Below are 288,358 nucleotides of genomic sequence, written 5' to 3'. Positions count from 1 at the left end.
AGTGAGGAAGTGTTCACAAGTTCAATGCCTATTTAGGAATCGGATGGCAGAGGGGAAGAAGCTGTTCCTGAATGGCTGAGTGTGTGCCTTCAGGCTTCTGTACCTCCTACCTGATGGTAACAGTGAGAAAAGGGCATGCCCAGGGTGCTGGAGGTCCTTAATAATGGATGCTGCCTTTCTGAGACACTGCTCCTTGAAGATGTCCTGGGTACCTTGTAGGCTAGTACCCAAGATGGAGCTGACTAAATTTATGACCCTCTGCAGTTTCTGTGCAGTAGAACCCGCAACCCACCCCCCTCCACCATACTAGACAGCAGTGATCAGTGATGCAGCCTGTCAGAATGCTCTCCATGGTACAACTATAGAAGTTTTTGAGTGTTTTTGTTGACATACCAAATCTCTTCAAACACCTAATGAAGTACAGTCACTGTCTTTCCTTTTTTATAGCTGCATCAATATGTTGGGACCAGGTTAGGTCTTGACATGCAGGAACTTGAAACTGCTCACTCTGTCCTCTTCTGATCCCTCTATGAGGATTGGTATGTGTTTTTTCGTCTCACCCCTCCCGAAGTCCACAATCAGCTCTTTCATCTTACTGATGTTGAGTGCAAGGTTGTTGCTGCTACACCACTCCACTAGTTGGTATATTGTGCTCCTGTACATCCTCTCATCTCCATCTGAGACTCTACCAGCAATGGTTGTATCATCAGCAAATTTATACATGGTATTAGAGCTATACCTAGCCACACAGTCATGGGCGAAGAGAGAATAGAAAACACCCCTGAGATGCACCAGTGTTGCTCGTCAGCGAGGAGGAGATATTATCACTAATCCGCACAGATTGTGGTCTTCCGGTTAGGAAGTCGAAGATTGAATTGCAGAGGGAGGTACAGAGGCCCAGGTTCTGTAACTTATCAATCAGGACCGTGGGAATGATGATGTTAAATGCAGAGCTATAGTCGATGAGCAGCATCCTGAAATCGGTGTTTGATTGTCCAGGTAAAGGAAAATACATGGGTTTTTAACCAAAAACACTAGGAGTATTTAATACTTGATGAGAACTTGGTGTAGACCAGAAGGATCTCCTTCTCTTTTGTGGAGACAAAGAGCTGGAGCTGGACTTTACCTGGATGTCCACAGTGTCATGGTAGTTCAGTACTGTGCAAAAGTCTAGGGCACATATATACAGCTGGGGTGTCTAAGACTTTTGCACAGTCCTATAGTAATTCTATGTATTGCACTGTAGTGCTGCTGCAAAACAAAACAAATTTCATGACACATGTGGGTGATGATGAACCTGATTCTGATATGGGTCTCGTTGTGGACTGAGAGTTCGGGGAGGGGGGGGAGGTCGGGGAGAGGGGAATCATGGTTCGCAACAGAGGAAGGGAATGGGGAGGGAGTCGGAAATACCAAAGTGATCAATAAACTAAATGTTTGGAATCAAATGACATTGCCTGGTGTGTCAGGGCTGGGTGTGTCTGCGCCATCCCCTGCCCCCGGGACTCCTTCTCTGCCGACCCATGCCCCCACCCCCCCCCCAGCTGCACTCTTGCCATTCCCTCCATCCTTTGTTCCCACCATGTTTACAAACTGGCTCTCCGCTTCACGCTGGCAAATATATATATACCTAAGATATTTGCGCAGTACTGTATCTGAAAATTAGTGAAGCCTCCAGCTCAAAGTGTATACTGGTCAGATCAAAATTAGTTCTGTTGTTGCTTTATCTGCTGAAATTTATTAAGTCTTTTTGTTTTGTTTCAGATTGCCATCTTCTACAACATAACTTTCCAATCTTTTTTATGCCATGGACCCCTATAACTGAGGGGTCCATCAAACTAGGTTGGGAATCCCTGCTCTTCAGTATTTTATTCCACTGTGATCGAAAATTGTTTGTGATAGGGCAATTTGTACCATAATTATTAATTGGGCTTATTTTCTAGCACACCAATAAGTGTGAGCTCACAGAGAAAGCAAGAGGGCACACTTGACCTCACTTGACCACAGGGCTAAGTGTTGAGAACAATAAAGCTGAGCAAGAAACTGCAAATGTCAAAATGGAAACCTAAAGAAAGCTCTGAGAGGAAATATAAAAGGACAAAAAGGTCAAGGGTGAAGTCAGAAATTAAATATTTCTGTGGAGACACAAGAAATAGCAGGTGCTGGAATGTGGAGTAAAACAATACAAACTGTTGTAGAAACTCAGGATCAAGCAACATCACACACTTTACAGAAACCACTAGACTTATTGACTTCCTCCAGAATTAAACATTATAAGATAGTTAATAAGGATACTAATAGATTAAAGAATTAAGCCATCGAAGAAATGTAGACTTTTCTGTAAAGAAATACCTTAATAAAAACTGTACAAATCTTATAAATTGACACAAGATATTCTGCAGATGCTGGGATACCGAGAGCAATTCTGGGCACCAAACCTTAGAAGAAATTTATTGGTCCTTGGGAAGTGTAGATCTTCCAAGGTGGAACTTGATTTTTCAGGACTGCTCCATCCACTCCCAGATTAAAATCTAAGTTGTAATGTTCATTTTCAACTGATATTCAATGTAGACAGTGATGACTTTTTTGTTAATCAAAGGTATTGATTAACATAGGACAATGCTGGGTTAAGTCAAACATTATGCATGGTCTCAATAAATAATTCATTTGTTCATTATGTGCCGTGTATTATGACATGGGTGATCATTGTCCTTCCATGACCACAATTGTTCTTGTCAAATTTTTGATACAGAAGTGGTTTGCCATTGCCTTCTTGTGGGCAGTGTCTTTACAAGATTATTGTGCAAGATTATCCCAGCCATTATCAATACTCTTTGACGATTGTCTGCCTGGCATCAGTGGTCGCATGACCAGGCCTTGTGATATGCAGCAGCTGCTCATATGCCCATCCACCACCTGCACCCATGGCCTCATGTGACCCTTATCGGTGGGCAAGGTGGTGCTAAGCAGATGCCACTCCTTGCCTAAGGGTGGCCTGTGGCCTGCAGGCTAGCGAAGAGAAGGAGCACCTTACACCTCCTTTAGAGAGACATTTCTTCACCATTATATAATAGCGCAGGCTGAATAACCTATTCATTTTGTTATATACCTTATAGTTAACTGGCAACAATCCCCCAGTAATGTGAATCTACATTTTCAAGTGTTTCTTGTATGGGATTGCAATGACATACTGTAGCATTCATCGTTAGAATTATATTCACCCTGTTAAGTGTCCACTCTAACTTTCAATATTGAGTTTAGTTGGTAATTAATGCACGCACTTAGCTACCAAGAGAAACTCATTGATACTTGAGGATGAGTTGTTATTGTTGTGACGCTGACAGAGTGGTGCAAATTATCCAAACCTTGCAATTTTGTTGAAGGATCTGTGCCTTGATGTACATACACTCAGTGACCACTTTATTAGGTACACTTGTACACCTGCTCGTTAATGCAGATATCTAATCAGTCAATCATGTGACAGCAGCCTAATGCATAAAAGCATGCAGACATGGTCAAGAGGTTCAGTTGTTCAGACCAAACATCTGAATGGGGAAGAAATGTGATCTAGGTGACTTTGACTGTGGAATGACTGTTGGTCCCAGACAGGGAGGTTTGAGTCAGAAACTGCTGATCTCCAGGGATTTTCACACACAGTAGTCTCTAGAGTTTACAGAGATTGGTGTGAAAAACAAACCAAAAAAAAAACATCCAGTGAATGGCAGTTCTGTGGACAAAAATGCCTTGTTAATAAGAGAAGAGAATGGCCAGACTGCTTCAAACTGGCATGAAGGCAACAGTAACTCAAGTAATGGCTTGTTACATCAGTGGTGTCCCAAAGAGCATCTCTGAACGCACAACACATCGATCCTTGTAGTGGATGGGCTACAACAACAGAAGACCACGAACAGGAGCCGGCAGGTGATGGTTGAATCCATGTGAATGGGGGAAGCAGGGGGATGGTGAGGGGAAGAGAAAGGGAATAATTTGAGAGGCTGGCATCTGATAGGTGTGGAAGGCAAAGGACTGAAAAAGAAGAGATCTGATTGGAAACTGGTAGGTGGGAACCAGAGGGAAGAAGGTGAAGGTGATGGCCATGTAGTGTGGGTAGGGGAGGGGTAACGGGGGCACAGAAATAAAGGAAAGCAGGCGTTGTGGTGCAGGAAACAGGGGAGGAGTTATTGGAAGTTAGAGAAACTTATGTTGATGCTCTCAGTTCAGAGACAAGGTGGAGTACAAGGATTTGCTCCTCTAGTCTTTGTCTGGCTTCAACAGCAATGGAAGAGGGACAGACATATCAGTGAGGGAATAGGAAGTGGAATTAAAATAGTTGGCCACTAGGGCATTCTGCCTTTTGCGGCAGACGGAGCAAAGGTGCTTGATGATATGATCTCCCCATTTGCTTCAGATGTACTGTAGGGGACGCCACACCAGGTAGAATAAGTAACAACAATGAATTTGTATAAATTGCTGCCTCACCTGGAAGAAGGGCTGTTTAGGGCCCTGGATAACGGTGAGGGAGGAGATGTAGGGGCAGGTGTAACACTGAGCTCAGTTGCAGTTATGTGCCTGGAGGGTGATTTGTCGAGGGGGGGGGGTGGTTGTGTCAAGCAGATGAGGGAATTGTGGAGAGAGTGATCACTGCAGGAATCAGAGAGGGGAGGGGAAGCTATGACTGGTAGTGGGACCTTGTTGGAGATGATGGAAGTTGTGGGGAATGATGCGCTGGATATGGAGAGCAGTGGGATGTAGGTGAGGATAAGGGAAATGCTATCCCTTTTAATGTTAAGGAGGGGGAGGACAGGTGAGGGCAGATGTGTGAGAAATGGAGGAAATATGGTTGAGAGCTGTATTGTAACAGTGGAGGGGGAACACTGAAAAGTTTTCATTGAAGAGAGGGCATCTCGGATGTCCTGGAATGGAAAGCCTCATCAAGAGAACAGATAATGCGGAGACAGAGAAACAGAGAGAAGGGAATGGCATCCTTGCAAGTGGCAGGGTGGGAAGAGGTGTCGTCAAGGTAACTGTGGGAATCAATGGGTTTGTAAAAGATGTTGGCAGATAATCTGTCTTTGGAAATGAAGACGTAGAGATCAATAAAATAGAGAGAGATGTCGGAGATGGACCAAGTGAACTTGAGGACATGGTGGAAGATGGAGGTGAAAGTGATGAAATTGATGATCCCGGCAGAGGTACAGGAAGCAGCACAAATAGAGTTGTCAATGCAGAGTGGAAAGAGTTGGAGACCATTTCAAGCGTAGGCCTGGAACATGGGCTGCTTCAGACTAAGGAGCTGGTGGTAGACCTGAGGAGAGCTAAGGCACCGGTGACCCCTGTTTCCATCCAGGGGGTCAGTGTGGACATGGTGGAGGATTACAAATACCTTGGGATACGAATTGACAATAAACTGGACTGGTCAAAGAACACTGAGGCTGTCAACAAGAAGGGTCAGAGCCGTCTCTATTTCTTGAGGAGACTGAGGTCCTTTAACATCTGTCAGACCATGCTGAGGATGTTCTACGAGTCTGTGGTGGCCAGTGCTATCAAGTTTGCTGTTGTGTGCTGGGGCAGCAGGCTGAGGGTAGCAGACACCAACAGAATCAACAAGCTCATTCGTAAGGCCAGTGATGTTGTGGGGATGGAACTGGACTCTCTGACAGTGGTGTCTGAAAAGAGGATGCTGTCCAAGTTGCATGCCATCTTGGACAATGTCTCCCATCTACTACATAATGTACTGGGTGGGCACAGGAGCTCATTCAGCCAGAGACTCATTCCACTGAGATGCAGCACAGAGCGTCATAGGAGGTCGTTCCTGCCTGTGGCCAATAAACTTTACAACTCCTCCCTTGGAGGGTCAGACACTCTGAGCCAATAGGCTGGTCCTGGACTTATTTCCATTTGGCATAATTTACATATTATTATTTAATTATTTATGGTTTTATATTGCTATATTTATACTCTATTCTTGGTTGGTGCAACTGTAACGAAACCCAATTTCCCTCGGGATCATTAAAGTATGTCTGTCTATCTATCTGTCTGTCTATCTATCTATCTATCTATCTATCTTCATGTTGCCAGTGAAAAGGCTGGTATAGCTGGGGCCCATGGCTATGCCTAAGGTCAGGAGAAATTGGGAGGACCTCAAAGAGAAGGGTAGGTACCGGCTTCACCAGAGGGAGGGTGGTGGTGGTGAAGGGGAACTGGCTGGGTCTGTAAAGAAAGAATTGGAGGGCCTTGAGGCTTTCCTGTTGGAGAATGGAAGTGGAGAGGACTTGACGTCTATGGTGAAATGAGACAGTCCTAGCTGGGGAACTGAAAACGTATGAAACTGAAGTCTAGTCCACCACATATTTAAATCTAGTCTGAAAATAAGTTTGTGAATTATGTCAGAAATAAATGAATAAGTTATATAAAGAAAGAAATATCTTCGGAAGGTGGGGTCAACCACTTCAATGATCCTAAAGGATATTAAAGTGCATGCAACCTATTTGATCCCAATAACAACCAACAACAGCTTCCTAGTCCAGCTAAGTGATACATAACATTTATTTATGGATAGATTTTATGCTGATTAGAGTTAAGATTTATTTAACAATATTGTAATCCGACCCTTGTGTGTCAAGAATCAATCAGTTAATTTACATACATTGTACATTCATGTGGGAACACTTGTAAATTAGTTGTCAGCCACATAATTTGATTGGTTATAATTATAGTTTTAGATTCTGATGGGAAAATTCACCAGATTGTCAGTAAAACCATTCATATTCTAAGCAACAAAGCTATGTATCATTTATACGCGTCTGACTTTCCATCTCTGACTTTCAGTTGCAATTTTCAGATAAAAATTACTTAATAAGATGCAAATTAAACTTTGAGCTAAAACTGAGCCCTTGAGATAAAATTCCAAAATTATCTCATTTGTATTGAGAGGTAGGATGATCTGTATTAGATTGAGACAGCACTCCTGGCTAAGTTTACAGTATATTATTTTCAGCAAGGAGGAAAGTATAAATGATACAATATTTGCCAGAATTAGGTTAGATTTCAGTCACCTGCACAGTGAGGGAGAAATGATAATATTCTGTGGGTGAAGGAGCTCTATTAACCCTCAAGTGCTGGGTCAAAGAGAATAAAGATGACCTCCCATATATAATGTTATAAATTCTTAAGGCATTCCTCATCAGTACTAAGCATGGGCTTATGATAGTGAAATACTCTAACTTGGCTACTGCTTGAAATATGTACAGATTGTGTCCATTCCCATGGCAACTCCCCGCTTCATAACTGTAACGAAGAGGATATTCCTCTCAAATGTTTTCATCAGGATAAGGCATTTGTAATTCTGGTCACTCGGTTGTAACATTACTTTTAACATGTCTGTACAGCAATTTCTAGAGAATAAAATATTCTTGGAGGAGCACATGGAAAATTTTGACTGTTGTAGAAAATGGTGGAACTTCTGAGGGGACATGTCTACAGATTAACAACAGATCTCATTGACGACTTCTCCTTCTCACGTTAATAGATGAGTTCTAGGTTGTCATCCCTGAATGCAAGGAATGATTGAGATAAAGTGTGGTTCATTTTTCTCCATTGAAGCATACCAGAACCAATGTACTGTCCTGGATCTGCCCCAGGTCAGCAGTAGTGCCAGAATTGCCCAGATTTCACCGTGGAAGGCTTCATTTCCTGCACTCTTGTGTGCCTGAGCTGGTGAGAACATCTTCAGTGAAAAGGTAGAAAGCTTGTTCAGTTTTTCAGCACCAGGGCAAAAGTGGAGCAGGTACAACAGTAGATTGGAGCCATTGGTTGCCAAGGGAGATGGAAGAAAGCAATGTTGCAATGTTTTTAATTCCATGTGTGTTTTAAAGAATTTGATGTTAAAAATATCTAAGGTTTTGAATTTTTAGAACTATTTTAATCTTTAGCAGGTTCGAAGATTTTGTGCCTATCAAAGACATCTGTAAACATTCATGGACTTCTGTAAAGCTGCCAGAAGGTGTCACTGGCCGTGGAAGCCTCTCTGTGAGAGCCGTGACTCCCTGCATCCAGTCACGATTCAAACTGAAATGCTGAGACTGGGAAGAAATGAGAGCAGGAAGCTATGCCAGTAGGCACACTGGACCAAGTCGTGGTTGAGGGGCAGGCGGCTGACAGTATTGGTGCCTCAGACAATTTCACCATCATTATTTAAGTGGATATTCTGTTCTCTGAGAATTTTAAACAACCAGTCTCAGCAGAGTATGATATCAAGTAAAGCAAGTAAACGGCCTATTGTTGACATCATAATGAGAGACAAAACAATTTAATCTTCCTTCTCTTCACACAATGTCTTGGAATCAATTGCAAGAAAAAGAAGAAAACAAAAACCCTCAGGGTAGAGGAGCAACAGCTTATATTCCATCTGGGTAGCTTCCAACCAATGGCATGAATATCAATTTCGACCTCTCTTTCCAGTAAAAAAAATTCTCTCCCACTCCCCTCTCCTTCTATTCCCCACTCTGGCCTCTTACTTCTTCTCACCTGCCTATCTCCTCCCCCTGTTGGCCCTCCTCATGGTCCACTCTCCTCTCCTATTAGATTCCTTCCTCTCCAGCCCTTCATCTTTCCTACCTACCTGGCTTCACCTATCACCTTCCATCCATTCTCCTTCTCCTCCCCCCACCTTTTAATTCTGGCGTCTTCCCCTTTCCTTTCCAGTCCCAATGAAGGGTCTCGGCCCGAACTATTGACTGTTTATTTATTTCCACAGATGCTGCTTGACCTGCTGGGTTCCTCCAGCATTTTGTGTGTGTCGCTCTGGATTTCCAGTATCTGCAGAATTTCTCATGTTTACATGATGAGCTTCTTGACCTCTTGTCGCATTTAGGTTCTTATTGCAGCCAGAGAAGTAGTTAAGTACCATCACGATTATACAGTTGGAATATAACTAATGCACAGAGAAGCCTCAGATATAGCAAGCTCATAATGACTATAATCTGTTTATGGTGTTTTCTGGGGTGCTTGGGAATACTTACCTGTCCTTTTTTGAATAATCTCTAGTTTGTTTTATATTTATGCAGAATAATAGTCATTGCTTTATTTTACTGCCTCATCAGAAAAACAACAAATTCAACAACAGGCCATTACTTCGGTTCTGGGTTGGGATATCAGCTTTAAATTCTTGAATTGGGACTGGAGCTCTCAACCGTTCAACTGCCAGGAGGGAGTTCAGCACTCCGACATGCCTCTGTCATATTCAGTGATTTCACTTTGACTGATTACCCCCAGTGAAGTATCAAGTAGCTCAGTAAACACTCTAAAAGTGAATAGATACTGGAAAATGATCCAATATTAGATTATGAAGACACGTAGTCCTCTTTTATTGTCATTTAGTAATGCATGCATTAAGAAATGATACAATATTTCCTCCGGTGTGATATCACAAAACGCAGGACAGACCAAGACTAAACAAACTAACAAAACCACATAATTTTAACATATAGTTACAACAGTGCACAATACCATAACTTGATGAAGAAGTCCATGAGCACAGTAAAGTACAAAGTTTTTCAAATGTCCTACATTTCACGCAGATGGGAGAAGGAAGAAAAACTCTCCCTGCCATGCCCGACCACAATCCGACTCTGAGTCATCCGAAAACTTCGAGCTCTGATCAGCTCTCTGACAGCGAGTACTGAGCGCCATCTCTGTCTGAACAATTCGACCTCCTTCTTGGTCGCCAAAAGCAGGCAAGGCTGGGGATTTTGAGGCCTACCCTCCAAAAGATTCCCGACCACACAGTAACGACAGCAGCGAACGGACGTTTCAGAAATTCCTCCAGATGTTCCTCTGTGCTTTCATGTCCATTCTCCATCAAATCAGAATTGTCCACGGCCCCTATTTAACAGATACACGGGAGGGCTGCGCACACGCAGGCGCACTGCCATCTTCTCCTCCTGCCCGTTTATTATTGCGATAATGGCCCAAAAAATGGAGCATTCGTACAGCTCTGTGTTCCAAGTGCAGTGAAGAGGAGATGTGCTATTGTACTTTTGCTATCTTGTAGTTTGCTTGTTTGCTGTGAATTTCCCTGAAATTAACAGCTTTCGTTAAATTACCTTTACCAGAAATAATAATTAGCTCTCAATCTAGCAAAAAGTTGCTAGGATGAGCTTGGATAGATCTTTTTTTTTGTGCTTGTCTCCATGTAGTTGTTTATATGCACGTGCAGTAGATATTGTACTTATGCTGAGAATATCATGTCGCGGCTCACATTGGTGGAAGTATTCAGATGTCAAATCGTCTTTCTACAACATGAGGAATACTGGAAAAGGCCAGCTCTATTATCCAGGTGGTCTGTACTTTGTGTGGTTCCTCAAGGTTGTTATAGTTGGAGGAGTTAGTGGGGATAAACTCCCACTATCTATTAAATGCTCCCAATGATGTGCATTTCAAATACCTTTGACAACCAAGTCCAATTCTTGGCCTTTATGTGTGGCTTAGCTACTAAGCCTACGGAACCATTTCTACTGACAGGAGAAGGACCAAAGGTGGGTTACTGGCACCTTAAAACCAGTCACTTCGGGCAGATGGGGCTTGTCAGCCGTAACTGGCAGCTCATCTAGGAGAAGGAAAACTCTGATCTCAAATCTCTGCCGCCTTGAGGTTATACCCACTCACAGGGAAGGCTTTGGGAGTCAACCCTGAGGGAAAAATCTGGAGCTGGAGCCCCTAAAGTAGTCCTATGTTAAAAAAGGAGGGAGAGAGAAACCGGGGAATTATAGACCGGTTAGCCTAACGACGGTGGTGGGGAAACTGCTGGAGTCAGTTATCAAAGATGTGATAACAGCACATTTGGAAAGTGGTGAAATCATCGGACAAAGTCAACATGGATTTGTGAAAGGAAAATCATGTCTGACGAATCTCATTGAATTTTTTGAGGATGTAACTGGTAGATTGGATAGGGGAGAACCAGTGGATGTGGTATATTTGGATTTTCAAAAGGCTTTTGACAAGGTCCCACACAGGAGATTAGTGTGCAAACTTAAAGCACGCGGTATTGGGGGTAAGGTATTGATGTGGATAGAGAATTGGTTAGCAGACAGGAAGCAAAGAGTGGGAATAAATGGGACCTTTTCAGAATGGCAGGCAGTGACTAGTGGGGTACCGCAAGGCTCAGTGCTGGGACCCCAGTTGTTTACAATATATATTAATGACTTGGATGAGGGAATTAAATGCAGCATCTCCAAGTTTGCGAATGACACGAAGCTGGGCGGCAGTGTTAGCTGTGAGGAGGATGCTAAGAGGATGCAGGGTGACTTGGATAGGTTGGGTGAGTGGGCAAACTCATGGCAGATGCAATTTAATGTGGATAAATGTGAAGTTATCCACTTTGGTGGCAAAAATAGGAAAACAGATTATTATCCGAATGGTGGCCGATTGGGAAAAGGGGAGGTGCAACGAGACCTGGGTGTCATTATACACCAGTCATTGAAAGTGGGCATGCAGGTACAGCAGGTGGTGAAAAAGGCGAATGGTATGCTGGCATTTATAGCGAGAGGATTTGAGTACAGGAGTAGGGAGGTACTACTGCAGTTGTACAAGGCCTTGGTGAGACCACACCTGGAGTATTGTGTGCAGTTTTGGTCCCCTAATCTGAGGAAAGACATCCTTGCAATAGAGGGAGTACAAAGAAGGTTCACCAGATTGATTCCTGGGATGGCAGGACTTTCATATGAAGAAAGACTGGATGAACTAGGCTTGTACTCGTTGGAATTTAGAAGATTGAGGGGGGATCTGATTGAAACGTATAAAATCCTAAAGGGATTGGACAGGCTAGGTGCAGGAAGATTGTTCCCGATGTTGGGGAAGTCCAGAACGAGGGGTCACAGTTTGAGGATAAAGGGGAAGCCTTTTAGGACTGAGATTAGGAAAAACTTCTTCACACAGAGAGTGGTGAATCTGTGGAATTCTCTGCCACAGGAAACAGTTGAGGCCAGTTCATTGGCTATATTTAAGAGGGAGTTAGATATGGCCCTTGTGGCTACGGGGATCAGGGGGTATGGAGGGAAGGCTGGTGCAGGGTTCTGAGCTGGATGATCAGCCATGATCATAATAAATGGCGGTGCAGGCTCGAAGGGCTGAATGGCCTACTCCTGCACCTATTTTCTATGTTTCTATGTTTCAACAATGACTGGCAACTCCTTTGAGGCCACTGGAGCCTAACTGTATCGGTCTCTGCCGTTCCCTTGGAGTCATCAGCTATGTGGAGAGGGGGATCCTGGGTGACAGCTCGCTCTCCATATCATACTGTCCTGGCTTGCATATTATATAGACAGCTGATGTGCAGAATCCGTGGTGAAGCCCGCCCATTGGAGGGCCTCTGTACTCTCTGTGGCATTATCAAATTTAAACCTTCTCGAAAGTACTTTATTGACTATTTAGATTTGCTTCAAGACGATGCATAAATCTAAGCCTTTCATTAACAATTTCTAGTTTTGACAAAGGTAGTAATTTTCTGAAGTTACTTTTATATGCAAGGTTACATTTAAGCTTCATTTTCGTGACTTAGCTGTGAATAAATCATGGAGAAGTATTACTTAATAGATGTTCTCCAACTGAAGTAAAGCAATAAATTGTGTTTTAATCTTTCCAAAAGTTCTCATTTTAAAGCCTTTCTCCAGACCCTTGTTCACTTTCTTTCATTTCTTTATCCATTGGCCCAATTACCAGTTTATGTAAATGTAAATTTATGCTCCATGTGAGAGACCTTATTAGTGTTTAAAAGTATATTTATTTTAATTTACTTTTATTTAGAATGGATTGGAAAGTATGCGCCACTGTATAGGAGCTATAGTAACATCCTCTGCTCATAATCCTGTCAAAACAGTTGTACCAGAATGAATAGACTTTCATCTATGCTGAAAACATGTTGGATACATTGATTATGATCTGTATACACTTTTGAGATGGGAATCATTTTACATCTATAGTGTGCTGTAACAATTTCAACCCGCGAGAGACAAAAACATATCCACATTAGCAAGGCTGTAAAAAAAAAGGGAAATTGAGTTATTGTATTGAGACATCACTTGACCCTGCTTTTTGAGTACTCTTATAGGTGTCATCAACCTCACTTCTCACACTGTCTCTTGAAATAAGAAGACATTCAGCCCATTAAGTCCATATCAACTTTCAGAGAATTCCCACTGACCTCATTCCCTTACTTATTTCTCTACAACCCATTCACTCTCACTTGCTGGTTTCCCTAACAGTTGTCTATATTAAGTAAAAGTTACAGTAACCACTGAACTTATCAACCAGCACAACTTTGGGATGAGGGAGGAAACCAGAACATCCCCCCAGGAGAAATCCTCCACGTGGACAACACCAGGAATCAGGATTGGACCCGAGTGGCTCGAGCTGGGGGCAACAGCACTACCGATTGTGCCACTGAACAACTAGATACAGAAGTACTTGAGAAAGTGCAGAGAAGATTTAGAAAAATAATACCAGAAATGTGAAGATATAAATATTAGGAGAGATATCAGGGGATGGGGAGTTATTAGGATAGGATGGAACTGGGGTGACAACGGGGATAACCTAACGTTATCTGCTCAGTGAGTGAATGAGAACAGTTAGAGAGTGAGGACATAGACAAAAGTTCTGAAGTTCAGAGCAGGAAGACAGGATTGTCAGGTCAGGGCTGAGCATGTCATCTATTCCAAGGGGGGAAAAAAAGAATGGAAAAGGGGAAAAGGAGATAAAGAGCAGGCAACTGATAGAGCCAGAAATCAAGTTAGTTGGAGTTGTAAAATTCATTATTGAATCCAAAGCTGTAATATGCCTAGGCAGATGATAAAGTGGAGTCCTTCAAGCTTGCTTTTACCTAAGGAGTCCTTACCATATGTTTTGGTTGCACTTGCCAAGATGGAGAGAGTTGAAACTGCTGGGAATTTTTCTGCATAATTGGCATTGAGTCCAGGTTGCCCCCACAAATTGTGGAGTCATTCATACATTTGGTGGCTGCTATTACTTGGATTTATTGAGGCATTTTTCCTTCGACCTCTTGTGGTGTTTAATGGCAGAGGACAAACTTTCTGTGATTCTCCTGTCTGTGCACTGGAGAATTAACTTGTTGATCTTTAATCTGGTACAAAAGCAGCAAGTCGCATTCCATTCATTTAAATGGACAGGGAAAGGAAAAAAGCAAATATGAGCTGATTTTCTTTTTCTGTATGAATTAAGTGTTTAAAGGTTTTTAAAATAATATTCTGTTTGCAGTTTGTGTGTGTTTCTAAATAGGTTTGCTGGTTTTAATAGTCTTTGACTCTGAATATACGTATTTGGAAACATTGAAGTATTTGATAAGTTTGGAAATTGGCTAAACTTGAGGGCTTGACTTAATTTCTTTAGCTGTGTTTGTAGCTGGGGATGTAACTAATATTCTGTTTACCTAAATAGCTTTCGATGCACAAGGTACCACCTTAATGAATGGGATGATTTGTACAGCATCTGGAAACAACTTAATACCTGCAATGAGTTCAGACCAGTGACCTTCAATTATAATAGTTCTCTTGACATTGATTTGACTGTTTTTCTCCCATGGATGTCAAAGGAATTCTTCTTTTATGCAGTGAATGTGAAATGACGTGAATTGTAAGCCTCTGTAAAGACTGATGCACAATAACTCCTTTTGCATCAGAGTCACAGACATACACAGTGAAAACAGGCCTTTTGCCCACATTGGTGATCAACACCTGCGCTAATCTCATTTTGTATTTCCTGCATTTTCTTCACAACACTCCCTCTATAGATTCTACAACTCATTCACCCCAGAGGGGAATTTGCAGTGAGCTGGGCCGAGCATACGCGGTTTGCTTGGAGCATAGCATTCACCCTTCTCCAAGGATCATCAGCTGATTGTGGTGGAGCGGCTTGTGAGTTCCTGATCTCAACCAAGACCTCAACGGTGGAACTGGCGGAAGGTGATGACACAGTGAAGGTGGAGGGAGGCTGCAGCCGTGAAACATCCCCAGTGCCCATGCCACTGGACCCTGACCCCAATCTGCCAAGGAATGTGTGGTGGCTGCCAAGTATCAGCCTTCCCATGTTAAACAAATTCATGCACAGGCGTTCTCTATTAAGACAGTAGTTCTCAATGGGAGCCATGTCGGATTTCATAGGGGCCACAAGTAAAAATCAAAAAACTAGGGGCCACAGGAGTTTCTGAATAGGCCTTGATAAGTTTACTGTTATAATGAAATATTTCTAAAATATATAAATAAAAAAGAAATGAATATATGTTTTTTAATAGGAGCCCTGAAATGAAATGAGTTGGAAAGTATGCTAGATGATGCAAATAAGGCAGTAAAATGGCTTAACCTGTGCGTGGATGGGGGCGGATTGGGGGGGGGGTAGTATTGCTGCACATCAGCCATTATCTCTGCTGCTGCTTGGCCACGCTCAAACCACCATTCACGTCCTGCAGCACGGCCTGCTGAGTCCGGCTCCACATCCACCCTCAAATAACAAACTGCAGATTGGGCGGGGCTGTCTGTAGCAAGGCCAGTCAGTGAGTATGGTTCTGTTTGCCTTCCACTGGCCCATGCATCTTATCAAATGTGACTCGAAGGCTGACACCTGCTAAACTGCAGAGAGTCAAGAATCCATGAAGCCTACCACTGCATCACTATCTACCACTACACCTTCTATTAAATCCCTGATACTTACCATATTTTGAAAGGAAGTTCAATTTGTTTTTCTTGGTAAGTACACTAGCTATATTGCCACATCGAATTTGCATATATAATAGCATTTTTAAAAATTGTCTAAGCAAAATTATTTTTAAAAATACTGCATAAAAGTTAGCTTTATATTTACACGTTTATTCAATACTGATCCTTTTCAGGTGAGATAATATTATAATTCTTCAATGTTTATTAAATTTCTATAGAGCCTACTCATAGAAATGTATTGTTGTTACTGCTTTTATATATAAAGGCAACCGTTAGTCTTGCGAGACCATGGATCTGCACCTGGAAAGTCTTCACTCTCCAGGGCGCAGACCTGGGCAAGGTTGTATGGAAGACCGGCAGTTGCCCATGCTGCAAGTCTCCCCTCTCCACGACACCAATGTTGTCCAAGGGAAGGGCATTAGGACCCATACAGCTTGGCACCAGTGTCGTCGCAGAGCACTGTAAGGTCTGATATTATCAAAAGTTAATTGTCTTTGTCGCTTTGTTACACTTTGAGATAGTTCTTTCAGCATTTCTAAGTGAAATGCAGTTTGGAGAACAAATTGTCTCTGCTAAATCTGACACATTTTACCTGTCAGATATATTTGAAAAACAGAATTTATTAAACAAACAGTTCAAGAAAAAAGATACTTCAATCTCATATCATGCAAAAAGGCTATTACCACTTTCCTTGGAAAATGCAAACTTTTCAGCAGCGATATTGGACGTCACAAATTTATGCAATTTCCTTCACTGGCTACTCTTACAATAGAATTGCAAGATGATAAATCTGATTGTACTGTATATCTTGATCATTTGAAATAACTGCACACTGATATGGAATTTTGGTTCAGAGACCTGCTGCAGATGCATATTCCGGACTGGGTGGTGGATCCATTTGAGGTGAGCGTGAATGATATTGACACCACTTTGCAAGAGTGTCTTATAGAGCTGTAGAGTGATATAACAACTCAAGCAAAATTCAAATACAGCAAGCAAAATTTTTAGAAAGCTAGTGACATTCAAAATAAATTTCCACAGCTCTGGGTGAAAGCAAAGTTATTTTTAATTGGATTTCCCACTATTTCATCTAATTGAATGTGGTTTAAGTCAAGCTCTTTACCTGTTATCAAAAGCTTGTAACCATCTTGATGCTGTGATAAGTGGTAATCTTCGATTTTCAAAAAAATGTATTAATTTACAGGACGCGGACATTGCCAGCTAACCCAGCATTTATTGCCCATCCCTAGTTGTCCTTGAAAGGGTGGTGATGAGCTGCCTTCTTGAACCACTGCAGTCCCTGAGGTGTTGGTACACCCACAGTGCTGTTAGGGAGAGAATTCCATGATTTTGACCCAACGACAATGAAGGAATGGCGATATGTTTCCAAGTCAGGATGGTGAGTGACTTGGAGGGGGATTTCCAAATGGTGGTGTTCCCAGGTATCTGCTGTTCTCGTCCTAGATGGTAGTGGTTGTGGGTCTGGAAAGTGCTGCCTTAGGAACTTTGGTGTGTTGTTACAGTGCATCTTGTAGATAGTACACACTGCTGCAACTGTTTGTCGATGGTGGAGGGATTGGATGCTTGTGGAAGGGGTACCAATCAAGTGGGCTGCCTTGTACTGGATAGTGTCCAGCTTCTTAAGTGTTGATGGAGCTGCACTCATCCAGGCGAGTGGCGAGTACTTCTGACCTGAGACTTGTAGGTGGTGGACAGACTTTGGGGAGTCAGGAGGTGATGTACATGCCTCAGGATTCCTAGCCTTTGACCTTCTCTGGTAGCGATTGTGTTTATATGCATAGACTAGTTCAGTTTCCTGTCAAAGGTGACCCCCAAGATGTTGATAGTAGGGGATTCAGTGATGGTGATGCCACTGAATGTCAAGAGACGATGGTCAGAGCCTCGAATGCTACTTGCCACTTGTCAGCCCAAGCCTGGATATTGTCCAGGTCCTGCTGCATTTGGATATGAACTGCTTCACTATCTGAGGGCTCACTAATGGTGCAGAACATCCCCACTTCTGACCTTATGACAGAAGGAAGATCATTGATGAAGCAGCTGAAGATGGTTGGTCCTAGGACACTTCCCTGAGGAACTCCTGCAGTGATGCCCTGAGAGTGAAATGATTGATCTCCAACCACCACAACCATCTTCCTTTATGTAGAACATAGAATAGTACAGCACAGTACAGGCCCTTCGGCCCATAATGTTGTGCCGACCCTCAAACCCTGCCTCCCATAAAAGCCCCCACCTTAAATTCCTCCATATACTGTACCTGTCTAGTAGTCCCTTAAACTTCACTAGTGTATCTGCCTCCACCACTGACTCAGGCAGTGCATTCCATGCACCAACCACTCTCTGAGTAAAAAACCTTCCTCTAATATCCCCCTTAAACTTCCCACCCCTTACCTTAAAGCCATGTCCTCTTGTATTGAGCAGTGGTGCCCTGGGGAAGAGGCACTGGCTATCCACTCTATCTATTCCTCTTATTACCTTGTACACCTCTATCATGTCTCCTTTCATCCTCCTTCTCTCCAAAGAGTAAAGCCCTGGCTCCCTTAATCTCTGATCATAATGCATACACTCTAAACCAGGCAGCATCCTGGTAAATCTCCTCTGTACCCTTTTCAATGCCTCCACATCCGTCCTATAGTGAGGCGACCAGAACTGGACACAGTACTCCAAGTGTGGCCTAACCAGAGTTTTATAGAGCTACATCATTACATCGCAACTCTTAAACTCTATCCCTTGACTTATGGAAGCTAACACCCCACAAGCTTTCTTAACTACCCTATCTACCTGTGAGGCAACTTTCAGGGATCTGTGGACATGTACCCCCAGATCCCTCTGCTCCTCCATACTACCAAGTATCCTGCCATTTACTTTGTACTCTGCCTTGGAGTTTGTCCTTCCAAAGTGTACCATCTCACACTTCTCCGGGTTGAACTCCATCTGCCACTTCTCAGCCCACTTCTGCATTCTATCAATGTCTCTCTGCAATCTTCGACAATCCTCTACACTATCTACAACACCACCAACCTTTGTGTCATCTGCAAACTTGCCAACCCACCCTTCTATCCCCGCATCCAGGTCGTTAATAAAAATCACAAAAAGTAGAGGTCCCAGAACAGATCATTGTGGGACACCACTAGTCACAATCCTCCAACCTGAATGTACTCCCTCCACCACCACCCTCTGCCTTCTGCAGGCAAGCCAATTCTGAATCCACCTGGCCAAACTTCCCTGGATCCCATGCCTTCTGACTTTCTGAATAAGCCTACCATGTGGAACCTTGTCAAATGCCTTACTAAAATCCATATCAATCACATCCACTGCACTACCCTCATCTATATACCTGGTCACCTCCTCAAAGAACTCTATCAGGCTTGTTAGACACCATCTGCCCTTCACAAAGCCATGCTGACTGTACCAGATCAGACCATGATTCTCTAAATGCCCAGAGATCCTATCTCTAAGAATCTTTTCCAACAGCTTTCCCACCACAGACGTAAGGCTCACTGGTCTATAATTACCCGGACTATCCCTGCTACCTTTTTTGAACAAGGGGACAACATTTGCTTCCCTCCAACCCTCCGGTACCATTCCCGTGGACAACGAGGTCATAAAGATCCTAGTCAGAGGCTCAGCAATCTCTTCTCTCGCCTCGTGAAGCAGCCTGGGGAATATTCCGTCAGGCCCCGGGGACTTATCAGTCCTAATGTATTTTAACAACTCCAATTCACCTCCTCTCCCTTAATATCAGCATGCTCCAGAACATCAACCTCACTCATATTGTCCTCACCATCATCAAGTTCCCTCTCATTGGTGAATACCGAAGAGAAGTATTCATTGAGGACTCACTCACTTCCACAGCCTCCAGACACATCTTCCCACCTTTATCTCTAATCGGTTCTTCCTTCACTCCTGTCATCCTTTTTTCCTTCACATAATTGAAGAATGCCTTGGGGTTTTCCTTTACCTACTCGCCAAGGCCTTCTCGTGCCCCCTTCTTGCTCTTCTCAGCCCCTTCTTAAGCTCCTTTCTCGCTTCCCTATATTCCTCAATAGACACATCTGATCCCTGCTTCCTAAACCTCATGTATGCTGCCTTCTTCCACCTGACTAGATTTTCCACCTCACCTGTCACCCATTGTTCCTTCACCCTACCATTATTTATCTTCCTCACCGGGACAAATTTATCCCTAACATCCCGCAAGAGATCTCTAAACATCGACCACATGTCCATAGTACATTTCCCTACAAAAACATCATCCCAATTCACACCCGCAAGTTCTAGCCTTATAGCCTCATAATTTGCCCTTCCCCAATTAAAAATGTTCCTGTCCTCTCTGATTCTATCCTTCTCCATGATAATGCTAAAGGCCAGGGAGCGGTGGTCACTGTCCCCCAGATGCTCACCCACTGAGAGATCTGTGACCTGACCCGGTTCATTATCTAGTGCTAGATCCAGTATGGCATTCCCCCCTAGTCGGCCTGTCCACATACTGTGACAGGAATCCGTCCTGGACACACTTAACAAGCTGTGCCCCATCTAAACCCTTGGAACTAATCAGGTGCCAATCAATATTAGGGAAGTTAAAGTCGCCCATGATAACAACCCTGTAATATTTGCTCCTTTCCAAAATCTGCCTCCCAATCTGCTCCTCTGTATCTCTGCTGCTACCAGGGGGCCTATAGAATACCCCCAATTGTGTCAATTGTGTCAGGTATGATTCCAACCAGCGGAGGGTTTCCCCCCAATTCCCAATGACTCCATTTTAGCTCGGGAACCTTGATGCCATACTTGGTCAAATGCTGCCTTGATGTCGAGGGCTATCACTCTCACCTCATCTCTGGTGTTTAGCTCTTTGGTCCGTGTTTGGACCAAGGAGGTGATGAGGTCAGCAGCTGAGTGGCCTTGACAGAGCCCAAAGTGGGCATCCGTAAGCAGGTTATTGCTGAGTAGGTGCTGCATGATAGCACTGTGATGACCCCTTCCATTATCTTGCTGATGATTGAGAGTAGGCTGATAGGGAAGTAATTGGCTGGGTTGGACTTGTCCTGTTTCCTGTGTACAGGACATACCTGGGCAATTTTCCACATTGCCGAGTAGATGCCGATGTTGTAATTGTACTGGAATAGCTTAGCTATTGGCACAGCAAGTTCTGGAACACAAGTCTTCAGGGCTATTGCTGGGATTTTGTCTGGGCCCATAGCCTTTGCAGTATCCAGAGCTTTCAGCCGCTTCTTTAGACCATGCGGAGTGAATCGGATTGGCTGCGTTGACATCTGGGATGCTGGGGACTTCTGCAGGAGGCTGAGCTGGATCATCTACTCGGCACCTCTGACTGAAGATTGTTGCAAATGCCTCAGCGTTATCTTTTTCACAGGTGCGCTGGGCTCCTCTATCGTTAAGGATGTGGATATTTGTGGAGCCTCCTCTTCCGGTGAGTAGTTTGATTGACCACCACCATTCACAGCTGGATGTGGCAGGACCACAGAGCTTAGATCTGATCTACTGGTTATGGGACCCCTTAGCTCTGTCTATTGCTTGCTGCTTATGTTCTTTGGCATGCAAGCAGTCCTGTATTGTGGCTTCACAGGGTGACGCCTCATATTGAGGTATGCCTGGTGTTGTTCTCGGCATGACTTCCTGTACTCTTCATTGAACCAGGGTTGATCTCCTGGCCTGGTGGTAATGATAGATTGGGAGATATGCCAGGCCATGAGGTTACAGATTGTAGTTGACTACAATTCTGCTGCTGCTGATGGCTCACAGTACCTCATAGATGCCCAGTCTTGGGCTGCTAGATCTGTTCGATATCTATCCCATTTAGTACGGTGGTAGTGCCACACAACGCAGTGGAGGGCTTCTTCAATGTGGAGACGAGATTTAGTCTCCACAAATACTGTGTGGTGGTCACTTCTACCAATGCTGTCATGGACAGTTGCTTCCGCAGCAGGCAGATTGGTGAGAATGAGGTCAAGTGTGTTTAACTACAACCAAGTTGCAACCAGATATTCAAAATCTCGCCAGTTTGCATTAGTTGCAGAAATCTCACTAAGTATCCAAAGAAACAATATTAAGCACTTTTTTTGTAGCGGGTTATGTATATTATAATATAATATTATATCATGTATACAGTATTATAAATAAAATATCCCATGAAGAGCTTTGAAATTGTTTTATTTTTCATATACATCTGTAACATTATATTTAGCATGTAATATCTATAACTCAGGGTTTCTCAACTAGGGTTCCATGGAACCCTAGTGTTCTGCGAGAGATCATGGTTAAAAATAAACATTGTTTTTTGAACTTTGCGCAAGGTGTGATGCTAGTGCTTGCAGTGGTAGGCAATGACCGAGCAGCCCCATTAGCAATCTCGTTCGTGGTCTCTCAGCCCAGTATGGCGATGTGCAGTAGGACCATCTTTATTTGGTTGAGTCCACTCCCAGTTTCTGATGCGAGATCAGTGAGGCTGTTAATAATTGATGAGTGCTGTATTGTACGGAGGGGAGAATGGTACATAGGCCGATAATTGGTGAGCGCTGTATTTCACGGAAGGGAGGACGGTAGGCTGATAATTGATGAGTGCTGTATTGCATGGAGGAGAGGATGGTAGGCTGATAATTGGTGAGCGCTGTATTTCACAGAGGGGAGGATGGTATTTTGATAATTGGTGAGCGCTGTATTTCACGGAGGGGAGGATGGTATTTTGATAATTGGTGAGCGCTGTATTGCACGGAGGGGAGGATGGTATTTTGATAATTGGTGAGCGCTGTATTGCACGGAGGGGAGGATGGTATTTTGATAATTGGTGAGCGCTGTATTGCACGGAGGGGAGGATGGTAGGCTGATAATTGGTGAGCGCTGTATTTCACGGAGGGGAGGATGGTATTGTGATAATTGGTGAGCGCTGTATTTCACGGAGGGGAGGATGGTATTGTGATAATTGGTGAGCGCTGTATTTCACGGAGGGGAGGATGGTATTGTGATAATTGGTGAGCGCTGTATTTCACGGAGGGGAGGATGGTATTTTGATAATTGGTGAGCGCTGTATTTCACGGAGGGGTGGATGGTATTTTGATAATTGGTGAGCGCTGTATTTCACGGAGGGGAGGATGGTATTTTGATAATTGGTGAGCGCTGTATTTCACGGAGGGGAGGATGGTATTTTGATAATTGGTGAGCGCTGTATTTCACGGAGGGGAGGATGGTATTTTGATAATTGGTGAGCGCTGTATTTCACGGAGGGGAGGATGGTATTTTGATAATTGGTGAGCGCTGTATTTCACGGAGGGGAGGATGGTATTTTGATAATTGGTGAGCGCTGTATTGCACGGAGGGGAGGATGGTATTTTGATAATTGGTGAGCGCTGTATTTCACGGAGGGGAGGATGGTATTTTGATAATTGGTGAGCGCTGTATTGCACGGAGGGGAGGATGGTATTTTGATAATTGGTGAGCGCTGTATTTCACAGAGGGGAGGATGGTATTTTGATAATTGGTGAGCGCTGTATTGCACGGAGGGGAGGATGGTATTTTGATAATTGGTGAGCGCTGTATTTCACGGAGGGGAGGATGGTATTTTGATAATTGGTGAGCGCTGTATTGCACAGAGGGGAGGATGGTATTTTGATAATTGGTGAGCGCTGTATTTCACAGAGGGGAGGATGGTATTTTGATAATTGGTGAGCGCTGTATTTCACAGAGGGGAGGATGGTAAGCTGTTGAGCGTGAAGTGCATTTTCTGAGCATTGAAATGGATTTGCCCAACTGGGCTGTGACGTCAGCTTCTCCCTCCCGAATTATCTCCCCCAACTTCCCCTTATTAGCCATCGACTGACTTGTGGCAGCAAACAAACTCTACTGGTGGAGTAGAAAACTGGAGGGAAATTTTCATTCTAAAGACAGTCCAGTGTGACAATTTTTGAAGAGGAGGTGTGAGATGGCAGAGGAGGATTCTAGGCCGAGGCCTACAGACAATTCTGATAAGATTAATGATGAAGAATTACAATTTTCTGAGTTATTTCACTGCACTAGTGCAACAACGGACACAAAAGTCCACTTTTTGTTTTACAAAACGACAAAATAGTCATAGTCATAGTCATACTTTATTGATCCCGGGGGAAATTAGTTTTTGTTACAGTTGCACCATAATTAATAAATAGTAATAGAACCATAAATAGTTAAATAGTAATATGTAAATTATGCCAGTAAATTATGAAATAAGTCCAGGACCAGCCTATTGGCTCAGGGTGTCTGACCCTCCAAGGGAGGAGTTGTAAAGTTTGATGGCCACAGGCAGGAATGACTTCCTATGACGCTCTGTGCTGCATCTCGGAGGAATGAGTCTCTGGCTGAATGTACTCCTGTGCCCAACCAGTACATTATGTAGTGGATGGGAGACATTGTCCAAGATAGCATGTAACTTAGACAGCATCCTCTTTTCAGACACCACCGTCAGAGAGTCCAGTTCCATCCCTACAACATCACTGGCCTTACGAATGAGTTTGTTGATTCTGTTGGTGTCTGCTACCCTCAGCCTGCTGCCCCAGCACACAACAGCAAACATGATTGCACTGGCCACCACAGACACGTAGAACATCCTCAGCATCGTCCGGCAGACGTTAAAGGACCTCAGTCTCCTCAGGAAATAGAGACGGCTCTGACCCTTCTTGTAGACAGCATCAGTGTTCTTTGACCAGTCCAGTTTATTGTCAATTCGTATCCCCAGGTATTTGTAATCCTCCACCATGATGTCCACACTGACCCCCTGGATAGAAACAGGGGTCACCAGTACCTTAGCTCTCCTCAGGTCTACCACCAGCTCCTTAGTCTTTTTCACATTAAGCTGCAGATAATTCTGCTCACACCATGTGACAAAGTTTTCTACCATAGCCTTGTACTCAACCTCATCTCCCTTGCTGATGCATCCAACTATGGTAGAGTCATCCAAAAACTTCTGAAGATGACAAGACTCTGTGCAGTAGTTGAAGTCCGAGGTGTAAATGGTGAAGAGAAAGGGAGACAAGACAGTCCCCTGTGGAGCCCCAGTGCTGCTGATCACTCTGTCTGACACACAGTGTTGCAAGCACATGTACTGTGGTCTGCCAGTCAGGTAATCAAGAATCCATGATACCAGGGAAGCATCTACCTGCATCGCTGTCAGCTTCTCCCCCAGCAGAGCAGGGCGGATGATGTTGAACGCACTGGAGAAGTCAAAAAACATGACCCTCACAGTGCTCGCTGGCTTGTCCAGGTGGACGTAGACACGGTTCAGCAGTTAGATGATGGCATCCTCAACTCCTAGTCGCGGCTGGTAGGCGAACTGGAGGGGATCTAAGTGTGGCCTGACCATAGGCCGGAGCATCTCCAGAACAAGTCTCTCCAGGGTCTTCATGATGTGGGAGGTCAACGCCACCGGTCTGTAGTCATTGAGGCCACTGGGGCACGGCATCTTCGGCATAGGGATGAGGCAGGACATCTTCCACAGTACAGGAACCCTCCGGAGCCTCAGGCTCAGGTTGAATACATGGCGAAGTACTCTACATAGCTGAGGGGCACAGGCTTTGAGCACCCTGGTACTGATACCATCTGGTCCTGCAGCCTTGCTTGGGTTGAGACGTTTCAGCTGTCTTCTCACCTGTTCAGCCGTGAAGCCCACCGTGGTGGTTTCGTGTGGGGGAGGGGTATAGTCATGAGAGCAGGGTGGGGGACTGTAAGGAGGGGTAGGAGGGGAGAGTCGAATATATGTTGGTTGGGGGCCGACAACGGATGGCTCATGTGGGGGATAGGCAGGGGTCACAATGTCAAATCTGTTGAAGAACAGGTTAAGTTCGTTGGCCCTGTCCACACTGCCCTCAGCTCCTCTGTTGCTAGTTTGCCGGAACCCAGTGATGGTCCTCATCCCCCTCCAGACCTCTGTCATGTTGTTCTGATGGAGTTTCCACTCAAGCTTCCTCCTGTACCTGTCTTTAGCCTCCCTGATCCTGGCTTATTCACACAACAAATACACAAAGTACAAACATTAAATATTTATAAGACAGTGAAAAATTTCAAATTAAGATATGATTATTACTGTCTATAAAACAATTAATTCCCTGGGGGGCCCACCGCTCCCGGAAATCCCCCACTGTACCCATCCTGAGTGCATGCTCCCTCTCCAAGGACAGCTGGGTATGAACGTATCCTTGAAAGAGTGGCAGACAGAGCCCTTGATTTTCTGCCATTTAGACACGTGAATGGCCATCTTGGCCAGGCCCAGGAGTAAGCTCACCTGGAGATTCTCCTCTTGACCCACCTCCTTCCGTACTGGGTGCCTGTATATAAAGAGCGCGGGGTTGAAGTGCAACCAATGCTCCATTTGTAAGCTGAAAAATAGAGAGCTATTAGAGTAGGTTACACGGTCAGCACAACATTGTGGGCTGAAGGGCCTGTAATGTGTTGTTGATCTTCTATGTTTCTAAGATTCTTGGTATTTAAAAGGACTCTGAACCTTTGGAAAAATCAAGTTGCAAAAGGAAATCTTGAAATGTTTCCACTGCTGCTTGGGCTTGAGAGTGAGGAAAATATCAGAAAGTTTTGAGTCTTATTGAAAACCACCTGGAAGAATTGCAGAACAAAATTGAACAGTATTTTTCCTTCCTTTCAACAAAAGTGTATGTCTGGGTGAGGGACTCTTTCTCTGAATCTTCTGCTCAGCCTGATAACTTGACTTTGAGAGGAGAGGAAGAACTTTGTGAGCTGCACTCTGATCATGGACTCAAGATGAGATTTACTGACTTGCCCCTGGACAAGTTCTGGATTTCTGTGAAAGAAGAGTATCCTGTTATTCATAGGAAAGCAATGAACATTTTGCTGAAGTTATCAACTTCTTACATGTGTGAGCAAGCTTTTTTCTTGTTTAACAAGCATCAAGAGCAAGGATAGAAATCAACTTATTTCAGTTGAAGGTCAAATCCATGTGTGCTTGTCTGAATTTTGACCTATAATTGAGAAATGAATTATGTTTGCCTATTGAGTATTTAAAAATTTATGAAAGGGAAAGAAAGAAAGAAAGGTTGGCTAAAAATTCATTTTCTACTCAAAAGAGCATTGATAATTATTTTTGGATTATTATATCTACAATTTACTGATCACACTAACGTACTGTGAGCTGCAGATGTACTAATTTTTATGCTGAGACCTGAAAATAATTTCAAGGGTTCCTCCAGGGCAAAAAATATTGAGAAAGGCTGCTATAACCTGTTAGAACATAAATATTGACTATTATATTAAATAGTTAGTGCACTTGACCAAAAAAAACTTTAGCAACTAACGGAGACTATGGAGGGTGGATCCGCAGAGGTAAATGTAAGTCACAAGTGGGTCCCAAGCAGAAAAATGTTGAGAACCACTGTATTAAGGGAATCCACCCCAACACCACAGAAAAAATCCCATGGCAATCTGCAAGTGGTGAAGGGGGCAGGATTGTGAGGTCTGGAAGCCTCCAGACCCACACTGCACCAGAATATGTGGATCCCAGATTGGCTTCTATAACTACTTGAGGACCAACAATAGACAACCCCTTAGAACAGAGGTTCCCAACTTGGGGTCCACTGAGCCCTTGGTTAATGGTAGGCCTTTATGACATTAAAATGATTGGGAACCCCTGCCTTTGAAGAACATCATACTCAGCTTCAGTGATTGCACTACTAGTATTTGACACTTTGAACAAGACATTACCTCTCAGTGTGTCTTTGCAGTCCTGTAAGCTCTTGCCATCTGTTTCTATGATTACCATGGAACTGATATAGGCTGCATCAATACATAAAAGAAAACTTTTAAACAATTTATAAGAGTCAGATTCTAATTAAATCTAGATCAATGGAAGCCAGATGCTTTTGCCCAGTAACATAATATTGACATGAAGTTTTGAATGATTACATTGCAGTGTAAAGTTCTGTATCACTTTATTAAGTAATTAGGTTTCATCCTGATTCATGGAATAAATTCAAAATGAAAACTGGCAAAGCTTTGGGTAGATTTTGCTGGATTAATTGCACTGCCTACATTTTGTGTAACACTAATTAAATGTTGTTCAAAGAACACTGCATATTTCCCCATTTTTTGGCCTCTTTGACTGCCAGATTGATTTTTTTGTTCCCTATGGTAACTCTGCCACTGCAGTCCTGATCAGGATTTCACTTCTAGAGCATGGATGACTTCCTTTTGGCAGCAGGAATCTTACTGGAACCTTTCTGAACATGATGCAAGTTCGGTTTGGATATAATTGGTTTGTAGACCTGTATGTCCAATAGGATGCCCATCTCTCTTATGCCTTCTACTTACACTAATGGACACATTGTTCCTGACAGAGGCAAACCAATGCACAGATTAGTGAGACAATGGAGTCCTGATGAAAGCTTTTGGCCTGAAACATTGACTGTTTGTTCTTCTCCATAGATGCTGCCTGACCTTCTGAGTTCCTCCGGCATTATGTGTGTGTTACTCTGGATTTCCAGCACCTGCAGAATAGCTTGTGTTCAAGGCAATGGAGACAAAAGGATGAAGTGACCCTCGAGTTTAAGTGCTTTCAGACTTATTGCGAAAAGTTGAGGCAGTTCTATGTATAAATGAATGATTAAATGAATAAATGAATGACTTATTCCTCTTTCACTAATTCTGCTCTCCAATTAGATGCGGATGCATCTGTGTCCCAACTCCACAAATCTGTCTTTTCCCCATAACTCCTAATACCTTTGAAATGCTTCCTTTGAGCAGGATAGAGGATTGGAAGAGCAAGACTTTTAATCGATAGCACCAACCACAGTGCCATATTTTGTAGCTTTGAACAGAGGTTCATTTCAAAGCCCTACAGTTTCAAAAATTATTCTTTTTTTTACTTTTCAAGGAAGTGAGACAACCATTGATCATTACCAAGCATTCTTCCTCATGGGACCAGGAGGACAAACCAATATGGAGTGCTGGTATCTCCTTCAGCCCTGCTGTGTGGTGATCTGTGATCCCACAGGAGGACTGGGCTTGTGAAGCTGAATGCTGATCAGGTTCTCCTCTCCCTTTGAGAGAAAACTTCACTGATGTCATTCAGAACTGAGAACCTTGCCTTCAGCAGTGGTTGATAGTCAAAAAGAGAACTCTGAAATTTGAAATCATAGCTTGTCACCTACCAGTGAGCTCTGTGGCGGACAATGTTACGGACGACAATGGACTTTATTCATGAGAGTTGTAAAGGTCAAGTGTTAGTAATTTGTCTTAGGCTATCGTAAAGAAATAGCACAGAAATTGTGATGCAGATATAGTTTGTCCAAATCAGAGTTGATATTATTCTAATGTTCCTAATTGTCCTAATATCATGTGACTATTCCAATCCCACAGCTTTTGATCAGCCACTCATCTGACCAAGCTAACCCCTGTGGAATGTTTCCCACCTTCCCATCCTCTGTGTGAAGGTACCATTATCCTTGTGTCAGTATCTGCAGAGCATCCTTGTCTGAAGTAATATGAATGGCGATACTAAACTAAATGACCACTCATTATGAGTTTCAATTTAGGAGCTAAGCTAGGGTCAGCAGATTGCTTATGTTGATCAGAATGATTTGAAGTTGCGATTACCATAACCAATTTAAATTTTATTGATTTAACCTTCTGAGTGTTGTAATTGAACACAGATGTTGGGTAGTGCCTCCCAAAGCTAAATTGTAGTTTGAGGTACACGCCAGTATTTTGCAACAATCAATAAGCAGTCGGTCACATTAACAATTAAACTGTTCCATTAACATACTGTGATGTTTGTTGGACTTTATTTTTATTTATTGTTCTGTCAATGGATCACAGTTGTTAAATGATGCTGTGCAAAAGTTAATTAGGCCACAAAAATTTAATACCATGTTTTTTGCATCAGCCTGTCCATATGATTCATCATTTCTAGATAGATCTGTTAAATACTTTATGCAGTGAAAACAGCCAACAAACCTCTTTAGTTACTTGGTGAATGTCACCCAAGCTGCAGCATTACATTATGAAATAAACAGCTGTTCTCGCCACTTAGGCTGGCTCTCATTATGACCCAGAGCTAAGCATGTAGTCTTTGGACTTGTTCAAACACGGGCACTCAGGGTGCAGTGGCGCTGATGCGAAGCGGTTTTGCCTTGTGCTAAAGCTGCAATCAGCGGTCTTTTCAGTCAGAATCCAGATGAACAAAGCAATGTCTGAACAGAGAGAGAAAAAAAAATCCATTCTGATTCACCTGGACTCAACGTAGACCTTCAAAGACAATGTAAGTAGGTTTAGCATCAGAAATTCACCTCAAAGCTTGCTCTGAAATTACTTGAGAAACTCACGCAACTTTTATCCCCCATGGAAAAAAGAACAGCTGTGCCCTAGAGGGATGCACGTACGAGTTCTCAAACTTCTCAGGGGCTTTGAGATGATTGGTATACCAATATCCTCTGCAGAAGCCTCTACACCAGCAGTAAGTTGGTGGATATGCATTTGGCTGCTTCCATTGTTATCTTTGAAGCAGAATCAGGCACATGCCATAGAATTTGTTGTTATCCGGCAATGGTACATTGCAATAAATAGTAACTTAAACTGTGAATTACAGTAGTTACAGCCGGAAATGGTAGGACTCCTGGCTGTGTGGAGGAACAGAGCGATCTTGGGGTCCATGTCCGTAGATCGCTCAAAGTTACCGTGCAAGTTGGTATGTTTGTTAGGGAGGCTTATGTGTGTTGGTCATTATTAGCGGGGGATTGATATCAAGAGCCGTAAAGTAATGTTGCAGCTCCATAAAACCCTAGTTAGACCACACTTGGAATATTGTGTTCATTCCTGGAATGATATAGAAGCTTTAAAGTGGGTGCAAAGCGGACCGGATTGCTGCCTAGACTAAAGAGCATGTCTTATGAAGACAGGTTGAATGAGCGAGGGATTTTCTCTTTGGAGTTAAGGGGAATGAGAGGTGACGTGACAGAGATGTAAAAGATGATTGGAGGCACAGATTGAATGGATACCCAGACACATTTTCCTAGGACAGAAATGATGAGGAGGTATAATTTTTGGAGGAAAGCATGGGAGGGGATGTCAAAGGTAAGCTTTTTATACAGAGAGGGGTGCGTGCGTGAAATGCCCCAGCAGAGGCAGACATAACAGGGGCATTTAAGAAACTGGGACCTCTGGCACACAGCTAGCGTCTTCCATAGTGAAGACTGATGCAAAGTACCCATTAAGTTCATCTGCCATTTCTTTGTCCCCCATTACTACCTCACACTTCTTCTTCTGTTGGACATATCTATCCTGCACCTTGTGAACTATTCCCAAAAAATTCAGCCATCTCTGATCTGCTCTGCCATCATTGCCACCAGTATGTGTTCTCCCAACTTCCCCTTTCTGAAGCCCACAGTGAGTGTAAGACTGTTGTTGTGATACATTCAACCAGCTGATCTGTGTTGCTCCTGTACTCAGTCTTTGCCATCTGAGATTCTGCCAGCAACCGTGGTGCCATTTGGTGAATTTATAGACAGTGTATGAGCTGTGGCTAGCCACACAGTCAGGAATGGGAAGAGAGTAGAGCAGTGAGCTATGCACGCATTCAGGTGCAGAGAGAGTTAATTCTGAGTCCTAGAGTACTGAGCAGAGTGGTTAACCACTGATGTGACCTTCTCCCTAAGGCAACTGTGGCAGAAATGCAGAGGACCGGGGGAAGTTGCTGCTCCTTGTTTTGATATTAATGGAGGGTTTCTGTTATTATCTTGTCCCATTGACCTTGTGTGAAGAGACAAATTGTTCAGATTGCTTAATATCTGCTGTCCTCCAAGACTCAGGTCCTTCTCTGTAAATGTTCAATGCAGAGGCTCAACCTTGGAGCATCTCAGTGCAGGGAACAGGCCGTAGCAGGGATGTAAACTCACTCCAAAGCTATTTTGCCTCCTGCTTATAAAAGCCTTTGAGTCAGTTAGAGAAGCAATGCATCTCCCCACACAAGGCCTGAGGAAAGACTTGGTGAAAAAAAATCTGTGTGTAGTCCTCATCAGAAAATTTGTTTTTTTGCTGAGTGGCAATAATGACACGCTTGGAGGAACACGTAAGGTAACTCATATTAAAACATAGCCTGGGAGATTAGTGGAAGCAGAGTCATTGGTGGCATTTAATAAGTGAAGGGTTCCCAACCTTCTTCATGGCAAGGACCATGGCAAGGAACCCCTGGTCTAGAAAGATCCTTGAATTGCCCGGGCTGAGGGCCAAAAGCTGGAAGGTGGGGTTAATATTGAAGGATGCCCACTGGTGGTAATTGGTAGGGTCAAGTGGCCTATTTCTATACTATGTCACTCTGTATGCCTGGACTTTGAAATCACCATGAGGCTGAAAAAGATCAGCATATTTAGTTAGGATTTTCCAGGCTCTCTCCATTAATATAGACGCTTAAATTTTAGGAATTGCCATCGAGCTGTACGTAATTATCATCTACCATTGTTTTGTCAGCACTCTACCATTCTGCCAAGAGAGCTGCACTCTGCTCCAGTCAAGAGGCAAAATGGATTCCAAATGAACTGTCTGTCCCATACCTTAAAAATACTCATTCTTATTTTAAATTCATCCATTGCCCATTTCTTCCTGCTCTCTGTATCCCTCCTCAGCCCTACTATCACATCCAATACCTGTGCCTCTGAAGTTCTGACCTCCAATTTAGTTGTTCCACCACTGGTGACCTCATTTTTAGCTGCTAAGGCCCGAGCTGTGGATATCCTTGCATCTCTTGCCTCGACCAGTGAGATGCTCCTGAAGTTTTACATTTTTGACTGAACTTTTGTTCATTTCTGATCATCTCTCTTTGAGATCTGGCGTCAAAATTAATTGAAGATATGCTAGTGAAGTGTCTTGTATCATCCTACAAGGGAATGGTACCTACAAATGAATATTCTAAAGTTAACCTCTGAATTTGGTAATTCATAAATCCACTGGAATAATTGTAAGATACTGTACAAGTAAATTTGCTGGTATACAGAAATTGAATCGGTGTCAAAATGCATTTATTGTGGCAGTGTAGTGGGTAGTGCTCATCACTCTCACTTTCAGCTTCCACTGCTGGCTAGCAGTCTTGCGAAAAGGAGAGCTGAGTGTGTAAATCTCTCCCTGCCTGTACATAGCCTTTCCAACAGCAAACCTCATGTAGTGACTCCTCAATGGTGACATACACAAACTGGACTCCTTTCGGACTCAGGCTGAACTACAGAGAACAGGGAGGAGGTCTGGCCCCTGCACGCGTAGCACGCAGGCCCAAAGTGGCTAGACGTCATTGAACATCCTTCTGGCAGCTCCTGCAGCCAAGCTGGTGCCAAACGTATTGCTTCATAAGCTTTCCTTTGGACTACACTGGTGAGGCCAAGAGGGGGATCTTGATGACTGGATCTCGATCAAGATCTCCATACCTTCCACCCATTGATCATCATCACCCATTGTCCTCCGAGACAGATGGGGATGCCGACAACAGAAATTAAATTAATGCTATATAAAAGAAAAGTGCTTCATAGAAATATCAAAACATTGAAGCCCTTTAGTTTAATTGTCGCTGATCCATTGACCCATCTTTGATCTTTGACTTAATATTGATCTACTGATCACAGTTCTGAAAAATTCAATTAACCCACTGTTTTTTGAGGGAGTGAATTGAAGATTTCTGCTCCCTTTTGTCTGATACAGTGAATTTTTATTTCTGGTTCAGATTCATAGTAGCACCTAAATGGGACAGTAGGGAAGCAAGAGTAGCCCAGGGTATTTCCAGGTTATGAACATTTGACTTATGGACAAACTTACACATGAGCAAACATCACTAATTTCAAAAATATGATGTAGGTGCCTTTGAATGCCAGAAGCAGTTTCTCCACCCTGGCTTTTAGCCATTATTCTTTCTTATTAGTGTTTTTTATGTCATTTGTTGACATCCTATGAGTTACGTTTGCCATATTGAGTGATTTTTGTGTGTTTCTAACTTACAGACAAAATTGTCTTAAGTACATCTACAAAGTGGACCCCATTTGTTACCTGGAAATGGCCTGTCAGTTGACAGTCAGAGAACTTGGAATAGACTTTTCAGAATTTGCACCTGCGTTGGCTTTCTAGAATTCTGACAGCAGAGTATCTTTTAGGAGCTGCTGAAGAGGGCATCAATAGGACATGGAAGCAGAGAAGAAGATGCCACATTTTCTCAGCAAACCCAGCTGAGTGAAGTCTACTTTGGGAAAGTTTACCAGACTAAGAGAGGCATAGACAGAGTAGAGAAATGGTATCATTTTTCCATGTTGAAATAACTAAAACTAGAGGACAGTAATTAAAGTGAGAGGGATTAAGCTCAAAGGAGATGTACAGGGTAAGTTCTTAGTGTGTGTATGTGGGGGGGGTGTTGCCGGCAATGTGCTGCCAGTGGAGACAAATATGATAGAGGTGTTTAAGAGGCTCTTAGATAGACACAAAAATATGCAGAATTGGGGGGATATGGACACTGTTCAGGCAGAAGGGATGAATTTAGTTAGGTGTTTAGTTACTAATTTATTAGTTCCTGTGGCCTCTTCCTGTGCTGTAATGTTCTACGGGATGTTTCATGTTCTAAGGTGGACTATTAGGCCATATTAAAGAAAGGTAACACTGGCACTGAGTACTGTCTATCACACCCCGATACCCCAGACCATCATCATCATCATCATCAGGTCCCATGCCCACTTTGAGCTTTGACTGCCATGGCCCACACACTCCTGTTTTGGGTCAAGTGGATCAATTCATTGGTATCCATTTCCAGTTCTCTGGCTGCTGTCTCCATCATCATTTGTCTTTGCCTTCCTCTTGCTTTCTTCCCTTCAATCTTTCCCATAATTACCATGCATTCTAACTCCTCTTTCCTAATCACATGTCCAATGAAGTTACGTTGCCTTTTCATGATCTCATACATTATTTCTCTTTTTGTGTTTGCTGTGTTCATGACATCCTTGTCAGATATTTGTTTCATCCATGATATTCTTTGCATCCTCCTCAAAAACCACATCTCTGCTGCTACAAAACGTTTCCTCATGTTACTAGATATTGTCCAACATTCTGATCCATATAACATAACTGGATAAACGTAACATTTCAGTGCTCTAAGGCGGGTTGTCATGCCTAGTTTAGTGTTGGTCAGTATACTCTTTATTCTCGTTAATGTGTTTTTTGCCATCCCTATTCTTCTTTTGATGTCCATGTTGCACCTGCCATCTGATGTCACCCAGCTTCCTAAGTAGCAAAATTTCTGTACTTCTTTTATGTCTTCCCCGTTTATTCTCAGCCTGCAGAAAGGATTCTCCTTCTTTTTGGATAGCACCATACACTCAGTCTTTTTTGCAATTGATAGATAGACCCATTTTTGCACTTTCTTCAACAACTATATCAATTAAGTTTTGTAGATCTTTCTCCGTACTTGCAAGTAACACTGTCATCCGCATATCTAAAATTATTGATGTTTTCACCGCCAACTTTGATACCCAAGCTGTCTCTTATTTTTTGTAATATTGTTTCACTGAACACATTAAACAAATCAGGGGAGAAAACACATCCTTGTCTAACGCCTCTCTTGATTTTTGTAAACTGACTCACTTCTCCATCTATTCTTACAGCGGCAGTTTGTTTCCAGACCATATGCCAGGAAAAAAAATTGAATGATTGGTAACAAATAAGGCAACACACAAATGCATCTGCCTTTTCAACCTGCAATATTCTGCCACCTAGTTTTTCATTTTCTTCTTGACTTAATAGTGCCACAGCTGACCTTTCACAATGTGACCTGGTTAAGGGACCATTAACTTGGATGCTACAGTATGATAACACATCTTCACACCATTCCATAGCACCTGGACCCTGTTGTTTATCTGAGTAGGATTGCATTTACCTGCTTCTCTTCTTAACTACAGTTGTATACAGCATGTCATCTACAATGGGCTCTGGTCTGTTACAATTGGCTTCCCCCAAGGATAAATCTATGGCTGCAATTTCATCTGAAAACATGGCAACAGTTTCCATATCTTCGTTGATGATATCACACATTGCTCTCTCTGACCAGCATCTTTCCTGCTTGCTCCAATATGTCAGAGTCCTTGCCCGACGTTCAGTCCAGCATGAGTAGATACTTCTTCGGCTATGTATTGGGAAGACATAGTGTGTTGTCTTTGGTTCCTGTTCAAAATCTCTGTTTCTTATGTACTGACTCTAGTCTTTCCTTTGCATCTGCCTGGAAATGAAATGGATCTTTCCAAGCCTTTGTAAACTTGCCCCTGAGAGAAGTTCCAGACCAAATATCTGTCCAAAATTAAGACAATCAATTCCATATGCAAATCCTCAGTCAATGAAGCAATTCATGCCTGCATGTAGCAAGACTTAGACAACACTGGACCATGGTCTGATCAGTTTCAAGTTACATTTATATCACAAAAGTGCCAGACAATGACCATCTCCAAGAAGAGAGAGTGCTATGTTTTGTAATCCCTAAACATAAACACTAATCGAAAGGAAAATGGGGGAGCTGGGAGATAAGTTGTGTACTTCATATTTTACTTTATGCGCATATTTTACAGGCATGTGTCACCTGTGGCGTTATAACGTATGCCATTTAGGTACTTTTATAGATAACCAGCAATGCATTATGTGAACAGCAAAGAATAATTAATCAAACAATAATATTTACAATATTACTCAAATATTAAGTACACAACAGACAGTCTACTTACCTCCCCTTGAAATTGAATGTGATCACCAGCCACTTGAATCCTATGGATACTATAGCATGCCAGAGTCTGGGTATCTTACAACATGAGACTCACTTCTTGACACCCAAAGGCACAATTCAGGAGAGTGATTGGACAACGTTGACTTCCCTGGATGAGTGCAGCGTCAAGAAGTCTCAAGAAGCTCAACACTATCCAGGACTAAGCAATCAGCTTGATTTGCATCCCATTAATTACCCTAAGTATTCATTTGCAATACTACAGGTGCACAGGTGGTTGCTGCATGTACCATTTCCAAAACGCAATGTGATTCATGGCTTAGGCTACTCCAGCAGCTCTTCCTTGCAGACTTGCCTGTCCCCACACCTTCCTGACTGAGTCTCTCTTGGTCTGTATTCAGTTAATAAGCTCATCCAAAATTCTTGTGCCAATTCCTTTTACTCATTACAGTATGTGTGGAGTCACTGAAATGATTTTCCTGGGGAATCAGCAGACAAATTGTGAGAAGAAGTTAGTTAACTCTCCATTCTTTTGCCATCAGCTGAAATTCTCTGTACTGATTGTATGCTACTGTATGTGGAAATTCTATGTACTTATTGGATTGCCAGGGATGGAGCGGGACATGTGATGGGTGGAATTCCGAATGAAACATTGGGATTGCATCCCAAGAACATTTAGAACAGAGCTGGATAATTGGATAATTAAACATGACTAGTCCTTTGTGAAAAAGCTGCTTTCTGACAGGCTGTCGCTCATCTTCTCATCTATGGGTAATCAGAGGGAGTTGGAGAGGGAGAAAGATATAGAGATGCATATTATAGTCACTGGACTCCAAGCAGGAAGAAGACGCCTGTTTGATGTTATTTCTTTCTTACTAAGCTCGGGGTGTGAAGCCACTAGACTATTGTATACCACCATACCAGCTCTGCCTCAATAGGGTATTAACTTTAGATTTCATTGCCCCAAAGCCTGACTCGGTATAAACTTCTAGGAGAGTGCATTCACCCACATTAACCTCAAATATTTCAGCAGTATCTTATTGGAGTCATACATATTGCCCAAATCCTTAAGTCTAAAGACCAAAAGTAGGATGAAAAAATAAAATTAAGCTTTCAGGTCTGGATCAATTTATTTCTATGAAATATGCAGTTTGAACACTATTGCTTCAAAAAATAAATGAGTAAGTCCTTGGAAAAACCAGGTATCGATCAAAAGATATAGATGGCAAACTGAATGAAGATATTACGTGACTGAGAATATGGAATAATATTAAGCTTAAGTGACCTTTCTCTCCCAAATCTTTATCATGATAATTCCTTTTACAGGCCCCAAATAAAATGCAGACGTCAGTTTAAAAAATTGTTGAATGATGATAAAATTTGGATCCATTTTTCTTAAAAGATGAAAAGAAATTGTCTTGATTATGCAACCTTTTGGCACATTCATGATGAGGATTGATGAGATGTTCTTTTATTCTCTGACAAAGGCCAATCAAAAGATTTTTCTTCCATGGTCAAGCATGATTCTCTTACTGAGAAGCCACACAGATGAAGTACTTGACTTGGCCAATATTGACTCAGCCTTGATATTTTCGCTCCCCCCCTCCTTTCTTTCTTTCTTGTGCTGGCAGTGCTGCGTGTATCTTCCTGTTCTGCATTTCACAGCTCTCATATTCTTTTATTTATGAAACAAGAGATTCTGTAGATGCTGGAAATCTTGAGCAACACACACCAAATGTTGGAGGAACTCAGCAAATTAGGCAGTGTCTATGGAAGAGAATAAACAGGTGATGTTTTGGGCCATGACCCTTCATCAGGACTTTTGTTAATGTTCTCACTCAAAAATTGCTCCTTTTCACTTGTTAACTGGAAAAAATTATTTAAAGTTTATTCCCAAGGTTAGAGATATCCTCCCTCCCCCAACCCTTCCTGCAGTTTAATAAGCTTTTGTCTCCTTCTTGCCTCTAGCAAGTTGTTAGAGTCCATTATTAAGGATGAACTTTTGGGGTACTTGGAGATAGAATAAAACAACCCAAAGTCAACATGGTTTCCTTAAGAGGAAATCTTGCCTGACAAATCTGTTCTTTGAGGAAATAACAGGCCGGATAGACAAAGGGGATTCATTGATGATGCTTACTTAGATTTTCAGAAGGTCTTTGACAAGGTGCTGCACACAAGACTGCTAAACAAGAGCCCATGATATTACAGGAAAGATAGAAGATTAGCTGACTGGCAGGAGTCAGAAAATGGGAATACTGTAAAAGAGGCTATTTCTAGTTGCTGGTGACTAGTGGTGTTCCACAGGGGTCGATGTTGGGGCTGCTGCTTTTCATGTTATACCTATGTTAATGATTTGGATGATGGAATTGATGCTTTTATAGCTAAGTTTGCAGAGGATACAAAGGTAAGTGGAAGGGCAGGTAATGCTGAGGAAGCAAGAGAGTCTGCAGAAGAACATGGACAGATTAGAAGAAGTGGCAGATGGAATATAGTGTAGAGAAGTGAATGGTCACGTAGCTTTGGTAGAAGGAATAAAAGCATTTTCTAATTGGGGAGAAGAGTAAAAAAGAAGAGGTGCAATGTAACCTGAGGGTCCTTGTGGAGGATTCCCTAAAGGTTATCTTCCAGGTTGAGTCGGTGGTGTAGAAGCAAATCATTCATTTCAAGATGACTAGAATGCAAAAGCTAGGATGTAATGCTCCAGGAACGAATGAGTTAATGTATGAGGAGCATTTGATGACTCTGGGTCTGTTCTTGCTCAACTTTAGAAGAATTGTGGGTGGGGGGAAATCATTGAAACCTATTGAAAATTAAAAGGCAGAGATAAAGCGGAGAAGATGGGGAGGTCTAGGACCAGAAGATGTATCTTTAGAACAGGGATGAGGAGGAATTTCTTTATCAAGAGATTGGTGAATCTGTGGAATTCGCTGTCTGTGAAGGCCAAGTCATCGGATATATTTAAAGCAGAGGTTCTTGGATTAGCCAGGGTGACAAAGGTTATGGGGAGCAAGGAGGAGAGGGAGGATAAATCAGCAATGTTGGAATGTCAGAGCAGATACAATGGGCCAAGTGGTCTAATTCTCCTTCTATGTCTTATGGTTGGTATGTCCTTAAAGCTCTTCAGCCCAGACCATGAACCCTGTTTCTCTTTCTACAGATGTGGCATGATGACCTGCCAAGTATATTCATCATTTTATGTTTCTATTTTATTTTAGATTTCCAGCATCTGCACAAATCCTTTTTGCTTGATTTTACAAGCACTAGATTGGTAACAGCAAATGGAAACTTGATTATAGTGCACCTGGTAATTTTAAGCACTGATGCCAAAGCACCTAGTAATTTGAAACATGGTGTACTTTTTTCTGCTCAGTCTGGTATACGTTGGAGAGTAGAGGTAGAACAATTTGAAGAGAATGTCAAGATGTTATGATTCAGCTTGAATACCGCCTTTTGTGCCCTCCCAGCTGAACTTCAAAAAAACCTTTAAGTGTGAGGCCTAAACCTACAACTCATGGAGTAGATGTTACCCGTGGAAACCATGCAGACATTATCCTTCCTCCTCGATCTCCAACCATTCCCTGCAGTACGTCATTCTTCATAGCAAGATACATCCATCACCTCACTGAGGACAAGAATCACCAAAACTAAAATTAATTAACTAGGCTAGTATTGTTTCTCTGAGGGCTAAAACTAAATTTGTTTTTTTTTATATATGATTCAGCAGATATTTTTGAGAAATAATAGAGTCATGGAGGCATAAGCTACATTTCAAAAGTTGTGTCTTGTTTAAAATAATAATGGCAATCTGTGTAAACAGCACAAATGTAACATTATTTTCTGATGCATGCCCAAAATATATTTTGTAATTAGGTAGGAGGCATAGACTTCTTAGAGAAATATTGTCAGAAGACGATGTTGATATTGCATCCATAATGAACATAATTTGCCAGTTGTGCAGAAAATTTGAAAGTGTATCAATTAAACAAAATGGCAGGCAGGTGTGATATATTATTGTTACTGCAACTATTGTGTTCTGTGCAAAAATGCTTCAAGTATTTGCAATTCTAATCTAAAATTTAGCAATTAGTTTAAATGCCACTATAGAAACTTGTGCTGTATGATCCATATGCTATATGTTCAAATGTGAAGGAATAGAAATCTTTCAGCTTCTGGTCCAAAGCAAGAACTATCTAATTTGCTGTGATAGCTGCCATTCATTTGCTGTCATATTTGCTATAAAGTCATAAACCATGGAAAAGGGCCCTTCACTGCCCCTAGTCCACATTGGCTTTCGGGTAAACAATTTACACAAACCTAACTTTTTCCTTTCCCCATGTTCTCATCAGCTCCTCCCAGACTTTATCGATCATTTAACCTGTTGAAGGAATTTACTGTGGCCAATTAACCTGCCAGCTTGCATACCTTTGGGATGTGGGAGGTAAATGGAGACTCAGTGGAAAAGCCACAGGGAGAATTCACAGACTCCAAACACACACAAAGCAGGGGGTTCAGGAGCTGTGGGCCCCTGGGTCACTCGAGCTGAGAGGAGGGAGCACAACTGGCTGCAGCACTGTGCTGGTTTTGAATGTTGAGTACAGCCATTGTATACTGCAAAAGACAAATTGCTGGAGGAATGGTCAAATAGTAGTGGAGGAGGAGAAGATGGCGGTGTGACGTAGCTTGCGCGGCCACTCCGGTGAATGATATCTGTTATCTGCCATGCACAATCCTGATTTGATGGAGACAGACGTGAGAGAACGGAGGAACATCTGGAGAAACTTCTGAAATGCCTTTTTCGCTGTCGCTGTTACTGTGTGATCCAGAATCTCTGGAGGGGAAGGCCCTATGTCCTCGGCTTTGCTTGTTGCTCGGCGGCTGGGACGGAGTCGAAGTGCTCAGCAGAGATGGTGCTCGGTGCTCGATGTCGAAGGGCTGGTCAGAGGCTTGAAGTTTTCGGACGGAATCAGTGTCGGCTGTGGTCGGGTGCTTCCAATGCATCGACAGTTGTCGGTGCCTGGAGGTTTATGGCAAAGAGAGTTTCTCCCTTCTGCTGCCTGCTATTGGGGACTATCGGGAGTCGATCGGAACTTTGAGACTTTTTTTTACCGTTCCCATGGTCTGCTCTTTATCAAATTATGGTATTGTTTTGCACTGCTGTAACTATATGCTATAATTATGTGGTCTTGTCAGTGTTAGTCTTTGGTTTTTCCTGTTTTTTTTGTGATATTACTCCGGAGGAACGTTGTATCATTTCTTAATGCATGCATACATTTCTTACTGACAATAAACGAGGACTGAGTGTCCTCATAATCTAAATAACCCACCACTCTTTGCGAGAAAACTTACCTTGCACATCTCCTGTAAACTTTCCCTCTCCTACCATATGTCCTCGCCTCCCCCTTTTCCTTTGGCTTTGTAAATTGTCCTAATAAGTTGCCTCACAATAGGGACAGTATAAAAACCAAGTTATGGTCTTCAGTGGCTTTGCAGTCACTGACTGCAAGTGTTAGGAAGGAACCACTGCTGGGCCACAGTAAGAGAGGGTTGACAGACATGACAAGTGATCATGCATGGGAGGTCACCAGTCCTGGTGAATTTAAAGTCACTCTACATGTCCACGCAAAGTAGATTGGGTGACAGACTGTTGGAGGTAACTTTGGAAAAGCCAGTACAGATGCAAAACAGCAGTTACTTCTGCTTGGTGGGTCAAAAAAAAAACAAAACTTGGTCCCACAACTTGAGGCTGACCATTTTATTCCGAGATGAGAAGAAATTTCTTTACCTGGATAGCTGTGAACCTTTTCTGAAAGGCCTGATTCTGTTCTGAAAATTGGATGTACTGTAATTCCATGTAATTTTGTCTATTATGTTTTTCCATTTTTGCTATCCATTTGCAATTTTGTCTCCCACAAATGTCACCATGTCTTTTGTGAGCAGATTGAACCCACTGAGCACTTAAAGCATTTTTTTATTTCTGATTTCCCATATTTATAGATTTTATTTCTATTTCCACCATTTCTTTGGACAGCAAGTCAGCAGCTCAGAAACAAAGATTTCCTGATCTGGGTGAGAATACAAAGGCAGCTGCTACCCTCATGAATTTTGTTTGTTATTGCGTAAGCAAAGTGTTTTGAAAGAAATAAATTGAGAGGGGCAAAGTTGGTGAGGGAATGAATTCCACAGCCTCAGACCATGATGGCTTGGTCTGAGACCAAGGTCACTCAGGGATGCTCAGTGATCAAGAGGTGGAGGAGATTTTGGAGATAGGAGTGCAACTATGGAGGGGATTAAAAGCAAATATGTGAAGTTTCAAGTTGTTGAGTTGGTTGATTGGGAGTTGATGTTGTCTGTAGGCGTGGGGTTAGGGAGAATATGGGACTTGGTGTCAGCTGGTTCAGAGCAACAGATAACAAATTTACAAAGAATGAGACATGGAAGGCTGAGCAATAGTTGCACTTGGGAGTGCCAGTTGCATCTGGATTAAGCATCAAATGGGCTGAGGCAATGTTATAGAGGTGAGACAAGAGGTCTTGGTCATGGGGACACAGGAGTGTGCAAAGGTTTGAATCTGGATCCACAGGCAATCTGCTGGCTGAACTCATTGAGTCGAACAGCATCCAGGAGAGGAGAGGAATTGTCGACGTTCAGGTTTTGGGTTGAAAGCCTGCTTCTGTTGCAGGCAAGATGAGTTCATAGAACAAATGAAAGGAAATAAGGGAGAAACCAGAGGAAAATGTCAGTGTGGGATTCGAATCCGGGGACAAGGGGAGCGGTTGGACCTGCCAGTTGTGGAAAGGAAAGAAAATGTCAAAAGCATCAAAAAAAAATTCATTTAGAGTAACAATTAAGTTTTATGCTTCTTGTTGGAGGGAAAGTGGAGGACTTGGTGGAGCAAAGAGTTTATGGATAAGGTTTATAGTAGAATAAAGAAATTGTATTTGCAAGAAGATTGTGTTTGCATGAATGATTTCGGAAAAGTGAGCTGCATGGCAGGGATTTTCCTCTTGCCTGAGATTCCTGTTGCTGGTGGTCCAGGACACAGATGCATATGGGATCGCAAGTACTCTACTCCATGGGATCTGTGCCAGGTCTATGGTCCTGATCTATAAACACACTTTTCTTCAATCAACCGAAGGTTGTGCTGGGACATTGAAGTTTCGCCGTTGTTTGCCTTTACTGAAAGGTAGCTGTGGGTGGCGGCCCATGTTTTACAGATCTCATCATGAGCCTTGGTTGTCTAAGATCAATGTTGTGCAGCAGGGATGGGTTGGCTGAGGTCTTTTGGCTTGAAGGCCCGTCTTCTCATATACTTCATTGAGAATATAACCCAATCTCCGAGATTGTGCAAAAATGAGCGTTGTGTACAACTTGCGGTTCATTTACTGAGGACTGAGTAAATCTAGTGTTGTCTGGTAGTTGCTGTAGGTTGAACTGTTTCCCATCAAGGTGCAACGTTGGGAGAAGAAAGATTAAGAAATAAAATGGGGAATGATGCAGGCATTTTAACCATGTTTTTCATTGGGATTGGCTGTGTTAAGATCTGTTAATTAGCAAATTTAAGCTGGAATCCGTTTTCTGGAGGGAGATGAATTTGAGGAGAATGTTCCACAGTTGCTTTCAACTGCTGCAGTCATGAGAAAGACTTGTGATGCTCCCTGTATTTTTCTTGGAGTTGAAGTGTGATGAAGATCATGTCCACTGAGCCTCTAGATGGGTGGAATCCACATTGCATGTTGCAGACCAGCTGTCTGGCTATTGACTGGAGGTGGTCCAGATTGATCCTGGTAATCACCTTCCTTGTAGCAGAGAACAGAGAGGGACTACTAATGTACTTCTCTCTCTTCTTGACAACGGTCATGGTTACGACATCTCAAAGTGCTCCTGGTTTATCATCTCTACTCTGATGCGGATATGAGATTGTGGAGTTATGGTGAAAGCTCATCAACAATTTAGGATTTCATGGGTACATTGCCTGTTTCCATGGCCTTTTCCATTTAGTTGGGGATTGCTTATCTCGACTTCTTGTTACCAAGGATTGTTGGCAAGTAGTAGAGAGAAGGGTTACTAGACTAACAGCAGGAATGGACAGGTCTGCTGAGGAAGCATCGGACAGGGTAGGCTTGGAGGTCCAGTGTTTGGAATAACGAGAGGGGCTATCAGTGAATAGTATAAGATCCTGAAGGGTCTTGATGGAGTAGATGTGAGGATGATATTTTCTTTTAAGGTGGAATTTAGAACCCGAGCTCACTGAGAGACACCCATTTAAGAAAGATGAAATGTAGTTGAGTACTTAAAACACTGGTGGTTCACTTCCAAAAACCATCTCTAAGATATATGTAGAGCAGGTAGGAGTGAATGTACTGCATGTACAGGGAGTGACATTGTACAATGTGCAACATATTCTTTGAAATTGCTTTATGCAGAGTTCCTGTACAGGAGCATACTTACTTGTTGCAGTGTTAGGAGGTATTAATTGAAGGTTCCCCCTTTGGTTGCTTTCATTGTCTTTGCTCCATTCACACTGGGGGGGGGGAGTGGGAGTAGCTTCCACCAAAAACCCAACAGCAAACCCAGTGGACTTTAGCAAGAGAGAATCTGCAGATGCTGATAATCCAAGCAACGCGCACAAAATGCTGGAGGAACTCAGCAGGCCAGGCAGCAGCTACAGAAAACATTCCCCGTTCCCAATTCCCTCTCTCACATTATCTCCTATACCGCCCACCACCTCTCTCTGGTGCTCCTCACCCTTTTCTTTCTTCCATGGCCTTCTGTCCTCTCCTATCAGATTCCCCCTTCTCCTGCCCTGTATCTCTTTCACCAATCAACTTCCCAGCTCTTCACTTCACCCCTCCTCCCCCCCATCCCGGTTTCACCTCACACTTTATGTTTCTTCCTTTCCCCTCACCCCGCACCCTCTAACTCTGACTCCTCATCTTTTTTTCCCAGTCCTGATGGAGGGTCTCGGCCCAAAATGCCAGCTATACTCTTTTCCATAGATGTTGCCTGGCCTACAGAGTTTCTCCAGCGTTTTGCCTGGCTTTACCTCATACCCTGGTCTCATCCTCATTCTCCTTTCCACAACTTGGGCTCATGAGCCTGAGAAACAATGACAGGAGGTAGTGGAAAAAGTTGATCAAGTGTGTGTGGCTTCTTCTGCTGTACGCATCCCCTCAGGTTTATACACAATACAGTCTGCTTGCCTGCGGTGGGCACTTGTCTCAGCTCCGCTTAAATCTATATTTTCAGAGGGTGTTCAATTTCTGGCCCAGCAGTTCTAACATTTCCGTTGGGCTCCACCGCAACAACACCCAAGTTCCATATGCATTTGCTTGTGAGGCAGGGACTGAACTGACGTTTTTACAGACCCCTGCAAAATACAGGTTCAATCCTCACATCTCTGTCATCCACAATGTGCCAGAATTATCGACCACAAGCATTATTTCCAACTCATAAAAACAAACTTGTGGCAGTCAGTGAAAGTATTTATAACTGTAAATGAGAATATTACTGGTACAGATATCTAAGTTTGATGTTTAACTTTGAAAAGTGTGAATGTTGCCTTGGACTTTAAACAGTGTTTCTTAATGTACGCCAGCCTTTTTATGATTGCATTATTAAATAATGTGAAGTTTCTCATTTGGCCTTAATTTTGTTTGTTTTTATGTGCATGGATGTTCCTTCTCCCCCCCCCTCCACCTTCCATTTTATTTCATAATTTATCACAAGTAAATCTGGTGCTGGTATCCCTCGGTTTGAAATAAATAGAACCTCAGAAAGCTCCTGCACAGAAGGTAGTGTGTCTACCTGCTGGAAAAACCCAACAGTGAATATTGTTAAAACTGCCTCCAAAACCAGCACTGTTTTTCTTATTGTAAATATTTTTAAGAGCTGCCTTTTGCCTTGGGCTGATAACTATCTTCAGTGAAGGAAAACTTAAAAAAAATTAATTGAACAAAGCAAATGATGCAGCTTCTTCTGCAGGGCCACTATCAAGAGATAGCAATGAACAGATATATCCTGGAGGTTTACTGAAATAAAATCAACATCACTATCTTTGATGTACTCTTTCTGTTTGCTGTGCTTGACTTTTGAAAAATACATGATCTTCCAATTATTTTTTTTTAAAAAACAAAAAAAAAATCAATCCAAATAAAATTTTGAAATCCAACATGAAAAAAAATGTCATGCTGGAATGTCTCACAGGAGAGTTTCCCCAAGGTCTAGCCTGAAGGTTTGCAGTAACATGCAGGTTTGCACTGTCTTCACACTACATCAGACACGGGAGTTGCATGTAAGGTGTGCAACCTTTTAATGGTGCTGTTGATATTGTTTCAGTGAACCTTTTAATGATGTGCAGTTTTTCCAGTTACTCCTGTCATCTGGTTTTCAAGTCAGTTTTGGGGTTTTACGGCTCCTGAATTGTACTTTCAGTCATGAATTGAACAGATTGTGTGGAGCACCAACACCAGCAATAACCAAATGAGGCAAAAGATCCATTTTAGTGCTGTGAATTCCAACATGATTTTTCTGTATGAATATGAAGCATTATGCAATGCTTGGGTAATATTTATGCATTGTCCTCGTTCGAATCTTTTAAGGGTTTGGAATAAATCTTTATTTTCTTCATTTAAATGCTAATCCAATAGAGTGGATTGTCCGGCTGATTTTCATTCCATTAAATTCTATAATGAGCATGCAATCTGCCATGCCAGTCTGCTTATTGAAGACGAATGCTTTTTCCCCCTTTCAACTTGCAGCTGTATCTACTCAACTCTGCTATGTTATTTATTGTCATTATATTACATCCAAACTCACTACCTAAAGTATCAAATACCCATTTAATACATATATTGGATATAATGCTCAAACTACACACTGTTTAGCAGAATTATGATTTGATAATACTCATAATTCTCTTGTACCCCTCATTCTATTTTAATTGATCCCACCTTTGGCATTTGGAGATGATATGGTATAGAAATTAAGTGATTTCTTTAAATGAACTCATACTTATTAATAAGACGTAATTAAACTAATGAAATCATGAAATGTTTTTGCTTAATCACTCAACCAACTAGTGATTTAGAGCACCTTGGTCTGTCAGCGTAGAAATTATCCAAAGATAATTTCATTGTTATCACTTAGGTTAAAAATATGCAACAATTAGCAGAGAGGAACAAAACATGTAACTGGTTTAGCTACTGTATGTTAGTAGTATGGTTAGTCAGTGGCTCTATAGTGAAACTGTCTCTTTAACATGTTTCTTGTTAACTGATTTGGCATGACAAAATTCCATTTGTTATGAGTCAGCATTTCAAAATAAGGTGCATCTTGTGAGGATGGTGGATTTGTGCAATATTGCTCATTAGGAACAGCGAAGCACCACGGTTATTTTGAGGAGGGTGAGTTGATCCACGGGAGATGTTCTTGTGAGCTTGTTATTGGAGCACTTTTCTCCTGAGTATTATAAACAGCTTTCCACATATCACATTTAGTTTTATTTTATGTCACCCATTTATCAGTTCAAAACTGCCACAGTAATTTGAAATATAATGCCTGTCTTTTGTTTCAAGACTTATTTACAGCTTTAAGGGCTCTGTAACAATTTTTATTAGACCACTTAAGTTATTTCTTTCAGAAATAAATTAGCACCACCTTGTTTGTGCGGCAGAAACTTGGGAGAAAGTTAAAGAAATTGCATGATTCAGTCTTAAAGATGAGCATGATTTTAATTCCAATGCACAACATAACAAAAACTACCGAGTAACAAAGCTGTAGGAAGCTTATATAAGCAGTTCAAACTTATGGCACTGAGTTATGGGTCATGCACCAGCTGATCTGCAGAGGATTGAACAATATTTTGTGATTCATGCAATTTACACAGGGTCCGTGATGCAACTCATTAACTTACAGACACTCAGTTTGAAGTTTTGTGCATCTGCAAATCATAGCCAGTCAGCTGGTGACCAGATAAGGCTGCATTATTCATCAATTTTTGTGTTCCAATATGGTCTTCGCTTGCGCAAAAATTGATTCTGCTTTCACTGAAAGAGGACTTTCATCTTAATAGTCAAGTATGAGTTCAAAGCCTCAAGGAGAGAAAATTGGCACCAGCAGTTTCATTTATAGGGGGTCGGTAACTCCATAGTCATTGTGCCTGGAGTTGGGGTGTATACAATTTGTGGGAGTACAAATTTGCGTGAGAAAGAATGTAAGCAAAGACAAGAAAATCTGCAGATGAGAGAAATCCAAAGCAACACACACAAAACGCTGGAAGAACTCAGCAGGTCAGGCAGCATCAATGGAAAAGGTTAAATAGTCGATGTTTCGGGCCAAGACCTTGCTTCAGGATTGAGAAGAAAATGTTGACTGTCTACTCTTTTCCACAGATATTACCTGACCTGCTGAGTTCTGTTGCTAAGGATATGAGCAATTAATAAGTGATAAAGTAAGAAGTCGGTGTATTGGAGGGGAGAAAATCTTACAGACTATGAAATGCTTAAGGCAACTCACCCAATTAGTGCTGTTTGCCTGAGTTCAGAGGAAATCCCATAAGAAGTAATCGGCATGCATGGGTATGAAAGAATATTAATATGCAAGGTAGGTCTCTGCAAAGGACTGAACTATTCATTGCTCTGAACTGGAGATTATATTGCATGAGATGGAAGGAAGATAACAATTCACCCAGTACATCTAGAGCATGCCTGGATTAATGGTGACCAGCTGTGCTAATCCAATTTATTTTGAAAAAGACTAGAAAATTAGGTCCAACCTACTGTTGCTGGTGAACATGAAATATTTCACAGTATAGTTCAAAGAGGAGTGGGTCAGTTCTCCAAGAGTCCAAACCAAGATTTGACTGGTAACCGACAACACTTTGACACATTGTCTGATCATCTATATTATCATGGGACGCTGCTGTGGACAAACTGGTGCCCTGTTTTGCAACATCAAATGATGAATGTCCTTCCAACGAAACTTAATTGGCAATAAAGCATCTTTGGGATATCCCGAGATTATGATAACTGTCTGAGTAAACTCAGGGTGTATTCTTGTGTTTCATGAAGATTCTTAGCTGGAGAAAGGCTCATTTTAATGAGCTGAAAAGAAAACTGTCCAGGTAAAATTGCAAAGGGAGGCTTTCACAGGGATGGGGAAGTGGGTAAAGGGATCAATGGTTTGATTTGGCTATCAGAGAATGGGAACTGAGGGCGAAATAGACAGTCACTGGAAGTCATTGGGGGTCAGTGGCTGGTGAGTGGGATGAAGTTTGTTATTCTCCGTTGTGGTATTCAGTAGAACCTGGTGATTGAGGAAATGGGAGAGTTGGGGTCAGCAGCATTAGTGGGGTAAAGGCCAGGAGATGTCAATGTCGAAGTGGAACTTACTTTCATATATATGCACGGGTGCGATGAAAAACATACATACTTGTGGCAGCATCCCAGGCACATGGCATGTAAGTAGCATTCACGAGAGAACTAATAATTAAACAGGTTTTACAGGAAAGAACACAATTAGGAAAAAAACAACAAATTTTATTTTAGTGAAAAATAATCAAAGTAAGCATAGTGTTGCTAAACTGTAGTGATTAAGGTTGTGCTAATTGGCTCAAAATTCAAATGGCAGAAGGGAAGTAACTGTTTTGAGCTTGTTGATGTAGGACTTCAGGATTCTATCTCACTTGTGCCACCTTTTGAAATTGTCCTAGTGTAACCCACGGCCATCTTATTAACCGAGAGGCTTTTTTATAATGTTGTTTCCAAGTCAACAATAACCATATAACAATTACAGCATGAAAACAGGCCATCTTGGCCCTTCTAGTCCATGCCGAACTCTTACACTCACCTCGTCCCACCGACCTGCACTCAGCCCATAACCCTCCATTCCTTTCCTGTCCATATAGCTATCCAATTTAACTTTAAACAACATCGAACTTGCCTCAACCACTTCTGCTGGAAGCTCGTTCCACACAACTACCACTCTCTGAGTAAAGAAGTTCCCCCTCATGTTACCCCTAAACTTTTGCCCTTTAACTCTCAACTCATGTCCTCTTGTTTGAATCTCCCCCACTCTCAATGGAAAAAGCCTATCCACGTCAACTCCATCTATCCCCCTCATAATTTTAAATACCTCTACCAAGTCCCCCCTCAACTTTCTATGCTCCAAAGAATAAAGACACAACTTGTTCAACCTTTCTCTGTAACTTAGGACATGGCACCCAGGCAACATTCTAGCAAGTCTCCTCTGTACTCTCTCAATTTTAATGACATTTTTCCTGTAATTCGGTGACCAGATCTGTACACAATACTCCAAATTCGGCCTTACCAATACCTTGTACAATTTTAACATTACATCCCAACTCCTATACTCAATGCTCTGATTTATAAAGGCCAGCATACCGAAAGCATACCACCCTATCCACATGAGATTCCACCTTCAGGGAACTATGCACCATTATTCTTAGATCCCTCTGTTCTACTACATTCTTCAATGCATAAGGCAATTTACCAACAACTGTTTAAATGATTGATAATGAGGTATTGCCCAGACTGCCGGATGGATGCAACACATACACAAAATGCTGGAGGAACCCCCTCCAGCATGTTGGAAGCCACCACTGTAGCATAGGGTTGGCGTCTCGCTATTACAGCTCAAGGCTTCAGAGTTCAGAGTTCAATCCCAGCATCCCCTGTCAGGCGTTTCCTCATCCTCCCCGTTAAATGTGACAGTTTTCTCCTGGTGCTCCAATTTTCTCCCACAGTCCAAAGCCGATTCATTGCAAATAGTCCTGTGGTTAGGCGCGGGTTAAATCGGGGTTGCTGGGTGGCAGGGCTCAAATCCCCACTAATCTTCCTCCTGGCACTTACCCTTGCAAGCAGAAGAAGTGCTTTACCTGCCCATTCACCTCCTCCCTCAGCTCCATTCAGGACTCTAAACATGCCTTCTGGGTGAGGCAATACTTCATCTGTGAATTTGTTGGGATCATCTACTGTATCTGGTGCTCCCATTGTGGCCTCCTTTAAATGGTGAGACCCAACGTAGACTGTGGGAGCGCTTTGTCGATCACCTTTGCTCCATCTGCAAAAAACAGGGTTTCCTGGTGGCTAACCATTTTAATTCTAATTCCATTCCCATTCCGCCATGTTGGTCCATGGCCACCTCTACTGCCAAGATGAGGCTACTCTCATCAGGTTTGAGGAGCAACACCTCATATTGCACCTAGGTGGCCTCAACCTGATGGCATGAACACCTATTTCTCCAACTTCCAGTAAGTTTTCTCCTTCCCATTTCTCTTCTTCAATTCCCCACTCTCACCTCCCTCTTACCTCTTCTCAACAGTCTATCACATCCCCCTAGTGCCCCTCCTCCTCTCCTTTCTCCCATGGTCCACTCTCCTTTCTGATCAGATTCCTTCTTCTCCAGCCCTTTATCTTGTTCAGTTATTACCTTCCAGTTTCTTACTTCATCGCCTACTCCCACCCACCTAGCTTCGCCTATCACCTTCTTGCTTGTATTCCTTCCTCTATCCTCACCTCCTTTTTCTGGCTTCTTCCCCCTTCCTTTCCAGTCCTTATGAAGGGCCTTGGCCCAAAAACACTGACTGTTTATTCTTTCCATAGATGTTGCCTGACCTACTGCATTCTTTCAGCATCTTGTGTCTGTTGTTCTGCATTTCTATCTCGTGTGTTTATGGATTTCTTCTTATGTGCTGTTTTTAATCGTGAATGTTAACTCTCACATCACTCAAAGAGGCAAACACTTCCTGCAGGAGATCTGCAATAGTGCAACATTCCTACAATAGTGCACCTCATTATCAGCCCACCGTACTTTGTGGAGCTTTAAATTAAACCTGTAGACTTAAAGTCAACACTGCCAAATGAACCAAGCCAACACAACATTTAAAATTTCCCTCTAGTCTTCCCTTTTTCAAATCCATTTCCCATTTGATTCTCCTGGAAATTGTTTTCCTGAGATTTGTCATTTAAATGTTTGTGCATTTGGACTATTTTTGGGTTTAATCATTATTTCATTATCAAATCTGACTGTGCTATGATGACATTTCAAAACTAATAATCATTTCTGGCATATTAAATCTAACATCTAACATCTGGTTCTACTATCTGCTTCATGTATTGTACTTCACAATACAACCCTATTATCTCTTTAAAATTGCTTATGGATTCACCCCTCCCATTTGGTTTTCCCTGATCTGTCACAGTTTGTCTCCAGGGAATTGAAATCCATGCTTATCATATTACAATCCCTTTATCATCTTTTACTTGTCTAAACAATTCACTATCTTTCATTTCACCTTGAACTTGTGCTATGATAACAGTTACTAATGACTTCTTTGTCGCCTTTATCATCACTAATTTCGACCCAAGTTGCTTCCATCTTCCTTTCTGAGACAGGCCCTTTTTTGCCAGTTGTTTTACTCTTCGTTCCCAATAAATCCTTTTATTAGTTTAAGAGGTCAGTCTTTGTAACAACTTCTGCATTGTGTTTGTGTTCTGATACCGATCTCCAACTAATACCATGTTTGTTTGATGCCTGTATTAACAACCTTTGCTGCTGTCTGATTACACGCCTCATATTCCAATTGTTAATTCCCAGTGCTCTTTGAATTAGCACAAAGGCAGTCACTTCAATCTTCAAAAAATTCTGAACTATTTTAAATCCTTTTTGGAATATCATGGCTGCCTCATTATAAGAAGGATGTAGAAGCTTTAGAGAGATGGTGGTGGTGGTTGTCCATCATGTCCAACGATGACAGGAAACCTGTGCGGGAGAGTTTTTAAAGTGGAAAGCCGATGAATAGGGGCAGCTCCACTCTCTTGACCTCAGAAGTCCAAGTCCAGTGATACGAACAAGTGTCACAAACTGGTCTTCCTTGATGCAGTGGATGATCATAACGTCTTTTGTGCCTTGTCAAGCTGTTCGCTCTCCCTGGAGTGTTGCAGTACAGTACCGCCTTCCTGGCCATTGGATCTCACTCCAAATATCATCTGCCCAGCCCGCTGGCGCTGACTTCACATGCTGGGACAGGCATGTTCCTAATTCACCGGAATATGAGACCACCAGCTCCCCTCACCAGGTTTATCCTGTCGAAGTGGTGTTCCGGGGGGTGTGGCTGCTGTCGCTTGCACCCCCGGTGAGAGCCGAGTGTCTGGCGGGGACCAAAGCTGAGTGAGCTGCCCCAGAATGGACACGACAAGTCCCTTCACCAGAGATTTTGCCCCTCCCTGGACATCCATACCCTCCTGTAGAAAGGGTGCCGAGGAGATTTACCAGGATACTGCCTGGACTAGAGGGCATGCCTTATGAAGAAAGACTGAATAAACTTGGGTTCTCCTCTTTTGGGGTGAAGGAAGATGAGAAATGTACAAGACTATAAAAAGCGCAGAATGAGTGAATAGCCAGAGATTTGTTTCCCAGTGGTGAATATGGCTAATCCAATAGGGCATAATTTGGGCCACATGCCTAATGTATGTACATTAGGGACACTTAAGAAACTCATAGATAGGCACACAGATGATAAAAAGATGGAGTGCTATGTACCGTAAGTGGAGAATGGTTAGATTAATCTTAGAGTAGGTTAAAAGGTCGGCTTAACATTGTGGGCCGAAGGGCCTGTACTGTGCTGTAGTGTTCAATGTTCTATTAAACATGTGAAATACTCCATCATTTTCTGCATTGTACAGATATTGCCATATTAACTCATTTGTATCATATTTTAGTTCTCCCATGTAATTAGATTCATTGGAGGGTAAAGGTGCTGAAGATGGAAAACAGTTATACTCAGGCGGAACTTGCAGTCAGTCATTGGCCTCACTGTATCAAACTGCTTCCTCCCAGTATAGACTGGTATGAAGCCAGGCTGTGTCACTGCACCACTGCAGGGCTGCATCTCACATCAATCTTGCCTCTCCTTGTAACTTAGGGCATAGAACATTACAGCACAGTATAGGCCCTTTGGCCCATGATGTTGTGTCGACCTTTTAACATACTCCAAGATCAGTCTAACACTTTTCTCCCACATAGGCCTCCATTTTTTCTCTCATCCATGTACCTATATAAGAGTCTCTTAAATGTACCTAATAATTCGGGCCGAAAATCCTGAAGACAGGTGGCAGATCAACTGATGATCCCACTAGTGATAGCACAGGACAGTTAACGTCTTAGTTCACGTGTATTTTTTAACTGCCCCCACCACCTCTCCTGGCAGTGTGTTCCACACACTCACCACTCTGTGTAAAACGCCAACCTCCGGCCTTTCCTCCAATCACCTTAAAATTATGCTCTCTTGTGTTCGCCATATCCGCCTTGGGAAAAGGTTGCTGCTGTTGCCGTCTTATACACCTCTATCAAGACCTTCTCACGCTCTCTAAAGCTTCCATATCCTTCCTATAATGAGGCAACCAGAACTGGACATAATATTCCCAACTGATGGCATGAACATTGGTCTCTCTAACTTGCAGTAATTTTTTTCATTCCCCATCATCTTCCATTCTCCACTCTGGCACCCCTCTTATCTCTTCTCACCTTCTCCTGATTCCCATCATCCTTTCCTTTTTCCCATGGTTCATTCTCTTCTCCCATCATATTCCTTCTTCATCCCTTTACCTTTTCCACCTATCACCTTCCAATTTCTCACTTCATCCTCCCTCCCTTACCCACTACCTTCCCCCTCACCTGGCTTCACCTATCACCGTCTAGTATGTAGTCCTTCTCCCCACACCCCGCCCACCCACCGTCTTATTCTGACTTCTTCCTCTCTCCTTTCCAGCTGCAATGACGGGTCTTTGCCCAAAACATCGATTGTTTATTCATTTCTATTGAGCTGCTGGACCTGATGAGCTCCTGCAGCATTTTGTGTTTGTGGCAATACTCCAAGGGTGGTCTGACCAAAGTTATATAGAGCTGCAACATTACCTCCCAGCTCTTGAACTCAATCCTCTGACTTATGAAGACTAACACACCATATGCCTTCTTAACAACTCTGTCAACTTGCACAGTAACTTTGTGGGCTTTATGGACATGGACCCCAAGATCCTTCTGTTCATCCACACAGCTACAAATCCTGTGCTCTGCCTTCAAGTTCAACCTTCCGAAGTGTATCTCTTCAAACTTTTCCGGATTGAACTCCATCAGCCCAGCTCTGCATCCTATCAATGTCCTTTTGTAACCTATGACAGCTTTTTACACTATCCACAACATCACCAACCATCATGTCATCTGCAAACTTACCAACACACCCTTCCCTTTCCTCATGCGAGTCATTTATAAAAATCACAAAGAGCACAGTGGAGTTAGTCTGCAGGGCAAAGGACAAACTGTTCGATTTACTCCTGAACCTGGTGTCAAAAACCCCAGTGATTAAGCCTGTGTATGTATATGTTTGGAGGTAATATTCCAAGTCATCATTGACACTGCCACTACAGCAAAGGAGAGAAGGAGTTGTAGACTTACACGCTAAAGGTCCTCTAACTACACTCAGTGGCCATTTTATTCAGTACCTCCTATATTTAATAAATGATCACTGAGTGTATGTTTATCATCTTCTGCTGCTGTAGCATCCACTTCAAGGTTTGATATGTTGTGCATTCAAAGATGCTCGTCTGCACCCCACTGTTGTATCACACGGTTATTTGAGTGTTGCCTTCCTGTCAGCTTAAACCAGTCTATCTATTTTCACTCACAACAAATTCCCTCCTTCTCCAGCCCTGTGGGTCTTTCATTAATCAACTTCCCAGATCTTTACTTCATCACTCCCCTCCCTTCCTGGTTTCCCCTATCACCTTGTGTTTCTTCCTCCCCTCTCCCACCTTCTAACGCTAACTCCTCATCTTTTTTTCTCCAGTCCCGATGAAGGGTTTTGACCCGAAATATCGACTATACTCTTTTTCACAGATGCTGCCCGGCCCGCTGAGTTCCTCCAGCATTTCATGTGTGTTGCTTGGATTTCCAGCGTCTGCAGATTTTCGCTTGTTTGTGACCATTTTTCTCTCATCTCTCATTTTGCCCACAGTTCTGCCACCCACTGGATTGTTTTTGTCTCTCTTACCGTTCTCTACAGACTGTTGTGAGTGAAAATCCCAGGAGGTCAGCAGTTTCTGAGATACTCAAACCACCCCATCTGGCACCATCAATCATTCCACGTCTTCATGCTTTTATGCACTGAGTTGCTTCATGATTGGCTGATCAGAAATATGCATTAATGAGCAGGAGTAGAGGTGTACCTAATAAAGTAGCCAATGAGTATATTTACCCCCACCTGTATAACTTTGCCCCTCAGCAATAAAGGTCCGTAAGGAAACTTCACTTCCTGTATGTCACCTTCCACTTCTCAATGAAATTGGTGATGAATATCAGCAACACTTTTAGTGTGGTCGTACAACCTTTGTCCACCTGGGGAAAGTGTGTTTGAAGTTTAAGACACCAATTCCAGCATAAATCTTGTGGTTTACTGGGCAGCAGTGATCCACAGCTTTTCTATAAATTTCTGAGATGTGGATTTATCAAAGCAGACTCCACAATACCCTGGAGGTGTACCAGCAACATTAAATACAAAATATTCAGATTCGGATTTGAATTCATTTATTTATCACATGTACATCGAAATGTACAGTGAAATGTGTCAGTTGTGTCAACAACCAGCACAACCTAAGGGTGTACTGGGGGCAGCCCGCAAGTATTGCCACATATTCCGGCACCCCACATAACACGCTCACAATGCTCACACAGCAACACAGAACACAATGAGCAACAAAACTACAACAACAAATCAAACCCCTTTTCTGGCGCCCACCTATCCACCCACACCAACGGCAGTTCTTCATCTCTAGGATAGGCCTCCAGTCTCCAGGCCTCAGGCTTTGATTTCCAGACTTCCAATCAACCTTTGGACTTTAATCTTTGGTAGCGAGTCCTAGATTAGCTGATGACAGGACCCCGAACTCCAGACTCTTGTACCCTCTGCGTGCATGGACATTCGAATTCCAGACCACCGACATAGAATTGTCACAATCATGGACTCTGTTGCGGGGTTCGGCCATAATGTTTGTGAGCATGCATGTTCTAGCCAATTAGTGTTTCATTGTGGTGGTATTTAACATCTTTGCTCTTGACTTGACTAAAAGCAGAGCAACATCCTGTTTATTGTTGTCCTGGCTCTGGGAAAGAAGATTACTGTTCAGACTGATGCTGTTATTTATTTAGTATTAAGTGTTGGGCACATGACCAAGTGGTTAAGGCTGTCATAAGGTGGGGCGCTAGGAGGTGGACCCAAATGCAAGACACAGACATTGAAGAACTAGGAACTGGACATGGCTAGAGACTAGAGTTAGGGACGTGACTGGATGCAAACTAGGAGCTGGGAAAAGAACACAGCCTTGGGCTAGGACTTGACTAGGAAAGCGGGACCTGGATGAGGAACTAGGAACTAGGAGCCTGGACAAGGACTCCGAGCCAGAGACTGGACATGGACCTGAAACCTGGGTCTGACTCAGGCTTGGACCCTGGATCTAGGTGACGACATGACGTGGCTTGGTTTCTTCGAGGCTAGGGTACTTCAAGGCTTGGGTATGGACTCCGAGCCAGAGACCGGGCAAAGACCCAGAACCTGGGACTTGACTCTGGCTCGGACACTAGAACTAGGCGAGGACAAGACGTGGCTACAGGACGAGGAGTGGCAACAGGACTGGACGTGAGACTCCTGGACAGGACAAGGGAACTCCAGCGCCGGCCTGGGCAAGACACATGGACAAGATGAGAACACAAAGCCTTGTCTTGGTCGAGGGAGACAGGAACGCAGAACACAGAGCCTTGGTCTTGGGAGAGACAGGAATATGGAACACAGAGCCGGGACCCCTCCTTGGGTACAGGACATAGGGCCGGGACTCATTACACAGAATGCAGAATATGATGAGACATTTCCAAACACAAGGCAGCGGCAGACGGCCGGACCTACCTAGCAAAGGCGTGGACACAGAGACAGTTCAAAACAATGATAGACAGCTCCTTATCTTGCTCCGGCAGTTGAACTTGACAGTGGTGCAGGTGAGGGTTACAGGTGAGGCAAGGCTTCAGACGAGACAAGGCGAGGCAAGGCTTCAGACGAGGCAAGGTGAGGCAAGGGTTTAGATGAGGCAAGGCAAAGCAAGGCAAGGCGAGGCAAGGCTTCAGAAGAGGCAAGGTGAGGCAGGGCAACAGAAGGAAGGGGAAAGGAAGGGATTCAGATAGGAGGTATGGACAGGAACTATCCAGCAACCAAAGACTTAACCCTGAAGGTATTTATGAAGCCAGTACAAACGAGAATCAGCTGCCTCAACAGAAACTGGGAAAAACCGGAAAACTTGGAATAAGGAACATGGACTGGACCGTGAACCGGAATGCAGATTTCACAGACCAGACCATGACAAAGGCATTTGTCTAGTGATTTGAAGGTCACTAGTTTGAGCCTCAGCTGCGGCAGCGTGTTTGTGTCCTTGAGCAAGGCACTTAACCACACATTGCTCTAGTGTCTGTGTGAGGAGTGGCGCCCCACACAGACTTCCAACCTGCACCTTGTAAGGCATGAAAATGCCCAACGCAGGCCCCTCATGGTCTGAGTCGACGTTCCCTCCCTCCCCCCCCCCCCACTGCTGAGTCACAGTATTAAAAGCTATACACATCAAAGTTGCTGGTAAACGCAACAGGCCAGGCAGCATCTCTAGGAAGAGGTACAGTCGACGTTTCAGGCCGAGACTCTTCGTCAGGACTAACTGAAGAAAGAGCTAGTAAGAGATTTAAAAGTGGGAGGGGGAGGGGGAGATCCAAAATGATAGGAGAAGACAGTAGGGGGAGGGATGGATCCAAGAGCTGGACAGGTGATTGGCAAAAGGGATGTGAGAGGACCATGGGACAGGAGGCCCAGGGAGAAGGAAAAGTGGGGGGGGGACCCAGAGGATGGGCAAGGGGTATAGTCAGAGGGACAGAAGGAGAAAAAGGAGAGTGAGAGAAAGAATGTGTGTATAAAAATAAATAACGGATGGGGTACGACGGGGAGGTGGGGCATTAGCGGAAGTTATAGAAGTCAATGTTCATGCCATCAGGTTGGAGGCTACCCTGACTTCTCTAACTTCCGCTAATGCCCCACCTCCCCCTCGTACCCCATCCATTATTTATTTATATACACACATTCTTTCTCTCACTCTCCTTTTTCTCCCTCTGTCCCTCTCACCATACCCCTTGCCCATCCTCTGGGTTTCCCCCCCTCCCCCTTTTCCTTCTCCCTGGGCCTCCTGTCCCATGATCCTCTCATACCCCTTTTGCCAATCACCTGTCCAGCTTTTGGCTCCATCTCTCCCCCTCCTGTTTTCTCCTATCAATTTGGATCTCCTCCTCCCCCTCCCACTTTCAAATCTCTTACTAGCTCTTTCTTCAGTTAGTCCTGATGAAGGGTTTCGGCCTGAAACGTCGACTGTACCTCTTCCTACAGATGCTGCCTGGCCTGTTGCGTTCACCAGCAACTTTGATGTGTGTTGCTTGAATTTCCAGCATCTGCAGAATTCCTCGTGTTTGCAGTATTAAAAGCTATTAGTTTAAAAGTTCTAGTTAAAGGCCCTAGCATTTATTTTTTTCCCTTTATTTCTGCACAGTTCTTAGTAAAGATCAGTGAACTATTGATCAACTTCAGTGTCTCCCTCTCTCTCGGCTCGTGGGCCATAACCACACATTCTTGTCAGCAATTCTCAACCAAAGAAAAGGGATCCAGCATAGAGAGAACAGCTGATTTTTGCCCTGACCTCCATTAGCCTAACAGGAGAGAAGTTACAGTCAGTTGAAGCAGCAATGGGAAAGGTGACTGTGGCAGTGCGATACATACTCTCTGAATGACAAGCCCAGTCCAGACCGAAGTTCGTGGAGGAGAAACTAAAACCAGTAGAAGCCAGATTGGCCAATGTTTCTCATGCAGTGTGACAGGTACTTTCAGAGTGCTGAGCCCAGTTCCAGCTGATAAAACAGGAATCAGCCCTTGCAGCGGTGTTACGGCAACTCACTGCAGACAGCTGGAATCAGGTGGCAGCAGTTTCTGCTCTCCTGTTTGTGGTTTAGCAGCTTTCTACTGACAGCCAGAATCAGATGAGAGCCACTGCTGTTCTTGTTGTTGCAATTCAGCAACCTTTAGCCATGTCAGGCCCTCTCCCAGCATCTCCCAGATCCTCCTGTTCAACAGCCTCATCAACATCGGCTACTAATGCCCCATCTCCTGTAACCATGTCCCGACCGGAATCCCTCCACCAGACAGATACTCCAGTGACTCTGACAGTTGCCGAAACGTTATTACCCAGTTGAGCTGACTTTCTAAGCCCAACCTGATTGGTTTGGAGATGATGGCGTAAACTGGCGTGCACGGTGACCCCCACACACCCTGTTCAGTGCTCTGCAGGAACAAGGCCCCTCTGCAGCCCGGTCATTTCGGTAATTTGTTGTCAAGTTCAGGTGAGCTTTGAATCTTCCAGTACAAGGTCAGACGGCTTCCCACTGACTCCTGGACCTGCGCCTGCGCCAAGGCAGGACAGCGAGGGACTATGCAGTAAAGTCCTGCACGCTTGTGGTGGGTACGGGGTGGAACGAGATATCCCTCATCACTGGATTCCAGCGGGGACTGTGCGCACTGCACATGATTGTAGTGCATGAAGAGCAGGGCAGCCTGGATGACCCGATCCATTTGAATTGACAACCGGGCAACTGAGCGGTGTAGAGAAAGAATGCCCCAAGCTACCTACTCCTTACGTCACCGTCCATGATCATCCCTCTCCTGCATTACCCAGTACATAGTTCTTGGTGGAGCCTGTACAGGTGGGTACATGCCCCTATCTCAGGAAGAATGAGATCTGTGCAGGAGAACTGGTTCCTGGCTCTACCTTGGTGATCCAGGACACTTTTGGGCTTCATGTCCTAAGCACCCAGTAAACGAGGATACCTGTCAGCAGGAAGGAGAGTTCTGATTTGTCAGTTCTTCCTGCAAGCATTTCCCCTAATTATGTATTGCTCCCAGCTTCCTTGTTGTGTGTATGGGGTGGAGGAGGGGTGGGGTTCTCAGGCTCATGAGCTTCAGGCATTTATTGACTCCAGGGCAGCCTCTGGGCACCTTTAAGATACACCTTTCTACAGGACCCATCTGACGTGCCAGGTGGCAACATAGGAAACAGTTCTTCTATCTGGTTGCTTTGCCTGAACTGCTGCTGGTGTTTGGCCTTTCCTGGTTACCTCAACACAACCCATCGATTGATTGGTCCTGTTAGGTGTTCCAAGAGTGGGGGCCAGCATGCTCGTCTCCTGTTTGGGTCCAGCTCATGCCCCTGTCTGCGAATCCCCTCCTGTGTCAACTGCAAGTGTAGACCTGTCTGGCATACCAGCGGACTATGCTGACCTTTTTGAGGTCTTCAGTGAAAAAAGGCCACCTCCCTGTCTGAAACCCAGCCATTGACCTCTTACCCAGTACTAGCCCTCCCTGGGGCTGGCACTTTCCCTCTGCCATCCTGAAATGGCGGCCATGGAAGAGTACAACAAGGAGGGATTGGCCTTTGAGCTTATCTATCCATCAGCCTTCACTAGAAGGGACAGGCTTCTTTTTTTGAGCAAGAAGGATGGCAAGCTCCATTCCCGCATTGACTATTGGCTTCTCAACATCCGTTAGTCTTGCGAGACCATGGATCTGCACCTGGAAAGTCTTCACTCTCCAGGGCGCAGGCCTGGGCAAGATTGTATGGAAGACCGGCAGTTGCCCATGCTGCAAGTCTCCCCTCTCCACGACACCAATGCTGTCCAAGGGAAGGGCATTAGGGCCCATACAGCTTGGCACCAGTGTCGTCGCAGAGCAATGTGTGATTAAGTGCCTTGCTCAAGGACACAACACGTTGTCTCTTCAGGTCGCTAGTCCAATACCTTAACCACTTGGCCACGTGCCCACACAACGTCACAGTGAAAAACCAATACCCTCTTCCCATGCTTGCCTCTGTTTGAACATCTCCAGGGAGCAATCATATTTACCAAGGTACTGTGCCCAGGACAAGGCGTTATGCTAGCTAGTGGCTGTGGGTCTGCTACGTCCACTGCCTGTGGGTCACCAGCCCTGGTCCCACCTCTTGGTGGATTTCATCACTGGCCTGCCTCCATCAAATGGAAACACTGCCATTATGTCGGTTGAGGACTGAATCTCCAAGGCTACCCACTTTATTGCCCCCCCTAGGTTCCTGTTGGCTCGTGAGGCTGTCACTCTCATGGTTCAACATGTGTTCGGGCTTCATGGCTTCCCTCAAGACATGGTGTCTGAATGAGGACCTGAGTTTACTTCCTGCTTTTGGAAGGTTTTCTGCTCTCTTGAAGCCTTTCACCTGGTTCCATCCCCATTCTCATGGCCTAATTGAAAGAGTGAATCAGGAGTTGGAGACTGCCCTGCACTGCCTTGTTTCTTCCAACCCCACATCCTGGAGTTCCCAGCTGGTTTGGACAGAGATTGCCCACAATAACCTCCAGTCATCCTCCACTAGTATGTCCCCCCTTTGAGTACCAGAAGAGATTAAAGTCACCGCTCTTCCCTGACCACATACTACAAGCTACGTGGAGGTGGACCGAGGCTTCTCTGTTGAGCACTCAGAAACAACATGCCCAGCAGGCTGACTGCTTCCCCTAACAGGGGAGAAAGCCTGGATGGCCTCTAAGGATCTTCCGCTGAAAGTTGAGAGCCTCAAGTTGTGGAGAAGACTATCAACAAGGTCTCTTATAGATTATGTCTACTGTCATAAAATGAGATTCACCATGTGGTCTGTGTTTCCCAGCTGAAATGGTGACAACCTCCCTCCTTGCTCCCTTTACCATGCCCCCGCCCCCCAGATCGGTGGATGGGACTTTGGTCTATCTGGTGTGGCACCTCAAGGCATCTCGCCAGGTGCCAGGCGAGGTCCTAATCTTGTAGATTGGGAGGGATTATGGCCATGGAGAATATTCATGGGTTTCACACCCTTGTCAGGGATGGCCTGGCGTTTTTAGATGTCTTTCATCACATGCTAAGTCGCTGGTTTTCAAGCAAGGAATGGAGAGCTGGAATCTAGATGTCCTTTGTCACCCATCTGTATCGCTGGCTTTCAAATGTGGAGTGCAAAGCGAGGCCCTAGACTCCAGCACAACCTCTAACACAACCCCTAATCTGACCTCTAACTCCCCCACATGGTTGTCCCTAAATCTCTGAATCTATTAGTAGGATTAATAATCCAACATCAGCGAGCTCTCCCAAGCCCCAAGCCCCTAATTTCACTCAGCCAGCCCTTGCATGCCTGATGTTGTGGAACCAATACCCTATGCCAATCTCCTTCAAGGTAAGATCTTAACAGAAAATGATTCAGACATTTTCTCAAAGCTTCATTGAAGAAGCATGGCATTACCCAATGACATCTGGGAATCCTTTGCCAAAAACTGCTCAGAACAGAGTAGCAAGGTGGCACTGAGAACCTTCCTCCCTTTGTTGAGGGCCCAGTATAAATAGCACCACCTCATCCATTCTCCACCGGCTCCCCACCCCTGACAGGCCCCTCCTGCCCTGACTATGGCCGAATCCATATAGGTGACCTCAATCACCTGAGGACCCCATGGACTGAAATGGAAGCAACTCCTTCTCCACTCCGACAGGCTGCAGAAGGAAGAAGCACATCCATTTTCTGAATTGCATTGTTACTGCAATCCTAGTTTACCTCGCTTATATTAACATTGTGCAGGAAACAACATTGTGCAGGAAACTCATAATTATCTGGTATTCATATATTCAGAATTCTCAGGCAACTGGCAATAACTTGTTTTTATGAAAATAAACTCAGTGAATTTTATGTAAAGGAGTTTGGAAGAGACATTTTTAGTTTATTTACATTTACACACAAGGGCAGTGCGGCTGTATGCTGATTAGCAGCAGCATCCTCTTTGAAGATTTGGCACTTTGTGTGATGGTGAGTAGTTATTCCTTTGATTTATTTTTGTTGCATTTCACATCAGTTCTCTTTGGCTTAGAATATGGAATTACAGTGTAAAACATTGTTATTTGAAAGGGGAAGATGATGACATAGTTCAGCAAATTATTTGAAGGTCTTTACATAGAGTGCTCGAGTGCGAGGTACAGATTTTGCCTTCAACAATTCACATGTACCAGGCACATCAATGCAACCACCCTTCTTCCGCCACTCCCTCTGGAGACCAGAGAGCTGAAAGTATACTGCATATATTTAAAGTTAGTGTGAAGTTAGAAGATAAAGGTGCTGCAGGCTGGAGGAATGGGGCTTGTTTTGCCATTGTTACTTTGTACGTTCTGTTTCGTTGCATTCTGAGTTTTGCCGAACATTATGGGCCCACTGTGTTGATGCCGGAATGTGTGGTGACATTTGAGGTCTGGCCGCCCCCCCCCCCCCCAGCACATCCTTGGTTTATGTTGGCTGTTAAGGCAAACATTGCATTTTGCCTTATGTTTCATGTGATTAATTAATCTGCATTTGAATCTGAAATTGGAAAACAGTTAAACTCAGAAGGAACCTGTATTATGCAGTTGCCTATAGTGAATCTACCTAATTCCATTGAATTAACAGCAAATAACCCGAATTAGGATTCTCCAAGTACAGGATTACATTCATTATATTCTACATATATTATATAGCACTGATGATGTTTAGGCAACAACAGCTAGAGTGCTTTACAAAGTATTTAATGAAGCAAGTATAAACTCGAGAAATTCTGCAAATTCTGGAAATCCAGAGCAACATATACACACCACACACACACACACACATACACACACACACACACACACACACACACACAAAATGCTGGAGGAACTCAACAAACCAAGCAGCATCTGTGGGTTGATGTTTCAGGACTGAAGAATGTATGAAGCAAGTATTGTACAGAAATGCAGTCATCCACAACTTGAGTTGATGTCAGATAAGTTGATATTAAGTCAAATGATCAAAAACATGGTCAATGAGTATCCTATGGGAAAAAGAAGCCAAAGAAGTTGGGGAAGAAATTGTAAAGTATATGACTTGTCTAATGACATAGATTTGGATGTAATCAAGAGCCAAGAACTGGAGAAGTGTGGATAACAGAGAGTTATAAGGCTGGGGGATTTTACAGACTTGGGGAAGAGCAGACCATAGAAGGTTTGGAAACAAAGTTAAGGAATTAATTATGATCTATTTCTCATATATCTGCTCTCATCTCTCATCTCCTGGACTGATAAAAATGGATTTCCTCTAGTCCTTATCTTCCATATTCCCCTTACTGAAGCTGCATGGCCTGGTGAGCTACTCCAGCATTTTAGAAACATAGAAACATAGAAAATAGGTGCAGGAGTAGGCCATTCGGCCCTTCGAGTCTGCACCGCCATTTATTATGATCATGGCTGATCATCCAACTCAGAACCCAGCCTTCCCTCCATACCCCCTGACCCCTGTAGCCACAAGGGCCATATCTAACTTCCTTTTAAACATAGCTAATGAACTGGCCTCAACAGTTTGCTGTGGCAGAGAATTCCACAGATTCACCACTCTCTGTGTGAAGAAGTTTTTCCTAACCTCGGTCCTAAAAGGCTTCCCCTCTATCCTCAAACTGTGACCCCTCGTTCTAGACCTCCCCAACATCGGGAACAATCTTCCCGCATCTAGCCTGTCCAATCCTTTTAGGATCTTATACGTTTCAATCAGATCCCCCCTCAATCTTCTAAATTCCAACGAGTACAAGCCCAGTTCATCCAGTCTTTCTTCATATGAAAGACCTGCCATCCCAGGAATCAATCTGTGTGTGTTACAATGGCTCATCTATTGCAATTTATACAGCTCTATCTAGAATCCACCATCTGACACATATACCCATTCCATTTATGCGTTTCAAAGGGATTGTACCCTTCATGAGGAATATTCAAGAATTTTTCCTTCTATCCCAACCACCAATTCCGTACACCCTATCCACCCATTTTATGGCGCTTTCTCACACAATCACAGGACATACAGCACTTGTCAATGGATAACCTCTTGAGGGACACCAATAGTAATGAACTGGTAGAACAGTTAACTCATATTTCCTTGTGATCTAGGTGGCCCTTTGAGCTTATGCCAGTTCACATATCAACCCAATTCCCCAAATATATTTCCTGTAACCTATTCTCCCTTCATTTCCATCAGCTCCAATGTGATTCTATCATTCAGCACATGCTGGGGGAAAATTGCTGTGGCCAATTAAACTGCCAGATAGCAATTGACCATCTGCTTCAGGATGGTGTTTTTAAGGCTGTCCAATAAATGGGCAGCTACACTGAACAGTAGTAGCCATTGATTTTTAAATTTAATTCTAAATTTTGTAAATATTATGCATTCCTCTAAATGTCACAGTTCTTCCTCTAGTACTTGGCTCATTATAGTATTGTTATGAATAGTGGTCTATAATTAAAATATATTGTTGAACATATGCTTCCTATCTATGAACTTAATTTCTTGTTGCCATGGTTATTGGTCATACTTTGCTGTCAGTGTTTTCCACTGTAGTTTGCCATGTTATGATATCCCATCCAATTTCCCTGTTACCTGTGATAGTGGAGCTGCTGTTTCTGGGCACAAAAAGTCTCAGTGGGATATGCCTTTGCTGTTCTTCTCTCCCAGCTGTTGCCATTTTGTATATATAAAAACAAATCTTGTACTCATCAATTCATTGTGAATAACATCACAAGCAATCTATTAGCATTTTAAAAGTCTAGGCCACAAAATTCTGTCATTTTTTGATGTGCCTTTACTGTGAAATTTGGAGTAGCAGCTGTTTACAACAGCTTTCCAGCCCAAAATCGAGCACTGATTTTCAAAATGAATGTTCTTTGTGCCATCTGCCTGTACCCACTAATTTAAATTTATGTAAATCAATGGCAGTAGTGCGGCAGCTCTTTATTCTACTTTTACCGTACTTGTATTTAAATGAATCGTGACAAGAATCATACTTTAGCTTGTGGACTATCTGTAGTTTAAGTTCCTTGTTCGAATGACATTCAGCACTCTCCTTATATAAATAACTCATTGTGATAATCCTGAATTAACATCCACCCCACCTGAAATTTAAAGTGCAAAAGTTGAAAGTTAAAAGTAAATTTATTATCGAAGTATGTATATGTCACCATGTACAACTCTGAGATTCATTTTGTTGTAGAACAAAGAACTGTAATAGAATCAATGAAAAACTACACACAAAGACTGATAAGTAACCAATGTGCAAAGGAAGACAACCTGGACAAACTGTGCAAATGCAAAATCTAATAAATGAGTAGATAAACCATACTGAGAACAGTCCTAGAGTCTTTCAAAGTGAGTCCGTAGATTATGGAATCATTCAGTGTTGAGATAAGTGAAGGTCTTCACTTGTTATCCACGCTGGTACAGGAGCTTGATGGCTGAAGTGTAGTAACTGTTCCTGAATCTGGCGGTGTGGGAACTAAGGTCCCTGTACCTCCTAAATATAACAGGTTTTGCAGTCACTGGAAATCCACAGAAAATGCAGCATCTATGGAAAGGAATAACGAGTCGACGTTTCAGGCCGGGACCCTTCATTGGGAATGGAAAGGAAGGGGAAGGAAGCCGGAATATGAAGGTGGGTGGGGGGGGGGTGTGTGGGGGGTGAGGGAGAAGGGAGAGGAAGGTGCACAAGCTTCAGGGTGCCAGGTGAAGCTGGGTGAGGAGGAAGGTAGGTGGCAACATCTATGGAAAGGAATAAAGAGCTGATTTCTTGTATGTGTTGTCCTGTACTTCCTTCCTGATGACAGCAGCGAGAAGAGAGCATGGCCTGTATGGTGAATTTATGAATTTATGTATTTCCTTATAGATTAGAAAAAGGCCATTTCAGTACATTGAAACTATCCTTATTATTCAGTACAGAACAAAACTATATGTCACTCATTTTCATTGTAACCCATTTTCCCCTTATTCTTATTAATCTCCCCCCTCCAGATTCAACCATCAACCTACCCCAGGGGAAACTGAGAGTGGGCAATTAGCCTAATTAACCTCCCAAACCACATGTCCTTGTGATGTGGCAGAAAAACAGAGCAGATGGAGGAAATCCCACAAAGTCGTAGTGGAAACAAATTCCACACAGACAACACCTGAGATCAGAATTGAACCTAGATCACTGGCACTGTGAGGGATCAGCTCTAGTTTCTGCCCCACTGTGCTTCCACTGCATCATTCTACACTTCTATTATGTGAATGCTTTCATGAGTATGGCATTGGGAAATTAGTCTGGTCTGGTGACCGATCCTTCAGTTAGAGAACTTTCAGGAAACTCCATAAATTTTAAGATAACTATGAATATGCATTAGTACAGACCTTATGCGAGAGAACTAAATAGGGGCAGGGCAAGTTAGACAGGAACTAGGGAGAGTTAACTAGGCATAGCCAATTTTTGGGCAAGTTTAAATCTGACACGTGGGCATGGTTAAAGATCAACTGCACAGAGCAAGGAGGAAGGATAAGAATGGCAAGATAAGGAAACCTTGGCATATGAAAGAGGTGGTGAATTTTGTCAAGAAGAAAGAGGAAGCATGTAAAAGGTTTAAGAGGCTAAAATCAAACAGAGTAAATATTCTAGAAAAGAACTCAGGAAGAAGGAGCCAAGAAGTCTTCTGCAAGTAGGGTTATAGAGAATCTTAAGGCATTCTATAAATGCAATAAGAGCAAGAGGATAATTAAGCAGAGGGTTGGACTACTCAAGGAAACATGTGCTTAGGGGCTGGGAATGTTGGTGAGCTCCTAAATGAGTACCTCAGTCAATACGTACTAAGGAGAATGACCTGTCGTGTGGAGTTGCTAATACACTAGGGCTATGGTATTATTCTGAGATTAAGGAAGATGTAATGTCGCAAATGTCTACAGATAAATGGTAGAGAGCATTCTGACTGGTTGCATCACAGCCTAGTGCAGAACCTCCAATGCGCAGGATTGCAAGAGGCTGCAGAGAGTTGTAGATTCAACCAGTTCCATTAAGGGCACACCTCTCCCCACCATCGAAGATATCTTCAAAAGATGGCGCCTCGTGAAAGCAGCATCCATCATTAAAGACCCCCACCATCCAGGATGTGCCCCCTTCACGTTACTGCCACTGGAGAGGTGATACAGGAGTCTGAAGACCCAGACTCAGTGACTTAGGAACCACTTTTTCCCTCCCCCATCAGATTTCTGAAGAGTCCATGAATCTGTGAACACCGCCTCATTATTCATCTTTTGCACTTACTTTTTTTTTGTAACTTACTGGAATTTTCATGCCTTGTAGTGCTGCCGCAAATCAACACATTTCATGTGATAATAAACTTGATGTACAGAGGTATCTTAGGGTCCAGGTCCAGAGCTCCCTGACTGTGGCTGCAGAGGATGGTTCAATGGCATGTTTGCCTTCCTCAGTGCAAGCCACTGAGATAAATTATATCTCAGCTTCATAAAAGTCTGGTTTTGCCACATTTGGAGTATTGCAATCAGTTCTGGTCGCCCATCACAGAAAGGATGTGAAGGCTTTGGACAGCTGATGTCTTTTTTTTAGGGTTGTATATGGAATTTTTTAGGAAATGTATAAATACTTGATGGCATGCATTTAAGATGAGAGGAGCAAGTTCAAGCACGAGGTGTGTGCCATGATACTACACAGAGAATGGTGGGTGCCAGGGGAAGTGGTCAAGGCAAATATCATAGATACTTTTAAAAAATGCTAGATAAACACATGTGTGTGCAGAGAATGGAGGAGTATGGACATTGTGTAGACAGGAGGTATTAGTTTAGTTAAGCATTTAATTACTAGTTTAATTAGCTTAGCACAACGTTGTGGGTCAAAGGTACTGTTCCTGTGCTGTACCATTTTATGATGGTTACGAAGTGAATCCTATATTAATCTTAAGTAGAGTCCAGATTTCTACTATGGAATGTTGAACAGGGCTCAGGATCCCCAATGAATGTGACCAGATTTACTCCAAAGCTCATCCCCACTGACCCCACTAGACCCTAGATAAACATCTATTATGTAGCAACCCAGTGAACAGTCCATTCAATGACCATGTCTTTAAAAGGCAGGAGCATTAAAACAGTAATTGACCTTCAACAACCAACACCATACACATATACTGCTAAATGGATTCTCATGCTTTCTGAAGAAAATTTGTTTGATAGCACCTTTTTATTCCGTCCTTACTGTTAATAATTTTCTATCTTTGAAACTATCCTAACAACAGCCTAGCTAAAGTGCATTTCTGTCCAGACTAATTTAATTCCGATATCATCTTTAGATCGTTCAATCCCACAGATTTATTACTATGTGGATTTCTTTACTTGATTGCTGACAAATTATTACTTTATTTGAATTCATACAATTCCTTAAGTCTGCCGGTTTCTATTTTAGTTCAAATTGCTACAATATCCTAATTGTAAGTAATTCATTAAATAATTCTAATGAGGTGATTTATTTTTCATAAACCTGACTGAAGTAAGTTCCCTTAACCATTTCAGTAAAACGTTGCCACATTCTGTTCATGAATTGTAACATGGCTTAAAATTCTAAATACAGTAATATACATCCAGCTTCAATCAAGATTAAACATAAATAAATGGAATATCCTAAAATTATTTTCCAACCTTTAATTTCCAAACTATCTTAGGTACATCACACATTCATGGTGTACTGTAATATTTATGACAGTGGTTCTTGTTCATCCACCTGAGGTTCTTGTATGTCTGTTTATCCTTCCTTTAGGACATGGGACACAATTAAACAGTGTAGAGAGGTTGGTATTGCAGACTAGCAAATATTCACCACTCCATCCCACCCCTACCTCATGAAATACCTTTGAGTGATTGTAAGGAAGCTGTTGCTGTAGCACACGTGCCTTCCCAGGTGCTGTGAAATCTGATCGGTTCTAGCTGCATGAAGAACCATTCTCTGAGTAGCCGTCGTAATAAACAGTTAGTAGCTTCAGTATCACAATCAGATTTAATATCACTGGTATATGGTGTGAAATTTGTTATCTTTGTGGCAGCAGTACAATGCAAAACATGATAAATGTAGAAATAAATAAATTAAATACAGTAAGTATATGTGTATATTAAATAACTACAGTTAAAATAGTAGTGCAAAAACAAAAATAATAAAAAATAGTGAGGTAGTGTCCATGGGTTCAATGTTCATTTAGAAATCAAATGTCAGAGGGGAAGAAGCTGTTCCTGAATTGCTGAGTGTGTGCCTTCAGGCTTCTGTACCTCCTGCCTGATGCTAACAGTGAGAAAAGGGCATGCCCTGGGTGCTGGAGGTCCTTAATAATGGATGCTGCCTTTCTGAGACACCACCCTTTGAAGATCTCCTGGGTACTTTGTAAGCTAGTACCCAAGATAGAGCCGACTAAATTTACAACCCTCTGCAGCTTCTTTCAGTCCTGTGCAGTAGCCCCTCCATACCAGACAGTGATGCAGCCTGTCAGAATGCTCTCCACAGTACAACTATAGAAGTTTTTGAGTGTATTTGTTGACATACCAAATCTCTTCAAACTCCTAATAAACCATAGCCACTGTCTTGCCTTCTGTATAACTGCATTGATATGTTGGGACCAGGTAAGATCCTCAGAGATCTTGACACCCTGGAACTTGAAGCTGCCCACTCTTTTCACTTCTGATCCCTCTATGAGGATTGGTATGTGCTCCTTCACCTTACCCTTCCTGAAGTCCACAATCAGCTCTTTCGTCTTACTGACGTTGAGTGCCAGGTTGTTGCTGCGGCACCGTTTCACTGGTTGGCATATCTCACTCCTGTACGCCCTCTCGTCACCACCAGAGGTTCTACCAACAATGGTTGTATCATCAGCAAATTTGTAGATGGTATTTGAGCTATGCCTAGCCACACAGTCAAGGGGATATAGAGAGTAGAGCTGTGGGCTAAGCACACACCCCAAGGTGCGCCAGTGTTGATCGTCAGCGAGGAGGAGATGTTATCATCAATCCGCACAGATTGTAATTTTCCGGTTAGGAAGTCAAGGATCCAATTGCAGAGGGAGGTACAGAGGCTCAGGTTCCTCAACTTCTCAATCAGGATTGTGGGAATGATGGTATTAAATGCTGAGCTATAGTCAATGAGCAGCATCCTGACATAGGTGTTTGTGTTGTCCAGGTGGTCTTAAGCCATGTGGAGAGCCATTGAGATTGTATCTGCCATCGAGCTATTGTGACAATAAGCAAATTGCAATGGGTCCAGGTCCTTGCTGAGGCAGGAGTTCAGTCTAGTCATGACCAACCCCTCAAAGCATTTCATCACTGTCGATGTGAGTGCTACTGGGCGATAGTCATTAAGGCAGCTCACATTACTTTTCTTAGGCACTGGTATAATTGTTGCCTATTTGAAGCAACTACTTCCACCCGTAGCAGTGAGAGGTTGAAAATGTCCTTGAATACTCCCGCCAGTTGGTTGGCACAGTTTTTCAGAGCCTAACCAGGTACTCCATCAGGACCTTCCACCTTGCGAGGGTTCACTCTCTTTAAAGTCATCCTAAGATTGGCCCCTGAGTTGCCTGAACTGCGTGAGAACCTGGACAGAGCACGGTAACTCTTGCTACATACAGAAATCCGGTGGCTTAGCAGAGGAAGAGTTCTCAACTGGGTGCTTGAGCTGAAAGGTGAATTGCAGGAGTATTTTCAACAAAATAGTAGGGCAGAATTTGCTGAGTGCTTTGAAGATGAAGAATGGCCGCAGAAACTAGCCTACTTTGCAGACATTTTTCATCATATGAACCAGTTGAACAAGTCTTTGCAAGGCCCTGGAGAAAATGGTTTGACTTCAAGTGACAAGATTCTTGGATTTAAAAGGAAATGGAAACTTTGGAGAAATCATGTCGCAAAACGAAATCTTGATATGTTTCCACTGCGGCTTGGGCTTGAGGCTGAGGAAGGATATCAGAAAGTCTCGAGTCTCATTGAAAGGAGAAACTTATTATGTTTGCCTTATGAGTTTTTTTAAATTGATGAAAGGGGAAGAAAGATTAATTTCAAGAAAGGTAAGCTAAGCTTAACTACCTGTTTTCTTTTCAAAAAAAGATTGGCTAAAAATCCATTTCTACTGAAAAGAGCATTGATAATTATTTTTGGATTAGTTATATCTACAACTTACCCATTATGCTAATGTACCATGATAGAATAATTTTTATGTGGGATTTCCTTGAGACTGGAAAATGATTTCAAGGGTTCCTCCAGGGCAAAAAGGCTGAGAAAGGCATATTCTAGACCTTAGACTGGCAACAAGGATGGGATACTACATGAATTCTGGATAAGAGAGCGTGAATCTAGTGCATTACCCAAAAGCCTGATTCTTCAGTGGAACAGATTCAGAAGCTGTATATACAGTATAAAGAAAACTTGTATAAAATGGCAGGCTAAACTGAGTGGAGAGCTACACAAGTATGGAAGTATTAAAGAAGTTTAACACTTACCTATAAAAAATGGAAAAGTTCTTCCAGCACAGTATTATACTGAAATAGTGGGAGAGAATATTGAGGAATAAAATGCATCAATCTGTGAGTGTGACACTGCCTTGTAAATGTCGACTTGACATATTGAAAACTCCGGTGAATCTTGCTCTGTGGCTGTGAAGCAGCTGTTGTATTTCTTTTCATGAAAATCGAAATGATTTGCAGGTACTGAAAATCTGAAGTAAAGAGAGAAAATGCTGGGAATACTGGATAACACAGGAAAGCAGGTTGCATCTGTGAAAAGAGGAGAATTAATGTTTCTGATCCGGCTTCCTTAAGGAATTCTGCTGAGTTGCTGAGGTTTTTTGATATTTTATGTTTTAATTATTGAAGTTCCTCTGTGCATTTGAGGATTCCTTAAAAACTCCTCAATAAAAATTTCTCTTTAATGTGTTTGAGGAAATTTGACAGAACCACTTACGTCAAATGCCTTCTGTCCTGCTCCAAAATTTCAAATTCAGCATAGGGTGACTGAAGTTAGTGAAGATAATTATGGATATCATCATTGAATTAAAGACTATCTCATGTCAGTGTAACTTTGATATGTTGTTGGGCATCCAAAAATGATTTAGAAACATAGAAACATAGAAAATAGGTGCAGGAGTAGGCCATTCGGCCCTTCGAGCCTGCACCGCCATTTATTATGATCATGGCTGATCATCCAACTCAGAACCCAGCCTTCCCTCCATACCCCGTGACCCCTGTAGCCACAAGGGCCATATCTAACTTCCTTTTAAACATAGCTAATGAACTGGCCTCAACAGTTTGCTGTGGCAGAGAACATATATAAACATATATAATAATTTTTTGAAAGTACATATGTTGTAAATAAATGTAAATACATATTTAAGAACTAACTATTGTGTCATTTATGATACATTGTTGTACTGGACTTTGGTGCTACCTTCAATAAAAGCTCAACCTCTATTACTTCGTTTTTATAAACAACGATAGTGAAGAATCATTAGCAACTACATCGGTGGTGAGCTTCAGACATTGCTGTAAGAAGGAACAGTGATAATGGAAAACTCTGTACATGATGAAGCTCAAAACGTATGAGTGGACTTTTTTATCCTGTATGGGAAACAAGTAGAAATGTTCTTCAAGATAAAGAATATGGTTAAAGGAGTATAGAGAATGGAGATGTGCAATGATACGTGAGAAAAAGAAATATTCTTGCCTCTGTCATTCAGGATGTTGTTCAGCCTACAAGTACCACAAAGGTTGGAAAAAATCCTCAGATGAGGGCACAGTAAGAATCTTCAGGGGGGGCTTTAATCCATCGCAAATGCTGAGATTCAATAGCTGCAAATTTGCCATCTGCAACCAGGAACCAGAGGAAATGGGTGGTGAACAAATGATCAGATTAAAAGATGCAATTCCTAGACATTGGACTGGGCATTGGAGAATTTAAATGAGAGAATTTAGGCAAAGCCTTTAGATATTGTGGATGGTGCTGGAGGGACTTTGTAGAATAGTCACCAGCAATAAAAAGTGCTTATCATCTCGGGCAGTTTTACTCAGAGCATGATTTGGGCACGAGGTGTGATTGTGGGAGAATTCCACAGAGATGACAATTGTGACATAGCCTTCTTCTTCATGGCCAAATCATATGGAAGTTATGAGGGTGTAGTACAAGAAATTGGTTGGTTTCATGGTGACCAAGTGAAGGCCTTCAGATTTCCGAGGCGTATGCAACTGTCAAGGTTAGATGGTGGAGTCAATGCAGAGATGTGAGGGATTTGCAGAAATTATATTGTTTAGGTCAACAGCAGGTAGAGGGAAGTTCAAGTGGGCCAGCTATTGTCCCATCATAGTGTTGGGGAGGATGGAGTTCTCAGCATTCAGAAATCTGGGTACTGGGTGGTCATTTCTTCAACACGCTATGTGAACATGAATTTGGCAAGCTTTGTAGGGCCAAATGGCCTGTTCTTGTCAAAAACTTTCTAATATTCTAATTGTACTTGAGGAGAAAGACAAAAAAACACACACAAAATGCTGGAGAAGCTCAGTAGGTCTGGCAGCATCTGTGGAAAGAAATAAAGAATTGACTTTCTGATGAAGGGTCTTGGCCCAAAACGTCGACTCTTTGTTCCCTTCTATAGCTGCTGCCTGACCTGCTGAGTTCCTTCAGTGTTTTGTGTATGTTTTCTGGATTTCCAGCATCTGCAGACAAAATAAAGACAAAAAAATATCATGGACAGTCCTGGGAAAGATAAACAACCATCACCTTGAACAGATGCAAAAATGAACCTCACCAGCAAATGTGTATGAGTGAAGACAGCAAGTTCTGAGATGCTGATAAAAATGGTTCTTTTTCTCACGGCACAAAATGTTTCTTTTTTGTTTGTTTTTAAGCGGGTGATCAGCAGGGTATAAGACTATAACAGTTAACAGCAGAGTAAGCAGAGTATATGTTGCTTTAGGACTGTAGCCTCAGTACCAGTCACTCTACATTTATTACAATGGCTACTCTGCAGTCTGTCCAAATCCAGTCAGGATTTACCTCAGCCCACCAGACACTGTGCTCCCACCTTAATCCCATTACCCCAATCTAGATTTAAGATTATGCCAGTGAGTGAGGGGTTTGTGTTCGGAGAATACTGGAGCTGTGAATGAGGTCAATTGAGAAATCTGAGCACTCTCCCTACCAACCTCATACCCCACCTTTTATATGTAGCCTAACTTGAGTGTCTGCACTTGTCTAGCACCCAGAGATGAAGACTGTAACAGGATGTGGTTAAGCATCTCAAAGTCTGCTTTCACCTTGGCGGATAAGAGAGAAAGCTGTGATGTTACTACACAATATGCTTCATGAGATAATATCTGTATGGCTTGTTTATTTGCCCATTTTTTTTAAGATTATGAAGACACATAGTCCTCTTTTATTGTCACTTAGTAATGCATGCATTAAGAAACGATATATTATTTCCTCCGGTGAGATATCACAAAACACAGGACAAACCAAGACTGAAAAAACTAACAAATCCACATAATTATAACATATAGTTACAACAGTGCACAATACCATAACTTGATGAAGAAGTCCGTGAGCACAGTAAAGTTCAAAGTTTCTCAAATGTCCCACATCTCACACAGACGGGAGAAGGAAGAAAAACTCTCCCTGTCATGCCGACCACAATTCGACTCTGAGTCATCCGAAAACTTCGAGCTCTGATCAGCTCTCCGACACCGAGTACTGAGCGCCATCTCGGTCCGAGCGATTCGACCTCTTTCTCGGTCGCCAAAAGCAGGCAAGGCTGGGGATTTTGAGGCCTACCCTCCGAAAGATTCCCGGCCACACAGTAACGACAGCAGCAAACGAGCGTTTCAGAAATTCCTCCAGATGTTCCTCTGTGCTTTCACGTCCATTCTCCATCAAATCAGAATTGCCCACGGCCCCTATTTAACAGATACGACATCATTTTTCACTGGAGAGCTGCGGCGCACGCAATAATGGTATAAAACTGACAAATGTAGTTTGATATAGATTGTCTGGAATAGCAATTATTTGTATCACACACTGGTGCATGAGCACGCCTTAATAGGACTAAGTCAGTAGGTGCCTATACATTACCTTTCCACATTTCAATACATCTGATAGGAGTGTGGAACACAAGTGACAGAGCTGTTACTGGTTCTTCCACTTCAATCACTTTCATCTGAGTGAGGCCTCTGTCCATCAGGGTCGACCATGGACGTTGTGATCTAGCTGCCTAGATAAGCAAGCCTGGGCAGTCCGATATGGAGAGCAAGCTGTTGCCCATGCAGCAAGCTCCCCCTCTCCATACATCTGATGAACCCAAAGGAATGGCAGAGACCGATACAGTTTGGTATCACCAGTATCGCAGGAGTTGCCAGTCAGCGTTGAACTCAGCACAGGTCTGCCTTAGGGACTCCAGTTCCAGATTTTTCCCTCGGGGTTTACTCCCGAAGCCTTCCCCATGACTGGGTATAGCTGCAAGACAGCGGAGGTTTGACATCAGAGTTCTCCTTCTCCTGGAAGAGCTGCCAGCCACAGCTGATGAGCCCCATCTGCCTGAAGTGACTGGTTTTAAGGTGCTAGTAGCCCACTTTTGCCCCTTCTCCTATCAGTAGAAGTGGTTCTGCTGGGCTTAGTAGCTAAAGCAACACATGAAGGCCAGGAGCTGGACTTGGTTGTCAGAGGTTCTTTGAGGCACACGCCATTGGAGCATTTAATAGATAGTGGGAGCTTGTCCCCATTACAACCCCTGGCTATAAAAACCTTAACATCTAAACCAGGGAAAAGTAGTTGAAACTTCTGTGAGTTATAATAGGAACAAGAATATGGCATCTGGCTCTTCAAACCTGCTCTGTCATTTATTAAGATTATGGCTAGACTTTACATCAGTGCCATTCTCTCAAATCCCTTCAAGTACAGATATCTATCAATCTCTCTTTTGAAATGAATACAACAGCAGAGCCTCCGCAGCCCTTCTGGGTAGAGAATTCCAAAGACTTGCCACCCCCTCAGTGAAGAGATTTCTCTCCATCTCAGTCCTAACCAGAACTCTGTTCCTGGGCTTCTCAACCTGGGGAAGAACTTTCCCAGCATCTAGTCTGTCAAACTATTAAAGAATTACATAGACTTCATTGAGATCTCTCCTTACCTCTAAACTGCATTGATGATACTTTCAATCTACTCAGGAGTCTTTACTGTGCTTCCTATATGGCAAATATTAGGTAAAAAGACCAAAACTGTGCACAATAGTCCTGGTGATTTCTCACTAGAACCTTAATAATTGCAATGAGAATTCAAATTATCTTTTAATTGGGCTATCATACCAATAACCTTCTTAACTGGTTACTGAACCTTCATTTTGTCTTTGAGCACCAACAATACTGAATCTCTCATCTTTTAACAGATACATATTTTCTTTTCTGTGTACAGAAGTGACAACCTCACATTTTTTTTATTGACAATGTTCTTGCTCATTCAGCTTGTCCACTTCCACCTAAAGCTCCTTTACATCTTACAACTTTGGTCCGTTGATGCAGATTGTGGAAAGCCTGGATCTGAGTGGTGTCTCACTTGTCACATGCTGTCTAACTTGAGAAGGCTCCATTTATTGTCATTCTACCTTCTTGCCGATTACTACTTCTTACTCCAGTCATGTTTGATCAGTCTGGATCACTGAATAATGGAATATCCAAGAGGCTTTAATGTCCCACTGAAAGCCTCTTGGATATTCCACTATTATAAGTGATCCAGATCTTCAGTAGCAGGTTACACTCACCGGTGCTAACTCTCTAACGGGTTACTCATTTGCTAACTCTGCAATCAGAGCCCACACTCCCTGTGCCACCGAACCAACCCTTCAGCCCATGCTATTTATTGACCACCCATTTACAATAACCTTACATTAATCCCCCTTTTTATTCTCCCTACATTCTTACCAATTTCACCCAGCTTCTTCCACTCACCCTCACATTAGAGGCAATTTACACTGACCAATTAAACCCTCGGCCTGAGTGTCTTTGCAAGCTTATGCATCTTGAGGAAACCCACACGATCGCACAGTAAGAACACAGATAGCAGCCAAGGTCAGGATTGACGTGGTCTCTGGTGCTTCAGAACAGGGACCATACAGGCTGTGAACTCCAATGAAGTATTGAAACAATCTTCCATGGCAAGTAAAACAGAACAGCAGCTGGAAACACTCACGGATCAAGCAGCATCTGTAGAAAAAAGAAACGTTCATGTTTCAGATCAAAGACCATTTTTGACCCAAAATATTAACTGCTTTGCTTTCCACACATGCTACCTTGTCCTGAGTGTTTCCAGCATTTTGTTTTTACTTCATGGGAAGGCCTTGTACAAAGTCTGGGTGGGAATGGGGTGTCAGGCAGGTACAGGTGGTGGAAAGCACATCTTTCTCACAATGCTGAAAGAAGTGAATCAGGGTATGCTAAGTTGGTTGGTTAAACTGGTCGTCAAAGAACTCTGAGACATCTAGATACATTCAACAATGGCAATCAAACAATTCTTGGAGAGATCCAACAGCAAAGCTTTTCAGTTGAAGTTCCAGTTGCAAATGCTGAGGGATTGCCCCATAAGAGCTAATAAAAAATGGTGTTATACTAATGGTGTTATACTGAAAGGAAAATCATGTCTGACGAATCTCATAGAATTTTTTGAGGATGTAACTAGTAGAGTGGATAGGGGAGAACCAGTGGATGTGGTATATTTGGATTTTCAAAAGGCTTTTGACAAGGTCCCACATAGGAGATTAGTGTGCAAACTTAAAGCACACGGTATTGGGGGTAAGGTATTGGTGTGGGTGGAGAATTGGTTAGCAGACAGGAAGCAAAGAGTGGGAATAAACGGGACCTTTTCAGAATGGCAGGCGGTGACTAGTGGGGTACCGCAAGGCTCAGTGCTGGGACCCCAGTTGTTTACAATATATATTAATGACTTGGATGAGGGAATTAAATGCAGCATCTCCAAGTTTGCGGATGACACGAAGCTGGGTGGCAGTGTTAGCAGTGAGGAGGATGCTAAGAGGATGCAGGGTGACTTGGATAGGTTGGGTGAGTGGGCAAACTCATGGCAGATGCAATTTAATGTGGATAAATGTGAAGTTATCCACTTTGGTGGCAAAAATAGGAAAACAGATTATTATCTGAATGGTGGCCGATTAGGAAAAGGGGAGGTGCAACGAGACCTGGGTGTCATTATACACCAGTCATTGAAAGTGGGCATGCAGGTACAGCAGGCGGTGAAAAAGGCGAACGGTATGCTGGCATTTATAGCGAGAGGATTCGAGTACAGGAGCAGGGAGGTACTACTGCAGTTGTACAAGGCCTTGGTGAGACCACACCTGGAGTATTGTGTGCAGTTTTGGTCCCCTAATCTGAGGAAAGACATCTTTGCCATAGAGGGAGTACAAAGAAGGTTCACCAGATTGATTCCTGGGATGGCAGGTCTTTCATATGAAGAAAGACTGGATGAACTGGGCTTGTACTCGTTGGAATTTAGAAGATTGAGGGGGGATCTGATTGAAACGTATAAGATCCTAAAGGGATTGGACAGGCTAGATGCAGGAAGATTGTTCCCGATGTTGGGGAGGTCTAGAACGAGGGGTCACAGTTTGAGGATAGAGGGGAAGCCTTTTAGGACCGAGGTTAGGAAAAACTTCTTCACACAGAGAGTGGTGAATCTGTGGAATTCTCTGCCACAGCAAACTGTTGAGGCCAGTTCATTAGCTATGTTTAAAAGGAAGTTAGATATGGCCCTTGTGGCTACAGGGGTCAGGGGGTATGGAGGGAAGGCTGGGTTCTGAGTTGGATGATCAGCCATGATCATAATAAATGGCGGTGCAGGCTCGAAGGGCCGAATGGCCTACTCCTGCACCTATTTTCTATGTTTCTATGTTTCTATGTTTCTATTACCTCAGGAAGCTTGATGCATGAATATTTGCAAGCAGTAAACCTCCAATAATCTGCTACTCATCCATTCAAAAATCCCTATTATTTAATATCATGCTCCTGAAACTTATCAGTGTCTATGATCCATCAAGGCTTATGGACGCTTTGTTCTTGCGCCTCCATCCACCCCCGCCACTAACTTGTTCCCTAGTTCCTGTTATCTCCTGCATCTTACTGGCTCCCTGGAAGGCTCAGGAATAATGCGTGCCATGTCTAAAAACTCATTGTGTTGGTGTATTATTATGAATAATATTTAATAGTCCAGAAAATCCCGACAGACCAAGTCCAGAGTGTGCAGGATTATCAGTTGTAGCGCACATAGGAATCCCAAAGTTTGAAGGAACATGCAGTAGAAACATACCTGCCAGTATGTCTCTATAAAATCTGGGCCGTTGTCACTGGAGGCTGAATTGTGTATCCTTTTATTCTTCATAGTAGGATTCATAGGAAGTGCAGATTTATTTCAGATGTGTTACCCGAAAGAAACATTGCCCATTACTTTGACATACATGATTGTGCAACCCTGGCCCTGATCAGCAACTTCTTATCTGCAGTTAGTACGTGGGCAACCTGACCGTGAATTGTCAGTCAGCAATAGATAAGTGTTAACATGCATCGGGCCAAGTTAAAGACCTTGCAGTCAAAAAATATTTCGTAAGAGTAACAAAAATCTTACTGAAGCAACAAAAATAAAAACCCACATCCAATTGCAAAAAGGAAGGGCAGTTTTTATTTTTAATGGAACTGGATGACGAATAGTACTTGAATGATTCTCACCTCCCCCCCCCCCACCAGTAACCCTTGACCTTAGCATATTTTTTGCTCTGGGTAATAATTCTCCAGATGTGTAACCCAGCACTCTACTAGTATGAGCTCTATGCTAAGCTTAGTTTACTCATCCTTCAGTCCAACTCTCTGGAGAGTGATTGGAGGATGGGACGAGGTGGAGGGGTATCAGAGGAAGTTTTTTTAAAACACTGCACAAAGTGGTGGGTGCGTGAAACATACTGCCAGGGTTGGTGGTAGAGGCAGATATATTAGGAAGATTTTAGAGACTCAGATTGGTACATGGATGGAAGAAAAGTGGGAGGCTCTGGGGAGGGAAGCATTAGATTGATCTTGGAGTAGATTAAAAGGTTGGTACAACATTATAGGCTGAAGGGCTTGTACTGTGCTGTGCTGTTTGATGAAGAGATACAGAAGTTCATTCCCTCCTCATCCTTACTTCCATTGCTTTATTGTGGCTTGGTGACTCCACCATTAACCAGGTCAAGTGTTATTCATAACTTCCTCAACAGTTCAGCAGGAATTAAGAATTTTATAATAAGGCTTCACGGCTTTACTACTTGGCCCCGGAACCAGTGACTCACTTCCATTCCCTCCATCACTGAGTCTCTAAGGTAGCAGATACACTCAAACTTCTTGTAATTGAGGGGCACATTTTACCCACTTGACCGAGAGTAAAATAATATTTTCATAGCTGAAATAGCACAGGCTAGCTTTCAATTAGACCAATCCAAAGCCTTTGCCACATTTTCATTTTATACAACTGCCTCTCCCAATCCCCAGCAAAGCTACAATGGCACTTATTCTAAGTAGTTTGCATCAAATGGAAACATTAAGAACTCCATCTGTTTGTAAGACATATTTACAAAATAGGTAATTTATATGAAATATTTTCTGAAAGTACTAATTAGTGGAAGACCACAAAGTTTACACACTGTAGTGCATACAGAGTTCCAAAAGTAGCCTGGAGCTAATTTAGATTTCAATGGTATTTAGGATTTTAGATGTTGGTAGGTGGTCCCTCCCAATTAAATTCAATTCCATCCACAATTAGTAATGAAACAATCAAAACTCAATTTAAATGTGCAACCAATACCAAAAGTTGTTTTTTAATATCACCCCATACTCGGATTAGTGAACGTAAACTGCAGTTCAGATGCATGAACATTTGGCATGCTTCAAATTTAAGGATCGTAGATTTTTAAAATCTATAATCTACATTGAGCTGTTTCTGCAGGTTAATTTGTTCTGTGTGATATATACCTTTTCAAAAGTGCTCATTTGCAGTTAGATTCAAGATTTGCCTTATCAGGAAAGCAGAATAAAGTTGACTAATGCTTCAGAACCATTTACTGCCTGTTAAAGGCTGCCTAATTGCAGATAACAGCCAGTCATTCAGCTGCTAGTCATTACTAGGGTACATCAAACGACTCAAAAAACATACAAAAAGAAAGTACAAGCTTCCATTCTTCAAACCCTTTAGGCTAGAGTATTTCTGAACACACTAATTTATCAGAAATATGCTCTCGTTAGATCTATATTTGGAATGTCTGGGTGACACGATTTAAAATGTGCAAGTATATGAAAATGAAGCAATTCCACTTTTGTAGAAGGAAAAACAATAACAAGTCCGTGTTCGACAAGATGTTCCACAAAACCATGGTGTAAAATTGTTTATTGGACAAACTTGATTTCTCATCTGCTAGACAAAGCAATTGTATCAGAGTTGCCGGCAAAGTTGCTGTTATTTTCTGTTGCCAACTCAGGTGCGAGGAAGTTAAATATTTGGCTCATTCTAGGCCTCAAGGTCTTAAACACATTGTACTGGCAGACAAATTAAAGTGCATAGAATTGCGGTTTTGATTATTTTAATAGAAAGTGACAGCTCAGTTAAAATAGTTAATAGAATACAGAAAGCGTAATTAATTATACAATAAATTTGAACACTGATTGTACTAAATGCAACAGTACCAGGAAACAAAGAATTAAACACAAATGTTAACACAATAAAACTGTATTACATTTGTGCTTCAAATATTACAATATAGTATGTACAAGAGTCATCCAAAATAAACATCTCATGCCAAATGAAAAAAAATTATAAACTGTAAGCAGCAAAGAATAAAAGGGTTTGGTCTCCCTCATGACAAAAGCTCAATATATACAGTAGGTCTAAGACATTCAACTTAGAACAGGAACAAAATTACTATATACCGTTTTCTTCCACCCTTTATTCCAAACATGGCCATCAGCTCTGGATACTGTGTGTCTATTCTATTAGTTCCTGTTTTAATTCATATTTACATGTTAAGTAAACGATACAGAAGTTAGTGCTTATAACTAATTCGACTGAAGTGCCTGTCGTGGTCAGCGAACTTGGGATGTGTAGCCTTCTTTCATCAAACCTTCCTCATAGTCCGTCTGGCACAGAATCATATTGTTCTTGAGGAAAAATTTATCTCCAACACAAAACCTGAATACAGAAGGGGGAAAGAGGGGAAAATATTAAAGGTGTTAAATGTATGGGACAGGCAAGTATACAGGCTCCTTAAATAGGAATAGAATCTATTAGTGTGTAACACACCTGTACATTTCTATTATACATTGAGAGCTACTTCACCTAGTCAGACATTTGGCTCATTTGTTAGGTGTGGGTTCCAATTTGCTGATGGAAAGCAACATTTGTCTAATATCTATACATGACAAGTATGCACAAATAGTTCTTAACTGTAGGCTTTTAAGCAAATTACAGTGCTTTCTGGATTTAACCTTCAGAGGCTCTTATGCCTACTCCACCAAATCCAGTAAAACGGTGCATAATTACACAGATCAACCCAGGTGACCCTTGATAGCAGGCTTTGTTGTTTGGATAGCTGTTTACTGATGATGTTCCAATGTACTGACAGAAATCCCTTTGGTAATAATGTTAAACAGATTAGATTTAATATTGAAAGCAACACAATGTTCTGTGATTCTCAAGTGCGGAATTAGAAGCTTTTCACAGATATTAATTCCAGACAAATTGTGTGCCTCCTCCTCTCTCTCAACCGAGTAGATTTCCTTCAGAACTGCTGCATTGATTATGCAGTTTGAAAGAAATGATTATCTTTTTGAAAAGGCAGCAGGTTAAAAATTTGTTCTTTTCCACAGGTGCTACGCATACATATGGAGAAAGTTAACAAAGTTTAAAACAAGATAGAGAGACTTGTCAGTTGAGCATTCATTGTAAATGACCACGGGGAAAAAAATCATCTTTTTCTTTGTAACATGTAACTTCTCATTTTTTGTGTAAGTGTTTCTTGCCTTCTTCATTGGATCAGTGTTACCTCACAGTTTAGCTCCTGTATTTAATGTACACGTACGTAAGCTAATATTTCTACAAACCATATGCTTATGCTAATGATCAGATCTGAGAGCAATTAATCACACCACATGATGCTCAATTAGCAATATATCACAGTCATTGTTTACCACAATTTATAAAAATACCAATTTCTTCTTGGAGACAAAGTGTTCATGAATTCACTGAATAGAGAGTAATATTTTCTACTGTGAGGATTAAAGTGGTTTGCTAATGATTAAAGTTGTAAATATTATTAAATCATACATTGTGATTACTAACTCAGGTAGGTTGCAGAATACTCTGAGCAAGACTGCATTGTTGATCAAAGATTCAAGAGAAGAAACTGCATAGACAAGAACTTTAAATTTAAAATGAGCAATGGAAACAAGGCCATTCTTTTCCTTGCCACACATTCTACAGCAAAGCCAAAACACGGATCCAAAAATAGACTCAACTCCTTTTATGATTGCAGGTCATCCCGAAGTATATCAATAATCAATAAATTGCTTTTCTCCTGTCGTCAATGTTGGAATGTGGAAAGCCGTGCTTACCAGTTTGCACACTTCCCACAAAAAGAAATATGACATAGACCAGATAATCTGTTCGTGATGTTGATTGAGAGCTATTGGGGGTTGTGTAGCACAGTGATTAAGAATCCAGAGTCATGGACTATTGATTCGAAAAGATTAGTTTCTCCAAGCCATCAGCTGTGAACTTTAAATTCAAGCAAAAGAAACAACTCAGAATGAAAAAGGTGGCTTCACCAAAGGCAGCCGTGAAAAGCACCAGATATCCATCCTTACCTGATCTGGATTATGTGCGACTCCAGCCCGAACAAATTCCTCTTCAATTCAGGGTATTGAGAGATGTACCCAAAACCAACACGCTGGCATTGACAGTAATGTCCACATTGAATGAACAGATAAAAAGAACAAATATAGGTTGGGAAACAGATCCCTAATGAAGATGGCGGAGTTTGTTATCAAAACATCAGTTAAAATTGAAACCTATACCTGGCTGGAAGCCCGAGAAGAATTTATTCATCATATACACTAGAAAAGCACTAAATCCTTTTTCAGATCCCTACTCTTCTTCAAAATGCTGCAATAGAATGTTTTCATGTCCACCTGAAGAGACAGAGGAAGTCAAAGTTTATTATCTCATCTGAAGGTGGTATCTGTGACAGAACAGCATCTCTCTCTCGCCACAGTCCAAATTGCTCTTCATGTCAAGTGGGACTTGAACCCACAACCTTCTGACAAAGATAAGCCATATCATCACCTGAAGGAGCTTTGGCTATTTCCTCATGTATCTTCAAAAGCTTTCTCTTTATTTCTACCCTCTCCACACATTCTTCCTTATTCCCCATGATGGCTCTCTCATCTCTCAATGAGAGCTTTTTTTTTTCTCCGGTATCCATGCAGGACTTGCACTGCCAAGAACAAGAGAAAATCCGAGCAACACACACAAAATGCTGGAGAAACTCAGCGGGCCAGGCAGCATCTATAGAAAAGAGTAGAAAGGGTTTGCCAAAGAGTCTTGGAATATTCACTGTACTTTTTTGTCCCCCCACAGATGCTGCCTGGCCTGCTGAGTTCCTCCAGGACTAGCACTGCTCCGAGTTTGAGGGAGCCCTGTGACTACAACTCATACTTTCCTCACTCAAGAGTTTACATTGCCTCAGAGCCATGTGCTGGCGACACTACAGATGGAGGACAATTTCCCAAGCTCAGTGATCTGTGAAATCATGAGAACGTATCTTACGTCTGCAATAGTAACAGTACCCAGGGGAGTCCTTGCAGTTTAGGAATGTTAATTGACCTGATAAAAATCTCAGTGCAAAGTAGTTAAGTTTGCAGATGATGCCAAACCTAGTGGTATGGGAGGCAGGAGGCAGAGCTAATGGCCATGGCATGGGATGACTAGAAAGAGTCTGAATGTGAACAGCAAAGCAGGAGATGAATTACAGTACAATCTTGTTTATCTGGTATTTATGCATCTGGAATTCTCATGTAACTGACAAGAATTTTAAGAATAATTAGCCTTTAACTTACAAAAGTTCCATTGTACCTGATGAAGTGCTATTAGAGTATCCAGAACATGGTGAATAAATTGCAGTGGCCTTTTGCAATTTAGAATTAAAACAATAAATACGAGGGGACTCTGCAGATGTGGAAAATATTGAGCAACACATGCAAAGCGTAGCAGGAACTCAACAGGCCAGGCAGCGTCTATGGAGGGATGTCAACAATTGATGTTTCAGAGATTCTTTAACAGGACTGGAAAGGAAGGGCAACAAAACCAAAATAGGTAGGCAAGGGGAGTGGAAGGAGTGCAACCGGGCAGGTGATAGGTGAAACCAGGTGAGGGGGAAGGTGGGTAGGTGTGGGAAGGGGGATGAAGTAAGAAGCTGAGAGGTGATAGGTGGAGGAGGTGGAAGGCTGAAGAAGGAGGAATCTGAATGGAGAATACAGTAGGCCATGGAAGAAAGGGAAGGAGGTGGGCACTACAGAAAGGTGATGGGCAGGTGAGGAGAAGACAAGGGGTGAGAGGGGAACTAGAATGGGGAATGAAAAAGAGAGAAGAGGGAGAGTGGAGAAAGTGCCAGATGTTTGAGTAATCAAAGTTCATGCCATCAGGTTGGAGGCTACACAGACGGAAATAAGGCGTTGCTCCTCCAAATTGAGTGTGCCTCATTGTGGCTGTAGAACTAAATGATTTTAGTATAAGTAGTAGTCTCATCCAGGCTGTGTGTAAAAGTCCATAAGACAAAGGAGCAGAATTAGGCTGTTTGGCCCATTGAGTCTGCTCTGCCATTCAATCATGGCTGATCCTTTTCCCTCCTCCTCAGCCCCACTCCCTAGCCTTCTCCCCATAACCTTTGATGTCGTGCCCAATCAAGAACCTATCAATCTTTGCCTTAAATATCCCCGATGACCTGCTCCACAGCTGACTGTGGCAACAAATTCCACAAATTCACCACTCTCTGGCTCAAGAAATTTATCCGTATCTCTGTTTTAAATTAATACCCCTCTATTCTGAAGCGGTGCCCTCTTGTTTTAGACTCCCTCACCATGGGAAACATCCTTTCCACATCTACTCTGTCTAGGCCTTTCAACATACAAAAAATTTCAATGAGATCCCCGTCATCTTTCTAAATTTCAGTAGGTACAGACACAGAGCTATCAAATGTTCTTTGTATGATAACCCTTTTATTCCCGGATTCCTTGTGAACCTCCTTTGAACCCTCTCCTATGCCAGTACATCTTTTCTTAGATAAGGAGCCCAAAACTGTTCACGGTACTCAAGGTGAGGCCTCACCAGAGCCTTATAAAGCCTCAGCATCACATCCCTGCTCTTGTATTCAGGACCTCTTGAAATGGATGCTAACATTGTATTTGCATTCCTCAGCACTGACTTAACCTGCAAGTTAACCTTTAGGGTGTTTTGTACAAGGATTCCCAAGTCCATTTGCATCTCAGAATTTTGGATTTTCTCCCCATTTAGAAAATAGTCTACACATTTATTTCTACTACAAAAGTGCATGACCATGCATTTTCCAACATTGTATTTCATTTCCCACTTTCTTTCACATTCTCTTTTGCATTTTACCTGTTTCCTCATCACTACCTGCCCCTCCACCAATCTTTGTATCATCTGCCAACTTGGCAACAAAGCCATCTATTCCATCAACTAAATCATTGATATACAACATAAAAAGAAGTAGTCCCAACAACAACCCCTGTGGAACACCTCTAGTTATTGGTAGCCAACCAGAAAGGTATTCTTTATTTCTCACTTGCAGTCTCCTACCAACCAGCCAATGCTCTAACCATGCCAATAACTTTCCTGTAATACCATGGGCTCTTAACTTGGTAAGCAGCCTTATGTTGGCACCTTGTCAAAGGCCATCTGAAAATCCAAATATACAACATCCACTACATCCTCTTTAACTCTCCTACTTATAATCTCCTCAAAGGATTCCAACATATTTGTCAGGCAAGGTTTTCTATTAAGGAAACCATGCTGACTTTGTCCTATCTTTTCCTATGTCACCAAGTACTCTATAACCTCATCCAACATCCAATTGACTCCAATATCTTCCTAAGCACTGAGGTCAGGCTAACTGGTCTATAATTTCCTTCCTGTTGCCTTCCTCCTTTCTTAAAGAGTGGGGTGACATTTGCAATTTTCCAGTCCTCTGGGACCATGCTAGAGTCCAATGATTTTTGAAAGATCATTTCTAATGTCTTCATAATCTCTACTGCTACCACTTTCAGAACCCTAGGGTGCCATTCATCTGGCCTGGGTGACTTAAGTACCCTTAGGTCTTTCAGCTTTTTGAGCACATTCTCCCTTATAATAGTACTTGCACTCACTTCTCTTCAACCCCTTGAACATCTGGCACACTGCTAGTGAAGACTGATGCAACATACTCAATTAGTTCATCTGCCATCTCCTCATCCCCCGTTATTATTTCTCCGGCTTCATTTTCTAGTCCACTCTCCACTCTCTTCTCTCTTTAATTTTTTACATACTTGAGAAAGCTTTTACTATCCACTTTGATATTGTTTGCTAGCTTGCTTTCATATTTCATCTTTTCCCTTCTAATGATTTTTTTAGTTGCTTTCTGTAGGCTTTAAAAGCTTCCCAATCCACTTATTCCCACTAATTTTTACTTTGTTGTATACCCTCTCTTTTGCTTTTACATTGGCTTTGACTTGCTTGTCAGCCACGTTTGTACTATTTTGTCATTTGAGTATTCCTTTGTTTTTGGAATATATCTATCTTGCACCTTCCTCATTTTTCCCAGGGACTCACAACATTGATGCTCTGTTGTCATCCCCTGCCAGCATCTCTTTCTAATTTACTTTGGCCATCTCCCCTCTCATTACACTGTAATTTTCTTTACTCCACTGAAATACTACAACAGACTTTACTTTCTCCCTATCAAATTTCAAGCGGAACTCAGTCATAATGCGATCACTGCCTCCTGATGGTTCCTTTACCTTAAGCACCTTAATTGCCTCCGGCTCATTACGTGTTGGGCACGTGGCCAAGTGGTTAAGGTGTTCGTCTAACTACCTCAAAGTTGCTAGTTCGAGCCTCAGCTGTGGCAGTGTGTTTGTGCCCTTGAGCAAGGCACTTAATCACACATTGCTCTAGTCTGTGTGAGGAGTGGCGCCCCACACAGACTTCCAATCTACGCCTTGTAAGGCATGAAAATGCCCGACACAGGCCTCTCATGGTCTGAGTCGACGTTCCCTCCCCATTACAAAAAATCAAATTTATTAGAGCTGATCCCCTCACAGGCTCGGAGACAAACTGCTCTAAAAAGCTGTCTCGTAGGCATTCTACAAACTCACCCTCTTGAGATCTGTTACCAACCCTATTTTCCTAACTGATCTGCAGGTTGAAATCTCACATGACTATCATGACATTGCCCTTATGACACACTTTTCTATTTCCCATTGTAGTGTGTGGTCTACATCCCAGCTACTGTAGGGAGGCCTTGTATAACTGCCATCAGGGTCCTTTTACCCTTGCACTTTCTTAACTCAATCCACAAGGATTCAACATCTTCTGATCCTATGTCACATCTTTCTACTGATTTGGTGCCATTCTTTACCAGCAGAGCCATGCCACCCCCTCTGCCTACCTTCCTATCCCTCCAATACAACGTGTAACCTTGGACATTCAGCTCCCAACTACAATCATGTTTCAGCTGCGATTCAGTGATGGCCACAGACTGTCAGGTATGATGTTGTAAAAGTGCAACAAGTTCATCCACCTTATTTGTGATACTCTGTGCATTGAGATATACTTTGAGTGCTATATTTGCTACCGCTTTTGATTCTGCATCCCTAATGCACTGATATTCGCCCTGATAGCAGCAATTTTGTCCTATTATCTGCCTACCCTTCCTAACAGTCTGACTGCATGCTATCCTTGCTTTTTTAAAACTGTCCTATCCTGAGTCCCTTCTCTCCAGTTCCCACCACCCCCCCCAATTAGTTTAAACCCTCCCCTACAGCTCTAACTATCCTGCCAATGAGAATATTGGTCCCCCTCGTGTTCAGGTGCAACCGGCCCCTTTTCTACAGGTCATACCTCCCCCAGAAGAGATCCCAATGATCCAAGAGCTGAAGCCCTGCCCCCTGCACCAGCTTCTCAGCCACACATTTATCTGCCAAATCATCCTGTTTCTACCCTCGTTGGTGCACGGTGCAGGTAGAATTCCAGAAATGACTACCCGGAAGGACCTGCTTCTTAGCTTTCTGCCTAGCTCTCTAAATTTTGTCTTCAGGACCTCTTTGATTTTCCTTCCTATGTCATTGGCACCAATACGTACAAAGACATCTGGCTACTCTCCCTCCCCCTCTTAAATGGTGTGGATGTGATCCAAAGTGTCCCTGACCCTTTCACCTGGGAGGCAACGTACCATCCGGGTGGCCTGTTCATGTCCACAGAATCTCCTGTCTGTTCCTCTGACTATTGAGTCCCCTATCACTACTGCTCCTCTCTTCTCTCTCTTTCCCTTCTGCGCCACGGAGCCATGCTCAGGACCAGTAACCTGGTCTCCGTGGCATTCCCTTGGGAGGTTATCCCCAATAACAGTATCCAAAACAGTATACTCATTTTTTGAGGGGAATGGCCACAGGTGTGTTCTACGCTAATTGCCTATTCACATTTCCATTTCTCCTGGCAGTCCCCCAGCTACTCGCCTTCTGCCAACTTAGTGGTGACTACTTCCCTGTAACTCTGATCGATTACCTCCTCACTCTCCCGTACAAGCCAAAGGTCATCCAGCTGCTGCTCCAGATCCCTAACACAGTCTTCAAGGAGCTGCAGCTGGATGCACTTCATGCAGATGTAGTTCCTCTGAAGACTCTGGATCTCCCAGGACTCCAACATCCAGTGTGAAGAACACCCACAGCCATTTACTGCACTAGCTACAGGAGGTGAGGAAAAAGGGAAACCTTAACAGAAACTCACCCTGAGCCAACGCCTGTTTCAAGTCAAAGCATCCTTTGAGCTGGAGCCTGACATTCCTACTTTCACCACTGGTCTACTCCCAACAATGGTTGCCACACTTGTCCCTTCTGTACTTTAATTAATTCTCTGTGCTCTGCTTCAGCCGCTGATTGGGCCTCCGGAATGTCTGAACACCCACAAAGCTCTCCTGTTAAGCAAGCGTTGCTGACCTGCGAGAAACCTCAACACTGTGCTCTGCTCCCGTCGCTGAGTGGGCCGCCGGAAATCAATGCATAATCTGCGCAGGATTTGTTTTTTTAAATAAGCTGAAAAGTCTACTTATTTCAAGTGTTATGCAAGAAGAATAAAAGCACTTTGTACGTTTTAATGTAAAGGCAGTACACTTGTATGCTGATCGGTAGTGGAATCTTCTTTGAAGATTTGGCACTTTGTGTGATGATTAATTTTTGCTATATTTTAAATTAGTACTGCTTAGATTTAAAGTATGGGATTGTAGTGTAACGCACAGTTACTTACAAGGGTAAAGAGATCACAAACTAGAGAAACTCTGCAGATACTGGAAATCCAAGCAACATACACGAGATGCTGGAGGGACTCAGCAGGCCAGGCAGCTTCTATAGAAAAAAATACAGTCGACGTTTCGGACTCCAGGACTGGAGAGAAAAAGATGAGGAGTAGGTCTGAAAGGTGGGGGAGGGGAGAGAGAAACACAAGGTGATAGATGAGACCTGAAAGGAGAGAGACGAAGCAAAGTGCTGGGAAGTTGATTGGTGAAAGTAATACAGGGCTGGAGACGGTGGAGCCTGATAGGAGAGGACAGAAGGCCAGGGAAGAAAGAAAATGGGGAAGGAGCACCAGATGGGCAGGTAAGAAGATAAGGTGAGAGAGGGAAAAAGGGATGGGGAATGGTGAAGGGGGGGAGCATTACCAGGAGTTTGAGAAATCGATGTTCATGCCATCATATTGGAGGCTACTCAGATGGAATACAAGGTGTTGTTTCTCCAACCTGAGTGTGGCCTCATCACAAGAGTAGTGGAGGCCATGGATTGACATATCGGAATGGGAATTGGAGGTGGAATTAAAATGGGAGGCCATTGAGAGATCCCGCGTCTTCTACTGGACAGAACGTAGGTGCTCGACGAAGAGGTCTCCCAATCAACATTGGATCTCCCCAATATACAGGAGGCCACACTGGGAGCACCAGACACAGTAGATGTTCCCAACATGACTCACAGGTGAAGTGTTGCCTCAGCTGGAAGGACGTTTGGGGCCCTGAATGGTAGTGAGGAAGGAGGTGTAGGGGCAGGTGTAGCACTTATTCCACTTGCGAGGAAAAGTGCCAGGAGGGATATCAGTGGGGAAGAATAAATGGACAAGGGAGTCGCGTAGGGAGTGATTCCTGTGGAAAGCAGAAAGTGTGGGGGGGGGGAGGGTTGGAGGGAAAGATGTGTTTGGTGATGGGATCCCATTGGAGATGGTGGAAGTTCCAGAGGATTATGTGCTGGATGAGGAGGCTGGTGGGGTGGTAGGTAACGACAAGAGGAACCCTATTGCTGATAGGGTGGCGGGAGGATGGGGTAAGAGCAGATGTACATGAAATGGATGAGATGTGGTTGAGGGCAGCATTGATGGTGGAGGAAAGAAAGCCCCTTTCATTGAAAAATGAGGACATCTCCTTCGTTCTGGAATGAAAAGCCTCATCCTGAGAGCAGATGCAGCAGAGATGGAGGAATTGAGAGAACGGAATGGTGTTTTTTTTAACAGGTAACGGGGTGGTATAGTCCAGGTAGCTGTGAGAGTCCGTGGGTTTATAATAGACATTAGTAGATAAGCTGTCTCCAGAGACAGACAGTGAAATTGAGAAAGGGAGGATGTGCCAGAAATGGACCAGGTAAATTTGAGGGCAGGGTAGAAGTTGGAAGCGAAGTTGATGAAGTTGACGAGTTCTGCATGGATGCAGGAAGCAGCTTCAATGCAGTTGTTGATATGGCGTCGGAAAAGTGGGGGACGGACACCATTGTAGGCTTGGAGCATAGTCTGTTCCATGTAGCTGACAAAAAGGCAGGGATAGCTGGGACCCATGTGAGTGCCCATGGCGACACCTTTTGTTTGAAGGAAGTGGGAGGAGCCAAGGGAGAAATTATTAAGAGTGAGGACAAGTTCCACTAGATGGTGGAGTGTAGTGGTGGAGGGGAACTTGCTGGAAGAAATGGAGAGCCTTGAGGCCTTCCTGTTGGGGGAGGGGGGTGTATAGGGACTGGACATCCACAGTGAAAATAAGATGATGGGCGCCAGGGAATTTGAAATTATTGAAAAGATCAAAAGTGTGTGACGTGTCACGGATGTAGGTAGGAAGGGTCTGAACTAGGGGGATGTCAAGGTATGCAGATATGAGTTCAGTGGGTCAAGAACAACAGGTCTACCTGGATGAGCGGGTTTGTGGATCTTGGGTAGGAGGTAGAAACGGGAAATATGGGGTGCAGGAACTATGAGGTTGGTGTCGGTGGATAGGAGATCCCCAGAGCTAATAAGGTCGATGATGGTGTGGGAGACAATGGCCTGGTGCTCCTTGATGGGGGCCTGTTCGAGGGGTAAGTAAGAGGAGGTGTCTGAGAGTTGTCACTGGTCCTCAGCGAAGTAGAGGTCAGTCTGCCAGACTACTACAGCTCCCCATTCTCTGTGGGTTTGATGGTGAGGTTAGGATTAGTGCGGAGGGAGTGGAGAGCAGTGTTCGGAAGGTGTGATGTTGGAATTGGAGAGAGGAGTGTTGAAGTCGGGATGGTTGATGTCCCATTGGTAGTTGGCAATGAGAAGGTCCAGAGTAGCAGAAGACCAGGGCAGGGTGTCCAGGAAGAGGAGGCGGGCTGAAGATGGGAGAAGTGGTCATCGGTACAGGGTGGAGAGCCCTTGCCAAAGAATTTGGCGTGGAGATGGAGGTGGTGGAAGAAGAGCTCAGCATCATGGCGGGTGCAGAGCTCGCTGAGGTGTGGGCGCAGGGGGACAAAGGTGAACGTTCTGCCTCAGAGAGAAGGTCAGAGGGAATGGTGAATTCCCGGCATGGATGATAACTGGGATCGGAGTGGGGGAAGGGGGTTGGTAGTGTCTGAGGAGAGGGGAAATTTGGAGTGGTTCAGGGGATGGTGCGGTGAGAGGAAGATGGAGTCTCCGAGCACCCTACAGCTGGCGCTGGGACCTGAGACAGACAAGGTTGCAGAGTGGTGGTGGGGGAAGGGGAGACGGGTTCCAGCAGCAGTGTAAGAAGACCCAGCCTGGGGCTCAAGGCCGGAGTTGGAGGTTGCAGATAACAGTTTAGCATTTTCAGCAGATGAAGGAATGAAAAGCAACAAATAATCTGCTGGTGGAACTCAGTGAGTCAGGCAGCAGGCGTTGGGGGAAAGGATTGTTGACTTCTCAAGTTGAAACTCTGCATCAGGACCCTCTCTTCCTGATCCCCTTCTGCAGATTCCACTCCTCTCCAGCTCTTTGACTGCATAGTTTGGCAACTTATTTAAAGGTTGATGCATAGAACAGTAGTATGTGCTGAACAGAAATGTTTTACCAGAGAAATTCTCATGCAGTGACATATGCATACAACCGATCATCCGGCCCCCTCCCATCCCCATTCACCATGGCATTATGATCGGACAAAGTCAGCATTGATTTGTGAAAGGAAAATCATGTCTGACGAATCTCATAGAATTTTTTGAGGATGTAACTAGTAGAGTGGATAGGGGAGAACCAGTGGATGTGGTATATTTGGATCTTCAAAAGGCTTTTGACAAGGTCCCACACAGGAGATTAGTGTGCAAACTTAAAGCACACGGTATTGGGGGTAAGGTATTGGTGTGGGTGGAGAATTGGTTAGCAGACAGGAAGCAAAGAGTGGGAATAAACGGGACCTTTTCAGAATGGCAGGCGGTGACTAGTGGGGTACCGCAAGGCTCAGTGCTGGAACCCCAGTTGTTTACAATATATATTAATGACTTGGATGAGGGAATTAAATGCAGCATCTCCAAGTTTGCAGATGACACGAAGCTGGGTGGCAGTGTTAGCAGTGAGGAGGATGCTAAGAGGATGCAGGGTGACTTGGATAGGTTGGGTGAGTGGGCAAATTCATGGCAGATGCAAATTAATGTGGATAAATGTGAAGTTATCCACTTAGGTGGCAAAAATAGGAAAACAGATTATTATCTGAATGGTGGCCGATTAGGAAAAGGGGAGGTGCAACGAGACCTGGGTGTCATTATACACCAGTCATTGAAAGTGGGCATGCAGGTACAGCAGGCGGTGAAAAAGGCGAATGGTATGCTGGCATTTATAGCGAGAGGATTTGAGTACAGGAGCAGGGAGATACTATTGCAGTTGTACAAGGCCTTGGTGAGACCACACCAGGAGTATTGTGTGCAGTTTTGGTCCCCTAATCTGAGGAAAGACATCTTTGCCATAGAGGGAGTACAAAGAAGGTTCACCAGATTGATTCCTGGGATGGCAGGACTTTCATATGAAGAAAGACTAGATGAACTGGGCTTGTACTCGTTGGAATTTAGAAGATTGAGGGGGGATCTGATTGAAACGTATAAGATCCTAAAGGGATTGGACAGGCTAGATGCAGGAAGATTGTTCCCGATGTTGGGGAAGTCCAGAACGAGGGGCCACAGTTTGAGGATAGAGGGGAAGCCTTTTAGGATCGAGATTAGGAAAAACTTCTTCACACAGAGAGTGGTGAATCTGTGGAATTCTCTGCCACAGGAAACTGTTGAGGCCAGTTCATTGGCTATATTTAAGAGGGATCTAGATATGGCCCTTGTGGCTACGGGGGTCAGGGGGTATGGAGGGAAGGCTGGGGCGGGGTTCTGAGTTGGATGATCAGCCATGATCATAATAAATGGCGGTGCAGGCTCGAAGGGCCGAATGGCCTACTCCTGCACCTATTTTCTATGTTTCTATGTTTCTATTACAAGATGGTTAAACATGCTTAAATCGTATAGAAAGAGTTAAAGTGGAAATTGAACATAATCTGAGAGCTTCTTGGGACTCATCACTTAGCTTGGCAAAAGCTCGAAGGGAAGACAGTAAAAGCAGTGTGTTTGCAGACCAGCAGGGCGTTTCCCAAAACAGAGCCGTGACAGGAGACACAAACGGAAGAATTGCAACTTGAAGAGAGCTGGTCCTGCTAACAAGGGTACATTGACTGAAACTTTGAAAGAAGACTGAGAATGGAAGCTTACAGAAACAAATGCAGAACGGTAAACCCAAAGAATAAATTCACTGAAGCAGAACAGAAGAACCAGGATATGTAGGCTGGATAACCGCAAATCTAGGCATAAGGAGCATTCTTCACAAAGAAATTCTCATGAAAAACAGAACTAAACATTCAGCACCCTCCGAACGATGAGAATGTAGGAAAAATGGCAAACATGCTTTGCACAAGAAAACTGTCCCAAATCTGTTTCAATCATGCTCGTTGAGTGATAAAATGCTGGACTAACTTGCATGCTCATTAAAAATGGAGAGCTGGGATATTTCTTTTACTTAGAGTTACAGTGCAGGGCGGGCCCTTCCATTTAATGAGCCGCACTGCCCCACGCTTGTCCCAATCACAGGACAATTTACAATGACCTATTAACTGGTACGCCTTTGGACTGAGGGAGAAGAGCGGAGCATCCTCAGGAAAATCACGTGGTCACGGGGAGAACAGATGAAATCCTTGCATTTGGGACCGGAATTGAACTCTGAATTCTGGAGCTGCAATAGCACTGTGCTAACCGCTGAGGGGGTCTCACACAAGTTGCTAAAGTAATGGGTTCAGTCATGGATAGGTATTAAGGCAAGACCTGGTGTTGAGCCAAGTAAGTGAAAACACTGAAATATTCCTGATTTTGATGGTGAAGCTATAACAGATATGTAATTAACAGGTTTGCTAGAAGACCAACCAATTCTAAGTTTCAAGCTACTCAATCAGTAAAAGTAAAAAAGGCATTCCTTCTCCTGTTGCAGGCACACGGCAGCTCAGTGAGTAACACCTGATCAGCTGGGATGGGAGGTCAGTCAGACAAAGTACGCAACATGACGATAAAACAAAGCGGCAAAGCAAAAGGAGGAAAATATTGAAGTGGTGTAGTGTCCTTGCAAAAACGTGGCTCAAAGAGGTGAGTGAAAACCATAGTGTTGAGCTGGATGTGTAAAGGAATGCAAAACGCCCAGGAATCACATCAGGTTTATTACCTCTGACTAGTACCACTGAAATTTGTCGTTTTGAGGCACATGTCATGGAACAAGAGAGCCGGTACTCCTCTTCCTCCAAAATGTTTTACTTATGGGAGAGGGAAACCTTAACTAAGAACTCTTTTGGTAACACTGCAGTCTTGTCACAACATTACCACCTGCCTCCCCTCGAATGGGAGGTTGGTTGTAATCAAATGAGACTGAAATAAACAGTGTGCGTCATTGTCACCCATCATTATCAATTTACTCTGTAGCTATCAGATATCCAGTAATCCTAAATTCGCCGTGGTTACTTAAATCATCTCAATGTGTGGAGACAGGCAATGAAGTGTTCCCAGGTGACAATCAGAGAACAAAGCCCAGAACAGGCCTTTCAGCCCACAATGTCTCTGCCAACCTACTCCAAGATCAATCTAACACTTCCCTCCAATATAACCCTCCATTTTTTTTTCATCTATGGGCCTATCTAAGTTTCTCTTAAGTCTCTCAAATATATCCCCTCTACCATCACCCCAGCAGTGTTGCACTGATAACAGCACCAGATATTTCTTGGAAAGGATGCCACCAACTCCTGATCTTTTCAGCTGATGCAGATGTTCAAGGCCAACAGCCACCAGGCTCCTGTTTGCAGTCCCCCCCCCCCCAAAAGTTCAAAGTTCAAAGTAAATTTATTGTCAAAGTACATGTATGTCATCATATACAACCTTGAGATTCATTTTCTTGTGGGCATTCAAAGTAAATCCAAGAAACACAATAGAATCAATGAAAGGCCACACTAAACAAGATGGACAAACAAGAAGTGTGCAAAAGACAACAAACCGTGCAAACACAAAAAGGAGGAACCAGAAAAAGAAATAATAAAAATAATAAATAAGCAATAAATATCAAGAACATGAGATGAAGAGTGCCTGAGTTCATACACTGTGGGAACGGTACAGTGACAGAGCAAGTGAAGTTTGGTGAAGTTATCCCCTTTAGTTTAAGAGCATGATGCTTGAAGGGAATAACTGTTCCTGAACCTGGTGGTGTGGGTCCTGAGGCTCCTTTATCTTCTTCCTGATGGCAGCAGTGAGAAGAGGGCATGGCTTGGATGGTGAGGCTACTTGATGACCGATGCTGCTTTTCTGCAACATTGTTCCGTGTAGATGTGCTCAGTGGTGGGTAGGGCTTTACCAGTGGTGGACTAGGCTATATCCATTCATTTTGTAGGCTATTCTGTTCAAGGGCATTGGTGTTTCCATTCCAAGCCATAGTAAACCCAGTGATACTCTCCTCAGCACACCTATAGAAATTTGTCAAAGTTTTAGATGAAATGCCAAATCTTTGCAAATTACTAAGAAAATAGAGTCACTGCCTTGCTTTCTTTGTAATGGCACTCATATGCTGGACCCAGGATCTATCTTCTGAAATGTTAGCACCGAGGAATTCAAAGCTGCTGACCCTCTCCACCTCTGATCCCTGAAGAGGATGGCCTCATGGACCTCTGCTTTCCTCCTCCTGAAGGCAATAATCAGCTCCTTTGTCTTTTTGACATTGTATCAGAGGGATCTGTTATGGTACCACTCAGCCAGATTTTCAACCTCCCTCCCATGGTGATTCGTCACCACTTTTGATCTGGCCAACAACAGTGGTGTCATCAGCAAACTTAAAATATGGCATTGGAGCTGTACTTAGCCTCACAGTAACACAAGTAGAGCACACAGCCTTCCGGTGCACCTGTGCTCATAGAGATTGTGGAGGAGATATTGCCAATCCAAACTGACTAGGGTCTGCAAGTGAGGAAATTGAGGATCCAGTTGCAGAAGGATTTATTGAGGCCAAGGTCTCGAAGCTTACTGACATGTTCACCACATGCCTCTAAGGCACTGGTATAATTGAAGCCTTCAGACTGCTGAAGTGAGAAGTTAAAGATATCGATGAACACTCCAACCAGTTGGTCAGCACAGGTCACCTCGTATGAGCTGAATGCTCCCATGTTGGCCTTAGAGACGGAAATCACAGAGTTATTCGGGACCGTGGAAGTTTGTGCAGTTACCTCAATGTTTTGATGGTCAAAGCGAGCATAAAAGGCATTGAGCTTATATGGGAGCAAAACTTTGTTGTCACCTATTTTTCTATGCAGGAGGTGATGGCATTCAAGCACAGCCACAGCTGTGAAGCATCCTTCAGTGATTCAAGTTTGGTCCGCAATTGCAACTTCGCATCTGAGATGGCTTTCCGAGATCATTTCTGGAGCTCTTGTATTTTATTTGGTTACCAGACCTGAATGTCACTGACCTTGCCCTCATCAGATTGTGAATCTCATGGTTCATCCATGGATTCGGGTTGGGGAAGACTCTGAGTGATTTTGAGGGGACACACTCATCTATAACTATTTTTATGAAGTCCAGGACAACTGTAGTGTGTTCATTCAGATCCTTTGATGAGTACTTGAACATCCTCCGACTCACAGCAATCCCACAGCTGCTTGTCTGCGCAACATGGCCACCTCTTTGTTGTCCTTACTTCTGGAGCTTTGATCTTTAGCCTCTGCCTGTATGCAGGCAGGTGGAGGGCAGCCAACAAACCAGATTTCCTGATATTCAGTCTAGGTATGCAGCAGTAGGCATTCCTAATCATAGTATAGCAGTGGTCGAGTGTGTTGGGTCCCCTGGTGCTGCAGGTGATTTGTTGATGATAATTGGGCAGAGATTTCTTCAATCAAGCCTGATTGAAGTCCCCAATAATGATATGAATGGTGTCGTGGTAGGCTGTTTCTTGTTTGTGATGCTGGCACTCAATACTTCGAGTGCCTCCTTAACATCAGCCTTTGGCCTTATGTAAACTGTGGTCAGGATCAAGGAGGAGAACTCTCTTCATAAGTAGAATGGTTGAACTTAATTATTAGATGTTCTAGGTCGGGGGAACACAGTGCGATAAGACTGCTGCATCCAAGGACCACAAAGAATTTATTATGAAACACAGAACACCACGCCCCCCCACCTTTTGCCTTTCTGAATCAGCAGTCCGGTCTACCCTGTGTATCGAAAAGCCCTTGGGTCTGAGTACCAAATCTGGCATGTCCAGAGTGAGCCACATCCTGCTGAAACACAGAACGTAGCAATTCCTCATTTCCCTCTGATACAGCAATCTTGACCTTAGGTCCTCAGAATTGTTCTCCAGCAAGTGTACATTTGCTAACAAGACACTGGGTAGAGGAAGTTTCATATCTCATCATTTTAGTCTGGCTTGGAGTTCTCCCCCCTCCCTCTTTCAGCTATGGCGATACATCTTTGTTCGTTTAAAGATGCCGTAACTGCATGATTGAGAGCCTTTCAGAAGATCCTGTGATTGTTACTTCATTAAGACAGTTCAAAAGTACATTACGTAAAGTGAAATTACAGGCTGCAGATTGCAATGAGAATAGTTCAGAAGACATATTTAGCACTTTTGTAAGCTGCCCGCAATGCATTTCCTTGTGTTATCATCAGGATTTTCGCCAAGGATCTACCAAAGATATTAGTCAAGTAGGATCAGGAGGTGATGTCCTGGTCTCTTGGGCCTGCTTAGCCATAATGAATAAGAACATGGTTATTCTGGTTGTAACCTCATCCGCTCCTTCCTACATATCTTTTATCCCCGTTTATCAAAAAACTACCTGTCCTAAAAAAAATCAAAGACGTCTTTCCTCAAAGGAAACAGAGATCCAAATATTCATCACTTTCAGAGAGAAAAAAAAATCCACATTCCTTAAGTGAGTGAATTGTTCTTCGGTAACAGTGACCCACTGTTCTAAACACCTCCAAATGATCCTCCACATATCCATTTTAACAGGATCCTGTGCATTTCAATCAACTTCTCTCTCATTCTTCAAAACTCTAGAAAATACAAACCTATCCCATACACCCATTCCACATAAAACAACCCTCTCATTCCAGATATCACTAAATGCATTTATATCTTTCCTTAATTAAAGCCAGTACTGTACACAGTAGTCCACATGTAGTCTCACTGTTGGGAGCACGGTTTGGACTGCATATTGCACATCATGTGAAGGAAAGCCCTATCATTTCCACCCAACACCTCTCCACCTAAACCACAACCAATTCAGAGGAACACATTTATAAACATTGTAGCATAACAAACAGGGCTATAAAGGGGGAAACTGTTCCCAGGAAGTTCAATGACTGGTATATACAATATCAATAATAATCCATGATCATTGTAATAGTGCACAACCCTTAGGGATATTTTAAAACAAAATAAACTTCATTCATAATAAAAAATCATTTGCAAGAATAAACTATTCAATGCTTTTTCATTCTTAAATTTATAGACAACACATTAAGTGGTGTTCTATTACATGTCTATAAAATCAATAGCACTATTGCCACTGGTGTGGGCCCCAGCGTGGTACACTACTGCAATAATTGAGGGACTTCCTCACCCAAACTGGCCCCTTCTTGTCCTGTAGCAGAAGAAACCTTTACTGTGGTCCTTCCCCACTGAGCCCTTGCAGTGGCTGTGCCAAACTTCAATGTGTGCCTCAACACGTATTCTTGAAACCTTTAGGGATTTTATATCAGCACTTAATAGTTTACTTAATGATATCATTGACATCAGATGGCTACACATTTTTTACAATGTACCATCTATTCTCCCTGTCAGATCAAGGAGACTCTATAGATAGAAGTGTGATGACCACATAGAGGTGCCATATGCAAAGAAATAAGTTATTTCTCAGTGAAGCACAAGTGAGCCAGGTGCCATGTAAGCACAGTCCAGTAAGAAGAAAACAGAAGCATCATATGCTGGAGAAATAAGCAAAGTTAATCAAATATGGGAGTAGGAGGGAAATGAGGAATTGCTGTAGTCTGTGTTTCATGGAAACATGGCTCACTCTGGACACACCAGATTCAGCAATCAGACTTCTACCATCCTCCAGACATATATATTTTTGATAATACTCCTTCTAAGTTTTTTAGTCCTATCTTCTTCATTCAGGAGAAATAAGCTTCACCATGTCCACCCTTTCAATTCCACTTAATATCTTCAACTTTGATCTTTATTTGTGTAAGAACAGCAATGGTGTACACTTTACATGTTGTCTTAGTCTTGGAAAGTTTGCTGATAAACATCTTACTCTTGTGTTCTGCTGGATCGTACATAATGATATAGAGTATTAGCTTCATTTTTAAAATTTCATGGAAGTAAAAGAACTTTCACCATTTGCACCCGGTGCCTCTCCAGAAAATACAGCTGCAGGTTGTATAATCTCTCCTCATAATTTAACCCTCAAAGTTCAGATATCATTCTTATAAATCTATGCGGCGTTTCTTGCAAAACTAAAGGATCCTCCCTAAAAAGGGAAATCCAGAATGGCATGCATTGCTACATTGGTATTTAATATTACAGAGATTTACAACTATGTATCAGGAAGAACGTGCACCGTTACTTATTACTGTAAATAATTTAAAAACAAATCAAATTTAGTGAACTCTGACCTTTTCTGTAGGTCCTTGCATTTGTTTCTGCAGCGATCAATAAGTTACCAAGACCAACCCTACCATTACTGTCATTCCAACAGTCTTTTATGTTGTACCTGCTCCTGACTGAAACTCACAGGGTAGCCTGTCCCCAATAATCCGCATCAGGTAACATAGTTGTAGCTTTGCTAACATTCTGTCAATTGTTACAGCTAATTCAGGCATCTGAAACGCTCATTCAGCATTTCAAATATTAGCCTTAAGAATTCGAGTTCAGCCACGTACATTGCAGCATGCTGTGAATAACGGGGATAAACAGTTCACGTTTTCTAGCATATTCTGCATAATGGCTTAGCCAGAAAGCCTATCAATTCTTGATGTTCATTCCTGCCTGTGGCCATCGAACTTGCAGTTCCTCCCGTGGAGGGTCAGACACCCTGAGCCAATAGGCTGGTCCTGGACTTACTTTCCATCTGGTATAGTTTGCATTTTGTTGTTTGACTGTTTGTGGTTTTTGTATTGCTATATTTATGCTCTATTATTGGTTGGTGCGGCTGTAACAAAACCCAATTTCCCTCGGGATCAATAAAGTATACCTATCTATCTATCTATGTACAGTACTGGGCTAAAGTCTTAGACACCCTGTGTTTTTTATATGGTTTCAGCTGGTATGGCCTCCACAGAGCCCTGATCATCAAAGCTGTCTTGGATTACCCGGAAAGACAGAAGCAAGCAAGACAGCCAAAGTCTTGAGCAAGTTCTCCAAGATGCTTGGAACAACCTACCAGCGAATTTTCATATAAAACTGCATGACAGTGTACCTAAGAGAATTGATGCAGCTTTAAAGGCAAAGGTGGTCACACCAGATATTAACTTGATTTAGTTTTTTTTTTACTGTTTACTGCTCTTTATAGTAAATCTTCTGTTATTTAGAAACTTATCATTTCATTATTTTTGAATCTTTGCTTTACAGACTTTTTATACGTGCCTAAGACTTTTGCACAGTACTGTAAGTCAGTTGTTCCACCAATATTTATATATATACATATACATATACACACACGCATACACACAGATACACATACATATAGATAGATAGAAGATATTATGCAGTAACAGGTTAGCCTTGGAGATCCTCGTCTCTCACAAAAGTCATATCCACCACACCAATCTGCTTTGATCCATCATTCAAAGAGGGTTGGTTTGGGATGTTCATAATGCATTTGTGTCTTCTGCTGTCCTGGGTCAGACAGTGCCCTGTATTCAAAGATGGTTACAAACAGGTACTGCACCCATATTATGGGAATACACTCTAAGCTAAAATAAAGGGTTTGTTTAAATAGTTATTCCATTTTGCTGTACCTTCATGACTGCAAAGCTCATTAAGCAACCCGACTACAACCTTTCCTGAGTTATTCTCTCCTCAATATTGCGAAAATAGAATACCAGACCTGTGGAAGTATTGCACAAGGATTAGGGATAGTTTCTGAAGCTACTTTCCTGTTACTTAAGAAAGTTAAAGCCAGGCGATTTAATCTCTCCTGAATACAATTTTTTCCACCAGAATCCGAAACGTGCTTTCATTAATTTTCTAAAATATTAAATTTAATATACACACACCTCAGCCACAAGCTAATGAACAAACATTGCACAATGTATCATTTTTATATTAGATCCTACATATTTATAGACTTCAACACAATTATTACCCTCAGGGGATTGGAGTTGGCAGGAAGGCCCCCAAAGGCTGTAGAAACGTTAATGAATTTTCCTATTAATGTGCAGAGCTGGCTTCTTGGCAAGTACTGGTATCTCCATCACTATTTAAACATGCTCTACTATTAATTTGTTTAACCCTATGAATGCTATTGGTTAATCAAAACTTCAACACTGTAAGGATCAGAAGCTGACACATTTTCAATTAATAGTTTATGGTGTTAATTCCAGAATATTAAGTTGCCTGAAGAACGCTCACTGCATTTTCTTGAAGTAGGGGAACATTATACAGTCAAGCCAGACTTTGTGGTGATTAATGGGTAGCATTTTCTATAGTCAAAAATCTAATATAAAGCAGATGGGTTTCTGAAAAATGATTTGAATTTACAGTGAGTACCAGATGTTACATTCTTTTAACTAATTGGGTTTCCGCGTGCACTGCTGGCAATGAGGACTTCTGATCAAAAAAAAACTTTACCTCTGATTGCAGAGCTGACAGGCAAAGCAGTCCAGGTGATAAACATTGTCCTTGGCTCTCATGACCATCTCAAAGGCAGGAATCAGCTTGCTGCATGCGGCACAATTCCCCGTCACACCAAACAACCTGCAAAACGAGGAAGACCAACAAACTCAGCACTAGTTGCGGGCAGTTCTGGATCCATTTATTTACTTACTTATTGACAGAGATGCAGCGCAAAGTAATAGCCCTTCTTACCCTTTGAGCCATGGTACCCAACAAACCCCGATTTAACCCAGCCTAATCACATGACTATTTACAACGACCAATCTATGGACTGTGGGGAAAACTGGAGCACCTGGGGAAAACTCACGTGGTCACTCGGGGAACGTATAAACTCCTTACAGACGGCAGTGAGAATTGAACCTGGGTCACTGGTACTGTAAAGCGTTGTGTTAACCACTACATTACCATGCCACCTCAGGTAGCCCTCACTGGCTCAGCATTTATTTACCTTCCCACATCTCTGCTGGGATAGCTTTTATGCTCCCACTCAACTTTAGCCTAAGGCCTTGAGAACCCTAATTCAAGCTTTCAGTTCATGCATGGTTGACGACAGATGCGAGGGATCTCAAGTTGTGCAGAAGAGGCCCAAGGGTTCATCGTCAGAGCGGTGAAACACCAGGAGACATTTCTACATCACAGATAGAACCAATGTTAAAAGCAGCAAATGATTCCATTAACTGGAGAGTTCAGAAGGATGAGGGAGCAGCTCTCATTGAAACTTACTGAATATGGAGAGGCCTGGATAGAGTGGGCATGGGACAGATATCCCTATCTGTGGGAGAGTCTGGGATCTGGGGGCATCCCTTCAGGAGTGAGATGAGGAGGAGTTTCTTCAGCCAGAATGGGGTGAGTCTGTGGAATTTGTTGCCACAGCGGGCTGTGGGAGTCAAGTCACTGGGTGCATTCAAGGCTGTGATTGGTAGTTTCTTTATTAATAAGGGGATTATTAGTTACAGGGAGAATGGTTTGAGAAGAAAATAATTAGCTGTCTTCGAGTAATCAGCTGCAGACAATGTGATGGGCTAAATAGCCTAATTCTTCTCCTATGATCTTATGGTAATCATAGATCACCTTTAGCAGAAATCACTTGCATGAGGACCAGCAGGTAGATGGAGATTTTTAAAAAATATAAACATACGAGAATGATAATTAGTAATATTCTTGGTAAAAAGTACCGGAATTGGACAGCATTTATATCTTTTTGAAGGTGATAAATATTTCAAGAAATAATTTGCAGGGCACTTAGGAAAGAGCAACAGGGTGCAAATAATTAGGTAGCTCTTCCACAAAATAAATGCACTGGGCCAAGTGTCCCCTTTTCAGAGCAGAATGATAATGTAACGGATTTCACAGCAACACAGAACACATTGTTAAAAATCAATTCAAAGTTCACAGAGTTAACTCATCTCGAAAGAGGGGCAAATCTGAGCAGGGAAAGGTGTAATAGGATATCTATACAAAACAGCATCAATCACAGACCTTAAATATCTGAATGCGAAGGACAATCGTCAGAGAGTTAACGGTGCTTCCGACATTGTACGAGGCCCCCTACTCTCCCTTTGCAAGACCGTATGAATAGTCCTTACTTTCCACATGCCAAACAGGAAACTGTTGTATAACACCAACACCTCAAGAGTACAGTGCACTTGGGAAACAAACTTATCTTTATTTGAAACACCGAGGCTTACCAATTCAAAGATGTACATGCTTTTCTTGGTGATTTTCTGCTTTAAACATTGTATTTTTCCTGGGGTCAGGCAGTGAGTATTAACTCTGCAAAATGACACACTGAATTCAGACACCTGGAACAAGACATCAAGAGTCCTGACATAGGGTCTGAACTTGAAATGTGGACCCACACCCTTTGCCTCACAGACGTTGTTCTGACCCACTGAACTCTCCCAGTGATCTGTGCCAGCATCTAGCACTGACTAACCATCTGCAACCTGCAATAGAACAATATCTGCAGATCACCTCAAAGCACCGAGAAGCACCACCTAAACACAACTAAGAGGAAGATGACTTAGCCAGTTTGGAAGATGAACGCTCTTTAAAATGTACATTTTGGAACACTACTGTTGTATATTGAATGCATAATAAAGCCAGAATGCTAGAAATGCTCAGTAGTTTCAAACACAAAGAGCTAATGTTTCAAGTCAATAAGCAACCTAAAATATTAACTCTGCTTCTCCCTCCTCAGATGCTGCCTAACCTGCTGAGCATTTCCACCATTTTGGTTCTAATTCTAATTTAACAAATCTGCAGGCTTTTTGTTTTCTAAATCAGATGTTCATCTCCAATCAAGCCACTCTTTATACCCGCTGCTCCTGTTCCATGTTGTAGAATCATAATCAATGTCCATGCTGACCATCAAATACTCTTCTACATTATTACCAATTAGGTCCTTTCTTGATCCCCAGCAACTCCACCCACCTCATCACTTCATTTATCTGACCCATCACCTACACCTGGGGCAATTTACAGAAGCCAAATAACCTACCAAGCAGCATTGCCTTTGACATTTGGGGAGGAAACATGGCTGACTGGTTGAGCTAGAGTTTTTCTCTTTGGAGCCAAGAAGGATGGGAGGCGAGTTGATACAAGATGATAAGAAGCATAGATCAAGTGGACAGAGACTTCTTTCCATGGGGAAAAAGTTGAATATGGGGGGAGGGCATAATTGAAAGTAAATGGAGGAAAGTAGAGGGGAGATGTCAGAAGTATTTTTTTTACAGAGAGACTGGTGTGTGTGTTTAACACACTGCAAGGAGTGGTAGTAGAGGCAGATGCATTAGGGACATTTAAGAAACTCTCAGACAGACACATGGATGTCAGAAAAAAATGGAGGGCTCTGTTGGAGGGAAAGGTTAGATTGATCTTACAGTAGGTTAAAAGGATGGCACAACATTGTGGGTCGAAGGGCATGTACTGTGCTGTAATGTTATATGTTCTGTGTTTTATGTTCTAAACTGGAGCACACGTGGGAAACCCATGTCGGCATGAAAAAAAAAGATACAACGTGACACAGACAGGACCCAAGGTCAGGATGAAAGCCATCTGTGTCTCTGGAGCTGCTGAGACAGAAGTGCCAATTACTGCACCACCGTGCTGCCTGCTATGTTATTTGACTCTTCTTTCGTAATAGTCAGCTAGGTGTAACTACACCAGCTGAAGATGGTTTCCTTTAAAGGAAGAGATCGTGACCATCATCAATATAACACTGCCTTCCAGTGGTGGAGACCAGAAAATCACTGGGAACCACTCAACGTAACACCTTTTGAGCAGGAAGTTAGATTCAGATGTGCATTGTCTGAATGACTACAGGCACCTAGTCGAAAGAGTTAAGAAGGGAACTTGGACTGAAGTCGGGTCATAGTTAAAATTCCTGTTTAGCCATTAAACACAAAAACAGCTGTGATCTTTGTAAAGAGATTCACAGTTTTATTTTAAGAGTCAATATCCAAAATTCTGAAGGTAGCATTAATATTCACCTAATTTGGAAATGTATCCAAAGATATCAACATCCGTGCACATCAGACATATTCCACATTTTTTTCCAGCAATCATCTCCAAAACTCCCCCCTCAACTATTACCACAGGAGAGATTATTGCTTATTTGCTTTAAGTTGTGGATAAACTTTAATTCTACCAGTGACAGGGCTGGTGGAATTGTTAACATTCTGCGGCACTATCCTGGGGTTAATCAGAACTTCTGGTGCAGTCTGGTATTTCTTGCTCTCCGAGTGGGGGTGTTTCTCTGGCATGCTCTGGTTTCCTCCCACATTCCAGAGATGGGCATCAGGTAGGTTTTACTTGCCACTGGTGCATAGGAGAATGGTAGAATCGTTTGGTAAGAGATGGGAATGTGTAGCAAGTTAAAAGGAATACTGTAGGTGACTATAAATGGAAACTTGATGGTCAGCATGGACGCGATGGGCCAAAGGGCCTATTTCTATGTTATAATGACTATGACAATCCTGCTTGGCCACAAATTATTTAGCATTCTCAAGCCCTCAGGTTCACCTGACCAGTGAAACTTAATGGCCCTCAGGTCCAAATTCAAACCAATTCCTTTCACCACTCTTTACCCTACTTTTCTAAGCCCATCACTTCCATTAAATTTTGCACTATAAACATTGTAGGAAATGTCTTAACAGTGAATTTAATTTATACTATTGACAGGCATCCCCCACAGGAGAAACAGCCATCTGATAACAGAATATTAAACAATGGAGTTTTGGATAATAAAAATAATGAACAGAAAACTACAGTTGCAATTTTCATTTCTTGTTAAGTACCTCTGTGGCTTAGCTCCAAACTAAGAACATAGGTGGAATATTTAACCTATGATTGCACAATGAGGGATATGAAAGCAATTTTTTGAAATGCAGATTAATTTTTGTAATGTAATTGCACATTAACTTTTCTCATTGAATTTCCTGAACCTGAGTTAGTATAAACTCAGTTTTATAATTTCATCTAGGACTCATAAAGCTTTCGTTAGACAACAAGACTAATGTGGACAAAGATTCAAGGTAAATAATATTTCTGTTAAAAGCAAAATTGTGTACACAGTTGAAGCTATGTCAAATAATTTCATTGTAATCAATAAGCAACTCGGAGTTTGTAACTTAAGAGTAGAAGGATTACAGGAATTGGTTGTTAAAACTAATTCTTATAATCCTACATAGTATTAATAAGAAATAACTTGAAATTGGTTGATGGTCTAATTGGTATAGTATGTTAAAATTTACTGAATAATCTTTGAAAACTGTTCGAAAAGCTCCTTTGCTTTTTTTTTGAACTCCCGATGTTACAAACAAGCAGTGCCCTTTATTCCCAATCATTTTCAATGCAATATTGCATTTTGCCTCCAACGAGTTACCATGGGAATGGAGCTAATCTACAAGTCAAATGGGAAACTGCTCAACTTCTCTCAGCTTCGCTTGAGAACCAAGTTCACTTGACCCAATGCTTTGACAAAGCATGTGTAAGCGGTTGTTCAAAAACCAAGTCTCACCTTATATTCCATCTGGATCAACCTGACAGTATGAACATGAATTCTCAAACTTCCAGTAATTCCTCCTCTGATCTTCCCTCTTTTATCCCTCCTCATTCTGGCTCCCTGCTTATCCCTTCACTTCCCCTCATCTGCCCATCACAACCCTCTGGTGTCCCCCTCCTTCCCTTTCTCCCACGATCCACAGTCTTCCCATATCAGATTCCTTTTCTTCACCCCTTTACCTTTTTCACCCATCAGCTCCCAGCTTCTCACTTCATTTCCCCTCCTCACTCAGTTACAGTACCTCCCCGCTTACCTGGTTTCACTTATGAACTGTCTTGATCTCCTTCCCCTCTCCCACCACCTTATTCTGTCTTCTTTCCCCGACCCTTCCAGTCCTGTTGAAGTGTCTTGGCCCAAAACTAGGTTGGCTGGTGGCGCAGTGAGATCAGCGCTGGGCTTGAGAACGGAGGTTCCCAGTTCGATCCAGTGACAAACCGCTCCCGAGCTCCATCCGTGCTGGGTGATGTCGAGCTCGCAACTTGACCTCTTAAAAAAAACACTGCCAGTTCCAGTTTAAATTCCCAAGTGGAATATTGTGGAGGATCAAATACCCAAGCCCCCAAACATTGACTATTTATCCATCTCTGTAGAAGTTGCCTAACCTGCTGAGTTCCTTCAGCATTTTGTTTGCATTGCTCCAACCCATTGTCAAATTGTTTAATGAAGCCCACAAAAAATATCTGGAAACTAAAACATTTATAAAAGGAAGGTTCTCTGCAACCTGCACTACTATATGACACTACCCTTGGCAAGATCCTGGAAGAGGTACAGCTCTGTCTATAACTCAGGTGCCACTCCTTAAAAGAGGCAGGCATTCAGGGAATTCATCTCATCTTTTAATGTGTCAAAATGCCCTTTGGATAGCTGAGCGAAAGTGTGCTTGAAGATTAAGATAACAAACCCAACATAAAGTTCAAGGATCTGTTGAGCTGCTATGATCCCCACCTTCCTGTAAACATCAAGGACATAAATGATCAAGAGTAGCTATGAAAATACTGGAGAGATACTACTAATTCTTTATACAGGCTCTCCACCTGGATTACTGGCAATTTCTTTCCCTCACAGATGCTATTACAATTCTGAGCTCTTCAGTCGTTTGTCTTTTGCTCCATCTTTAGTGGTAGGATGAGCAAACCAGCACCAATGAGCTCTCTCCAGGCCAACATCTCTGACCCTGAGGCTCTAATTACTCTCAGTGACCCATAATGTCCACATGCCTGAAAAGATTCTTGAACCTTCCTGCCCTCCAAAATAAAAGGCACTCTTCTCAAAGTTGTCATATCAAGAGGTTTTCAGAAGGACAGCTAAAGTACTTCACGGACGTTCGTAACACCTTATTCTAAATATGTAGCATTCTCAGCAAACAACAGGAATCCCTGGGCTGTGACCATCCCTGGGCTGTGACCAAACAAATAGAAGATGAACATTCAGGTTGGCAATGGGAATCCACAGCCCCTTCACGGGAGCATACAGAACCCAGCAGAGAAGGCACACCCCAGCAAACATCTCCTTCCCCACTGCCACCAAATCCTGAATTAACCTCCAGCATCACAGAATCCACAGTCAAAACAAATCCCCTTTGTACAGGTTGCTTTACAAGGAAGGGTTGGGCACATTAATTGGAACTGGAATTGGTTTATTATTGTCATATGCACTGAGGTATAGTGAAACTCTTGTTTTGCGTCCTTTCATACAGATTTGATCATTACCCAGTGCACTGAGGTAGTACACAGTGAAGCAATAACAGAATGCAGAATAAAGTGGAACAGCTATAGAGAAACTGCAGTGCTCTATACTGCAGTTAACTTCAGGTAAACAGTAAGATCCAAGTCTGTAATGGGATAGAGTGCGAGCTTAAGAGTCCACTGGGGCAGGGGTTCTCAGCGTGGCGTCCATGGACCTCTCGCTTAATGGTATAAAAAAGGTTTTGTACTCGCGAAACATTCAATAGTCTTCTAACAGCTGTGCAGGTGGTATGTGCTTTCAGGCTTTTCTATTCTATGCCCAATGAGAACGGGGGTAAGGGAGAATGTCCAAGATGCGTGAAGCCTTTGACTATACTGCTGTTCTACCGAGTCAGTAAGAAGTACAGACAAAGTGTTGGCAGGTGGCCAAGTGGTTAAGGCGTTGGACTAGTGATCTGAAGGTCGCGAGTTCAAGCCTCAGCTGAGGCAGCATGTTGTGTCCTTGAGCAAGGCACTTAATCACACATTGCTCCTGCAGGTTTATAGCCCAGCGGCGGTGGTTGGTGCAGTATGGACAAGACAAGACAAGGCCACGGAGGGAAGGCTGGTTTCTGTGATGTGCTGGGCTCTGTCCACAGCTCTCTGCGGTGTTGGGTTTCAGGAGAGTGTGATGGGACCTGATTAAAACACATTACAGGTCTTGACAGGGTGAATGTTTCCTCCAGTGGGGACCACGAGAACTATCTAAAGGCAAGGGGTGGTCTACTTAAAATGGAGAAGCATGGAAATTTTCTCCTGAAAGCTGAGAATCCTTCAAGTACTTTTCTTTAATGACAATGAAACCGGTGTTTGAATACTTTTTGTAAAAAAAAAGACAGATATACGTTTGTAGGTAGATTCATAATAAAAGAGGGTGTGAAGGGTTACTGCAGGTAGACAGGAGTGTGGAGTCAAAGTTCCTTCAAAGCAGCCATTACCTTATTAAGTGGCAGAATAGAAGAGGAACTGAGAGATGTACTCCTCTCAACAAGTAAATTCTTTAAGGGATATACTGGTAGACTCCAGCTTTATGTTGGTTATGAGACTGGGGAACACACACAAAATGCTGGAGCAACTCAGCAGGTCAGGCAACATCTATGGAAGGGAAAAAACAGTCAACATTTCTGGCCGAGGCTCTACATCAGGAGTGGAAATGAAGGGGGCAGGAGCCAGAATAAAAAGGTAGGGAGAGGGGGAGGCATATAAGCTGGCAGGTGTTAGGTGAGGGGGAATATGGTGCATGGGGTAAGGGGGAGGGTGATGTAAGAAGTTTGGAGGTAGATGTAAAGGACTGAAGAAGGAATCTAATAGTGGACAGGACCAGGGAATAAAGGGAAGGACAAAGGGAACCGGAGGGTGGTTATGGGCAAGTTGTGAGCATGGGGGAAGAGAAGGGATGAGAAGGTAACCAGAATGGAGAATGGAAAAAGAGAGGAGGGGGCAGAAAATAAAAAAAAAGATGGGGGGAGAAGAAATTACCAGAAGTTAGAAAAATCTATGTTCATGCCATCAGGTTGGAGGTTACCCAGACAGAATATGAGGCATGGCTGCTCCAAGGTGAATTTGGCCTCATCGTTAGCTACCGAGTTCCTCCAACATTTTGAGGTGTTGCTCAAGATCTGCAGCACCTGCAGTCTTGCTTCTGTTTATGAGTCTGAGGGTTTGCCGTTTGGGAAAAAAAAAACAAGGGTTGCAGGGAGAGGTTCAACATTCGAGGCCATTTCCACTCTGCACAGGGAGGCAATGCACCACAATGCTGCATACTCCTTAATTACACTGATTGGACTTCTGCTGAAGAGGAACTTGCAGAACACTGAATAGCTTTCCAATATCTATGAGATGCAGTACTTGATTTGACCAAAAACAAATGGCCCTATTAGGTTTTAATGGACATATTTCACGGCAAAAGAGATTGGAGGGTCTAACTGAATGGTTGTGGCAATCCTGCAGCTGTCCTGTTCTTGCAGGGATAATAGTAAATCATAGAACAAGCAATGTTACACTGGGGAGCAATGCAGTTTAAAATGGGCCACAGCAGCACCTCCTGCCTTGCGAAACATATGGTGGATATACTGCAGAATATAATGAGTTACTGATATTAGCTGTTTGAATTTAGATTATGAAGCTCAACTGTCAACACATAATAAAAAAAGGAAAGAAGTCTATTTGCAATACTTCTGCATATACCATTAGCAATTTGATTATTTTATATAAAGCATCATTAAGAAAAATGAACTCAGCCATTTCACCTGTCAAGACAGCAATTTCACTGCTCTACCAACTGGACAGCAGTACTGGGACCACAAATTAGTTCCCAAGCTAAAATGAAATAATAGGGTATTTAAAGCACTCAGGCATGTATATCTTTGAACATGAACTATGTTGAACAAAGCTGAGATGCAATTTAAAATGGAAGCAACGATTTGTTTTTGATTTGTGCAAATTCAACACAGATCAATTCAAATTCTGAACTAATAAGTTTGGCTCCTTTATCTGAATAAATATTAAAACAAATGCAGACCCAGTAGAATCTAATAAATACACTCAATGGCCACTTTATTAGGCACATCTGTTCACCTGCTCGTTAATACAGATATCTAATCAGCTAATCACGTGGTAGCAACTCAATGCATAACAACACGCAGACATGGTCAAGAGGCTCAGTCATTATTTCAACCCAAGATCAGAACGGGAAGAAATATGATCTAATAACTCGGACAGTGAAATGACTGTTGGTGACAGATAGGGTGGTTTGAGTATCTCAGAAACTATTGATCTGGGATTTTCGTGCACAACAGTCTCTAGAGTTTACAGAGAGTGGTGTAACAAACAAAAAAAAAAGTCCAGTGAGCGGCAGTTCTGCGGGAGAAAACATTATGAATGAAAGAAGTCAGAGGAGAATGGCCAGACTGATTCAAGCCGAGAGGAGGTGACAGTAACTCAAAAAATCATGTGTTAGAACAGTATTGTGCAGAAGAGCATCTCTGAATGCACAACACATTGAACATTGAAGTGTGGTGGGGTGGGGGGGGGTCTACAACAGCAGAATACCATGAATATAAATCAATGGCCACTTTATTAGGTATAGGAGCTACCTAATAAAGCAGTCACTGAACACACCTTACAGCAAGCAACACTTTCAACCTCTCAAACCTAATTGCTCCCTTCCAGTTTACAATTGATTTGGTACAATTCATACGATACACCGTGTACACCATATTTGCAAAATACATAGGACTGCAGATACTGGAATCTGAAACGAAAAACTAAAAATGCTGGAAAAATTCAGCCAGTGAGCAGTACCTATGGAAAAAAAGCCAGTTCACGTTTCAAGTCAGTGACTCAGCCAGCTGCATCGCGGACACAAGCCTCCCCACTACTGAGGACATCTTTAGTAGGTAGTGCCTCAAGAAGGTGGCATCTATCATCAAGAATAATGATTTCCAGGACATGTCGGATTCTTATTGCTACCATCAGGGAGGAGGTACAGGAGCCTGAAGACGAACACTCAATGTTTCAGGAGCAGCTGTTTATACTCTGTCCTCAGATTTCTGAATGGTTCATGAATACTACTTTACTATTCCTCTTTTGCACTATCTAAATTTTTTTATTGCAACTTATAGTAATTATTTCAATGTTTTGCACTGTACTGCTGTGACAACACAACAAATTTCATGATACACAGTATGACATTGATAACAAACTTGATTCTGATTCCAAACGTGTACTGATCATTGAGGCACCATTATCAGGTACGGTATTCCTTATTTAATGGTTTTGTAGAAATTTAGAACCACAGTAACTTGCATGCAAATGAGGAGTTGTAAAAACGTTTGCCCATTTTTGATCTCCCAGTCCCAAAGTAGCTGAGATCAGTAACTGAGCTTAAACTAGGCATTCGCCAGGAGACAAGCCGTGGACTTTTCTGGCAATGTTTAAATTTGGTATTAAGCAGAAAAGCCTGTGTATTTCAGCAAATCCAAAGCTTACACTATAACTTACTATATCAAAGGTTTTTAAAAAATAATTTGTTAAAATATTTGCAATGTACTTAAATATTCCCTAGAAAGTTTCATTCAAGACTAATTAAACCATATTCCTTTCCCAAAAAATGTTTTAATTTGATCTATCTCAAAGCACGATTCAAATTGGGGGCAGACTGGAAACAATGGAAGATTTTTAATAACATGGCTCTTTTTTAATCTATTACAAAGTGAAAGAAAATTTGGCCATTATATGTAGAAACTATGTGCCTTAATGGAATGAGTTTTCCAAAAGAGATGCAAATGGTGTTAAAAATCAGCAGTAATGGTATATCGCTTTCACTATCTGCGAACTGACCTGGTCTTCTGAGAATTACAACTACGTCAACTACAATTACTTTAGGTTACAGAATAATACTAACTGACCTTTCATTTCTGCACCTATTCTCATCTGGAGAAGTTGGTCGCTTTGCAAAAATCTTCCTATCATTTATACTTATGTTAATTTAGTATGTTGAACTTTTGTTGAATCTGTAACTACGTTCCCTTGCTCATTTTTCCAGCCATCTCATACATTGTCTTGAGAATGACAACTGCAGAATAGAACTACACTGATGCACTTCAAGGGATGCAATATCATGAAACCCAACATCCAAGCTTCAGCCTCATAAACCTGCTGAAATATATTGTACAATTCCACCCACAACATATTTTACCATTAATGCATCTGAAATGCTTCTATCCAATTACTGGCTCTTGGTTATTTCAATCCCATTAGATCATCAGCCAAACTTTGAAGAAAAATGGAGGATAATATATAGTAAGATGGTACCATTGGGAGAAATCCATTCTTATTGTGTTTGAAGTTGAAACAGCATACTGGAAATACTGCTAAAATGCATTTAGTTCAAGACCGGGCAACGATTGTATTTCTTCTGGAAACAAGACAGGAGTCTACGAATTTGACAAGCCTGTGCTTAAGGGTGGTTCTGCAGGGATTTTCAACCATCCTAGCTACGTGACCAATAACAGTGACACCTTAATGTTTTTCTGGATCTTTGCAGGAGCCTTCAGAAAACAATTGGTCAGAAGCTTTCCAAGGAGGATTGCATCACCTTTGCGCAACACAGACAATAAAGTGTATCATCCAACCTGATATCTTCAGAGCTAATCACTTATAATGGTTGTACCTGAAGTCAAAATTCAAATCAACACATCAAACACAATGGGTCAGCACCATGATACCTGGTTCTAGAAGATCATGGAGAAATGAGAGAATATGGACGTTTTATTCTTGCGATGACAATGATTCAAATATCTACGTCACTGCTGCATGGCACAACACATGGGACAGATACTCTTTTCAAGTACTATTTACCATGTGATCATGGAGTTAGATGCAGGAATATGCCTGGGAAGTGGCCTAAAAGAATATTTCACAAAAGTTTGACAAAGTTACACTGTTGCAGAATACTTGCAGAGATGACACCACAAGAAAAAGCATTTCAGACAGGGATACAGGTCTGAGAAGAGCTGACTGTTTGCCAGACCTAGTGGGTTTAGAACACGGGCATCATTACCATGCACTAAATACATCTGCAACTATGAAGCTCCTGGTGAAAGTCTTGGTCCAAAATGTCTATGATTTATTCCTCTCCATAGATGCTAATCGACCTGCAGAGGTTCTCCAGCATTTTGTTTAAATACCATGAAACTATTTACTTTATTGCTCTCACTTTGTGTGTTTTTTTTATTATAGCTACTGAAAACAAAATTAGTTAATGATGTAAAGTTAGATGGAGTATATCGCTATATCGTTCTGGCCCTTTGAGCAACACTGCCCCAGCAACTCCTCTGACAAACCCAATTAACCCTATCCTAATCATGGGACAATTTACAATGACCAGTTCAAAATGGACAAAATGCCATAGAGCAGGATGATATTGTGAATTCCTTGCAAAGTCAATTGAAGTGTGGCCACTAATATTGCCCTCAGTTCAATGGTACATTGAACTGCTAGCCTACCCTGAGCATTTACATACCTGCACATTGGCGTAGGTGGATCTTTAACCGTGGCTTGGTTGTAGTTTCGATTTCAAAAGGAGGCATTAAGTTAGTGACACAAGAGATCCTGCAGATGCTGGAACACACACAAGATGCAGGGGGAACTGAGCAGGTTATGGCTACAATCACCACCAACTCTACTTCTGTGCATCCTGCATGCCACTTTGAATTCTTCCCAAGAATTTGCTTCGCTAACTCACATCTTCACCCACCTCTCAGCAGAAGTCTCCTTTTCATTCAGACCCTCAGACACACATTAATGGACAAAATACTAATTAGCTTGTGCCTTCAGACGCTTGTATACAAAGCCTGCTCCTCGTGATTTCTGCACAGGGGACCAAGCACTGACTGAGTCGGCTCTTCTCACGAGTGTAACTACTCCATTGGCTAGCTCTCTATCAATTCTCTGTCCCTTTGCCACCCTGATTGCGGTCTCACCCACTGTTCTAGAAAGCTCTGTGCAAACTCGGCACATCTTTCAACTGGACTGCAGCCTGTCACACTAAATATTGAGTAACACGCATAAAATGCTGGAGAAACTCAGCAGGTCAAGCAGCACCATTAGAGAGGAATAAATAGTTGACATTTTGGGATGAGACCCTTCATCAGAATTCACTTAATATTGAGCTCAATAACTTCAGCTACCAACTCAACTGATTCTATTTCCACATCCCTTACAGCAGGGGTTTCAACTTTCTTTGTGCCATGGACCCCTACAACTAACCAAGGGGTCTGTGAACCCCAGAATGGGAACCTGTGCCTTAGAGTCTCACCAGCCCCATTGTAAGCTTACCATTCCAAATGCAATTTTAGTCCTTTTGCATAGATTTTCCCTTTTGGGTTTCCTTTTTCCCCTTTCTGCACTACATCTTGAAACATTTCTACTTCTGAACAATAGCCTGAAATCATAGTTCTGCTCCCTTGTAGAGAATTTCCAGGAATATTTTATATCCTGGAGGGAGGAGAAGATGGCGGTGCGATGCAGCGCGCACGACTGTTCCGAATGATATCGTATGTGTTAACTAGGATGCCGTGCACAATCCTGATTTGATGGAGACAGCCGCGAGAAGCACGGAGGAACACCTGGAGAAACTTCTGAAATGCCCGCTTCGCTGCCGCTGCTACTGTGCAATCAAGAACCTCCGGAGGGGAAGGCCCCAAATCCTCAGCTTTGCCTATTGCCTGTTGCCGGGGTCGAAGCGCTTGGCAGAGATGGTGCTCAGTGCTCGGTGTCGAAGAACTGGTTGGAGGCTCGGAGTTTTTGGATGAATTCGGAGTCGGACTGTGGTCGGATGCTTCCAGGATGCTGCATCAGCAAGTTTGCAGCACTGGAGGTTCACCGTCTGCATGAGATGATCGGACTTTCGAGAGACTTTGAGACTTTTTACCGTGGCATGGTCTGTTCTTTATCAAATTACGGTATTGCTTTGCACTGTTGTAACTATATGTTATAATTATGTGGTTTTTGTCAGTTTTTCAGTTGGTTTGTCATGTGTTTCTGTGATATCATTCTGGAGGAACATTGTATCATTTCTTAATTCATGCATTACTAAATGACAATAAAAGAGGACTGCATGTCCTCATAATCTAATAATCTAATCTAATATCATTCGGTGTGAAGTAATGGGTGGCAAGATCTGTTCTAGAAAATATCAGACTGTTCGAAGTAATAAGAATGCATCTGTCTGTGCCAAATCCTGCACTCTCATTATGTACATGTAGAACAATACAGAAATCAGACCTGAACTGTTCTTCACCAATCAACTTCCCAGCCCTTTACTTCACCCCTTCTCCCAGTTTCACCTATCACCTACCTCCTTGCATTTCTTTCTCCCCTCCTCCACTTCTCATCAGAACTCTGACCTGCTGAGTTCTGCCAGCATTTTGTGTTGCTTTGGGTTTCTAGCATCTACAGTATTTCTCATGTTTAAGGAGAGTATAGGGCCTGGATGGTGGGGGTCCTTGATGATGTTGCTTTCTTGCAGCAGTGGTCTCTGTAAATATGGTCAATGGTGCGGACAGCCTTGCCTGTGATGTACTGGGCTACATCCACCACTTTCTGCAGACTTTTCCATTCCTGGCCTTTGGTGTTTCCATACCAGGTCATGATACAAATAGTTAAAATACTCCCCACTGTGCATCTAGAGAAGTTTGATGACATGCTGAAGTCTATGCAAACTTCAAAGAAAGTAGAAGTTTGTGTAGTCCTGCCTTCTATATAATGGCACTTACACGCTGATCCCCAACGGGTTGCCCGATATGACTTTCGGTTATATTTCTTTGCTTACTATTGAAGGTACTGGCTGACACAACATGTTAAATGTTGGTCTTTCAATTCTAGGTTAAATATCAGCTTTGATAGATGCTGCAAACGTTCCTTACACTGAATGTGAAATTATTATTGGACTTATTTAAATTTCTAATGGAACTGCACCCTCAGGAATAAAATGCCCTAAATTCAGTACGAAGATTTGGAAGAGTGGCTACCCAACAGGGTGAAGCACTCAGTAGAGATGTAGTCACATGTATTCTTTGATTCAAGTGTACCTGACTAACTCAGGGAACCTCAAAGGGGAGGTTCCGGTTACTGTCTCAATCCTAAACCTCTTATCCTGCGCAGTAGCATAAGAAACTATCTCCCGGTACAATTCTATCCACACTATTTTGCACTTGTATTAATATCTTACTCCCACCCCTTTTTTTCACTCCTTGGAGTTCAAGAAAACAATCTGAATTACAACAGCATCCTTGAATGGCTGGAAGAGATTGTTTTTTTGCACGTTAAGAGGCTCATTGGCTTTGAGGTGCTTGACAGTAATTGTAGAGGCAATGGGTTGTTACTCCTAGTAACACCATTTAATAACCAAACTTTTATAGATGTCCCAGAATTTTTAATTGTAGAAAACACATTTCTCAACAAAATAGATGTGTATGCTTGCACATATCAGTTAACCCTTTACAGAGCCTCTTTGTAAACAAACCATGCATTATTGTGCTTCAAGTCCTGTAGCAATGGTCCCACACTGAAGACCTTGATTTATTGCTCTGGAGTGTTTTCAGAGGTGGGCCCTGCTCAAGGACCAGTCATTCAGGCATGAGTCTGAACAATGTGTATCAGAGCCATTCTCAGTCCTATTCACACTTCCATTGAAGGTCATAGTTAGTCAATCAGAAGCAAATCTAATCATCCTCTCAATACAAGATTACTGCAGCATATAATGGAGACTAATAAATTCTATACAAAGCATGGCCCCACATAGTCTGTATTGTGCAGCCAATAAATAAGCAGATTTCTTTAAACTCTGTCCAAAGACAGAAAGTTAATTAGGATTTATAATGACAAATTTCCAAGTGGCAAACTTTAAGGCTAAATGCACTCACTCTTGCCTTAGTCATTCCCACTCCAGGACTCAATCACAAGATAAACACAAGGAACTCTGCAGAAGCTGGAAATACAAAGACACACAAACAAAATGCTGGAGGAACTCAGCAGGTCAGGCAGCATCTGTGGAGAGTGAATAAACAGCAGGTCAGACAGCATCTGTGGAGAGTGAATAAACAGCAGGTCAGGCAGCATCTGTGGAGGGTGACTAAGGGTCAATGTTTTGGGCTGAGACCACACTGTTTGACCTGAGTTCCTCCAGCAGTTTGAGTGTGTTGCTCGATCACGATTCATTTTTGGGAAAGTACAACTTTGACACCTTGCAGACACTAAAGACTACAGTTGCTGTAATCTGGAGCAGAAAAGAAACCGCTAGAAGAACTCAACAGGTCCGGCAGCATCTAAGGAGGTGAAATGGTCAATATTTTGGATCGATTCCTGACGCAGGGTCTCGACCTGAAATGTTCGACATCCCTTTGCCTCCATTGGTAGTTTGATGAGCTAAAGCTTCTACCATCACTTTGCCTCCATTGACAAAAACTGACCCACTAAAACATCCACCATCCTTTTGCCTCCATTTACACAGAGTGACCCACTGAAACGTCCATCCCTTTGCCTCCATTGACACAGACTAACCCATTAAAACGTCCACCATCCCTTTGCCTCCATTAATAATGTTTGACTGCTGAGTTCCTTTAGCAGTTTGTGTTTTATTGCCACCTTGCAAATCGATTGAAGGAATCTTTCTGCTGAATACAAGGAGTTGATGATCTTCTGACTAATTCAAAAGAGCAGAGATGTTCTTCCAGTGTCCTGGCAGGGCTAATTCCTCAACCAGCATCCATACCTAGCAACTGACCACTGATCTGATGACAGTTTGTGAAATACTGCTTTGCCAAAGTGAAAAAATAACTTGACTATTAACCACCAAGGCATAGCAAGGGGATTAAATATGTTATTCCTAAACGTTAACTTCTTCTTTTACAGATGGTACAAAGATATTCCACCAAAATGCTAGGTTTACATCTCTAACAAAAACACAAGTTCATATGCTATTTGATTTCCATCCATCTGGACTTCAAAACAAAAGTTGAACTAATCTGATGGGACAGTTAAAATGTCTTTGACACCCAGCCTAGTCAAAAGAAAATGGAGCAGCAAGAGCAAATATAAAATGCTTAAACTGACAGCTTTTAATTTGAACTTTACAACAGGCAGCTGAGGCAAGATTTTAGAGTTGGTAGGAGTAGTCTTTCCAGCAAGGACTGTACCAGTGTGGACGTGAAACGGTCATTCAATTAACAGTGCCTCAACAACTTCCATTTCAAAAGCAAAGTCAATTTAAATACACTAATGGATGGCACCGTGTTCTCATTCTTTGGTGTTGGATTGGACTAGACATGCAACTTACTAAAAGTAAGTTTAGAATACAGTGCACAGGAATACAAAGGACAAAGTGTGCTTTGTGGGTCAGAATTGGCTTTTTTATCACTGAAGTATGTCGTGAAGTTTGTTATTTTGTGTGTGTGTGTGTGTGCATTTTTATATGTGTGTGCGTGTACATGTTTGTTTGTGTGCGTTTACATGTTTCTGTGCATTGTGTGTGTGTGTGTGTGTGTGTGTGTGTGTGTGTGTGTGTTTTTTGTGTGTTTGAGGAGATTTGCAAAATCCAAGCAGAAGTTGTTCTGTGTTAGAAAATTATTGGAAGAATGACCAATGGACAAGATTTTCCACTATCAAGAGAAGATGAAAGTGGAGGCAAGTACAAAGTCTCAAAGCTTGAGACATCCAACTACAAGCCTAAAACACCCACACCGGTCAATGATAGGGATTAATTTTAAAATGCATCCAATGCCAAAGGTGAGCGGTCAGCAGCCATACCAGGAGGCCCTGATTCACTGCCCAGCAACAACTGAGAGGAACAGGTCCCACTGGTTTTGAGAGTTACACAAAGCAAGCTGAAAAAAAAGCACATAAAAGTGGATGTTGCAAATCAAAACAGTTAATGCTGGTAACACTCAACAGATAAGGTAGCATCTGTGGAAAGAGGAACAGTCTTTCCAGTTATTTTAGATTTTGTTTGAAATGTGAGCACACATTTACACAAATATCCAGTTTCACCACAGAATTCTGCATTTCCCAGCATGGAGTTATTGATCATGGCCATTTCTCAATTGCACTGACACTTGTTGACTTTCATACATACTCAGTGATTCAATGTCATATTTCCAACCACATTTATTTCTGGGATGTGTCTAATTACTTGGAGAAATATTTATAAAGCACACAGCGTAAGTTATGGCTGGGTCTGTGACACCAGGAACTGGCATTGCAAAAGGGCAAAAACAAAACTAAAATACACCAGAGGAACTCAATGGGTCAGGCAGATTCCGTAAAGGGAAATGGACAGCCGGTATTTCTGGACAAGACCCTCCATCTGGAATGAACCCTTCACTATGTCCTTTCTTGGTATTCACCTTACTCTGTCATCTTATCTGTCTGTTTTCAGGCCCTCTCCCACAACAGTATAGCATCACTAAAAGGCTTTTGGTAAAACCTGGCGAATTTGAAATCACAGTGTGCAAGGGAGAGAAAACTCAGTCTGACTGTTGCAATTAGTTATAAATGCATGCAGTTTAACAAGTGTGCTGTTTATTCCATTGTCTGGATGTCAAGCATGGATTAGTTTTTAATATTGAGTCTTGGTAGGCTGCATTTCATCTCTTAGTATTGAAAAGCCATTGTTCTATTCACCCCGTAGCGAAATGAGTAAAGGGAACAATGTTTTGTGGTTTGATTACAATCAGTAAGGCCATTAGCTTCAAGGTCTACAGAATGGACCATTAACTGGGAGATGAAAATGAATACAGAGATAAGGAAAATCCGAGTACCATCTGTGCCTGAACATAAACGTACCACTGGTATAAATGGGTGAAAATCAGCTGGGACAAAATCTGGTGCAAATTCCTGTTTGCTGGTTGTAACTGTAGGGGTTTGGGCCACTTGGTGTACAAGTCCGAGGTGAAGATACAATGGGACACATTGAACAAGACTCACGAGCCTACTCAACGACAGGGTGCTACTGCAAATAGAACTGAGTTCTCCCAGCTCCAGCAACCTGAGTTCAATCCTGGGTTGGAGACTGTCTGGAATTTGCACGTTCTTTCTGTGGCTGTATGACTTCCATCCACATCCCAAAGGCACCTTGATTGAAAAAGAATTGGCCACTGTAAACTGCCCCATGTCTGCTGATGAGGGATGGAACTTGGGTAATGGGGAATTGATAGGAAGAAATCACAGGAAAACAGTGAAAAACAGGGAGATGGTACAGTCTCGATGGGCCGAATCAGCCTTCCAAATCATACAGAAATATGGACTCACAATCAGAGTAATGCAACTTGCAATTGTTATACATGTTACTGATTACATTATACCTTAATTAAGTGAAATATAAATAAAAATAAGTTTAATTTCCATTCCACACCCCATTAAAAAGAGCCCAAAAAGCAAAATGGAGTAAGGAAATAATCCATATGCAACTAGAATCAAGCTCTAAGACAGGACTTCTAACAGTGTTTCTAATGTGTTTTAATGCATGCATGGTTTGAAACAGTGTTCAAAGTAGAACAAGGAATACGTGGCTTTTATTGATGGTCTACTGCTTCACTGACTTTGTCTGGTCACCTCCGGTACAGGAAAGAGCCACTTTGGGCATGTCAACTTGGTATCAACTATTCCTGTCACCAAAAATTATTGGCTCACAATATAGTTATACTGTATAAGCACAAACTAAGCATCAGGTCTCTTGCTACTGCCATTGGGCTGCAGGTAAATGAGCCTGAGTCTCAGACCATCAGGTTCGGGAACAGTTATTACCCTACAACCTTCAGGCTCCTAAAGCAGTGTGGATAACTTCATTCATCTCGACTCTGAACTGATTTCACAACCTGTAGACTCACTTTCAAGGACTTTACGTTTTTTTCCCCACATTTGCACAATTTATCTTTCTTTGCACATTGGTTGATTGTCATAGCTTTCATAAAATCTACTGAATTTCTTAATTTTCCTGTAAATTCCTGCAAGAAAATGAAGCTCAGGGTCATATATGGTGATCTTTACATACTTTGATACTAAGTTTACTTTGACTCTGACCTAGTCGAAGCTTTTGGCCAATTTGTAGCTTGGTTAGCCCTTGCGGCCATGTGTGCTATGCAACCAAATTGTGTTCTAGTGATCTTGTGCAATTTACTCTGAAAACACACTAAGATTTTATAACAACAATGGATGGCTTAAAATTGCGCCATGGGCATGTGTGGTAAGTAAAGGAAATTTAATCATATATGAAAATGTGGAATGGGTCATCAATAAGCGCCAGCAGTAAATGAAAATCAAACCTATAGATACTGAAAATCTGCAAAATAAATAAAACCAAATGGTGGAAAACACCCAGTGCATTTGTCGGCATCTATTGAGGAGGAAGCAATGGTAAGGTTTCATGTCAAATTGTAATCAACGTTAGCAGGTTGACCACTCGTTAAGTAGCACTGTAAGTAGCTGTATCCTGTAGCCTTGAGTTGTGCTGGGTATCTTGGCAGCTAAAGTCATGTAGGTTGTGAACATGTCACCATCTACCATGTACAGGGTTCTTACAGTTCCAATGTACACCTTAGGCAGTAGCATTGCTTGCTTATTACTCAAAATTGCACTTCTGCCGGTTATTGTCAGCCACATCTTAACATTTGTTCCATAGAATTATTGACATTTTACAACACCAGCTATTCTGGGTTAAGAAGCCACTGAGACTAATCCCACTTTACAGAAGTCAACTGCAGCCTTGTTAGGTTATATTAACCATTCCGAATGCTTTTAAAACGTGATGAGACTCATCGTTCCTGCCTTTCAACAGGTACTGGTGACACAAGAAATTCTGCGGATGCTGCAAGTTTTGAACGACACACACACAAAATGCTAAGGGGCAGGGGGGTGGTTCTCAGCAAGTTGGGCAACACCTACGGAGGAAATAAATAATCAGTGTTTCAGACCGAGGACCACCATCAGGACCCTTCAACAAGTTCCAAAATCCTTGTACCTTTCTAATTGTTTTACTTGGTCCTTTAAATATGTTGCTTGCTGTTAAACTTCCTGATACAGGGAACCAGATCCTTCCCATTCATCTCGCTGTGGTCTTGCAGTTTTATACACATGGCGGAATCTCTTTAAGTGACACCATTTTAACGTTCAGGACCAACAAAAGGCAAAATTTCCCAACTATACCCAAGGTCAGGTCAAGTCCAAAGCAGGAGCTTGACGTGCAGAAATCCTCCAAGTGAGAACCTGGGACCAAATGCATTGAACTTCAGATCAGAATCCAAATCAGAACTTCAGTTGCAAAACCTGAAGTCAATGGTTTCACGTGTTTTAACCACCAGAATATAATTTTAATTTGGAAATAAATGTTGGCTTCTTCAAGGTAAGAATGCATGAAGTCACCATGACACCAATGATTAAAGCAGCCAATAGCTACAAGGTCACTAGATAGCTCTTTGACCAAGGGAAGGTGGGTGGTACATATCAAAGTAAGGAGAAAGATAAAGCGAATGTCATTTTATTAGTCTTATGTTGTTCCAACCCCAAGATCAGAGTTTACTGGCACACAACGCCAGTTTAGTGGATATCTTAAAAAAAAATCGGCTTGATTCTTCCACATGAAAACCATGAGTTTCTGGGAGTACAAGCTAGTTATAGGACCAGTGAAGCTGGTCACTTAAAGGCAGTGTCAGAACTTACATCATGTTGCCTTGACCAGTGATGTGGAAGCACAGAAAATGCAGCAACTTTGATAAAAGAGTGAACTGTAGTCGAATTGAACACACAAAGAGTGGGGCCACATAAAGGTTGGAGGAGGTTCAGTTGTCCCCTTTCAGAGCTCAGGAGCAAGAAGCGTTGCCAGAATTTAAAACTCTGCAATTGCTGGAAATATGAAATAAAAACAGAGACAATTAATATTTCAGATTGATAACCTTTCATTGGATCAAAGATCTGACATGTTAATTGTTTCTTTCTTCAGAATGTTTCCCGTTAGTATTTGGTTACAGGAATAAATCCAACTGAGGAACCCTATGCTGTTTGGTGTTTGCTCCCTCTTTGCAATGTTTAATTCATATATACAGAGCATTTTTGCCACTCAGAAAGATTAATGGTAAACGTTTGTTTTTACGAAACTAACAACTAAGCGAGACAAAAACATTCAGCAATTTGTGACAGTTCCCAACCCACGAGGGTCATCTCTTTCTCACTACAAATTGCTGGGTCATTTACACACTAGTAATCGGTTGACCATTAAACACCATTATTTCCCTGCAAATCCTGAGCCAATGCATTAATAAGCCGTGAAACTGTAAATTATTTGCCAAAATACTTATTAAAATGACCCTCTAGCCTCTTAAGAGAATGTGGCCATCAATAAAAGTTACTGTCTGCGGAATCAAATGTCTGATCAGCACAGGTCAGGAAACAAAATATTACTTTAGCTTTTAAAATGCAATGCAAACGAGCCCTGCATTTTGAAGAACAGGAAAAAAGAAATGATGCAACAACTTTGTTTCCGTAAAATTATTTGGAGCATGGAATTTTAATTTTGCTTCAAAATAAAAGATGAATTTCATTATTAAATTTCAGTATCTGCAGTCCCGTTTTCCCTGATCCAACCCATTTAAATTGCTCTGGTTCCCCAAGCATTTATCAGCTACCTGATTAGAATTTGTTTCCACACAAACCATTGATCATCAGCCTATTACTAGGCAAATGACAGTTAATTACCCACTACATTAACCACTGGGACCTGAGACCTGCTCCTCTTGCCATCAGTCAACATGATAAATGTGGCAAGTTCAGTAATGCATGGCCAGCCCTGAGCTGCCTGCTATAGTGTGAACAACCCTCAATCTAACTTCCAGGCCGAGGAAAATCTATGGCAATCTGCATAATTACAAGCTCTGGGTTAATAACAGACAAATGATTTGTTGCATCTAAACAAAGTCCTTGGAATAAGCCTGGTCTCTCGTGGCCGCTCTGCCAGCAGTGTGATTTTCACCGCATTGCATACAGCCCAGCTCTGCCAGGCTATTTTATCAAGCTCCATCCTTCCAATATGTTGCCCTCCAATTTATGGATTCTGCATATGTGATTTTTAATCATTAAAGAACTCTTGAAGCAATATTATCTTAATTATACACTGCTGCAGCCAGGGAATTGTACTTCAGATAAAATTTTCTTCCTTCTTGCACATTCCAGGCCTCACTGGAGGCTCCATCAGTTTTCATCTGCACCTGGACTCTGATATCCTAATGATGAATTATTGCCCCTTTTGCCAAGAGGGCAAACCTTACAAGGATACATTTTACTGAACTGTCAGCTCTGAAACTTGGGTGCAGAGATGCAGAAACTTGATTTAATTAACTGCAAGTCAATGCTCTTGTTACAGTCATTCTTTCAATGCAGCCCGAGCTGTGCTTGTTTTTCTCCCCCCTCCTTCCCACTTCCATTTACGACTGACAAACTTTTGAAGCTGCCAAAACGTAAAGGCTCTCCAGCCCCCAAATTTTGCATAATGTACAGTTGTTTCAATTTATCTTTAAGCACTTTAACTGAGACATTTTCACAAAAGACACCGGCAGTTTCTTTTGTTTGTGAGGCGAGGCATTTCGGTAATCACTCACAGAGCTCTATTAATGAGTATTTAGGCAATAAATTGTACCACAGCTCGAAAATTAGTATGCAGTAGTTTCAGTCACAACATATTGTAATTACAAAATGATTTAAATAGTTCCACAATCAAAGCTTTTCAGAATTAGCACAATGTCTGCATTTAAGGATGATAGACTGTTCTAAAGGGTGCATGACTTTAATCAGATGTGGGAGTCTCTGGTTTTAACCAGTAAATTATTAAATTTTATAATTTGGTAGGCAGTTTTAACAAAACACTTGATTGGGAAATTGATTCAATTTGAAGAAAATAATAAAATGATAATCCCCCCCCAACTCCTTCAATATAATTGTTCTTGCCCCCCCCCCTCAAAAGCTGTAATAATTTAAATTCCAAAAGCCTAGTGGCTTTTTGGAGTAATTTGAAAGCACTGCATTTACATATTAATTCATCAGTAAGGGTTATTGCAATGTAGAATATTGTGACATTTTACCAAAAAAAAGCTTGGTTTTTGCAAAATGGTGCAGGTTGCTAGATTAACTGGCCACTGTAAATTGGCCTGGTTTGCAGTTGAGTGAAAGAATACGGCTGGAGTTGGTGAGGGAATAAAATGGGCTATGGAAAGGTTAGAGTGAAAGGGTGCGTAATAGCCAGTGTCGACTGAGTGGCTGAAGGGCTTGGTTTCTACGCTGTCTCTATGATTCTGCGTTGGTGTGTTTTACGACAAATCTACACACCTTTTGGAATGTCCTTCGAGGGCACTGCATTGCATCCCAAAAAAAATCTTCAACTAGTCCTAAGGGAGTATCTTTCATCTTTATTCATAAATCTTTGTTGACTTTAAATCGACCACAGTGGTCAATTTCTTATACTAATTTGCAAATGTTAAGCATTTCAACTCAAGAATCTTGTGAAATATCATCTTTTGTTGCAGCACTGAATATATATTAAAATCTATGTATGATTTTCTTAAAATATATATTCCTTGACTAAAAGAAACAGTTCATAAACAGTACAATCTATTAATTAAAAAGTAGTCAAATTCCATGACCTGGAAGGGTCAACTTTACAAATATATTTTTACCATCACCCTCTTGGAACAGGGCTCTAAAACGTGCATGTTAAATGCAAAATTAACATTAAGCATGGCAAGAGTGGAGATGTCAGTTTAGCATGTGTCATGGGGAAATGCCTGAGAATTTTCTTGGGGAGATTTGAAAAGGCAGGAAGGTTTGTGTGTAGTGGATTCAGGATAGGAACTTTTTAATTTTGATTGATTATTCCCCACAAACAATCTGAGTACTAGTTAGCTGATGTATATACAATTAAGCATTTAAGTTTTGGAGGAACACCACTTATTTCTTGGTTTCCTTTCATGATCCATTTTTAAAGCACCAGCCTCCTGCAAGCAAATCGTCAAAAAAAAAGCAAATTTGCATTTTGTTTTCCAGTAGAGAACATTGAGCATTAAACGACTTTAGGCACCAGTACTTAGTTTGATTTTCAACATCTGGTCACGCCTGGGTCAGGAGAAGTCAAATGAAACATGAGCCACACTTTCCCGGGAGCTGATGATCATTAAGATGACCAAAAGAACCCCACTTTTATATTATCAGGAGGAATACCAGGTTCTCTCAGTTACAATAAACAGCTGAAGTGAAGTCATTTTCAAATTCTGGCAACATTAATTCTAAAGATACACCTTTTAACACTAACATGGGCGCCATGGTAACGCCATTGCAGCTCGGGCTGTTGGAGTGCAAAGTTCAACTCCAGCATCCTCTGTAAGAAATTTTGCATGTTCTCCGTGTGTGTGTGTGTGTTTCCTCCGGGTGTGCCTGTTTACTCCCACAGTCCAAAGACGTACCAGTTGATAGGTTAATTGGCCATTGGAAGATGTCCTGTGATTCGGCTAGGATTAAATCAGTGTGTTGCTGGGCTCAGTGGCCTGGAAATCACTGTTTGGCGCTTTATCTCCAAGTAAATAAAATTAAGTAAATCCCTCTCACCTCCAAAATGTTCAATCTGTTTCCCTCTCGCTTAGTAACTTGATGCCCGGCTAACAACTGAATAACTGCAGATAATTAGTTCCACAGATTTTTACTCATTTCAGTAACTTACTGACGCAGCACAATACGCACGTCTTATAGAATCGAATAATAAAGGTACTGGCAGTTCACAGTGCAAGTGCTGAGAACTGAGTTTGATTCCGACATTAAGCTCACTTGGTTACAGTCTTGCTGGTTTTAGCATATAATGGATCTGAGTTCTACTCAAAGACTTAAGCCAATAATCCAGGCTTTTATCAGTGTGCTACTGAAGGAGTCCTATGAAATGGGAACTTTCTGGATGGGAACTCCCAGCCACATGTTCAGGTTAACAATTATGCTAGAGTCCTTCAGCAAGGACAAGGGTCCTTTGGCTCATTATGTCTATTTTAAACCCCATTTTTCCCAGCAGTAAACCTATCCCCATACCAACACTTATTTCCTTGTCAAAGTCTGTCTAGTTTATTGTCATACGCACATGTATGCATGTGCAATAAAAATCTTACTTAAAGCAGCTTCACATAGCATCAGATAAGCAGTATTCAAGGTATCCAAATCCCTCTGATTAATTCATGAAGCCTCCATACAAATTCTCCTGCACCCACACACATTACGTGCTATTTGTAACCATTTATTAAGAAGAAACATACAAATTAGCCAGAAAAAGCGGCACACCTGAGGACTGGGAGAAATTCAGAGTCCAGCAGAGGAGGGCAAAGGGCTTAATTAGGAAAGGGAAAAAAGATTATGAGAGAAAACTGGCAGGGAACATAAAAACTGACTGTAAAAGCTTTTATAGATATGTGAAAGGAAAAAGATTGGTTAGGACAAATGTAGGTCCCTTACAGTCAGAAACAGGTGAATTGATCATGGGGAACAAGGACATGGCAGACCAACTGAGTAACTACTTTGGTTCTGTCTTCACTAAGGAGGACATAAATAATTTTCCGGAAATAGTAGGGGACCGAGGGTCTAGTGAGATGGAGGAACTGAGGGAAATACATGTTAGTAGGGAAGTGGTGTTAGGTAAATTGAAGGGATTAAAGGCGGATAAATCCCCAGGGCCAGATGGTCTGCATCCCAGAGTGCTTAAGGAAGTAGCCCAAGAAATAGTGGATGCATTAGTGATAATTTTTCAAAACTCTTTAGATTCTGGATTAGTTCCTGAGGATTGGAGGGTGGCTAATGTAACCCTGCTTTTTAAAAAAGGAGGGAGAGAGAAACCGGAGAATTATAGACCAGTTAGCCTGACATCGGTGGCGGGGAAAATGCTAGAGTCGGTTATCAAAGATGTGATAACAGCACATTTGGAAAGCGGTGAAATCATCGGACAAAGTCAGCATGGATTTGTGAAAGGAAAATCATGTCTGACGAATCTCATAGAATTTTTTGAGGATGTAACTAGTAGAGTAGATAGGGGAGAACCAGTGGATGTGGTATATTTGGATTTTCAAAAGGCTTTTGACAAGGTCCCACACAGGAGATTAGTGTGCAAACTTAAAGCACACGGTATTGGGGGTAAGGTATTGATGCGGATAGAGAACTGGTTGGCAGACAGGAAGCAAAGAGTGGGAATAAACGGGACCTTTTCGGAATGGCAGGCAGTGACAAGTGGGGTACTGCAAGGCTCAGTGCTGGGACCCCAGTTGTTTACAATATATATTAATGACTTGGATGAGGGAATTAAATGCAGCATCTCCAAGTTTGCGGATGACACGAAGCTGGGCGGCAGTGTTAGCTGTAAGGAGGATGCTAAGAGGATGCAGGGTGACTTGGATAGGTTAGGTGAGTGGGCAAATTCATGGCAGATGCAATTTAATGTGGATAAATGTGAGGTTATCCACTTTGGTGGCAAGAACAGGAAAACATATTATTATCTGAATGGTGGCCGATTAGGAAAAGGGGAGGTGCAACGACACCTGGGTGTCATTATACACCAGTCATTGAAAGTGGGCATGCAGGTACAGCAGGCAGTGAAAAAGGCGAATGGTATGCTGGCATTCATAGCAAGAGGATTCAAGTACAGGAGTAGGGAGGTACCTCTGCAGTTGTACAAGGCCTTAGTGAGACCACACCTGGAGTATTGTGTGCAGTTTTGGTCCCCTAATCTGAGGAAAGACATTCTTGCCATAGAGGGAGTACAAAGAAGGTTCACCTGATTGATTCCTGGGACGGAAGGACTTTCATATGATGAAAAACTGGATCGACTAGGCTTATACTCTCTGGTATTTAGAAGATTAAGGGGGGATCTGATTGAAACGTATAACATTCTAAAGGGATTGGACAGGCTAGATGCAGGAAGATTGTTCGCGATGTTGGGTAAGTCCAGAACGAGGGGTCACAGTTTGAGGATAAAGGGGAAGCCTTTTAGGAACGAGATGAGGAAAAACTTCTTCACACAGAGAGTGGTGAATCTGTGGAATTCTCTGCCACAGGAAACAGTTGAGGCCAGTTCATTGGCTAGATTTAAGAGGGAGTTAGATATGTCCCTTATGGATAAAGGGATCAGGGGGTATGGAGAGAAGGCAGGTACAGGGTTCTGAGTTGGATGATCAGCCATGATCATACTGAATGGCGGTGCAGGCTCGAAGGGCCGAATGGCCTACTCCTGCACCTACTTTCTATGTTTCTATGTTTCTATTAACCTACAGTACAGTGCAAAAGTCTATATATGTGCCAAAGACTTTTGGACAGTACTGTAGTAATTTTATGTATTGCACTGTATTGCAGCCGTTAAAAAAAAGCAAATTTCATAAAATATGCAAGTGATGGTAAACCTGATTCTGATTTAAGTCTCTGTTGTGCACTGAGAGAGGGAAGGGGGCAGAGAGGGGGGAATCATGGTTGTGGAAAGGGGAGGGGAGAGGGGAGGGTGCAGGCAGCACCAGAGAGACATTCTGGTTCAATTGTCTGGAATCAAGAGGACTTGTCTGGTGTCTCAGGGCTGGGTGTGTCTGCACCTGCACCAACCGCACCCCCCACCCCGCCACTGTCCATGTCACTCTTTCTCTACCACCTGCCCCACACCACTCCCGCAATCCTCCACTCTTGCCATTTCCAACATCCTTTGCTCCCGCCAGGTTTACAAACTTGGTCTCCATTAGACGTTGACAAATACAGCACCGTGCAAACGTCTTAGGCACTCTAGGGGTGCGTGTGTGCATACGCACGCACATACGCACCCAATTCTTTTGCACAGTACTGTACCTGCAAATGTTCGGGATGTGGGAGAAAGTCAGACTACCCAGTGGAGATCACAGTGAAAACTCCCCACAGAGAACTCCCAAGTCCAGGTTCAAACCCAGGTTGTGGGAGCGATGAAGCAGCAGCTTTGGCTACATCAATGTGCTGGCCAAGGGGTATAACAAAGTTCAAAGTTCAATATAAATTTATTCTCAAAGTACATATATGTCACCATATACTACCCTGAGATTCATTTTCTTGCAGGCATTCACAGTAGAACAAAGAAATACAACCGAGTCAATGAATATCTAGGCACAGACAAAGATTGACAAACGACCAATGCACCAATGAAGGCAAACCATGCACGTATATACACGTAGACAAATAATACTGAGAACATGAGTTGTAGATTACATGGAAATGAGCTGACAGGTTGTGGAATCAGTTCTAATTGAGGTGACTGAAATTATCCACACTGGCTCAGGAGCCTGATGGTTGACGGGCAATAACTGTTGCTGAACCTGGCTCCTGTATCTCATTCCTGATGGCATCAGCGAAAAGAGAGCATGGTGTGGAGGGTGGGGGCCCTTGTTGATGGATGCTGCTGTCTTGTGGCAGTGCTCCATGTAGATGTGCTCAGTGGTGGGAAGAGCGTTTCCCATGATGGGCTGGGCTGAACCCACAGCTTTGTGTCGCTCTTGGGCATTGGGGTTTTCATACCAGGCTCTGATGCAACCAGTCAGGACATTCCCACTGAGCACTGAGAGAAGGTTGTCAACGTTTTAGATGACATGCCAAATCTGCACAAACTTCTAAAAAAAAAGTAGAGGTGCAAGCAAGTTCTCCTAGGATCCAAATTAACTGTAACATATCCTGAAAGACACCATTGATGGTACGTGCTTTTGGGGCTTTGTATCTCCTACCCGATGGGAGAGGGGAGAAGACAGAATGTCAGGGGTGGGGGTATCTCTTTGATTCTGATCAGGCAGCAAAAATATATAGTGAAGAGGTTGGTCCTCATGATATGCAAAGCTGGGTTCACAACTCTCCCTATATTTCTTGTTTTTAGTCCTAAAGGACTGCCACTTTCAGTGCTAAGGGACTAACTTTTCTTCACTGGTGACAAATACTAAAAAGGCACTAAATTGGTGCAGCTTTAGGGGCCATTGCCAGGCTGTGTCAGCAATGCAGGTTGGACTGCAACTTCTGCGAGTGTTTCAGTTCTCTTTTCTATCAACTGGGACGGTTTCTCCACTGAAGCAAGCGCGAGTTATTTTAGAAGCTCTGCATGCTTGCTGAAACCAGTCAGTGCTATTTGTTGTTGGCACTTTACAAAGGGCAAGTAATAGTGAGAGTGGGTAGTCAGCTGACACGACTCATGGAGTTGGGGAACAGAGGAACAGTGGCTCCATTACTAGCAGTGCAAAGATCTCAAATCTTCTCCTAGTTGTTTGAACCCGCAGAAAAATTCTGTCCGTCTACTGTTTCAACATACACCTGTAAAAAAAAGTCTATCAATTGCAGAAGGCCTATCAGGTGCATAAATGTTATATCAGACACTAACCTTTTACCCTCTTCTCTAAAAGCAGTTAGAAATTGTTTCAATACTTTCCCGTGGCAGTATAACAGCATTGTGGATAACCCTAATTTCATTTGTGAAAGAGACATAAAAAGATCAAAGTTCTCAATTGCAATTTCATAGAATAACACTGGCAGTTCTTTTCTGTATAACTCTGCACTAAAAGTGCATTAGCACGCCCTATCGATCTATATCTCTGATCTTCCTCCTGGCATTTTTCCCTGCAAGTGTCACAAGTGGTGCACTTGCCCCTTCACCTCCACTCTCACCACCATTTAGGACCCAAAAGAGTCCTTCTAGGTGAGGCAACACTTCACCTTTGAGCCTGCTGGGGTCATCCAGTGTTCCCAGTGCAGCTTCCTCTTTGTCGGTGAGACAAGATGTAGACTGGGGATGAGGAGAGAGAAAAAAAATCAGTGGGGAACGCTGTCTGCTTTGTCAGGTTGCTTGACCTGCCGAGTTCCTCCAGCATTTTGTGTGCGTTATTTCCTACACCTAGGTTTGTGTACTCCCAGTGGTCAAACCTTAAAAGAGATACAGTGGCATGCAAGAGTTCGGGCACCCCTGGTCAAAATTTCTGTTACTGCGAATAGCTAAGCGACGAAAAGATGACCTGATTTCCAAAAGGCATAAAATTAAAGATGACACATTTCTTTAATATCTTAAGCAAGAAAACTTTTTTATTTCCATCTTTTACAGTTTCAAAATAACAAAAACGGAAAAGGCCTGAAGCAAAAGTTTGGGCACCCTGCATGGTCAGTACTTAGTAACACCCCCTTTGGCAAGTATCACAGCTTGTAAACGGTGTCTGTAGCCAGCTAAGAGTCTTTCAATTCTTTTCTGGGGGATTTCTGCCCATTCTTCCTTGCAAAAGGCTTCTAGTTCTGAGAGATTCTTGGGCCGTCTTGCATGCACGCTCTTTTGAGGTCGACCCATAGATTCTTGATGATGTTTAGGTCAGGGGACTGTAAGGGCCATGGCAAAACCTTCAGCTTGTGCCTTTTGAGGTAGTCTATTGTGGACTTTGAGGTGTGTTTAGGATCATTATCCTGTTGTAGAAGCCATCCTCTTTTCATCTTCAGCTTTTTTACAGACGGTGTGATGTTTGCTTCCAGAATTTGCTGGTATTTAATTGAATTCATTCTTCCCTCTACCAGTAAATGTTCCTCGTGCCACTGGCTGCAACACAAGCCCAAAGCATGATCGATCCACCCCCGTGCTTAACAGTTGGAGAGGTGTTCTTTTCATGAAATTCTGCACCCTTTTTTCTCCAAACATACCTTTGCTCATTGCGGCCAAAAAATTTTATTCAAAAGGTTCAAAGGAACATCTAAACAAGCCTGATGCATTTAGGAAACAAGTCTTGTGGACTGATGAATTTAAAATAGAACTTTTTGGCCGCAATGAGCAAAGGTATGTTTGGAGAAAAAAGGGTGCAAAATCTTATGAAAAGAACACCTCTCCAACTGTTAAGCACGGGGGTGGATCGATCATGCTTTGGGCTTGTGTTGCAGCCAGTGGCACGGGGAACATTTACTGGTAGAGGGAAGAATGAATTTAATTAAATACCAGCAAATTCTGGAAGCAAATATCACACCGTCCGTAAAAAAGCCGAAGATGAAAAGAGGATGGTTTCTACAACAGGATAATGATCCTAAACACACCTCAAAATCCACAATGGACTACTTCACGAGGCGCAAGCTGAAGGTTTTGCCATGGTCCTCACAGTCCCTTGACCTAAACATCATCGAAAATCTGTGGATAGACCTCAAAAGAGCAGTGTATGCAAGACAGCAAAAGAATCTCACAGAAATAGAAGCCTTTTGCAAGGAAGAATGGGTGAAAATCCCCCAAACAAGAATTGAAAGACTCTTAGCTGGCTACAGAAAGTGTTTACAAGCTGTGATACTTGCCAAAGGGGGTGTTACTAAGTACTGACCATGCAGGGTGCCCAAACTTTTGCTTCGGGCCCTTTTCACTTTTTGTTATTTTGAAACTGTAAAAGATGGAAATAAAAAAGTTTTCTTGCTTAAAATATTAAAGAAGTGTGGCATCTTTAACCTTATGCCGTTTGGAAATCAGTTAATCTTTTACTCGCTTAGCTATTCACAGTAACAAAAATTTTGACCGGGGTGCCCAAACTTTTGCATGCCATTGTACGTCACAATCCAATCAACTGTTCCAGCTACAATGAGGTATTGCTCCCGAATGAATGGATGGTGCATTGATGATTTTGGACGGGTGGGGTGGGGAAGGTTTGCAGTTGTGCTGGTGAGAGAATGCTCCTAAGGAATAAGAGGCACCTGGAGACTCTGGTGGGGAATTGTGTCTGCAGGGGGCATGTTCTTTGTGGAAAGGGATTAACTCTGACCTCAAAGTCCTTGCAAGGTGTTGGCAAGAATGTGAGCACAATCACCCCTTACACTTTGGAGAGGATTGTTTTGAGGATGAATCCTTCCTGATCCCATGGGATAAAGTTGCTTTGAGGATGAGCTTGAGTGACTTTTCCCCAGTGCAGTGAGCAGCAAGCTGTGAGGTGTGGTGGTAGTGAGCAGTACAGATCCCGCTGCTCAGGCTAGAACAACTGTGATCTTGACCTTCACATCCGAGCACGTGTGTGGCTGTATTTGAGGCTCCAAGATGACAGTGGAGATCAAAGAATGCAGTTTTAGTTTGAAGGATTAAAAGATTAGCTTTATTTGTCACATATACGTCAAAACATACAGTGAATACACAAGTGTCACTACGCTTCTAGTGCCAACATGGCGTGCTCATATCTCACTAATGCATGTTTGGAACGTGGGAGGAAACCCACACAGTCACAGGGAGAACATACAACCTCCTTAGAGACAGCAACTGGAATTGTACCCTGATCTTACAGCTGAAACTCTTAAATAGCATGGTTTTAGGATAAATTGGGCAAGTGAAATAGGCTTAACAAACAATCTGCAGGAGGAACTCAAGGGGTCAGGCAGCACCTGTGGGAGGGAAGGAACTGTCAATGTTTTGGGTCAAAACCCTGCATCAGGACAGTAAGACAGTCTTCTTGTGTCAGTAAATAAGAACTATTATTCTTCAAACCAGCAAGCTTGAATATCTTGGGAGAACCTTGCAACATGCACCGCTGTTGAAGTATAACAACTTTGTTAAGTAACAATTGCTGAGGAGAATGGAAAAACTGTGGAGCAAGAAAAACAAGCGCTGACTTTCTCAACACATGCTGTGAAGCTCAGAAATGTGTGCAAAAAAAAAGGGGGAAAAGAAATGAGAAAAGGAAAAAAAAAAATCTGAAGTTATACAGAAAGCTTAGCCTAAAATTCCCTTAAAGAGGGCAACACAGGGAGGTAACGGAGAAAAAGACAGTTATGAATCCTGTGACACGAACGTGGAAGTTGTTGGATATGCCCAGGCATAATTCCTGATGAAGATGACAGAGCTTGCTATCAAAATGTCGGTTATAATTGATACCTGTACCCGGCGTGAAGCCCATGAACAGTCAATTCATGATTGTTTATGTTCATCTGAAGCACCAGATGCTTGAACCATTGAAACAAGACCCGACATACAATACAGCACGGCATCACCATTTGCCCTCATATCTTTTGAGTAAGATTTAGATTCGAAATCCTCAGGTTTATAAGATGAATGCCACAACCAAATTGAAGCTTTGCAGGAAGTTTCACATTAGTGCTGTAGGAATTGTAGACGATGACTTCAGTAGCAAAGAAAATGATCACTATGATTTTAATTGAACAAATAAAACAGAAGGTAAAAATTATCCACAGTTGGGGCAAGATCAGTTGATGCTCATTCCTAACTGTTCAAAGTGTCACTACTCTGGATCTAAGCAACCATGGCAATGAACCCAATGGGATAAATCTGATTCAGCATGCTACTGTGAGGTGACGAATATCACTTGTGAAGACGGTGAAGAACTCATTGGCTGTTCAAAAGTTACACCCAATATGGGTGGGTAGTTGGAAAATTGGAGGTGGGTGGTGGGGAAGTGGAAGGAGGAGATGGTGAGTAAGTAAGAGAAACTACATTACAGAGAAATAGTGGAGAATATTTGCTTTTGGAACCAGTGTAGACCATTTCGTCCACTGAGTCTTTTATAAGAAAATATGAAAGTTATGAAAATATGAAATTACTGGCACTGCTTTTAAAAACATCAGAGTGCATTTAATTAATTGAATTTAAATTCTCCAACTGCGGACATGGGATTTGAATTCATCTCTCGAACAATCCGTACCTGTGGATAACTAATCCATCCAAGCAATTTAATTACACTGCCCCCATGTCACTAAACTAAATGGTTTACATTCATTTTACTGCATGGCCTTTTTTTCCCTGGACTATTTGCATACATTTCCATTGTTCCTTTGCCAGACGACAGCAGACCCACAGCATAGTCCTGTTGGAATCTTCTGGGAAGAGACCAGCTTCTTGCAACCTCAGTCATATATGGAGATCTTTTGCCCCACTCTCAGTGTAGGAGTCACAAAAAGATTGGCATTTTTTTGCGTTACAGATGAAACGAAGGAAACTAATTTCTCTGCAAATGTTTTATGAAGAATACTTGGCAGGAGTTCATTACAAGGCAGAAGAGAAATCATAGGTTTGTACAAGGCAAAATATTTCTGCTTGTTGGTAGAATTATGTGACTTACCCTGTCCCATTATGACTGGTTATGCCACAAGGATACTTGAAGAAGTTGCACATGTTCTTGTTAAAAGATGAGCATTACTCTCAAACGATCTATGGAAGGCTATTGTAAGAATGAAAAATCAATTTCGATTAAGGTAGGAGATGGAATCGGATGCACGTCAGCTCTGGCAGTGGTTTTCACACCATTGCTTCCTACCAGGTGAAACCTAAAATCATGAATGGCTGTGATGCTTCACTCCCAGATGACTCTCAACGTCTTTTATGCAAGCACTGAAAGGGAGAATGAAACTACACCTATGCAAATCCGTGCAGCATCCAGTGATGCTGTGAGCTCTGTCTCAGAGGCCAACGTCAGAACATCTTTCAAGAAAGTGAACCCTCAGAAGGTGTCAGGCCCTGATGATGTACTCGACAGGGCTCTGAAAACCCTGTGCCATCCACTGGTGGCAGTGTTCAAGCACTGCTGCAGTCACAGGTCCACATCTGCTTCAAGAGGGCAGCAATCATACCAGTTCCCAAGAAGGGCAGGGGGAGCTGACTCAACAGCTATCACCCAGTGGCATTCACACCTACTGTGATGAAGTGCTTTGAGAGGTTCTCCATAGCTGGAATCAACCTCTGCCTAAGCAAGGTTCTGGACCCGGTGCGAGTTGCCTATCACCACAATAGATCTACAGAGGATGCAATCTCACTGGTTCGCCACTTGGCCTTGGATCACCTGGAAAATAGTCATATTTATATTAGGCTGCTATTTATTGACCACAGCTCAGCATTGTCAACAAAATCATACCCTCAGTTCTAATCAAAAATCTCCAATCAGGAGAAACTTCTGAAATGCCCGGTTCGCTGCTGCTACTGTGCGATCAAGAATCTCCGGAAGGAAGGCCCCAAAATCCTCAGCTTTGCCTGCTGCTGACAGCCGGGGCTGGGGTTGAAGTGCTCGGCAGAGATAATGCTCGGTGCTTGGTGTCAGAGGCTCGAAGTTTTCGGATGACTCAGAGTCGGGCTGTGGTCGGGCATGGCAGGGAGAGTTTTCTTCCTTCTCCTGTCTGCGTGAGATGTGGGACTTTCGAGAGACTTTGAACTTTTGTTTACCGTGCCCATGGCCTGTTCTTCATCAAGTTATGGTATTGTTTGCACTGTTGTAACTATATGTTATAATTATGTGGTTTTTGTCAGTTTTTCAGTCTTGGTCTGTCCTGTGTTTCTGTGATATCACACTGGAGGAATATGTATCATTTCTTAATGCATGCATTACTAAATGAAAGTAAAAGAGGACTGCGTGTCCTCATAATCTAATTTAATTGCTGGCCCTCTGCAACTGGAACCTTGACTTCCTCACTGGGAACATACAGTATGTGGATTGGAAATACCATCTCCTCCTCACTGACAATCAACACTGGCGCACCTCAAGAATGTGTGCCGAGCTCACTGCTCTACTCTCTCTACACCCACAAATGTGTGGCTAGGCACTGCTCAACAGTAGTATTGTTGGCAGAATTTCAGATGGTGACAAGCAGGCATACAGGAGTGAGACAGATCAGCTGGTTAAATGGTGCTTCAGCGACAATCTTGCACTCAAGACCAAGGAATTGATAGTGGACTTGAGGAAGGGGAAGTCGAGGGAACACACACCAGTCCTCATTGAGGGATCAGCAGTGGAAAGGGTGAGCAGTTTCAAGTTCCTGGGTGTCACCATGTCTGAGGATCTGTTCTGGGCCCAACATGTAGATGCAATCACAAAGAAGGCCCGGCAGTGGCTACACTTCGGTAGAAGTCTGAGGGAAATTGCTATGCCACAAAAGACACTCACTGATTTCTATAGATGTACCATGGAGAGCATCCAAACTGGTTGCATCTTCGTCTGGTATGGGGGGGTGGGGTGGCGGGATGGTGCACTGCACAGCATTGGAAAAAGCTGCAGAAAGTTGTAAACTCAGCCATGAACATCCAGGGCACCTTCAAAAGGTGATGTCTCAAAAAGGCAGCGTCCATCATTAAGGACCCCCATCACTCAGGGCATGCCCCCTCTCCATAGCTACCATCAAGGAGGTGGTACAAGAGTCTGAAGGCACATACTCAATGATTCAGGAACAGCTTCTTCCTCTGTACCATCAGACTTCTGAATTGATAATGAACCCATGACCACCCCTTAAGTATTTTTCTTCTTCTTTTGCTCTACTTAATTTAATTTTTATATGTACTTTTATTGTAATTCATAGTTTTTATTACTGTGTACAGTATTGCAGTGCACTGCTGCTGCAAACCGGCAAAGTTCACGACAGATGCTGGTGATATTAAACCTGATTGTGATCACTGATTAGTAGATAAATCTTAATGCCTTATTCTGGAAGCATGCAGAAACAGTATAGACTTTGCAGAAGGTAATTTGAAATCAGGTGATTTTCGGACCAAAATTATAAAATCTCAGAATCAGGTTTAATATCACCAGCATATGTCCTGAAATTTATTAACTTTACGGAAGCAATACATAAAATCTGTAAAATTACATATAGTTAAATAAGTAATGTAAAGATAGAGGAAACAAAACAGTGAGGTAGTGTTCATGGGTTCAATGTCTATTCAGAAATCTGATGGCAGAGGGGAAGAAGCTGTTCCTGAATCGTTCACAAACTACGGGTATAATAAGAAGAAAATTATGGGTAAGTTTCAATTTAGCGTGTTCTCAGTAAGAGTAGCTGTGGACCAGAGAGAAATAATCTACCCACAGCAGACTTATTGGCTCAAAAGTGTACGTTGGACTGAGATATGGAACAATATGGAATAATAACTAGACATATTGAAATCTGCCGTACGGGGTTGGGGAAGGTGGGAACTCCTGTAGTGGAAGACTGTGAATGCTTTAAAAAGCTAATCAATGATTCAGAAGGGCAGATTAACAGAACAAAAAGTGTTGAAAATAGAACCTTCCCCGGGCCCCAAATACTTTTTCCCCCCATGTTTGCTTCTGAGTGAGCCAGTCTTGGTATTGACATATTCACCACATCAGTACAAAGCCATTATATTTTCCCCACTAGCTTGATTCTAGGAAACTGTGCATTATTGCTGAGACTGGCTGAGGTGACATGGAAAGGAATTTATACACGCAGCACCTTTTGCTAACTGAGGCTGTTCCCTTTCACAGCTGTTGAAGTGGTATGAGATTTCCTCCTCCAGGGCAGGGAATTTAGTCTGCATTTCCACAACTTGTGTTGTGAAACCACTTCAGGTGACAAAATTGTAAAGTGAGAAACAGTTTGAGTAAATGTGTTTATAAAGAGTTCGCTCATGCACCAGTATTCTTCCAGACCATGGGCTCCCACCCTGGGGTCCACTGATCTCTCAGTTAACGGTAGAGGTCCTTGAAATAAAAAAAAGGTCAGGAACCCCTGTTCTAGACAGAACAAGTTTCTGGAACATTCCCACCAAGACCTTTAAAAATGTTAACAACAATATTGCAAAATTCTCAAAAGTTCAAAATAAATTATTGCCAAAGTGCATGCAAATCACCATATATTGACCTGAGATTTATTTTCTAGAAGGCATTCACAGTGGAATAATGAATAAATAAGTGGAAAAACTACACAGAAACAATAACAATCAATGTGCACAAAGACGACAAAACTGTGCAAATACAATGCAAGTCCATAGGGTGTGGAATCAGTTCAGTGTTGAGGTGAGTGAAGCTATCCACACTTGTTTAGGAGCCTGATGGTTGAGGTGTAATAAGTGTCCCTTAACCAATATATTCCTGAAATACTTAGTTCAGATGAAGGTGAATTTCAGTTAATTGAATTGCTTCCTGAAACAAGAAATTCTTCCCTATATAGTGTGCTTTACAAAGCCACCTAGGGCGCAGAGAAAGCTCTCCGAACTCTCTTGGTTGTGCTGCAGTTTGCTCACAGGTCTCCCATCCACCCCACCCCCACATCAATGACCCCCGAAGGAGCCCTCAGGGATTGAGGAACAGGGCTGTTACACAAGGCAGCTCACTAATTGAGAAGTTGATCAGGGGTTGAGAAATCCTGCTTTACCATGTTAAGTGTCGAAATCAACCATGACTGGATTGACATCCCGAAATCACCGTCGAGAGGCCGTTCCAAGTCAGAAGCAGCAGTGATTTTCACACCTCATAGGCCCCTACTCCATCTACATCAAGTCACATTAAAAAAGGAACATTTCAGAGCACAGGCCAAGCCTTTGGAGTAATTTGCTTGGCAGTCAAATTACTCACAAGGACCCATTTTCTGCAACAGTCATGTTAGGAAACAAAAAAGAGCCATTTACAAAAGAGTTATTTCAATTTGAATTGGAACACTGACTTTAATTTAAAAGAGGAATAAGTTAATAGAAGATCATATTTTGTGCAGAGATTGTGCAAATCCCAGTTTCTCAAGTTTTGTATGTAGCATTATAATCCGGATCTGGGCCATACCCTCCAAATATCCGGACCTGCCTCTCAGTTTTTTTGCACTACCTTACTTTCCTTTTTCTATTTTCTATTTATGATTTATAATTTAAATTTTTAATATTTACTATCAATTTGTACTCCAGGGAGCACGAAGAGCAGAATCAAATATCGCTGTGATGATTGTACGCTCTAGTATCAATTGTTTGGCGACAATAAAGTGTAAAGTATAACCTCTTGGTGGTTATTGGGAGATGGTACCTACCCTGTTATCATGAGCTAGCCACACTTATTGTGTGATTTCTTGTCTTACATAGATCAGCGGTGATAAGAGGAGAAAAAAAAGTCACAGGAATTATTAGAATGGACCAAATTTCAAAGTAATTTTTATTATCAAAGCACATATATGTCACCATATACAGTCCTGAGATTCGCTTCCCTGTGGGCATATTCAGCAAATTTATAGAATAGCCACTATAACAGGAGTGCAGAAGACAACAACCTGTGCAAATGCAAATATAAATAAACAACGAGCAAATGAGATAATAAGGTAAAGTCATTGGTTGTAGGAGCATTTCAATGATGGGGCAAGTGAGTGTAGTTATCCCCTTTTGTTCCAGAGCCAGTTGTTCCAGGTTGAGGGGTAGTAACTGTTTTGGAACCTGGCAGTGCAAGTCCTGAGGCTCTTCTATCTGATGTCACAACCAGAAAATTATAGAATAAAACCAACCGAGTAAATTCAGATCTTGATTTAACTTCACTTCGGAATGGGCACCATACTGTGAACTGAACGTGTTGCCACTGGGGTGTTGACACAATTCTTTAAGATGCTTGTTAAGTAATAGTTACATCTCTTGTTTTAAAATTCAACCCTTTTGGATAAATTTAAGAGTCTTATTGGAACAAATTACTGGAACTCAACTTCCACATAACTCTGTATTATTTCTATTAGGTGATATTGAAGGGATAAAGCCGAAACTTAAATTGAATAAATATCAGAAAGAATTTATAAAAATTGCATTGGCAGTAGCTAAGAAGACTATAGCAGTTACTTGGAAATCTGATTCGTATTTAAGTATGAATCGTTGGAATAATGAAATGGCTAGTTCTGTTCCACTCGAAAAAATTACTTATAATTTAAGAGATAAATATGTAACATTTCTGAATATTTGGCGCCCTTATTTACAAAAGATAGGATGGCATATTTAAGTGCTCCGATAAAGATCTTGGTCCCTTGGGGAAAGTAACGAATAAGTATACCAAATTTATTTTGAACTCCATGGAGCATGTGGAAACCTTCCAATACCCAGGCGGTTCTTCTTTTTTTCTTCTTCTTTTTTAGGTAGGACTATATATGGGGGGGGGGGGGGGGATGGAGGGTAGACACTATCTTTTCATGTATTCATTTTGAAAAATTCAATAAAAATTATATTAAAAAAAAAGTAATAGTTACATCAATGCAGGTATCACTTACTGGTTTGTATATTTTTTCTTGCTTGTTGTAAGACTCAAAGGCAGTGTCAATTCCAGCATCTGCAGATTTCCTCATGTTTGCATTTCAGGGATTTATTTTAGTTCTCAGAAAGGAAAGGCTTGAGAGTTTGCAGATCATCCCTTCGCTGGGATTCCTTCCACAACAGGTTGGACGTTAGAAACCCTCAGTGACACAAGGGGGAAAATGGATATTGAAAGCACAATCTCAGACTGAGGAGATGGAGTCATCTTTCAGATATTTTGAAAAAGGCTAGAAATTTGAAAGACGCAAACAACAGGAATTCTGCAGATGCTGGAAATTCAAGCAACTTTGATGTGTGTTGCTAGAAATTTGAAAGCTTATGTTCAAACGTGTGCAAAGTGTTATGCAAGCCTTTGGCAACAGAACCTTAGTGTTTCATGGACAATTTAGGCAGATTAAAGTTTGTCCTTTGACTTTGACCAAAATTATGTTAAAAAGCTTATTTTAAGGAGTTTGCACATTCTCCCCATGACCACGTTGGTTTCCTTCGGGTGCTCCGATTTCCGGTTGGTAGGTTAATTGGTCATTGTAAATTGTCCCGTGACTAGGCTAGGATTAAATTGGCGGTTGCTGGGCAGCACAGCTTGAAAAAGGCCACAAGGGTCTATTCCTTGCTGTACCTCAATAAATAAATTAATTAATTAAATGGTGGCGTGATGTGACCAAAAATGCTTTGTTTATCTTGTTCTGTACAAGTACTTGGAAGCCAATGTGATCTACTTCGTTAAGATGCTGGAAAAGCAGGATGTAAATGCAGCTTGTGGATTCAAAAATATCAGGCAAGCACGACTTCTGGGCTCCACTTGGAATAGCTCGAGGAAAAGAATCATTTGTATATGCACTTTAACAGCATGGTCCAGAAAGAAAGGCTGGCAGCATGATTACTGACATTTTCCTGTCAGCAGAACACTAGGTGCTTTCCTGTGACACTTAAAGTGGTTTAATATTATGAGCGAAGCTACCGCAAATGGTGATTAAAGCCACTTTATTCCATTCACCCTTGTTCCACCATACCATCAAAATCTCTAAGAGGTGCTTCACACATTTGAGCATTCATAGACGTACTCATTTTTGTGAAGATTGCAAGGGTTTATTCCTTTCTTTGCCTTGAAGCATCCTCATCATCATGTGTCAGAAATCCAGGACAGGAGTAGTTTATAATGCGCATATGTAACTTAAATTCAATACCCCAAGAGTCCGCATCAATACCCAAAGTTTAATTCAAGATGTTTAATGTCATTTCCTGTACAGAAGTGCAAGGAGAATGAAATAATTGTTACTCTAGATCCGATGCAACACAAAAAAACCCACAAAAGAGGAAGGATAATAATAATCAAAAAAACACACTAAATATAAATATGTAAGATAGCTTCTATACATAGATTGATTGTCCATTATGTGATACTAGGCTGTACCTAAGGTGAGTGACAGGAAATATAGTAATGGTGGCGGTGGTGATCAGCCTTACTGCTTGGGGAAGTAGCTGGTGATCCTGGTGCAGATGATGGAGGAGCTTAGCAGACCAGGGATGCTACGTAGCCTCCTTCCTGATGGGAGTGGGGCAACAGTCCATCGCAGAGTGGGTGGGATTCTTCATGACGGTACTGGCCTTTTTCCACCCACTTTTAGTATACATGACCTTGATTACAAATACCTGGGGATACGAATTGACAATAAACTGGACTGGTCAAAGAAGTCTACAAGAAAGGTCAGAGCCGTCTCTATTTCCTGAGGAGACTGAGGTCCTTTAACATCTGCCGGACGATGCTGAGGATGTTCTACGAGTCTGTGATGGACAGTGCTATCATGTTTGCTGTTGTGTGCTGGGGCAGCAGGCTGAGGGTAGCAGACACCAACAGAATCAACAAACTCATTCGTAAGGCCAGTGATGTTGTGGGGATGGAACTGGACTCTCTCACGGTGGTGTCTGAAAAGAGGATGCTGTCTAAGTTGCATGCCATCTTGGTCAATGTCTCCCATCCACTACATAATGTACTGGGTGGGCACAGGAGTACATTCAGCCAGAGACTCATTCCACCGAGATGCAGCACAGAGCGTCATAGGAAGTCATTCCTGCCTGTGGCCATCAAACTTTACAACTCCTCCCTTGGAGGGTCAGACACCCTGAGCCAATAGACTGGTCCTGGACTTATTTCATAATTTACTGGCATAATTTACATATTACTACTTAACTATTTATGGTTCTATTACTATTTATTATTTATGGTGCAACTGTAATGAAAACCAGTTTCCCCCGGGATCAATAAAGTATGACTATGACCTTGATGGCAGGTAGGCTGGTGCCAGTGATGCTTTGAGCAACCCATTGTAGAGCCTCCCTGTCTGCGGCAGTGCAGTTTTCACACCAAGCAGCAATGCAGCTTGTTAGGATGCTCTCCTACTGTGCATCTGCAGGACGACGCGAGTCTGGATGTGCAAATGCTGGCTATCTAAGGCCTTCGTTGGACCCCACTTGGAGTGCAGTTCTGGTCACTACAGGAAGGATGTGGATACTATAGAGAGAGTGCAGAGGAGATTTACAAGGATGCTGCCTGGATTGGAGAGCGTTCTTTATGAGAATAGGTTGAGTGAACTTGGCCTTTTCTCCTTGGAGTAACGGAAGATGAGAGGTGACCTGATCAGGGTGCATAAGATGATATGAGGCATTGATTGTGTGGGTAACCAGAGGTTTTTCCCTAGGGCTGATATAGCTAACGGGGGGGGGGGTATAGTTTTGAGGTGACTGTAAGTAGGTATGGGGGGAGGGGATGTCAGAGGTGAGTTTTTCACACAGAGTGGTGGGTGTATGGAATGCACTGTCAGTGAAGGTGGTAGAGGCGGATACAATAGGGTCTTAAGAGACGCTTTGATAGTTACATGAAGCCTAGAAAAAGAGAGGGTTATGCGCTAGGGAAATTCTAGGCAGTTTTTAGAGTCGGTTACATGGTCAGCACAACATTGTGGGCCGAAGGGCCTGTAATGCGCTCTAGATTTCCTTGTTATATGTTCCATGTTCTGTCTGGTCAATGAGAGAGCATAAAATAAAGGTCGCTTGTTGATTACTCTGACTAATTGCTGGAATATGTGCCTTTACAGTTTTTTTGAAAAAGTCAACCCCAAGAAATGATGTAGAAAATTGCATTGTGAAATGTGGTTGTCAAGGAACGTGAATTTACATTATAATAAATTAAAAAGAAAGGAGGATCAGGTGCAAGGTATATTCCACACTGCAGTCTGAATATAACCCAAAAGGCAACTCTCGCTGATTTACCGACTGTCATTGTATTACAGGTGGTAGAAGATTAAACTTCATGTTCTCTAGATGGCAAAAATCAGCATTTAGGAGCATGAGCTTTTCAATTCTGTCAAAGATTTGCTAAGATCCATAACCCACAAACACCACCTCACTATTCTTCTTTAGTATTACTTATTTAAACTTTATTGTAACTTAGTTGTTTTTATGTCATGTAACAATGGAATAACTTCAATAACTTCACTCACTTCAACACCGACCTGACTCCATAATCTATGGACACACTGTCAAGGTCTCTGCAACTCATGTTCTCAGTATTATTTATTGATTTATTAATTTAATAGTCTTTTTTTGCATTTGCACACTTTGTCTTTGTTTACATATTGATCGTTTGTCAGTCTTTTGTTTTTGTGTAGTTTTTCATTGATTCTATTGTATTTCTTTTATCTACAGTGAATGCCGACAAGAAAATGAATCTCAGGGTAGTACATGGTGACATGTATGGTAGGTACATTGATTTTTGAAAACGGAATTCTTTGCGATTGAGTGGTCGTTATTAGTGGAAAATTAGTTGAAAAATTCCCATAGATGGCATGAAACAGCATTTAGAAACATGGGTTTTTCAAGGACCATTGCAGATTTGTTAAGAGCCATAGATATTACCTCTTTGGCATTATTTATTTTATTCCTTATTTCCATTTATTGTATTTTTTTAATATCTTGCACTGTACTGCACCACAAAACAACATGTGCTCTCCTGTGATTATCAAGTGCCTTGCTAAAACTCATGTAGGCCCATGTGGCACACATATGTAGAAGCCTATAGAATGTTAGAAAGAGTGGCACATTTGAAGATTGGCACAACTGGGAGAAAGAGCAGTACGAGAGGTTTACGTGACAGGACTCCAGAGGGTTTGATACTAAGAACTTTTTTTTTAAAAAGAGGAAGATGGTATAGGAGCCTCAGGACTCACACTACGAGATTCAGGAACGGTTATTATCCTTCACCCAACAGGGTCTTGAGCCAGTGGGGATAACTTCACTCAACCCATCAGTGAACTGTTTCCACAACTTATAGGCTCACTTTCAAAGACTCAGCTCATGTTTTCAGTATTTATTGTTCATTTAATTATTATTTCTTCTTCTGTATTTACACAGTTTGTTGTCATTTGCACATTGGTTGTTTGTCATCTTGGTGGGTGTGGTTTTCCATTGATTCTATTATAGTTGTTGGATTTATTGGGTATGCCGACAAGAAAATGAATCACAGGGCAGCATATGGTGACAAGTGTGTACTTTGATAGCAACTGTACTTTGAACTTTGTTTTCCCGTGGTGCGCATAAAAGAATTGAACTTAGGGAACCCTCCATTATGAAGTTAACCTAAAATGCTGAAACTGGCCCTGTGGTTGATAGTGAGGAAGTGCCTAGCTGCAGGAAGATGTCAATGGACACAAGCATGCTGGATGGAAGACTGATGCAGCACTGCCTGTGGGCAGGGCAAATAAAAGCAGGGGATCAACGTTCAAAAGAAAATTATCGAAGTATGTATATGTCACCATATTCTACCTTGAGATTCCTTTTCTTACAGGCACTCAAAAGTAGTGAATCTTAATGGTAGGATTACTAAATGTGGAGAGGCACAGAGAAACCTTGGAGCATGTGTACACAACCCTGAAACAATAAGATGGGATAGACAATGGAAAACCCATACTCAGTCTCAAACAAGAAAATCAAGAGGAGGACGTTCATACCAGAACTCCACACACCAGCTCTGGTCACTACACTACCGATGAGAGTACAAGAGGATCCAAGAGTTTTTAAATCAAGATGTTGCCAGGGACGATGCTTGATTATGAGGGAAGATGGACTAAACTGTTTTTTAAAAAAAAAAGTCAGAGGGGAGATTTAACTGATGTCTACGGGGGCTCCCTGATTATGGGCAACCTAACTTAGAGATCTGAGATCACACAACATCGGACATTTTTAAACGCATTCTAAGTTCATAATATAAAAAATGTTTCAAGTTTTTCATTAATGACTGGATACAGTATATATTCCATTAATTTACTTATCAGTGGTATTATTCAATGAAATAAAATTATAGTAAGTATAGGTAGAGCAAAATCATGTGGATTACTACAGAATAGACAGTTCTGACTCTAAGTGCTGAACAGACAATTTTTGAGGATGGAACCTAGGGACAGGCTCTGTTAGCGACGATCTCTTTTGCTTACTAGAAATAATTGCAAGTGGAGGGAATAGATGTGTTCATTGGTTGGATTTGAGGAGCTTGTCCCACACGATGTGGGTGGGAGTCTGGACCACACCGACAGAAAGAGTGGTGCAAGCAAAAACTTCACACACCCCACTTGATCACTCGAAGACCTCTGGCCTGCAGGCCATTTCTGGTCTACAAATAGGTAAACATTAAAACTATTGCTGTCTGGCACGAAACTAACGAGCTCCTCCAATGCTTGAAATTTCTATGATGACCAAGACTGTTGGTCCAACATTGCCACACCCTCACTGGAAATCAGACTGTCTTCAGAACAATATCCTCTACCCGCAACCCCCCTATCACTTTTTTTCAATATATCTACCGCCCAGTCCAGAAGGGTCTCAACGTGAAATGTTGGCTGTCTGTTTACCTCTGCAAGGAGCTGCCTGACACATTGAGTTCCTCCAGCAGTTTATTCGTCACTTCAGGTTCCAACATCTACGATCCCATGCCTCCATCGCGCCCCCCACCCCCCGCCCAGTAGAAGCCTCTATAAGGTCAACCTATTGAATCTGCATATCAGCTAACTACACTGCAGAGGAATCACTGGTCACATCCTATCAATCCAAGTCCCTGACCAATACCCTCAGTATGGCCACCCGCCACACAACCAGTTACCCCATCTACAGTTTCTCTTCGGTTCCATAAACACCCACTTAAGTTAGTTAACAACATTAGCTGAAATTTTGGGAAGTCTGTTATAGGTATGCTGCTACCTGCAAGTGTAGTCATAAGCAAAATTGAAGAGGCAAATTCAGAAAATTCAAAATTAAAACAGAAACACGAGGTCAGACAGCATCCACAGGGAAACACCTGATGCTTCAGGCCAATGAGCTGTCGGCAGAAGTAAACGTTCTAAAGGAAGATCATCAACTTGACACCATCTCTGCACAGATGTGGCCCCGCCACTGAACATTTCCAGCTTGCTTTTCACCCTTTTGACATTGTTACGTCTTCAAAGAGCTTAATGGTTGTCAGACATGATGTACCCTTTATAAATTCATACCTGAAAAGGCATTTGAATTTCCCAGTAATAGAATGTTCTAGAAAAAGAGGAGCTAGGCAGCACATTCAATTTTCTATTCTACAAGAAAGAACACGAGTAGAAAGAAATCAGGGTATGTGCAATACTCTCATCTAGCCTGAAGGATCTGTCTCTATTGATGCTACTGTTTTCTTGCTGTCAAATCATTCCCGATTCAATACCGGTTTTGTTGGAAGTCCTGCATGCTCTTCTAAAATTGACATTTCTGACAGTGCTGCTGCTTCATGGCTCAGATGAGGGGCTTTGATCCTGACTGGCATTGCTGTTTAAAGATCATGCCACCTTCTCCAGTGTGACATTGGGGTTCCATTTTCCTCCCACATCCCAAAGATGTGCTTCTCAGGCAGTTCACAGGCCCCTTTAAGTTACCTCTAGGGTAAGGTATAGGTGGCTGGCAGGACAAGTCGGAGGAACGTTGATGGACAGGTGAAGGAATAGGGGAATGGAATTGATGGAAATGTTCAGAGTTGTCATCGACGATGGACTGAATGACCTATGTCATAAGGGAATATAAATAATGATGCACAGGGATTTCTCATCTATCACTTACCTTCTGTTTACAATCAGTGCTCATCTTAGGTGGGTAACTAACAGTCTGATGGTCCCTCCAGGTTGATCTACAGGGTGAACAATCTCATAGGTTAAAGGGTCCGCGCCTGACTCATTTCTCATCCCCCTTTCCTTTATTTCTTCCCATCACCTGAAAGTGGAGATTTTTGTTTGCCCTGCATTATTTTGGCTGCCCTTGAAATTTTTTTTTGGAAGAGTGAGGCCCTATGCTATTCTAGAAGGTACAAGTCCAAAACATTGGAAGTAATGATTCGGCCCATTGTTGTTTCCATTTCCCCTTGTGTATTTTTCTCACCTTTGAATCTTTTTGCCATTCACCTACACAATTGTTACGGCCAATTAACCTGTCCAGACCGTCTTTAGGATGTGGGAGGAAAACAGGGTGCTAGTTGGAAACTTACCTGGTCACAGGGAGACCACACAAACTCCACACCCAGGTAGCATGCAGGGTCAGGATTCAACTCGGGTTACTGGAGGTGTGAGATTGCAGTACCAGTTTGTTCAGCACTTGAGTCCTGATGAAGGGTCTTGGCCAGAACCATCAACTGCTTACTCTTTCCCATAGATGCTGCCTGACCTGCTGAGCATCTTGTGTGTTTTGCATCTGCAGATTTTCTCATTTGATGTTCAGCACCTTCACAGAATTGCCTTCTGATCTTGTCATTGTTCTCAATTAAAAAGCTAAACCCAAAGATTATAAAGCAAAATAACATTTGGAATGCTTACATGAAACCCTGACAGGCAAATATATCTGAAATTTCCCCACCTCTGATGATAGGTCATTGACTTGAAATGTTAAGTTGCCTTCGCAGATGCTGTCTAAACCACTGAGTATATCTGGCATTTTGTTTGATTTCAGATTTGGGACATTTGCATTTGATACAAATGTTTTATTATTCTATTGAGGATAAAAAGGAAACAAAAAGATAAGAGTGGGAAAACAGGCTGACAAGATCATACAGGAAAAGATGCCAAAGAATATATCCTGATGTTGACTGGGATTTGTCCAACTGGTCACAGGAATTAAACAGATAACTTTGCAGGAAAGATTAATCAGTTCAGTTTGAGGAAAGGCACCACGACTTTCAGCTGTGCACAGACAAAAACGTTCAAGAGGCTCGGAATTTTTTTTTGCTCACTGATATTTTCAGCAATCCATATAAACTAATGGAGGTTGTCTGTGATATCAACATTAAACCTACTAGTTTGAGCACTGCTTTGTCACGGGCAGTAGGCTTCTCAGCATGAAAGAGGGCTTTCACAATGGGAGACAAATAGCGAAGCATATTACTTATGGAAAACAGTGCTGTCATGGTGCTCATGCCTTTTCAGGATTCATCTATATAGCTTTCATTTTAGCAGACTGAAAAAGGGCTACTTTCCATGTAACTTTTTTTTATTTATTGTTTGCCAAAGGCAATAAAGCTTTAGTGTCAACATCATACTGTCACATTTCAGTTGAATCAAGGCTTAATTGAACATCTATAAAAAATGGAGGCATAGGATCATTTGCTGCTAAAATGATAAAAAAAACAGTCAAAACACTTGCTTGGTAACCATGGGAACTGTGGCCTCAATTTTAATTGAAAAAAAAATTAAAATTGAAGTAATGTTTATTCTGAGACTGTATATGATTTTTTTTCCTAAATAATTTTGATCGGAGGTCAGAAAGAAAACAACGGAAACTCAACCAAGAGCATTGGTATCCAAATTTAAAAGTCAAGCTAAATGGTCTAAAGGAGTGAGATGAATATTTCAGTATACCGTTGTCCTTGTGTAACTTTAATATTCTATTTCAAGAGCCAGATTTCTTTTGTCAGGAATACTGACAGATACAGGAGAGTCTGCAATTGTGAGCATAACTAAAAGGATCCCAGGGTGCCAGTTGTGCTCTCTGGTTAGTGACACTACCTGGGAGGATGTTAATGGAGTGTGACAGAGGCATAGAAGATTGCATTGATTTGAGCAGCTAATTAACAAATGGCTGTAGTGCTTTTTTTTTTGCATCATTTGAAACATTGTCATTTATCCCACTTAACACCTTTTCCTTTTTTTTAAAATAAAAAAAGAAAAGCAGTCATCTCATTTAGCAGTGCACACAAATGATTAGTTTTCACTAGGCAAAACTTCTAATTTTATTTATTGAGATACGGCGCAGATTAGGCCCTACGAGCCACATCGCCCAGCCATCCCCTGGCTTAATTGTAGCCTATTCACGGGACAATTTTACATTGACCAATTAACCTACCAATTGGTACGTCTTTGGATTGTGGGATGAAACCGGAGACGTGGAGTAAACCCACGCGGTCACAAGGAGAATGCACAAATCCCTTATAGGCAGCGACAGGAATTGAACCCGTCGTTGTTCTAACCACCATGTTACTGTGCTGCCATATCTTATGTACCACACATTGGGGAAACAGAATTACAATTACAGCTCTGACCATTTTTCTCTCTCTGTTAAATGGACAGGTGTTGAAATATTGGCCCTTAGTTTTTTTTGTAAATCTTATAAACTTTGAACTATTTATTTTGCATGCTATTTTAATTATCCTGCACTAGGCACCTAAGGTGGGAATTTAACCTTCTAAAAATGCTTGCAAAAGTGATTCAGAGAAAAAAAAATTGGAATCCAATACTAAGATTATCACAGGGAAAGAATATAAACTGTCATCACCTTGAGCACCAATGTGTGGTTAGTTTCATATGAATATAAGCCATCTGCTTAAATTCTTAATACTCTAAGGAGCATCTCTTAGCAAATAAGTGCTAAATATTTTCTATTAAAAAGGCACGATGGCATTTCAAGGATTTTAATTTACGTTTCCGGCATACTTAACATTTGTTTTGGCTGATACAGTGCATACTGTACAAACAGTATGTTACACTATTTATTCAAATTTATAAATGCCTTCTTGGCCAATATGCAGGTCAAGAACTGAAACTCATTGTGCAGATGCGCACTAAAAATCCACAAGCTGTGTTATTTGGCAGCAGTACATTTAAAATCATGGACTAAAATATTAAACAAAACATCGCGTTATATCAAATTTAGCCATGCAGCTGAACGAATACCGAGCAAATTCTGCTGCCCATAAACATTTGGGAATATGAAAATAATATTTTTCATTTAAATTTGTATCTACAGAGCAGGGAACAAAATTAATAATTGCTATGACAAAATCACCACGTATCAAGGTTTACTTTGTTTAAACAATTTTACCCCAATATCAGGTCAGAAAGGTCCTCAGAGTTATGTACCACAAGTTAATTGCAGAAAAGTACTTTGCACAAACTATCTGCACCAGGGCATTCTTAGCTCACAGTTACTGAAGTTTCTTGAACAAATATCTGTGACTAAAGAACTTCAAAAACTCTTCCTCGAATTAATCTCCCTCCCAGTCTCAATACCTGCATGGGCATTACACTTACTCAGTTTTTCACTCTCATCACAAGAGTCCGATTTCATGGATTCAAGTTCCATTCCCAATCTGGGAGCATAATCAGGACTAGGACTTTAATGCATTGTACCATCTTTCAGAAGGAGTGTGTGTTCCCAGACTCTCGCCAAAGAACGCGTGAGCGTATGTGGATACGTGCTAACCAACATTCTGGTCTGATGGCCAATCTTGAAGCTATTTTGGAAAAGTGAAAATACACAAGTCTCGTGGCCATCTTTTAACCAAATACCTGGTTGTTTATCTTGGATTTTCAAGGACTCCCACCATCCAGGCCATGCTCTCTTCTCACTACTACCATCGGGCAGGAGGTATGAGGGCCTTAGGCCCCACACTACCGAGTTCAGGAACAGTTACTGCCTGACAAACATCAGGCTCCTCAGCCAGCCTGGATAACTTCGCCCACCTCAACTCTGAGCAGGTTCCACAACCTACAGATTCATCGTCAACTCATGTTCGCAGTATTATTTTTAAAATATAGATTTTATCTTCATTTGCAAATTGGTTATTTGTCTGTATATATACAATTTTTCATAAACTATTTATTTTCCTGTAAATCCCTGTAAGAGAATGAATGTCAGTGTGGTGTATTATGACTTTGATAATAAATTTGCTTTGACTGTTGTTTACAGGACCTTGCTGGGCCCCAGTTGGCTGCCAACCTCTCCTAAAACAGTCACAACCTATGAAAAACTACACCACTGACCCTGGAGCTTTGGGCTGTTGAAAGCAATTAAAAAGTTACTCATAGTCCATACTATTCCATTTAAAATACCTCTGCAGGGATTAAACATTTTATTTCTCTTCTGAAATCACTGGCAGCGGATGTGGCTTCACAGATGCAAACAAATCAACTTGTCAGCATTTACCAACAGAATGTGACATGAAGTCCCAACCAAACCACCACGGCTCTTTACCCAAACTGCAGGCTGCCTCATCATGAACCACAAGTAAAATTAAATTCTTCCAATCTAGGGGGAAGCTTGATCTTCATGCATTCTTTCTTTGAGATCAGAAAATTCTCTAAGCAAGCTCCTCACAACTTGCGGAGCATAAAGTATATAAGTGGCACATCATTGTAAAGCGAAATTTACCCTCTCGCCGTAAGAGGCACAGATCACATGGATAGCCAGAGACTATCCCAGGGTAGAAATGTCTAATAAAAGTGGCCATAATTTCAAGGTGATTGGAGGGAAGTATAGGAGGGATGTCAGAGGTAAATTCTTCACACAGAGCAGTGGTGCATGGAACACCCTGCCAGGCATGGTGGTAGAGTCAGATTCATTGGAGTATTTAAGTAACTCTTAGATAGGCACATGTGTGCTTGAAAAATTGAGGGCTATATAGAAGGGTTAGGTTGATCTTAGAGTAGGTCAAAATGTTGGCACAGAACCGTGGACTGAAGGGTCTGTAGTATAATAATCTATGTCATATGTTCTACTATGTTCAAACAATATTCGAGCAAAAATTTAATTTCGCAAAAGTAGCATGCTATTATCGATGTAATGAGCGAGTGGCAAGAGCACAATATTTAGCTAAATGTTCTTTGAACAAGCGAGTGTATTTGTCAGGAGTTACAGCTGCTTTAGCACTCAACTGATTTCACAAGGTATGAGCAACTGAGCACAAGATGATTATGGCATAGGAGCAGAATTAGGCCATTTGGCCCATCGACTCTGCTCTGCTATTCAATCTTGCCTGATTTATTTATTATCCCTCCCAACCCCATTCTCTTGCCTCCTCCCTGTAACCCTTGATGCCTTTACTAAGCAAGAACAAATCAACCTCTACTTTAAATATACCCAATGGCTTAACCTCCACAGCCATCTGGGCAATGAATTCCACAGATTCACTACCCTCTGACTAAAGAAATTCCTCCCTGTCTCTGTTCGAAAGGGATATCCTTGTATTCTGAGGCACTGCCCTCTGGTCCTAGTCTCCCCCACTATAGGACGCATCCTCTTCACATTCGCTCTACGTGCATTGGGTCTACACAAAAGACATGTTTAGCAGCCAGGCAATACCAGCATATTTACTTCTGTACAGGCTCCATTTCAGGAAGAAACCGAACATTAAAATCACTCTTCCTCACCCCCTTTGAGTTAAACAAATAACTAAATTCTGTCAAACTTGGAAGGTATAAAGCACTTATAACGAGCAAAGTCCTCATTCCTTTCCAGGCTAGTCTCTTATTTCTACTCAATATGAAAAGCTTCAGCAACCAGAACTATTCGTTAATGTTAATTAAATTTTCAAATCAAGTTTATTGCCATTTCGACCATAAGCTGCCAGTACAGTACACAGTAAAAACTAAACAATGTTCCTCCAAAGTCCTGGTGCTACCTGAAACAACACAAAACTACACTAGACTATGTGAGACAGCACAAGGCTACGCTAGACTACATAAAACAAAAAACTGCACTAGACTACGGACCTGCACAGGACGACATAAAGTACACAAAACAGTGCAGGGCAGTACAATAATTAAACAAGACAATAGGCACAGGAGAGGACAAATTACAATATAATAATAAATGATGTAGATGTCAGTCTAGACTCTGAGTATTGAGGAGTCTAATGGCTTGGGGGAGGAAACTGTTGCACAGTCTGGTCGTGAGCGCCCGAACGCTTCAGTACCTTTTGCCAGATGGCAGGAGGGAGAAGAGTTTATATGAGGGGTGCATGGGGTCCTTCATAATGCTGTTTGCTTTATGGATGCAGCGTGTGGTGTAAATGTCTGTAATGGCGGGAAGAGAGACCCCGATGATCTTCTCAGCTGACCTCACTATCCGCTGCAGGGTCTTGCGATCCGAGATGGTGCAATTTCCGAACCAGGGAGTGATGCAGCTGCTCAGGATGCTCTCAATACAACCTCTGTAGAATGTGGTGAGGATGGGGGTGGGAGATGGACTTTTCTCAGCCTTCGCAGAGAGTAGAGACGCTGCTGGGCTTTCTTTGCTATGGAGCTGGTGTTGAGGGACCAGGTGAGATTCTCCGCCAGGAAATTCGGTGCTCTTAACGATCTCAACAGAGGAGCTGTCCATGTTCAGTGGAGAGTGGTCGCTCCGTGCTCTCCTGAAGTCAACGACCGTCTCTTTTGTTTTGTTGATTTTAAGATTAATCTCCCTGCTGTAAATCTGTTACTTGACCAATTCTTGGATCTTGAAGCACATACATTCTAGTCATTCCCACCCAGAAAATAAGTGGTAACATTTAGTGAAAATTTGTATGGAAAATAGACTCTGTGGATCAGATGAGGATCTGCTCTGTCTCCATTGTGGTGCTGGACAACAGTGGGGTAAAGATTCAGCAGGGCTGGCATGGGGGTGTGGCATAATTTAACCAGGAGGGCCAGAAGTGGACTTCAAGGCTCATTTGATTTGTTCAACAAGTTCTTGCTTACAGTTGCACTTCAACATTTACTGTGCTTATTGCCAAAGCCAGGCCAGTTGCAGGCCATTTAACCAAGCATCACTGCTAACCAGCAAAGGGGTTATGGAAGAGGGCTCATGACGAGAGCTAGATATGGAACAATGAGTGACTCACGACTTTAGAGCCTGCGTGCCAAAGCTCAAAATTTGACAGCAAATATTTAATCACAACCAAGTGAGAGACCTGATTTTGGAGAGCACTCACACCCACCAAGTCACAGAATCAAGCATTTTTTTCTTAAGTGTACAATATTCATTTTAGGTAGTTGCCTAAAATAATGCAGTTGAGGCCAATTTTCAGTTCAAACATTTAAGAAAAACACACCTGGGAAGAATTCAATTTCCACCTCAGTGGAGATGAGTTGACTATTCCTTTGCAACTATGATGCTGCATGCACAATACCAGAAAAAGAAACATTTACCCTTTAGAGAAAAATATCCCAAAGAAAATATACACCAAGAACAGGATTGGTGAAAAGACTACAGGCAGTTTGTAAGAAAGCCCATATTGAAAGTGAAACAGAGATTTCAGAAAGGAATTGCAGATCACTAGAACTTAACTCAATGCCAATGCGTGCAAAAATTCAAAGCTCTGCACGAGGTGAAAGGGAAAGGCCAAGTAATCTAAACAGGAGATGCAAATTGGTGTTTTTTTCCTACTTTCCCTCAGTGTAACATAGATCAGCAAGGACAGACACGTATGATGATTAGAAGATGCTGCAAGTTAGGCAGAATACTGGTGGAGCTGAAACATTCAAAGGACTGGATGGCTGAACATGGAAAGTTTTTGATTGTACAGATAATATGTTGGAAGGGAGCAATGATAACGGAGCAGTAAACAGAATTTACGTTTGGAGGGGCAGAGGGTTGAAAATGCTAATTTTTGCTTTACCAACACACAGCCAAGGAGAGAGATCCCCAGACAGTACACAAAGGCAGGTCTGCAACAATCCCCCACCAACTCTATAATAGCCAGGCAAGCATCCTGACAACAAGCAACTTTCCTTTGGAGAAGCGACAGCTTGTCTAACAAATTAGCAACACCCAGATGAACTTTTACCCCACTGCTGGCCTCCTCTGCGAAGGTGCTGCATAACCAATGCACAGTGTTCATCTCCTCAAATGTATATGAAGGTCTCGATCCGATGGCTAGTGGTGTTCCTCAGGGGTCAGTATCGGGACCACTGCTTTTCACATTGCTTGTCAATGATTTAGATCATGGCATCGATGGCTTTCTGGCAAAGTTTGCGGATGATACGAAGATAGGTGGAGGGGTAGGTAGTGCTGAGGAAGCAATGCGATTGCAGCAGGACTTAAACAAATTGGAAGAATGAGCAAAAAAGTGGTAGATGGAATACGGTGGTGTTGGGAAATGTATGATAATGCATTTTGGTAAAAAGAACAATAGTGCGGACTATTATCTAAACTGGGAGAAGGTTCAAACATCAGAGGTGCAGAGGGACTGAGGATTCCTCGTGCAAGACTCCCAGAAGGTTAATTTACAGGTTGAGTCTGTGGTAAAGAAGGAAAATGCAATGTTAGCATTTATTTCAAGGGAATAGAATATAAAAGAAGGAGATAATGCTGAGCCTTCTTAAAATACTAGTCAGGCCGCACAAGGAGTACTATCAACAGTTTTGGGCCCGATATCTCAGAAAGGGATGTGTTGTCATTGGAGAGAGTCCGGAGGTTCATGAGGATGATTCTGGGAATGAAGGGGTTAACGTACGAGGAGCATTTGGCAGCTTTGAGTCTGTACACTGCAATTTAGAAGAATGCGGTTGTGGGGGGGGGGGGAAGCGCGGGGGAGAATCTCATTGAAACTTACCGAATGTTGAAAGGATTAGATAGGGTGGATGTGGACAGGGTGTTTCCTATGGTGGGGGTATCCAGAACTAGAGGGCACAGCCTCAAAATTGAGGTCAAGCCTTTAGAAGAAGGATATATTTTAGCCAGAGAGTAGTAAATCTGTGGAATGCTCTGCCACAGACTGTGGTGGAAGCCAAGCCCGTGTGCGTATTTAAGGTAGAAGCTGATAGTTTCTTGATCAGTCAGGGCATCAAAGGATATGGCGAGAAGGCAGGTGTATGAGTTGAGTGGGATCTGGGATCAGCCAAGATGGAACAGACTCGATGGGCTAAGTGGCCTAATTCTGCTCCTATGTCTACGGTATGTAGTCTGCGGCAGGTGTCAAAGAAAGGGGCTTCCTAGCGGTCTAGGTACAAGTTTAGAAGAGGATGGGAATGGGGCGCTGCAGATTGGCAGAGATGACAAAAGCTGCAGTGTTTTTTTTAGGTTATGCTCTACCTGTCATTAAAGGTGTAAACAACCAACACATCCTACTGTGCTTCATAATACAGGTGTTGGAAGAGCAGGATTGTGAAGAAAGGTAGAAAATATATGCTGGTCACATGCAAAAGATCCCACTTGTGCTTTGAATTCTGTTTCAGCACTGCAGCAGGGATGGAACGCAGGGGGAGAAATACAAAACGCAATGTTACATGGCAATTTATTTTTTAGGAGTAACATTTAAAGACTCAGAGGGAGGTAGGCTGTTAGTCTGAAATACTAGAGTTAGTAGGTGGAGGCAAAGCATTGCAGATTCAAAATAACAGCAATGGAAAGTATATTTTCAACCCATCATGCTTGGGTTAGTGGCAATTCTTAAAGTATTTTGACCCTTGTCCTTCCATGTTCGTCATCAGAGAAGAAGCAGGAAATAAGAAATGCCCAAGGAGAATAATTACATTTCTGTTCATATGCGGTTTTTAAAATACAGAGCAATAGTCAACATGCAGACTGTTTTTATTTTGCTTCTTCTGAGGCGTGTGGTAAACATCAATTTAACAGTCAACAAACATAAACCAGCCTCAGATTGCCTTCCATTGAAAGGCAATGAAAAGAAATAAATTTAATTTATTTCTGCACATAAATATCACTGCGGCAAGAAGTCAATTCATTTGATTTAATGTGATGCATGTGGGTAAATGGGTTTAGGTGGGGAAGATGATACAGGCATCAGGACAGATAAATGGAAATGGGTCGTTAACATATAAAAAAGGCTCAGCCAATTTGGGAATGCGAAAATTCTACTTTACGCAGTCTCATCCTGAAAGCTTCAAAAAGTACAGATTTAGAAGACCTTTACTCTCTTTTACTTTTGAGACAATGATACAGGGGAGCTTGAAAACCAGGGATGACCAGACTCAAAAAATAGCTTCTTTCCTACTATTGCCAGGTACCTGGACCAATCAAGTCTTTCACACCCTCTTCTCAGTGGCCCTGCCACGTTCTCGAAGCCTCCACTTCTTCCACGATTGCCACTTTCCGATTCAGGTTCACTTATCATGCGTCATTAGCGTTAACAATGAGCACGCCCAAATACATTCTAAGGGCAGCCCGCAAGCGTTGTCACATCTTCTGAAGATAACACAGCCTGCCCGTCACGCTTGGCGGCACAACACAGAGCACAAAATAGAACATACCAAGCAACAAAGCAACCACAACGAAACAAGCCCTGTTCCTACCTTCCACCAGCCATCCTGGCACTTGCACAGTCCCCTACAGATAATTTCAGCATTTCTTTTGCATTTTCTCAATTATGCTTTGCACCAATGCATTGTTATTGTGCTTGCTGCATTACTCTGTTTACTCTGGAAACTTCTTGCGAGCAACGAATTTCACTGAATGACAATAAAGTAATCTCAATCATTTACTTACGGTTTCAAATTACAGTAATTCACTAGTTCAAAAACATTAGAAAGCAGTGGAATCAGGTTTAATATCACCGCCATGTGGCATGAAATTTGTTATCTTACAGGCAGCAGTTCAATAAGAAATGAACTACATTATATATGTACAGTATATTAAATAGTTAAATTAAAAATAAAAGTGCAAAAACAGAAATAATAAAAAAGGGAGGTAGTGTTCATGGGTTCAAAGTCCATTCAGGAATCAGATGGCAGAGGGGAAGGAGCTGTTCCTGAATCACTGAGTGTGTGCCTTCAGGCTTCTGTACCTCCTTCCTGATGGTAACAGTGAGAAGTGGATATGTCCTGCGTGACAGAGCTCCCTAATAATGGATGCCAACTTTCTGAGGCACCACTCCTTGAAGACGTCTTGGATACTATGCAGGCCAGTACCCATGATGGGGCTGAATAATTTTACAACTTTCTGTAACTTCTTTCGATCCTGTGCTGTAGCCCCTTCCCCACACCAGACGGTGATGCAGCCTGTCAGACTGCTTTCCACGGTACACCTGTAGAAGTGTGAGTGTTTTAGGTGACAAACCAAATCTCCTCAAACTCCTAATGAAGTATAGCCGTGGACTTGGCTCCTCTATAGCTGCATTGATATGCCGGGACCAGGTTAGATCCTCAGACATTGACAACCAGAAACCTGAAGTTGCTCACTGTCTCCATTTCTGATCCTCCTGTGAGGATCGGTTCGTGTTCCCTCGCCTAACCCTGTCTGAAGTTGACAATACACCCTCTCATCACCATCTGAGATCCTGCCAGAAAGGTTGTATCATCAGTAAGTTTATAGGTGACATTTGAGCTATGCATAGCCACACAGTGATAGGTATACAGAGAGTGCTTCATCATGGTTGATGCTTTACCTTTGCACCACTTTCTGTATTAACCTAGTATCAGTGGTTCCCTTAGTAGCTAAAAATCCATGTGCAATCAAACTCCAATCTGTTCCTATACATTGCTTTTAATTTATTTGCAGTGGCTAACAAATAGGCTGAGTGTGCCATGCTATATTCATGCTATATTCCATCTAACTGTTCAGATTTACATTGTATTAAACATGTAAAATACACTTTGCTTTATATGAATACAACATTGCAAGATTGGAATGAGTTAAATATTGGATTCCGTCAAAACGTTTGTTCCTTTGTAAAATAACTAATGCTTCAAAACTTAGAGCACATTGAAATAAGTGGGCTGAGTGAAGAGTTACTAAATATCAATGTACAGTAAAAAGTGAAAACCTAAGATGGTGAAATTCAAACCGAGTCAGAAAATTCAGAATCTAAATGAAATCCTACTCAAATGATCTTTAATCTTAATACATATCTATTTAAAAGGAGACCAATTAAAAAAAAAGGCTTTAAAATCAGGTAGGACAGAATGGGAGAGCCCGTGAATAATCTGTGAACTCTTTCAGCTCATTTTTCAAATCTTACGCAAAGCATTTCGAATAGTTCATCGCAGAACATTTCTGATGCATCTCAATTTTTAAATTCAGCATATTAGATGGTATTTCTGCAGAATAACTTACAGTTTGTAAACATTTGTTTTTTTTTGTTCTGAGCTTGCGTTCTTTGCAATTATATAACAATATGAGACAGCACAAAGGCAAGTTCAATGAAACAGTTGCTATACAGTGAGGTACTGGTCTTAATAATAATTTACTTAAATTACAATTTAAAAAATTGTTTGGTATTTGCACTCCAAATGCATTATAAAAATACTTGCTCTGCACAACTTACACAGCCAAATATAATTTTCATTCTTGTCAAATATCCAGCAGGTATCTTTAATAACTAGAGCTAAACCAAATCCACCACTAGCTGAAGTAACTTGAAATAAGTCAGTTCCAGTTCATTTATTCAATTTTGACTACAAATTGTGCCGTTTGTGACCCTTCTAAAGAGCAAGCAATACGCCTCAAACATTTGCACACAGCTGTAGGTGATTGTTATCAAATGTTTAATGCCTTTTTTGCAAAAAGAAAATAGAAACAGGCACTATTAGGGCATGTGGAATATCCAATTTGTTTCTCAAATCACAATTCTACCTGTCACAGGCACAGAGAGACTTAAAGGGTATCAGGTATGATACATTCCAAAAATGATGTATTCTTCCCCCTCCCCCGGCTAATTTCATGTATCCAGCAAAACAAGGTTAATTTTGAAAATGAACACAAATTAAGGATTACTAAGGATTCCAAAATTGGTTAATAGAGGAGAATTCCACAAGCTTAAACACATCTATAGCAAAGGCAATATTGAATCAATATGCAACCTTGAAACGTGAGTGATTGTTCTGATACATCAAAGAAGCTTCAGTTTGATTGAAAAGCTCAGTTAACATATGGCCGTGGCAATGTAATTGTTCCCGAGGTGTTCTCAGTGCAAAAACAGGTCCTACTCAGTTATTTAACCATTGTCCACCTTACTTCTCATTACGATAATAGCATTTCAGCAAATCAGAAAGCAACAAGGAGACTGAGAGTTAATAAAATGCATTTACCACACTACAGTAGTATCTTGCCACCCAAGATGGCAGCCTTGGTGTTTTGGCATCTCATTCTAAGTTTGTTTTATTGTTTAATAATAGCGTCTGGCGATATTTTCCTGATTCCATATTCATGGGCTGTGCTCTTATACATTTGATGTATTTATGCACATTTTATTCTATATCTGTACTTTAACCTCTAACTTCATTTATACATAAATCTTTATAACTTTTTTGTTGCATGCCATGACCTGACCAATACTCCAGAGCAAATCCTGATTAAATGTATATGGTGAATAAATTTGATCCTTAAAGGATCCTTGCTATTTTAAGTGAAGCAAGTAACTTTATCAAGAAGCAAGTGGACAGTTTACAATTTATAAGCAACTTCAGTAGAGCTAGGTAATACAACACAATACATCTGTTGGAGATGTTTTAAAGCAATAAGCACGTACACTATTGCAAGTCCCCTCAACACCAAATCTCAATTTCTCCCCTAAAAACGAGCTGCTCACTAGCTCTTTTGCTGTGGTTCTGCCCAAATTTACAGCTAAAGACATGTTCAAATAATCTGAACCCGTGGCTTGGCTAATGATGATGACATAAGGAATAAAAGCTGTTTTGTCAAAGTGGCCCTATTCTTTGAACTGCATTGAATGGTAGCCTCTAGCTACTCTGGGGTGTGTTGGAAACTTGACCCAGCAGTTTAGGTAAGAAGGGTCCAGTTAACTGCAGAAGCAATATCAAAATAGAAAATGCAGTAAGAACATTGCAGTATGGACGAATTGCTGTTTAATTAAGATAAATAAATCTACAAAGATGCATTCGCTTGAAAGCAGATTCATCCGGATAACGTTTTAAATTAATAACATTGCATTATAAAGAATGCAATGACACTGGGGAAAATTGTTAAAACAATTTCATACTTAAATATGAGCTTTTAAAAATCAACTTCTTTTAGAAGGGAAACGGAGATTATTCTGCACGATTCCACCTTCAAAATGTTGCTTTTGAATATGACATGTAACAGCCAAGAGCCACATTATAAAGTGCGTAATATACAATTAATTCTATACACCCACTCTTTCCCTCATTCCCCTCCTCCTCCACCCTAATCTTAAGAAAAATAGCAGCCTGTACTATAATATGTCAAGCACCCGGAGAATATAGCAAGAACACAAATACTGGCCCTCTGGTAAATAATGACCCAACTCAAATAAATTTTCATGCTGTCGGTTTCCTTCCAGAGGTCCTCTAGAGGGCGCTGCAGCAGCTTGTGGGCTGGCGTTACCAGCCGTGCTCTGATGCAGAATTTTTGTGGTGGTTTAAAAAAATCAATTAAAAAGTTCCGAGTGGCCAAGGTTACTTTGTGGGGAAAAAAAAACTAAACACGAGACTGCGTGCACCGAGTATTGCAAGAAGCAGTGACCTAGAATTTTAAAAACTATCCCAAAACATGTATTGCTCAATCTCTGTTCCAAGGTTGAATTAAAAACAAATCTTCCCCTGCCTAATGTTGTAGCGGCTGAGGACAGAGTTTTCTTTAAGACCCATCACTTTAAAGAAGTTCGGGCCAGATTCGCATATTGCAATCGGTCTAATTTATTTTTTTTCCTGAATGAGTCAAAAAGGTCCGAAGTCAGCAAAGGGAGAATTAGAGCGACATCGGTTTCATTAGTCATGCAGGTTTAATTTCAAGCAAAAAAAAGCCCAAAGCAAATCAATACTATTCCTTCTTCACTTTTCCACGTAATTTGCAGATTACTGGGAAATAAATGTTCTACTACGATATGACCACAACACTCTAAAGTAAACTTCATTAAATAATCCTCCACTTTAAATCCACTATAATCACTCGCGATTTGTTTTGTTTTAAATGGTGGGAATGTTCCCCCTTCTGTCGCAAGTTAACAAAGTGGTACCTCAGGTAGTCTCTGCGGCAAAGGATGAGGTTGGCCTTAGTGTAGAGCGTTGAGCCCACCTCGCCTAGGCGACAATCACAACAGGCACATTTTAGGCAGTCTTCATGCCAGTACTTATCCAACGCCTTGAGGAGATAGCGGTCTTTAATCTTCCGGTTGCAGCCAGCACAACCCTTCGGCTTGGTGTCTGGCTGGGCTGAGAGCATTTGTATACCTGGAGAGGGGGGGAAAAAAACCAACAGGCACAGAACAGACCAGTTACTGGCAGAACCTTCAGCGTGCCCTACACTGCAGCAGATTACACTGCTAGCTTTGAGCTAATCAATTGAATATTCAATTTCCAGCTAAAATTAAATGTTCTGTGTGAAGTGGAGGACATTAAAACGAAATACTGCTTCATCTGCTGGCCGCTCTCACTCCTATATCCCGAGCTCTGGAGGAAGTGCTCTACTTAAGAGGCACGGACTTCATAAGCAGCAGCGCTGTGATCGCCTGCAAGGAGGCAGATTCAAGGGGGGCGCTGGACGATGACGAGGTGCCACCGTACCTTCCTGGCAAGGGGCAGCTTCCTGTAGAACCCTATACATGTTGAGCTGCTCCAATCTGTGCGGACCGATACTGGAGACCCTCCGCTCCCCGCACCGCCGTGTCGCTCGCTCACGCTCCCCCACATTCACATCCCTCACCCCAGTGTTATTAACAGAAACAAGAGCGCGGCTTCGCGTTGAGCACCGGGGTAGCGCGCTATGCCACAATCATTCCGGTCAGTGGATTTCGAAGCTTTTTTTTTTGAGATTTGATGATTCAATGCACTAACCGCCCGCCTCGACAGAAAGTGCCCGTCCCTCTCTCATTTTGAAATATTACGGGCGTACTACAGAGAGGACTATTATACTGTAGAAAAAACTCTAAAGGGCCCATTAGTAAGGAGAATTTCCTGATCAAAACTGCAATTACAGCACAGTGCTTCTTCCACTGAATCGTTCCGCTCACAACCATTTGACAGAAACCACATTTATAAATAGAAGGGTTAGACAGGGCCCGCACAGCGCTACATTTAGCGGCGGTTAGAACCACTTTATTCCATTTAAACTGTGGTCACTGTTAAATTGCCTGGGTTCTATTGTGAGCAGACACCACGGTTGATTTCCTCTATTCTCTCCTCTTATCCCAATACCATTGAAGCACACAACCAGCGGTTAACGACAGACGGAGAGAGAAAGAGCGCCGAAACTCATTACCAGCGGCCCGATAGCAAGTTTCAATTCCACAGAACGTGCTGTTTTAGATATTAAAAATTGTCCCCAAGCCGATGGTTAAATCTTAAAGCCGGGGACACGGGGGTAGGTGGGTAGATTTGATGAATCGGGAGTATGGGTCCCATACCCAGGAGCACACGGAAGCAAATTTTAAAAAAGGATTTTGCCAACAGTCATCGGATCACTGAGAAATGACAAACAAAAGATTTTTTAAGGAAATTGAAAGCTGGTGGGAAGATTGAAAAGAAACGTTCCGCTCTTTTTCAGTGGCTTAGCGTCCCCGTGGGCACACACCAGCGGACTCCAACGCAAACAAACGTCCCTGTTTCTCCAGGATCGGAGAGGCTTTTTTAGCGACGGAGCTGAGAAACCGATTTTATTCTCTTTCCTCTCAGACGCAGCTGCGAGGCTCAGAGATACTGACATTTTTCCACTCTTATCAGTTTAATTACAGTTTCCATGGCAGCAAAGTGCTAGCGCTTGGCAAAGGCCAATGAGAGATTTGCAATAGCAGACCCAATTTCTGATGCAGCCAGCATACATACACACACACACACACACACACACACATATACACACACAAAGCAGCCCACTTTCCCTGTTAGCACGCTCGCTCTAGGTACTAATGCCTCTGCCTCTTACCCCACCCCCTCTCCTTGAAGAATCAGAGTGAAGATTGCGAAGATTTCCATTTAAACCCGGCACCATTAAGTGACAGGGAAGGACATCCTTCACAAAGCAATTAATGGCAGTGACAGTGAGCGTCATACTGCTAAAACACAGCGCTGCAGACTTGAAAAACTCCCAAGAACTCCTCCGGGTCTGATCTTCAGGAATTAAAAAAAATGCCTTTGACAAACCAGATTTGCCTTACCAAAAAAAAACTTTCTAGCTTCGGCGTGACTGCGATCTCACTCCAGCCGTGTACATCTTCGCCAGAAGGATCAAGTGGCTGCTACAGATGATACAGGCACCCGAATCCGGCCGCAAAAGCACAGCGTGCGCCGCAGTCTCAAAGAGCAGCCGGGCACTCGGGGGCGAAGCGTTAGTGCATGCGACAGCGGCCAGACTGACGGAACCACATTTAAAAAAAAAACTCTGCTGTAATGCGCTCCCCTCCTGGCGATGCTCTGTGGAGGAAACATCTCCTGTGTAACTTTAACAGGGGACGATCACTTAGACAATATGGCATCAACTTACCAGGGGACACGAGTTGCCGATGATCAACTTATGATAAGCACTACTGCGGGGCAATCTGTACAATAAAGAGGCCCCGGTTTTCACTCGTAAATGTACAGAGCAGAAACTAAAATTGACAGAATACTTATTCACTCACCGTCCTTATTAAGGATGAAAAAAGAAAGCTCTTTCAAAGACTCGGAAGGCAGCATGCACTTGCTTCCAGAGCAAGGTCAAAAGCAAGGCCGAAATACACGTCTCATAAAGTTTAAAATAATGAGGTCCTTAAGGAGCGACCAGTAATTGAGTTTGATCGCAACTCAGCTACAGGTGTTCTGTCCGGGTATCTGCGGCGTAACCTTTCCCCGCGCAGACTGGTCCAGGACAACTTACCGATCAGCTTATCAGAATTGTCCAAAACCCATTCAGCTTCATCATCTAGCAATTCAATTCTTCGCCAGCTTGATTATTAGCGAGGTAGCGCGGCCGAGAACGCACATACAGACAGGCTCGACAAACCGGGTAGCAGCGCTCTTATTACTTGGGATATTTACCACACGAACTCACTGACCACTCGACACTCGCGGAGCAGCAGCTTATGGGACAGATCATTCCTCAATAGCCAATTTCCCCCATGGTGAAATTTACAACCAGCCGCGAGCTTTGGCTGTGGTCAACCACACGCTCGTCTCTCTCTCTCACACACACACACACACAGACAGTTCCCTCACAGAAAGGCAAAGCAACCAGAACCAACCTCTTGAGTGCGTCCAGAACCAGAGACTGTGGGATTAATGAAACCTTTCCTATTGATTTAACCGTTTTACAAAAGTGTAGCAGAGCTTGAGTTGTCCTTTCCCGGTTCTCGACAGTAAAAAAAAGCCCTCTCACCCGTTCACCACTGTTTTGAAATATCACTGTCTTTGTTAACCAATACACAGAGGCAGGGACGGGATGGAAGAAACAAGAGAAAGGAAATAAAATCAAAACAAATGGAACAGCTAATGAGGACAATTAAATTAATTATGTTCAAGGAGATGAGATTTTTTTTCAAAGCTGTATGATCTGCTATCCCTCTCTTGCCGTGACTGCTCTGTAATTTACGGGAACTGATTAGTGCATCTATGCAAATCTTTGTTTAAATCATTCAACTAATTAAATGATAGGATTATTCTTCTGCCTACAGTGACATCATTTCCCAGTAATTAGTACTCTATTCAGACCGTGGCAATAGATTCCTAATAACGCTGGCGAGCAGAAGACTCTTACCACTTTCTCAAGCTTCTGACAAACTGCCCAAACCCGGATTATACATTGTTCTTTAACAATCTCGGAGAAGATTTGAATAAATAATATGTTATAACTACATTTGAAAAAAAGGGGGGGGGGGAGGATATCAATAGTTAACAGTCAGCCCAACGCCATTCATTTTCCCCCTCTCCCCACCGCCAAAATGTAATGATAATGAGATGGGTCATAAAATGCTCATCTTTTCATTATGACTGATGAAATGCATTAAAGCTGACAAGGTATTACCTGACAGTAATTAGGTTTTGTCATGAATTAAATTATTTGAATACAGACTATCTTCCCAATCATGCAATTTTCAGGGTTTTTTTTGTTAAAAAGAGACAAAATAGCATTTCTCCCCTCTTCATAATCATATGAATTATTCACAGAAATCATCACCAAAAAACACAGTTGAAGAGGCCCATCACTTGCTGCACTACACAGATGTGATCAGTGATTTACCTGCAATGAAGTACTAGTACACACAAAGTGATTTGGTGAACAAGAGATGGAATTTAATCATCAGCTGGTATTCTCCAGAAATAATAAAGAATCATACTCTCCAACCTCCTGCACCCCCCCACCGCTCCACTATATCACTTTAAAAAATGTGCGTTTACTCTCTGTATCAAGCTGAAAGATTGGTTTGCAACAAAGGCAAACATTTTCTTTCATCGTGGATAAATTAAGTGCTTAATTGAAGACTCTCAAGAAAACCCCTTGAAAAGAAATAAAGAAGGCTATTGCTTCCTACTTTGAATAGCCGAATCTTCCCTGCACCAAGCAGTTTAATGAATTCACCTATTTCATTAAGCATATCTTAAACTTGAATTTGCTGCACACAACAATTAGTGAACTCACCTTAGATTACAATCTCTGCCGAAAGGGTTAACAAAACAACACCCGTCAAGTTTTCACTTCTTTCTGCTGCACACTAATATGTTGTGTTGTCTTCCCTTTTCTCAACAAAATAAAGCAATCAGGAATTTTCGGAGGCACAAATAATAAACGGGGCGAGGCAAAAATTAAGTAAGGATTCTTCCCTTTCTTTAGAATAAAACTCAGTTTCCAAAGAAGACAGAAGGAGAGCAAATTTCTTTTCATGGGAATGACAGCAGAACCAGTTACTTTTCCCTTCTAACCGTGACAGCCAGGATGAAAGGGCCACCTGTCTCTCTTCTCTAGCTAAGCACAGAACCTGAGTGGGCCCGTTCCTTTTCCTCCAGTATTTAAGCACCTCACCAGGTCCCTAGTTAGCAGCTTCCTTCAGCTCATCCAAGAAGCTGACAAGTACTGTTAGAGGAGGCTGTACATGTTGCTCTAATGGACCTCATTAAGTTCTACTTACAGATGTTCTCTTAACATAATTGATCTGTGGTGAGTTGAGAGGATTGCAACTTATTCCCCAGCCCCCAATTACGGTTGGGTAATTAGATCCCCAACCTCCAATTTTTCACATTCACCCTTCTAACATTCCAAAATATCAAAGTATCTCTTTCTCACAAAGCCCACCCCTCCCCCTCCTTTTTCTGGACTGCACTCGCGCATAGTATTGACAGTTAGATCTGCTAACCTTTGTAGTGACGCCAGTTTTAATAGCACATTCAATTCACTGACAGGGCTCCATCTTTTCTTCTTCCCCTCTTTAACTTCCTTTTTATTCCACCACCATAACAAAGGGAAAAGGGAAACTAACTTTGTATAGTTTGTACTTTCTGATGAAAGCAACTGATGATAAGCCTTGGCAGGGAAAGTTCTGTTTTAATGTCTTTTTTAAAAATCTGTTTTAATTCCTCGGTTGGAAACTTTAAGGAGTAATGAAGGAGAGAGGTGCTGATCTGAAACTGTGAGAGAAAGAAATAATACTTCACACCTGGGACAGATGAAGCCAAACTAATGCTTTTATAATGCCAATCAGCCCGGCTGTTATCATCCCACTAATTAGGAAAGCAGCCTTAAACAGAAAGCACTTTGGGAAATGGTAATGCTATGATTTTGCACTTAAAAGCGGAGAAATTTCCTTTACTGTAAGAATCCTGGATTGGCATTGACAATCCTTTAACTAATAGATAAGATTTACAATGTACTTTCTTTTTTAAAGCAAAAAAAAATTGTGCCAAGGAATTTACCTAGATACCCACAAGGGAGTCAAAGGTCACTGCACTTCAGGAAAATGGAGAGCCTTATTTTCAGCACAAGGGAAACAAAGTCACACGTGGTAAGGTCTGAGGAGTGTTAGCGGCCGGTTGTCCATTTTCGCTGCAGGTCTCAGGGTTCGTGCTTTTTTCAAAAATAGATTCTTGAACCTTAAAGAGGAGAAACAGTTCTGCTTGCTAAGGGCTCAATAAGGTCATTAAAGATGACCTTGCAGCATTTTGCCGCTGTGCAGGATAATCAGAATGGATATTATTGTCTCGATTGCAGTGAGCAGAATAAATAGTAATGTTTGAAAGTCTTATCCACTGTAATGGGAAGGAATTAATTTTATAGAGGCATTTGAGCTGCAGGTAGGATCATTGTGAGGAGAAAGACTGTGTTTTCTAGAAGCAGAGAGGCAGAGGATGTGTGCAGCTCACAACAAGTGGTACCCCAGCTCAAGAAAATAAACTGCCAGCATATACATGATCTGAATGAGGTTTGAGCATTCACACAGGGCTGCAAATGACTTATGCCATCAACTCCAAGAAATGCGGTTTTGATTTGCAATCCCCTGTCCCGCCAACATTTGTTGAACGTCAGCATGGCCCTAAATCGTTATGTCTTTGGGATAATACAGATCTTCCTGTGCAGTTCTCTGTCAAAGTGGGGGACTGGAACCTTAAAACTGGTGACATATGTTGCCTACAGCAAAGACAATACATGGGATATGCATATACACGGTAGCTATCTCCCATTAGAATCAGAATCAGGAATATTATCACCAGCATGTGTCATGAAATTTCTTAACATTAAGATATAAATGGCCCCAATATTCTTTGGGGAAGTGGGGTGCAGAAAGGAATTCTCACCCACGTGCCATGTTTTAAGATTAATTTGTGCATTTTAATAGGCTTTATCTAGCACCTGCCTAACTATGCCTGGATCACATCTATAGCTATGTAGCAAACTACAGATTAGATTAAATTTAGATACACTTATCACATGAACATCAAAACATACAGTGAAATGTGTCATTTGCATTAACAACCAACACACCCAAGGACATGATGGGGGCTGCCTGTGAGTGTGGCCACATGTTCTGGCGCCACATAGCATAACCATCGTGCTCGGCAGAATTAGATCAGTAATGGGTTAATGTGGGTCCCTTACAGGCAGAGATAGCAGAAAGCTTATTGGAATCAACAAAGCGGTATCAATGTAAACAACTATTTTTTGTTTGTCTTCACAGAAGATGGGAAGGATAACCTCCCAGAAACCGCTTTTAGAAGACAAAGGAAAGATTAAGGGGCAGTAGGTGAAAGACAGGGGACTGAGGCAAGGAGGTCTGTGGGCTTGGGATTGTGGGAAGTGGCAGTGACTGGCGAATACAGAAAACCTTTCACTAAGAGTAGTTCTGATTACAGAGGGGAGAACAGGTCCTTGGTGATGGGGTGTTGGTAGAACAACTCTTCCAGTTCCTGGGCCTCATGGAGCAAAACTGTGCTAGAAAATCTCTTCAGTGAAAACTCACAGCTTGGACTACCAACTAGGATAATTGCACTTATAAAGCACCCATCCTTACTTCAGGATTTTCCAATCTGCTTTCAAGGTACGAAGGTAATTTAAGAATATTGACACTCCTATACTGTAGTAAATGTTGATGATGACTTGTGTGGGGCAGGTGACTGGAAAAGGCAGCTTGGGTTTAAATGGAGATATTGGTCAGGGTGTACTTGGACATTATGGGGCCCGTTTTCCATGCTGGATGACCCCATTTCAGCCAATTCTCTTCAAGAGCATTGCAACAATGACCAGATGATCTGTCTTGAACTCCAACCTTTGGCCAGGTCATTGGGGATAACATTGTGCTTCTTTTCAAAAATATCACCAATGGATCTTTCCTGGGGTCTTAGAGAGCTGGCGAGGCCTCGATTTCTCTCATTGGTGAATTGATACCAGCAGCAGCGAAGAACTCTGTAACTACAACTTTCATATCTTGTTTTATATTTTACATCTCACCCAACACAAAGCTACCCATCTCGGAGGTTAAAATTATCCCAGGCATATCTGAATGTGCAGGTCCTGGGGATATACACAATACTTTCACACTGAGGCTATCAAGTGAAATACATCTCTTTGAAAGTAAAAGAGAGGTTGACTCCTTGGAGATGTGGGCTACCTGCTGACACTTCAATATAATCTTCTTACCCAAGCAGAGAAAAAACAGAACAAAAATATAGAATAAAAAAAATCAAATCAGTAGACTTTGGAGGTGCTAACATAATCTTTAGAAGCTTGGATCAATCAATAAAATAAAGAATATGAATCAGCGGAGATCAACGGTGTTTTACTGAAATGCTGCCTGCTGTTCTCTTTTATTCCTATACGTAGTGGCCTCAGAATGGACGGCAGGGAAAGCCAGGGGAGTAGCATGAAGCAAATGCCAGTGGCAGAATGGCCACTGTGGGCAGGGAGCCAGGTATGTGAGTCCATCTGCCCAGCCCTTGACGTGGCCTCTGGACAAAGGGACTGTAACATCCTGTTGGATACGCAGCCACTAAACTGCTCAGTGGACGGGGTATGTTTTGTTAGGTTACTGTAAAAGGATGCTGCTGCTTCATGGCCTTTGTGAGCTCACCCTTGTGCGGGATGAATTCCTTCTGCTTGGGAGGCTTCCAACCCAATGGCGTGAGCACTGACTGAACTTTCCTGTCTCAGGTAAGCCACTCCCCCAGACTTTTCCTGCCACATTGCAGTCCCCCTTTATCACTGCACATTGGTACATGCAACACTAGAGGTGAGCACACACACAAAATACGGGAGTAACTCAGCAGGCCAGGCAGCGTCTATGGAAGGGAAGAAAGAGTTGATGCTTCGGACAGAGACCGTCCATCGGGACTCATGAAGTGAGATCTAGTGAAAAGTTTTCCTTGCGTGTTATCATTTCACACATATGTTCATTCAGGTAGTAGAAAGGATAACTATACCATGTATGACATTGCTCTTCTCCTTTAAGATAGGATATTAAGAACTTGAGAGCAGTTTGTTAAACCATTACCTAGAACAGGCGGCCTGTCTTGTGGGAAAAGGATGGACAGTCTCGGCTTACATACGTAGGAGTTAGAAGAGTGAGAGCGGCTGATTAAAATATACCCTGAGGGATCTTGATGTGGTGAATACATTTCCCCTTATGGGAGAGTCTAAAACTAAGGCTCATTATTTAAAAAAAATAAGGGATCACCCATTAAAGATAGCCATAATTTTTTTTCTTTCCTCAGGGAATCAAGAAGCCTTGCAACTCTCTTTCTCATAGAGCAATGAAAGCAGTACTTCGAATATTTATAAGGTATTGGTACATAGACACTGTTAAACTAGGGGGTGGAATGTTAATGCTAGTAGGCTGAGGTGAGATAACAATCAGATCTGCTATGATCATATTAAATGTTGGAGCAGTCTTTGATGGGTTGGGTGACCTATGATTGCTTCTGATCTATATGTTTATGTGCACTGATCATTCATTGCTCTGCCTGTCGAGGATGCATCAGTTTCTGTAGGTGGCAATTTAGGTAAGCAATGTATGAAGGTTACGCTTATAGCTTGTAGCAATTACGGTTGTCAGAGAATGCTCTTGCTTGGAGAATCAGCACACACACGAGATTTAGGAATGGTCAAAAGGAAGTGGAGGCGTAATGGATCAGGCCAATTGAATGTCCATGAAACCATAAGACATAGGAGCAGAATTAGGCCATTCGGCCCATTGAGTCTGCTCTGACATTCAATGCCTCTTGTGCTATTCCCTGCTTGCCACAATAGGTGGCAACTGAAAATCTTCACGGATCCCTTTCACTCATGGAAGGGGAATGACAGAGAGATCTTAGAATATCTTTGTTCTGTTTGTTCATTGACATTTCCCAAGCAGGGTGATGTCGGCCATGACAGGTTACAACCTCAATAATGCAAATGGCCATAGGAATGGTTTTAACCCCAGTAACGGCAATGGTCATAAGGAATCTACTTGCTTTGTGAAAAGCCTGCACAAACTGAGAGTCCATTCTTGCTGTCAAGGATATTGCTCCTTGTCCACGGCAAAGCAATTGAGCAGTTGAGCACAGCTCATGTGGATATGGAGTTCTGATCTACGGAGTCACCACATCATTAACTCGTCCAAGTCTCAGGTACTGTATTGCTTTGGGTTGATGCTGTTCCTACTGTGCTACTTTGAAAACAGGTCAATAATGTCCACATCCTTATGTAATATCATGAAGGATCCCTTCTACCCTGCTCACAGACTGTTTGTCCCACTCCCATCAAGGAACAGGCTACACAGCATCCACACCAGGACCACCAGAGTCAAGGACAGTTATTTCCCTCAAGCCATCAGGCTGATCAACACTTCCACTCATTAACCCATCACACCACCCTAACCATTACTTTATCATTTCCTGTCGGTCATCTTATGTATGGATACTCCTATACCTAGTGTTACTTTATGTACATACAATCAGTCTAAGTATATAAGCTATTGTTAAGAATTTATATTTACTGTGTCTTTTTGTATTGTGCTAATAGGGCTTATTGTGTTATTTTTATGCTTTATCGGATCTGGAGTAACAATCATTTCATTCTCCTTTGCATTTGGGTACCGAAGAATGACAATCAACAATCTTGCATTCACGATGTGCCCTCAACATCACTGTTCCTTCTAAGCTGCATGGTGCGCGGCCACGCAGTAACTGAAATGCTCCCGTGCACATAGCCTTTGTTGCCGCGCAGCTGGAATTTTCTTTTATATAATGTTCATATAATGTGCCATGCAGTTTTCAGGCTGTGCAAAAGTTTCCTGCTCAGAGCAATGGTTGATCCACTCGGCTGTAAGAATATTTAGAGGGAACGTTGCTGAACATCTTCGACCTGCACTTAATTCCATGGTCTCTCACGACTGCTGTCCCTATCCATTCTTTGTCCCCATCCCTAAGATAACTCCTCATATTCCTTTGCTCTGTGTGAATAGCTGGTTTTCAGGTAAGTGGCCTGTCTAGTTAACACCAGGCTTAAGGAAGAAGCCAACTGTAATATTATCTGTAAATAGGCTGTATTTGCCTATATTTAACCATGTTTACCTGTAATTACCTGTGTCTGTTTGGTTGCTCTATTAATGTTAAGTGCACAGATTGACTACGTATATGTGTACCATGCAGATCAAAGGTTACATGACAAGAATAGAGCAAAGCTGTAGTTGCGTACAGCCCTCCATTCATAATTCAAATAACTCAATTTAGAAATTGTATAAATTGCTCAAAAGCCAAAAAGCTGCAGATGATGGAACCTTGAGATAAAACAGAAAGTGTTACGAACACTCAGCAGGTCAGGCAGTATCTATGGAGTGAGAAACAAAGTTAGTGATTCAGGTTGATGACCTTTCATCAGACCAGGGAACGGATGCATGTAAAATGAGCCTTTCTGGTGCAGGGAAGTGCTGGGGGTGAGGAGGTTAGTGGTGGAGGTGTAAATAGGAGGAAAAGTAAACAACAGGAAAGATTATTGAAAGGCAGAACAGATTGATTGGTCAGCAGAAGCAAAAGAAAATCTGCAGATGCTGGCAATCAAAGTAATACACACAAAATTCAGGATGAACTCAGCAGGCCAGCATTTATGGAAAAGAGTAAACAGTTGATGTTTTGGGCCGAGACCCTTCACCAGGACTTATCCTTGTAAGTGGAACAAGAGCCACACCTACCCCTACACCTCCTCCCTCACTACCATTCAGGGCCCCAAACTGTCCTTCAAGGTGAGGTGACACTTTACCTGTGAGTCTGTTGTGATCAAATATTGTAACTGGTGTTCCCAGAGTGGCCTCTAGTAGATCGGTGAGATCTGACGTAGATTGGGAGACCGCTTCGCTGTACACCAGAAAAACCAGGATCTCCTGGTGGCCATCCATTTCAATTCTACTTCCTATTCCCATTCCATCATGTTGATCCATGGCCTCCTTTACTGCTGTGATTAAGCCACACTCAGGTTGGTGGAGCAAAACCTTATATTCTGCCTGGGTAGCCTCCAACCTGATGGCATGTACATTGATTCCTGAACTTCCCGTAATTGCCCCACCCCCTCTCTTTCAGCATTCCCCATTCCCATTTCCCTCTCTCACCCGATCTCCTTACCTGCCCATCACCTCCCTCTGGTGCTCCACCCCTTCTCTTTCTTCAATGGCCTTCTGTCCTCTCCTATCAGATTCCCCCTTCTCCAGCTCTTTATCTCTTTCAACAATCGACTTCCCGGTACTTCACTTCACCCACCCCCACCCCCCAGTTTCACCTATCACCGACCACCTTGTACTTCTTCCTCCACTCCCCCACCTTCTTACTCTGTCTCCTCATCTCTTTCTCTAGTCCTGATAAACGGCCTCAACCAGAAACGTCGACCATTTCCTCTTTTCCATCGATGCTGTCTGGCCTGTGAGTTACTCTGGCATTTTGTGCGTGTTAATTGACAAGCAGATTGATGACCTTCTGAATCTTCAAAGCAGCCTCTGATTTAATTATTACTGGTTTTACCGTCATTGTGCAGATCGCGTTTTCCCGCATCGTCAGCAGTAATCAGATTCTTGGGAATTTCGTCTTGCAATATTCTCTTTCCTTTCATGAGAAGTACAACATAGTTTATATTTGTCTTTTATCAACCCTTTGTTATTAGCCTTGCTGACAAAGTACAACAATTTTAAACATAGACTACCCTCCTCATGTCCAAATATATCCCATGTTACTATCTTACAGTTCCCCACATCTTTTCTTCATGTCCATCATGTTCTGGAATCCCTTCCAGGCCTCCATTGGATTATTAACAACAGATTGTGTCCAGAATGGACATCATGATTATACTATAATTGGAGTTATCAGGTCACTAGGTACTGAACCAGTTCCTTTGACCCACCGAGTCCACACTGACCATCAGGTATCTGCACTAATCCTTCTTGTATGACACTTTGACTGACCCCACAATCTCCTCACCACCCATCTGATTCTATCACTCAACTTTATATTATGGACAGTGTGTGATGGCCATTTAATGTACTGCTCACTCATGTCTTTGGGATGTTAGAGGAAACCAGATCAAACCTGTGATCAGAGAGAAAACATGCAAATTCCATATTGTTTAAACCAGAGGTCAGGTTTGAACCCAGGTAGCTAGGGCTGTGTCAGGTAGCTGTATCAATGGTACCTTTGCAATTAACCTTTGCCTACTTGATCAGGAGTAGAAAACACTGAAATTTTCTGATACAGCGCTTTTGCGTGAAGAAATTTGAGTGCTGATTGTGAAACCTGGCCAACTGCTTGCCTCCCACGGATGCTGCTCGACACACTGTGCTCCTCCAGCAGGTTGTTTATCACTCAAATTTCACTTTGATGACACATACCGGCTAGTCATTGTGAGGGTGGAATTTCTTCCAGGTATGATACTCCCCTGAGATGACATCTAATATTAACCCATGCACCACAACAAGGCAAATACTTCTTGCAAAGCCAAATGCACACGGTCCCTTCTATTAGGTGGAAAAGCATAATAACATACATTCAATGCATGTTTGTTGTCTTCTGCTGCTGTAGCCTAAGCGATTCAATGTTCGACATAGTGTGTGTTCAGAGATGCTCTCCTGCACATCACTGTTGTAATGTGTGGTTATTTGATTTATTGTTGCCTTCCTGTCAGCTTGATCCAGTCTGGCCATTCTCCTCTGACCCCTACTGCCACTCACTAGAAGATTTTTGTTTTTTTTTGCACCATTCTCTGTAAACTTTAGAGACGGTTGCCTGTGAAAATCCTAACAGATCAGCAGTTTCTGAGATACTCAAACTACCCCATCTGGCACCAATAACCATTCCATGGCCAAAGTCACCTAGATCCCATTTGTTCCCCATTCTGATGTTTGGTCTGAAAAAACAACTGAACCTCTTGACTATGTCTGCATGCTTTTATACATTGAGTTGCTCCTACATGATTGGATGATTAGGTACTTGAATTAATAAGCAGGTGTACAGGTGTACCTAATAAAGTAGCCATTAGGTGTATATTTAGCTTTGTTGGAACAGAAAGCATCCATGACATACTTCATGTGAAACTATGAATATTCATGTTCAAGTGCAAACTCTCCTAATCTAGATTTCATGCAGGGGAATTGCTTCCCAAAACTCCATGTGCCTGTGGATTCCTACAGGAAGCTCTTCTTCCTCTCATTTTCTAGTGGATTGCACTGCCTGCATATCCTATGTTTATTCTTTCAGTCATGTTTCAAGGGAAATGCCTTTTATGTCACAATGGCGGGGGCATAGGGAGCAAGGGTGGACCCAAATGCAAGACACATCTTGTGAGATTAATTAAATTTAGTTTATTGTTTGATATCAGGAGAGCAAGGCAGGAGCAGGAAATAATGAACTGGACAAGGACTGAGGACTACGACTAGGCTGGGACCAAGGGTCTGGGCTTGGACTCGGAATCAGCTCCCAGAACTAGAGGAGACATGAAGAGGCTAGGATATGGACTCAGAGCCCGAGATTGGACAAGGACCCAGTACCTGGGTCTCGCCTCGGGCTCGGACTCCAGAACCAGGCATGCACATGACATGGGCTAGGGAGAGGAGGAACATGGGAACACAGAGCCTCGGTCTCGGGAGAGCAGGTACATGGAACCATGGACACATACACAGAACACAGAGTCGGGACCCCTCCTTGGGTACAGGACATAGGACCGGGACTCACACACAGAACAGAGAGCCGGGACCCTTCCTTGGGTACAGGACATAGGGCCGGGACTCATGACCCTCCGCGGGGCAACGGCAAGATGGCCTGACTTACCCCACGGAGGCGAGGACAAGACACGACAAGATATGACCCCCGCGGGGCAATGGCAAGATGGCCTGACTTAATCCACGGAGGCAAGGACAAGACAAGACAAGACACGACTCCCAGTGGGGCAACAGCAAGACGGCCTGACCTACCCCACAGAGGCGAGGACAAGACAAGACAAGACCAACACGAATGAACACCAGGCAGTACCTATCTAGCTCCGGTGATGGAACTAGACCGAAGTGCAGACGGGGGCTGCAGATGAGGGCGAGAGGCGGGAGGGGCAGAGAAGGGATTCAGACAAGGGGGTAGGACAGGAATCACAGACCGCGAGGGCCAGGACTTGACTCAGAACTGGGAAGCCACCAGGGCCAGGACTTGACATGGTACTTGAATGTCGTCAGGGTCAGGACTTGACATGGTACTTGAATGTCGTCAGGGACAGGACTTGACATGGTACTTGAACGCCGCCAGGGCCAGGACTTGATATGGTACTTGAACGCCGTCAGGGACAGGACTTGACATGGCACTTGAATGTCGTCAGGGACAGGACTTGACATGGTACTTGAACGCCGCCAGGGCCAGAACTTGACATGGTACTTGGATGCCGCCAGAGCCAGGACGTGGTGCTTGGAACCTCTGGGTAGTGCCGAGCTCTCGACTCAGCCCCGGAACAGTAGACAGCGGCTCTTGATTCTCTCCGGCGGGTTAACTGACGGACCCGCCTTGATGAGGAAACTTTGCAGGCTCGCTTTGGCGAGGTAACTGGACAGGGCTGCTCCGGTGAGGAAAGGCGAATTACCGGCACTGCTTCGGGCGGAGACAAGACTTGCTCCGGCCAGATGACATTGGCACGCCGTGACTTTGCAGACGCTCCCGCACCGAATGGCTGAAAGCTGGAGACTATAAACTACCGGTTCAGCCGAATGTTAATTGCCTCTAATCACCAAAGTCGAGGGACACGGGAAAACAAGGAATCAACGGTTTGGATCGTAACATAAACGAGCTAAATTTAAAGGGACCCCGATCCGGACCATGACATTTTATTGAAAGGCTGAAGACAAAGACTTTTCATCACTTGGCTCACATTCATGGAAAACTAGCCAATTTAAGGAACAGCATCACTGAGCACTAGTTAAATCAAAGCAACATTCATTAGGAGTCAATCAGCAACGAACTGCAAGTTCTTGATTACACCCATAAATAGCACAGGTAGGTGGTCTTTCCTGCTGAATGGTTGATCCCATGTGGCTGTTGAACACATCATGTTATGCACATCATTATGCTTCAGTGTCAAGTTGCTGATGTCGACATGGCGTTGCACTCTGAATGATATTAAGATCTCCCTGCTTCCAGTGGGCGTTGTCATGTCACATGCTAACATCCTTCCTAATGAATGATTGATGTCATATGTACAAAATAAGTGTCTATGCATTGGATGGAACATTAAAAGCAATTGTATGTCATTCAGCGGAACATTGTGGCACAGGTTAATAGTTGGAGTGGGCTATTGTATACACATATTGCCAAAGGGCCCAACTGAATTCTTCTGCATTTGTTTTTGCTTGATGTCTGCTGTCAGTTCATCTCAGTTGTTAAGGTGATGACTTTGAGTCATAAGTTGTGTGTTCAATCCTTTCCCTGAAATTCCCATGCTTAATCTAAACTAATACTTTGCTGTAGTGTTGAAGGAGTATATGACTGTAAGACCATAAGATGTAGGAGCAGCATTAGCCCACTCTGCCGGCTGATCGATCATGGCTGATTTATTTTCCTACTCAACCCAATGCTCCTGTCTTCTCCCTGTAACCTTTGATGCTTTTACTAATCAACAGCTTATCAACTCTGGCTTTAAATATACCCAATGACTTGGCCTCCACAAATGTCTGTGGCAATAAATTCCACTGATTCACCACCCTCTAGTAAAAGAAATTCCTCCTATATATTATCAATAAGTTGGTCTTTGAGATAAAATATTAAAATAATCCCAAATCTGCTTCTTCAGATTGGTATTGCCTTGACTTGATTCAAAGAAGATCATGGAGTTTTCCTGAAATCCCAATGGATGGAAAAGACCAATTGATCATTCTATTTTTCTAGGATTTTGTTGAAAGTAAAGTAGAATAACATGAGTTTCCATCACAGAGAAACATGAGTTTCCATCACAGAGACTAATTCTCAACATTAGAAGTTGATTACAAAGTGCTTAGCAGTCTTCTTATTCATCTAGTAAATGAACGATTTCATTCAAAATTACACAATTCATTGGAACTGAACTTTGTGACATTTACTTGGCTAAATGGCCTCGAAAACTGCTAAAGGATCAATGGGGATCTATTAATCAAATGCTACTTTATCATCCATGTGAAAATAAAATAATTCCAAAGTCACAGAGTTATAGAACGCTACAGCACAGAAGCAGGCCCTTTGACCTGTCTAGTCTATGCTGAGCTATTATGCTGCCTAGCCCCATTAATCTGCTGTCAGACTATCACCCTTCACACCCCTCCCATTAATGTACCTATCCAGATCAGCCATGATCTTATTGAATGGCGAAGCAGTCTCGACAAGCCAGATGGCCTACTCCTGCTCCTTTTTCTTATGTTCTTATGGCATACAGGGGTAAGATAGACTGGCTGTTTGAATAATGTCACAAGAACAACCTTGCACTGAACGTCAGTAAGACCAGGGATTTAATTGACTCCAGGAAGGGGTAGTTGAGGGAATACACACCAGTCCTCATTGAGGGATCTGTAGTGGAAAGAGTGAGCTGTTTCAAGTTCCTGAATGTCAACATCTCTGAAGCTTTATCCAGGATCCAAGATATTGATGAAATTACGAAGAAGGCACATCAGTTTTTGTTCGGAGTTTGAGGAGATTTGGTATGTCACTGAAGGCTCTAGCAACTTTCTACAAATGTACTGTGGAGAGCTTTCTAACTGGTTGCGTCACCACCTGGTATGGAGGGGGCCACTGCACAGGATTGGGGAAAGCTGCAGAAAGGTGTTAAATCAGCCAGGTCCATCATGAGCACTAGCCTCCCCAGCACTGAGGACATTTTCAAAAGGTGATAGCTCAAGAAGGAGGCATCCATCATTAAGGAGCCCCATTACCTGGACATGCACTCTTCTTATTGCTACATCAGGGCAGAGGTACATGAGCCTGAAGACACACAGTCAATGTTTTAGAAACAGCTTCTTCCCCTCTGCAATCAGATTTCTGAATAGAAAGTAACCCAACCCAAGAACACTACATCACTATTTTTGATCTCTTTTTGCCACCACTTATTTAATATAATTTTAAAAATATATTTCCTATTGTAATTTATAGATTTTATGTATTGCACTGCACTGCTCCTGGAAAACAACAAATTTCAGGATGTATATCGGTGATATTATATTTAATTCTGATAGTTTTCTAGTCAATACCTCCGCATGCTTCTGCAGTATATCCAAAGATGTTCACAAAGGAAAGTAAGGTTCATTTCAAAAGTTTGGGATTAAGAACTAGAATTTCAGGAATTCTAAAAATAGAAAACATTCTATCCCATGTGTGTGTTTTCATCCCCTGAAAACCAAAGCCAAACTTTGAGATGACCAACCAACAGTAGGTGCTAATGAAATGCAATCACTCCCCCCCTCCCCCCACCACCACAGTCCCCTCCAAAATGTTATTATCTCTAGAGGATTAAATGATAAACAGAAAAAAGCAAGGAGATATTTTTAAGGCATCAGCATCACCTTTGTATCAAAAATAATCAGAGTAAGTGATTTTTTATGGAGTTGTAAATTTACTGAATTATTTTTTCTTTGGTGTTCACCTTCATTACCTTTTATTCTCCTCTGCAGCTTCTTGTGTAGCTCCATTTAATTTCCCTTTGTATTAGTTTTAATTATCTATGTTTGATTTATCCAATTTACCAAAAGAAAATTCTACGGTGTTGGCCTGTCAATGCCTGAACTCACTTAACAGTTTCATTTCTGGTTTGGCATGCCCAATGCAACAGGCTTGGCTGGAGAGAAGATGGGTGTCACCACGCCACTGTGCCTGAGAGAAACCTCTGATGCAATGATTGTTGCAGTATGAAAGATGTCCCCATGCCTGCAGCCATCGTAGCACTTCTGTCTTTGACTTTTGAGTGAGACCACTTACATTAAGTTGCAAACTACAAGGGCTGAACCCACAGAAAAGAAACAATGGGTTTCTTTTATATCTTCATATCTTCTACACAACTGTGTATTGCATTATAAAAAAAGGGAAACTGTAATCTTTATGTTTCATTGTAGTCAGGTAGTTTCATTGAATTATAATTATTATAATTAGGGCTAATAGCCTCTGTAGGAGTGTGAGCTCGAGCTCTTTCTATCAAGTTCATCTTTACATATGAACCCCCCCCCCCTCCACCTTCCAGGTTTCACTTCTGCGCTCTTCACAGGAACAATTGTTAATACTTTCTGTGTAAGAAAGAAGCATCATGATTTACTTCAGCTTGGCTTTCAGAGTAGTTTTACAGCACTATGTTCCATCCTGAGAATGATTTAGTGGCAGAGTAATATATATTGACTTACACAGTTTGACTAAATGGATATTGGGATGGATAAACTGTTGGATCAAAGTAAGCCCAATTTAAAATCTCCACTCACTACTTGAAAATCAGTTGCTAACAACCTTTCAAAATATTTAGTTCTGCTGCATCTTGAGATGAGATATAAAGTCCACCATTTTCATTCCCTTTAAAAGCACATTAATGAGGCACCAGATGTTTATTTCAAAATCTGTTAATACTTTGATCTTGTACGATAGATCCTCTAAAACATATTGTTTGTACGAGAGTGGGAAAGTAGGATTGGAGACAGAAGAGACTGCAGGTGCTGGAATCTGGAGCAACAACCACTATGCTGGGGGAACTCAATGGGTCAATTAGCATCTGTGGAAGGGAAAAGAATTGTCTACGTTTCAGATTGAAACTCTGCATAAGGACTGTGTGTGGGGAGGGAAGATAGCCGGAGAAGGGGAGTGGTGAATCGGAGAGCCAGTATGAGAATGATGGATTGACGATGAGAGAAGGATGATGAGCAGTCAGAAGAAAGCAGCGTCTGTCATCAAGGAACCCCCACCATCCAGGCTGCTGCTGATCGATAATGCTAATTTATTTCAGATGGTAGCATCGAATCAGCGAGCTGTTAGCCTTCCCTCTTGCTGTGGCGGGAGCGATATCTCTCGCTCCCTCATCAGTGAGATGACAAAGTGTTGGGACAGACAGTAGATCTTGATGGACTCTAGATCGTGGTGTCTGGGGGCTTGCCTGGTGGGTGCTGGGGGGGGGGCGCTGCTGATGCTTTTGCTGAAGCGGGTGGGGGGAAGATTGGTGCTTTTCCTGCTGCTTGTGTGTGGGGGGGGCAGGAGGGGGCTTTGGGGTTCTAACACTTTTCTGTCATTCTTTGGGGCTCTTTTCTCTCCGTTTCATGGATGTCTGTGAAGATCAAGGATCTCAGGTTGTATACTGTATACATTCTCTGATATTAATTTGAACCATTGAACTTAATGGTGTTTCAAAATTAATTTGTTTTCAAAAGTCATTTTCCATATTATCATCAGAGGCATTCAAAATCAGTTCAAAGGTCTTTGTTAGCAGAAAGTTGGCTGAGTGTGAGGATGTTTTGCAGTTGGGGGGGATCTCAGAATCTGCTGAAGGAGTTTCATTTGGAAAACTGACTCCTATATATATACAACACACATCAAAGTTGCTGGTGAACGCAGCAGGCCAGGCAGCATCTATAGGAAGAGGCGCAGTCGACGTTTCAGGCCGAGACCCTTCGTCAGGACTAACTGAAGGAAGAGTGAGTAAGGGATTTGAAAGCTGGAGGGGGAGGGGGAGATGCAAAATGATAGGAGAAGACAGGAGGGGGAGGGATAGAGCCGAGAGCTGGACAGGTGATAGGCAAAAGGGGATACGAGAGGATCATGGGACAGGAGGTCTAGAGAGAAAGACGGGGGGGGGTGACCCAGAGGATGGGCAAGAGGTATATTCAGAGGGACAGAAGGAGAAAAAGGAGAGTGAGAGAAAGAATGTGTGCATAAAAATGAGTAACAGCTGGGGTACGAGGGGGAGGTGGGGCCTAGCGGAAGTTAGAGAAGTCAATGTTCATGCCATCAGGTTGGAGGCTACCCAGACGGAATTTTTATGCACACATTCTTTCTCTCACTCTCCTTTTTCTCCCTCTGTCCCTCTGAATATACCTCTTGCCCATCCTCTGGGTCACCCCCCCCCACCCCGTCTTTCTTCCCGGACCTCCTGTCCCATGATCCTCTCGTATCCCCTTTTGCCTATCACCTGTCCAGCTCTCGGCTCTATCCCTCCCCCTCCTGTCTTCTCCTATCATTTTGCATCTCCCCCTCCCCCTCCAGCTTTCAAATCCCTTACTCACTCTTCCTTCAGTTAGTCCTGACGAAGGGTCTCGGCCTGAAACGTCGACTGCGCCTCTTCCTATAGATGCTGCCTGGCCTGCTGCGTTCACCAGCAACTTTGATGTGTGTTGCTTGAATTTCCAGCATCTGCAGAATTCCTGTTGTTTCCTATATATATACAGTTGCTTGAGAAGCAAAAACAGTAGCTAAACCTCCAGCATAACTGAAATGATAGGGGCTGTACAATGTAGATGTGGCAATGAGGACAATGTGGCCTAAAAGTTTCAGATGGATTATTGATACATTGATGGACTATGGAGACATGCGCATTGTAGAAAATAAGAATGGACTGTGTCCAAGTTATAGCGAATAGCTCTGCACGTAACAGCAAATTGGAATAAATTGTCAGCATACTACAGTGTTTCAAATAAAAGTCACAGATGAGTGAATCTCAAAATATTTTGTACTGGACAAGTTTGAATATAAATCATACAATCCATTTTCTATTTTTTTGTGATTTGAGCAATAGATGAAAATCAACATGAATCCAATCACCATAAACAGTTGAACAATTGTTGTAGTGCTTTATTTTCTTTTTAAGAAGACATCTGTCTACTTGTCTTTTATTTCCTATTTTTGATCGTTTCTTTAGCTGCCTGACCTGAAACTATTTCTTCGGAATGCTTGCCGGCTGTGCCTGCTTGTTGACAGCTTTATCCACCGTTATCCATCCATTGTTACCTGAGTCGGGAGGTTGAAACCGCACTTCAGAGTTCAAAGTTCAAAGTAAAATTTGGTCAGCTGCCTGAAAAACTTCGCTGCCTACCGCTAGTGGCATCTTGAAGAAGACCACTTCAGAGACCTGAAGCTCCTGCACACAACTGAGGGAAGCCTATATGATAAGTAAATCAAAACTTTCTCACATTGGATATGAATATGCCATCATATTTTTTCAAAGTTCTGAGTTCAAAGTAAATTTTATTATCAAAGTACAAATGCAATATGTTACCATATACAAGTTTCATTTTCCTGTGGGCATAGTCAACAAATCTGTAGAATAGTAACTACAACTGGATCAATGAATGATTAACCAGAGTGCAGAAAACAACAAAATAGGCAAATGCAAATATAAATAAATAGCAATAAATAACAAGAATATGAAATAACAAGATAAAGAGCTCTTAAAGGATAGTGCATTACTTCTGGTGTCCTGGCTAATACTTTGGCCCTGTCAATATCTTTCAGTCATTGTCGCCTTGTTGTTTGTGGAAGCTTGCTGTGTCTTTCATTGAAATTGTGACCACCCTCCAAAATAACTTCATTGGGCGTCAAGCAAATTGAGGTGTTCTGAGGTCATGTGAGGCAATGTTAGAAATGCAAGCTGTCCCTTTGCTTCTTTCTTGATCGTCCCTTTGAGATTGTAAGTAATAAAACATAACTGAGTAATTCATATCAAAATGGTATCCATCTTTTAGACCTTAACATGCTACAGTAACTGTGTTTCTGATCACAGATCCATATTATGAATGCCAGAGTTGCAGAATAATTACTTCTGCTTTGTTAAATCCAAGGTACTTCCAGTGTAAACCTCGAGGGACCAGCAGTGGCCATCTTGTGTTTGGGGAAACAAAATCGGAGCTTCTTTGTTATATTGCAGCATATTGTTGTATCCTTTGTTGGAAAACTTTTTGGTAAATATGGCAGGCTAATATTAATAAACTTCTTTACTGAGTAAATGTTAAAATGGCAATTGACAGTACCACCATTGTTCCAGATAATTGCTTTCGAGCTTCCTACCACACCCACACCCAAAGCCAAGCAATATTCTAAGCACTGGTTAAACTTCGTCGAATGGTAAGCTTGATCTATTTATCTATATATGGGATGGGATGGGATCGATGAAGGGGACTGACCAAATGAGCTGACAGAAAAAAAACACGGCTTGGACTTTCAGCAGTCTCACCAATGTGGTGTTCAGCTACATGCATTTACTTTCCAAGAGACACGCTTTGTCTCCTGCTTCAAGCTACTGTTATTGGCGAGTCTTAGGTTGACACTGAAGTTCAAATTGCGAAGGTTAAAGTCTGAAGTCAGCGAGTTTGGAAGTCGAGGCCCTGATGACCACGGCCTCTGTGTCAGTGTGTCCAGAATTCAGAGGCCCAGTGCCTGTGAGCCCATGAGTCCTGGCCAGTGATTGGAGGTTGGAGGTCTGGAAGTGGCCTGTCCTGGGGTTGGAGGTGTCTCTGTGTGTGTGTGTGTGTGTGTGTGTGTGTGTGTATGTGTGTGTCTGAGAGAGAGAGAAGGGGCTTTTTAATGTTGTCGTTGCTTGTGTTGTACTGCTGAACATTGTGGTCATGCTGTCATGCTATTTTGGAGCCGGAATGAGTGGTGACACCTGTGGGCTGCCCCGGCACATCAGTGACTAGGTTGGTTATTAGCACAAATAACACATTTCACTGTATGTTTTGATGTACATCTGGTAAGTAAATGAACTGTCATTCATTCTTTGGGGCACTCCTCTGTTTTCGTGGATGTTTGTGAAGAAAAAGAATTTCAGGATGTATATTGTATGTGTTTCTCTGATATTAAATGTACCTACTGAATCTGAATCTGATCTGTCCTTTAATTTGCACTGCATGTACAAATTCCATTGCCTATTCACATAGTTTTATCGATAATACTTAGTTCTATTGATATTGAATCCTTGTCATTGTGTTCTCCAATTTAAGGAAGATATACTGTATGTCAGCAAAAACCTGGACCATAGAAGGCAATCAAGTGCAATAATTGCCTAAGATATTTGAAATGAGACATGTGCATTGATAACTTCTGATTCCAATTGCTTACCATTTTTTCTTTTGTTTGTTGAAAGACTGCCTTCCATTACAAGAAGAGTTGCAGAATAATCAAAATCGACTGGGTTTAATTAATTAATTAATGGCTCTGTCTGTCTAAGTAGACAATGGATGCGCCTGTTCCAGGGCGCAGACCTGGGAGATGAATGTGGAGATCTTGGGCTGCCCAGACATCAAGATCCCCTCTCGGCCTCGCGGATGTGGTCCAAAGGAACGCGAAGCAGTACATTTGGCATCAGCTTGGCTGCAGGAGCTGCCGGGAGCTGACGAGATACGTCATCCAACCGCCTTAGGGGCTCCACTCCGGATTTGTGTAGGGTTTACTCCTTAGCCTTCTCTTCTCCCGAAGATACTCACAAGGCAGTGGGATCCGTAACCCTGGATAGGGACCCATACCGGGTACTGTCAGCCGGAGCCAGCTGAGCCCGGGACTAGTGTAAGGCAGGGTTGTCACGCCCTGTAGTAGTGACATATGGAGCCACTACCCACTACCCATTACCCACAACTGGGTTTACATGACTGGAAATAAGTATTCACTCTCAGCAAAATCACAGTTGAGCCCCCACTTCCACCACTCACTGTCTTCCAATGTGATGTTGCAATTTATGAGGGCTCACCCATGGTACCGTTGGATCCTGATGGTTTTGTGATACAAAGGCTCTTTGGAAGTCAAGAATGAGGCATAAACCTTGACACTTACAGCAATTTTATTACTTGCAACAAGAGCGGATAATGAACAAAAAGAGAACTTGAAAGAACAATGAAGAGACAAAGGAAAAAGCAGTCGTGTTTGTTTAATACTCAGACTAAAGATACAAGAATTCCTATAACATAGCCAGATTTAAGTAGTATAAGATCTATCGAAAGCTAAGCAGTTTCTAGAGAAATATAGAAATGACTGTACCATAATTATTAGAAAATTCATTGAACAATTAAATGTATATAATTGATTATTTAAAAATACAAGCAAGCATAAGAAAGTTAAACTCAAGAGAAGTAAAAATTCTACATCCCAATCCTGCACTAGTAACAGATCCCATTTATTCAAACTAGGAAGGCTGGAAGAATGCTGGCCTATTGACCGTATTGTTCAGAGTGAAATGGGTGAAGCAGGGTGATGCACTGGGTTTGTAACTTGCCTTTCTGTTCTGCTTGTTCACTTTAATTGAACCAAAACCAATAATCTTCTGTCTGGAGACCTGTGTTGAATGGGTTAAGATAGCCTCAGTCTAGTTCTGGGTGAACATGTGTCAGGCAATATTGTCCTAATTCAGAAGTAATTGAAAATATTAATCAGGTGGTCTGTGAGATGTGAAAGAAAAAGATGGGAAAAATGTCAACTGGTAGTTAATAACTCATCCATGGTTTTGTGTGAGGTGAATTTTTAGCTTAGGGAAAGCAGCTTAAATCTTTAACTAGTGGTACTTAAAGCATCTAATGCCAATGAATAGATTTTGTCAAAGGTCCTTTACCTCTGTGCATTTCATTGTGTTTTACAATCAAAGAATACTTTAGAAGTGTAGTAACTGTTCTGATGTAGAAAACCCAACCACCAATTTGAACCCAACTCCGGGGTAACTGATGGTTGGAAAAGGCCTGGTTGAACGAGACTAGGGCATTTGCAACGTTGGAGGGGCAAGACTAGCAGGAATGATGACTCCCAGATTGATGGGCCATCACCTTCTGCAATCCATAATTTTCACTGCTGACTGCTGTCTCCTTCTGCAATCTCCTACTTCCTCCCCATTTACCTTTCACCCCACACCAATGATACGTCTCTCCACCTCACTTTGTGACCTCCCTGTGCCCATTCTCTGCCGCCCCCAAACTGCCTCCTACTTATATAGCAGTCAATTTCCCTTTCTAACAGACAGCCAACCAAACTTTCTATCTCATTGGTGGGGTGGGGGTTGGGGGGAGATGATGAAAATTGTTGTGGAGACACCTGCAATTAATTTCTGTAGTTTGAAAGGAGACACAAAAATTACTTTTTCTCTCCTCCCCGCTTTCTTCGAACTCCCTTCAAATGGCCTCCTCTACTGCCATGATGAGGCTAAACTTAGGTTGGAGGAGCAACACCTCATATACCATCTAGGCAGTCTCCAGCCCCTTGGTATGAACACAGAATTCTCCAACTTCTGGTAATGCCCTCCCCCTCCCTTCCCCTATCCCTATTTCACTCTACCCCCTCCCCCTGCTGCCTATCACCTCCCTCATGGTTCCACCTCCGTCTACTACCCATTGTGTTTTCACCTATTCCTTCTTCACCTTTCCTGCCTATCCCCTCCCTGCTTCCCCTCCCCCACCCCTTTATCTTTCCCCTTACTGGTTTTTCACCTGGAACCTACCAGCCTTCTCCTTCCCACGCTCCCCCCACCTTCTTTATAGGGACTCAGCCCCTTCCCCCTACAGTTCTGATGAAGGGTTCCGGCCCGAAACGTCGACCGATCTTTTCCACAGATGCTGCCCGGCCTGCTGAGTTCCTCCAGCGTGTTGTGAGTGTTGCTTTGACCTCAGCATCTGCAGATTACTTTGTGTTTACCCCTCGAATGCGTGGCGTTGTGGTGATGAAACGGTTAAATGAAACACTATTATAGCTCGGGGCATCAGCATTCAGAGTTCAGTTCTGATATTTCTTCCTGCGAACGCGTGGCGTTCCTTCATAGGCTCTGGTTTCCTCCCACATTCCAAAATTGTACCGGTTAGTAGGTTAATTGGTCATTGTAAGTTGTCCCATGGTTTGGCTAGGGTTAAGCAGGTGGGTTACTGGGCGGTACCACTCGTTGGGCCGAAGGGCCTGTTCCACGCTCTACCTCTAAACAAAATAAAATAAGTGAAAACAAGGGCTCTGATTTATCATCTGAATCAGAAAGTGTCAGTTTGATTCAGCTGGTTCATCTCCTGTTTCTGCTTTGGGAAAATGTGGTTCGAATATCTATAATTGAACCGAAAACATAAGGATAAGTTCACCAACTGGCTTTGGATATTTGACAGTGAAATGTCGGAACACCAGTGATTCTGTGGCTAATATCACCTCCAGCTGTGATTGTGCATATTGGTTCATTTACACCAGACTCTAAAACAATACTCTGCTGTCAATAACGAAGGTGTACAGCACCATTAGATGTTTCTGAGATGTCAATCAACCAGTAAGGTGGACATGAAAGACTCCAAAGCATTGTTTAAATACTAGTTCACTTGATGTTCTGATCAACATTCCTCCTTCCATTAACAGCAGCTGGGTTTCATGGGTGTACAGAATTGTTATTTTGATATACCTGTAATTCTTGCACTTTATAATAATTAATTATAGTAGAAATCTGTTGAGATATACTTGAGTGAGATGGAAAGGTATAACATTGTTCTAGACTGGTTCAAAATTAAATCTGGTTATTGTGTAAATTATTATTTCTACACAATTACTGGATTATCACCTGAGTTTCTCAAACAAACTGCCTCCTTGAGAAGGTTAATAAAAAACCCTGTTTATTTAAAATTCCTGCAATTAATAAGAGGAGAATACTTCAGAATTAATATTTAAATAATGATATTACCATTGCTAAGTTTAATATACGCCAGAATTGTGTAGTTTTCAAATAGAGGTCAAATTTAATATATTACAGAAGCTTTCATTTGTTGCAGCTTCATTTACAAATTCATTTGGATTTTACAATTCCCTGTCACTTTTTAGAACATCCAGGCTGGGTTTGGTATTTAAACTGCTTGTTTCTGAACAGTGCCAGAATGTAATTATCAATCAGTTCCCCTTTTAAATAGAGAGTTCTGTAGAATCAGATGAATAAACTATTTGACAAAGAGTAATAATTTAAGCTTCCTTCAATCAATCACAGTACATGCAGTATACAAGCTTGTACTGAAAAGTAACAATTAATGTTCAGGGGAAAAAAAGCCCAGCATGCATTTCTGAGTTGCAATCATGGTAATGCAAGGACAAAAAATATTTTGAATTAGTGAGAGCTTCATCATTTGCTCCGGACAAAATTAATTACTTTTTGAAGAGTGGACACCAGCATCATCTGGACCAAAGCGACAAACAATTATACAAAGCATAATCCCACAATCTGTAAATGAGGCAACAAACTCAGCTAATTTATTCTAGTGGCGTTGATTGAAAAACTAATATTGGACAGAAGACTTAAGATTGTTTATTGTCATTCTTCAGCACACAAGTGTAAAGGAGAACGAATTGATTGTTACTTTGGATCGGAAGCAGCACAAAAAACACAATGAGCATAAAGAACACAATAAAAATAAAAATACACAATAAATATAAATGCACTGCTATAAAACACATTATTGAAGTTTCTGTGTGTATATAAAGTGACACAAGGTGATCCGTATGTGATGGTAGCACGGTGGGATAATGGGTGGAGGTATTGATCAGTCTGACAGCTTGGGGGATGTAACCTTTTTTGAGTCTAGTGGTCCTGGCGTGGATGCTACGTAGCCTTTTTGCTGATGGGAGTAGGACAGTGAGTGGACTGGTGCTGGAGATTCGTTGGTCAGTTTATCAACCTGTTGTAAAGCCCTCCTGTCCAGCACAGTGCAGTTGCTGTACCACACAGTGATGTAGAGGGTATTGGTATTGATATTGGTTTACAATTGTCACATGTACCAAGATAAGGTGAAAAACTTGTTTTGCATACTGTTCATACAGATCAAATCATTGCACAGTGCACTGAGTAGAACAAGTTAAAGCAATAACAATGCAGAATAAAGTGTAAAATCTACAGAGAAAGTGCAGTGCAGGTAAACAATAAAGTACAAGGCCATAACACAGTAGATTGTGAGGTCAAGAGACCATCTTATCATATACAGTCAGAGTTCTTGTTAAAGAGTCTAATAGCAATGGGACAGAACTCATCCTTGGCAGCAAGTAGAGCTGTTGCCTCACACCTCCTGTGACCTGGGTCAATCGTGACCTGCAGTGTTGGCTGTGTGGACTTGGTAAGTTTTCCTTGTGATCATGAGGGTTCCCCTGGTGCTCTGGTTTCCTCAGACAACAGAAGGTTGCTAGGTTAATTGGCCACTATAAATTGCACAGAGAATGTATAGGGATGATAAACTCTGGATGGAATTGATGAGAAGGTGTGGCAGTAAGCTAAATGGAAAATTGTTTTGGTGGTTAGCGGGGTTGTTCTGTGTGTATAGATAGATTCTGTTGACCAAATGGTCTCTTTTTAGATTGTTTTAAAATATAGTACTGCAAGTGGAGCACATTTCAGGACTTCTTGCTTTTCCTATAGTTCCATAGATCTGTTATTGCTATTAGAAAAGGCTTTTAGGTCCTGGTTTATTGTCTCATTCAAAGATGGTGCCCATAAAAAGTATCCTCTTTATTGTGCTAAAATAATGCACTATATAAAGTGTGATTGGTAGAATGTAGGGCATTAGTGACTGAGAAGAACATTAGATTTATTATTAATAAAGGATTTAGAATTTGATTCCGTCACAAATGCACTAGTATTGATGATAGAGTGCTTACAATCCTTCCTAAAAGTAAATATAAACCAAATGTTGAACAATAAGATGTCACTATTTTATTTAGCTAACTGCTTCAAAGTGCTTTGTTTGCTTGAACTAAATTTCAGGACCAAATAGAGCTTCGCAATTAGTCTGTGTGTATGAGTGTGATGAATATTAAAATCTGTTTCACAATGCCAAAATGTTGATATAATAAAATGAGTTTTGATGCCATCATAAAACACATATACGACATACTGTATAACAGCAAATTTTGTTCATATCCATATCATTACTGAGCATAGATTTAAAATTATTCAGCTCCTTACGAATTCTATGCTAACAGTTTTCCTTGGATATTATAGGGGAAGTGAATATATACACACCATAACAAGAAGGGAATCAAGCTGAAAAAATCACTATCTGTCTCAGTCCATTTTTCCTGCCATTCCCATCGAGACTGTAATATTTTTCCAGCATCTATGTTCGTTTCTAGTGACATACATTGTTTGAAATAGCGTCCATTCTAAATTGATTCAATGAATACTTTAAAGTGCAGATTTTCCACTAAAAGCCAGAAGCTCAAACACTAAATAGTGGAATAAAAGTAGGAGTAATACTTTTTTCATATTTAAGTTAAATTGTAAGTGCATCTAGCTGGAATACATTCTACAGGGTATATCTCTGACTCAGTGTTTACGTGCATGCTTGGCATTGCAATTTCGAGTTTGGATGCTCTTAGCTCCAATCTCTTCAGTGCCTATCAGTTTTACTCGCCGGATCAGTGCATCTTGTCTCGTGGAATCCTCATACCTACATCAAAAAAATTGCATTCATCTATGGTTGATTTTCTACAAACAGTGAATAAGACATTACTGTGACAGGTACATTAGTAACAGCGGCACTGCAATATAAAGTGGAAGACGAGGAATCTGGGCCACTTTCGCATTGCTCAGTGACATCTCATGTTTGGGAAGGAATTGAACAGGCATGGGACTGAAGGGCAATGCCTCTGTCATTGAGTGCTGCCCTCACTTTGGCACCATTGGTAGAATTCCTCAGAAGATAATATTCATAACATTCTGAACTTCTTTGCATTATCTATACTAATAATTCACCGCAGTATTGGGGTCAAGGACATATATACAGAATGGTGCCCGAAAAAGGCCAGTAATATCATGTAATATCATGAAGGATCCCTTCCACCCTGCTAAAGGACTGTTTGTCCCACTCTATTCAGGGAGGAGGCTACGTAGCATCCAAACGCATTCCAACTCAAAAGCAGTTGCTTTCCCTAAGCAGTAAGGCTGGTCAACACCTTCAGCCACTAACCCACCCCATCACAACCCCTAACACCACTACTTTATCATTTCCTGGCAGAGTCACCTTATGCACAGACACTCCTGTGCCTAATATTTTTTTTTTGTGGACAGACAGTCAATCTATGTATGTGTAACACCCTGGGAAATGTTTCACTGCTAACAGAGTGGTCTTTCTGTAGAAACAGAGTCTGGGTTAAGGTTAGAGATAACCGGTGATTTGGAATGTGAACCGTCCAATGAAGGGAGGTGTTTTTGTGTTGTGTGCCTGACATTGGGGTGGGCTGAGTCTTTTGTTCGGTGAGAGATGAAGGGAGAAGATGTCGGTGGGAAGAGCTCGGAGGACTCGACCCAGAGCCGGAGAAGCCCAGGGAGATTGAAGGAAGATCGGCGAAGGGGAAACCGTGAGCTCCAACTTGTGCACATTAGACTGCTTCATTAAAATGGGCCCTATTCTATTTTTGCCTTTTCTCTACTAACCCATTAGTCAAATTAAGAATGATAAAGCTAAATCGTTTAATTGCACGTGGTGTGTCTGTTATTTTGTGGGACTGGTTCGTAACAGGGTAACAAATCACGCAGCGGCCACAGAATCAGGGGGCTTGGGGTGGGCTTGCACCTCAATCTCTCACGTTTGGCAGGGCCGGAGATTCTTCTCCCTAGACTTATGCAGCCAACGGAACCAGAGCATTTCATATGTAAGCTATCTTTTGTGTTCATATTTATTGTGAAATTTTTATTATTATGTTCTTTATCTTATTGTGATTTTTTTTTGGTGCTGCATCAGATACAGAGTAGCAATCATTTCGTTCTCCATCAAACTTGTGTACTGCAAATGACACTAAAAAATCTTGAATCTTGTACTTCGAACCTTGAGGCAGAGCTCTGCAGTTGGATTTTATCTATATTATTGAATACTCACAGTATATGCAATCAAGGATCAAAGCTTAACTTCATTCACCATTTGCATGTATTGGGAATTTACTTTGATATGTTGGTCAGGGTGCAACATGAAACAAAAAAGCAACATTCAACAATTATAAAGAATAAAGAATATTATTTTATAAAATATAGTTAGAGGTAAAGTACAGATATGGAATAAAATGTGCATAAATAAATGAATTAAGATAGATGATTGCGTAGTATGGTTCAAAATTGACATTTATGATGTTGTGGGCATCACTGAGTTCTGGCTGAAAGAAGATCATCATTAGGAACTTAATTAGATTATTAGATTAGATTTGTTTCAACTTTATTGTCATTGTGCTGGGTACAGATACAAAGCCAATGAAATGCAGTTAGCATCTAACCAGAAATGCAAAGAATAGTGTTATTTACAAAATAACTGCAAATAAAAAGTAAGTGCTACAGCTCACATATATACAAGTACTGATACAGTACAATATGGGTGTAATACTGCTTAGCGCTGTGATGTGAGGTTCAGCAGGGTTACAGCCTCAAGGAAGAAGCTCTTCCTGTGCCTGCTGGTGCAGGAGCGGAGGCTTCTGCAGCGCCTACTGGATAGGGGGTGTGACAAGAATACACATAGATTAAGATGTTAGCTGGCCTGTGCTGGCACCAGTGGAATCAGCAGTTGGTCTGCCACCTGCCTTCAGGAGAAAGAGAGATAAGGAAAACAATGGAGCAGCATTTGGAGATGTTAATGAAGGGACGGGAGAGAGTAACGGAAGGAGAGAGCTGTCAAGATCGGCACCCCCTTTGAACCCTGAACTGTTTGAAATGATGGACAGGCGATACCCCAGCAGGGGGATAAAAAGGGACAGGTTCGCTAAGGCAGGACACACACGACACCCCGAGGCAACGAGACCCTGGAAGCGGTGCGTCTCCCACAAGTCGGTGGGAAGTTTTAGAAGGCTGGTCGTGGGACCAAGCCATAGACGCACAGGGTGGAAAGGCACGATCAGCGGGAACCTGGTGTGTGTCCGCCCTTGCCTGGGTGCCAGGTTCACCGCAGAGAAACAATCGAATCTGGAAACGGAGGGGTCACGGTCGGTGACCTCAGAAGACATCACAAAGGGCTCGCCTGAAAGCTGACTGCGAAGAATATCGAAGGTCTGTATGGAAGCCATTTGAATATTCATTCGTTTTGCTCTCTCTCTCCTTCCCCCCACCGTCCATCTCCCATGGCAGTGATTACTGCGAACTGAACTGAATTCAATTGAACTGAACTTTGCGTCACTTTGAAACTGGTCATTTACCCCTAGACGACGATAGAGCTTGATAGATCCTGTTATCCTAATTCTGTGTACATGTGTGTTTATCATTGCTGAACTGTTGCATTTATTATCCTTTCGATTACTGTGTTGCTTGTTTCTTTAATAAAACTTTCTTAGTTCTAGTAATCCAGACTCCAACTGAGTGATCCATTTCTGCTGGTTTGGCAACCCAGTTACGGGGTACGTAACAGAGGAGAATAAAAAGTCCATGGTTAGGGTGAGATGCATCCTTGATATTGCTTTTCGCCCTGCCTAAGCAGCGTTTATGGTAGATGTTCTCAATGGAGGGCAATTGGGTTCTCAAGAATACACATGATGTAGAAAGGACAGGCAGATGGACAGAGGGCATGGAGTGGCTTTGTTAGTAAAAAAGTGAAATAATATCCTTAGAAAGATGTGACGTAGGATAGGAAGATGTGGGATCTTTTGTGGGTAGAGTTTAGAAACTGCAAGAGTAAAAAGATCCTGATCAGAGTTATGTACAGGCCTCCGAACAGTAAGCAGGATGTGGGTAAAAATTATAATTGAAGATCGAAAAGGTAAGTAAAAAGGTTATGATGTTTATAGGAGATTTTAATCTCCAGGTAGTTTGGGAAAATCAGATTGGTGCTGGATGCCAAGAGAAGGAATTTGTAGAATGCCTACTAGATGGCTTTTTAGAACAGCTTGTGGTTGAGCCCACTAGGGAAAAGGCAATTGTGGATATTATGTTGAGCAATGAACCAGATTTGATTAGGCAGCTTAAGGTAAAGGAACCCTTGGGAGCCAGCGATCATACAATGATAGAATTTACCCTGCAGTTTCAGAGGGAGAAGCTCAAATCAGACGTATTGGTATTGCAGTGGAGTAAAGGGAACCACAGGAGCATGAGAGAGGAGCTGGCCAAAGTTGATTGGAAGGGGACATTAGTAGAGATGATGCTCGAGTAGCAATGGGTGGTGTTTCTGGGAATAACTTGGAAGACGTAGGATCAAATAAGGGAGGAGGAGGCGATCATGGCTAATGAGAGAGGTCAAGAACAGCATACAAACCAAATAAAGGGCATAACATGCAGCAAAAATTAGTGGGAAGCTAGAGATTGAGAAGCTTTTAAAAACCAACAGAAGGAAACTAGAAAATCAATAAGGAATGAAAAGATAAAGCATAAACGTAAGCTAGTCAATAATATAAAAGAGGATACCAACATTTATTCAGATAGGTAAATAAAGAGTAATATAAAAGCAAGAGTGGACATTGGTTCTCTGGAAAATGATGCTGGAGAAGTAATAATGAGGGACATAGAAATGACAGATGAACAGTTTGATTTTGTGCCAGTCTTCACTGAGGGAGACACCAGCAGTATGCCAGAAATTCAAGAGTGTCAGGGGCGGAAGTGAGTGTAGTCACTATTACTAAGGAGAAGGAGCTTGGGAAACTGAAAGGACTGAAGATAGATAAGTCTCCTGGACCAAATAGATTACATCCCAGGGTTCAGAAAGAGGTGGCTGAAGAGACTGAGGAGATACTAACAGTGATCTTTCAGAAATTCCTAGATTCTGGACTGGATCTAGAGGATTGGAAAACTGCAAATGTCACTTCACTCTTTAAGAAGAGAGGGAGACAAAAGTCAGGAAATTATAGGCCTGTTAGCTTGACTCCAGTTGTTAGCAAGATGTTAGAATCATTATTAAGGGAAAGGTGTCAGGATACTTGGAGACACATGATAAAATAGGCAGAAGCCATCATGGTTTCCTTAAGGGGAAAAGCTGCCTGACAATTCTGTTCTAATTCCATGAGGAAGTAGCAGGCAGGACAGAAAAAGGAGAGTTAATGAATGTTGTTTACTTGGATTATCAGAAGGCCTTTGACAAGGTGCCACACATGAGGCTGCTAAACAAGATAAGAGCCCATGGCATTACAGGAATGATACTAACATGAATAGATGATAGGCTGATTGGCAGAAAGGAAAAAGTAGGAATAATGGAGACCTTTTCTGGTTGACTGCTGATGAATAGTGGTATTCTGCAATGGTATACCCCTCCTGCACTTAATAAATTGGCTACTGTGTGTATGTTCATGGTTTTCTGCTGCTGTAGTCCATCCACTTCAAGGTTTGACATATCGTGCATTCAGAGATGCTATTCTGCACACCATTGTTGAGTTACTGTCACCTTCCTGTCAGCTTGAACCAGTATGGCCATTCTCCTCTGACCTCTCACATTAACAAGGGATTTTCACCCACAGAACTGTCGCTCACTGGATATTTTTTTGTTCCTCACACCAGTCTCTGTAAACTCTCGAGGCTCTTCTGCATGAAAGTCCCAGGGGATCAGCAGTTTCTGAGCTACTTTAATCACCCTGTCTGACACGGTCAAAGTCACTTAGATCATATTTCCTCCCCATTCTGATGTTTGGTTTGAACAGCAATTGAACCTCTTGAACACGTCTGCATGCTTTTATGAATTGAGTTGTTGTCACATGATTGGTTGGCTGATTATATGTTTGTATTAACGAGCAGGTGTACAGTTATACCTAATAATGTAGCCACTGAGTTTATGCTAATGATATGGATGATAGAACTGATGGCATTGTGGCCAAGCCTGCAGCCTAGAGATAGTGTTGAGGAAGCAGAAGCTGCAGGACTTGGAGAAATTCGAAAACTGAGCGAAGACACGGCAGATGGAAGGCAGTATAAGGAAGTGTATGGTCATACACTTTGGTAGAAGGATTAAGTGTGTAGATTATTTTCCAAGTGCCGTGTGAATTCAGAAATCAGGGGAGCAAATAGACTGAGATATCATAGTGCAGAGTTCTCTAAGGCTTAACTTGCAGATTGAGCCAGTAGTAAGGAAGGCAAACGCAATGTTAGGATTTGTTTAGCGAATACCAGAATATAAAAGCAAGGAAGTAATGTTGATACTTTATAAGACATTAGATAGACTGCATTTGAAGGCAGCTTTGGGCCTTGTATATAATAATCTGTATGCTGCCGTTGGAGAGGGTCCAGAGGAGGTTTACGAGAATGATCGTGAGAGTGAGGGCCTATACTTAATGAAAATTAGAAGAATGAAGGGGGCTCTCATCCAAATATATTAAATATTGAAAGGCCTAGATAAAGTGGACTTGGAGAGGATGCCTCCAATAGTGGGAGAGGCTAGGAACAGAGGGCACAGCCTCAGAATAGAAGGATGTCCCTTTAGAACAGATATGAAAAGGATTTTTTATTTAGCCAGAAGGTAGTGAATCTGTAGAATTCATTGCCACAGACTACTGTGGAGGCCAAGTCATTGGGTATACTTAAAGTGGAGGTTAATAGGTTCTTGATTAGTAAGGTTGTCAAAGCCTATGGAGAGAAGGCAGGAGAACAGAGTTGAGAGGGAAAATAAATGTGGAGCAGACTCAATTTGCTGTTTGGTCTAAGTTTGGTCTTATGATTTTATGGTCTAACTAAACTGATGTATTGTAGGCAATTGTCGCGGTGAAGCACAGTGAGTTGGAGTGTGTAGAAGTTGAACCCTAAAAACCTGAAAGAGAGAGACCTTCCACTAATTCAAGTGTTGAATCATTCACTCTCGGAATCTCAGATGTTGCCAAGTCTACAGATGATACAAAGATTGGTGGAGGGACAGGCAGCGTTGAGGAAACAGGTAGGATGCAGAATACTTAGACAGATTAGGGAAATGGACAAGAAAATGGCAAATGAAATACAACGTTGGAAAATGCATGGTCATGCACTTTGGTAGTAGAACTAAATGTGTGGATTATTTTCCAAACGGGGAGAAAATCTAGGAATCTGAGATGCAGAGGGACTTGGGAGTCCTTGTGCAGAATACCATGAAGGTTAACTTGCAGGTGGAGTTGGTGGTGAGGAAGGCAAATGCCATGTTAGCATTCATTTCAAGAGGTCTAGAATACAAGAGCAAGGATGTGATGCTGAAGCTTTATAAGGTACTGGTGAGGCCTCACCTTGAGTATTGTGAACAGTTTTGGGCCCCTCATCTTAGAAAAGATGTGCTAGCATTGGAGAGGGTCCAGAGGAGGTTCACAAGGATGATTCCAGGAATGAAAGTGTTATCAGACGAGGAAGATTTGATGGCTCTGGGTCTGTACTCGCTGGAATTCAGAAGGATGAGGGGGGATCTCATTGAAACCTTTCAAATATTGAAAGGCCTAGACAGAGTAGATGTGGAAAGGGTGTTTCCCATGGTGGGAGAGTCTGGGACAAGATGGCACAGCCTCAGGATAGAGGGGTGCCCTTTCAAAACAGAGACGCGGAGAAATTTCATTAGTCAAAGGATGGTGAATATGTAGAATGTGCTGCCACATGCAGCTGTGGAGGCCAGGTCATTGGGCGTATTTAAGGTAGAGATTGATAGGTTCTTGATTGGACATGGCATCAACGATTACGGGGAGAAGGCCGGGTACTAGGGTTGAGGAGGATAAAATAAAAGGGATTAGCCATGATTGAATTGTGGAGCAGACTCGATGGGCCAGATGGCTTAATTCTGCTCCTATGTTTTATGGTCTATGGTCTATGTTGAAAGCAGATGAGAAGAGTTGGCTGCATGAGGCAAGGACCCCTGCCCTCTCCCCGACCACTCTCCTCTACCTCTGTATGGCTGTTACTTATTGCTAATTGGTTTCTTATTATACAAGTACTGACGCACAGTGAAAAGCTTCAGTTCCAGACACATCGTTCCAAGAGAAAAAAATAGGGACATCAAACTAGTACAAAAGGGAACCAATACAGAATGCAAAGTATAATGTTACAGTTACAGAGAAAGAGCAGTGCAGGTATTCATTAAGGTGCAAGGGCAATGTGAGATAGATTAATAAATCAAGAGCTCACCTTTAGCTTATAAGAGGAAAGCATTTTTTTGACATCCTGCGGTTCTGCTTGCTCAGATGGATGTAAAGGTGCTATGACAATTTTTCAATGTTGAATACAAAGGTATAAATTAGAAGCAGGAGTAAGCCCTCTTTGTCTGATCTGTTTGTAACCTCTCTCTATATTCTAGTCTTCCCCCATAAACATTCTCCCTGCTCTTATAAAAAAAATCTAACTCTCCCTTAGATATGTTAAAAGTAGAAAGTGCATTCCAAAGGCTTGTCACCCTTTGAGATAAATAATATTCTCTTACTATCTACCTGAAATAAATGATCACTTTTTATTTTAAATAGTGAGCCCTGTTTCTATATTCTTATACAAGAAGAAATATGCTCTCCACCATTCATTCTTTCAAGACTCTTCAAAATCTTACATGCTTCCATTAATTAATCTCTCACTTTTGTCCGCAGATATGAACACAAGAAAGAGTGCAGATACTGGAAATCTAGAGTAGCACGCACAAAATAGCCAGTTGGTGGTGTCATGGCATTGGCACCGGACTCTGTGGTGAGTGGTCCCTGGTTCAAATCCGGCCGGCTCCTTGTGTATTGAGCTAGCAACGTGGTCTCACAAAAAACAGACAAAAATGCTAAAGCAACGGCAAGGTTGCCACCTGAGGAGTGAAAAGAACAACAACAGCACTCAAAATGCTGGAGGAACTCAGCAGGTCAGGCAGCATCTATGGAGGAAGAGGCAGGTGATGGGCAGGTTGTGAGAGCAGAAAGGGAAAATAGACAGCGTAAAGGATAAAGGAAAACAAAGGGAAAGGGACTAGAAACAGAGGGGAGCGTTTACAGGAAGTTAGAAAGATCATCGCTGTTACTGTCAGGTTGAAGACTACTAGGACAGAACATGAGGCAGACCCTTGCAAACTCCTTTAAACCCAGCCAGTCTTAACTTTTCTCATAAGCCACGTCTTGTGCTTTGGTATCAGTCACCAGGAGAGTGATGAGTACCTGGAATGTATTGCCAGAAAAAGCAGTGAAAGCTGTGTTGCTGACAGCACTTGACAATGTCCATATGAACACTAGAAACATCTAGAGTTTAAGGCTACAGGCCAAGTGCTGGAAGATGGGATTCATTCAGATGGGTGCGCATTGTTCGTTGTGAACAAAGTGGGCCAAATGGCTGTTTTAGGTGAGTATGACTCTAAGACTCTACGACTCTAGTTCCATAAACCTTTTAGAAACCATAGAAAAACTACAGCACAGAAACAGGCCTTTTGGCCCTTCTTGGCTGTGCCGAACCATTTTCTGCCTAGTCCCACTGACGTGCAAACGGACCATATCCCTCCATACACCTCCCACCTATGTATCTGTCCAATTTATTCTTAAATGTTAAAAAAGAACCCGCATTTACCACCTCGTCTGGCAACTCATTCCATACTCCCATCACTCTCTGTGTGAAGAAGCCCCCCCAATGTTCCCTTTAAACTTTACCCCCCTCACCCTTAACCCATGTCCTCTGGCTTTTTTCTCCCCTTGCCTCAGTGGAAAAAGCCTGCTTGCATTCACTCTATCTATACCCATCATAATTTTATATACCTCTATCAAATCTCCCCTCATTCTTCTACACTCCAGGGAATGAAGTCCTAACCTATTCAACCTTTCTGTATAACTGAGTTTCTCAAGTCCCGGCAACATCCTTGTAAACCTTCTCTGCACTCTTTCAACCTTATTTATATCCTTCCTGTAATTTGATGACCAAAACTGAACACAATATTCCAGATTCGGCCTCACCAATGCCTTATACAACCTCATCATAACATTCCAGCTCTTATACTCAATACTTTGATTAATAAAGGCTAATGTACCAAAAGCTCCCTTTATGACCCTATCTACCCGTGATGCCACTTTTAGGGAATTTTGTATCTGTATTTCCAGATCCCTCTGTTCTACTGCACTCCTCAGTGCCTTACCATTAACCTTGTATGTTCTACCTTGGTTATTGCACGTCCTTCCAACGTGCAATACCTCACACTTGTCTGTATTATACTCCATCTGCCATTTTTCAGCCCATTTTTCCAGCTGGTCCAAGTCCCTCTGCAGGCTCTGAAAACCTTCCTCACTGTCTACTACACCTCCAATCTTTGTATCACCAGCAAATTTGCTGATACAATTTACCACATTAACATCCAGATCATTGGTATAGATGACAAATAACAATGGACCCAGCGCTGATCCCTGTGGTACACCACTAGTCACAGGCCTCCACTCGGAGAAGCAATTCTCTACTACCACTCTTTGGCTTCTACCATTGAGCCAATGTCTAATCCAATTTACCACCTCTCCATGTATACCTAGCGACTGAATTTTCCTAACTAACCTCCCATGCGGGACCTTGTCAAAGGCCTTACTGAAGTCTATGTAGACAATATCCACTGCCTTCCCTTCATCCACTTTCCTGGTAACCTCATTGAAAAACTCCAAGAGATTGGTCAAGCATGACCTACCATGCACAAAGCCACATTGACTCTCCCTAATAAGTCCCTGTCTATCCAAATGCTTGTAGATTCTGTCTCTTAGTACTCCCTCCAATAACTTACCTACTACTGACGTTAAACTTACCGGCCTATAATTTCCCGGATTACTTTTCGATCCTTTTTTAAACAATGGAACAACATGAGCCACTCTCCAATCCTCCGGCACCTCACCTGTAGACAGCGACATTTTAAATATTTTTGCCAGGGCCCCTGCAATTTCAACACTAGTCTCCTTCAAGGTCCAAGGGAACACCCTGTCAGGTCCCGGGGATTTATCCACTTTAATTTTCCTCAAGACAGCAAGCACCTCCTCCTTTTCAATCTGTACAGTTTCCATGATCTCACTACTTGTTTCCCTTAACTCCATATACTTCATGCCAGTTTCCTTAGTAAATACAGACGCAAAAAACCTATTTAAGATCTCCCCCATTTCCTTTGGTTCCGCACATAGCCGACCACTCTGATCTTCAAGAGGACCAATTTTATCCCTTACAATCCTTTTGCTCTTAATATACCTGTAAAAGCTCTTTGGATTATCCTTCACTTTGACTGCCAAGGCAACCTCATGTCTTCTTTTAGCTCTCCTGATTTCTTTCTTAAGTATTTTCTTGCACTTCTTATACTCCTCAAGCACCTTATTTACTCCCTGTTTCCTATACATGTCATACAGCTCCCTCTTCTTCTTTATCAGAGTTGCAATATCCCTTGAGAACCAAGGGATATTGGAACTCTTTTCTGAACTGCATTTACATCCTTCCTAGAATAAGGAGATCTCTAAGATAATAAGACAAATAAGACACACCCCAGGAGCAGAATTAGGCCATTCAGCCCATCGTGTCTGCTCTGTCATTTATTTTCCATCTCAACCCCATTATCCTGCCTTCTTCATGTAAACCGTGACACCCTTACTCATCAAGAACCTATCAAACTGCGCTTTAAATGTACCCAATAACTTGGCCTCCACAGCCAGCTGTGCCAATAAATTCCACAGATTTAGCATCCTCTGTCTAAAGAAATTCCTTCTCATCCCTGTTCCAAAGGGATGTCCTTGTATTTTGAAGCTGTGCTCTCTGGTCTTAGCAAAGTACAGCATACAGCATCATCAATGCTCCACATAGTGAAGCATAATTTTTGTGCTTTCATATTAATTTTCCCTTGCAATGAATGGTAACGTTCCATTAGCCTTCCTAATTGCTTGCTGTAACTCCACTTGTGAATTGGCATCTAGATCTCCTTTTGTGAATCATACGCTGGAACACCCGGATTCCTTTCAGAGCTCCACAATCCCTCACCATCTAGACAATTAATTAGAGTCATAGAGCACTACCACACAGAAACAGGCCCCTGTCCATCTAGTCCATGCTGAACTGTTAATCTGCCTACTCCCATAGACCTGCACTTGGACATACCCCTCCCATATGTGTACCTATCCGATTTTCTCTTAAAAATCTTGAAATCAAGTCTGAATCCACTAGTTCCGATGTCAGCTTGTTCCACACTTTCCCACCCTCTGAGTAAAGAAGTTCCCTCTCATGTTCTCCTTAAATACTTCACCTTTCACCCTCTAGTTTTCTTCTTCCTCAACCTCAGTGGAAAAAGCCTGCTTACATTTACCCTAACTATACCCCTCATAACTTTATATACCCCTTGTTTTCTTACGCTCTAGGAAATAAACTCCTTACCTATTCAACCTTTCCCTATAACTCAGGTCCTCAAATCCTGGCAACATCTTTGAAAATTTTCCCTGGACTCTTTTCTGCAGGTAGGTGACCAGATCTGCATACTAAACTCTAAATTTGGCCTTGCCAATGTTTTATACAACTTCAACATAATATCCCAACTTCTGTAATCAGTACTTTGATTTATGAAGACCAATGTGCCAAAAGCTGTCTCTTTCAAGAAATTATGGATCTGTATTTCCATATCCCTCTGTGCCCTACTGCTCACTGTGTAAATCCTACTCTAGTTTGTGCTCCAAAGTGTAACTCCTCAAGCTTGTCTGTATTAAATACCATCTGCCATTTTTTCCAGCTGGTTCAGATCCTGCTGCAAGCTTTAATAGCCTTCCGAGCTGTCCACCACGTCGCCAACCTTGGTGGCATCACAAATTTGTTGATCCACTTTCCTACATTATTGTTAATATAGATGGCAAACAACAGTGGACCCAGCACCAATCCCTGCGGCATACCACTTATGACAGGCCTTCAGTCAGAGAGGCAATCATCTACTACCACTCTCTCGCTTCTCCTGTGATGCTAATATCTAATCCAATTTACTACCTCATCCTGAATGCCAAGCAACTGAACCTTCTTGACCAACCTCCTATTCAGAACATTGCCAAACACCTTGCCTTCATCAAATTTCCTCAACAAACTCTAAAAGATGGTTAGACATGACCTACCACACACAAAGCCATTTTGACTATCCCCAATCAGTCCGTGTCTATTCAAACACTTAATGTTTCTTTTCTGTTTTCTCTACTAAAGTGAGTAATTTCACATTTTCCAACTGTGTACTTCATTGGCCTGATTTTTGTCCACCCACCTGGTCTATCTATATCCATTTCCAGTTATCAGACTTTCTCCTCATAATTCACTCTGCTGTCTAATTAGCAAGTTCAGGTAGCATTCCTTCATTACCTTTTTCCATGTCGCTTGTATAAATTGTAAAAGGCTGACACTGTAGTACACCATTTGTTACATCTGGCCAACCAGATGTACCTTTACTCTGATTTTCCTGTTAGCCAGCCAATCTGCTATTCATTCCAATAAGTTACTGCCTGCATCAAAGGCTCTACTTTCCCAAAAAACCTTCATTGTGGCACCAAACCAAATGGTTTTTGGAAATCCAAGGATAATACAACTACAGGTCACCCTTTATCTATAGCATTTTGTTGTACTATAGTTGGATTTCCGGAAACAATTTGATTTGGTGTTACATCAAAGGTTATTGAGGAAGGAATCCAATAAATTGGTCAAACATGGCCATGCTTCAAATGTCCTTCTGTCTGCAAATCCCCCTGAATGGTTTGAACTTGTGGCAAACCTTTGCTCTCATTTGAGGAGCAAGGCCTGAGCAGCCCCATCTAAATCTTGTCAGCAACCATGCTGAAGCAGGGAGGATTATGTGCGTTATTGGCTGCTGCAGCTGCCAGTTAATACCATATCTCTTTCAATGCAAAGTAATTCAAGACTTTTGAGGTACAGTTTAAGGACAACAATTTTGGTGCCTTAAGACATTACTCATTAGCCATTGAAAATGTACCTAACTCCCAGATCCCACCACTGGATCTTTAGAACATCTCCAATTGAAAATAAATGAGAACATTCACATTAAGAGCTATTAAATTTAAAAAGTTTCCGCAATGGTGAGTGTAGATATACATTCAGTAGCCACTTTTAAGGTAAATATGCACACCTGCTTGTTAATGCAAATATCTAATCAGCCAATCTTGTGGCAGCAACTCAATGCATAAAAACATGCAGACGTGGTCAAGAGGTTCAGTTGTTGTTCAGACCAAACATCTGACTGGGGAAGAAATGCGATTTTGACTGGGGAATGATTGTTGTTGTCAGACAGGATGGCTTGAGTATCTCAGAAACTGCTGATCTATTGGGATTGTCATGCACAACAGTTTATAGAGAATGTTGTGAAGAACAAAAAAAAAATCCATTGAGCAGCATCTGCGTGGGCGAAAATGCCTTGTTAATGGTTCAAGCTGACAGGAAGGAGACCATTACTCAAATAACCACGCATTACAGCAGTAGTATGCAGAAGACTATCTCTGAATGCACAACACGTTGAACCTTGAAGAGGATGGGCCACAGCAGCAGAAGACCACACCAGATTCCACTGCTGTACCTAATAAAGTGGTCACTGTGTGCACCTAAAGATATCCAACAGTTATAACCATAAGTCTACAGTCTACAGTCAACATAAGTCTACTGTCCGAATTAAGCATTAGGGTTAGAATGTCATTTGTGGGCAGTAGAGTGATTGCCCCCTTGTGTTTGTTGTTCTGACTGTTTGAGATTACTGGCTTCATTAGTAACTGTTGCTTTGATCTTGCTGTTATCTTCCTTCCATTAGGCTAATTCCTCTTCTTAATCCTCCACAGACTCACAATATGTGAGGAAGTTCAGCTGAGCATTCAGTTCTTAAACCTTCATCCCAACACATGTCATTGGATGAATTCCATACAGGGAATCTGTATTATCTTTGTGATTTGTAACATGCACAAACTCATTGTGTAGCTCAAACAAAGAAAATTTGTAAATCAGCTTCTCATTTAAACAATAGATTCATCTAGAATTAGAAATTATTTAAATCTTACATCCATTCCACAATGCGAGGGAGTAAAAATCTTTGCGTTATGACTCCGTCACAATGAAAAGACATGAATTTAAAAGTCTAATGGCTTATAGTAAGAAGCCGTCCCGTAGCCTGTTGGTTCTGGCTTTAATGCTGCGGTACCGTTTGCAGCTGATACAGTTGATGGTTGGGCTGTCTGGTGTCCCCGATGATCTTCCAGGCCTTCTTTCTGCACCTGCTGCTGTAAATGTCCTCAATGGAGGGAGGTTCACGTCCACAGATGCACTGGGCTGTCCATACCACTCTCTGCAGTTCCCACTGGCAACAAATGGGGTTGAGTCGTTACTGCAAATCTTCAGCCACATCTCTGCATTGGTGCTACTAAGTTCAGGATCCCTGCATAAGAATGGTAGTATTTGGTGAGGTTGATGGATATGTCAGGAGAATCGGAAGTGTAGGATTAGTGTAAATGGATGGTTGATGATCAATATGGACTTGCCAGTCTGAAAGGCCTGTTTCAGAATCAGAATCAGAAATAGGTTTATTATCACTGATATTTGTTGTTTAGTGGCGGCAAGACTTAAAAATTACTGCTGTATAAGTTACTATAACTAATTAAATAGTGCAATGGATGTATAACAAGGTTCAAGGTTTCATGGGCCAATAGCTACCTGATGGCTGAGAGAAAGAAGTTGTTCGTAAAACACTGAGTGTGTGATTTCAGGTTCCTGTACCTCCTCCCTGGTGGTAGCAATGAGAAGAGGGCTTGTCCCAGATGGCAAAGGTCCTTAATGATGGATGCTGCCTTCTTGAGGCACTGCCTTGTGAAGATGCCCTCGGGGGATGTTCCTGTGATGGAGATGGCTGAATCCACAACCCTCTGTCGCATTTTCTGATCCCGGACATCAGAACCTCCACACCAGGCAGTGATGTGATCAGTCAGAATGCTCTCTACCACATTTTTGTAGAAATTTCCTACAGCCTTTGTTGACATACCAGACCTCAAACTCTGAATGAGATATAGCCGCTGGTGTGCCTTCATCATGATTGCATCAATGTTTTGGACCCAGGGTAGTTTGCCTGAGATGTTGAATTCCAGGAACATGAAGATGCTCACCTTTTTCACCTCTGACCCCACAATGAGGGTTGTCATGTAGTCTGCTGAAGTCACCTTTCTGAAGTCCGTGCTGTAAGTTTTCATGGCTCTGTGACTTGCACTCATATTTCAAACTTTCTGGCTGCTCTTCGCTGGCACTGACCTGACTGCACTCCGGAACTGGATTTCTGGATGGAGTTCAAAAGCAGAGTGAGAATGTATGTTGATGCATATTGAATGGGGGAATCAGCCTGCTCAATCTGCACTGGTTTAGACCTGGGGCAGTAACAGCAGATTGACTGAATGAAGACAAGTGAGCGAACAAGCAAGATACAGTGAATATTAGATAATATGCTAAATATCTCTAATTGTTTTTCAAAGTTTTCTAGTTTATATTTTTAAACAATTATTAATTTTAATCATCTTAATTGTTTTACTTTTGGTTTTTGTATTTTTAACTTATTTTCTGTATGTAATAGACATTTAGAGATTGAGTTTTTGAAAGCTGGTTAAGCTGGCAAGGTTCAGCTGACAGTTAAATATTTTTTCAGCTCTTTTATAATAGGTATTTGTTCTTCACCATCAGGCCTAACATATGTTGTCATCTGGCTGCCTTACATTGTAGTAGCGCTCAGCAATTGGTGTTTGAGCCAGCCTGAGAAAACCAAGTAACATCAGTCAGTGTGTTCCCATAACATTGGAGAGCTGGCTGCTGGAGGCAAATACTGGCTCCAGTATCTCTAAAGGACAGATGCATGAGAAGTACTGAGTAAATCTGAGGAGGTTGCTCTCTCAGCATGCAGTCCTGCTAGATGTGAGTGGGCCTTAGATCTCAGGCTGAGTTTTCTCCAAATTGCAATCTCACCGAGTAGCACATTACACCTGGAGCCCAGCATTGTTGAATCTCCCTTCTTATTAAAAAAGAATCCAAATCATGTGCACAAAACAGTCTGTTAAAGTTATTCAGTATTCCTCCTAACATACTGAACATACATGTAGAAAGGTTTCTGTAAGGATTATGTACAACTTTAACGTCCTTTTCTGCTTCTGCAGACACACATGTTCAAAGGTTCAAAAGTTAATTTATTATCAAAGCGTGTACCCATATACAACTCTGAGATTTGTCTTCTCCAGATAGCCATGAAACAAAGAAAGAACATGAAAGTCGGTCAGAGAGAAACACCAAACCCATCCCCCACCGCACCAAAAAGTGTGGCAAACTGATCATCAACCCCCTCAAAACTTTTGTTCCCCCAGGCTCAAAACAGAACAGAAACATTGACACCCCCCAAAAAAAACAACCTCTCCCTGCACAAAAAAACTGACAGAACATCAACCCCCAAACCCCCTCCCCTTGCACAACAAAATGGAAAAAACATAGAATATATAAAGCATAAGTTTGAGAAAGCCTACAGTCTATAAACGCACTAGTCCAGTCCATAAGCATAGAACCACGATACCATCCTCTGATACACTCAACGTTCACCGAAGGAAATGAACATCACATGAGACAGAGAGGCCTTCCTGCCTGCCACACTGAGCCACACAGTGATAGGCTGCTCACAATCTCCTTCTCTGGCTGCGATCAAAAGCAAGGCAGTCGGTGCTGAGGTGCTGAACTCTCGCTTGCCTTCTTCATTCGCCTCAATGTCTCAATCTCCCTCGACAATTTAATCAACAATTAATGGAAGCTGTAATTGGCGAAATGGAGTTGAACATCAGCTCACACCCTGTCTCGAATTTTTTTTTTTACTTGAAGGCCGTCCGAGTACGCACTCGATTGCCAGAATCTTCTTGGAGACAGAAATGCGTTGGATCACTTAATTGATGTCCAAACTATAACTCGCAGGCTCTACAGTCCCAGGAACACACTTAAGATGAAAAATAGGCATAAGAGAAGTAAAAAAAACATTTTCATGGGATATCTGGAAGATGTTGACTGGGGAAGCGTTGTATGCCCTATGCCATCTTGACTGGATGCCCATCAACTATCAACTATTTTAAGTATCAAATGGCCACAACATACAAATAAAAACTTTAGCCCAGAAGTTAAGTTAAATATAAACCTGCATACAAGAAACTCTCCAGATTGATCAGTGAGCCAGCTGATTCCTCAGAGCATCTGCAGAGGTACTTAAGTTGCTGAAGTGCCCTTTGGTTAGAAAAGGAAAAGGTAATACGAGATTAGATTTTATCCCAAAGTTTTTCTTCAGAGAAAGGCAGAAAATGTCAATGCACAAAGAGATGGAGACACAGTGGAATCTAGAGCAAAAACAAACTGCTAGAAGAACTCAATACGACAAGCAGCATCTGTGGATACAAAGGGATGTGTGACATTTCGCGTTGGGACCTTGCATTGGGATCTGAGTCCTTTTAGCCATTTGATAGCACCTTGCTATCTCCTGGTTTAGTCTCATAAATACACACAGAAATGTCAATAATGCAGTGCTCAGGAGTGAAACAATGTCTCATACGTTGCCTCTGCCTGAACTTCAGTTATGGCAACTTGTTTTCGTTGTGAAACCAACCTCTAAATGTACTGTGTAACTCCCAGATTTCATGTCATTTTGAAATTGTTCCACAGGGGATCTGTAGGATCCGAAGGCATTTTGGGAACGTGGTGCTCAGATGTACAAAAGGAAAATCTCAACAAATAATACAACACCGAAATATAATGTGAATAATAGTAAATGGTCCAGGTTTAATCTCAATGATGATGACGAGATAAGATAGAGGCAGGAATGTTGCCTCCACTGGTAGGTGAAACTAGAACAAGGGAACAAGCCTCTAGATTCAGGGGAGTAGATTTTGGATGGAGATTAGGAGGAACTAGTATTCCCAGAGAGTGATGAACCTGTGGAATTTTCTGCCTAGGGAAACAGTAGCGGCTATGTCATTGAATATGCAATTAGATTAATTTTTTGCATAGTATGGGGAATTAAGGGTTATAAGGAAAAGAAGAGTAGGTAGAGCTGAGTCTAAGGCCAAATCAGCCATGACCGTATTGAATGGTGGAGCAGTTTTAACATGGCAGACGGCCTGCTCCTGTTGCTGTGTCATACTTTCTTAAGGGTGTGACTTGGTGAGGAACATGTGGATGCTGGTCCTAATCCGTCTTCATGATAGAGGTCCCATGTTCTGTCAGAATTGATTAGGTGAGGAAATGCAGAGCATTTAATGGATGGTACAGACTGTAGCCAGGTTGTCTGGTATGAATGCTTGAGAAGCTGGAATGGCTTCACAGCAAGCGGTCTGATCAGGCCTTGTTAGTATTGAGTTCTTGGAGCTGCACTCAATTAGCTAAGTGGAGAGTGTCCCATTACACTCTTAACGCATGCCTTTCTAGATAATGGAGAAGTTTAGGGAATTAAACAGATAAGACACTCATCACAGCATATGCAGCACAGACCAGTTGTTGCCATCACATTGATGTGCCTCGTCCAATTAAACTTCTGGTTAACATTGACCACCAGGATGCCAATGATGTAGGTGATGACACAGTCATGCTATTGCCAATGTATGTCAAGTAGTCAGACTCCCTTTTGTTAGAGAAGGCCACTGCTTGCAATTTTTATTTGTTATTTATCAACCCATGAACTTTGTAGTGGTATTGCTGAATACAAGCTTCGTAGGAGGGTCTGAGCTTTTTGTAGTGAACATTGAGCAGTGAGCATTCCCTCTTCTGACTTTACAATGAAAGAAAGAACGTAAATGAAGTGACTGGAGATGGTTGGGCTCAAGACAAATCCCTGATGAACTTCTCCCAGTAATGTCCTGGGACTGGGATGATTGAAATTTGACACCCACAGTGACCTTCGTCAGTGTCAACCATTTCCCATTAACATCAGGGTTGATATAATGCCACTCCTGGTTGAAGTTAGCATAATGCTATTACAGTGCCAGACAGAAGATTAGGAATCAATTCCCACTGCTGTCTATAAGGTATCTGAACACTTTCTCTGTGACTGCATGGATTTCCTCCTGGTATTCCAGTTTCCTCCCACATTTCCAAAAGATATGCAGATTAAAGTTCGTGAGTTGTGTCCATGCTATGTTGACGCCAGAAGTGAGGTGACACTTGCACAATGCTCGCTGATCTGATTTGATGAAAACAATGCATTTCACCCTATGGTTTGACGTACATGTGACAAATAAAATTAATCTTCTAATCTTCCTTTGCTGTTTCTTTTTATCTCACATCTGGAATTCAACTCTTTGGTTTGTCCTGGGGTTAGAGGGCTGTGTATGTGTGTGAGTGGGAGGGAGGAACGGGGCTTGTTTTGCTGTCGTTGATTTGTTGCTTGTTGTGTTCTGTGTTGTTCAGCCGAGCATTGCCGGCGCGCTATGTTGGCAGTGGAATTTCTGATGACCCTCGAGGGCTGGTCCCAGCACGCCCTCGGGTGTTTTGGTTGTTCATGCAAATAACACACTTCACTGTATGTTACGATGTACACACGATAAATAAACTTGAAACTTGAAACTGGAATCTTTGTCCATATTTGGACCGAGGCTATGATAAAATCATATTTAAAATTTCCTTGCGGCAGAGATGGAGGCCACGGAATTCATGCTGGTTTACACAACAACCTGGTAGCTCAGCAGCCACGTAGGTCAGTGATGGTGTTACCAAGCTACTCCCAGTCCCTCACTCAGAGTTCACACTGTTGTTCTGCTGCTTTCAATGCTTCCTCCCCGAGTTGTTCAACTGCTTTCAATGCTTCCTCCCCGTGTTGTTCAACAAGGAGGAGCACTGGTTCATCTTTCAGGGAGGAGGGGAGTAAGGAGGAGGTTTCCTTGCTCATGCTTGACCTGATGCCATGAAAATTTATGGGATCAGGGCTAATGTTGAGGACTCCAAAGGTAATTCCCTCTCAGTTGTACACCACCCGCTTTGAGGGTTGTCCTGGTGTTTTATTTTACATTTAATTTTCCAGATTATTTACTGAATTTAAATTCCTCAGCAGCCATGGTGGATTTGGAGTCTTATCACTGCAATACTTAATTCATGTTTCTGTAATTTCCATAACGTCTCCATTGTATCATCGTGATATTTTACATGAATGACGACCAGCTGTGTTCTATTGACCAGTTTCTTGCTGAGCTCTGTACATCATCCGCTGCTGGCCCAGAACTTTGCTACAATTCCCCTGCATAACACAAAGTTGCTGCACCAGATTAGTCCCGGCCTATGATCTGTGAGTTCAGTCATTGTTGGACTTCAAGAAAGGAAGCTACTTAAAAAATATATCAATTATATATTTATTTAATGTTTTGACTTTTAATTGAGTCGAGTAAAATGTGAAGTAGGAATCTTAGCATGTGTTTAAAAAATAATTTGTTAATTTCAGTTTTAATAGTCTTTGTTTTTAAATATCAGGAACTTTTAAGAAACCTTTGCTGATTTGAGAAAGTATAGATGAAGGCAAGGCATCTGCTGAGGAGTTTTGTGGGTGCGGCTTATTCTGCCCAATTCACATTATTCCATGACATGGTTCAAAGGTTCAAAGGTTCATTTTATCATCAAAGTATGCATGTACAATACAACTCTGATAGTCATCTTCTCCAGTTAGCCATGAAATATAGAAAAAAAACATGGAGTTGTTGAAAGTAAAAACTTCAACCCCCTTCCCCACACGAAAAGGAAAAGGAACCAAAACTCACAAACCCCAAATCCCCCACTCCCTCCCTTGCACAAAAGCTAACAGATTACCCACATGGGAAATGGCAGCTGGAACATCAAACTCCAAGCCCCAACCCTGTCCCTCATGAAAAATAGTGACAATAACATCAAACCCCCAACCCCGTCCCTCACAGAGAAGAACAGCAACAGCAGCATCAAACCCCTAAGCCTCTTTGTTGTCCCTGCTGACTTGCAGTGCATAGTTCCTTTGCCCCGGCAGTGTTTGGGCCAACAGGTTCAGTCCTCCTGATTCAGAGAAGATAAATTTGACTGAATGGAGAATGAAAGTACTGAATGCAGACTGTGGGTCCCATGCTGGCAAACTGCAGCCAATTAGAACGCACTTTAAGGTTCTTTATTATGAGTGCATGAAAGCATTATATATTGATTTTCAGTTTGTACAGTGGCATGCAAAAATTTGGGCACCCCGATCAAAATTTTTGTTACTGTGAATAGTTAAGTGAGTAGAAGATGAACTGATCTCTAAAAGTCATAAAGTTAAAGATGAAACATTCTTTTCAACATTTTAAGCAAGATTAGTGTATTATTTTTGATTTGTACAATTTTAGAGTGAAAAAAAAAGGAAAGGAGCACCATGCAGAAGTTTGGGCACCCCAAGAGATTTGAGCTCTCAGATAACTTTTACCATGGTCTCAGACCTCAATTAGCTTGTTAGGACTATGGCTTGTTCACAGTTATTGTGAGGAAAGGCCAGGTGATGCAAATTTCAAAGCTTTATAAATACTCCGACTCCTCAAACCTTGTCCCAACAATCAGCAGCCATGGGCTCCTCTAAGCAGCTGCCTAGCACTCTGAAAATTAAAATAAATGATGCTCACAAAGCAGGAGAACGTTATATGAAGATAGAAAAGCATTTTCAGGTAGCCATTTCCCCAGTTCATAATGTAATTAAGAAATGGCAGTTAACAGGAACGGTGGAGGTCAAATTGAGGTCTGGAACACCAAGAAAACTTTCCAAGAGAACTGCTCGTAGGATTGCTAGAAAGGCAAATCAAAACCCCTGTTTGACTGCAAGAGATCTTCAGGAAGATTTAGCAGACTCTGGAGTGGTGCTGCACTGTTCTACTGTGCAGTGACACCTGCACAAATATGACCTTCATGAGAGAGTCATTAGAAGATAACCTTTCCTGTGTCTTCACCACAAAATTCAACATCAGAAGTTTGCAAAGGAACATCTAAACAAGCCTGATGCATTTTGGAAACAAGTCCTGTGGACTGATGAAGTTAAAATAGAAGTTTTTGGCCACAATGAGCAAAGGTATGTTTGGAGAAAAAAGGGTGCAGAATTTCATGAAAAGAACACCTCTCCAACTGTTAAGCACGGGGGTGGATCGATCATGCTTTGGGCTTGTGTTGCAGCCAGTGGCACGGGGAACATTTCACTGGTAGAGGGAAGAATGAATTCAATTAAATACCAGCAAATTCTGGAAGCAAACATCACACCATCTGTAAAAAAACTGAAGATGAAAAGAGGATGGCTTCTACAATAGGATAATGATCCTAAACAAACCTCAAAATTCACAATGGACTACCTCAAGAGATGCAAGCTGAAGGTTTTGCCATGTCCCTCACAGTCCCCTGACCTAAACATCATCGAAAATCTGTGGATAGACCTCAAAAAAGCAGTGCATGTAAGAGGGCCCAGAATCTCACAAAACTAGAAGCCTTTTGCGATGAATAATGGGCGAAAATCCCCCAAACAAGAATTGAAATACTCTTAGCTGGCTACAAAAAGCGTTTACAAGCTGTGATACTTGCCAAAGGGGGTGTTACTAGGTACTGACCATGCAGGGTGCCCAAACTTTTGCTTCGGGCCGTTTTCCTTTTTTGTTATTTTGAAACTGTAAAAGATGGAAATAAAAAAAAGTAATCTTGCTTAAAATATTAAAGAAATGTGTTATCTTTAACTTTTTGGCTTTTGGAAATCAGGTAATCTTTTACTCACTTAGCTATTCACAGTAACAGAAATTTTGACCAGGGGTCCCAAACCTTTGCATGCCACTGTATATTGTTTCAATTTTTCTTCAATCTAATTCTCAGATGTTTCCTCTCCTTCATCTCCCTAGCTCTGATTTCATAGCATTCCTCTTTTCCTCCTGCTTCTCTAATCAACTTGCTTAGTCATGGATTTCTTTTGATTTCTTATTTCTATTAGTTTGTTATGTTACACACTTCCCTGCACTAATTTAATTCCCACAGAATGGAGAGCACAAAAGGAAAATGTAGGATACATGATTTTGCTATAGATAATTGGAATTGCATTCAGTGGCCACTTTATTAGATACACCTGTACATCTGCTCATTAATGCAAATATCTAATCAGCCAATCATGTGGCAGCAATTCAAGGCATAAAAGCATGCAGACATGGTCCAAAGGTCCAGTTGTTGTTCAGACCAAAAGTCAGAATGGGGAAGGAATGTGACCTAAATGATTTTGACTGTGAAATGATTGTTGGTGCCAGATGGGATGGTTTGATTATCTCAGATCTCTTGGGACTTTCACACATAACAGTCTCTAGAGTTTACAGAGCACGGTGTGAAAAACAAAGCATTCAGTGAGTGGCGGTTCTGTGTGTGAAAATGCCTTGTTAACGAGAAAGGTCAGATGAAAATTAGCAGACTGGCTCGAACTGTCAGCTTGAGAAATGCTCTTCTGAACATCACTGTTGCATCTCATGGTTATTTGGTGTGCAGAAGAGCATTTCTCAATGCACGTCACATCGAACTTTGAAGTGAATGGGCTACAGTGGCAGAAAACCACACCACGCTCCACTACTGTTCCTAATAAAGTAAGCCAATGAGTGAATATAGATATATACTTATAATACCTCTGGTTTAAGACAATGCATTACTTTATTAATATAGTTATGCTGTTGGGTGTTTTATTTACTGCAGATTTTCTCTAAATGCAATTTAATTACATTGTACAATTGTGTATTTCAGTTGATTGGTAAGTTAAGGTTGTTGAATTAACTGGCAGGATTTGTCTTAAAACATAGAAATCTACAATACATGCCAGGCCCTTCGGCCCACAATGTTGTGCCGACTGTGTAACGTTCTCTAGAGACTGCCTAGAATTTCCCTACCGCATAGCCTTCCATTTTTCTAAACTCTATGTACGTATCTAAGAGTCTCTTAAAATACCCTATTGTATCCGCCTCTACCACCATCGCTGGCAGCCCATTCCACACACCCAGCACTCTCTGTGTGGAAAAACTTGCCCCGATATCCTCCCTGTACCTACTTCCAAGCACCTTAAAACTATGCCCCTTCGTGTTAGCTATTTTAGTACTGGGAAAAAGCCTCTGGCTAGCCACACAATCACTGCCTCTCATCATCTTGTACATCTCGATCAGGTCACTCTCATCTTCCGCAGCTCCAAGGAGGAAAAGCCAAGTTCACTCAGCCTATTCTCATAAGGCATGCTCGCCAATCCAGGCAACATCCTTGTAAATCTCCTCCGCATTCTCTCTATAATATCCACATCCTTCTTGTAGTGAGGTGACCAGAACTGAACACAGTACTCCAAGTGGGGTCTGACCAGGGTCTTATATAGCTGTGACACTACCTCACAGCTCTTGAACTAAGTCACATGGTTTCTTAACAACACTGTCAACCTGCGCAGTAGCTTCGAGTGTCCTATGGACATGAACCCCTGGATCTCTCTGTCTTATCTTTAATATTATTTTCTGTCTTCAAATTTGACCTATGAAATGAACCATTTCACACTCATCTGGGTTGAACTCTATCTGCCATTTCTCAGTGCAGTTCTGCATCCTATTGATGTCCTGCATCGATAACCCTCCAGACCATCCACAACACCCCAACTTTTGTGTCATCAGAAAACTTACTAACCCATCCTTCTACTTCCTCATCCAGGTCATTGATAAAAATCAAAAAGAGGAGAGGCCCCAGAACAGATTCCTGCGGAACACCACTGGTCACCAACCTCCATGCAGAATACAAACCACCTACAACCACCCTTCGTCTTCTGTGGGCAAGCCAATTCTGGATCCACAAAGCAAGGTCTCTTGGATCCCATGCCTCCCTATTTTCTGAATGAGTCTTGCATGGGAAACCATATCAAATGTCTTACTGAAATCCATATACACTACATCCACTACTCTACCTTCATCAATGTGTTTTGTTACATCCTCAAACAATTCATTCGGGCTCATAAGGGGTGACCTGCTCTTGACAAAGCCAAGCTGACTATCCATAATCAGATTATGTCTATCCAGATCCTCATAAATCCTGCCTTTCAGGATTTTCTTCAACAACTTGTCCACCACTGAAGTAAGACTCACTGGTTTATAATTTCCTGGGATATCTCTACTCCCTTTCTTGAACAAGGGAACAACATTGCAACCCTCCAATCCTCTGGTACTTCTCCTGTCCCTATTGATGATGCAAAGGTCATTGCCAGAGGCTCAGCAATCTCCTCCCTCGCTTCCCACTGTAGCCTGGGGTATATCTCATCCAGACCCGGTGACTTACCTAACTTAATCCTTTTCAAAAGCATTAGCGCATCCTCTTTCTTAATGTCTATATGCAGAACCATTTCGGTCTGCTGTAAGTCATCCCCACAATTGCCAAGATCCTTTTCCCCGGTGAATAATGAAGCAAAGCATTCATGAAGTACCTTCTCTGACTTCATGCTCGCGGTTTCACTGTCGCACCTATTTGGTCCTATTTGCACATGGGCTCATCCTCTTGCTCTTCACATACTTGTAGAATGCCTTGGGGTTTTTCTTAATCCTGCTTGCCAAGGCCTTCTCATGGCTCCTTCTATCTTTCCAAATTTAATTCTTAAACTCCTTCCTGGCAAACTTGTAACTTTCTAGAGCTCTATAACAGTACCTAGTTTCTTGAACCTTTCGTAAGCCTTTTTTATCTTTTTAACTAGATTTTCTACATCCTTTGTACAGCATAGTTCTTTTACCCTACCATTCTTTCCCCGCTTCAATGGAACATACCTATGCAGAATGCCATGCAAATGTTCCCTGAACATTTGCCACATTTCTACTATGCATTTCCCTGAGAACATCCGCTCCCAATTTATGCTCCCGTTCCTGCCTAGTAGCATCATATTTCCTCCTATCCCAATTAAATGTTTTCTCAAATTGTCTGTTCCTATCCTTCCCCTGCGCTATGGTAAGGGTGATAGAGTTATGAACACTACTTCCAAAATGTTCTCCCACCTGACCAGGTTCATTTCCCAATACAGTACCAGATCAAGTACAGCCTGTCCTCTAGTTGGCTTATCTACACATTTCAACAGGAAACCTTCAGAATACACCAAACAAACCCCACCCCATCTAAACCCCTTGCACTAAGAAGATGCCAGTTAATATTATTAAAGTTAAAATCATCCAAGACAACAACCCTATTATTATTGCACTGTTCCAGAATCTGCCTCCCCATCTGCTCCTCGATGTCTCTGTTACTACTGGGCAGTCTATAAAAAACACCTTGTAGAGTTATTGCCCCCTTCCTGTTTCTGACTTCCACTCACACTGACTCAGTAGACAATATCTCCATGACTTCCTCCTTCTCTGCAGCCATGATACTAGCTCTGATTAGCAATGCCATGCTCCCACCACTTTTGACTTCCTCCCTGTCCTTTCTGAAACATCTAAAGCCTGGCATACTCAGCAGCCATTCCTACCCCGGAGACGTCCAAGTCTCTGTAATGGCCACAATGTCATAGTTCCACGTATTGATCCATGCTCTAAGTTCATCCGCCTTGTTCATGAGATGCCTTGCATTAAAATAGACACATCTGGCTCAGTGCATCTTTGCTCTATCATCCTTCCTCACAAACTCCCTATAAGCTGTCTCTACTTGTGAGCCAACCACCCCGTCCTCTGCCTCTTCACTTCAGTTCCCATCCCCATGAAAATCTAGTTTAAGCCCTGCACAATAGCATGTGCAAATCTTCCTCCCAGGATATTGGTTTCCCTCCAGTTCAGGTGCAACCCGTCCCACTTGCACAGGTCACCCCTTCTCCAGAAAAGGTTCCAATGATCCAAGAACTTGAAATGCTGCCCCGTGCACGATCTCATCAGCCACTCATTAGTCTGCGCTATCTTCCTGTTCTGACCTTCCCCAGCTCGTGGCACTGGGAGTAATCCGGAGATGACCACCTTGGAGGTCCTGCTCTTCTGCCTCCTTCGTAACTCCCTAAACTTACTGTGCAGGACCTCTACCCCTCTCCCGCCTACGTCATTGGTACCAATATGTACCACGACCTCTGGCTGCTCACTCTCCCCTTCAAGAATATTCTGCAACAGCTCAGAGACATCCTGGACCCTAGCACCCAGGAGGCAAAACACTATCCTGGCGTCTCTTTCGCTGCCGCAGAATCTCCTATCTGTCCCCCTAACTATTGAGTCCCCTATGACTATTGTTCTGCCTGACTTCACCCTGCCTTTCTGAGGCTCAGGGCTGACCACATTACTATTGGACTGGCTGCTGCTGCCTTGCCCAGATAGGTCATCTTGGCCAAACCTTGTTAACATTTGGCCAATGTTAGAATGTTAGAATCCCCAGAACATTTTTTGAGGGATTGGGGATAGCCATTTTCTGGAGAGAGTGCAGGGGGTTTGGAGGAAGAAGGAGAAAGATGGAGGAAAATGGAAACGGACAACAAGCATAGCAGAAGAACATAAACACATTTAGAAGGACAGAAACTGCTGTCCGAAAATCCTCATGCGGACTTTGGTCTCAAAGAGAATATACAGATAACCTTTAATTAGCTAGTTACCACACATCCTCGGAGAAAGTTTGACACCTTGTCCTTGGATGTTACATGTATATTTATTTATGTTTTGCTTAGACTGTGTTTTCAGGCAGAATTGTTTGGTACTGTGAATAGACGCAGTGAAGCAAACCGGATTGACTATACGACAACGAGCTTCAATGATTATGTGCACACTATCGGCTAATATATGTGTAATGGGCCCTTTCCTTTATTGTATTTGTTATTTTAAAATATTTTGTCAATGCAATTTCAATTTAAGTTTATACTGGTGTGAGTTAAATTATTGCTTCTTGGCAAACAGTAAATTTGCATGGGTGTATCAGTGTTCATACAAGTGATAGCCTCATTTCCCCTTTAATGGATGTTCAAACTTTTATGTTTGTGCTTACCTGAATCATATTTACCCTAGACATGTTTATTTATTGGAAACAGCCTTTTCATTGTTACTCCCATGCATTGTAGAGCTATGTTGCTGTTAGTTTGCATTCTTAGTAATAGCTAACTCAGTATGAGCCTACGGTGAGAGGGTTACATATTAAACCAGTGTACATGACATTTCACAAATAGCCCACTTCCCGGTGTTAAAAGCCAGACAGGTATGAATGAAGCAAGATTTTCTCATTTCTGAGAAGCTTGCAGCAAGATCACACATCCGGATCAGTAAGCAGCCTTTCCCACTCACTTCGTCAGAAAGTAGGCTCATTTATTTGTAACTATAAAATGCTATTTGTCTTGCTCCCAGGTAGCTTGTAACAGAATCTTCTTTGGTCATGCTGTCACCAGAGTTGTTTTTTTGTGCAAAGCAAAACCTTCATTGAATTGATAGACTCCTGTTGAATTAAGTTTGCTTCAAGTCTGGACAATGAGTTAACTCATTAAAGTATACTGCCCTTTACAACTTAGATAAGTTCCTGCCCTACACTATGTAGAATAATAAGCTTGAAATGCCCATTTGTCTAGATTTTGATGATGTTTTCACTAGTCACTGCAGGGTGACACTTGACGGGATCCAGTGATCCAGGAGGTAATGTAATTTTGATGTGAGATAAGGTGTCTGGCCTTAGTCATTTCTTCTCCTATTATTATTCTATCTCATAGTAAAGCCTGTATAGAAGATATTATCATCGCCCTAGGCTGAAACACTAAATGTGATTTGCTGGGCAGAACTCACGTGCAAGGAGAGAAGCTGGGACACTGCCCACTAACTTACGTCAATGAGAAATGCTCTCAATCAACATCGTAGCAAAATAAGTTCAAAGTACATCTATTATCAAAAAGTATGCATAAATTATACAACCTTGAGATTCGTCTGCTTACAGGCAGCCACAAAGAAAGAACTCATTAGAAAAGACCAACACCCAATGCGCAGAGAAAGAGATTTAAAAAAACACATATCCTACGAGCGATGAAAGCAAGCTGAGGCATTCAGTATGAAAGTGAGTCCATAGACACGAAGCTTGGAGCAGCTAGGTCAGGCCCATAGCCTCATCCTCAGCTCATCATACAGCAGGGCAAATCATTGCAGAAATCACAGATACGTAGCTTGGAGTAGCTGGATCAGGCCCATAGCCTCTACCTCAGTTCAACATACAGCAGGGTAAATCGTCACGGAGATCGCACACACAACTCAAGGAAGGCCTCAGCCTCAGTGCCACTTGCCCCAAAATATTGCCTCTGAAGAAGAATCCTCGCATTTAATATGAAACATGGCCCCTGGGCATTAATAGTGTACAGAGATTGCTGGACCACGTAGGACAGGTTTGTCACATTCATTGTCAGGACATAGGTTTTGCCTGTGAAGCTGGTATTTACTGGGCCATCCCTCATTGCCCTCTGTCAGGGTAATGGGCCTTGATCTGGATCCTCCCGCAGTTTTACACAACCACACTGTTTGCTGGGCTGCTTCGGAGGTCAACCACAAGACCGTAAAACCCGAAGCACCTGTAGATCAACACACACACAAATTCTGACGGAACTCAGCATGTCAGGCAGCATCTATAGAAAAAAGCACAGTTGACAATTGGGTAAAGACATCAGTGACCCGCTTGGGGTTTCCTGTCAATCTCACATCTTTATTGTGCCATGTTATTTATATTGGTCTCACATTCTCAAACTGCTGTGGTGGGATCTAAAGTTGAACGCCCTGTTAGTCATATGCTTTGAATTACCAGTCTGGTAACACAGCCATTGTGACGATTATATTCCCATGCATTATTTGCATTTGGAGCTTTCAAAGCCTTTGATGTGGGTTTGCTTTGTTTTTTTTAAGTGTAAATGTAGTAAGAACTAACTGGGCAATGGAATGAAGTAGAGTGAAGTTGCTCAAAAATATTACCTGATTGATTATGTTTGGAGTTAATTTGAGGTTCCACCTCTGACTCATTGACCAAACTTGGTAGCAATGCTAATATCACAGTCTGCAGGGCACCCTAATTCCTTGACTACCAATTGATGCTTTTACCGGTATTGAAACTGCAGTCATGACATTGATTTTCACTGATTGCTAGATAATATTTTGATGACGATTGTTTCTGTAGCTAGATACAATGGATCATTGAGGTGGAATTAACCATCAAAATATTGGATGTTGTTATTTGAAAAAGGAGTCAATTGAATTTCTCTTCAGATTGAGTTAATGGATGAAAATATTCCTTCAACCCAGAGGATTTGACAGACTCAAAGCTACTCATCTCAGAAATACTATCACTAGTAGGTTCCAGAAGAAGTCCCACAATCTTAGCTCAAGGTATATAAGGATAGGCAACAATAGATGTAGTCTTATTAGTGATATATACAAAGACCAACAGTATTATGAACATTAATAGTTTAAATGCACCAGATTCTGATATACCTAGAAGAATTCAAACAGTGATGCACCTACTCAAATTCATGACCTTGAATTTCTCCAGAGGATTTTCCAGAAATAATCCTCCATTAATTAAAAAAGAAATAAAATGTCCAGTTGAACTGTCGTGAACCTTTCCACCCAGGAGAGCCAAAATAATTATCTGGATTTAGCTTGAAGATTGTCCAAAAGTTAGGCAATGTGAAAGGAAGTGTCATATCTGATCAGAATTATGGTAACAAGGTATATACAGTATCATATGGAACATTTTAACATACAAATATGATAATGTAACAGAAATTTGATTACTACTGCGGGGACAATGGCAGGAATATGAAAGTTAGGTGAACATGTGTGGGATTCATGAAGAATGGTGACAAGTGATGATTGTTTCTGAATCAGTGGTTTGAGCTGGTGCTACGTGTTGGTCCACTTACTGCAGCATTTCATATCAGTGGAGAGAGTATAACAATAGAGGCTTGGGGGTAGCTCTTTGAGGCTTCACCGACAGACTGGTTGCGAATGGCACTGCGTATCAGCAGAACAGGAGGCGTACTACAGTGAGAGAGTCCCGCACATATCTAGCTAAGTATTTTAACGCTTGCTCTGTTCTGTTGTAGTAAACATAGTTTTAAGTAGCTGACAGGAGTTTGTGTAAATTAAAGACTAAGGAGTGCACGGTAGCCTAGTAGTTAGCACAACACTATTACAACTCAGGCATCGGAGTTTGCAGTTCAATTTTGGTGTCCTTTGTAAGAAAGTTGGTATGTTCATCCCGTTTGCGCATGGGTTTCCCTCAGATGCCTCCCACTGTCTGCAGGCATACTAGTTAGTACATTAATTGATCATTGTAAAGTTGTCCTGTGTTTAGACGGGGGTTAAATTAGCATGTTGCTAAGCAGCACAGCTCAGTCGGGCAGAAAGGCCTGTTCTGCACTGAATCTCTAAGTAAATAAGTTATGATCAGGTTAAGAACTCTCAGGATTCTTGAATTCCAAGAACAAATAGATCATATCCTTACACCCCCTTGTGTTGCCAACATCCATCCAAATTATCTATTGAAGTACAAATCTTGACATAAACTTATAAAGAAGTAGGTGGTATGCATTAAAACGCTGCAATAATAAAGGTATGTCTGACAGGACTGCCGCCTCAAAGCTTCACTGCCTTAGGTTCGAACCCGGACTCTGGTGCTGTGTCTGTGGAGTGTGCATATACAGTAATTTAACCCTGCAGTCACTGAGAGGATTTGCAAATGCCATACAAGTAGCACCCCTCCTGTACTCTAAAGATGTGCTGAGCTAGTTAACAGGTTAATTGGTTGCTGTAAATTACCCCTAGAGATTACCCTGAAAGAAAATATGAGAAATAATAACGCTCCCTTACCTACTTTATCTCCACCACCTTTCTCGTCTCTGACCTTAAATTTGCTAAGTTCCTCAGAACTGTGTCTGAAAGACCCATGATCTAATCACCCATCTGTCCCTGAAGGCCCCATAGGACATAACTTTGCTCAACATACGCAAAGCTTGATTTGAAAGCCTGAAATGTTTTGAATGGTACAGCTCTAGAGCTCCAAGCCCCTCCTGGATGTGTGAGGCTGGAATCATATAAATGATTTTAAAATTTAGTTAAAATTTGAATGGACCAGTTTATTTTGTGTGAGAACAGTAATTTTGACCAGTGATCTAGCAGGGTTAGGAAATGCCTTAGGAAATTGATAAAACCTGCGTCCGATACTTCTTCACTTGCTTTCCCTCCATGGAATCAATGCAGACTCAACAGGATATAGAGAAGGAAAAATTATAGGGATTTTAACTTGCAGCTCATAAAAGAGTAGAAATTGATCTTAATGAGAATTTAAATTAATAAATTAATTGCCAGTGATCTCCCTACACAATTTGTGCATTTATTAATACAGAGAAAATTGACTTAAATTAATAAAATTTATATTTAGCTTCTAATTTAGTCAGAAATCCTGTCCACAGTTATTCAGTTGTGCTTGTTATTGATTAAAGCATGCCCATTTTTTTGACTACTTGCAGGCTTGATGAATGCGTGAAAGACTATTGGTTTTATCAAGGAATTGAAATGCTCTTCAAGAGACAGCAGATGTTTTCACAAATATATTTTCATACCGTTAGTTTAATCTTCCTTAGCCTTGCAATCCTAGAGTCGGGCAGTGAGGTCTGATGAGGTCCTAGTAACCAACTAGGCCTTGGTCAGTGCAGAGTTGAGGGCTTTGATTGCCTTTGATAGCTTGCCAATTATTCAAGAATCTTGAACAGTTTTAAATGTTTCTGGTTTTTTTTTTAGATTTATGTGTGTTAAAACAACCTTTTAAATGGTTAAGAAATAATTGAAATGCATGGAAAACGTCAAGTCATTATTCTTTTATGATGCTGATGCTATTTAGATTACTGAAAGTTGCCGTTTTGTTCATTCGGCATCTTGGATGTAAAGTTAAGGGTCAGGATGCAAAGTTCTTCAGGACTTTCCCTTGAAGAACCCATTGTTTCATCACTGTTAGTCTGCCGCAGAGCAGTGGGGGTTGGAATTAAATGCACCTTTTTAAAATTCTTATAAAACAAATGACCAATTCAGAGTAAAGTATTACAACTTTGATAGAAGTGCAAATCGATGCAATTGAATCTATTACCTGTAGAACTTCTCCTTTTTAGCTAGTTAAATAATAAAATTCTAAGTTCTGCCAGATGTCATTTTAAATCTTTTCTTGTTCTGATTGGTGTCCACTTCAAACTGTATTAGCACATGCATTAAAAAAACCTGTTGAGTTTTTATTTCTTCCGTTGATTGATTAGTCAGATGAATATCTGACCTACGTGGAAGGCCATCAATGTGTGGACTCTGCTCAGAAACATCCAAATGTCCAGAGGTGTGGCATGCATGATTGACACAACTTCCCCACGGAGGCACTTAACGTGACAAAGGTTGGGTTCCAGGACTTAATCGCAATGCAAGTAGAGCATTGTAGAATAGTGGTTAGCAGGGCCATTTACCGCTCAGGGAGTTCTGAAGTTCAGAGTTCAATTGTGGCACTGTTCTGAAAGGAGTCTCTGTACGTCCTCCCCGTGGAATGTGAGGGTTTCCCCATGTGCTCTGATTTCCTCCCACAGTCGAGAAACTGTACTGGGTAGGTTAATTGGTCATTATAAATTAAAGTCAAGTCACATCAAGTCAAGTTTACTGTCATTTGAATATATACACATATATAATGTCTATAACCATGTAATGTATATGGAAATGAGTCAATGTTTCTCCAAACTAGCACAGTAGTATACATAACACACGATAATATATGAAGGTATAAAATCTACAGATGAGTCACACATAAATAACAAACTAAATGCATTAATATTAATTATTGTACCGGAACAGATTAACTAGTCATACTTTGAATATGATGTGGCAGGGAGTTCAGAAGCTTGATGTCCTGGGGGAAGAAACTGTTTCTCATCCTAACTGTTCTTGTTTTTATGCATCGTAGTCTCCTGCCTGATGGTAGAAAGTCAAAGAGGATGCTGGATGGATGGGTGGGATCCTTAGTAGTACTAAAGGACCTGTGTATGTGGCATTCCTGATAAATGTCCCCAATGGATGGTAGGAAGTCCCCTATGATCCTCTCAGCTGTTCTCACAGTCCTTTGTAGGGACTTCAGGTCTGATTCTCAACCGCTCCCATACCAGATGGAGATACAACTTGTCAGGATGTTCTCAGTGGTGCTATGTAAAATGCAGTTAAGATGTTGTGGGGGGGGGTGTTGTGGAGAGCCTTGCTTGCATCTATCTTCTCAGGATGTGGAGGTGCAGCTCTGCCTTCTTGTTCAGGGAAGAGATATTAAGGGACCAGGTGAAGTCATTCATGCTGTGAACTCCCAGGAACTTGGTGCACTTAACTTTCTCTACATAGGAGCCAAGTTTTCAGAGAGGGGGATGGTTCGTCTGCACCTTCCTGAAGTCCACAGTGGTTTCATTTGTCTTCTCCATGTTCAGGCCTAGGTTGTTCTTTTCACACCAATCCATCAGCTGCTCCACTTCCTCTCTATACTCTGTCTCGTCATCATTCTTGATGAGGCCAACCACTGTTATGCCATCCGGAAACTTGATGACAACGTTTGAGCGGGATCCTGTGACACAGCCATACGTCAGCAGTGTGAACCACAGCGGGCTGAGCTCACAGCCTTGGGAGGGCATCAAGGCTCAGTGTAACGGGACATTGCTGTCCACACGGACTGACTGTGGCCTTACTGTTAAAGAGTCCAGTATCCAGTCGCAGAGGGAGGTGTTGAGACCCAGCGAGGACAGTTTCCCCACCAGTTTCTGTAGTATGATGGTGTCGAGCACTGAATTCAAGTCTATAAACAGCAGTCTGACATATGAGACCCCGTTTTCCAGGTGGGACAGGACAGAGTGGAGAGCAGAGGCTACTGCATCGTCAATGGATCGATTTGAGTGATAAGCGAACTGGAAAGGGTCCAATGCTGGTGATTTTCCTGTGATTAAGTTAGGGTTAATTGGGGCTGTGGGGTTGCTGGGGTGAGGGCTTAGCTTGAAGGGCCAGAAGGGCCTACTCTATGTTGTATGACCTAATAAAAATAATAACTTTTTCACCAGAAAGAACTGGTAATTAGTTTATTACTGTCTCATGAGATACGTTGAAGAGCTTTGCTTTGTATGCCATCCAGACAGGTAATTCCAAACAGGGTAATTAAGGTGGTACAAAAAGAAAATCACTAATAGAATACCGAACGTAGTGTTACAGCTGCCAGGAGAAGGCAGTGCAGCTAGTCAAATCCGGTACAAGAGCTACGACAAGGTAGACTGAGAGATCAAGATTTCCTCTTTATTATAAAAGATCCATTCAAGAGTCTTGTAACAGTGGGATAGAAGTTGTCCTTGAACTGGTTGGTAAATCTGAAGGATTTTTTAAAAACTTCTGCCCATTGGAAGAGGGCAGAAGTGAGAATGCTGTGGGTAGGCAGGTTCTTTGATTATATTGGCTGCTTTCTTGAGGCAGAGGGCACCTAGACAGAGCCCAAGGATGGAGGTTGGTTCTCATGATAGACAGGCCAGTGTTCACAACTACTTCCTGATCTTTATCTGGTTAGGCTTATATACAGTATCATCATCTTCATCAGGTGCCGTGTCGAGTTTGAGCTTTGACTGCCATGGCCCACACACTCCTGTTTTGGGTCAAGTGGATCAATTCATTAGTATTCATTTCCAGTTCTCTAGCTGCTGTCTCCATCATCATTTATCTTTGCCTTCCTCTTGCTTTCTTCCCCTCAATCTTTCCCATAATTACCGTGCATTCTCACTCCTCTTTCCTAATCACATGTCCAATGGAGTTACATTGCCTCTTCATGATCTCATACATTATTTCTCTTTTTGTGTTTGCTCTGTTCATGACATCCTCGTTAGATATTTGTTTCATCCATGATATTCTTTGCATCCTCCTCAAAAACCACATCTCTGCTGCCACAATTCATTTCCCCATGTTACTAGATATTGTCCAACATTTTGAGCCATATAACATAACTGGATAAACGTAACATTTCAGTACTCTGAGGCGGGTTGTCATGTCTAGCTTAGTGTTGGTCAGTATACTCTTCATTCTTGTAAAGGTGTCTTTTGCCATCACTATTCTTCTTTTGATGTCCATGTCGCACCTGCCATCTGATGTCACCCAGCTTCCTAAGTAGCAAAAGTTCTGTACTTGTTTTGTGTCTTCCCCGTTTATTCTCAGCCTGCAGATAGGATTCTCCTTCTTTTTGGATATCACCATACATTCTGTTTTTTTGCAATTGATAGATAGGCCTATTTTTGTACTTTCTTCAACAGTTATATCAATTAAGTTATATAGTATATATTTAGCATTAAGTGCCATTATATGAAGTCAGCTATGAAGAATCGGTAATACAAAAAGCTCTGCGGGGGCTGGAAGTAAAGAGCAACACACACAAAATATTGGAGTAACTCAGCAGGTCAGGCATCACCTACAGAGGGGAATAAACCTTTGACGTTTTGGTACACGACTCTTCTTCGTCCTGACCTGCTGAGTTCCTCCAGCATTTTCTGTCTGTTGCTATAAAGGATTTTAGTTTCCCTTACTCCCTATGACTGGATTATACATCCCTGTCATAATAGGTAGTGTCAACATGAGGCGGTACCTTAAGAAGACAACATTTATCATCAAAGATCCCTCCCATCCGGGTCATGGTGTCTTCTCATCAAGTCTGACACCTGACACAAGGAGGTTCAAGGACACACACAAGATGCTGGAGGAACTCAGCAGGTCAGGCAGCATCTCAGACATCCCACCCTGCAAAAACTCATTTCAGGGAGGTAGCATCATCAATTTGCGGGAGACTTCCGGGAGAGGTGGGATGTCTGCAATAGAGCAGCTTCTTAGCAGCTAGCCAGCTAGTTTAAATAACGTTAGCTATGCTAATGAATGAATGACACCTGTTAAACTCACCTCAACACATCTTTTACAGTCTTAACACACCATGGGCAATAGAAAAGTCACTGTTGCAAACAGTGCAGCGAGCAACACTGTCATTATTTTGACCCCTGTTAGGCAGGGTACACTTTAGTGTAGTCTGGGGTGACGTACGTTTTTCTTTGGAACACTCTGTAATGGTGCACTCTCTCTCTCTCTCTCTCTTTCGTGGTCGCTCGCGCGCTCTCAAGCGCTGTGGCTTTCTTTCTTTCTCGTTCGCTCTCTCTCCCTCTCTCGCATGCCTTCGCTCTCGCGCTCTCTTTTGCTTTTCTCTCGCTCGCTCTCAAACAAATTGATTTCCGTGATATTGTATATAATTTGTGGGCATCAGGGAACCACTATTAATATGCGGGAGACTCCTGGGAGTTCCGGGAGAGGGAGGATGTCTGGCATCTGTAGAAAAGAGTGAAGAGTTGATGTTTTGGGTCGAGATCCTTCTTCAGGGCTGAGAAGGAAGGGGGAAGATGCCAGAATAAAAAGGTGGGGGAGGGGAAAGAGGACAGCCAGAAGGTGATAGGTAAAACCAGGTGAGAGGGAATGGTCAAGGGCTGGAGAAGAAAGAACCTGATAGGAGAGGAGTGTGGACAATAGGAGGAAGGGAAGTAGGAGGGTACCCAGGGGGAAGTAATAGGTAGGTGAAAAGAAGTGAAAGGTCAGAGTGGGGAATAGAGGAAGAGGGCGTGTGGTGGTAATCTGTTAGCGGAAGGAGAAATCAATATTCATGCCATCAGGTTGGAGGCTACCCAGACAGGATATAAGATGTTGCTCCTCCATCTTGAGAGTGGCCTCAACTTGGCACAAGAGGAGGCCATGGATCGACAAGTTGGAACGGGAATGGGAATGGGAGTTAAACTATTTGGCCACCAGGAAGTCCTGCTCGTGGAGGACAGTGAGGACGTTCAAGCACAGCTAACTTCCTTCATCCATTCAGTTCTTGAACCAACTGGCACAGTTCTACTCACTACCTCAGTACAGTGACACTTTGACCACTTTGGTTACTTTACACCACAATGGACTTCGTGTTTTTTGTTCTCATCTTGTTTTTTTCCTGGAAATAGTTTATATTTATTTTACATTTTTCTAGTGAACGTTGCGTATCTGGTGCTGGATGCCTTTGATTTTCCTGCAAGTATTGCTTTTCATTGCACCTGTGCAGACATGCCCTGTACATCTGAAAAGAAACTTGACTTTTAAAGTGAGACATGAGGTCCCTCCAACACCGTGCTCGCACATCGCAGCTCTGCTGCCTTAACGTATTTGATGGAAGAGCTTGCCACATAAATTTGACTTGAGGTTCAACTTCAGTTGCCAGGTATGCCATGTTCGTAAAGCTCCATGGAAATAGGCCATTCACCCCATCATGTCTGTTGGAGCCATCACATCTCCAGTGACTCAATTCACTCAGTTAGCCCCAAACTGAGCCTCCTTTTGATGTACTCCTTCATCATGCAAATGCTTCATAAAATGAAAAATACATAGAAGCAAGCATCTAGAGCAAAGGAAGAACTCAACTGCTACATTAGTGTCAGTAAAAATACTTTAAATGGATATAGATCTGTATATTCTAATCCCATTTCCCTGCTTTTTCCAAATCCTTCTTTTTTAGTACTATCCAATCCTATTTAAAATGATGCGATAGTCTCTGCTCAATAGCTGCTTGTATAAATGATCCCCAGCTGCAGTCGACATCTATGTAGAAAGTAATCTACTATCCCCTTTAACTCTTCCCCCGATAACCTCGGGTGCCTTGCTACCAATTTGCCAAGTGTTATGGGAATAATTTTTCTCTATTTGACAGATGACATTAAAACAGAGTTTACAGTGAAGTGGTGAGTAGAAACAACTGTTGTATAATATCTATGGTTTGGCTGTGCCTTCCCTCTCGAGCTCCAAAATTGCCTGCCCTTTTGTAGCCCTAAATGAAGGGAGCATTACTGTGAGAGGAGTCACAGAATCAAAGAGGAACAGAGTCTGGAAACAGGCCTTTTGGCCCAACCTGTCTGTGCTGACAAAGATGCCAATGAAAGCTGGTACCACTTGCGTGTATCCCTCTTAAATTTTGCTATCCATAGGCCCGTCCAAGTGCAATTGTAGGCCGTATCTCGGGTTATGATGAGTTTGAGAACAGAGAGGAAATTAAGAACCTGGTGGCATGGTGCGAAGACAATAACCTATGCCTCAACGTCAGCAAGATGAAGGAATTGGTTGTTGACTTCAGAAGGAGTAGGGGACCGCACGACCCCATTTACATCGGTGGTGCGCAAGTGGAACAGATCAAAAGCTTTAAGTTCCTTTGGGTCAATATCACAAATGACCTGACTTGGTCCAACCAAGCAGAGTCCACTGCCAAGAAGGCCCACCAGTGCCTTTACTTCCTGAGAAAACTAAAGAAATTTGGCCTGTCCCCTAAAACTCTCACTAATTTTTATAGTTGCACCATAGAAAGCATTCTTCTAGGGTGCATCACAACCTGGTATGGAAGTTGTCCTGTCCAAGACCGGAAGAAGCTGCAGAAGATCGTGAACACGGCCCAGCACATCACACAAACCAATCTTCCGTCCTTGGACTCACTTTACACCGCACGCTGTCGGAGCAGTGCTGCCAGGATAATCAAGGACACGACCCACCCAGCCAACGCACTTTTCCTCCCTCTTCCCTCCGGGAGAAGGCTCAGGAGCTTGAAGACTCGTACGGCCAGATCTGGGAACAGATTCTTTCCAACTGTGATAAGGCTGCTGAACGGATCCTGACCCGGATCTGGGCCATACCCTCCAAATATCCGGACCTGCCTCTCTGTTTTTTTGCACTACCTTACTTTCCCTTTTCTATTTTCTATTTATGATTTATAATTTAAGATTTTAATATTTACTATCGATTTGTACTCCAGGGAGCGCGAAGCACAGAATCAAATATCGCTATGATGACTGTATGTTCTAGTATCAATTGTTTGGTGACAATAAAGTATAAAGTATCTTCTTCTGGCAGCTCATTCCATATATAGGATACCCTCTGGTGAAAAAGTTGCCCCTTAGGTTCCTATTAAATCTCTCATCTCTCAGTTTATTTTATTTCCTTATTTTTATTTATTGTGATACAGCACGGAGTAGGCCTTTCTGGCCCGAAGAGCTGCACCGCTCAGTCAGACCGATTTAATCCTAGCTTAATCACAGGACAATTTACGCTGACCCATTCACCGACCAAACAGTGCGTCTTTGGACTGTGCGGGGAAACTGGAGCACCCGGAGGAAATCTGCGCGGTCAAGGGGAGAAGGTACAGGTTCCTTGCAGACAGTGGTGGGATTGAACCTGAGTCGTAGGTACTGTAAAACTTTGTGCTATCCACTACGTTACTGTGCCTCCCTAAATTAATGCCTACTAGTTCTTATTCCCCAACTCAGGGCAAAAGATATTAAAGTGAATTCTCTATAAAATAATGAAGTGAAGGCATATTATGACAACATTCAGTGCACAAAATTAATTTGACATTACTGACGCCATCAAATTGTAGTGAATGTACAGCGGAATGTTTGGTCATCTGTAATGCTTCCCAGTCTGAGCCAGTTAATGGGGTTACTCCCTTAATATGGATCAGCTGATGACTACTTTCTTCTGGACACTGTGGTGATAAGAGACATCTAAATTATAGACCTCCTCTCCATTCTCTGTGATTGAAGGCCAGCAACATGGACAGGTGTCGAAGATGTCAGTGGATGTCAAGCTGTCTCAGGTCTGTGGGTCCTAAGATCAGATGTCCATGCCAGCAGGAGGCATGAGTAAGCATGCGGGCTGATGAGTTTGTTCAGCCAGAGTTTGAACTTGGAGTTTGTGGTCCCATTATTGACTACTCCAGGGGTCAATGCTGAAGTTTGAGGCCTGAAGATTGATCGGAAGTCCAAAGCCTGGAGACTGGAGGCTGGAGATTGGAGATCTGGAGGCCCACACTGGAATTGGAGGACTGTCCGTGAGGGAAGAATGGGACTTGTTTTGCTGTTGTTGTTTGCTGTGTTCTGTGTCGTTGTGTTCTGCCTGTCACTGTGGGCTTGCTATCTTGGCGCTGGAATGGATGGCAACAATTGTGGGCTGCCCCCAGCATATCCTTGGATGTCTTGGCTGTTAATGCAAATGACACATTTCACTGAATGTTTTGATGTTCATGCGATAAATAAATCTGAATCTGAATCCATGCAGATAAGTAGACAATCCCTTGGAATTCAGTATGACTGAGGAAACCTTCAGAGAGTACCCAGAGCCAGACAGGTGGCTGGAACCTGGTGGGAGTGGAGATGGAGAAGGACAGCTCAGCAGGAGGCATAGATGCTGAGAGAATAATCTCATATCTGTCCCTCGGTGAACAATAACAAGTAAGACATCTTCAGCAAAATTTGTTGTCCCTTGCAGTCACAATGGCAATTTCAGAATAAGCCAAATACTGCCTTGTCAAAGTAACCATGACCACTACATTTACAAATCTAGTTCTTTTAGGCAGGTGCTGGAGGTTCTTATGTAGCTAGTCTGCTAAGGAAGATTCTGTTCAAAGAGAGCTAATGACATGTCATCTTTTCTTACTAGAGACAGCAGGCAGCGAGAATTTATGTGCTTACACCATCTGTAGTTTGCAGCTGAGAACAAAGAGAGTGTGGAATGCGCAAGGAGAGTCAGAGGAAATGGAGGGTTATGTGTGAACATGCCATTGTTGTCCATTATTGCAGCCTCTTCATTGGTCACAGACCCAGTAATCCAGTAGTACTGCTTATGTAATGACCATCATTAAACCTCTGCTCGTCTTGCGTTTCCGCTCGTTGTATACCACCTTGTCCGACATATCCAAGTTCAAAGTTCAAAGCAAAGTACATTTATCTCACTATATACAAGCCTGAAATTCGTTTTCTTGTGCACATGCTCAATAAATCTAAGAAACATAGAATCCATGAAAGACCGCTTTCAAAGGATGGACAAAAGACAACAAACTCTGCAAATACAAAAGAAAAAAAAGAAATAATAATAATAATAATAAATAAATGAGGAATAAATATCTATAACATGAGCTGAAGAGTCTTTGAAAGTGAGTCCATAGGTTGTGGGAACAGTTCATTGATGGGGTGAGTGAATTTGAGTGAAATTATCCCGACTGGTTCAAGAGCCTGATGGTTGAGGGGTAGTAACGGTTCCTAAATCTGGTGATGTGAGTCCTGAAGATCCTGTACCTTCTTCCTGATGGCAGCAGCAAGAAGAGATCATGAACTGGCTGCTGGGCCTTTGATGATGGATGCTCCTTTCCTGTGACAGTGCTGGTGTAGATGTCCTCATTGGTCGGAGGGACGATCCCCATGAGGGACTGCGCTGTATCCATTACTTTTTGTAGGACTTTTCATTCCAGGGCATTGGTGTTCCATACCAGGCTGTGTTGCAACCAGTCAATATACTCTCCGCACATCTATAGAAGCTTGTTAAAGTTTTAGATGCCTGCCGCATCTTTGCAAACTTCTAAGGAAGGAGAGGTGCTGCCGTGCTTTCTTTGTAATTTCACTTATATGCTGGGCCCAGGAGATGTCCTCTGAAGTGAGAACACTGAAGAATTTAAATTTGCATACCCTCTCCATCTGCTGATGGAGGTTGTGGAGGACGTGTTGTTGCCAGTCAAAACTGACTTGGATCTGCAAGTGAGGAAATCAAGGATCCAATTGCACAAGGAGGCATTAAGGCCAAGGTCCAGAAACTGGTTGATTAGTTTTGATGGGATGATAGTATTGAATGTTGAGCTATAATTGATAAAAACCATCCTGCTGTGTCCATCTTTGCTATCCAGATTGTTCAGGGTTGAGTGAAGAGCCAATGAAATAGCCTCTGCTGTGGGCCTGTTGTGCTGATAGGCAACTTGGAGTGGATTCAAGTCACCTCTCAGGCGGGAGTTGATATGCTTCACCAACTTCTCAAAGCATTTCATCACAGTGGATGTGAGTGCTCCTGGACTATAGTCATTGAGGCAGGAAATCATGTTCTTCTTATGCACCAGTATAATTGAAGCCTCCTTGAAGCAGGTGGGTATGTCAGACCGCCGAAGCAAGAGGTTACGGATATCGGCGATCACTCCAGGCAGTTGAACAGCACAAGTCCTTTGTACTTGGCCAGGTACCCCACCTGGGCCACCCTCCGAACAAATGCTGTCACATCAGCCTCAGAAACTGAACCACAGGGCCCTCGAGGGCTGTGGGAATTCGTGAAGGTTCGTCCATAGCACTCATAGAAAGCATTGAAAGAGATAATAGCATTCAAGATCATTCAAGTCACCAACTTTAAGTTGTGGAATTTGTTGTTTTGCGGCAGCAGTATATAAAATAAATAGTAAATTACAATAAGAATTATACAGTAAATATAAATCGATAAACAGTGCAAAAAGAGAGCAAAAATTGTGATGTAGTCCTCACGGGCTGTTCAGAAATCTGATGGCAGAGGGGAGAAGCTATTACTAAAATGGTGACTGTGTGTCTTCAGGCTCCTCCTGTACCTTCTTCCTGATGGTAGTCATGAGAAGAGGGCATGCCCTGGGTGATGGGGGTCCTTAATGATGGATGCCGCCTTTTCCTGCAATCGCCTTTGAAGATGCCCTCAGTGCAGAGGAGGCTAGTGCCCAATTATGAAAAGTGTGTCACTAAGTTCGTGAGGTATTTGTGTGTTTATGAATATGTATGATGTATGCCTAATAGTGCATGCAAACTGTACGGTTTGGGAATGAGGTAGGTGATAGTGTTCATTATGTGAGTATGAGATAGGGTCTATGAATATTAGATCAAACCTCTCATTGATAGAGATTGTTTGATAGGTGCATTAAGGTAGATTAAATGGTGGAATCTTTGGAGCCCAAACTTTCCCATGTTATGTTATTCATTGTTTTTCAGATCACATTATTAGAGTGTACACATGAGAATCTGCTGGAGGAACTCATAAACGCAAGTGATTCTACAGATGCTGGAAATCCAGAGTAACACACACAAAATGCTGGAGAAACTCAGCAGGTCAGGCAGCATCCATGGAAAGGAATAAAGAGTCGATGGTTTGGGCATCTCTGCCTGAAATGTCAATTATTTTTCCTTTCCATAGATGCTGCCTGGCCTGCTGATTTTCTCCAGTATTTTGTGTGTGTTATGCTGGAGGAACTCAATGGGTCAAGCAGCATCTGTGGAGGAAAAATTAACTGTCCATTCCCCTCCACAGATGCTGCCTTACCTGCTGAGTTTCTCTGGCATCTCCTTTTCCTACTCATTGGACAGAATTGCTGCTCCAATTGTGGAGCATTTCCCCTTTAAGAGGAGCCATCTACCTTTAACTGGTCCCAGCCACTCACAAAATTGGACCCCCGCTGATGTGTCCAGCAAATCAACAGTACGATTGCACTGCAAGGATGCTGAGATCATTATAATGAGCAAGCAGCATGAAGTTAGTGTACCACCTGGATTGCAATCAATGGGCCTGGGTTAATTGTGCATCGCGATTCCCATTTCAGAGACTTGTGAATTTAGCAGCTTTAGTTTCTAAATGATCCCAGCTTCAAAGCTTGCACGTAGCCACTTTGATATACTTGCCTTCACAGAAGATTTCAAATGACCAAAAGATGTGGAATTCTTTCTCAACAATCAGTTCTTAATTACCTTCCTTTTGTAAGCACCTTGGTGCAAGTAATAGAATTTCTTAATGGAGAAGCTAGCTAAGTATTTTAGCCCCGTGTCTGTCACACACACACACCTCAATTTCAATGTCAGATTGTGTACAAGACACAAACAAAGCACCATCAGGCAGTTTAACAGTTTGGAGTGCTTTTTCCAATAAAACTTTCATTTATTACCTACTTCTCACGCAATTCTGCAGCATTTGAAATATGCTCTGAGTAAGTCTTCCCAAGAGCTTTGCCTCCCCTCCCTAATAACTGATCTGCGATGCTCAAAACTGAACTAAATATCTCAGGCACAAATTACTTCAGGCCCACAGAGCATGATTCTCTGTCATCTTCATCACATTTCACACGAACAGAACTGATAACAGATTAATCTGTACTACAAATATTTCATCAGCCTTCTCTGGCTGGGGCACCTTGCGTTAGTTAACCTCAGGGATAGCAGTTAGGAAAAGAAATGCATTTAGACTTTGCAGAAAACGAGTTACGTCTAGGGGTAGCAAAATAAAAAGAGAACCTCACTGTTTGTATGAAAAAAAAAGTAAAGCAAGCTCCAGCTATATTCTGAGCTTGCATTATGTGCACACTTTTATTCAATCATTGTATAGCTAGATGTCTGACATATGGTCAATAGTGCAATCTCCTACTGATCAGAATAAGCCATCTGGCCTGGAACACCTTGGAATTTCATTACTTTGCCTTCAATGTTGGCTGTACAAGCATCTAGAAACCTAAATTCAAACCTGGATTTTGTAATGTCTCACTACTACCAAACGTGAATACAGTAGTAGGGAATTACCGTCGTCAACGTTGCTAATGCTTGGAGACACAGATCCTGAATTCTTCCGCTTAGCATAGGCTATTGATACTCTTTTCTGTTTTTTTAACCTTCATGATATTTATAATCTGTTGGCAATAAGTTGCTAGAAATAAGGTGGTCATTTACTCTAACAATAATAACACAATTTGGAATATATCATTAAAATTGAATTTGGTTATTTTGTTAAAAAATGACTAAGGAGCTTGTGTGCAATTTAGGAAAATATTATTACTTTCATTCTGCTATACAATATTTTGTCTACTCACATATGCATGATCAATATTCCATCAAATAGAACCCGAATATTAGGACAACAATCCCTACAAGGACCCATGGCTTATCTTAGTTTTTAACTATGGCATTACTATTTTTTTGTGTTATTCTATTTACTTATAAGGATGTTATTTATTTCCCTTTTAAGAATGCAGTGTAACTGTGTGCATATGCAGTTGATTGCAAAGTAATAAAGAAACAGCATGGTGGACTCTCTTATGGAGCAGCAAAGAGTGTGTGGAATTAATTAATTGTATAGGGATTAAAATTGTCAGAATTTGCACTAACATAGCTCATTTTCTCTATTACGTCAACCTTTAGCTATTTTTTCATTGGATATCTAAAGTTGGATTTTCCATTAATTTGATATGCTAATGAAAAGCTTCTGGGTAATCTGCGAACGTCCTGCCCCCCACCTTCACCATTCCCCATCCCCTTTTCCCTCTCTCAACTTATCTCCTTACCTGTTCATCACCTCCTTCTGGTGGTCTTCCCTCCTCTTCTTTCTTCCATGGCCTTCCGTTCTCTCCAGTCAGACCCCCCTCCCTTTCCTAGCCTTGTAACTCTTTCACCAACCAACTTCCCAGCTCTTTACTTCATCCTTCCCCCTTCCCATTTCACCTATCAGCTTGTGTTTCCCTCTCCCCTCCCCCACTTCTATACCTACTCCTCATCTTTTTTACTCCAGTCCTGCCCAAGGGTTTTGGCCCAAAACGTCGACTGTAATTTTTTTCCATAGATGCTGCCTGGCCTGCTGAGTTCCTCCAGTATTTTGTGTGTGTTACTTTTAGGGTATGTCCAGGACTTTCAGCAGATGCTTTAAAGTTTATCATTTATGACATGAACTCCGAAGAAGGGAGTTGAAAATCTCACCTAATGTAAGGAACAGCTCAATCTGAGTCTGAGTCGGAGTCCACTGGAGGCTGAGGCCAAAGATGATGGCCTGTCCTAAAAGACTTGGTTGCTAACACAAATGGCGCATTTCACTGTATGTTTCAATGTACATGTGATAAATAAACTTGAATCTTGAATCTTCAAATGTTGGCATTTCGCTAATAAACCCTGTTCACTGAATCAAAATGCCTTTTCTGCATATCAAAGAACTATCTTAAGATTTCTACTATCCTGTGTAGCCAATACTCTTTGGTTTTTCCGCATTTTATTATTAGTGGATGAAAGTATAGTTATCAAAAACGCACAAGATGAAAGGAAAGCATTGAAGAGGGTGATTGGATAGATTATTGATATTACTGACATTTCAAATCATGCCCCCTTCTTATCTGAATGAGTATCACCATCTCTGAAAAAATAAAAGTTCATTTTATGCAATGATCATTGATTAATCTGTTTTAAGGGTTGGCATTTAATCAGACGAAAATGTTTACGAACATGTTGCTATATTTCAATGAATATGTGGAATCTCAGGTAAGAAACATTATGAAATCCCTACTGAAGTAGAATATAGAAAGGCAAGTATTAAGCAAAAGTATAGTGAATAGAAAGCATGGATTTCAAAATAAATGTCTTAATTGATGAACTTCAAGACGGGATCAGAGTCTTCAGTTATGCAGAGCAATAATATTATTTTTTCTTAGTGCGGAGAAGAAGTGGAGATTTGAAAGCTGAGTCTAAGATTGTGAAAGCATTTGAGAAAATAAGGGAAGAAGAACTATTTCTGGTGTTAAATTGGTTGGTCACCAGACTTAGCCAACAAAAGCTTGGGGACAGAGGAAATGCAGAATCATTGTGACCCTTGCCTGGTGGTTCCATGGGAAAACGGATTGCCTTCCATGGGTTAGTTGGACTTCCGGCCTGCATGTTGCTCCATGAAAATTGGTATGGACCTGGAGATCAGATCCACCCTGCTGTGGTGCAGGATTTGGCACACAGTCCAGGGTGGAACGAAACCTAACTGAGCTGAGGGGCTGGATGAAAAAGGATAGCAGATCTCTGTAAACTGACACTCTTCATTTAACTGGGTCACTGACCTTGATTGCAAAGGTAAATGCAGCAAAGTGTTTATCTTCTAAATTAATCTTAGAAGGTTTTAATTAAGTTCGTGCACTTATACCTGTTTTTAAGTACTCTTGTCAAGTTTTTGAAGTAATTTTCATTTTGTGTAATTGTCTGCATTCTTTTCAACTGCTTTGCTATGTCTTTGGTTATCAGGTTTACTGAGGTGCATTCCAAAGTTCATTGAGAACAAAGTTATCATCTGTGCATCCAGGTAGCCAGTACTCAGAATCCTCAGTCTGAGGCATAGTCGCCATTTTGTGGACAGTTCTGTCTTGCAGAAGGGCAGTAATGACCAGACCTGCAGCTCCAGTGACTGTAGAAGGCCCATGTAAAGTACGTGCCACGGTGGGAGAGCCATGGCTGATGAATCTGACTGGGACCAATCTGGCCTGTAACGTTTCTTCCTTCCACTGAGATGTGATTTAGAGAATATTGACCAAAAGGATCGTCCCAACATATCTAATGATAGATTTCAACTACCCTACTAGATCCAGTGGCGCTCCATCATTATTTAATGAGATCTCAGTTTTCAATACATTGTTCAATTGCGGCGCGGGGGCGTAGTGGTGGACACAGACCCAGGCTCAATTCCCACTGATGCCGGTAAGGAGTTTGTGTGTTCTCCCCGTGACTGCAAGTGTTTCCTCTGGTACTCCAGCTTCCTCCCACAGTTCAAAGCCGTACCAGTTAGTAGGTTAATTGGTTATTGTAAATTGTCCTGTGATTAGGCTAGGATTAAATCGTGGGATTGCTAGGCAGCGTGGCTCAAAAGACCGGAAGGGCTTCTTCCGCTCTGTATCTCAATAAATACAGAAATAAAATTGAATAAAATCTCACCAATCTATTATTGAATTCACACAAAAGATTAGTCACTATTTCTGCATAAATGGTAGTACAAATGCTCCTTCCGTCAAATTTTTCAGCTTCTAACATATTGCATGACGACAGAAGACACGCTTGAACAGAACAGACAAAGTGCAGTCTTTGATCTGTTATTTACTTTCCAAAGAATAGCTCAAAACAGATAATGCCTGGCTGATTAAAAACAAGTCACAAGAGTTATTTATTTTTTAACAACATTAGGGAAGGCCATTCCACCCATTGGGTCCATGCTGGTTCCCAGGGAACCAATCCATTTTGGCCCATTCCCCCTCCTTATTTCCTTCAATCCTTACAATTTATTCCCTTTCACACAAGCTTGTCAACACCCCTTTGACTCTCTCTACAGCTAAACCTGCTCAAGTGGTACATTTACAGCAAGCAGTTAACGTACCAGCACATTTTGGGATATGTGAGGAAGCTAGAGCGGCCGCAGGTAAATTAATGTGTTTACTCTATATAGGTAGCACTTGAGGTTGGGATTGAACCCATTGGGTCACTGAAGTTGTGCGGTAGCACTGACTGTTTAATTGAACTTCACTGGTCTGAAAGTGGTTAAAGTACTTACATGTTCATCCTCTCCACAAGCAGTGCATAATATCACAGTGTGTATGATCTACTGGGTGCTCCGCTGTGATCGCTAAGGCTTCTTTGATGGCACCTCCCAAATTTGCACACTGCTCCATCAACAAGGCCAAGGGCAGCAGGCACAGAGCGGTAGCACCATCTGCAACTTCCGCAAACCACGCGATACCCTGAAAAGGAGGCTGTTGGACACCATCATACCTCCTTCATCATCTGGGGTAAACTTCTGTAACTTTCAGATTTCAAATTTGGATTTATTTATCACGTATATATTGAAACATACAGTGAAATGTGTTAACAACCAACACACCCCAAGGATGTACTAGGGATGGCCCACAAGTGATGTCACATATTCCGGCACCAACATATTGTGCCCAGAATGCTTGGAAGAACAACACAGAACATGACAGAACAGAATATACCAAGTGACAAAGCAGCAATAGCGAAACAAACCCCATTCATCCTCACCCACCCTTCCACCCATCCACATTCGCAGTCCTCTAACCCTAGGACAGGCTACGTTCTTCGGTCTTCAGAGGACTCATGGATTCACAAACACTAGGCCTCAACTTCCCCAGTGAACTCGCAGAGATTCATCGACCCATTGGGCCTTGACCTCTGGATTTCCAATCAACCTTCGGGCTTTGATCTGAACCTCGGATCAACCTTTGGGTTTCAATGTTTGGTATTGACCCAGGACTTGTGGATGATGATAAATGAGGTCCTTGGATGAGTGTCCGAACTCCAGGCCTCAAATGCTGGACTCACCAATGACGGGACCACGAACACAATGACTCGAACTCCAGTCTTCCCACCAGCCCTCATCCTTTCTGGTCTGCTTTCCAACTAAAAATTCCATAATGGCCAAGAGAAACTGCACAAGCATATTCTCAAGGACAAACATAGATGTCCGGTGTCCACTTTGCTGGCCATTCCCAGATGTTGGGAATAACTCAGAAAAATAAACAGCTTGAACTGGAATGCCATCTCACTGCTGCTGGCATTCCAGAATGTGGTGAAATAATTACTGAACTCATTAGAGGAATCCTTTGGGAATGGCTCAGATTGGACGATTTTATTCCCATCAAGATAGAATGAGCTCGGATCCCCAGAGAAAACAAATAATGGGTATTCCAGCTGTGAGTAACTTTATAGTTAAAATCAAGCTTTGGTCAAATTAGTACAATGATGCATTGCAGAAGGAGAACTGAAGAGATTTCTTTGTTTCAAAAGTCAGTATTACCATTTATCTGAACTTACAAATCAGCTCATTCCGTACAGCAAGAACAGCAGAAATTGTAACTTGAAGTATGCGCTCAAACTCCTGCAGTATCTGTGGTCACTGTAAACTGGGGAGAACTCAAACAACCCATATGGAATTCGATCATTATTTACAGCTTATCTGAGGTAAAATAGGCTTCCGATCACCTCACCTCATTGTCCCTACTCATTGAATTAACTCGGTGTAAAACAATGAAACAATAGTTTTCTATCTACATTAATCAGTCAGTCCTATTTTATATTTCATATGTAAAAATATTTTTCATATCAAGAAAATATTATAATCTTGCTATATTTTAACTCTGAGCCATAAAACTTTTGATATACATATACACCGTCCAAGAGGATCAAGACCTTGTTGCAGGGTTTGGAGGCTTGTTGGCTGGAGTCAGGGCTTTGGGCTTTGGCTCTTAGCAGGGTCACCCATGCCAAACAGGTCAAAGGGTATCGGCCCTCCTAAGAGTGATCCACTGGCCCTCCAAGTTCGGGCGTTCAGCTCAGGGGCTAACTACCCCGACTGGTAAAACAAAATTGTTATGGAAACAGCCATGAAGAATCCTTCTACATCTGAGTGCGACGGTATTCCTGAGACTCCAGATAGGACTTGGATGACAGTCGGCAGAGGAGATTGAGGGGAAGCTACTGACATGATGAAGGAAGACCTGAACGCCGCCAGAGAGGGAGGACCTTCATTGCTGCCCGAAATGCCAGTGGCGTAACAGGCAGTCAGTAATGCATACTCACCAAGTTTAGCGATCACCATTTTGTGGAGATCCACAAGGTTTCAAATCTGTGTTGGGAAATTCTATGGTGTTTACTTACCTCAGGCACTTTAGATTCACAGCAAGGAAAAGAGGCCTTTTGGCCCAAACTCACCCATGCCAACCAAAATGCCAACTGGGCTAGTCCTATTTGCCTGTATTTGGCCTTCTAACGTTTCTTAACCTACCTATCCCTCTAAACCTTTCCTACCTAACTTAATGTCTTTTAAATGTTGTAGTTGTACTTGTCTCTATCACTTCCTCTGGCAGCTCATTCCAAACACGCATCACTGTCCGTGTGAAAGAGCTGTATCTCACATTCCTTTTATTTTTTTTCTCCTTTCAGTTTAAAGCAAAGCACTCTTGTTTTAGATTCCTCCATTTTGGGGAAAAGACGGTGGTTATTCATCTTATGAATTACCCTCATGATTTTATAAATATTTAAAAGGTCACCCCTTGGTCTTCTAAGCTTCAGGGAAAAGTTCTAGTTGACCCAGTTTCTCCTTATAGCTGAAACCTTCTAGTCATGATAACATCTGAGCAAATTTTGGGTTTAACACATTTAGGTTTAGCAAATGACTTCGACCACCAGTCTTCAAGTCTGAGTATAAGCTGCGGATTTACTTTGGAGTGCAATGCTGAACACGGGTTGCGAAAAGCCATGAACCCCAGACCAGACAATGCTGATTAAAATTCATCTGGATGTCTGTGGTGTGGGTGTGAATTGGCAGGTGTGAAGTTTGTCGGTAGTTTCAAAGAAAGCATTGTAGGTACATTGTAAATATAGAATTGCCCTTTGATGTTTAGCACTTAAAATATCAAACCTCACATTGGGGCAGATACACCTTTCAACCAAAGCATCCCCATATGATGCCTGCTGTACCTTGTTTGGTCGGATAAAGAAGTTCTTCGTATGTACCAGTGCTTTTCTCCGGTGACTTCATTCATGCAACAACATCCTCACAAATCTTTAAACGCTTTCCAGTCTAATAACATGATGACGACAGCGTTTCTCATGGATGATGAACAATGTTTCTCACAGATGGAGGACATATTTCTCACTAATGATGGATACCGTTTATTGACAATGGATAATGTTTCTCATGCAAAGCAAATGAACTTCACTGATGCTGGCCAAGATAATGGTACTCATTGTTTACCTGAAATTTCATAAAATGAATATAAGTTTGCATGGAAGTGGAGCTGTGAGATGGGGACATGCCAATTTTAAGTAAGGTTCCTTGGTACCAAAATTGTAAGGCAGCATTTGTAGTACATGTCTAGTGGACAGGGGAATTGATCATTATAGTTCAGTTGTAGATGATCGCCATGAGGTTGGTTGGTGGAGTGTTAACTGGGGAAATGATCAGTCAAGGAGAAAGTAGGAGGAGAGTATTCTCAGTGAAATAATGATGGAGATGAGATGGATGAGGTTTCTCATTGATAAATTTCAATAATGATGGACAATTATTCTCAATTATCCCAATAGTCTTAAAAATAGGCCTACTTCTGTATCTGATTTTTAAGTTCAATGTGAAGTCACATGAGGTTTCCATTGATCTTGGTGAGCATACTTACTGATGATAGATGGCGATTAACACTCAGTCACTGGACAGATTTCTTTAAGATTCTGGGAAATATTCCTCATTGATCACAGATGAGATTTCACTGATGGTTTGTAAGATATGTTATTAATCGTGGACAAGGGTTCTCACAAGTGATGTGGAAGATTTCTTATTGAAGATGGGCAAATTTTCTCAGTGATGTCAATAGGTTTAATGGGTGCATTTAATGTCAGAGAAGTGTATACCACATACATCCTGAAATTCTTTTTCTTCACAGACATCAACAAAAACAGAGGAGTGCCCCAAAGAATGAATGACAGTTAAGCATTAGAACCCCAAAACCCCCCCCAGCTCCTCCTTCCCACACACAAGCAGCAGCAAGGCAATGACCCCCCCACTAGCAAAAAAAAGCATCAGTGCCCTCCACCGAGCACTCAAGCATGCAGAAAAGCATCAATAAAGACATAGACTTGGAGTATTCCAAAGAACGCTCATTCACCCGGTAATTCGGCATACCACATGCTCTCTCTCTCCCTGATAAGAGAAAAAGAGGTGTCCCCATTACACAGCAAGAGGGGAGACATAACAAACAACCCACTGATTTATGATGTTAAAAGTCTGATGTGTCGTTTTTCCCGAGCCCTGCTCCCACAGAATCGGCCCCACAAAGGCTCAGGTTTCCGGACACACAGCTCCCGACGTTCCGTCTTCTCCCGCGACACCTCAGTCAGGGGCACTGGCCTTGAATCAGCCCGTTTCCAGACACACGAAAATCTGGCACCCTGAAAGCACGCTAGTCTTCCAGACTGCGCCCTTGGCATATCAAAAAGCAGTCGGTCATGAGGCCCTGAGAGTGAGTCCCATTCCTGCAAAGAACCGAAGTCAGGGTCTTCAAAAGAACCTTGAAAAGGTAAAAAAGAGATATCAAGGATAGAAATAGAGCTCTTTCTGAAGATGCAAGCAAAGGGATCGCCGTTTAAGGTAAGGTCGCTGATCTTGATCAGGGTTTCTCACTGATCATGGTTAGGATCTCTCCCCAGTCTCGGTCAAAGTTTCTCAATAATCTTGGTCATGGTTGTATGAGAATGCTGTCTAGACTCAAAGGCCAGGGCAATAGGGAGAGGTCTGAGGAGGATAGAACATTATTCGGAACCAAGTTTACTATCACTGACATAAGTTGTGTTGCTTTGCTGAAGCAGCATGGTGCAATATGTAAAATATACTATAAATTATAATAAGAAATATATATGAAAATTACATAAGTAGTGAAAAAAGAGAGCAAAATGAGTGAGGTGGTGTTCAATGGTTCATTGCCCATTTAGAAATCTGATGGTGGAGTGGAAGGAGCTCTTTCTAAAACATGGAGTTTGTGTCTTCAGACTCTTGTACCTCTCTCTGATGGTATTAATGAGAAGAGGGCAATGAGGGTCCTTCATGATGGATGCCACCTCTTTGAGGCACCACCTTCTGAAGATGTCCTGGCTAGTGGGGAATAAAGTGACCATATTCCTTGAAGTGTAAGAAACTGACGGTTGACCTTAGAGTGAAGTATAAAATACAAAGTACAACCGTCTTTTTCCCAGGAAAGGAATTCAAAAGCTACAGGGCACAGGTTTAAGATGAGAGGGAAAAGATTTAAAATCCTGAAGCATCGCCAATCAATAGCAATTAAATTTGTTAAAGATTTAAAAGATGTAATGAGGGGCAACTTCTTCATGCAGATGATGACGCACATATGGAATGAGCTGCCAGAAAATATTGTTGAGGTAGGAATAATAGCAAAATTAAAGAACGTTTGCATTAGTACATGGACAGGAAAGGTTTAGAGAGATAGAGATCAAAAAACAGACAGAAGGGACTAATTTAGGTGAACAGCTTGGTCAATGCAGACCTACAGGGCCAAAGGACCAGTTTCCATGCTGTATGACTCTATAACTTCTTATTAATCTTGGGCAAGGTTTTTCTCTGAAGTTGGTCATAGATTCTTGCCAATGGGTTGTGCTCTTTCAAAAGGTCAAAGGTTCAAAGGTACAATTTAATGTCAGAGAAATGTATACAATATACATCCTGAAATGCTTTTTCTTCACAAACATCCACAAGAACAAAGAAATTCCCCAAAGAATGAATGACAGTTTAATGTTAGAAACCCAAAGTCCCCCCGCCAAGCTCCCTCCTCGCGTGCATAAGCGGCAGCAAACAACAATCTCCCCTCCCCCCACCGGCAAAAAAGAAAGCATCAGCATGCCACCGAGCACTGAAATGTGAGCAAAGCAATAGGAAAGACACAGTTACCCCAAAGACTTCATGTTTCACCTGGCATTTGACATACCACAGGTTTTCTCTCTCCCTAATGAGGGAGAGGGAGATGTCTCCATTTTCCCAGCGAGTGGGGAGACATAACAAACAACTCACTGGTGTATGATACTAAAAGCCCCTTACGTCGCTTTTCTCGAGCTCTGCACCAGAAGATCTCAAAGATCTTGGGTCTTCGGACCCACAGCAGTAGATTTTCCGACTCCCCCGACGACACACTGGTCTTCTGCTGTTTCAGCAACCCTCGATTTTCCTGTCCCCACAGCCCCGAGATCTTAGGCTTCCAAATACAAGCCGGACTCTCAGGCCGAACCCATGGCGTGCTGAACAATGGCCGGTCCTGAAACCCCGAGAACGGGTCCCATTCCCGCAAGGAGCCTAAGTCAGCCTGTAACTCCAGGTCAGGGTCTTCAAAAGAACCCTGAAAGGGAAAAATAAAGATATTAAAGATGGAAATAGAGCTGTTTCTGAAGGTGTAAGCAAAGGAGTCACCATTTAGCGCCATATTAACTCTGCCTCCATCTCTGTCTCTTTCTCACTGAAAGTGGACAAGGTTAATAGGTGATAGTGCATAGGATTTCTCACTGACAGTGATGGAGATTCCTCAACACTTATATTATTCTTGGAATAGCTCAGTAATGTTGGTATTAGTAAGAAGTAAGTTCCACGAGTTCCTGCTGACAGGCTAATCATTTTACCACAATAAATGATGAATATGAACAAGAGAATTTGCAGGAGTTAAATGGCCTGATGCAGAGATGCATCCCAGGATGCACTGGGACACATCATCAGTGATGTAACCTGGGGTCATTGGGTGTTTCAGGTCTTTCAGCATCAGACATTCTTGCCCAGGCGACCCAGCCAGGGTTAATCTGGCCCTGGCTTGTGTCCCAGCAGCACTGGTCCACGAGTCACACCTCCTGATCCTTAGCTTTCTGGAAGCTCACTCAGTGGCCTCTGTGACGGTCCTGATAACTCTTTTCTTTGCAGTCCCCATAATGCCAAGGAGAGAGTAGGTTCTGCAGTGTGAGCCGCCAACTAAGCCTCTACACCCTTCCTCTATCATGCCCTCCACCCCTGTCTCTGGGACTGCTCCAGTAGCCTCTGGTATATTGCTTTCTTATGCTCAAATGCTTCCTCACTCTGGTCTTCACAAAGAATTGTCAATTCTACCATGACCACCTGCAGTTTCTCTTTGGAAGAAATAAATAGTCTTAGTTTTGGAAGCAGATTGCACAAAATAATTACAGAAGACCTCAGATTATTATAATGTGTTAATTGTATTTAGGAGTTGATAACGTGCAGATATAATTTGGATTGAAGGAAGATCAAAATAATGGGATTTAAGTCACATAAAGGATGGAGCATATTTAATATGAAGGCTTTCAGAAGTCTACACCCTGGTAATTCTCAAAGCCAAGATCAACGTATTTTCACACTAATTTGATGTCATTTCATGATGGGCTGATATATATGAACTATCAATTTCATGTAACTTGCAGCATTTCCCCAGCCATATTCTAGGAATTCTGCCCACTGACCTGGAGAAGGTCAATGGAAGTTGATATCAAACACAAGGGTTGAGCTTCGTATCAACGGTAATAAGATCAAAGGCACAAGTATACATCTCCAGAGGTATCATTTGCAAGGCGAGACAATGTTTGTTTTCTGTGGAGACTGAGACAATACTGAATTCGGTGACTGTATTCAGTACAATTGCAAATTGAAAAGACCAGCCAGTACCTATGAATGGCAAGGAAATGATCTGTTGAAACATGAAATGACAATACACACATTTGGCTTCTCTTTTGTCAGACAGAAGACCAAACCAAACTAAACCAAGATATTCTCGACCAGGAGTTCCCAACCATTTTTACTTAATGTGATGGAACCTTACCATTAACTGAGGGGTCGCGTGGACCCCACGTTGGGAATCTACTCTGGAATGAGCCTCTGCTTTGTCAGACAACAGCGGCTGCTTTGGTCATCAGGTAAGGATGTGTAATTTTCAGTTCTCTGGTTATGATCCATATGATAGTTCTTTGAGCTCAGAGACAGAAAGAATTCTGATGGCCAAAGAAAAGCTACTGCTATGAAAGTCATTGTTCCACTTCTGAGGTCTTGTGTGAACACAGTATTGTATAATGGCCCAGCATTGTTTTGTAGGACTCAAGCAAATTCTTCTGGAGCTGTGAAGTGTTGAGAAATGGAAAATATTTGGGTTTCCAAGCCTGTCTCCAAACCTCCTAAAGGAACTGTTATTAACTGTCTAATGCATTTTTTGGGTGACTTGGAAAGGTCAAGCCAAGAACTTGAAAAGTGGAGGAAATTTCTGTGACTATACTACTTTCTGCTTCCGTTCATCAATCTTGTCACAGCAATACAGACTGCAGAATGAAATAGCACTTGACCTTGGCATCGTGAAACGCTTTGCACATCCTTTGACTTCCAATTGCAATGTTACACATCACTAGAAGGGCTTTGGATTACTAGCGGGTTACTTTCTTCATTAAGAGGGCAAGCCACTGCTGTCTCGGGCAAGGTGCATTTTGAAAACAAGAGATGATCATCAAGTCAGAGTGATTGATGGAGTCTGAGATTGTTGGAGTTGCTCAGGTACAAGAAGAATATTGGTGATCACAACACCTGGGACTGGATATGTATGCTGCTGAAAGGCTGAATCTGCAGCAAATGACATGGCCAATTACTTTTATTTGTTCTGCAGCTGAAATTAAAATTTAAAGTATTAATGCTATCATTCATTGAGTGGCCAGGGTCCATTAAAAGAGCTAATAAATATCTAATAGGGTTAATTGGGATCAGGTCTGCTTCTGAGTCAGAAAATTGTAATTCAAGTTACACTGACTGTCTAACACTTTAGTGCAGTACTGAGAGTGTGCTGCACTGCCAAAATCACTGAATTTTAAATCTGCTGCCCTGTCTGTCATCTCTGATTGATTTAAAAAATCTTGAGATGTACCTTCGTAGCGCAGGAGAGTTGTGATCTCAGCCAATATGTAGTCCGCATTCAACATCACTGAAGTGATAATTCTGGGATTGCTGTTGGATTTGGTTTTTTGCACTGTTACATTTCAACAGTGACTGCAGATCAGAAGCACCTCATTGCATATGAAGTGCTTTGCCACATCTTGTGGTTGTGAAGGGGAATGGGGTAAATGCAAACTGGATCTTTTCCCTTTCCAAGTGAAGGGCTTGTGGTTAGGTGAAAACAGTGGGCTTTTCGATCAGCACTTGATGCTCTGAGAGCTGGTCTGAAGAGAGATTATGATGCACTACATCTCGAGGCTCAGAAAGTCATTAGGGAGATGAAATAGGATCAGTATGTTATGTTCATTTTCAAGAGAGCTCAATTCAACATAAATGATTCTGAATAGTTTTTCTGTTCGATGAAGTCTGTCGTCAATTATAATTGAAAGGGTTTGTCTGGGCTAATGCCAGTAGCTGACAAGTACAGTGCTCTTCAACAAACCTATTAGTGCATCCTAAAGAATTTGAGAGAGCATTATACTGAACTGGTGTCTGATGCAACAGGTCAGAACGTAGGGCTATTTGCTTTGCAGTCTAAAAAATTGATGAATTGTGCTGCATAGATTAAAACATTTGCTGAATCTGTTCTCTGAAGTAGACTGCAACTTATAAAATGTCTTATTGCACGTTTTTTATATTTATCCACCAGAAAGATGTTCCTGGCATCATTTTCTGCCTATAGGATTCATATTAGACCCCACGGCTTTCAGGAGTTATCTTGCAATTGCTTGAAATTAGTCATAGAGCTGTATAGCTCAGGAACAGGCCTTTCAGCCCGTCTTGTCCAAGTAGACTTTTTGACAATCTACACTAATCACATTTGCCTGCACAAGGACTGCATCCTTCCATAGTTAAGCATCTGCCTAAATGGTTCACCGCACCTTGTCCCCATTCCAACCTCACTCCTTCGGAACGCTCTGCTCTCCACTCCCTCCGCACTAATCCTAACATTATTATTAAACCCGCTGATAAGGGGGGTGCTGTTGTAGTCTGGCGTACTGACCTCTACCTTGCCGAGGCACAGCGACAACTCGCGGATACCTCCTCTTATTTACCCCTCGATCGTGACCCCACTAAGGAGCACCAGGCCATTGTCTCCCACACTATCAACGACTTTATCCGCTCAGGGGATCTCCTATCCACTGCTACCAACCTTATAGTTCCCACACCCCGCACTTCCCGTTTCTACCTCCTACCCAAGATCCACAAACCTGCCTGTCCTGGCCGACCTATTGTCTCAGCTTGCTCCTGCCCCACCGAACTCGTTTCTGCATACCTCGACACTGTTTTATCACCCCTTGTTCAATCCCTTCCGACCTATGTTCGTGACACTTCTCACGCTCTTAAACTTTTCGATGATTTTAAGTTCCCTGGCCCCCACCGCTTTATTTTCACCTTGGATGTCCAGTCCCTATATACTTCCATCCCCCATCAGGAAGGTCTCAAAGCTCTACGCTTCTTTTTGGATTCCAGACCTAATCAGTTCCCCTCTACCACCACTCTGCTCCGTCTAGCAGAATTAGTCCTTACTCTTAATAATTTCTCCTTTTGCTCCTCCCATTTCCTCCAAACTAAAGGTGTAGCTATGAGCACCCGTATGGGTCCTAGCTATGCCTGCCTTTTTGTTGGGTTTGTGGAACAATCTATGTTCCGTGCCTATTCTGGTATCTGTCCCCCACTTTTCCTTCGCTACATCGACGACTGCATTGGCGCTGCTTCCTGCACGCATGCAGAACTCGTTGACTTTATTAACTTTGCCTCCAACTTTCACCCTGCCCTCAAGTTTACCTGGTCCATTTCTGACACCTCCCTCCCCTTTCTAGATCTTTCTGTCTCTGTCTCTGGAGACAGCTTATCCACTGATGTCTACTATAAGCCTACTGACTCTCACAACTATCTGGACTATTCCTCTTCTCACCCTGTCTCTTGCAAAAACGCCATCCCCTTCTCGCAATTCCTCTGTCTCCGCCGCATCTGCTCTCAGGATGAGGCTTTTCATTCTAGGACGAGGGAGATGTCTTCATTTTTTAAAGAAAGGGGCTTCCCTTCCTCCACTATCAACTCTGCTCTTAAACGCATCTCCCCCATTTCACGTACATCTGCTCTCACTCCATCCTCCCACCACCCCACTAGGAATAGGGTTCCCCTGGTCCTCACCTACCACCCCACCAGCCTCCGGGTCCAACATATTATTCTCCGTAACTTCCGCCACCTCCAACGGGATCCCACCACTAAGCATATCTTTCCCTCCCCGCCTCTCTCTGCATTCCGCAGGGATCGCTCCCTACACAACTCCCTTGTCCATTCGTCCCCCCCATCCCTCCCCACTGATCTCCCTGCTGGCACTTATCCGTGTAAGCGGAACAAGTGCTACACATGCCCTTACACTTCCTCCCTTACCACCATTCAGGGCCCCAAACAGTCCTTCCAGGTGAGGCATCACTTCACCTGTGAGTCGACTGGGGTGATATACTGCGTCCGGTGCTCCCGATGTGGCCTTTTATATATTGGTGAGACCCGACACAGACTGGGAGACCGCTTTGCTGAACATCTACGCTCTGTCCGCCAGAGAAAGCAGGATCTCCCAGTGGCCACACATTTTAATTCCACATCCCATTCCCATTCTGACATGTCTATCCACGGCCTCCTCTACTGTAAAGATGAAGCCACACTCAGGTTGGAGGAACAACACCTTATATTCCGTCTGGGTAGCCTCCAACCTGATGGCATGAACATTGACTTCTCTAACTTCCACTAGGCCCCACCTCCCCCTCGTACCCCATCTGTTACTCTTTTTAATGCACACATTCTTTCTCTCACTCTCCTTTTTCTCCCTCTGTCCCTCTGAATATACCTCTTGCCCATCCTCTGGGTCACCCCCCCCGTCTTTCTTCCCGGACCTCCTGTCCCATGATCCTCTCGTATCCCCTTCTGCCTATCACCTGTCCAGCTCTCGGCTCCATCCCTCCCCCTCCTGTCTTCTCCTATCATTTTGCATCTCCCCCTCCCCCTCCAGCTTTCAAATCCCTTACTCACTCTTCCTTCAGTTAGTCCTGACGAAGGGTCTCGGCCTGAAACGTCGACTGCGCCTCTTCCTATAGATGCTGCCTGGCCTGCTGCGTTCACCAGCAACTTTGATGTATGTTGCTTGAATTTCCAGCATCTGCAGAATTCCTGTTGTTTGCCTAAATGGTTCTCATGTGTAGTAATTGTATTTGATTTTACCACCTCCCCGGCAATAACTTCCCGCTATCAATCACTTTGGTTCAAAAAAAACCCTTTTTCTTAAATTCCCTTCAAAACTACTTCCTCCAACCCTCTTATGAAACAGATTGATTAGGCCAATGTTGGAAACAGATATGATTGTGGCAATTAAGAGGCTGTTGAATAGACTCAGGAATATGCAGTGTCTATCTATAATAGCCCTCTTGTTTTTGATCCCCTTATCACTGAATCAATTTTATGTGGAAAAAGTGTTAGTGTCTGCAATATAAACGTACACAGTGTTTGAATGGATGTAAGTTGGGAAGAGAGTTCCCGCCTGTCCCTTTCATTGCCTTTCCTCATAGTTTTGCCCTACAGGAGTGGTGCCCAGAAGAAGCAAAGCACTAACCCTACTGACAGGCCAGCTCCGATCAGGAGAGTGTGTGCTAGCTGGCTTCTCCACTGTGAGGTTCCTCCCTTTCCTTCTGTGGACTACAGGCTGGCTGTCAAATGGCTCCTGTTCGGACGAAAGGTAGGAGATCCCTAAACCGGGCAACTGGGTTTTATGGTTGAAATGAAAAGATGTGCAAACTTCTTCATGAGCCTGCTCGTACCTGATTTAATGTACTACGAAGTGAATTTAAAACGCTGAATGTAGAACGTGTAACACATCCTCCTGCTCTCTGTAAGGAGTTTGTACGTTCTTCCAGTGATCACGTGGGTTTTTTCTGGGTGCCCTGGTTTACTCCCACAGACCAAAGATGTACCGGTTGGTAGGTTAATTGGTCATTGTAAATTTTCCCACATTTAGGTGAGGGTTAAATTGGGGATTGCTGGATGGCTGGAAGGGCCAGAAGGGTCTATTGCACACTGTATCACAACAAGTAAATAAATTAAAGGAGAAGGTCATTCAGCCCACAATGTCTGCACTGAACACAATGCCAAAAGAAACTGAATCCTTTCTGCCTGTCCGTGATATATAGCCCTCCATTCCCTGCGTAGTCATATGTCTTTCTAACACCCTCTTAATTGTCACTATCAACACTAGCCCGGGCAACCCATTCCAGGTATCTACCACTTCGATCAAAGAACCTGCTTTCAAAGGATCTCCTTTAATCTTTCCCCCGCTCATCTATCTGCATGGCCCCTCGAATCTGACAGTTTTACCCTGAGAGAAAGATTCTGACTGTCAACCATATCTCTCCCTTTCATAATTTTATAAACTTCTATCAGATTTTCCTTCAGTCTCTGCCCAGGTCTGTGGTGAGAAAATCAGCTGCTTTGACTAGCAGGTATTAACCAAGGCTACACTTCACTATGGTATTCTCTGTGTGTATCTAGAACCGTTAAAGAGGATCTGGAAAGATGCCAGAAAGCAAAGTGCAAATCTCTTTTTGCTGTTACGTTTCCTTGCAAAATGTTTCTCTGTGATCATAGACGGAGGCGACATAATCCTTTATGTCATGCAAGTTACTGGTAGGAGATGGTCTCATTAATCCACTTCTTGGCTCTTTTCTCAAACCTTAAACCCTTTTGAATGCTTGGTCAATTTCTTTTTAAGTATCATGGTTGATTCAACGAACCAATTACAGGGAAGCTTCTTGGCTTTCAATGGACTTTGCAAGAACAGGAGTTATTCCATATCTTCTCATACTAACTAATCCCCTAATGCTATGCATTCACCAACCAGTGGCAGCAAAGTCCTTCAAACCTTTTGAGCATCTGCACCTGATGACCTCCTGATCCTGATATTCTTCCTTCTCCATTTATTATCCCAAAACTGCAAACAAGTTTTTATCGGTTACATAAAATATCATAAAAATAAAATAATTAAGGGTGACACCATTTTCTCCTCCCTTTTGCTAACTGTCCTATTAGCGTGGTTCACTTGCAATCAGTTTTGAAACAGAAGGTGGTTGTGAATTCAGCCTTTCTCCAGATAACCTAAGCAGTGCCCACTCTGGCTTGTACATGCGTTCTTGACAGTGTCCTGCTTAAAGTGAGATATTAAACTGAGCCCCCATGTCCTGTTTCAGGTTGCCATGCAGCGAATCCTTTGATAGTATTCAGTTAAGCTTTGGCTCTTTGTTAAGCCCCCGGAACAGTTATCAGTTGACCCTAGTTAATACTCTTCCCTTAATATAGAGAAGAAACCTTTACTTACAACCACTTAGTTCATGGAATATCATTAAATGCTAAATGGTTGTATCTCATTAAATAGTCGATCATGTGGGACATGTAGAAATTAAATTTCCTTTTAACCATCTTACATTTCTCTATCTCAACCTGTTTTTTTAAATTTTTGAGTTGCAATATCATAGTCACTTTCTTTATACCCCTGCTGCGTCCTCCCTCACTTTCATCAGTCTCTGGGTGAGGGTACTGTATTTTCAGATTCATGACCTATTAACTGGATGTTTATTGTTTTTATTTATTAAGATATAACATGGAATAGGCCTTTCTGGCCTTTCAAGTCTCACTGCCCAGCAAGCCCTGATTTAACCCTCGCCTAATCGCGGGACAATCTACAATGACCAACCGTGATTTTTTCGTCTTCTGGTTCGACTGCAGTCCTTTCTTTAGCCTATTGTGGAAGTAAACAGAACTTTTCTCCCCTCTGGCTTATTATCTTTTTATTTAAGAAAATGAGTCGAATCATTCCAACCGTTTAGCAGCACAGAAACAGCACTATTTGTTAGCATATTCAAGGGTTCATTTGTATGATTGTTCATAATACAGATCAATAAATATATCAAGATGCCTCTGTTTTGCACGTGTTTTGGACAGTCTCTGAACTACAGCTTATTCACAGTTTCTCTGTACTATCCAATGGCAATGTGCGGATCCTGTCTCTTCAGACTAACATGCATCTATTGCAATAGAAAGTTTTGCTGCCGCCAATAGAGGGAGTTAGATGCAAATCCCCTAGGTGCACAAATTAGCATATGAACTTGTGTAAGTACTGGCATGATTCATTTGTGTAAGACAAGGTAAACAGTTTAACTGCTTTCAGGTCTGAGTGTAATAACAATGCAATTGTTCAAAAAGGACTCTGCAGACCCTACTGCAGTGTCTTGTCAGATTGTAGCAAAGGTTTCCTCTGCATAGCATTCGGTCGTCCGTGGCAGAGGGAGGGGAATGCAGCCAGCATAAGACAGGCAGACAGGGAAGAGGGTGCAGAAGACATGTGAACCTGCAGAAGGATACACAAAATTACTCCATTTTCTCCCAGGGTGGAGGGTCCGAGTTGATGGGCCTTAAAGTAGTCACTGGGCAGCTTCTCAGTAACGATATTCAGACGTTGCTTGTTTTCTCCTCCTCCTCACACCTCACTAGGATTTACCACTCACCTTCAATCAGTTATTTAACCTCTGACACTCTAACTTTCTCTCCAATTCTAACCTTGCTTTATTTCCAATTATCCTGGTTCTGCTGAAATGTCATCAACCTGGAACTTTAACTCCGATTCGTTCTCCACAGCTGCTGCCTGACCTACTGAATATTCTCAGCTTTGTTTGTTTCAGCTTTTCCAGAATCTTTCTGTGCTGTGTAACCCTTTGCTTCTACACCTTACTGCTGGTTCAGTACTGTTTTAAACTTTAGGGATAGATAACAACTTCATCAGATGCTCACTAAACATTTAACCTGTTTTCCCAACTCTCAGCACTCTTACAACCCATACCCACCTTAAACTACCAAGCCTCTAATCCATTCCCTTATTTAGACCATAAGACACAGGAGCAGAGTTAGGCCATTCAGCCCATCGAGTCTGCTCTGCCATTCCATCATAGGTGATTTATTATCCTTTTCAATGACACCCTCCTGCCTGCTCCCTGTAACCTTTGATTCCCTTACTAATCAATAACCTATCAGTCTCTGGTTTAAATATACCCAATGACTTTCTAAAAAAAAATCTTGTCTACCTGCTGGCATTGATAGCTGTAGTGGTAAGGATGCTGGGGATGCAGCTACTTCCATAATTCAAGGTAAATCAGGAGAATGTTTAATGAAATGGCAGAGAGGGTTGATAAGGGAAATTGGTTAATACAATTTACATGAACTTCCAAATGCATTTACTAAATAAACTTGTCATCAAGATAGAAGGCCATGATTTAAAAGGTCTTCACAAGCCTGAACAAAACGTTGGCTGATCAGCAGGAAGCAGAGAGTAGAAATGCAAGAAACAGTCCAGTTCAGATGAAGAGTCTTGACCTGAATTGTCGACTGTTCAGTTTCCTCTGTAGGTGCAGTTTGGCGCGCTGAGTTCCTCAAGTACTTTGTGTGCTGTTGCACATCCCATATGCCTTCTTCACTGCCTCGTGGTGTTATCTTTAGGGATCTATGCTCTTGTACACAAAGGTCCCTTGATTCCCCAATACTCTCTCAGGTACTACCATTAATTATGTATGGCCTCCCTTTATCACCTTTAAATCCCAAAGTACATTGTCTGCAGAATTTGAAATTGCGTTCTGTATATCCAAATCCAGATGATTAATATATATGTGATCTGTTGTGCAGATTACTTAAGCCTGTTTGTTGAATTGGTTTCTTCATCATAAAATAAAATCCTACATTGGGCAAGAAAGCAAACTGACAGACAGTACCATTTGAAGTTTCAACACTGATAAATCCAAAAGACTCTTGTCAAAGGTAATGAAGGAGATCATGCACTCAGGAAAAAATGGTTTGTATTTCACAATCTCCTGAAAAGCTTTAAAATTCTTTCAAAGTTCAGTTTTGTGATAAAGTAGAAATGTGGCAGCCCATTGGAATACAGTGTGCACAAAATGTCTGTATGATCAGATAATAAACACGAGGTATTCTGCAGTGTTGAAAATCCAGAGTAACACACACAAAATGCTGGAGGAATTCAGCAAATCAAGAGGTGTCTGTGGAAAGGAATGAAGAGTCAATGTTTCGGCAGAGATTCTTCATCAGGACTCACAAAGTCATTGACACCTTTTGCCTTTCCATAGATGCTGCCTGACGTGTTCAGTTCCTCCAGCATTTTGAGTGTGTTAAACAGATAGTGTTTATTAGCTGGTTCATTAGCATTGATTTGGATTGGAGAGTGGATATTGGCCCGAACAGCAGAGAGTTTTCTATAAAAACAGAATTATGCTGTATCTCTTCAACTGGTTAGACTGTGGATCTTGGAGAAGAATTGTAAGTAGGTTATGTTGGGGAATACTGGGGAATCATAAAGTTGGGTCGATGGAGTATGAATGACGATTATTAGAGGGTTTGTGGTTAATGACTGATGGCTTGACCTTTGGTACTGGGGTCATGGTTGAAAGGGCGGTATGATAAGCTGTCAGAGAATCAGTGTTCAGCTTTGTCAAAATGGAGGTAGGTCGATGGATTTGAAAAATTATGGCAAATCCATCCGTTTTCTGCTTTAATCCCCGTTTTAAATGGTCTGTTTTGCTTTTCCAACGGGATAACCCTCCTTTTTCTGTTTTCATACTGTGCAACCTTGTCTGACATTTGAGAGGAGAGCCAGGGTCTTATCTAAAGGAGAGAGTTCCCGACTAGGCCGCACTCTATCAGTATTACCCAGGAGCAGCAGTCAAGGTTCTCCCACTGACGTAGCACCTTTGACCCTAATGTGGGAGAACGACCAAGAGCTCAGCTGAAATAAAAATACAGGAATTCATGTTCTGGGAGGTTCCTGCAGTCGATGCTCTCAGCTAATCTGGTCCATCCTTGCTGCATGTTGCACTTTATAAAGCACTCTGGGCACCTTTGGGATTTTGGCAGACCAGCATTAAGGACAACATTTGAGAGCAGCGTGATTCAGATGACAACTGCTTTTGTGGACGATGTTCAGATTACACCGGGTCAATGTCAAAGCAATCATTTGTAACCTCCGTGCTGACCTCCCTTGTATCAGAGAAGCAATTGCTTCTTTCAGACTAAAAGATTATTGAGTAATTGCAGTTTGGAAACACCAGAGCTGAAGACAGAGAAAGTAACAATTTGGTGTAGAATGAGGTGAAATTTAAAATAACAAGTTGCTTGAGTGCATGAAGGGTCTAATTCACACCTTTTGGGGGCACTGAATTTATTGTAATTGGTTTCAGGCTCCTCTCCATGGTAAAAAGAGAAGCTTTCTGCACAGATATAGAAGTCTGAGGAAATAAGGAGCACAAAATGGGCCCAAAAAACTTTTTAAAAATTCTTTGAAGGATTTTAGAGATGTGTAGTACTTCAGCGGTGAAAGGAATCTCCATTAGAGTCTTTGGATTTTATTGTCATTCTAAAATTGTCAATACAATCAAAAAATCCGTTCGAATCAACCACAAAGTTTCATATTTTTTTCTAGTGGGTATTTTGTGGTTAAGGCTGCACTTAAGACACTTCAAGCAGTTGCTTAACTTAAAGTCGCTCTGCACCCGATCCGTGGATCTAGTATATTCTGACATAAAGCACTTTAATTTACCATCAGCAGCAAGTTAAAAGATCCTATTAAATGCAAGGATGAAATTGTTCAAATTTATTGCCTGACTGAGTGGGAATGAGGTGCTTGATGAATGCTGTAGAATGCAATGTTCTGCTCTCGGGTAGGACAGGTTAGAGAATACAAACAAAATGCAAGCATGGGGAGGGCCATGGATTTCTGTAGAAAATGGAATTTTGGTTCATTGTTTCTCAAAAGAGAAGAAAAAGAAAAGAATCTGCCGTTTTGTCCATGCCAGACAGGACAGTTTCTGAAGTCTTATTCAATGGCGGTTCACAAAACCAACAAATTCTGATCATTTTGCAAGCTGCAGAAGGTTATGGGAATTACAACATCTATGTGAGTGGGTGCTGAGAGGGAAAGAAAATGCAATGTCCCACATTACATAACCCTCCCTGAAAGTGATTTAAAAACTGAAATTAAGTTGTGCTTTGTAGCTAATGAATCCCATTAACCTGTTTGCATTAAAGTCCCTTGCCTACTTTAATGGCAGTGCAAGTCTGCTTAAAATAAATGGGCAATTTTTTTTTGTGAGCATGGTGAAGCAAAGAATCTCAAACGGATTGTAAAATACCACAGGTTTCATTCAACTCTTGGTCAGTGTGATTTGACAATTACCAAACATTTAATTTTAGTTGACATGGTAAACAGCTTTTGTTAAAATTCAGGAGTGTCTGATAAGGTGAAAGGTATTCTGGTAATTATGTCCTTCTTAACCTACTTGTTTGTAAGGTTATAGAAGTGCCTGCTCTCTCTCCCTCTCTCAAATCTGTAATTGATGGTCAAACCCATTGATCACCAAATCCTGGGTTCGATACCCAGAGGTCAGTGAAGGCTGGAAGGCAAAGTGAACATTAAAGTCCAGAGTTTTGAGTTCAGAGGTAGAAAGCCCGAAAGGAAGAAGTCCAAAGTTGGCAAGTCCCGACGTAGAGGGCGAGTCTGGACTGAGACCGGAAGTTGGAGGCCCAATGTCTGCAGCTTTGAGAGTCCAGGGCCAAGGACCGGAGAGCCTGAGGTGACCTGTGCTGGGGTTGAAGGCCTGTGTGTGTGAGGAGGAGGAGGAGGGGTAGGAGGGTAAGAAGGGTGTTGTTTGGCTGTTGTTACCTTGTTTTATTCTGCTATTGTTGTTGCTGCTGCTTGTGTTGTTGTGTGTTGTGTTGGTGTTCTGCTGAACATTGTTGGGATGCTATACTCACAACACGCTGGAGGAACTCAGCAGGTCAGGCAGCATCTGTGGAAATGATCAGTCAACGTTTCGGGCCGGAACCTTTTGTCAGGTTCCGGCCCAAAACGTTGACTGATCGTTCCCACGGATGCTGCCCGACCTGCTGAGTTCCTCCAGCATGTTGTGAGTGTTGCTTTGACCCCAACATCTGCAGAGTATTTTGTGTTGGGATGCTCTGTTGGCTTTGAAATATGTGACAGTACTTTTGGGCTGCCCCCAGCACACCCTTGGGTGTATTGGTTGTTAACACAAATGGACATATCTCACTGCATATTTTGATGTCCATGTAATAAATAAATCTGAATCTGAATCTTTTTTTTTCTCTCTCTCACACAAACATGCATTGACACACACAAATACACACACACACACACATTGTTCCTCTGTAAAAGTCAATCTGCATGAAAATTTAATGTTTCTGTGGATTAAAATACAGTCTTTCTGTGTTTCTTCATTATATAATTTATAGAATACCTCATTGACATAGATCAGTAATTTTCACACAAGTCTAACAAATCCATACTTGAGAGAAGTTTCTACCTGGTGAAGAGGGAAGGTAAGACTCCAAACCTTAAAAGAATAAGAAACTAATTGCATTTAATAAATACTTCATTAAGCCTTTGCAACCATTTTGTACTGTATTATGCTGCCCACAGGGTCTTTATGCATGGATACTGAAACAGCCACAGGCATAGGAGGAACATGAGAGAGGATATGTTAGCCACCTCACAGATTTCAACAGAATTTCAGCATTGTTGGAGAAGTTTTAGTAACCTGTTTTTTTGAGAAGTTGATAATATCCAAGCCATTGTTCAGGCTGGGACCTCTGGGTAACTGTCTCAACTGTTCGTTTGGAAAATTATATTCTGGTAAAGACCTAAGAAGCTGGGCTTCTCCAAACTGAGCATTACAGCCAGCAGCCTTCACTACATCTCTGTTAATGAAGGTGGCTGAATGCACGTCCTCCAGGTACTTAAACCCAGAACTTAAAGATACAAGATAATCCATAATATACCCAATAGGGAATTCAGGAATAATATCTGTAGAATTCGTTATCACTTGGATTGTTGAGATGTAGAGGCAGAAATAGAAGGATCAAATCACAAACAAGAGAAAGTCTGCAGAGGCTAGAAATCCAAGCAACACTCACAAAATGCTGGAGGAATTCAGCAGGTCAGGCAGCATCCATGGAAAAAAGTACGGTCGACATTTCGGGCCGAAACCCTTCAGCAGGACTGGCGAAAAAAAGCTGAGGAGTAGCTTTAAATGGTGGGGGGAAGGGAGACAGAAACACCAGGAGACAGGTGAAACCTGGAGGGGGAGGAATGAAGTAGAGAGCTGGGAAGTTGATTGATGAAAGAGACAGAAGGCTATGGAAGAAAGAAAAAGGAGGGAGGAGCACCAGACGGAGGTGATGGGCTAGCAAGGAGATAAGGTGTGAGAGGGAAAAAGGAATGGGAAATGGTGAAGGTGGGGGGGTTGATGGGGGGAATGACCGGAAGTTTGAGAAACCGCTGTTCATGCCATCAGAGTGGAGGCTACCCAAATGGAATATAAGCTGTTGTTCCTCCGACCCAAGTGTGGCCTCATCACGACGGTGGAGGAGGCCATGGATAGACATATCGGAATGGGAATGGGAAGTAAATTGGGTGGCCACTGGGAGATCCCGCTTGTTCTGGTAGATGGAGCTGAGGTGCTCGGCGAAGCAGTCTCCCAATCTATGTCGGGTCTCACCGATATACAGGTGGCTGCACCGGGAGCACTGAACACAGTATATGACCCCCAAAGGACTCACAGGTGAAGTGTTGCCTCACCTGGAAGGACTGTTTGGGGCCCGGAATGGTAGGGAGGGAGGAGGTGTAGGGGCAGGTGTAACACTTGTTCCGCTTGCAAGGGTAAGTGCCTGGAGGATCTTGAGTTAGGTAAAAGATGCTGATAAAGCTTATGTGAAAGATAAACATAGACTAATTTCTGTATTTCCAGACAATCAGAAGGAGGGTAATTCAGCATACTGAATCTATGCCAGCATAATCATTTTCCCTCACTAATCTCCCATTCCTATCAACTCCCCTCTGATTCTGCCACTCACCTACACACTAGGAGCGATTGACAACAGCCAATTAACCTCACAACCAGCATATCTTTCAGATGTTGGAAGAAACTGGAGTGGTGCTGGGTGAGGAGGGCAGGAAGGGTGCAGATTGTCTATCCAAATTACTTCCATGGTCCACTCATGTGGAACTTATCTTATTTTAATTGTACAAAACTAGATAGTGATGTTTTAATTATAGCCACAAAGACTCAAATTATGGAAGTTGTTAACAGCTTAATTTCTGTGTGGTTTGCCACCAAACAACAAGAAGTCAATGATGATCTTCTTAAAATTTAAAATGAAGAGAATTATAACTTGCAGCTTTACGTGTAAAGCAACATTATTTTGCTCAAGCTACTTTTAGTTTTCATCTGTTCTAGAGACTCAGCACTAATCTGCATCTATATCCAAACACCATTTCATCATTGATCTTGAAATATTTTTTGTTTAAAATATGAAATTAAATTTTCATTGTTAAAACAATACAAATTTACCCCAACCAAACCTGCACTAGGCTTTAATTCTTTTCTTACCTACTTCACTTTCTGACCACAAACTAATTATTAGTCTTTAAACGTTTCCAAATCAATGGTTTAAAGTCTGAATTTTCAATATTTAGTTTTTGGAGACACACAGGATTGCTGAATATGTTATATCCCAAATCCCTATCACTGTTCCCCCCCCCCCAACCCCATTCTTTATCATGTCAATTGACAGAGGTGATAGTCATCCTTTGCTCAGGGCCAAGGGTCCTTTTTAACATAACAGCTTTCTAACATAACAGCTGTAGCTTCTAGAGATCAAAGAGCTGCTTTTGAGTAAGTTAAACTTCCAGCCAATATTCTTTGTTCAGCTTCTTGTCGTAAGTGGGAGCCATTCTTCAGTTCTTAATGTAAATGACAAGCAATAACCAGTCTGCAGTTAAAAGGTCACCAGCACTGTTTGTAAAGCACAGGATGCTGGCTCACAACACGGGGCTGACCACTTAAGAGATGTGATGTAAGACAATGCGATTATTTTAAATCCCCTGTATCAAATCAGGCAACACTGGAAAAGTTATATAGTTCAAAGAAGTTTGCAGGCCAGATGGATACTATCACCCAGCACTTCAAATAGCTGACCTATTAGTAATTGAAAGCTTTGTGTACTCAGGAGAGTCAGCATTCAAGCATTAATTGTGTGCCTTTGGGAGCTCAGTCCCAAGAAGCATTTTGACCAACTATGTGTAAAGGTATCTGAAAGAATATCAATGTGTGTGAAATTGCCCAAGTGGTGAAAAAGAAGTATAAATGCAAGAGAACTGTCAAGTTTGTTAAGAATGGTCAAGGACATCAAGAAGAATGACAGAAAGACAGGGTGAACTAAAATCCATTCCTCTGCCTTCAATTTCTGCGACAGATGAGTCGTTCATCTGCAAATTGTTGATATGTCTTTTTAGCTTATACGAACTCTGCCTGTGTTTTGGAAATCCTTTTGTGTTTTAGAAATTTTTTGTAATTTGGAAAGCTTTTCTAAGATAGAAAACCTCTGTGAGTTTTCACTGTGTTTTAAGAATTTTGCCTAAATATAAGCATGTATCACTAAAAATAAATGAAGAAGAATAGCCCTTAAGTCAGCAGTTGAGTTATCGGGGCACCTTCTTTTGATGGTGTTTCCATAACAAGCTATTCTTTTTTTTTTTACGAGGCCGAATTGATAGCTTGATGTTCAACCCTACTTGGATTTGAATTCAGGAACCTTCGCTCCGAAGTCCGGCACTGATATTATTGTGCCACCAAGAGGGACAAAAATAAATGAATTGTTTTTAAGTTATTTTGTTAGCAGGGAAGTATCTTCTACTTTGTAGGGAGGGCGGATCCACCGCTCAAATAGTAGGTATTGGCAGATAAATTCACCATGGAGGATGAATAGGGAAGTATTCTAGCCTTTGAAGAGTAGTCTAGCCTTCGTCTAGTGACGATACCCATAACTATCTATATTGGAGAGGGCTTAAGATGTTCATTTGAGTTTAGAACTTGGCAGCCAGCAGACCCAATACCATCACACCAGGTCTTGATGAAGGGTCTCGGCCAGAAACATCGACTGTGCTTCTTCCTAGGGATGCTGCCTGGCCTGCAGCATTCTACCAGCATTCTGTGTGTGTTGCTTGAATTTCCAACATCTGCAGATTTCCTTGTGTTTGTATATTTTCAGGACTCTGTACAGTGAATTTGCAAATATTTTGACAAAAAGAATACGGTGGACCACCCAATACTTAGACACGTTTCTGCTGTTCGGTTAACTAAAATCAAACGCAATAGAATTCCAATAAACAAGCAGGTACAGGAGATAGAGTACGACATTTACGCTGGGAACTTATGGAGATATTTTCAAGAACGGTGATAAGATGGAGGACAAGGAGGAGATAAATAATCTAGTGATGGTGTTAAGTGGTTAGCAGCATGCAATTACAGCACCAGTGATCCGTGTTCAATTCCTGCCACTGTCTGTAAGGAGTTTGTACAGTCTCGTCCTGACCAAATGACCTTCCTCCAAGTGCTCTGGCTTCCTCCCATATTCCAATGACGTACAGGTTGGAAGGATAATTGGTCACATGGGTGGAATTGTGTGCTGTGGGCTCGTTGGGCCAGAAGGGCCTGTTACCATGTCAATAAGAAAGTAAGAAAATAAGAAGTAAAAGAGATGACCACTGACGTCAGGCAGCTGGGTGAAGTACACGCCCCGTCTTTATCAACGATGCTGAGCTGAGTCATAAAGCAGAACAGCTTGGATACAGGCTCTTTGACCCAACGGGTTCATTCTAACCACGCTCACCACCCAGCCAGTCCCAATTTCCTGTGTTCTGCCCCTACCTCGCTAAGCCCTTCCCCTCATCTACCCTATCCAACCGCTTCTTAAATGATACTATTGTATCTGACTCAACCACTTCCTCTTAACAGTTCATTCCATAAACCCACCGTCCTCTGCAGGAAAACGTTGACCCTCAGGTCCCTTTTAAATATTTGCCCTCTCACCCTAAGTCTATGCCCAGTTGTTCTGGACTCCCCCACCCTAGGAAAAAGACTGTTACCTTACGCATTATCTAAGCTTCCTCTAATTTTAAACATTTCTATAAGTTGCCTCTTATTCTCCAACACTCTAAGGAATTAAAAACTCTGCCTGGTTAACCTCTGCCTATAACTTAGGCCCTCTAGTCCTGGAAATATCTTCATAAATATTTTCTGTACTCTTTCCAGTTTAACCATATCTTTTCTATAACAGGATGAACAAAATTATACATTGTACTCTGAATACAGGCTCACCAACAACTTATACAACTGCAATATAATGTGCCTATTACTCAATGCCCCGACTGATAAAGGCCTCCCTTTTTCTCCACCCTGTCTGCCTGTAATGCAGTTTTCAGTAAGCTATGCACTTGTACTCCAAAGTCCATCCATTCCAATACACTCCCTGGAGCCCTACCATTCATCATATAAACCACCAAGTTCCTAGGTGTGAATAGCATCAACAATTTGTCCCAGCCCAGCCACATGGACACTAAGGCTAAGAAAGCACACCAGTGCATCTACTTCTTCAGAAGGCTAAGGAAATTTGGCATGTCCTCAATGACCTTCACCAGTTTTTATAGATGCACCATAGAAAGCATCCTATTTGGATGCATCATAGCTTTGTATGCAAACAGCTCTGCCCAAGACCATAGAAAATCGCAGACAATTGTGAATGCAGGGAAACTGGCATTCCTTCCATCATCTGAGAAGGAATGCCATTGAGGAGGAGAAGATGGTGGCACAACGGCAGCACACGCGGCTTCTCTGGTGAATGATGTCTGTAATCTGTCAAGTAGGGGACCGTGCACAATTCTGATTTGATGGAGACGGATGTGAGAGTACGGAGGAACATCTGGAAAACTTCTGAAATGCCCACTTCGCTGCCGCTGCTACTGTGTGGTAACTGGAATATCCAGAGTAGAAGGCCCCTCATCCTCGGCTTTGCTTGTTTCAGTGGCCGGGCTAGGTCGAAGGCGCTCAGGTGGCTGTATCGGAGGGGCTGGTGGGAGGCTCGAAGTTTTCGGACGGACAGACTCAGTGTCGGCTGAGGTCGGCTGCTTCCAAGGCATCGGCAAGTTGACGGTGCCTGGAGGTTTATGTAGGGAGTTTCTCCCTTTTGCTGCCGCTATTGGGGACTCAGGAGTCGATCGACTCGGGGACTTTGAGACTTTTTTTTACCGTGCCCATGGTTTGTTCTTCATCAAATTATGGTATTGCTTTGCACTGCTGTAACTATATGTTATAATTATGTGGTTCTGTCAGTGTTCGTCTTTGGTTTGTCCTGTTTTCTGTGATATCACTCCGGAGAAACATTGTATCATTTCTTAATGCACGTATGCATTTCTAAATGACAATAAAAGAGGACTGAGTGTTCTCATAATCTAATCTACATCTACATTTCCTGTTGCCTTGAGGAAGCAGCCAACATAATCAAGGACCCTTCCCAGCCAAGTCATTCTCTCTTCTCTACTTCACTCACTGGTTGGGTAGAAGATAAAAAGGCTTGAGAGAACACACCACCAGACCCAGGGACAGATTCTATTCAATAGATCTCAGACTCTTGAATGGACCTCTCATACACTAGACGATGAACTCTTGATCTCCTAGGTCATTATCACGCTGCACTTTGTTTGTCTATCTGTACTGCACTTTCTCTGTAAATGTACCTCAATGTACCTGCATGATCTGTCCATTTGGCATGCAAATCAAAATCTTTTCACTATATCTTGGTACATGTGGTAATAATAGATCATCCATTCCAATGCAATGACATCCAATCCAACTTAAACAATCCAAATCAATAAAAAACAGTCTCAAAATATCCCAGGTCTAACTAGTGTTTTTGTAGATCATCAGACTTTGAATGGGAGCTAAATTACTGTTGACAACAACTTCTGCTTGCAACAGCATCATCAGGGCACCAAAAAGAACAACTGATTTTTGGCATTTCTGTGCAGAAGTTGAATGAACCACCATTGATGCTGTTCTTACTCACATCTCCTCCATCTTCCTACTGCCTTAACAGGGAAAGAGTTCCTCTTGTTCTCACTTACCGCTCCATGAGCCTCCACATCCAACACATCACTCTTCACAAGTTCCTCCATCTTCAATGGGACCCTCCCACCAAGCACATTTTTACTTTTCCTCTACTGTCAGCTTTCCACAGGGATCACTCCCTCTATAATTCACTTGTCTATTCATCCTTCTCCGCTAATCTCCCTCCTGGCACATATCCCTGCAACTGAGAGAAATACTACATCTGCCCATTCACATCCTCCCTCACCTCCATTCAGGGCCCTAAACAGTCCTTCCAGGTGAGGCAACACTTCGCCTGCTAATCCGTTGGGATTGTCTATTGTATCTGGTGCTCCCAATGCAGTCTCCCCTACATTGGTGAGACCAGACATAAACTGGGGGATTGCTTTGTCAAGGACCTCTGTTCCATTGACAAAATTGAAATGTTCTGGTGGCTAACCATTTTAATTCCTATCTCCATCCTTATTCCAATACGCTGGTCCATGGCCTCCTCTTCTGCCATGATGAGGCCAGTCTCAGGGTGGTGAAACAGCACCTTATATTCCATCCAGATAGCCTCCAACTTGATGGCATGAATGTTGATTTCTGCTCCTGGTATATTTTTTTCTTCTTTCTTTTCCCCTCCCCCTTCCCTCTTCCATTCCCCACTCTGGCCTCTTACCGCTTCCCCTCACCCGCCTATCACCTCCCCCTCTTTTCTCTTCCTCCCATAGCCCACTCTCCTCTCCTATCAGATTCCTTCTTCTCCAACCCTTTAATTTTCCCACCCAACTAGTTTCGCCCATCACTTTCAAGCTTGTGCTCTTTCTCCCCCCCCAACTTGTTACTCTGGCATCTTCCCTCCTCTTTCTCAGTCCTGATGAAAGGTCTCGGCATGAAACATCGACTGTTTATTCATTTTCATAGATCGTGCTTGACTGCTGAGTTCCTCCAGCATTTTGTGTGTGTTACGCTGAATAAGCTGTAGGTATCAGTTTGTCACCGGTTTACTGAAAGATGCAGAATCATAGCACTTCCAACTGACATCAATATCACAGCTACAACAAGCCACCTGTTGCAGGTTTAGTTAGTTCCAAGATGTGCTGTGCATTTATTTTGCATAATACAGCAACGTTTCATCAGTGCATTTCCCTTTTGCTTTGGTTTTATAAAACTTGGAGGTAAGGAAAGTTGATGACCCGACCTTCCTTCTATTTGGCCATAGGAGGCTCCAGATTGGGCTGCAAAGGAAGGTCCTTCACAGAGAGGGTGGTGTGTAATGGAATGAGTGGCCAGAGAAAATATTTGAGGCAGGTACACTAAGAGCATTTAAAATATGTTTGGATAAGTACGTGGATTGGAAGAATTTAGAGGGATACGGACCAAACATGGATGAATAGGACAAGCTTGGTGGGCACCATGACTGGCTGAGTTTCCATGCCATATTACTCGATTGTGACCTGTCAGATTTTTAATCCAGTGACTACACCTGCTGCTACTGCACACAATTCTCCAAGGAAAGTGCGTGGAAATGTGAAATCAACAACCGAATAAGGAATTCTTCACAAGAGAGGTGCTGTCTATTTTTTAACAGAACTGTGCAGAACTTATGCAGTGGACTTCAATTCCTGGGTAGATGTTCCTCTCTTCCACAAGGAAGTAAAGTCCATGATCAGCAAGAAAGCTTTTCTTTAAAGTATTTGCTTTTGCTTCTGTCTAGGATTGCATCATATTTTGAAAATGCAAGCTAAGCTCCTTCTATTCTGTTTCAATTTTTATGTATTTAAATTGAATTTTTCTACTTACCATAAATGGCTGCTGCTCCATTGTGCCACAGCACAAATAGTATTTTCAGACCTGCACATCATGCCCTGGTAGGGCTACAACAAAGAGCAAATATAAAGAAAAGCTAAGTGTTTAAGTGCTGAAAGTCTACCCTTCAACACTTAAACGCCTTGTCGTTGTAATCAATTCCCACTTTTCTACATCTGGGAAGATGAAGCAAAATCAATGTGTCCATAAAATGTCATTATTTTAAGCTCCTGTTTTCAAAGCTAGATACAATTTTGGTGAGTTTTTTAAGCTGTCAAAGTCTGATTATATTTAATCATTTATCTCTAAGATTACATAACTAACCAAATGCTGAAAGAGGCAATTGTTCTGGTCACCTAAATGGAGGATCATTACCAAACTGATCTACACATCTCCTTGCTTCATATCTTAGAATTTGACATTGCATATCATAGGCTCCACTGTATAGATATAAAATAATATATGCAGACACGGCATTCAAACTTCGGTTCTTAGTCTTTAACCCTCAAATTCTATCGGGGTGCAAGTATTACTATTTTGCTTTGCTTTACCTTGCATAGGATATCTGGAATCTTGAGCAAGGTTGCTTTCGGTAGTTGTCTTATTAGTGGAGAGGATAAATCCTGAAAAAAAAGATTCGTTTGCTGGTGCAGTCTGAGGTCAGTGCATATGAATGGAGAACATAATCCAACATCTGAAAGACAATAAGGTATATCCAGTTGTAACCCATAAAGCCAAATGCTTTGATTCTTCTATTATAGAAGGCTACATTCATTTGGATATTGTTTGAATTGGTCTCTAGTTTTACGGATGTAAAGTACTATTTGCTGATTCTCCATGTGACTGTGTCAGCTGCTTAATTCTGTTTTTGTAGGACATTATGCATCTGATTTAGTGTATGTGCAAAGCAGTGCACGTTATTGTAGCCACTTTCCAGTGCAGTGTTTGACATGTGAGTAGTGTTGTCTGGGACAATCATCCTGTCATCTTAGTAGGATGAATTCATTCATTCAACAAGGCACTGTAAAAGCGAGGCACTGACAGCTCTATGTTCCCCTTCAAACAGGGTTAATGGTTAGCACTGCCATTTCAGAACACCAATATTCTCAAAAGCACTCAGTCGATTATGGGTTTGAAAGTAGTCAAGTGGCATAATAATTGGAAATATGCATCAGGAGTGGACCTTGTCCACAGCTATTTAAATGAATGTCTCAAATAGAAAACCAGCCCCATTTTAACGTGGTCATCACTTTTAGGCCTGACAAGGGCCAGATCCACAAAATAATGTAATGTGTGGCTCTGCTTCCACAAGGAGAAATAAAACTATCCAACTTATGGGCTGTGGAGAATCAGTGCAACCTCGTGGCTCTATTGATGGGTGCATAAGGACAAAACCATATAATTTAGCACCTGAAAACTGCTTCCAAAAACCACCAAGATCATGGCTGATCATTTGATTAACAAAAATCTCACTCCCTGGTTTAAAATAAAGTAATGAAAGTCTAGTCCTGATGTTTGGGCACTACTCCTGAAGCTTTAATAAAATATTACACCTTGAAGAGAAGGTACTATTCAACACCAAAAAAAAACAGCGACTGCATTCAGCTAGGACCGTTAATGTAGCAAAATAAAGTCGGGAGATAAAAAATAAATTTGCTGGTTCTTAAGGTTAGAGGTTGTAATGGAGTAATATTCTATAGCTGCTGATGTCCCTTTTGCCTCATGGATGCCCAACGTTGATGTGCCGGATCTGTTCTGATAGAGGATGACCTCAAATTAACAAATGGGCTTTGTCTCCCCGTGGACTGTGTAATAGTTGCTGCTTTCCACACTTCAGCAGACACCTGGATCTGAGATGGATGCACTGAAGGAGATGAGGCTGGATTTTTCCTCGTTCATTTCTTTCATCTCTGGCATTTCTGCCCTCCAGGACTTCACCTACTGACGATGTCAATGAGCTAACTTTGGATATGCAAGCTGAAGTTTTGCTTAATGCATATTCTGTGCCCTTGTCTGAAATTTGATCAGAAATACGAAAGCGGACTGAATCATCGGCTGAGGGAGGATGCTAATTGATCATTAGTAAGAGATATTCTTCCTCATGTTTTAAGGAACGACAGCTGTGGATAAGTTAAGAAGTCCCAAGGCTATTGCTACCTGAGAATAACTTATGTATAGTATATGTAACACAATATATGTAATTTGATAATGTATATATCACTATAACATATGTAGCATGGTATTATATTACAGTATAACCTACATGGCTTACGTAACATTGACAGAGCACTTCTTTATGAATTGTAGTAGGCAAGCAATTCAGCCTGAGTCCGAATGGAGTTCAGTTTCCGTGTGTCGCCAATGAGGAGACACTATGTGAGGCACTACAGAGGATGGAGGGGAAGTCTGGCCCCTGCACACATAGCACGCAGGCCCCTGGTGTGTGGCCACGCCCCGGTGCTCGTGAACCAGATCCCCAGCTATGGGTAAATAGCCCCACTGCTTTGTGGGCAGCCTTGGGAGAGACAAAGGCTATGGGAGTAAACCCAGACAGCAAATCCAGAGTGGAGACCCTAAGGTGGATGGATGACATTGAACGTCCTTTCAGCAGAACCTGCAGCCAAGCTGGTGCCAAACATATTGCTTCATAAGCTTTCCTTTGGACTACACTGGTGAGGTCGAGAGGGGGATCTTGACAGCTGGGCATCTCAGGATATCCAAACCTTCTGTCCAGATTTGTGATGATGATGATCATCACCACCCATTGTTCTTTGAGCCAGACAGATGCCAACCAGGTAACCAATTGCCCTTTGTACATTGGCAAAAACAGACTCATGTAGAAGTGGCCAGAATCAGTTGACACATGGGGAGATAAGCCAGGATCAGGACACAGTCCCTCACTGTAGCTTTTCATTTAAATAATATACTTTAGTTATTGATCTGATCATCAACTATTGTTTTGTATCTTAGAGAGATGCTGAGATACTGTATGGCATCGGAATGTTGGTTCATGGAACTCTGGAAAGCAGGTGGAGCACTTGAAGAAGAAATGGGAAGCAGGTCACAGTCCCTCATAGTTGGGATAGCATGTGGATGAATATATGAAGATGGTTCGCCATTTCATTAGGATAAACCTGTTCTGTGTTCTGTAATGAATAGATTCTGGGATGTAAGTGTAAGGACACCAGTTGGGATCAACAATTGAAGTCAAGGCAGTTTAAAAGGAAGTTCAATGAGCATGCTGCCCTTGAAGATCTCAAAGTTCAAAGTACATTTATTTCTGAAGTATGTATGAAGAACATAACCTTGAGATTTGTCTGCTTACAGGCAGCTCAGAGGTCTCACAGGTGTAAAGAGCACAGCAGATGACATGCTGGTCTTTGGAGAAGGGGAAAGAGTGGAAGTGTTAGACCATAATTGAGTGCTCTGATGAGCAAAATAAGTATCAGCAACAGAAGTCTGATGATCAAAAATTGTTGTTAAAATTGATTTCTCACAGATCTCTTTGTAACAAGACATGGAGTGAAGCTGGATCCAGCCAACATCAGAGCCATGAAGGAGATAATGGGCCCAATGAATGTTGTAGGAGTACAGAACTTTGTCTATGTGAACAAGTTCTTTGTTTGCTTGGGATGTGTGAGCCTTCAGATGGCTGACAGAGGTGAATGGGGAAACAGTAATGGAGCACTACACTGAATCCAGCCTCAGCCACGGAACACTATGGACCACTTCTGACAGTACCATGGATTTACCTCTGATTGTGTTCTTTTTTCACTCATGTCTTGTTCTGCAAAATCTTTTGCTCTCCACTATCTTGTTTGATTTATGCACAATTAATGTTGTATGTACTTCCTGTACCTATGATTCTGCTACATTGCCAATTTTTCATTGCACCTGGACCTCTCTAGACTTGTACAGATGTCAAGAAACTTGACCTGAAACTTGAAATCTGAAAGATGAATTAAGGAGGTAGCCAGGCAGGAGTGACCTGTCTTATGATCCCTGATCAGATGGAGCTAACACCACAGCCACTCAGAAGAGAGTTGAGAGCAATGATCAGTTGATATCAAAAATAGTCAACCTTAACTCTCTACTCTACTCTATTCCAACTTTGCTTTTGGCAACTTACAGTGTTCCAATCAAGCTTAATGTAAGCTCAGGGAACTGAACTTCATCTTCCGTTTTGGCATATTATACTTTTTAGAACTCAATAATGAAGTCAATGTTATCAATAATTTAGCCATGCCAATATTGAATCTCACATATCCAGCAAACAGATTATTTTTCCATTTCCTCTTTATTTCCTTTCTGTTTCCTCGGGATCGAAGCGCTCGGCAGCAGAGATGGTGCTCGGTGCTTGATATCGGAGGGCTGGTTGGAGGCTCGAAGTTTTCGGACGGACTCAGAGTTGGCTGTGGTCAGGTGCTTCCAGGATGCTGCATCGGCAAGTTTGAAGCGCTGGAAGCTCATGGCAGGAAAAGAGTTTCTCCCTTCTACCGTCTGCATGAGAGGCTGGGGCTATCGGGACTTTGAGACTTTTTTTTACTGTGCCCATGGTCTGCTCTTTATCAAATTACGGTATTGCTTTGCACTGTTGTAACTATATGTTATAATTATGTGTTTTTTGTCAGTTTTAGTCTTGGTCTGTCCTGTGTTACTGTGATATCATACTGGAGGAACAGTGTATCATTTCTTAATGCATGCATTTCTAAATGACAATAAATGAGGACTGAGTGTCCTCATAATCTAATCTAATCTAATCTAATGTATTTCAGGTCGTCTCCATTTATTCTCACTTCTTTTGGACACATCCGCTTCACCATCTCCTAGCTGGTCCCAGAAGCAACATAATGGTTCCCACCCAATCAAACACCTTTCTTTTAATTTTCTCTGTCCTTTCCCTCTTTCTCTGCAACTTTAAATTTGTTTTCTTAAAAACTTTTCTCAATTATGATAAATGGTCATTGAGCTGAAATACTGTAGAACGTAGAACAAAGAACATTACAGCACAATACAGACCCTTCGGCCCACAATATTGTATTGACCTTTTAGCCTGCGCTGAAATAAATCTAACCCTCCCCTCTTTGATAGCCCCCATTTTTATATCATCCATGTGCCTGTGTAAGAGCTTCTTAAACTCCCCTGATGTATCTGCCTCCACTATTTTGTGGAATGCAGGACATTTCACAAAGTTAATATGCTATCTTTGTTTTAATTTCTACAAATGCCATCCAATCTGCTAAGTATTTCCAGCATTTTAGTTTTCATTTCAGATTCCCTATACTTGCAATATTTTGCTTTTTGACAAGGAGAACTCTGATGGATGTGAAGATCCATTATGTGCAGATCAAGAAAAAGATACCAGCTGTCCCTGTGTAACAAATTGGTTCCTTTTCTACAGGTATTCATGTCAAGTTTGTTCATAAGTCAGAAAATACACAAAAATCACTGGATACGGCAATTATACCTCTGCAGTATTGTAATGAATTCTGTCAAAAGCACATTATATTGAGAAGAAAGAACAATTACTAAAAGTGGAAGGAGTGAGTAAGCTAGGTCTGCTGCTGTTAGGAATGAATAGACTGAATTAACTAAAGTTATGGCGGCGTGTTTGTACATAGGGGTGGCTATAAGTCACAGTTTTGTAACCCATGAATGGCCTATATTTGCTGTAATCTTTGGTCTGGAGGGGCTTTACCAATACACATGTAAGTGCAGAGTGATTGCAAGTTAGTTGAGAATGTTACTGCTGGCCCATAAAGCAGTAAAAATGTTTCATGGAATGTTTTCAGGAATGTAGGCATGCAAAATAGAGCTTCAGTACTATTTGGGAATAGAAATGCTCAGCAAAACTATTTTCAAGGGTATAAGAAATGCAAAGATCCTGAGTCTGAGATGTCAACAAAACGAAGTATCTCCCAGAACTCAGACACCGCTGCAGAAACAAACGAGACTATTGGACAAGTGATGCAATACAGTAGCACCATGTGCAGGCACGTGCAATTACCAGAAAAGAATCAGTCAAATTGAAGCTTCACCCTCATCAAGTCCCAGACCTTGGTCAAAGTCAGATTGGATTTGTTGTGCCACCAAAATATATACTCAGTGGCCATTTTATAAGTTACCTCCTGTACCTAATAAAGTGGTCACTGAGTGTATGTTCCTGGTCTTCTGCTGCCATAGCCCGTCGAATTCAAGCTTTGACATGTTGTACAGTTAGAGATGCTCTTCTGCACATCACTATTATAATGCTTGGTTACTTGGGTTAACCTCGCTTGAACCAGTCTGGCCAATCTCCTTTGAAGACTCTTCCTAACAAGTTATTTTCACCCACAGAACTGCCACTCTATGGATGTTTAATTGTGTTTATTTGCACCATTCTCTGTCAATTTAAAGATGGCTGTGCATGAAAATCCCAAGGGATCAGCAGTTTTTGAGATACTCAAACCACCCCATCTAGCACCAACTGTCAAAGTCACTTAGATCACATTTCTTCCCCCATTCTGATGTTTGGTCTGAAAACCAACTGAACCTTTTGACCATGTCCGCATGCTTTTATGCATTGATTTGCTGTGACAAGATCAGCTGTTTAGATAGTTGCATTCTGAACAGGTGTACAGGTGTACCTAATAAAGTGGTCACTAAGTGAGGGACTACAGAGTTCTGAGACACAGAGGGGCCAAAGGAATGTTGTTGCTTATTGCAAGGGGGATTGAGACAAAAGTAGGGGTGTTATGCTTCAGTTACTTAGGTATAATTGTTAAGACCACATCTGATGCACTGTGCACGGTATTGGAATCTTTATTCAAGGAATGATGTCAATGCATTGAAAGCAGTTCAGAGAAGGTTTACTAGACTGGTAACTGCGATGGCAGGTTGCCTTATGAACAAACATTGGAAGAGACCAGTTTTGCACGCACTGGAGTTTGGAAGAGTGAGACGGGAAGAATGAAGCATTAATGATCTTGAAAGTTTTGATGGGTCATAGAAACATAGAAACATAGAAAATACGTGCAGGAGTAGGCCATTCGGCCCTTCGAGCTTGCACCGCCATTTATTATGATCATGGCTGATCATCCAACTCAGAACTCCACCCCAGCCTTCCCTCCATACCCCCTGACCTCCGTAGCCACAAGGGCCATATCTAACTCCCTCTTAAATATAGCCAATGAACTGGCCTCAACAGTTTCCTGTGGCAGAGAATTCCACAGATTCACCACTCTCTGTGTGAAGAAGTTTTTCCTAATCTCGGTCCTAAAAGGCTTCCCCTCTATCCTCAAACTGTGACCCCTCGTTCTGGACTTCCCCAACATCGGGAACAATCTTCCTGCATCTAGCCTGTCCAATCCCTTTAGGATCTTATACGTTTCAATCAGATCCCCCCTCAATCTTCTAAATTCCAACGAGTACAAGCCCAATTCATCCAGTCTTTCTTCATATGAAAGTCCTGCCATCCCAGGAATCAATCTGGTGAACCTTCTTTGTACTCCCTCTATGGCAAAGATGTCTTTCCTCAGATTAGGGGACCAAAACTGCACACAATACTCCAGGTGTGGTCTCACCAAGGCCTTGTACAACTGCAGTAGTACGTCCCTGCTCCTGTACTCGAATCCTCTCGCTATAAATGCCAGCATACCATTCGCCTTTTTCACTGCCTGCTGTACCTGCATGCCCACTTTCAATGACTGGTGTATAATGACACCCAGGGTCGGACTTGGGGAGGATGTGTCCTCTGAAGTCTATAAGTATGTTTAAGGCAAAACTGCATTGAAGGTTACCAGCGTTAGGTTACAACCAGATCTGGCATGATGTTATTAATTGGTGGACAGGGTTCAAGGATTCGAGTGGATTTCTTCTGTTCCTTGTATGTTTGTATGAGAAGTTTGAGATGTTAACTAAAATAGATCCATAAGGTCCGAGTGTCATACAACATTGAAACAGGCCTTTTGGTCCACTGAGTCTGTGCTGAATGTAAATACATCTATTTACACTAATCCAATTTACATTAATCCAATTTAATTCTCTTCCCATTCCCACCAACCCCTTCAAAGGAAATGCGTGATATAATGACTTAACTAGTCAAGTCAAGTTTATTGTTATTTATCTACATACATGTATATGATGTATATAACCATATAACATATATAGAAATAAGTTAATGTTTCTCCAAACTAGGGTGTAAAGCACCGTAAACCAGGGTATAAAGCACAGTAGCTTGTGGATAGGCTTTTAAATTTTGGAAGAAACATCCAGATGTAAATGAGGATGACATTGATTATTGTGCTTTTATCATGTCTAAATCTAGGTGACTAGTGCAATGCGACCACCTAGTTTTATTCAAAGTTCAAAGTATGTACTGTATATGTCACAAAATACTACCTTGTGATGTGTTTTCTTGCAGGCATCCACAGCAGAACAGAGAAATGAAGAATTACACAAAAGGAATGACAAACAACAAATGTACAAAAGAAGACAAATGTGCAAATGAACATATAAATGAATAAGGAAATAATTAACACTGAGAACACGAGTTGTACAGCCCTTGAAATTGAGGCCATAGGTCGTAGAATCATTTCAGAGTTGGGACGAGTGAAGTTATCACGCACCCCAACAAATCAGCACAGTTAATGTACCTAGTGACTTTAAGTGGGTGGCTGAGGATTAACTTTATTTAAGGCAGCACAACAAAGTAATTTATTAGCCTATTGTGTTTTGCTTAAAATAATAATCAATGGTAGTCACATGGCTACCATTACTGGTCCTCTTCATTTCAGATTTGTTGAATGAATTGGCTGATTCTCCCAAGCAATTAAGGTAGCATCTGAATCTCATCCCCAAGTTATTAGTTCAGTTCTCTAGACAGAAAGATAACTATTCCCCTTTCACAGTCATTTCATCAATGGCACAAGAAATAATTGGCATATAAGAGCAACAGGTATTTGCTCCTAACCATCAATAAAATGATTATTATCATGGCTGGTGTGTCATTTTTTCCTTTAAACTCCTGAACCCCACAGTCACCATAACTGTTTCACTGCAGTGCAGCATGAATATACTGCAGGTGTCACACATCGAAAGTCAAGGTTCCCAAATTAGCTTTGGCTAACACATGTCGTTCGGTGTGAACAGAATTTTTTCAATTCTTCGCAGGGATCCTGGCAAGAAGCTTATATCACGGATAGGGAACATATTGGCGGTTTGAAGTTTGTCAGTGGGTGTTATGTTTTTCTATGCTGCTGCTCCAGGGCAGGGTAACAATGGTGGAAGTGGCAAAGACAACTACGGAAACAGCCGAGTTTTCTATTCTCCTTTTGGCTTTGAGCATGCTTTTCAGTCTGAATTGTATCGTTCCACGACAGGTCAACATCTGGAGTAAACTCAGGAGGAGTTTATCCATTAGTTAGGCCGCAACGCGAATGGAAACAGGAAGAAGGAGCAGGGGTGGTGGTGATAAAAGTCATTAGCAGTGAAATAAGCAGGGGCGTGAAATTGTTAACTTGCACCGAATTAGAATATTAAAGCAGATGGTGGTGATAAAATGCATACATCTGCGCAAGCTCATTTAGGCAAAATCTTTCAAGTTTTGGTGATTTTTTTTGGTGGCTAGATTATTTTGTAAAACATTATAAGGATAATAAC

General features: G+C 42.2%; 1 protein-coding gene across 10 annotated transcripts; it reads right to left on the bottom strand.

Annotated features, from left to right (window-relative positions):
• Positions 1-83,908: 83,908 nt before the first annotated feature.
• lmo3 (LIM domain only 3) lies at positions 83,909-174,837 on the bottom strand. Of its 10 annotated transcripts, none has more exons than XM_063072443.1 (4): positions 174,640-174,837; positions 170,051-170,264; positions 106,476-106,601; positions 83,909-84,725 (listed from the first exon to the last, which is right to left on the bottom strand). In XM_063072443.1, the coding sequence occupies exons 2-4, from the start codon at positions 170,254-170,256 to the stop codon at positions 84,620-84,622; spliced, it is 438 nt and encodes a 145-aa protein (XP_062928513.1). In that variant the 5' UTR covers positions 170,257-170,264; positions 174,640-174,837; the 3' UTR covers positions 83,909-84,619. The 10 variants fall into 10 exon arrangements, with proteins under 10 accessions (XP_062928513.1, XP_062928508.1, XP_062928505.1 ...); XM_063072438.1 differs by lacking the exon at positions 174,640-174,837 and adding an exon at positions 173,246-173,585; XM_063072435.1 differs by lacking the exon at positions 174,640-174,837 and adding an exon at positions 173,043-173,164.
• Positions 174,838-288,358: the final 113,521 nt, after the last annotated feature.

Source organism: Mobula hypostoma, chromosome 20, assembly GCF_963921235.1.
Source record: "Mobula hypostoma chromosome 20, sMobHyp1.1, whole genome shotgun sequence".
NCBI lineage: Eukaryota > Metazoa > Chordata > Chondrichthyes > Myliobatiformes > Myliobatidae > Mobula > Mobula hypostoma.
The sequence above is the reverse complement of the archived record's forward strand: the minus strand, read 5'-3'. Positions and strand labels throughout refer to the sequence as shown.

Excerpts from the sequence above, each read along its gene's own strand:
- lmo3 (XM_063072435.1), bottom strand. The coding sequence starts at position 173,100 with ATGATCTGTCCCATAAGCTGCTGCTCCGCGAGTGTCGAGTGGTCAGTG. Across the intron at positions 170,265-173,042 it reads GTGGTCAGTGAGTTCGTGTG|GTATACAAATGCTCTCAGCC; the intron begins GTAAATATCCCA and ends CCCCCTCTCCAG. Across the intron at positions 106,602-170,050 it reads TGCCGCAGAGACTACCTGAG|GTTGTTTGGTGTGACGGGGA; the intron begins GTACCACTTTGT and ends CTCGTTTTGCAG.